Source organism: Plecotus auritus (assembly GCF_963455305.1).
Source record: "Plecotus auritus genome assembly, chromosome: 4".
NCBI classification, from domain to species: Eukaryota; Metazoa; Chordata; class Mammalia; order Chiroptera; family Vespertilionidae; genus Plecotus; species Plecotus auritus.
In genome coordinates this window covers 27042898-27304980 of record NC_137775.1, presented here as the reverse complement: position 1 = coordinate 27304980, position 262083 = coordinate 27042898, and the positions used below count along the sequence as shown (strand labels likewise).

At 41.7% G+C, this 262083-nt stretch overlaps 2 protein-coding genes and 1 long non-coding RNA gene across 5 annotated transcripts; 2 read left to right on the top strand and 1 right to left on the bottom strand.

Moving 5' to 3' along the window:
* Positions 1 to 18856: 18856 nt before the first annotated feature.
* On the bottom strand, positions 18857 to 167944 carry ARFGEF3 (ARFGEF family member 3). Of its 2 annotated transcripts, XM_080665273.1 has the most exons (34): positions 167721 to 167944; positions 161563 to 161614; positions 121235 to 121316; positions 117411 to 117542; positions 104775 to 104843; positions 91307 to 91429; positions 88029 to 88071; positions 85555 to 85633; positions 80455 to 80559; positions 79232 to 79565; positions 69048 to 69160; positions 67352 to 68262; positions 62714 to 62880; positions 61572 to 61737; positions 57705 to 57812; positions 57160 to 57375; positions 56888 to 56998; positions 54435 to 54585; positions 53516 to 53836; positions 51597 to 51730; positions 48266 to 48411; positions 46556 to 46735; positions 44290 to 44434; positions 42625 to 42747; positions 40491 to 40594; positions 38624 to 38768; positions 32805 to 32933; positions 30217 to 30393; positions 28407 to 28521; positions 27575 to 27677; positions 27281 to 27412; positions 25948 to 26069; positions 22019 to 23237; positions 18857 to 20118 (listed from the first exon to the last, which is right to left on the bottom strand). In XM_080665273.1, exons 1-34 carry the CDS (start codon positions 167803 to 167805, stop codon positions 19927 to 19929), a joined length of 6534 nt encoding a protein of 2177 aa, XP_080521399.1. In that variant the 5' UTR covers positions 167806 to 167944; the 3' UTR covers positions 18857 to 19926. The 2 variants fall into 2 exon arrangements, with proteins under 2 accessions (XP_080521399.1, XP_080521400.1); XM_080665274.1 differs by lacking the exon at positions 27281 to 27412 and having other exon boundaries at positions 19162 to 20118.
* LOC308246921 lies at positions 32935 to 40991 on the top strand. Its single transcript, XR_013960442.1, has 3 exons — positions 32935 to 33003; positions 33529 to 33609; positions 40873 to 40991. It is a non-coding gene; the product is annotated as an uncharacterized lncRNA (long non-coding RNA).
* A 30457-nt stretch (positions 167945 to 198401) lies between the features above and the next one.
* Positions 198402 to 214307, top strand: PERP (p53 apoptosis effector related to PMP22). Of its 2 annotated transcripts, XM_080664668.1 has the most exons (4): positions 198402 to 198784; positions 208928 to 209068; positions 211592 to 211819; positions 213914 to 214307. In XM_080664668.1, the coding sequence occupies exons 1-3, from the start codon at positions 198571 to 198573 to the stop codon at positions 211816 to 211818; spliced, it is 582 nt and encodes a 193-aa protein (XP_080520794.1). In that variant the 5' UTR covers positions 198402 to 198570; the 3' UTR covers position 211819; positions 213914 to 214307. The 2 variants fall into 2 exon arrangements, with proteins under 2 accessions (XP_080520794.1, XP_080520793.1); XM_080664667.1 differs by lacking the exon at positions 213914 to 214307 and having other exon boundaries at positions 198419 to 198784; positions 211592 to 213064.
* Positions 214308 to 262083: the final 47776 nt, after the last annotated feature.

Sequence of the window (262083 nt, the reverse complement as noted above, 5' to 3'; positions counted from 1 at the left end):
TTTGAGTAACAACTGAAAACTAATTTTTTAATTTTATAAGAAATTATAAGATTTAAAACAACATACATACCCAAGTTAGTTAATACATCAGTGACCTCACATATTTATCTTTTTGTGTTTGAAAACATTTCCGTTCTACTCTCTTAGCATATCAACTATAGTCACCATGTAATACATTGGACCACCTTCTCATGTACCTGCTTGTCGTTTGTATGCCTTCTTTGGAAAAATGTCTTTTCAGTTCCCTGCCCATGTTCCATCTCTTTGACTCTGTGCTAGTTAGTAATTCTTTCCTCTGTGGAGTCGAATAAGCTGCACAACACATCCATCCTTGAGTTTTACATTTCAACAATGATATGTTTCCTTTATAGATGTTTTAGGGTTTTTTTCCACCCTCAAAACTGGTGGGTAATTTTTAGAGTTTCTTATTGCTAGAATCCTTTATTTTTGGAATCTATTATTGATTTCTTTAAATATTTCCTATAACTTCCTTTCTATCTGATCATTTAAATATGAATCCTTTAGAGTCAAAGTCTGTTTATTTTTGCTTAATCTCACTCAGGAGAATGAGAGTAGATTTTCTTCCCCTCCCCAGTATGTTTGGTAACTTTTAAAACTGAGAGCTCATGTTTAGTTGAATCTGACCTACGGGAATCCTGAGATCCTAAATTGAAGATGTTTTCCCTGGAGATGATTTGTAGCCAGTACTACGGGGGCCACCAGCAACCTGGGGTCACTGTAGTCACACTTGGGAATGCAGGGTTAAATGTGGGAGTTGCATATTCAGTTTGCCCACCTTGTTGGAAACCCCAGATCAGTCTTCTAATTCCATGGTGATAGGAGGTAACTCTACCTCACTGCTTTCTGCTCTGGTTTCAGCCTTGCCTCACCCTGCTTGTCAAATTCTTAAGCACTGTGCTGTGCATTGCTATCTAACAGAGCATTTTAAAATCTTATTTGATCATCAAGTTTTAAATATTTTTGATGACTAACTTTAAGATCTAGTTTTCTAACAAACATTCTTTGAGCCATGCTATTCCAGTTCAACCTCTTCATTTCATAGGCGAGAAAACTGAAGCTGTGTGACTGGTGCAGTGTTTCATGATGAACCCACGTTGAGCCAGGGAAAAATCTTTTACGTCATAAAGCCAGTGTGCTTTCTAAGCCTGGAAAGTTCCGTAAGTGGAACACCCATTTCTTCCCTGGCGGAAATGTTCCTGTATGTGATGTGTCTCCCACTAGACACATTTCTAAGAAGTATTTTGGGGCACATATTTGTTAAAATATATAAGCAAATCTTAGATTTGAGTGTGGGGGGGGGGGTAGTAGGGAGAAGTGAGATTGATGTTATCAATAATAAAAGGTATAGATATTGTTCTTGGTTAGGGGTATATACTGTATAGTTTCCCAATAGTTAGGCTAGGTGACTTAGAAAGACATTTGTATACTCTAGGGAATTTCTGCTGAAATACAGAGGGGCAAGGCATTAATACTAAATTCATGGCCCAATTTATACAGATGAAAGCCTTTGAATTGAAATGTGCATTATTTAACAGTCCTATTCTTTGACATACAGTTGAGATACCAGTGATTTAACTAGGGGACATTGGATGTGAAATGCCAACTTTAATCTGCATTCCCATTTTAAGCCTTAAAAAACAGTATTTATAACTCAAAATTTTGCTGAATCTTGTATTTCAGTTTCTTGGCCTTCATATATTTTGCTTATACTTGATACATATCTAAGATCTGCAAATAGATATTTGTTGTCATTGTTATAATAAGCAGTTTAGCATTGTATTGAAATTTGAAACTCTTTATCCCTCACTCACTAAATTATGGAATACTAGAGGCCCGGTGCAGGAATTTGTGCACGAGTGGGGTCCCTAGGCTTGGCGGGCGATCAGGGCCAATCGGGGCTGTTTCACCCATTCCCGATCGGGGCCGGGCTGATCGGGGCCTGCTGGTGGGGGGGAGGGACGGAGGGAGGAACCGCAGGAGGTTGGCTGGCCGGGGGGAGGGACCATGGGAGGTTGGCTGTGGGAGCACACTGACCACCAGGGGGCAGATCCTGCATTGAGCGTCTGCCCCCTGGTGGTCAGTGCATGTCTAGTGACTGGTCGACCGGTCGTTCTGGTCATTCGGCCGTAATGGACGCTTAGGCTTTTATATATATAGATGGTGTTTGGAAGATTCTTAGGTTGGGGAGTCTAAGTTCAGGGTCTCAAATTTTGAAATAACCACCAAGTAAGTAGTATAGATCCATTACTACTTGATGATATTTTTGTCATTTATTGATCAAGCATTTCTACTCAGTATCTATTATGTTCTAGGCATTTTGATGTGTGCATATAAAACAGTTTCTGCTCAGAAAGCTTGTTATTGTGTGTCATACAGACCAGCAAATGAACAGTTAAAGAACATGAAGGTTTTGGTTAGCTGTATGCTCCAAGAACAACTGAACCCATCTATGACCCATGAGAGGTAAACAGCTTTCTGAATGACTAGGCAATCAGCTGTTTTCTCCTTTCAGTCACCATTCTCTTTAAATCCTTTGCCAATCCCTCTTCTTTTCTCTTAGGCTCAGGTTTTCTCTCCGAAGCAACTATTAAGAAGACTTAAAAACAGAGAGATATTCTATATTTATGGATCAGAAGAGTTAAGATGTAAATTATCCCCAAGTTGATTTACAATCAATCCCAACCTAAATTACAGCAGATTTTTTTGAGGAAATTGCTAAGATTTTCTGAAATTTTAAGACTTAAAATAGTCAAAGCAATTTTTTTTTGAGGGGGGGGAAGGGTTGGTTGATATATGTGATTTCAAGGCTTATTCTAAACGTACAGTAACCATGTTGTTGTGGTACAGTATAAATATAGAGATCATTTCAAGAGAATTGAATACAGAATAAATCCACAATCCATGGTCTACTTACTTTTTTAAAGAAATATACCAAGCTGAATCCATAAGGAAATGATCTTTTCAATAAATGGTTCTGGAACATTTTGTAATCCATGTGCAATGAAATAAAACTTAAAACTTACTTCAATACTATATAGAAAAAATGAACTAGAAGTGGATCAATGACTTAAACTAAAAACAATAGCAAAAAAAAAAAAAACTACTAGAAAAAAACACAGGAAAATTTTTTTTGAATTTAGATTAGGCAAAGATTTGTTAAATAAGATAGAAAATTCATGAACCATAAAAAATTTAAAAATTATAAATCTGATTTAATAAAATTAAAAACTTTTTTTTCTAAGTTCACTGTTTAGAAAATGAAAAGACAAAGCACCAACTATGATTTGCAAAACCTATGATAAACGACTATAGCCATAATATAAAAACTACTACAACACATTAATAAGACAAATACTCAATTTAAAAATGAGTAAAATGTATTTTAGCAAAAAAGTAAAAATGGCCCTGACCGGTTTGGCTCAGTGGATAGAGCGTTGGCCTGTGGACTGATGGGTCCCAGGTTTGATTTCGGTCAAGGGCATGTACCTTGGTTGTGGGCACATCCCGAGTAGGGGGTGTGCAGGAGGCAGCTGATTGATGTTTATCTCTCATCGATGTTTCTAGCTCTCTATCCCTCTCCCTTCCTCTCTATAAAAAATCAATAAAATACATTTTTTTAAAAAAAAGGTAAAAATAGAAAATAAGCAAATGAAAAAATTCTCAACATTTAGCCATTAGGAAATTGCAAGTTAAAATGAATGTCACTACATGTCTCCTCAGAATGGATGAGATTTAAAAGATTCTAATCTCTTTGACAATATAGATGTTGGCAAGGATATGGAACAATTAAGAACTCTCATACTACTGGTGGGCACAGAAAATAGTATTGGCACGTTGGAAAAAAGTTTCGCAGCTGTTTTTAAAAGAGTAAAACCTTCATTTACCTTAAGATAGCAATGCCACTACGAGGTATTTACCCAAGTGATAAAATATATGTTCACACACAGACATGTGATTGTTCATGGCAGTTTTATTCATGGAAGTCCCTATGTTCACACAAAGTCATAAATGACGATTCATAGCAGTTTTATTAAAGTTCCTAATTGGAAACAAATTGTACATCAACTGATGAATGGCAAACACATTGTAGAGGGTCTAAAGAATCAAACACTGTAATTTAAAGAAATCAATTACTGACACACACAACATGGCTAAATCTCCAAATCATTATGCTTAGTATGAGAAGCCTGATACGAAAGATTATATACTGTATGATGCTATTTATATAAAATTTTAGAAAAATAAAACTCTAGCAACAGAAAAGGAAACAGTGGTTGCCAAGGGCTGGGTTAGAGGGGGATGGATGACTGAGTGCTAAGCAGCTTGAGGAAATGGTTGGGTAATGAGAGTCCTATGTCTTGACTGAGGTGTTGGCTACACAGCTTTAAATTGGTCACACTTACCAAATTTTACAATTAGAATTGGTATATTTTACTCTACGTAATTTAGGTCTCCGTAAGACTGCATTTTGAAAAAATGCTGTGAGAATACACGGTACATGAGCTGTCCCTGGAACAGTGCTGGTAGGTTGGAAGGCTCAAAGGCTGGAAGGAATTGTTGAAATTTGAAAAGTAGAAGTTGACTGGGAGCTCCATGAGGACAGGACAGTGTCTTTCCTGTGCACCACTCTCCAGGCTGTATCCTGGCGCTCAGCACATGCTAATGTGCAGTAGACCCTTGTTGATGGCATACAGAATGATAGTCTTCCCAAGTATCATGGAATAAAGATTAGGACCAAAGAAAGAGCAGCGTGAGCTTCCAGAGCCTGGCAGGATGAGGCCAGGAAAGGAGAATGGACCAATTGTGTATAGCCCTCCCTGTAGTGTTATAATTATTAACTTTATTCTAATGATAGCAATATTAGAGCTATGTTCTGTCAGAAAGAGCAGGTAACTATATAATGTTATTTTAAAAGAGAAAAAAGAGAAACAAAATGCTCTGGTGTCTGTGAATGGAGAACTGAGAGAGGACAGTCTAGTGGGAGAGCATCTGAGGGGTTATGGGGATGTGCTAGCTTAAAGGAAAGCGCAAATGCAGTGGAAATGAACATAATGAAGGCCTTGAAGATATGTTATTCCTTTTCATGGACTTTTTATTTCTGCCCAATCTTTTCCTTTTAAAAACCATTTTCCTGATTATCAGAGTAATCAGTGCAGAAGAATTACAAAATTAGACATATAAGAAAATGAACATGATTCCATCAACTTTGAAATTTTAGTGTATATATAGGGTCCGATAAAAGTAGGTTTATAATTGTGGGTATGAAAAACATGAGTTATTCTTGTATTATTATTAATTATTGTGTTATTTTCCATACAAACAACTGTAAAACTACTTTTGCTTCACCATATATACTTCTGTGTATTTACGTGTGTGTGTATAATTTAATCAAATATGGATTGGATTTACAAATTCTTAAAATTGGAAAATGGCAGTTTTGGAAATTTTAAGTGGTTTCTGCTTTCTTGGCTAGACCTGTCCTTTGTGCTAGGAGACAGCCTTCATTCTAGTGAAAGTCCTGAACTATAAGGAATTAATCCAAGTGCAGAAATTTTAGAGTAAATGTTGTGTACTTTGTAGTAAAAAATTAATAATTGATGGTAATATGATTTGTCCCTTTATACTGCAAGGTATTTTCTATATACAATTAGAGAAATTCATTTTTTGTGTGTGCCTGAATGTGACTGGGCAAAAGCATTTGTCCAAGTAATTGCTTTCAGGTAGATGGTAGACAGTGGTTGCTTACCAGTCAGTATGTCCTGAATTGAACCAGACTTTGGGGAATGTTCTCTGGATTCTTGTAATTGCCAGGAACTAGACCATGAGGATGAGACTAAAACCTAGTTGTTGTCCATCTGTCTAATCATCCTGGGACAGAAAATGAGGTCAATAATAAGTAAGGGGAGAGAAAGATGGCTATAGTATGGAGAACAAAGTGGGTCAATGGTTTCAGAGGACAGGGTTGATAAGAGTCATAATAATGGTCTACAAAGAGATGGTGGGGAACCTGGAGGCATGCTATACTCTGGCCTGACTCCTAGAAAGTGTCAGGGATGTGGAATCATCAAGGAAAAACCAGTTTTCTTATAAGGGGGTGAAAAGAGGTGTCCAGAAAAGATTGGTTAGGAAGGGGAGTTTATTGATAATAGAGTGGCTATTGATCACCACTGTAACTGAATCAAAAGCAATAAAGGGTGGGGCAAAATAGGTTTACAGTTGTGAGTATGTGAAACAGTTTATTCCTATATTATTATTTATTAATTATTATATTATTTTTCATATGAAAAACTGTAACCCTATTTTTGCCCCACACCACATATGTATAATTCTAGAGGATGTCTTAGTGCCATTTGGACTGATATAACAAAATGTCATAGCTTAGGTCAGTGATTTTAAATCTTTTCATCTTATGGCACAGGTAAACTAATTATTAAAGTTCTGTGGCACACCAAAAAATATATTTTTTGCTAGTCTGACAAAATAATAGGTATAATTTTGATTTATTCAGACTGGATGGCTATTGTTATATTGGCTGTTGTCATTTTTTTTTTTTACAAATATATTTTTATTGATTTCAGAGAGGAAGAGAGAGAGAGAAATATCAATGATGAGAGAATCATTGATCAGCTGCTTCCTGCACACCCCACACTGGGGATTGAGCTCACAACCTGGGCATGTGCCCTGACCAGGAATTGAATCGTGACCTCCTGGTTCATAGGTCGACACTCACCCACTGAGCCACATCAGCCGGGTTGTCATTTTTTAATTTGACAATCTAAGAAAAAAGAGGCCAGTGCCCTGAAAAAATAGTCAGTTACTAAGTGTTGGAAGAGTTGAACTTTGAATCGATCTGAGCTTGAATGCTGACTGTTTCCTAGCCGGCAGCCTTAGGAAAGTTACTAGTATCTCAGCACAATTCCTTGCATATGATGACATGAACTGAGACAACCTTTCTGCATTGTTGTGATGAGTGAAGAAGGCAGGTTAAGAAATGTGGTAAATAGCCTGGTGCCTGTGTTTGTTCTTCCCTTAGTCCATAGAGCTCTTTTCTATGTGAGCCTGAATTTAGCTCTCAGTTTCCTGGAAGCTAAGACAGAAACAAAAACAAATAAGTACCCACTTTTAAAAATGTCAATATCCAATACAAGATCAAATAATTGTTCCCAAACACCTTGGCTTTGAATTCTGGAAAAATTGGCCTCATAGTTCCTTATATAAGAAGACAAATGGATAATGTAATGGGCACCTACTATTAATATAGACTTATGGAAGACAAATTTGATAATTTCTCATATCGACCCTCTTTAAAAGCTGAGGGCATCACATTAAATCTTAATTCAGTGAAGGCGTTTTAAAAGTAAGCTGAGATAATTTACTCTGAATACATTGCCTCTCAACAGCACCACCTAATACAGGAATAAAATTAGAAATTCTAAAAATTGTGGATATTTAAAATCACCTTTAATTTTGTCTTATATATTAATTGTCTCAGTTTATCATTAAAAAAAATACATTTTATTGATTTTTTACAGCGAAGAAGGGAGAGGGATAGAGAGTTAGAAACATTGATGAGAGAGAAACATCAATCAGCTGCCTCCTGCACACTCCCTACTGGGGATGTGCCTGCAACCAAGGTACATGCCCTTGACCGGAATCGAACCTGGGACCCATGAGTTCATAGGTCGACACTCACCCACTGAGGCACATCAGCCGGGTTGTTGTCATTTTTTAATTTAACAATCTAAGGAAAAAGAGGCCAGTGCCCTGAAAAAATAGACTGACGCTCTATCCACTGAGCCAAACCGGTTAGGGCTCAGTTTATCATTTTTAAAGATGGATCCACAGGCTCTCTGTGTCACAATCCTTTTGAAAACTTGTCAAAATGCAGATTCCTGAGTCCATCATTCTTACTGGGTTATAATTTTCGAGGCAAGGCCTGGACACCTGCAAGTCCAACAATAAAATGGTTCTTGTGTACATTACAGTCTGAGCCTGGCTAGGTAGCAGGGCTAGTTCAGGTGCATAAGTGAGCTGTGCGTAGGAGGAGGGGCTATAGGTGAGGAGAGGTATGTTTTTGATAGAGGTTTGAGTTGCTCAGTAAGTCGTTGTCCTGTTGTGTTCTTTATGAAGATTATATATAGAAATTATTTACAGTTGTAGGCTGCATTTGGCTATAATCGCAAGGAGTGGGAGGTGTCTTTGGCTGGTTAGCTGAAATGAAGTGGGGCTATTGCAGCCGTGGCAGAAGGGAGGAGGAGGTGCCTATGTTCACTCAGAAGCAAGTAGAGGGGAGGCCGTGGAACCAGGCGGGGACACATTTGGTTTATATGCAGCAACTGGTGCCCAGCCCAGTGAGGGGCACCAAACTCCACTCAGTCAAAACAGCTCACACATGCCAAGGGAGGGAGTTTGGGACCCTAATGGAAGGTGACCTGATGAAGCAGCCCAGCTCCCAAAGTGGGCAGACACCTTTTTCATATTAAGGGCCACTGACATTGAACTTGGAAGGTCTTGTAATTGCCAACTCTTGGCACTTCCTTGGAAATAACTTTGCATTTGTAGGGGCAGCTGTCTCCCCTGGCCACCATCATTCTAATTTCCATATAAAACCAGACATACTGTGCTTTTTAGATTATTAACTACAAAAGCAGGTCTACATCTCAGCCCACAACTTCATGTACCAAATTTCAATTTTCCTCATTTTTTCTAACTCAACTGAAAAGTGTTCTGAGCCTCCATGCTGCTAGGTGCTGGCTCACCTGCTCCTTCCACACCACGAGGTGTGGAGATCTTTCTGCCACCCTGAGACGGGCCTGCCTCCTCCAGGCTTACAGTCATGGCAGTTCAGAGGTCCTCCCTGGCCTGCAGCCTTTCTGCTATTGAACTTTCTCTCCTTCCAGCCCTGGGATTTCTAGTCAAAGAAGAGGAATTATTTCCCTTCATGTTTCTACCCTAGAGAGCTTGTCTACACCCTCCCTATGGGAGGTACCCTTCCCTCAAAACCCACATAAAATAAAAAGAAACAACACACAATAGTGTGTGTGTGTGTGTGTGTGTGTGTGTGTGTGTGTGTGCGTGTGTGTGTGTAATCTTAGGCTTTTGGAATATAAGAACTAGAGAATCTGACAGGCAATTTTTGGGTCATTCTGTCCCATTATATCCCTTCCTTGACATAGTGCCCCCGCGAGCCAACTATCTACTTGAGTAAGGAGAAAGAAATGGGAAAAATACTTGGAGAAAAAAAGAACATAGATTAATATCTCATATACTTTTCAGCCATAGAAGTCTACTTAATGCTTTTGAGGAAACACTTGTACTGAAGAAAGATGGCCTCGTAGCATTCACCTCCCACCTCTGGGCCAGGGAGCTGGTCCTGGTCATTCCTATTTGTGCCATTCCTGAACATTGGCCAATCACATTTTCATGGAAGAGACAATGCTGGTTTCTCTGATAATTATTGAATCCTGTGCATCTTTCCATGGCAGCCTCGGCAACAACTCTGAGATTGTGCTAACCCCTTTCCGTTGGATGCCTTGGAAGAGCAGGAGCAGGGAAGGGGGTCCTGCACTGATGTGCTCAGAGGAGTGTGTGGGGGCAGGGCGGGCTGCTGCCTGGCCAAGCGCCGCAGGGGCTGGCAGAGCCACCTGGGAAGTAGGAGACACTGTCTTCATTCCTATCCCACGCTCTAATCCCCAAAGGCTTTACAGACTTTTTTCACCCAACGGAATAAATGCTCATTAAATCATATTTATCAATTTACCAATGTAAAATTTAACTCTGTAAATCTGTATTAAGGTACATAGTGTCTGTCTCTCCAGTTGGGAGGGCTTAGAACAGATGTCAGATATGCTCAGTTAGAAATATGCTCAGTTTCCCATGAAGCCCATTTCTAAATGGTTTTGATCTGAGAGGTCTGTAATAATATATATTCCTCCCATTTAAGAAATAAATCTATTCTAAGCTTCAGAAGAATGTTATTTTTGTAATCCACTGCTATATTAGAAAATCCATCAAGTATTTATAGTACTGATTCAAAGGCCATCCTAGGAGTAGACTAAAACAAACCTTGGAGTATTGAACGTTTAGCCAAGAGTATCTTTTCCTTTGCAATTAGTGAGTTAATTTCAATATTCATATTTTTTTTCCAAGTTGAGTTATAATGGAGCCTTCTGCATCACATTTAACATTTATTTTCTTGAAGGTTATTCTCTTCTAGAGATACTGGCAAAGAATGTTGTTTGACTTCCTTACACCATTTGTACCATTTACAATAGCTCAATATAGTAATTACCTGGGAGGCATTGTGGGTTCAGTTCCAAACACTGCAGTAAAGCGAATACTATCGCAATAAAGCGAGCTGTAATCTTTTTGCTGGTGGAGGGTCTTGCCTTCAATTAGTAAAAACGCAGTATCTAAAGCTTAGTAAAGTGAAGCACAATAAAATGAGGTATTGATACTGGCAAGACAAGGAAACTATATCAAAGTCAACTGGAGTTCAGCACTTCAGTTCTCAGCTCTAAACTGTTGTGAATTTGATCCCTTCATGTTGAAATAACACTTTTTTTTTATGAGTTGGAAAGTGCTTATAAACTTCTCTGGGATTTAATTATGTTGTTGCCATCTCTGAGTTCCGATGAGATCATTAAGCTGGGTAGTTTGTTTCTCTGACAACAAAACATTTTGTGCAACCAGATTAAGTTAACAGGGCAGGCTCAGGGCACCAATGGCTGGATGTTGTAACTAGGAATCTATAAATAAAAACAAACGAGGAAGAGATAAAAGGCATGCTTAGAGTGCCCTTTCAAAGGCTTGAGATAATGGGAATGTTGGTCAATATGTGAAAGCCACAATATTGCATTATGCTTCCATTTTATTTTCACTTGCTTATTGAACCTAACTTTAAGCCAGATGGGAAAGTAAATTTTCTAATGAGTGATATGAAATATTTATCAAAGCTGAAATATAATGCAAGTTTTGATCATAAGCCAAACAATTAAAGTGTGTTGTCTCTTCTTTAAAGAAATACATATAGCTTTAAGCACATATTATATTCATTGCTGGATATTAATATTGGAAGAATTGGCTATTGCCATAGAATTTATTTCCAAAATGTTTGCTTAAACTGATGTGCATCTGAGCTGCTGACCTCCTAATATAAGATCTGCACTCCCTTGGCCGGCGCTGCTCGATGGGTTGGAGCATTTCACATACGCCCAAGGGTTGTGGGCTCCATTCCCCATCAGGGCACAAACCTAGGTTGCGTGTTCCATCCTGGTCAGGGTGCCTACATTAGGCAACCAATTGATGTTTCTCTCTCTCTTTCCCCCTCTCTTCCTCCTTCTCTTCTTCCTCTCTCTAAAAATCAATTTGAAAAATGATTGGCACCAAATGTTAAGCTTTCTGTGCTATAGTGCATTCATGGATATGAATGTCAAGGATATGTATGCATTAGATCTCCACTATAAATCATCTTGCAAAATAGTGGGGCTATTTATGAAATGGGTTATCCATCGTAGCTAGCATTTATTAGGCACTAGCATGTACAAAGCACTGTTAACACTGGGGCTCTCATGTTATTTTGAAACAAACCTTTGAGAGTTTATATTCATTTTGCAGAGCAGGAACCTTGAGCTCTGTTCTCAAGGGTTGTCTGGGTTCCCCACTCCCAGGCAGGAGCAAAGCTTGGGATGTGCACTCTGCTTTTCTGGCAAAGGCCCCTGGCCTCTCTAGTCTGCACAGCTGTCTCCATCCATGAATGTGGTTGGTCACTTATGTTTAGAAAGTTTGTGATGTCCTTATGAAAAGCATATTAGTGTCTATTTTAGTTTCATTTTGTCCGTAAGATGTAAATGACTAAGTCTTAGTAATAGAACGGTGAGATTACCAATGTGTGATGGAATCCTATCATCATGATTTAAGGTCATATACACAGCGTCCATCTCTATGGTGTTTTGTCTTTTATCCCTCTATTGGCCAAGCAGTAGTTTTCCACAATTTGGGCATGGCGATTCCTAGGCTTATACTCTTAATAGGCTTTTGAAACAGTTAATTTTAAACCAATAAGGTCATAAAGTTAAAAGCGGCTGTATTATATTCTGAATGTTCCCTTTTAATAATCATGTCCCTATTAATTAGTTAGTCATTTATGAGCAAAAGATAACACTTGGTTTTTTAAATGAAGAAATTACATTAGTATTTATAATATGAATTTAATATCCATTCGTATGAAGACCAAAACAATATTGTAAAATAAGCCCTCTTTTTTTCAGAAAAGGAAACAATCACACACACACACACACACACACACACACACACACACACACACATACATTTCTTCCAATGTATTTTCTAGGCATGTACCAAATTTTCATTCAGAGCTATGTAATGCCATGGAAAGGAACCTAGTTCTTTAGACAGAATTCTGTAAACATAGTATATTTACATAAATTATTTTGATATATTTATTTGCTAAAAAAATTGTTCCACATATCAGAATTTTTAAATGCATTTGAATCTTTATTCTACAACACAAGCAACATAAATACAATATCTTTTAAAATATTTCTCTTTAGAATTTTCATTTTCACCTCAGATAAAATGTACACAAAATACACTTGCAAGCTTGCTTATAGAGACCTATTAAACAATAGATTATATCAAATCAAATAGTTGTTATATCAACATATAAAGGAGGGTGGCTTTCAGTTTTTGCTTTTTTTTAATAAATGTGACCCAACTGACAAGAAGGCAAAACAAAAAAACGGTACTTCCTTGACAAGTCCTTTGAAGTAAACGAAATGCCTCAAGGCTCCTGGTGAAGAGTTGCAATGATGCATTTTGCATTTTGTAGATGAAATGGTACACCGACTCAAATCATATGGCTATACCAAGCTTCATTTATTTATAATTTTCAATGAAAACAACTCGACTCTTTGGCATCATACAAGAAAGGATAAAAGGATCCTCACCACCCACTGGCTTTGTTTAGACTGGGGAAATGGTAGTAGGGGAATTGTTTATAATGTAATTTACTTTTATTCCTTTAGAAAAGCATAAAAATAATCTTGAATAATAGTCGTTTGGCATGACTAGGGCAATATTTATTTTTAGTTCCCTACCCCCACCCACCCACCAAAAAACAAATCAAGAAACATAAACAAAATCAGCCTTTCCCTCTAGGCACCTCCTCCTGCCCCTATCACGCCTTACCCGTATATTCTATCACCTGGTTTCAATTGAGGTGAAACCAGAATATCAAAAGCATTCCTCTTTGTACCATTTTGCCTATTTAGTGGGAAACTTATTTTTATTAGAGAGAACCACTTCCAACAAAAGTCAGAAGAAGGAACAGAGGGAGGAATACAGACTAGCTTGCACATATTGTGAGGTAGCCATGGATGACCATGGGCGGTGGTAGTGTCAGGGTCTGGAGCTTCCCTAACTTGAAGAGAAAACCTATTTTATGTGGTAGTTCAGAAGATCTCTCCCTCCCCTTTTTGGCACCAGTTGGTAAAATAAATTGAAAACAAATTATTCCTAGAGATTAATTTTAAAATTTAATCTGAAAATAAATTATTAAAAGAATTAAATGCATGCATCATTTGCAGAAAAGGTTATAGAAAACAAAAGTAAAATAAAAAAACACACCTTTATTTCCATCCACAGAGGCAAGGATTTGAATCCTTGATACCATTAACACTTTGAAATACTTTCGGATCTCATTAATTCTAGTAAATATAGTCATTACTTTCTATTCACACAAAAGGATAAAGTAATTTAAATGAAATCAGGGTATTTGAGAAGTATTTAGAGAAACTTTATTAAATCAATAAGAATTATGTGTAATTAAAATAGCTCACACACAGATGATGATTTTAAGGTACTTATTTGTTTTCTCTTGAATTATTCCCTCTGTGTTCCTTATCTAAAAAGAATTTCCAAGGCTAATTAACTGAATAAAGACTTAAGAACTAAACTAAGGCCCAGCTATTTTGAGTTAACATGACATCACTGTATTCCCAATGCATATTGATGCATTTTTACATTTCTTCCATCATTTGGAAGATGAGATAATGAATACGGCCTCTATTGTGCAGATATGAGTGCAAACCCAACATATTTACTGAGAAGTCTTTAAAACAGGCACATATACTGCTCAAAGGGGAGGTGGTTATGTTTGCAAATTTCCATGAAGCCATTTGGTAGACTGTTTGCAGGTCTACAGGAAATTAAAATATTAATTTACACCAGACATGTGAAAAATGAAGGCACATCAAGTAGTGTAATGTCATCTTGAAGTGCTGACATTTTGGTGACTAATGAGAGAGATAAAACTACTGGCAAGCAAGCAACTACTCAAAAACATCTGGGAGCCAGGAGCCAAGGTTATAATGGAGTAGACATGGAAACATTTCATTAAAACGGTATGGACAGAATAAAAACACAAACACCACATACTTTTAAACTTAAAATCACCTCAGTACAAGTCAAAGGGCCAACAGGATACAAATGATCATCCACAGAATCAATGTTTCTAAATACAAAGACGAGAAGCTTATACTGATCTCACCGTTCCATAGAACTTATACATTCATTGTTCTCTAACTTGTAAAAAAACACATACAAAGCAATTGTTGGTATAATAAACCATGGAAACTGGGAAGATTGAGCAGGAACGCTGTGGAGCAGGGGTGGGGAACCTTTTTTCTGCCAACGGCCATTTGGATCATCATTCTTGGGCGATACAAAATTATCAACTTAAAAATTAGCCTACTATATTTGGTCAAACACTTCATTCACCCATAATGCCTTGGCAGGACCAGACCAAATGATTTCTGGGCCCTCCTACGGCCCAAGGGAGAGACATTCTCCACCCCTGCTGTAGAGAATCCAATCCCAAGTTGTTTGCCAAGGTTCAGTTCAGTTTTTCTCTAGTGCTTGATAAGTCAAGCTGATCTTAAAGGTAAGAGTTGGAGATTTTTCTCAAGATAGTGGTTCTCAAAGTGTGGTCCCCAGGCCAGCAGCATTGGCCTCCTCTAGGAACTTGTTAGAAATGCAGATTTCCAGCCCTACTCGAGCAGAATCTCTTGGCCTGGCAATCTGTGTTTTCACCAGCCCTCCAGGTGAGTCTGATGTGTGCCAGTGTCTGAGAACCACTATTCTAAAGACAGACGACGCTAGACAACCATGACTTAAACCTTCAGGAGAGGAATGACAGTACAAATAATTCCCGGTGGTTGAACAGGCTGGAAGGACCATAACTGGATGGGATTCACCAGCAGCCAACTGCAGCTTAGTCACGAAGATGTTCAACCAGTCTTTCCTCCCTGGAACCCTCTTGCATTAGTACACAAAGAGGAATGTTTTGTATGGTGCCAGTGGTGTGATAGTGGCTTTTCTTCAGTTACTAGGGATGCCACTGTTTATAAAGAAATCGAGCATTGCTCTCAACAGAGTTTCTCTTAAACCATCCCAGGAGATGATTTTTTCTTTTTTGGTCTGTCTTCCCTGAATAATTGTGTTTTGGAAATCTATATGGTGTTCTAGTCCAAAACTTTAATTATTAGTTACTTCCACATCAAACATGAACATTACAGTACAAGCACAGGAAGAAGATCTCACAGTTTTCTAGATTGGTCCACTAATGAATGAGGGAACACAGCTTGTTTTCTTGTTTTGTTTCTGAGGAAGCATAATTATAAATGAGTTCTTTACCAATTTCATAAATCTTGCCCAAGAGCAGCTCATATTTCCAATAAAAAGTGCTTAAAATAGTCTCTTGTATTTTAAGGCCACACTAAAGCTCACTGGAATCACCTACGTGGAAGCCAAGCACATCTAAGTTCTGAATTTGTCTTTTGCCGACAAAATAAGTAGGAATATGTAGCTTTATGGCACATGGTTACAATGGATATTGACCTGATGCCCTCAGTACCTGGATTGTTAAACAATTTTGTCTAACCAGTACTTACTCGTTAGAGTGTGCATTTGAAAGTGGTTATTTATTTTGTATATTCCCAAACTTAGATGCAGACCTACAGATTTAGTACAATATACTTCCAGGGAAGCAAGCAGAGAGGCACTGTTGGCTGTGGTCATAAAAAAGGCTCACAATTTGTGCATGTCGTTCCAGACGCAGACTGCCATGGTTTTCCTGCATAACAGCTGGCCATGAACAAGATTATTCCATCATTTCCACCTAATTGGCAAATTTTCTAAATTACCACTGAATGTCTGCTTTAAGATGGAAGTTTAGATTTTATTTCTGAACATTCAAAATGTTGTGCATGATCTTTCTGTATAGACCAGTAAACATGATCCTTTTCTTTTTTAACCCTATTTAAAAATCCCCATAAAATTATGGATCTGGGACATCAATCAAGTATTTTTAACTCATTTTAACTGTAATTCCTTGAGACAATAAAGTGTTTACTTGGTGCATTTAGAGAATGTTGTAGTATAGAGAGCTCTTTTGCAATCAACTTTGCCATTTACTGGTTATCTTGGGCAAATTTCTTAACCTCTCTGGGTCTCTTCCTCATCTAAAAAAGCGAGGAAAATACCTGTTTCACAAGGTTACTGTGAAAATAAAATATGGTAATGTAGGTAAATGTACCTTGGCAGTAGCACTCAACAAATCTCACCTCCTCCTGCTGTGTGTAACTTTCTTGCTGTTGTTACCAACTCCAAACAAAGGTCTGTTCAGTTTGAAGGGACAGACATGCGTGGGCTTCCCTTCTGAGAAGCAGTATTATGATGTATTTGGGGGGAAGTCAAAGTTATCTATTATGTAATTGCAGTTAAAGCCTATATCACTCTCAACTGATGTATAAGCCTTCTCCTTAAAACAAGAACAAAAAACCCAGTGATTTAAAGGTACTTTTGAATTCTACCACTCTGTCATGTCTGATTGAAAATACTTTAATTCGAATGTTGTGTATGCTGGCATCAGTCATGGCCAGTCATGATATAGCATACAAGGTAAAAGGTGCCTCGTTTTGTGTTGATGGAGAAGGCTAGAGAATAATCTTAAGGAGAGAGAGAACAAGATGATATAGAGAGGCAGCTAAGCATCTTTCAAAGCTGATCAGGAGAGGCAAGAAGAAATCTGATGAAGACTGTGATATACCTGGCTGAGCTGTTCAGTCAGGAATTCTTTTACACTTTGAGTTTTTCAGGTGTTCATGATGTGCACTTTACCAAAATATTAGAAAAAGAGAGCAACTCTCATCCTTAGGGTAACACATTTAGTAATAAATATCGGCAACTAAAAGTAACATGCAAAATCTTATTCTGCTTAGATCTGTAAGTATGTGGTAATAACTGTTTTAACTACAAAGGCTGACCTTGGTCTATCAGAAACCGAGACACCAGGAAGAGTGTGAGGGACTCACTGGGCACTCTGGGAAGGGACTCATGTCTACCTCTACCAAGGATTCCTAATTATCTCATTTTCTTCCCCATCTGTGGGAGGATTCAACCGACTTTGTTGTGACTTGAAGTCTTGTTCATTAGCGATTATTTGCATCAACTAATGTCATTTTTGAAAACTGCAAATACCTCTGGGAAGTATTGCTGTGACAGTTAATTTTCTGGGTGAATTCTGATGTAGCTGCAGAACAGACTATGTAGGGAATGAAGGTGGGCTACAGAAAGGGTGATGGGAAGGGACCAAAGCCTCTAACAAAAATTATAGGTAAAGAGCTGTGTGTGTTCCCTCATCTCTTTACTCTTGGTACCCACAATCAGGTTAGTACTAGAGCAGTGTCTGGATAGAGTATGAGGTAAACTCATTTTCATAAACTAGCCTTGGATCCCATAATAGAGAATCTGTGGGAGAATGAATTCTGATTGCTAAATAATTAGTGAACATACTCTGGGCCATGGCATTGATAAACTGAGACTGGCTTCCTTTGAATTTTCATACTTTACAAAATGTTCATATGTAACAACCTTTCATAATTATCTGATTTGATACTCTACCAAAGCACCCTTCTTCCCCGCCCTCACCTCCAGTAAATTTTGTAGTACTCACTGGCTCACAAAAGAGAACTGAACTTAAGATAAGCTACAAAAAGAAACAGAACAACCCTGGTGTACTGTATTTGTTTAAAAGTATCTACCAGATTTTCAATTCTACTTACAAAATATAAAAATTCAAAAGCACTAACACAGCTCAATTGCTATCCCAACAATTCATTGTTTGTTACAAATAGTTGACCTGTTTCTAAACTCAAATTATTAACTAATGAGTAAAAACTGAATGCGAAGAGTGTGTTTTGGGTTTTGTGGAACTGAAAAAATGCATTCTGGATTCCATGGTGATTTTTAGGTGGCACACTGAACGGTAAAAGTTCCTGCTTTTAGATTGCCTAAGTAAATCAGCTCTGTCTTTCTGGTAGCCTTGTGGATAAGTTTACATGTACCAGTACTGAGTTAAATTGTCAATTTCAAATCCTTATTTTAATATTGAAGAGTTGATGCTCTATTTTTAAAAATGGTACATTCAATTATGAATGCATTTTTAGGAGCTGGGAAAATTATAATGTATGTCATAACAACTAACTCTGCTAGAATATATATGAATGAGTGACTGAGGAGTTTCAACTATTATTATAATTTAAGAAATATTAAATATATAATACATAATAAGATAAAGGTTTCAGATTAATTTGCTAGTAATATTTAAGAAAAATATTCATTTAAAATATTGGGCTGAATAAGAGGACCTCAGACATGGGGTAAATGGACTTGCCAGAGAGGAGAAATATTTTAAATAGAAAAAAACTAAATTTCCTAAACTTCATCCTGTGTTCCCTTCTCCTTTAGTTTTCTTCTGAGACTAGAGCTTGTATAACAGTAGAAGATTAAAATGATTTCGTCATAATCTCCTTTCCCACCCCACCAGCTGTCTCCCTACCCCACACTGCCTGCCCCTTCCCTGAGAAGTCTGCTCACTGAATAGAGAACTCACTTCCTTTTCTCCAAAGGTGTAGATAGCAAATGAGTTGCATTTTAATGTTTTGTTTTCTTAAAAACCAAATGTTATACCTTATGTTGAGATAACTGTGGAGCATAGAAATGCCCGTGCAACAAGGGACTAAGGCACCATTTTTTCTTTCCCTTTTCTTTTCTGCCTTGGGAGCAAAAGCAAAGACTAATGGGACCGCCAGGTGACTGGTCAGTCAGCAAATGTCACTGGGTGTCAAAGGCTGCCATGACACCAACTTAAAAATCTGCCAGGAAATAATTTTCTTCCATTAGAAATAGGGAAATAAAGGCACAACAGTACCTTATACAAAGAAGTTGGTGAGTACCAACCAGAAAATCTTGACAACTTAGGACAATTTTGAAATGTTCTGGAATATTTTACAGAGAAAGTCATCCTTTTCTTGATTATGACACCTAAGAATATATCTTTCTAGCTGTTTTCTTCTCCACCAAATGCACAATCATGACACAAATCTTTCTCCAATGACTAATGTTTGGTACTAGATATATGCATGTTTATATATCAGCTTGACTTACCAGCAGATATTTTCTTAGTAATTGCATTTTTAAAAAAAGAATCAAATGGATCAATGTAGTTTTCAAAGGAGTGGTCTTTGAAAAGGGACCCATTTGGCAATAACATTGCAGGCAAAAGCATTGGAAAATCAACTTCACGATTTAGGAATGTGTCAAAGGAATGGAGAAACTTCTGAAATAATGTGCAAAATCAGAGTATCATTTGTCATCTAGATACAACCTTAGTATCTAGAATGGCCCCAATGCAATTAGTTAGGGAGCAGCTGATTGTTCTCTGAGACACTAGTGTCAGTGGAGCTGGTGGTGGGGAAAATGCTGTCAGTTAGATTGGCAGGCATACTCTAACCCTCGCTGCTGAATTTCTTCAATGTGAGTCTTCTACACAATGATGTCATAGACACGGCCCACTCTGCCGAGCCACTCCCTCACAGCCTGGCGAACTCTGATGTCCGTCACGTGACAGGTCAGCTGGCTGATGCATGGGAACACTGCTGGCTGGAGGGCTGTGAAGGTCGGGTCTGGAAGGATCTGAATCTGATTGAGAACTGTTAGCACCATGTTGGTCCACGCCTAAGAGAAAGGATTTAAGAGAATCATCAGCTTTCTCCTTGGTTTCATTTGAACTCTCAGGTGTGGCTAAGCCCTGCCAATTTGCAAATGAGTTTTCTCAGGCTTTTAGGCTGTAAGAAATTAGTCTTTACTAATAAATTGTCATTTTAACTTCACATATACAGAGACTTACCTAACACTAGAGGCCTGGTGCACAAAATTTGTGCATGGGGGGTCCCCCTCAGCCAGACCTGCACCCTCTCCAATCCAGGACTCCTCAGGGGATGTCCGACTGCCAATCTGGGACCACTGGCTCCTAACTGCCCCCCTCCCCCCGCCTGCTGGCCTGGTCGCCCCATGCAGCCTGCTGTTCAGTCATTTGGTAGTCCCTCACTAACCTCCCTGCTGGCCTTGTCTCCCCACACAGCCTGCTGTTGGGTCATTACTGTGATGGCTTCCTGGGCAATTTGCATATTCTTCTATTAGTATAGACTATGAATACCTTATTTTTAGATTTCATAAACTATAAACATCTTATTTAATCCTCAGTTTTAAAAACTCTTGCTTTTTCATAATGGGATTTCTATAGGACATATAACACTTTTAATCAGCAGTCACTATAATGCCTAGAAAACTTGAACTAGATCTATTTAATATAGGATAACTTTTAAAATCATAAGCAAATTTCCAAGACATGAAAAACAATATGATATGTTATTTGTCAAGAAGGTCATCTGTTAAAGAATAATCAGACATCACAGTTTGACTGGACTTTTGCAAATCTAGTCTATGATTTTTGTGCATTCTGAATTATGAAGTTGATACTTTAGTGGAAAATAACACATCTTACAAGTGATTCATACTATTTCTAAATTTATGTTCATTCAAAGAATATATCTCTGTATAGGTTCCTAGGACCCAAGATTGTCTAATTTATTATGCCCTTAGCAAGAGTCCACAATTTCAGGAAAACATCAGATTGTTTTTAAAGGGCTCTCTATGACTCCAGATCCCCTCTATTTGTTTTCTCCCCCATCTCATCTATTCTTAAATTGAATAAAACAGTACCAACACTGTTTCCTTCTCAAGCTCATTTTTTTATGTACGATGGAATTACAAATATGAAATATATGAATGAACAGGCACTCAGAGCCCTCTGAAGAATGAGAATTTTTATGTGCTCTGGATGGGTTAGGAAAACTTGAGATGAAAACAATTCATCGGCATAACCACCTTTATATTATTCTTCCTAACTATGGAATTTCTTCAGTGCATCTTCAAATGATAATCTCAGGACTCCATACCAGCTAAAGTACACCCATTAAAAACATATTTATTGTTGAAAGTATTACATATGTCTCCTTTTCCCCTCCATTAACCCCTTCTCGCCCATTACTGGCCTTCACCACATTGCTGTCTGTGTCCATGGGTTATGCATAGATGCATACAAGTTCTTTGGTTGATCTCTTCCCACCTGCCTTTCCTCTGAGATTGACAGTCTGTTGCATACTTCTATGTCTCTGGATCTATTTTGTTCATTATATTCCACATATGAGTGAGATCATGTGATATTTCTTTCTCTGACTGGCTTATTTCACTTCGCCTGAAGTACACCCATTTTATAAGTTTTGGCTTCCATCTTACTTCTCAATAATATCTGTTATAACCCATAAAAATAATTCCTGAAATTTTCTAATAATAAAATGTCAGTTTCACAATGACATCACAGATACAGACATATCCTAGTCTTAGCCTCAGCCAATCCTCTGCCTTTGGAGGGAAACTGGGTCTCTTATTGGTGTCCCTCAAATCTTGGACAGTGTATGAGCGCCCTGTGAGGGGGCGTGTGCATCGTTAGAAACCCAGCCTCCCCTGCATTGCTGGGGCGTCCACCCGCACTGTCTGCCCTGCAGGGACCCACCTGGATCTGTGCCTCAGCGTCCCTCACAGACACACTCAGGGAGCTCCCGGTGGAGCCGGAGCGGGGCCTCTTCTCCCGCAGCAGCTCAGGGCCTGCGCTGAAGGAATGCCGCATCTGCCCTTGGTCCATCAGGTGCTGGGGACGCTGTAGCAGCGGGGAGTCCGGGCCCCTGGGGCCCAGGGCCTCTCCCTTCTTCTCCACTTTGACCTCTTTGGGGAAGGAGGGCAGGTTATGCTGCTGTTTCCTCTTTTTGTACTCCGTCATCAGCTTGGAGATGGTTCTGTCGGCCGCCATGCTGTATATTTTGTTGCCCGCGCTCTCCCACCACTCTTTCTTCCTGCTGGGGTCCTTCTTCTCCACCTTGGGGCTCGGGGGCAGCATCAGTGTCTCCCCACTGCCCACCCTCAGGCTCGGGGACTCACCCACGTGGTCCCGCGTCTGGCTGCGGTCGTCCTCAGAAGGCGTGTCTTTCCCAGAGAACCCGCCAGTGGACGGGGTGGAGGACTCGGACTGGAAGGAGGGCAAGATGAAGAACGGGTCGCTCTTGAGGATGGGTGCCTCCTCCAGGCTGTTTTCCAGGTCCAGGTGCATCTGGATGTAGTGATTGCACAGCTCCATGCACAGCTTGTGAAGCCGCTTGACCAGCCACACCCAGTCCGCGTTGCTGATGGGCTGCACACTCAGCGAGGGCATGCGGGCCCGCCACTGCCTCTTCTCCTTGCCCCTGGGGGGGCTCACCTGGGCAGTCTCCTCAAAAATGTCTTCGTCCTCTGATGAGCACTGCTGGGAGGAGTCTGTGCTCCTCTCATCGTCCTCGAAAAGGACTTTCTTCACCTGCTCGGCAGTGATGGTTTCTTGGTTGGTGAGAACAGCGCAGACGAGCGCGTGGAAGTAGATGTTAAAGCTCATGGCAGACTGGCGGTAGAGGTTGGCGGCCCCTCCAATGCCAGACACTTTCTTCAGCAGGCACTTCAGGCCCGGGCTGGTGTCAAACTCCCTGGCTGTCCGGTAGGAGTCCAGCAGCAGGTCGAAGATGACGGCCAGGTTCTGCATGGAGATGTACCGGAGGAAGCCGGCCAGCTTGGTGTCTGGCACTTGGATAGTCTTCTCCTCTCCAGGAGAGGGGCCTTTGACAAACTCTTCCAACAAGATGTCATACAAGTTCTGGAGTAACACCTGATGAGACAGTAAGCTCACCACAATTTCCCTGAAAGAAACACTTCAAATGGAAAGAAAGGGACTAATTAGTAACCTCCTGCCTTGAATGATATTTTAAAGGCATTACATATTTCAGAATGACATATGCAAAATCACTAACTAAATTACTTGTATTTTTAACACCTTCTTTAAAAAAAGGGCATTACACAATAACCATTTTAATAATAATAAATGGAATTCCTGACACTTTTTAAAATCTAGGAGCTATAGAAATAAGTTATGACACTAATTAACAATTATCTACAAGCCTTAGAAAAATAATAGAAGAGTTTTATAACAACTGGTTTATATAGGCATAATTAGGATACATTTTATATCTGAGTAATATGTCAAATAAAAATAGTTTCTGTTGCTTTATTAATTTTAACTGGAATTTTTTCTTAAACCCAATATTTTTAGTAATCTCATTGAAGTTTAGCTTTCTAAGGACAAAAACAGTTTAACTATTAATGCTTTAGATGCATATATGTAAAAAGTTCAGTGCTTCCAGCATGTGACATAGAGAGCCCAATATTTTCATTCTATTTCTGTGAAAAATGCCATTGGGATTTTAATAGGGATTGTATTGAATCTGTAGATTGCTTTAGGTAATACGAACATGGAATATCTATTTCTTTGTATCTCCAATTTTTTTTAAACAATATCTTCTGTTTTCAGAATATAAGTCTTTCACCTCCTTTGTTTATTCCTAGGTATTTTATTCTTTTTGGTATGTTTGTAAATGGGCTTGTTTACTTCATTTCTCTTTCTGATAGTTTTTTTTCTGATAGTCTTTAGGGTTTTCTGTGTATAAAATCATTTCATTAGCAAATAGTGACAGTTTTATTTCTTCCTTTCCAATTTGGATGTTTTTTATTTCTTTTACTTGCTTGGTTGTGGTGGCTAGGACTTCCAGTACTATGTTGAATAGAGTGGCAAGAGTGGGCATCCTTGTCTTGTTCCTGATCTTTTAATCTTGCACTTTTGAGTATGATGTTAGCTGTGGGTTTGTAATATATGGACTTCATTATGTTGAGGTACTATCCTTCTGAACCCATTTTATCGAAAGTTTTTAATAAATGGATGTTGTATCTTGTAAAATGCTTTTTCTAAATCTACTGAACAGATCATGACTTTTATCCTTTATCCTGTTCATGTGGTATGTCACACTGATTTGCGGATGTTGAACCGTATTTGCGCATCCCTGAAATGAATCCTGCTGGATGGTGGTGTATGATCCCTTTAACATACTGTTATATTTGATTTACTAGTGGTACACTTGAAAAATGAGTGACTGGGGGAAACCAGGCAGAGAACTGGAGAGGAGCATGTGGGATATTGGTAAAGCTCTATTTCTGAAGGTGGGTGACAGGGTCATAGTTATATTTTGTATGTACCACACACTTGACTAAAAAAATGTACCTAGAAGTTTCACTGAATTGGTTGCATTAATCAAACTGCTGTATTAAGCATCTAACTTTTGGAAAAATCACACTCTCTCCCTAAAATGGGGCTAGTTTTGATTCTGGCTCCACCACTTGGGAGAAGTGGCTCAGCCTCTCTGAATGGTAGTGGGGTTCTAGCTACTGTCCTTCACATATTGTGCTCAAATATTTATCAGCATCACCTGTAGTTTGTTGGAAGTTTAAATTGGAAAACTTCAGTAGTTGCTTTCATCTGCAAGAACAGTTGTCTTTAAGCAGGATGGTAGTACAGGCACTCCTCATTTTATTGCACTTCACAGACGTTATGATTTTTAACAAATTGGAGGCAAGATCCTCCACCAGTGAAATAATTATGCCTTGTGTTGTTTTTGTGCTACTTGCTTTATTGTGGAACCAAACCTGTGATATCTCTGAGCAGTGCCTGTATTTAAAAAGATCAAGGTTTGCCCTAACCGGTTTGGCTCAGTGGATAGAGCGTCGGCCTGCGGACTCAAGGGTCCCAGGTTCGATTCCGGTCAAGAGCATGTACCTTGGTTGTGGGCACATCCCCAGTAGGGGGTGTGCAGGAGGCAGCTGATCGATGTTTCTCTCTCATCGATGTTTCTAACTCTCTATCCCTCTCCCTTCCTCTCTGTAAAAAATCAATAAAATATATTAAAAAAAAAAAAAGACCAAGGTTCGCAGGGCACATGTGTTTTGTCTTCTGACAGCAGTGTTGCTCATAAGAACTTTATGTATGTCTCATTGTATTTCTCACTGATACCTCAAAATTAGTTATTTTTAAAAAGTTATATGTATGATGCTATAGACACACAGAGATGTGTCCCCAAATTCAAATGTTGAATCCTAACCCGCAGTACCTCAGAATGTGACTATCTTTGGAGAAAGGTCTTTAAATAAATAATTAGGTTAAGAGATGAAGTCATTAGTGGGGACCCTAATCCACTAGGACTGGCATCCTTATAAGAATGGGAGATTAGGACACAGGCAGGTACAGAGAGAAGACATGTGAAGACACAGGGAGGAAACATCCATCTAGAAACCTAGAAAAAAACCAAGCCTGGAGACACCAATTTCTGTTGTTTAAGCTACCCCGTTGTGGCAGCCCTAGCGAATCTGAAACGTGGGAAAGTTAAAAGGCTACCCATTTTGTACGAAAGCATTGTTAAATGACTCTGCAAATATTTCAGTATTCCTAGAGAAAGCTTGGATTACAATGAGCAATGACTAGGTCTAAAGGAACTTTCCTATTTATAAGACCCTAAGCATTCAAGCTTCGCTGCTTACCTTTTCTTGGTGTGGCCGTTTGGCTTTTCATCAGGAGGCAGCTCAATAATGAGCTGACAGGACTGGGCATGATCGAAGGTGTTTGGAGTCTTTGGTGAGCACTGGGTGTCCAACATAAACACCTGTATGGGTACACAAAGGCACAGTTCAGAGATCCACCTGACTCAAGAGATTAGCTGGCAAGTTGCTATTCTCTCTACTCATTTGCTCACCTATGAAATGAGGTTGATAATGGTTTCCTACCAGGTATATTTGTCAAGAGAATTAAATAAATGAACACATGTGTATTACACAGGAAAAACATTAGATAAGAATAGCAAATGTTCAATAAATGTTAGCTGCTGACACTAATAACACTACTACTGCTAGCAGGTGATAATTCAACACTCTCCAAAGAGCCAGCACTGATGTTTAATATTAATTAAAAGTAAATAAAGGGGGGTGATGTATGTAAAAGATCTTCTGTGATTGTGACATCTGTTTGGTATCTTATTCTATCCAATACAAAAAAAAAAGTTAGGACTTCTCTGGCTGTCTAGTAGAGTAGTATGGCCACATCATTAGTCCCGACAGGAGAAGTGACTAAGAGAAGGGTAACCACGGCCTACATTTTGACCCACGTGATTTCATTTTACATGATTTAACCTACTTCCCTTTGAAAATGAGTATTTTTAATGAACTTTTCCTTTCCAAAGTTTGTAAGCATTATCAGATTACTGGGTTATGCGACGAGTGAATATAGGAGAAAGGTTTGGGACTGAAGAAGAAAGAAATATAAAGACGTGAAAGATTCACTAAATGGTCTTGGCTGTTCTCCATGAACGATCTCTTTCAGAACAGGATTCCATGGATGTTTTCTCTTCTTACTGTATGCACCTGGGAAAAGTCTTTAGCTAGCTAGGCGTAATGGCTTTATATTTAGAGAAGCCACCCCTTTGGCTTCTCTAGTATTATAACTTTGGACATGTGCCAGAAGAAAAAGTCCATGGTGAAACCTGCAAGGGTAAGTACAGTTTCACTTTACTGATCAGTTACATTCAACTCTATTAAGAAACTTGTAAATGTTAAGCTCTGTCCTCTGTATAGGAGACGAGAAATATATCAAATAAGTGTGCCATCCTTGGCTACTCACAGTCTAGCAGTGACAAAAATACAACAAGAGATGGTAGGGAGGACCATAAACGCTATCAATTGGATTCAAACCATTTCTGGTGAAGAACCGTACTGGCAAGAGGTCAAGGTCCCTAATGGAGTGAAAGGTGGCTTGGGACTCCCAGCAATATGTCAAGCTTCTAGAGCCACTGGGATCACAAGGCCCAGCCCTTATCCTTACCTGCTGAGCCATGGCTCGGATGCGCCAGTACTCGGCTTCGGCACTGGGGGAGGAAGAGGGGGCTGCCACCCTCACCTGGCAGCCTTCCCCACTGAAGCCCTCGGTGCTGCTGTGGAAGCAGCCCAGCAGATCCTAGGGAGAAACACAGCAGCCATTCACCGGGTGCCTCGGGGTTGATGGCACTGTTACTGTGTTGGAGACCGCCTGCGATGAGGAAGGCAGGATCCAGGTGGCCAACTCGACAGGGAACTACGTAGGACTGGACCCTGCTCTGGTTCTCTCCCAGCATCTTACCTTCACGGGCTTGAGTGTGGCAGAGAATGCATCCTGCAGGGCACAGCAGGCCAGCCTCCACATTTCTTCCGTGAACACAGGGCCTGCTGTCACGAGAACGTACCTGCCAAAAGAAACCAGACGTCTTAAAACCATACATTTCACTGCTTTACAGCTTAGACCCTGACACACACTTATTCCACAGTGCTCTTACAAGTTTTGCTGTCTCATCACTCTTGCCTTCAGTCAATCTGGTGTTTCATGGTCATACTACTACTTCCAAAACCATTTCAATGTAAAAATATCAATGGATCCCTATTCCAAAAAGGCCAATGTTTAAACTTAGGCTTGCATGCAAGACTGTATACATTCTGTACTAATTTTTCCGTCCTAGCCCTGTTGTCCATACTACTCCTTTACAAATAACAAACAAAACGAAATAAAAAACCCTTTTGTCACTGGTAATTCTTATCTCCATGTATTTGTTCATGCTATTCGCCTGCCTGCAAAGTCCTGATCTGAGCAAGTATCATTACGAAAAGCCCCGTTGACCACCTGACTCCTGTCCTTTCTCAGCGTTTATAGTTACTCCTCACTGTGCTGATTCTTCATGGGACTCTCTGGTATGCCCTTTAGAATAGGCTCTCTGCTCCTTGAGGGCAGGGCACCTGTGTAATGCCTGCACAGTAAATATTTGCCAACTGAACACAGAAATGAAGAAATATTAGCATATAGTTATTTTTATAAAAAACAATCTAAAAAGTAGATTGTTACCACAAAGGATAATTTAATTCCCTTGGATTTCATAATGGAAACTCAGGTTTCATAGATAGCCAAGGAACCCTTTTCTCACCTAATACAGGAGCAGCCCACTCTGGAGATGGTTTCCGTGGGCTTGGCCACACAGGCTACCAGTAACTCAAAGAGGTCCTTCAGCATGGTGTTGATCATGCTCTCATACCTAATGTCTGTGGGAAGAAGCACAGCAAGTTTCACTCAACACCATTGCAAAAGAAGGGGCTGCAAAGGAGGAAAGTCTGAGTGATATGAAAATATATAATTGTGATAAAAATATATAACATCCATTTTTGATTTATCAAGATGAAATATGTGGTTCACTTTGATGTGCTCAAGAATATTTTTCATAGTTAAATATATCATTTATTTACTTAAGTAGAATATAATATATAGCCTGAATACTAGCTAATAAAACATTTAAATTCTTAAAAAAGGCAGGGGGCGGGAATAAAACACACTTTCCTTACTGCTGATAGTAGAATTAAATTGGATTATAGAATTAAATTGGATTAAAAGCTATTGGAAAATAACAACAAAATCTCTCATCCTACCACTCCCTGAACCCATTGAGTCTGGTCTCCATACTATCCCCAGGCTAAAGAAAATAAGACTTTCAAAAATCACATTCTGTTTGCCCAATTCAAGGAACACATCAGTATTCTTTTCTTCAAAGTCCTTGTGAGGCCATAGAAGCAGTTCTCAGTAGAATCCTCAAGGGCCCCATGCTGAACAAAGCAGCTGGTCAGGAGCAGCTACCCCTAGGAATACACTTGTCAGCCTACGTGTGCAAACACCCACTTCTTTTCTTTCTCAATTAAGTTCCCCCAACCCCCCAAAGGGTAAATCTTTCTGCTAAGCTTAGTAGAGACACCTACTTCTTACCTTTGCTTTTTGACTCTTACTTGGGGTCAAGTTCTCATTAATTTCTCTAACCCCTCCTAAGAAGGGAGCCTCTCACACCTCTTCCTTTATACTTCTGCATGACTTTCCCTTTTCTTTGCAACCTCTAGAGCTAGCAGCGACATTCCTCCTCTCACATTTCCAGACCTTCCCTTAGCAAGAGTCATGAGCAAGAATCTGTATTTCCCTAATGCTGCCCACTGGTACCACCGCAGTCAGATCTCCCCTGCGTCTGGCTCCCTCTCTACCTGCGGACTTCAACATACCCCACACTTTCAAGTCATTTTTCAAAACCCCACAGATATTAAGAACCTTATCGTCACCCCTTAACCTGTTAAGCAACATCTTGCCCATAATTTCAGCCTTTTCTAAAACCCTGCCTCCTTCACTTCGCCACCCCAGATGAAGCAGGACAGTAGAATGCACCCCTCCCTCACCCCCAGGATGCAGGGATATTTCTCCCTTTTAAATGTACTGTATACTTGAACTTGCCTCCACAGATATCCTAGACCTTACTAGGTATCTTACTTTTGGTCGCACATATATTTTAAGTATTCTGTTAGATAATTTTAAAAAATTAATTAATTTATTGTCTAAAGTTTTACATATGTCTCCTTTTTCCCCGCTTGGCTGCGTCCCCCTGCCCAGCCATTCCCGCCCCAGTGTCTGTGTCCACTGGTTATGCTAATATGCATGCATACAAGTTCTTTGGTTGCTCTCTAACCCCCCCTCCCCTACTATTTGTCTCCCTGTTAGATAATTTTGTACAGGACACATAGGTAACAATTTTCTTTTTGGCCATTTACTATTAGAAGGCTGGCCTTGACCTTGTAATTCTATGTTAATAATTCCCAGGACAAAAACCATGCACTGGTATTGCATTAGGAATTTAGTAAGCTCTTTTAGACAGTGTTGCTGCCCACTAATGAAACATGCCATGCAAACTGCTCGGGCGCCACAGATACCTGAGTGTATAAAGCTCTGAATGTGCTCCACCACCAGCTCACAGGACAGACCGATGGCATGCTTGAAGTTAGCTGAGGCCACATCCCAGTAAGAATGGTCTTTATGGCTCCGACGGAGCCAAAGGGACATCACAGGAAGGAGAAGATGAACAACTGCATAGATACCAAACCCTGGTCCTGACAAAGAAAAGTCAGCATCATGATTTCAGCAACTCTCCTATAAAAAGGAAGCTTTTTGCCATCTCTTGGCATTGATGACCTCTTTTGAGGGAGCGCCCCATTCTCTGAGAAAGTGCAGGGAAAATCACTTTCCACCGATTAGGGAATACAGATATCCGACGGCATTTTTCTTTTTTGTTTCTGCATGATTTTAGTTATGCAAGTAATACATGAATTCAAATAATCACTCGATCAACTACTTAGTCCCCAGATGTAAACATACAGATACATATAAGAAAATACATTTAAAATGTAAGTATATATATTTATATGAAACAGAGAAATATAAAGTTGTATTTGTTATTTATTACTTTTATATAAATGGGATAATGTAAACCTTGGTCTACATGTTGAATTTGAATTTTTGCTCTTAACAGTATGTGCTAAAGATCATTCTGTGTCAACAAATTTATGTAATCCTCATTTTTATTGCCACATACTATTATTTCATTGTATGTTTATGCAACAGTTTACTTATTCATTCCCTTAAAATGGACATTGAAAGCGTTTCTCTATTTTGCTTTATAGTCAATTCCATAATGAAAATCTGTAAGAAAGATGAATTTTAAAAATTCTGCTTACAAAAATGAGGCATCCTTTCTATAATCAACACAGAAAACACATGAGAATACAAAGAAGAAAAAAGTACATTTTGAATGTATGTGTGTTTGGGGTGTGTATATTTATAAATGTATAAAATTTCATAAAGTTGAGATTATATTCCATATTCTATATGTGTATATACACTGAGTGGCCAGATTATTATGATCTCTGAATGCATAATAATCTGACCACTCAGTGTACTTCTCTTGAGTACCTCATTTATTTGATATCAAAGATACTATAAATCGTGCACCTGATCAGTTTTCCCCTTTGCACTGGCTGATAGAAAGCTCAGGGCAAATAGGTGGTTGATCTCCAGCAAAAGTCTAGAATACTTTTGGTACCCATTTGAGATACAAATACACTGAGTGGCCAGATTATTATGCATTCAGAGATCATAATAAATAATCTGGCCACTCAGTGTATATTCTAACGTAATGCCTTATAAACAGTTATTTATGTCATTAAATATTATTCACAAATATTCATTTTAATGTCAATAGTATATTTATATGGTTTTACCATACTTATTTTTTGTATTTAAGATGTTTTAGCACATACCATCATATATATGTTTTTGTCTTTATTACCGTTAATTCCTTTGATGATAGATTTCTAGGAGTAGAATTACTGAGTTAAATTCACACACTTAGTAGCACTAAATGTGAAAGCAGAAAATGATAATGACCAATAAAAGAGATTTAGAAGCAGTGGCATATAATTCATTCTGTAAAATACCTGCTTTGCCCTAGCCAGTTTGGCTCAGTGGATAGAGCATTGGCCTGCAGACTGAAGGGTCCCAGGTTCGATTCCAGCCAAGGGCACATGCCTGGGTTGCAGGCTCGATCCCCAGTAGGGGGCGTGCAGGAGGCAGCCGATTAATGATTCTCTCTCATCATTGATGTTTCTATCTTTCTATCCCTCTCCCTTCCTCTCTAAAATCAATAAAAAAATATTTTTAAAAAAATGTTAACTAAAAAAAATACCTGCTTATTTTGGCATTTAACATTTTAACATGTGAGAGTAACTATTATGATTTTCTGGGGAAAAATTCCAATATAAAGTTTGCAATAGATTTTAAAACAGTATCAATTATCAAGTCTTTATCTGTTTATATTGAAAAAACCCCTCTTCTTACTATAAACTAGTGGTTTCATTTGTGGTTATGATTCTGTTAATGAAAACTAAAATCTATAAAAATTTCTTTAATCTTAGGAAAATTTGGGTAAGTGTGTATACTAACCTTAATTCAGAACAAGAAATACATTTCTAAGGGACATTCTTTTCTTCTATCAGGGTACTAGGTGATCACTGTCATTTTACAAATCTAATTTCCTCTGACCTTTATACAATCAAGATGCTGCTGTCTTAATACTGCATATATGTTTGAACGGTTTGGTTATGTCAGCGGGAGACACTGTGAACCCTATCGACTGCTCTGGGGCCAATAACATGTGAGATACAAGTCTGGGTTTATGGAACAGAGTAAAGCCAGCTCGCTCACGGAGACATTGATACCACAGCCTGATTATTGTGGGGCTCCAACACATTCAACTAACTGGCCACCACATATTATTTGTAAATGGACTGGTGGGAAGACTTGTAAATAATCATAGGACATATCCTAAACATCACAGCCATTCCATAAGTATTTCTTGAGCATGTATTATGCTCTCTAGGGTTATAGCAGTAAAATAGGTAGGCCCTTCCTGATAAACATTATATGTATGACACGTGCCCCAAATGACAGACATAGAAATATTTACCAGGTGTTTTGGTCACATCTCTCAACAGCTCGAAGAGTAAATCCAAGGTGGGCGGCTGGTGCTGCCGTGGGCAGTTGGACACAGCTGCTGTTAGCTGCTCCAGCAGGATGATCCAGACTTCTATCAGACCTGGAACGCAAAACCAGACCGCTGTGACATTTGGTTGAACAGGATACAGAATCATTGCAAGGTCAAATAGGTAAAGGAGGTCTCTACTAGTAAACTGCCATGTGCTCTATGGGTGGGAGGCATCCCCCAGTAAGGCAGCCCTCAGGGTCTATAGACGGACAGATTATAATTTACATATTCTGACAAAGTCAAAGAAAAAAGAACACTCCTCAAATTTCTTCCTTATTCCCCTTCAGGAAGAAAGTGATGTGGTTTGTAAGTTCTATATGAAATGATTGTCATGTTTCTTGGGAGCTGATGATAGCAAAAGAATATAATGTCCTTTTAATTCTATCACCTTAGTCAATCATTAAGATATACATAAAAATGCCATTCTAACCATGCTTGTGTGTACAATTCAGTGGTACCAATTAAATGCACAGTGTTGTACAACCATCACTACTATCTATTTTCAAAATTTTTCATCACCTCAAACAGAAACTCTCTATAGTCATTAAGCAATAACTCTCCATTCTCCCCTCACTCTAACACCTCCGGTAACCTCTGATCTACCTTCTGTCTCTCTCTGCCTCCTCTGGATATTTTGTGTAAGTAGAATCATAAAATATTTGCTGTTTTTGTGTCTGGCTTATTTCACTTAGCATAACACTTTCAAGGCACATCCATGTTATAGCAGGTATCAGAATTTCGTTACTTTTTATGGATAAATAATATTCCATTGTATGTATACACCACATTTTGTCCATCATGTTGGATACGTGTTGTTTCTACCTTTTGGTTATTGTGAATAAGACTGCAATGAACACTGGAGAATATGTTTGAATCCCTCCTTTTAATTCTTTTAGTACATACCTAAGAGTGGCTTTCTATGGTAATTTTATTTAGTGTTTTGGAGAACTACCAAATTGTTTTCCACAAAAACTGTACCATTTTATATTCCCATGAGAGTTCCAATTTCTCCACATCCTTGCTTACACTTATTTACACAATTTTCTATTGCTTTTTTTTAACCGATGGCCATCCTAGGAAGTGTAACTAATATTTCATCATGCTTTTGATTTACATTTTTCTAATGACTAGTATTATTGGGCCTCTTTTCATGCACTTACTGGTACTTATAGGCCATCTGTATATCTTTTATTTATTTATTTTTGAGAAATAGCTATTCCTGTTCCTTGCCCATTTTTACAGTGGGTTATCTTTTTGTTGTTGAGTTTTAGGAATTATTTATAGATTCTAGATATTAAAACCACTCCAGATATATGATTTACAAATATGTGCTCCCATTCTTTAGGTTGTCTTTTCACTTTCTTGATAATGTCCTTTGATGCACAAAAGTTTTCAATTTTGAAGTCTAAGTTACCTGTTTTTTCCCTCTTGTTGCTTGTGCTAGTCTATCTGTGCTCTTCTTAGTGCCCCATTTTTTCCAAAGGCCATTCATCTTTGTTTTCCTTCTTTTGTAATCTATAAATTGTTTTAAATTTACTTGTCCACACGTCAGTTTGCAATTCTGGCATCCTCTCACTCCTGTGTACATACAAATCACTGTGCATATTACTCATAGCTGGGAGAATGATGCTCCCAGTGCAGGAGGTTCATCTGCCCTCAGTACACAACTCTCCTCTTTCTTCTCAGAGTTTCACTTTTAAAATAACATACTAACTTTCAGTGCTGCCTATTACTAGGTGAGAGAAAAAACATGAAATTCTTTTTACTAGGTCCAAATAATTTTATTTCTGTCATTTATGCAAGCACTGTATGAGCCAACATTTTGCACATCACTGTCTGGAAATATGTGGACCTATAGCTCAGAAAGCTGTGCAGAAAAGGACTAGAGTAGAATATAAAAAACAGCCCACTCTACATTTTCATTTCAATACTTCAAATTTTCCTACAAAATAAAACTGCATCAGAAGATGGCACTTCAAGAATGTTTCCATTACCCTAGCTGGTTTGGCTCAGTGGATAGAGCACTGGCCTGTGGACTGAAGGGTCCCAGGTTTGATTCTAATGAAGGGCATATACCCGGGTTGTGGGCTCGATCCCCAGTAGGGGGCATGCAGGAGGCTGCCAGTCAATGGATTCTCTCTCATCATTGATGTTTCTCTCTCTCTTTCTCTCTCCCTTCCTCTCTTTGAAATCAATAAAAATATATTTTAAAAAGAGTTTCCATTAAAAAAAACCTATTTCCCCAGTTTTAAATATCCCTATTAATAGGAGGCAAAACCAAAATCATGGACAATAAATATAATAAAACTAGGTAATAAGAAATTCTTATGAACCTCAAAATACAGACTGGGGCAAAAATAGGTTTACAGTTGTGAGTACGTGAAACATGGAATTTATTCTTGTATTATTATTTATTTATTACTAGAGGCCTGGTGCATGAAATTTGTGCATCGGTAGGGTCCCTAGGCCTGGCCAGCGATCAGGGCCAATCTGTGGGGTGACCGGCGGGGCCCCCACTGGCACCCACCTTGGCTGGCCTAGGGCCTGCAGGCTGGAGGCAGCTCCTGTGTTGAGTGTCTTCCCCCTGGTGGTCAGTGCGCATCATAGCGACTGGTCATTCTGCCATTTGGTTGATTTGCATATTAGGCTTTTATTATATAGGACTGCATTATTTTCCATATGAACAACTGTAAACCTACTCTTGCCCCACCCTGTAAGAACAGGTGTGGACAAGCTAATTTAGAGGAAATTCAGAGGACAGAAAAACATGTTACACAGCATTATGGGAAACTCTACAGGACAAAGTACCTCACTTCAGCAAATAAATTGAAAAGGGGTTAAATAAAGTTGGAGAAGAAATCTATAGATTGAAAAGGATTTAAGAGACATGTCAGCCAAACATAGAGTATGGATCTTATGTGAATCCTAAAAATTAACTGACATCTATAAGACAAATGGAAAATGTTACACAATAGATATTAGATGTTAGTAAAGAGTAATTGTTAATTTTTAGGTGTGATAATAACTTTATGGTTGTTATCTTTAAAGAAAACATACTAATGTCTTAGGTTTGTTTTAAAATAATATGGAAAGGAGGAAATGGGTAGGGATGACAGAGACGGAGAGTGAGCATGTGTGTGTGTTTACATTATATGAGGCTGGCTATAAGTTTATATTTGAAGCTGTGTGATAGGTATATGAAGGTTCACTATATCATTCTGTCTAGTTTAAATATGTCTATGAAATTTCCATAGGGGGAAAATAATTATTTGCCTTTGAAAAGTAGAGAAATATCTCAGAATATATAAATGGTGAGAATTGCTAATACTAACTTAAAGCTTTTTTATTCCTTTCTCTGATTTAGCTATGTTTCCTATCCTATCTAATAAAAGAGTAATATGCAAATTAACCATCACTCCACTACACCCACAAGCCACACCCACCAGCCAATCAGGAGCGAATATGCAAATAAACCCAACCAAGATGGCTACAGCCACAGAGAGCAGGAGGGAGGCTTGGGTTTCCCCAGCAATGGAGGAAGCCAAACTTTCCGCCTGCCCTTGCGGGCCTAGGCCTCCACTCAAGGCTACAAAGTTTCACTGATAGAAGATACATAAATCCCAACAGAAATGGCTGCCGCCACGGAGCAAGCAGAAGGCTTGGCTCCACTCCAGGCTACAAAGTTTCAATTGTAGAGATAAAGAAACCCCAGATACCAGGGCCTCTGCTTGGGTCGCCAGGGGGCGTGGCCGGCCTGCAAACCACCACAGGCCTGCCACCCCACGCCCTAAGGGAACCCCCACCCTGATCTGGGACACCCTTCAGGGCAAACCAGCTGCCCCCCACCCGTGCACCAGACCTCTTTCCTATCTAATAAAAGAGTAATATGCAGATTAACCATCACTCCAACACACAAGATGGCTGCCCCCATGTGGTCAAAGATACTGCCCCCATGTGGACACAAGATGGCCGCCACAAGATGGCCAGCAGGGGAGGGTAGTTGGGAGGGACCAGGCCTGCAAGGGAGGGCAGTTGTGGGCGATCAAGCCTGCAGGGGAGGGCAGTTGTGGGTGATCAAGCCTGCAGGGGAGGGCAGTTAGGGGCGACCAGGCCTGCAGGGAAAGGCAGTTGGGAGGGACCCAGGCCTGCATGGGAGAGCAGTTGGGAGGGACCCAGGCCTGCAAGGGAGAGCAGTTGGGGGGGTACCCAGGCCTGCAGGGGAGGGCAGTTAGGGGAAAACAGGCTGGCAGGGGAGTGGTTAGGGGGTGATCAGGCTGGCAGGCAGAAGTGGTTAGGGGCAATAAGGAAGGCAGGCGAGCAGTTGGGAGCCAGCAGTCCTAGATTGTGAGAAGGATGTCCGACTGCCCATTTAGGCCCGATCCCACCAGGATCGGGCCTAAATGGGCAGTCGGACATCCCTTGAGGGCTCCCAGATTGGAGAGGGTGCTGGCTGGGCTGAGGGACACCCCCCCCCCCATACACGAGTTTCGTGCACCAGGCCTCTAGTATAATTATAACTTTAAAACCCTCAATAAATTTATACTGTGGGAAACTTTATGTGGGTGCTTGGCTAAACTTTATCCCTAAGAAGATGGACTGCCTAGAAAAAAAATAGATCAATGATTTGCATACATGGAAAGGGAATGCCCACTGTTACATACAGGTGTCCCCCTCAAAATGTATAAATACTTTAATGCTGATAGCTCAATTTTGAAAAAGAAATGTATTTTCATAAAAACTGCCTTTATAATTAATTATTCAAAGTGGGTGTATACATTTTTGGGACATCCTGAATACAAACTGTATTAAAGACTATATTATAGATAAGCAACATTAGCTTTTGCCTACAATTCTCTGATTTTGGAGGTTTACAATGCTAATCTAACCATTAAAATGAAACCTCTATTAAGCAACAGGTAGCCAATTTCCAGTATTTTCATTTTTCCTTTACATTAGTTATTCCTATAGTTCTTTCTCATAAATAGCCTGAACTAGTGAGGTTTTATAATCTCTATGGAAAACTGTAAATCTTCTAGCCACCCCCATAACTGAATTTGTAATAGAAAAATAAACAAGAGGAAAATGTAAAACAAACACAAAAGCAAATTTAAGAAGCCTCCCCTAAAAAGTCTTTTGTGTGGGTTTGAAACAACCCATTCACAGATAACAGACCCCTTTAAGGATATCATTTCCATTTCTACATCTAGAAACAGGAAAGGGTCATCAAGTTGGAGCATGAGTTAGCCGTTCTGAAAATAAATTACATGGGAACTAATTTGGAACACATTCTTTAAAATTATTCTCTTAATGAGTCTCTAGCTTCGCCAGTCACAAATAGATTCTCTCTTCAGTAATGGCTTAATTTCCCCAGTCTCTGACCAAATAGTCCTGAAGGAAGTAATTACATAATGATTGTGTTTCCTAGAAGGAATTAAAGACAATTACTTGCCAATTTAAGTACCAATGCACCAATGCAACCACATTCCAATGTGCTAAATTCAAGAGAGTCAAAGTTAGAAATTATATTTAGCAGAATCTGCACTGGTTTTAGATGGAGGCATCAACTGTGAAATGTGTTTGGAGAACCCATAGAAACTTTTAGGTAGACTTGTTAGAATCATAAACAGTAACAACATAAATGGATGATCATTCAAGATCTATAAGCTAGTTAATTCGTGGCTTAAGCTTCTGAGAATACGTACACAGCCAATAACCTGATTTAGTCTAATCGATGAACTTACCAGTGTCATCATCAAAATCAGACAGGACCGACTCAATGCCATCCTCACTGCTCGCCGACTGCTCCTGAAGTCTTCGAGGCAAGCTAGCAAGTCGCCCACTAAGGAATATTGGCTTCATCGGCATTTTGTAGATTTTGGCCAATAACTAAATAAAAAATACCAAATTTCAGTTATATATTGGAAAAAGCTATACTCTGGGCTTTAAAGAACAATAAAATTATGTACTAGTTATAGAAAGGGGAGAGAAAACCAGAAAAGCTGCCACTGTATGAAAGGTTTAAAGCTGAGTGGTTGTGATTGGCTTCATAAGCTAGCTCGCAGGAGGCATTTATCCCAAGAAGCAAATGAAATAGCATTCAATGGCAACAAAAAGGTAGAGGGGAAAAACACAATGAATACTTTTCCAGCATCTCAATTGCCTATGCGTTTTATAGATTCGTATGAACCTACTAAGGGAACCATGTCACATGTCAAGAATTTTTGCCTATGGGAGAAGGTGTTCTATGGGCATCACTGAGAAGAGAGTCTGCAGGCAAATCAGATACCAGACTCCAATTTCCCTCTCACATGACCCCACATCAAAGACACAGAGGGCAATGCGGAAACAGGAAACTCTGGGCAAGGTCAGCAACAGAAGACACTGCCCTGGGCTCTTTATTCCCCTCTCTCCACGAGAGCCTGGTCCCCTAGGGCAGTGGTCGGTCAACAGAGAGCCTGGTCCCCTAGGGCAGTGGTCGGTCAACAGTTTGCCGCTCTGTTGACTAATGAGTTTGCCGACCACTGCCCTAGGGATCTCTGCTCCGGAAACAAACTGCCAAGGATCCTTATATCTTCACAAATTACAATCCGGCCTGCTGTGACCATCATGTTCTAGAAACCAGGGAAACAGTTGTGAGAAAGATAGACAAAATTCCTTTCCTATGGGTCTTACAGACAAGAATCTTTGCAGAAATAATAAATAAAATGTCTGGCGTAAATGTTAGAACATTGGACAGGTGGTACTAGAGAGAGTGACCAAGGTGTGTGGGGCACATTGGCAGGGAGTTGGTAGATACCGAAGGCCTGGTTTCTCTGACAAGCGATGTTTCCGATGAGATTTGGAAGATAAGGGGCGTCATACAGAGATCTGAGGAGGAAACATTTGGGTGTAATCAGCGGGGTGTATGTGAGGGGCAGAAGGGGAGAGTGGTTGGAGCACAGCGAGTGAGAGGAGAGGTTCTGAGGTGGAAATAGAGCTGGAGTCATGTCACATGGGGCCTTGGGGACACAAGCTGAGAAGACTGGAGAAAATCTATCTGAGAGAGTTGTCACCGAAGCCCAGAGGAGGAAGGGCTTCAAGGACAGCGTGACATCTTGTTCCACAGGCATTGGACATGGGTAAGGACAGAGCGTTATTGAACTGAGCAAAGTTAAGATCACTGCCCATATTGACAGGTGGTTTTATTGGATTTGCCTACTAGCTCTTGACTCAACACATCCCTCTTACTTTTTCTGTGTCTCTCCTCACTGGCTGCACCCCCACTTTCTCAGTTTTGGTGTGTAAGGAAGATCTCCCGGGACCTCATGATTCCATCCTCTACATCCTGACAAATACAGAGATGGTGGTAGTTCATCTGAGAGTAAATGAGAAGCGCCAGAGAGCTCGGGGTCCAACTGTGTTCTAGCACACGGTTATTACTTTTTCTCTCTCCTTCGTGGAACGGGTGGGACAAACATTAATGCTCCAAACCTAAGTTCCAATCGCCTCAGAGACAGTAGATAGGGCTTCTCCTGGGCCTCAGCCAAAGACACCCACACGTGTCTTTTGTCACAAGCATCTCCTGAGGCAGGTTCCTGGGCCTGGGACTTGGCGTGAGCAACCCCGTACCTGAGAGCAGCGCCTGAGGTAATCCAGGGCAGGGAGGCACAGATCGGGGGCGGTGGCTCCTGGTCCCGGGACACAGTCTCCAATCTCCTTACAGTCCACCTCCCCTGGGGGACAGAGACAAAGTTATCCTTGTTTATGCCCTTACAACAGAAGACCTATTTACTCGCACAGCATTAACTCATCCAATATCTACTAAAACAGACCAAAAAAAAAAAAAAAATTAACGTGTACCTGAGAAAAATCCTTTCACTCATTCTATCCCCTGCATGTATGTGTACATGTTAAACACAGTTGGGATCATAACACATATGTGGTTGAGATTATTTTGTTTCGTAACTCCCCTTTTTACTAAACAATGGGCATTTTCTCTCGATCCTGCCAGAGCACTGGCAGTGGCCGAGCCGTGTTCTCTTGTCCCTGGGCCCTGCCGCTGATGGTGCGACTTCTGAAGCTCTGATGAGGAGGATCCTGGAGGCCAGCTGGGCTGCATGAAGCACCAGGCCTCTCTCCACTGGAAAAGGACCTCATGTTGCTGCCGGTGCTCAGCACTAAATAGCGATGATAAATGAAGCTCTGGGAAGATTTTGAACATCTGGGGTTTGGGGATAGAGGCTATGTAATTGAGTTGAAATAAAATTCTTTTTTTTTTTTTTTTTTTTTTTTACAGATCTGTAGAGGGTTTCTAGATTTTCTATAGGCAAACAACAGTTGAGAATGACTTTTCTTCTCATGTAATGAACCTATTTCTCGACTTTTAATAAAATCATTGCACAGTACTGTAATTGTTTCTAATTGTCTATAATTGTAGCAACTAGCACCCTCCCCTGTGAGTAAACAGACATAATGACTAGGCATTAGTTAAAATTCAGATGCAGACAAAGAGGCATGTTCTCCTTAGAAAAGACAAACATTTCTTACGTTTTGGATATTGGCAAACGTTTTTTTGTATGGGGCCAGACAGGAAATACTCCAGGCTTTGCAGGTCAGACTGTCTTGGCTGCAGCTTCTCAACCCTGCCCCTGCTGCACAAAAACAGCCACAGACGAATGACCCTGGCCGTGCTCCAATGAAACTATTTATAAAAACGATTGGCGATTGGATTTGGCCTGTGGCCAGAGTTTGCAAACTCCTGGTTTAGATGAACACACCTTCCAGTATAAAAACACAGACTAGGTCAAATTCATGTTGAAATAACCAAGTGGGAATTAAAAATAAATTCACTTCCTAGTTGTTGATCACAGTGAGTATTTCAAAGTCGAAGGCTGTACTGATGGTGTTCCCTGGAGCCGGGGGCAGTACCCAGCCAGCATGCTGGGGGCTCAGACGGTCCTAGTACCCACCCCCCCAGCTCAATACTAGTAATTCCACCTTGTAATTCACAGAAAGAACTAGGACCTACCCGTTTTAAATATTCTCCATGTGCACACTGCTAATCCTGCATCTCTATTTTCAGGTCTCAACTCCCTAAGCTAAACTCTCAAATTTCTCACATGTAGAGAAGCATCTGCACTCGGATGTTTCACTGAAAGTCAACATGTCCAAATGTCCAGAGAGAGGCTTCATTACTTAGTCCTGTCCTCCACACCTGACCTGCTCTCCTTCTGGATATCCAGTTCTGGGTAACATCAGTCCTTGTAAGAAACTTGGAGCATGCCCAGTTCCACCTCTCAGCTGCCTGTTCATTTCATCTTAAATGGCTTTTTTTTCTTTATGAGCCTCTATGAAAGTATTCGTCTCATAAACTGTAATTATTGATTTATGTGTCTGTTTCCCAGGGCGTCTCCTAGGCAGGAAGCATGTTTTATTCATCTTGATATCCCACAGTACGAACAGGCTGCCGTGCCCAGGGAGCAGGCACTCCGCTCTGTACTGAACAACAGAATACCAAAGCTAGAGCTTCGTAAATAAACAGTGGTCTGTGAAGTAATAGGAAACATACTTCATTACAAGATTATGCCATGAACACAATGAAAAATGTCAGCCGTGGACAAAGTCACACACACCATCTGCTCCTGTCCCAGGCTGCTGGCTTGCTCCAGGCAGTCAGAGGGCCTGTCTCCGGGGCTTTCCATACAAAGCCATGCAGGAAAGGGTCCCCAGCTGTCACAAGGCATGAAAGGAGGACTCCACTTACCCAGTCCTTTGACAAACTTCATAAGGCACATGATGTAACTAGTGGCTGCATTAGCAAAGACCTGGATGTTGTCGGTATTGAGAAAAGCTTCAAATACATCAAACACTGGAGCTTGGCCTTTTCCTGAGGGAGGAATATTATAGAATTTTAAGGAAGTTAAGTCTCTACCCTTCAGGTAGCCCATACTCCCTGCACCTTCCCCAGGGCCTTAGAAAAATCTGAAGAAAAGCCAGTGCCTTTTGAATGGACAGTTGGCCTGGCTCCAATGCTGTGCTTCTTAGCTTTGCCTGCAGGGGGAGATGCAGGAAAGCTACAAAGAGAGCCCAGGGGGGATAGGGGGCAAAGCTGGCTTTATGCAGGGCTGAGGCAATGTGCAGGTCTATAGGGCAGTGAAACGTGGGCCCCTGCACGTGCAATTATAGAGAAGGGGAGGTTTAGATAAATCCCCGATGGAGTATACTACTTTATCCATACATGTGCAGAACAGAATTAACATAGGAGGCCCGAGACTGCTGTCCTTTAAGGCCTGCTTGCCAGCTTGGCCCTTGGCTGGAGTCTGGGAACTTGACTCTCAGAATATTCCCGGACAACACTTAACAAATAAAGGCAGTTCACTGTGCCTAGAAGACAGTGCAAACAATGTGGTTTTTTCTGAACACCTGCTACCTTTTGGGGAGTCAGGAATTCTGGTGTATGCTAGGCGGAAGGGACCACACTCAGCTGGGACCACACTCAGCTGGGTTTCTAATGCACTTTCCTGGGCTGAAGCATTAGATCATATTGCTGCATCTTTCACTGTTGGGGTAAAAGTGTGCTCCCTGGGACCCCTCATGGGAGGGTGAGAGCCTGACAGGGGTTTCCCCAGATCCAGTCTGTCTTTCCCCCTTATAATCTGGCTTATCCTTCCTACGCTGCCATCCTGCTTCTTAGCTGTGAACAATGGAATATATCTGGGCCATGTAATAAATCTTAGCATGATTATTTGCTGAGTCCTTCTGGTGGGTCTCTGAATGTGGGGGTGGTCTTGGGGACCCTGACTCAATACCCCTGGTTGCTGGGCATGCCCTCGGGATGCCCATCCATTTCCATCCAGACCCAGCCTCCTGGATTTGGATTTGCCTGTGTTATGATAGTTTTCTGCTTCTTTCTAGCAAGTGGATAACATTTGTCATTTTGGCTTTAGGCATTAGCTCCATACAGATCTGTTTTAGTGAAAACAACAGGAGTCTCTTAGTCTTTCGTTCAGTCTATAAGAGCAGGACCTGACAATGCTCGGGGCTCTCACCTGCTGGCAGAACTCAGAACTCGCGTCCCTGCAACACCAACTTATTTCCTGCTGATACAGCACGGCTGAATGCCGGGCTTCCCTACTGTTCACTTTGCTTTGATGGCATGAAACTGGGCTTAGAGAACTAATGCTCTGTAGCAAAAGTCAGCCCCACATCCTTCCCACTATCTCCACTCCTGCTCAAGTCCTCTCCAGAGCAAGTGGGCAAGAAAAAGAAATGAAGGGCACCCAAATTGGAAAGGAAGAGGTAAAATTCTCTGTCTGCAGATGTCATGGTCTTCTATACAGAAAGTCTTAAGAGACTCGAACAAACGTTGTTAGAACTAATGAAGGAATGCAGTAAAGTCTCAGGATATAATACCCACACACTATCTTACCCATGGAGTAATCGCCAACTAGGTACTCCTTCACCTCGGACTTGTTCCCGCTGTGCACCGTCTCCAGGGCACTGAACAAGGGCCTCCAGCCCGACTGGATTTGGGTGGAACACACTTCAACCAGCTCACCAATGGATGTGACGACCTGGCAGAGGCAAAGGAGGTGGCACATAAAACCCTTCTCTTAAAAGGAGGAGGAGAATTTCTGGGAAGGGTGATGTATTTCTGCTCCCTATTTCTGGGTTAATTTTAGTGAAAGAGAAAGAACAGAACCCAGGCAAACTCAAGCAAAAAATCACCTAAATAAGCAGTCATATTACCTTAATGGGCATTTTACTAATGATTCATGTTGCTGAGCAACTTTTCACGAGCTTATTATTAGCCATTTATAAATATTTTACTGGTTTTTTTTTTTTAGATTGGGTCTTTGTCTTCTCATCCTTGTCTTTTTTTTAAAAATTTCTTTTAGAATTCTTTATGTATTCTAGATTCAGATCCTTCCTGAGGTCTATAATGTGCAAATACTTTTTCATAGCCTCGGCTTGTCTTTATTTTTCAATGATGCTAGAAGAGCAAAAGTTTTAAGTTTTAATGAAGCCCAATTCATCAAAAATTTTTTGTATGTGTATCTGTGTTAATCGGCAAAGGGTGGTAAGGATGCTTGGAAACTGCACAAAACATGGACAGTTCCATGAATTTGCATGTCATCCTTGAGCAGGGGCTGTGCTAATCTGCTCTGTATTGTTGTAGTTTTCATGTGTGCTGCTGGAGTGAGCATCATCACATTTTCTTTTTATGGATGATGCTGGTATCATTTCTAAGAAATATTTGCCTAATCCAAGGTCTAAAAGATCATCTCTTATACTTCCTCCTAGAAATATTTATAGTTTTTGCTCTTACAGTTAAGCCTATGATCCATATTGAAATTTTTTTTTTGGTATATGTTGAGGTAAAAGTGTAGGTTATTTTTATTGCATATGTTCAAACACTATTTGTTGAAAATAACATCCTCTCTCTCTATCGAATTCCAGTGGCATCTTTGTAAAAAATTAATTGAACATAAATGTGAGAATTTATTTCTGTGCTCTATTAAGTTCCATCGTTCTATAAGTCTATCCTTATACCAATAACGCACTGTGTTGACTACTGACGTTTCGAAATCGGGTAGTGTAAATTCTTCAAATTTGTTCTTCTTTTTGAAATCTGTTTTCCTCTAGTCCCGATCCCTTGAATATGCATATAAATTTGAGAATCATCTTGCCAATATCTTTAAAAAGCCTGCTTGGATTTTGATGGGAATTGCTCTGTACAGTGCCTGTGCAAAGTTTCTCTGACCACCAGGTGGTGCAATTTCATGCACTGACCCCCACAGAGTGGCTGGCTTGTGATTTTATTTTTTTATCTTTACTAAGTGCCAGTGTTAGAAACAGGCAGATCTTATCTTCAGGGAGGATGCTACTTGGGTTCATTTCTAACGCAACCTTGATCTGAATGAACACCAGTTTTAAAGATTTGCATTAAACTTTTTTTTTTTTTTCTGTTCTTCTGGCCTCAAGAATGTGATAGCAGAACTTAGTTTCACCTAGTGACAAATTCTGTCGAGGCAAACCCAGTCTTAGAGCTCTGCTCACTTCTGTGGCTTCCAGTTGTTACTTAGTTGTGGGCATCTTAGTATTCTTCACTTTCTTGCCAGTGTCAATGTATTTAAAAATAATGTTAAGTCTTTCATCTTTTTTGTTTGTTTTTAATCCTCACTGGAGGATATTTTCCATTGATTTTTTAGAGAGAGTGGAAGAGAGAGGGAAAGACAGAAAGAAATATTGCTGTGAGAGATACACATCGATTGGTTGCCTCCTGCAACCAGGACCCCGGCCGGGGAGGAGCCTGCAACTGAGGTATGTGCCTTTGACCGGAATTGAACCTGGACCCTTTGGTCTGTAGGCCGACACTCTATCCACTGAGCCAAATAGGCTAGGGCTTAAGTCTTTATTTAACATATTTAGATTTCAAAGAGACAATCCATGTAGACTAGGTACAAGAGCATAGACCAGTATAGCCCGATTGCATAGGTTCGAGTCCCAGTTCCACCAAGCACTAACCATGTATCCCCAGCTAAATGGATTCACCTTCCTTTCTTTGTCACAGATTCCACGTAGGATTAGTGAAAAGGTGAACATGCTAAGTTCATAGGACAATGCCTGCCAGTGCACTCAGTAAGAGCTAGCCGCAAAGATGATGGCAATGCTGATTACTGGGACACACTGACCTGGTCTTGGACATCCTCGTCACACAGCTCCAGCTGCATAATCCGCTCAAAGGGTCGGAAGAGGGCTTCATTGAAGTGGAAATGAGGTGGCTCGTTCCAGTCCGTGAGAACCTCTGTCAGTATGTCATGGATGAAGGAGACAGCCTTCTGAGACACATGTCTTTCCTTGTGGCAGGCAGCCTGCAAATTCACGAGAGAAGAGAACACCATCAGAACTCCAGGCAAGTAAGAATCTGGTTTCCAAAGGTTTTCCTAACTCACCTCATTGCAGGGAGGTGGAGGCAGCAATTCTCCAGTAAAAAACATTTCAAGGGGCACGGATAGATGAGCAGCACACTGAATTGTATTTTTAATAATTTAACAAACTGTTTAGACACAACTCCAATGTCACTGAAATGTTTCTAGGAAACTGAGAGTATCTAGTAATTTCTTCTTTTTTTAGGTAACAGGACAGTTTTCTCGGTGATGTAGAACATGCTGACTTTAAAGGCACCAGAGCTGCCCAGGGGCTCATTGTTAGCTCTGCCCCAAACACACAAAGATCAGAGGAATCACCTGTCCCTGAGTGAGGGGGCCAACTGCACCAATAATGCTCTAACTGGTCCAAGGCTCCTTCTACCCAGGCCCTGTAGTAGTCTCCTCCCCCTCTCCCCCTGGGCTTGGATGTGTGTCTTGCTTTGAACAATATCAAATCTCTTATGAGTGGAGAGCTGAAGAGTCGTTGTGATTTGGGATTTGCCCCCTTGCTTTCCTTTGGAATTCTAAAAATGCCATGATGAGGCTAGTCCTCTGGAGGAGAGAGCCCATTGTCCAGGCGTCCCAGTCAAGGCCATCATGGACCAGCTGGCCACAGGTGACATGTGAGGCCAGCTGAGATCTGCCCAGCCTGGCTGAGACCGGAGAAACGCCAGTTGAGCCCAGCTCACACATCTGACGCAGGGGATCCTGAGTTAACTAAATGGCTATTGTTTTAAATCACTCGGTTTTGGGGATGCTTTATTAAAGTGTAATAGATAACTGAGATACTGCTTCGCCATAACTAAGCAATTATTTTCTACTCCCTTTCCTTAGCAGAATGTTCTCAGGTTAGTGAATTAAGCTCCCAAAATATCTCTACCAGATAAGACACCTCTACCAGATAGGCACTAAAGAGCTACTAAGAATAGTTATTGTAAAACAGGGCAACAATTTTCCCACCAACTAAGCAGTAGCCAGTCATCATGTACTGAGATGGTGAGTTGCCATAAAATTTATCACATGAACTGCTTTCCTTTGGAGAGTGAAGGGGGTCCCAGTATTAATTTTGTTGGAAAACTAGGTATGGTTCTCCTACCTGGAAGGTACTGCCCAGAATATAGTTAGCTATTAGAAGAGAGAGACTGACAGGAACAAAAGGCATTGTTACAGTCATGTATAAAAATAAAGCTTCAGACTCAGGTCGGCACCAGGTCGTAAAGAATGAAAACTGGCTGTGTGAGACATCTCGCCAAATTGTACAGAGGGTCAGGATGAGTCCAGGGCAGTGCTGCCCTTTGGGGCGATTCTTCAGATGCCATGAGGTATAATCACAGAACTTTGATGCTGTGACCAGATGATGGGAACCTTCTTATTGCGCTGTGGCCACAGTGCTCTGTGCCCCACACCGATTGGCGAGCCCTGTGCTGGCTCTGCTGAAGGAGTCCCTGAGCTGCCCACTTCCCTGGCACTCACCTCCACCAGGTGCGGGGCCACCAGGCTCCAGCAGCGCATCACGTGGAGCAGCGGCCTGGACTTGCTGCGCACGATCCTCAGCATGGCGTCCCCGAGGCGGAACAGGTGGAGGGCGCTTTTTCGGTCTTGGGTGGATTTCACTTCTCCTATGAGAAGAGAAGACCATCGAAGCCATAAAGCCCAAACTCAGGAAGAGTTTGACTTTCAAGCACAGGGAGAGTATGAAAATGAAAGAACTGCACTCGGGCCAGCAGGAGTATTCGGCGAGTGCTAACCAAGAGAGGAAAGGAGAGATGGAGGTGGTTCACTCCACCAGGCCGGGCGCACCTCTCCTGTTCACCACCACCTTCCCAGCAGCTGCCATGACAGTGTGAGCAGTGCTTGTCGATGAGGGAGAAGGATGTAGTGGGTAAGTAGGAGGCTTGGGGAGTCAGGCTGCCTGGGCTCAAATCTTCTCTTCACCATTTAGTAGTTGGGTTACATTGGACCAGTGATTTATGTCTCCGGTCCACAGTTTCTCATTGTAAAAGTGGTGATAATAGAACTTGTTTCTTCAAGTTATTTTAAGGTTTAAAAGTAACAATGCTCATACAGTGCTTAATACAGACACATACTACCTGACCCACACGCTTGGCTATTCTCATGACTGTTGTGATCATCATTCTTCATGGTCATCGTTCCCTTGGCCGACCCTTCGTGGCAACTCCGAAGCCCTTGCCAAGCAAGTCAGGCCCCTTTGCCACCCAACAACGTGCTGTGTAGCCTGTGTTTCACTTCAGTACCGTCCTTGCCCACTCTGATCGCTTGCTACTTCTTAGCCACAGTTACCTTAGTCGTCCCCACTCCCTTCTTGCTCATATCCTGTTGTTTCCCCTTTACTGCCTACAGAATGCCCATTATCAGGCTCTTCCAACCAAAATGCTTTTAATTAGTCTTGCCATCCTATCTAATAAAAGAGTAATATGCAAATTAACCACCACTCCGCTACACCACAGCCACGCCCACAAGCCACACCCACCAGCCAATCAGGAGCGAATATGCAAATAAACCCAACCAAGATGCCTACGGCCACAGAGAGCAGGAGGGAGGCTTGGGTTTTCCCTGGCAATGGAGGAAGCCAAGCTTTCCGCCTGCCCTTGCCAGCCTAGGCCTCCACTCAAGGCTACAAAGTTTCAATGATAGAAGATACATAAACCCAAACAGAAATGGCGGCAGCCACGGAGCTGGAAAGAGCAGGAGGCTAGGGTTGCCCCGGTGATGGAGGAAGCCAAGCTTTCCGCACACCCTGGCCGGCCCAGGCCTCCGCTTAAGGCTACGAAGTTTCAATTATAGAAGATACATAAATCCTAACAGAAATGGCTGCTGCCACTGAGCAAGCAGAAGGCTTGGCTCTGCTCCAGGCTACAAAGTTTCAATTGTAGAAGATAAATAAACCCCAGATACCAGGGCCTCCGCTTGGGTCGCCGGGGGGTGTGGCCGGCCTGCAAACCACCACAGGCCACTCACCCAGGCTGCCCCACACCCCAAGGGAACCCCTACCCTGATCCGGGACACCCTTCAGGGCAAACCAGCTGGCCCCCACCCGTGCACCAGGCCTCTATCCTATCTAATAAAAGAGTAATATGCAGATTGACCATCACTCCAACACACAAGCTGGCTGCCCCCATGTGGTCAAAGATCATGCCCCCATGTGGACACAAGATGGCCACCACAAGATGGCCAGCAAGGGAGGGCAGTTGGGAGGGACAAGGCCTGCAGGGGAGGGCAGTTAGGGGTGACCAGGCTTGCAGGGGAGGGAAGTTAGGGGAAAACAGGCTGGCAGGGGAGCAGTTAGGCATCAATCAGGCTGGCAGGGGAGTGGTTAAGGGGTGATCAGGCTGGCAGGCAGAAGCGGTTAGGAGCAATCAGGAAGGCAGGCAGGCGAGCAGTTGGAAGCCAGCAGTCCTGGATTGTGGGAGGGATGTCCAACTGCCCATTTAGGCCCGATCCCACCGGATTGGAGAGGGTGCAGGCTGGGCTGAGGGACACACACCCCCATGCACGAATTTCGTGCACCGGGCCTCTAGTATCAAATAAACTTCAAAATGACAGTAATAATAACCACTGACACTTATGGAATGCTTACTCTGCCTCAGACTTTGTGTTGGTTCACTGCCTCTTTAACCATTTTAATTTTGAAAGCAAACCTTAAGAAGTAAATGTAATTACTGACACTTTACAGATTAGTAAACTGATGCCAGAAAGATGAGCTGACTTCTAAGACGATGCATCTGGTAAATAAAGAAGGCAGCATTTGGACTCACATCTGACTGATTTAAAGGCCAGTGCTTCCTCTGCCTGGGTCGGCTGCCTCTTCCTGACCCTGCTCATTGCTTTTTGTAGGCTCAGAGTCTGCTGGTTTCTCCAATGCAAAAGACTCAGAAGGTTTCCCTGGACTCAGAGATGCTCTGGAGGTCTGAGGTTCTGGAAGGTTGGCTTTGTACGGCTAAGGTTTTAAAGTCTACAAAAAAACTAGTGGGGAAAGGATGACGGTTCTCAAATTAGAATCTGAGTAAGGATCAAAAGGCCAAGTATATTACACTCAGAACTTCAGATTCCTAAAGATGGAAGGGGCCTGAGGTTGTGCAGGCCAACCTGTCACAGGGCTCTGTGCCTCTGCCTGGACTCATCAGGACAAGGTGCTCACTGTTTCAGCACAACTACCTGGCAGTTGGTGGACAGCTGCACTTAGGAGTAGCCTGCCACCCATTTGAGAGCAGGGGCCAATTCAGTACCATTCTATTCCCTCTTCCACAGGTTGGCCTTCATCTGATCTCTCCTGCATAGAGACAGTGACAGCGACCCATTATTAAAAGGGTGTGCCCTGAGAGTAGTTTTCCTAGGAGTGGCATGAGGCTTCTGCTGATCCTTCCAGTTTTCTCTCCCTCCGTCCAGTTTAGAATCAGTAGTGGCTTCTGCAAGTTGCCTGGATTGAGGCGAGTGGTGTGGTTTGTGAGATGGAGAAGGGTTCCCACTCTCATGAGAGCTATCTGCACTCTGAGTAGCCATATAATTTCTCTATCATCACAAGCCCAAAACTTAGCAGAACAACCCAGCCCAGGTCCAGTGGCAATACCTGTAACAGTGGCAGCAGCAACATTGGCATTCACAAAGAATAATCCCACCCCTCACTCACACACACATATCATGCCTTAATACTAGGCGACAAGTTAGCCAGGTGGCCATGTGCTAAGGGAGTGTGGAGTCAAGTCTGCAGGCAGGGTGCTGGTATCAGAGGTCTGGGCTGTTCCCTGCTTATCTCGTGGCACAGTTTCTTCGGGGAAAGAATTACCTGGCATTGCTAGCGAGTAATCAACTGTGTCGGTCACAGAATGGAAAAGCTGGGACTGCGATGCTTTCTTCAGCTGGTAAAGAAAACCTCCCAAAGCCATGAGGTTCAACTTATCGATAGCATCTTCAAAGAGCCTGGATGAAACAAAAAGACTTGTTACTTAGAAACAATCCAGCAAAGCCTTTATGGCAGAATGATTATGGTAATTTTGTTGGATGTGGTTAATAAAATGTATGCTACTTTATTAATGACTGTGTGCAAGTATGCTCTAACTCTGAGAGTTTAATTTGAAGGGCACAGAACATATTTAAAAAAGAATCTTGGTACCCGAAGGCATAGTTCAGACATGGGCAAGAAGTTGAAAGATGGCAAAGTATCACTCCCAGAAAATGAACAACTGGGGATGGAATCCTTAGAATTAGCTTCAAGCTCATAAGCTATAGTAAAGAAAAAGCAGCAAATGAATTAAGGCTTTTGATGGGCTACATTGATGAGTATAACACTGGGCATGGCTCCGAGGACACAAGAGGAGGAGATCCCTTCCTGTAAGCTCCCTGAGCGCAGGGACTGTCCTCATCCCCTCCAACTCAGACACCGGGGCCCAGGACACGGTGGGAGCTCCAGTATCTACTGGGGTAACGAACATTCCCTAACATAACGGACCTTGAAGGTTCTCTTGTTTTCCACTCGGCAGGGCACAGACATTCCAGTTAGGGAGGAGGGGTGAATGCAGGCAGCACGGCTGAGAGGAGGATCACTGGTGATCGGAATGTTAGGACCAAATTCGGTCTGTGTGGCCACATAAGGAATGAGGCGAGCTGGCCTTCCACTGCACTGGGTCCCCCAGTGCCTGCCCTCCAATCCTGCGGTGACACAGAGGGCAAGCAGCCCCATGGGGTGCCATGTGCTGGGTAAGGGACAGTGTCTCTAAGAGAAACCAAATAATAAGCCCCCTTTGAAGGAGTAATGAGAGACACAAATCAGTGAATTCATTATTCACAAATCATTGTAGCAAACATTTTTCTTGCTGTTTTGTGATTCCAGTTTTAATACCATTTAGGTTTTATATCTCATGAACCACTTCTTTCCTTGTAAGAAACAACAGCGGTGAATGTTATATCCCACCTGACACCTGTATCCAGATCCCAAAATACTTGCACAGCCACATTGTTGGATAAACAGGAAAAAGGGGGACTATTGTACTGAGTTAGTACATGTACTGGGTTAGTAGATGAAGTGGGAAACTGAGTCTCAGTGCAACTATTTAGACAGGCATGACCTTGCAGTTGGTTGGTGTCAGGAAAGACCGGGGTGTTCAGAGCCCCCAGCCAGTGGGTGCGCTTCTCCTCCTCCACCCCCTTGCTATCCGTCCTCACCCGATAAACCCCACTGCACCTGTGCTGGTAGTCTGGTCACAGCCACCAAGTCTGGAGAGTGAAGTGAAGCGGTAGAACATGTGACTGGTGACCAAAAGCACTTTCAACATCCAAGTGTCACTTAATAATATATCACACTCTGGGTGTGGGATTTTAAAATATTAATTATCATAAAAATAGTGGATTTTTACTATTTGCCAAGCTCTGTCCTCAGTGCTTCAAGTGTCCTGATTAACTGAACCTCACAGCTACCCTGTGAGAGAGCTACTTCGTGACCCGATTCCAAGATGAAAAGGTGGAGTTGCCTGGAGTCAGGGAGTCCGGGCAGCCTGCCTCCAGAGCCTCCAAGTAGTCATTAGACAACGGGTCATTCTAAGTGTGGGGCATGGCAGGAGACAGAAGCTATGTTTGAAAAAACATTAAGAGGTTTAAATGACTGGTGAACAAATCAGGTTGTCCCGGGAGTGATTCTGAGACCAGAAGAGATGGGTGTGATGTTACCAACAGCCTTTCTGGGTGTGGTGAGGAGGGGTGCGCACACACCTGTCGGCCTGCGTGGACAGCGTGAGCACAGCCTTGGCGGCGCTGCTCCCGGTCATGAGGCTGCCCCCGCGGAAGTCGGAGGCCCGGCCGCGGCTGCCTTCCCTGATGAGATCTTGGATGGAGAGGGGCTGGATGACCGGGGCGGTGCTCAGGGAGCTCTCCTGCTCCAGGCTCTGCTCCGGGGGCGAGCCTTCACACTCCAGGTCCCCAAGGAGTCCAGGGCCTCCGGGGGCCTTCTGGGGCTGGCTGATGGTCATGGGGGGCTGAGGGGTGCCATCACGGAAGTGGGTGTGCTCCAGCGTGCCCACATACTCACACACCCTAGAGAGAGTCACACACAAGCAGCTGGTAACAGTCGCAGCTCAACCGGACCAGCTCTGCAAATCCCACACTGAGACACAAAGGAAATTCTGCCAGTGTTATAGCGCTCCCCGGTTTCCTCCTTCCTCCGGGGAGAGCCACTCCCTGCCTCGCTCCCCTCTTGTATTTTGTGTCTCCATGTAAGCTATCCAACATCCTTCTTTAAATGGAGAAGACATTAACAAACATGCAGCAATGTTATATTGCTGACAAATGACCATCTTTGAGATCCACATAGTATTCATTAACTGACATGGCTTTTATCATCCACTATTTAAGAAATTGGTTTTTCTTCCTTTATAAAACATATTTGCCTCCCCTAGACAATGCCAATAATCTATTCACAATCTTCTGAATCCTATCACTTTGTTCTCTATGACATACATTCAATTGGGCCCCTAGTCCCTCTTCTTTTTTTAATCTCTCACTTGGGGTTTATCCAAACTCTGAACTATTCCCTCTGTTTAAGTGCTGCAGACCCCGGAGTTTACCCTTTCCATCACCCCCAGGATCCCATGGCAGGGTGGGTGCCATGCGGGGTGGGGATCCCGCCATGCACCTGAACACGTGTGGCCAGCAGTCCGGGTTGTGACTTCCCATCTCCAGGCCTACACTGAGGATGGCGTCCATGCACAAGACGTGGGCTGTGTGCAGCCATACCCCCTGCAGCTTCCCGATCTGCTCCAGTTTCTGCTCCACTTTTAGTTTCACTGTGTCAGAAAGACATTCATTAAAATAGCATTCTGAGTGAGGGAGACAGAAAGGGAGAGAGAATGGATGGAGAGGAAGAAATGTGCTATCATGCAAGGGCAAAGGGAAATAGTAGACAAGATTGGCTGCAAGTTCCTCAATGGCAGGTCCTTGTGGTTCATCATGCAAACTCCCTAGCCCTCGGGCCCCACAGACACTGGAGACTCCAGCTCTGGGACATCAGAAGTTGGATGGAATCTGAGCTGGTAGGTACAGTTCCTCCAGGCCCACCCCTGGGCTCTGGATCAGGCACAGCAGTGGGGACAGGCTTCATGTGCTGACCCCAGCTAAAGCCATCTGAGCCCAGACCCTTCCCTGCCCATGTGTACTCAAAGTAATAATACAGGGGAATTCTTGATGTTCTGCAAGTTCTGAGATTTAATGTTATGCCTTCATGATGATCACCTAACAACCTATGTGATATGCTCTGAATATCACAATGACGGCTTTATAACTGAAAATTACCATATCATTTCATTCCTTGAGTTTACATTTATATTTGTGACCTTCAAGTAATAATTTTTTATTGTAGGATATTAATGAGAAAGAATGCAGAAGGTGACTTAGAAGTCAATTATGCAAAATGCCAAGACAAGGTCAAATGATGATGTTCTCCATGAATAAGGGTGTCAAATTGTTGGAAGACAGCCCTGGTGGGACCATGAGTGATGAGGCAGAACCCAGAAATACAGCACGCTCACGTCAGAGGAAGTTGAACAGTATTCCTGCTGCAAGGAGCAAATTGACTTTTAGCAAAGCATCATTCGTCACATGGATCTGATATTGATTTTTTTATTTGTATATAATTTTAATATTAGTTTTCATTTTATAGCTGTAAAACTTTAAATGTAAGGATTTTTATATAATTTATGGTTGTACATATTAAGTACAATTGTGATACCCTTTTCCAGTTAATACTGGGATCTGTGAGCACTGCTTTGCTTTCATATGGGTCTATATATAACGTTCAAGTTTGAGGAACAGTGCCCAGCCTGTTTTTCTCAGCTTTTAAAAATGTGCCCAATGTTCCTGTTACTAGCTTACTTTATATACCTGATACATAGCATTTGCATACATTGGACCAAGCTTCCCATTTTTCCTTCTGTTGGCTGTTTGCCATTTATCTTCCTCATTAGGAAGGCCATCCTCTTTCCTTACCCTATTTAATAAAAGCCTAATATGCTAAGTGTCTGGTCATCCGGTCTTCCGTTCAACCAATCAAAGAGCAATATGCTAATGATATTCTAAGGCCGCTCAACCACTTGCTATGATGTGCACTGACCACCAGGGGGCAGAAGCTCTGACCGTAGGTTAGCTTGCTGCTGGGGTCTGGCTGATCAGGACTGAGTGAGAAGGGCCGGACATATCCTGGAGCCCTCCCACGGTCCCTCCCCGGCCCCAATTGTGCATTGGTGTGGCCCCTCGGCCTGGCCTGCACCCTCTCACAATCCAGGACCCCTCGGGGCATGTCAGAGAGCTGGTTTCAGCCAATCCCACAGGCTAGGCCGAGGGACCCCACTGGTGCATGAATTCGTGCATTGGGCCTCTAGTACTTAGGTAATCAACCACTTCATTAACTAACTGATTAAATAAAAATCAACTCTCCTCTGAGTTCACAAAGCTCAAGTTTTTCTCAAAAGAGCCGTCTTCCTGTGCCTCCTCTCAGGGAGTTCCTCCATCTGTTTGATTTCCCCCTTCAGAAACTGGCCACTCGGTCTTCTCCGCTGTAACCTACAATGTCCTCAAATGTACACTCTGTGAGGTGCCAAAGCCAGTGGCCAGATGAGGTTTTACTAGCTCAGCTGTTGGACCTCTGGTGTCCTACACAACACCTGTGAGCAGCCAAGTGAACTTTCCTGATTGCCAGAGGCCATTATGTTTCTGGTATTCAGAGGGATCTCTGTAAGCCAGGGGTGGGGAACCTACTTTATGCCAAGGGCCATTTGGATATTTATAACATCATTCATGGGCCATACAAAATTATCAGCTTAAAAATTAGCCTGGTATATTTGATCAAACATTTAATTAACTCACCCCTTTGGCCAGACCAAAGGATTTTGTGGGCCTTATACCCACCTCTGCTGTAAGAAGTTTGTTAGATCATCCCTGTAAAACAGACCCAAGCCTACGACCCAGTGGGATCTCATGATTAGTGGTAAACCTATGCCATGTATCACACACGGAATGGCCTGCTCTTGCACGTGCATGTGTGTGCACACCACACATAAGACACCAGGTGGACTCTGGCCTGTCAGCTGTTACCTTGTGCTATGGCATCACTGGGTTCTTGGACTTCCTTGTCCTCTTTCTCTTCCTGGACACAGGAGGCAGCTGCCATTTGGGCAAGGGCCGAGGCACAGTTAGCTGCAACTCCTTTAGAGGAAACAAACAAGTTATCCCTTAATTGAGTCTATTCCCTAGCCATCCACCTGGCAGAACTCTCCTAAAAGACTTCTTTCCCACTAGGCCATTCCCAATGTGTTCCGCAGGTACACCCCTCAGGCCTGGGTCACAAATTCTCCTCCCGCCAATACCTAGAGCACAGCTCAGCCGCGCCGCTTTCCGCAGCCCATCCAGGCTCATGCAGATGGCATCGCGTTCTTTCTGGTTCTGCTCTTTGATGCCTTCAGCTCCTAGAATGAAGGCCAGCCCTTTGGAGCTCCCCGCCATGCGGCCAGTCAGGGGGGTTGATAAAGTATCAATCAAGTTCTTCCAGCAGCCAACCAGAATATAGCGAGCAAATGCCACACCTAGAATGTGAAGGGGAATGGGTCACTTTTTGGAGACAAAAACAACCTGGCAATGAATGACAGCACGGGATTCTTTGACCATCAAGATAGCAATGCTGAGCTGTGTGCGATTCTACTACAGGAAATAGAGTTTAATGGATTGCACTTTGTGCTTATAAATAATGAATGCTCCATCGTCAGCTGCATGATGCTAAGTAACTTCCACCAGGCACTTGTTCTGCAAAGACAAAACCTTAATTCATTTATGTCAGCACTGGAAACTGCCAATAATGATTTAATTGCTAGTGCCACATGTGATGTATGTATATTCATAAACTCAAGGCCCTTACCTGCTACTGTGGAGTCATCGATCCTCCTGCTCTGGGTGAAAGGAGACTCTGTGGAAGCGGAGGCCATCAGCTGGCCCCCAATTGCGCTGCTCTCTAAGCCATCAATATCTGCCAAGAAAAAACAGCAACGTTTTCCTTGAATAGCACAGTCTAGTCAAAAACAAGTGGCCACCACAATATTTATTTTTTCCCCAATAAATATCCCTTGGATCTGTTATGTAACAAGTATGCAGCAACCTTTTATCAAAATATTAAAAATTTTGTTTCATTCAGTATAGTTTTCTTTCATTGCCAGAGCATTCTTCTTTAGGATGCTGTATATTTTTTTAATTGAAAAAAAAAAAGATAGACTGCTATTTCTGTTGTTAAAAATTTATTTTTTTAGAATAGTATGATCTTTGAATACTTACATTCAAAACATTGGTATTATCCCCAAGTTTTATATATAAATGATACCTCAACATGGATTTGTCTTTCAGAGCTTCCTCATAAATATGAAGAATAAAATAAAACTCTTTGGTGAGATGATTGTATAACCTGATTTCATAGTACTATAATAATATCTTAACAATAATAATATTTTACAATTTTCAAAGTGTGAGGATGCAACACTTTTTTCATTAGATTTTCCCAACAACTTCAGGTACATGGGCAGAGTAGGTATTGCTTTTCCTATGTCAAAGAGGAGGAAATAAATACTCAAAGTAGATAAATTGCCCAAGCCAGGAGGCTGGTCAAGGAAGGATTTAGGTTCAGTAGTCACATCTTCTGACTCCCATCTAGGCCTCTTTCCATGACACCACACTCCAGCTCAATATGGGATCCTAATGCACCTTGTTTAAATTTTTGTTAAACTCTCATCTACAAAATTAGCTCAACGAACCAATCCCTAACATGCTGGCAAGAAGAAACTGGCTTGGGGTTGAGAATGCTGGGCTTCAGCCTTGGCTCTGAATTAAGTTAGCCTAGTAGCCTGGAGTCAGGTACTCCGTTCTCAGGGCCCCAAGTTCCTCAGTAAACAGGAAGTAACCATGGAGTGGAAGCATATGTACTTGAATGCAACTAACACAGCTGAACGCAATGGGAAAAGAGAGTAGCATAGGTTTATTCCTGGACTTCACCCTCAACCCAACAGGATGGTGTTTGAAAATCATTTAGTTACATTTTTGAGTCTTACAGTGACTCCAAGAAGCCTACAGACTTCTGGCAACAAATCTCTTTGAAAGTTGCTAAGAGGGTAAATCTTAAAAGTTCTCATCACAAGAAAAAAAATTGTAACTACATGAGGTGTCTGATGTAAACTAAATTTATTATGGTGATCACTGTACAATATAGACATATATCAAATCATTATGTGTACATCTTGGACTAATCCAGTATCATATGTCAATCATATCTTAATAACATCCAGGGAGGAAGGCAGGGGAAAATCTACATTACAACCAAAGTAGGAACAGACCAGTTTCACTGAAATTAATATGACGTGTGGTCAGTCTAATGACATTCACCAGAAATGGCCATTTATCAAAGTTATCATGTTTCCTGCGTGCTAGGTAAAGAACTGACGAATTCAAGTAATGTCAAGTTGATCTGATCACCAAGATTCCACGATTATATAGGACACTTAGACATGACACCAGGAATGGCCACAGTTAGGACAGTGTTGATGATCAGATGGCTGCAATAGTAACCAAACTCTAGGTTAATTGCTGAATTCACTTGTCATTTTATAACTGGAATTTGTCATTTCATAACTGGAATTTGCTACAAAGAATTACAGAGCCTAATTTGGTCTAATTCTTATGGAAAGTGCTTTTCTATCATTAATCTAAGTTAGATAACTTTCCTATGGACATAGCAATTAAGCTTACTGTTATAAAAGAGATGGCTGATTAACAGTGATGACTGATGAATATGGTGACTATGAATAGCTTGTTATTTGTTCATTTCTACATCTGCTGAATGACTTCTTTTATTAAGGTTCAGGTAAGAGATTAATTTTGGCACAAACTATGGTCTTTTAAAATTAAACCTGGCAGGCTTAGGATCCCCACCCAAATTCCAAGGCACTTCTAAGCTCTGGGCAGTACCTTTAATCCCCGCTGAAGGGAGTTTATGAAGCAGATGGAAACCAAGGACTACTTATGGGTAGAATGAATAAAAGTCTCACATATTGAAGAATTTGTATTTTTCAAATGGATGTAAATGTTATCATGATTAATAAAACATAAATTGCTCCAGTGATCCTGATCCTCATGGCTTAGGACCTAGCCTTGCTTCCCCCAAATTCCCTCCTAGTTCTGGAATCAAAGTTCCAAATACCAGACAATGACCAGGACTCTGCTTGCTGCAGAGAGACCTTCCTCTATGCTTTGATTACCTAATTCCTAAATAGCCCCCAAATTTTTCATTGCTGGATTTCACCTGTCAACTCCGCCACCTTTGTGAGAGCCTCCAATACCAATGTAACACACCCTTTAGACAACAGATCCTGCCTCCTCGCTGGACCATGCTGCCCAGCCCAGTTCTGCTCCTTCCTGTCAGTGTGCCCTGCCCGGTGCAGAGCCACGGGAAGCTGTGTGAGGACATGTGGCACTACAGAGAGGACAGGAAGGTGTCTATGTGGGGCCATACTCTACATAACCTATCAGCTGGAGCCAGGACGGCATCGCTCAGCTCAGAAACCAGTCTGGCAACTCAGGTCAAATATAGGACAAGCCTGGGGAGCTAATTTATCAAGGCTACTAATGACTAGACCAGCCTTGGGCAAACTACGGCCCGCGGGCCGGATCCGGCTATTCTATCCGGTTCTCTTGCTCTCCCCTCCGCTCCTTTACTTTGAATTTATATTAGTTCACACAAACACTCCATCCATGCTTTTGTTCTGGCCCTCCGGTCCAGTTTAAGAACCCATTGTGGCCTTCGAGTCAAAAAGTTTGCCCACCCCTGGACTAGACCAAACTTTTGAGCCCTCCCTGACCTTTACCTGACATCATGGTTAAGCCATGCAATGACATGAATGGCTGCTTTTGCCAAAAACTTTCTTTATGACCATACCCCACGATGCTCTCATGTGAAATTTCTGATAGTTAAGTAGGGTTTTAAAAACTCTGGACACTGAAGACAAAGATGCTGGGCAACTACTTGACATTAAATTTTTTTTAAAATCCTCACCCGAGGATATGTCTTATTGACTTTAGAGAGAGAGGAAGGGAGAAAGAGAGAGAAACGTCTATGTGAGAGAAACATCAATCGGTTGCCTCCCATATGTGCCCTGCTCCAACTGGGGATCAAGCCCACAACCTTTTGGTGCACGAAGGGACAATGCTTCAACCAACTGAGCCATTCTGGCCAGGCTACTTGGCATTATTTTTAATTCTGGTACCAATGGGAAAAGAGAGGAGGACCTCTGATATAGACAAGAAATGGGAATGAAACCAAGTTTAAAATCAATCATTTTACATTACTGGCAAATTTCCAGGAGCAATGAAGGATCTAGCATAATACAGATAATAGTATCTACTAGTACATGAGAATTTCCAGGAATAATTCTGGGCTTTGTGCCCAGAAAGTACTTCATATCCCAGAAGAGGCCTATAGTTTTCCACCAACAGGCATAGGTGCTAAGTAAGTTCGTATCTAGTGTGGCACAGTGAGCTCCGCGGAGTCCCACATGGAAAAAGGACAGTACACTCTTGCGAGGTAAATTCATGACCCTTCTCTCAAATTGTCACCATCGGCCCGGGCAGTCTTGTGGGTGCCATGTTAAGGTCTGATTGAATCAAACACCATTACTGCTCTGAAAGGGGATTTGAAGAGTGAGCCCTCCCACCCGAGTGGCACGGAGCTGTGTAAGGGGCCACTGACCAGTCAGCATGGTGATGAGGGGGAGGCTGTTGTCCTCGGGGCTGCCCCAGTAGCCAGCTTCTCCCAGCATGTTTCTGTCGAGCACCTGATGGTAGAGTTCCTCGATCCAGGCCTGGGAGAAGATCATCAGCACCCCGCTGGTCTGGACCTGCTTCATGAACTCTTTCTACAGAGAAGATCACAGGAGAAAATGACCAAATCGGACCCCCTGCAAGCAAACAGGCTCTTCCACTGTCTCTTCACTCCCCACGTCCCCTGAACCAACGCTTTTGGAAAAACAAAACCTTGTTGATTAAAGGTAGGAGATGGAGAAGTCCCAAACTTCATGAAGTTACTTTCATTTGTATCTTTTTAAGAAACCCTGTTGAAGGATTAGGAACACCACATTTTATATTTTTCACTCTTTGATGTGTGGGAGGATTAGAAACTGCACAGAACAGGGCTTCTTCTTGCTGCCCAACAGCAGCAGCTGAGCTGGAATGAGCTCCCTGAAAAATCATGGGTGTTTCAAGAGATACTTACACGCATGAAGCCACCACTGATCCTTGGGAACCTACACTTTATGAAGCAGACAAACGATCGCTGATACCGTTCACACAGCTCCATGGATTAGGCTTAGGAACTGACATTAGGGTACACCACAAAGTGGCTTTGCTGGGGCAGGAGATCCGACCACAGGATAAGCACCATCCTTCTCCCCCATACCTTATAGGAGGTGCTTTGTTGTTGGCAATGAGTAAGCTTAGCTCCGGATCACCCGAGGAGGTCTAGGCACATTTTAGAAGACAATGAAAAGTTTTTGTAAAAGACACCTTCATTTTCAGCAAAAGGGACCATTCCCTGCACATCTTCTGCTGCTACTTAATCTGCTGATCATGTGTTTTGGAAGATGTCTTATGTGTGTGTTGAATAGTGCCACCAGATGAAATTAATGGGCCACGGGCAGACAGCTGTTTCCAGGCACTTGGGGTCCTGCACTCTCTGGAGCAAGGGGGTGAGTCTGCGCTCACTGCACTGTACAAACCTTCACATCTTTTTCTGCCCTCCACAGCGCCATCCCTCACAGGGCACTGACGCTCGGCATTCCAGCACAGAGGCCACCGCTTGTCCTCGCAGGGTCAGGGTGGACAGCGCACACTCACCATCATGCCAGGCGCCAGGGCTGGCCGCTTCCGGTAGTAGTCGCCATGGGAGAGCTTCAGGTTGAGGAGCAGAGCGCAGTGCGCTGCCGTGTACAGGCTGTCCGCGTTCATCAGCATCTGCAGGCTGAGGCTGCTGTTCCCGTCAAATCCGGGGGAGTGCATCATGCCTAAGGGAGAGGACCAAGAGACCTGAGGGGCTGCAAGCAGTGCACTTGCCAGCCTTGCTTACAGCCAGCCAGGGAGCAATCCTCGTGACAGGCACATGTGTCGCGTAGGACATATCTGTAAAACGACGACACCCAGCAAGGCATATTTCTGGGAACAGTGACATGCTCCAGCCTGATGGGGCAGAGCATACAGTCTGGAGTCCACCTACCTGGGCAAATCTTTATGTGCTACTCACCAGCTACTTTGGTAAAATCACCAAGACCCTCTAAATCGCAACTTTTTACCCAGAAATGGTCAGAGTATTTGACTACGTGTAGTTCCTGCTCAAAGCCTTCCATGGCTTCCCAACACAATCAAATAAAACCCAACTTCCCTCTCCTTCTCCTTCTCCTCACTACAGCCACCTGACCTGTGTTCCTTGACCTCACCGAGCCTGGGCCAGCCTCAGGGCCTTTGCATTTGTTTCCCCCACCTCCCAGAATGGTCTCCTCACATCTCTAGATGACTTGCTCCCTCAATTTTTTCAGGTTTCAGAGACCCTCCCTTTCAACTCCATCTATAATAACACTCCTCCACCTACTTCTCCCTGCGATATTCTTCCTCCTCACCCAGAATTTTTTTCAATGCCTCAATGGCATTTATTCTACCCAGCATTATATTAATATATAATTTGTTTATTGTCTGCCACCACTACTGTTATCTACTGTTATGTAAGATCTGTGAGAGGGTGGGACTTTGTTACTTTTGTTCACTAGAGAATGAATCTCCAGTGCCTAGAACAGCACCTGGCATATAGTGGAGCCTCAAAAATATTCACTGAATGAATAAGAATGAATGAACAAGTTTGCTATGAGAACTAGATGCACTAATGCATGGAGGATGCTTAGTGCAGTAACTCATAATTATATACTTTTCTAAAAGCAATAGTAGTCCTCAAATTTGGGGTGACAAACTATAGGAACTACAACTTTCAGTTTATTCTGGCTATTGTTTTTTCCAGTGTTCTATGAAGTTCATTCTCTCACTCCGTCATTAAGGTGTTCTTTACGAAAAGGGCTGAAAGGATGAAATAACTTTTAGTACTTCTATAAGGGTATCTGTGGGATAAATTCCTAAGAACAAAGACATATATTGATAGATATGGCCAACATACCTCCCAAATAGTTTTATACCAATCTTTTCTCCTACCCACTATGCATAAGAATATTCTTCTACCCATTCAACATACTGGGAACCATTAATTTTTTAAACCTTTGTAATCACATTGTATGATTTTCTTGAGAACAAATTTCTTTAAGTCTATGATTCTAATTTTCTGATGATAAAAGTAATAAGAAAAATTTTTTTAGTTCTTTGGAAAAAGATACAAAGAAGAAAATGAAAATCACCTGTAAAATACCATTCTGAGATAAGAATTAACATTTTGATATTCATTTTGAATCCTTTAAAAATTATATTATGAGCATTATCCATATCATTAAATATTATTTGAAAACATAATTTTTAATGGCTACATAATATAAATGGATGTACTCATTTAATTTTTCCCTTATTTGGGGGCATTAGATTATTCCTAACATTTTTGCTGTGAAATACTATCATATACATTTTGGCATACCAGTCTCTACTGGAGTTTGTTTCCTTAGTGTAGATTTCCAGGGGTCAATGACATGCCGGCTTCCCATGTGTACCCATCTGTCAGGACTTGGAAAACCCATCTCACAGTGGCTGAGCTACAGTTTTTCAGCCTGTGATTGGTTTTTCACCAGGACAAAACAACTGCAGAGGTTTTTGTGTTCTCAAACTGCATCTCTGATTTACCCAGCCATTCAGCCACCCCTCCATCCTCCCACGCCCCCTGGTGTGATGCATGTGATGAGTAAGAGCATGGTCTCTGGAACCAGACTGTTGATGGCCTGGCATCCCCACTTCGCAGCTATGTACCTTGGATAACTTACCACTTAACCTCCCTCTGCCTCAGTTTTCTCATCTGTAAAATGAGGATACTACAACCCACCCTCTGGAGCTATTATAAGCATTAAATTAATTAATACATGTAATGTAAAACTCTTAACACGATGCATCCAGGAAGTGCTATGTTAGTGTGAGTTATTATTATTATTATTATTATTATTATTATTGTAGATACACATAAATGCTGGAAAATGACTCCAAGAAAGGACACCAATATATTTTAGAGCTAATCTCTGGATGTGTATTTTTTTGGTTTTTAGTTTGTCTTTATATTATCACTAGAGGCCCGGTGCATGACATTCAGGCACTGGGGTGGGGGGCTCATCCTGCACCCCCTCGCAGTCCAGGACCCCTTGGAGGATATCTGTCTGCGGTGGTGGGGGAGGGGGGTCAGGCCTAAGCCGGCAGTCAGATATCCCTCTCGAAGTCCAGGACCCTTCTCTCCTTACCGCCCGCCTGCAGCAGAGGCGGGAGAGGTTCCCACCACCACCACCACTGTGCTCTCCAACCACGAGCCCGGCTTCTGGCTGAGAGGAGCTCCCCCTGTGGGAGCACACTGACTACCAGGGGGCAGCTCCTGCGTTGAGCGTCTGCCCCCTGGTGGTCAGTACATGTCATAGCGATGGGTTGTTTCCCTGTTTGATCGATTTGCATATTAGGGTTTTATTACATAGGATATTCCACAAATGCCAGTGTGTTGGATGAAAATTTTGTTAAGACTAGTTATTCCCTAACCCTGCATCCAAAAATATGCTCTTCCTTCCTTTATTAAATCTGTCAAACATACAGACCCTTGAGGCTCATACCATCTGGCCATATGCCCACCCTCCCTTAAAACTCTCATTTGTGACATGACAGACACATCCTTAGTCACTGATGACTTTGATTTCCTCTTCACCCTGAAACTTCTTGCCAATATCCTGCACAACTTTAGCCTCTAGATGGACAACTCACCCAACCACAGGTGCTTTTACACCCTTGACAACTATTATCATCCATCATTCTGTCCCATAATTGATTCTCACAGTAATACTCTCTGAATCAAGTCACCCCACCCAATGTTCTATGACTCTGACGGCACTAGCTCAGATGGCCCACTCTCTGACTGGATCTTACCACATGCACTACTGCCTGTGGGATAATACAACCTACCCTCTGGAGCTATTATAAGCATTACATTATTTAATACATGTAAAACTCTTAACACAGTGTACTCTTCAGAATACACAAGGTAAGTATCCCATCATCTGACATTACCGCTAGGGAATCTGATGCATAGAGAGCGTAAGGACTCGCCCATGCTCACAGAGCTGGTAACTGGTACAGATGGAATCTGATGTCAAATAATGACTTCAGAGCCGGGGACTCAGGGAGACTTTGCCTTCTCCCCTTCTCCTCTTTACACTTTCATAACTTTCTCTTGGGTGAACAAAGGAAATCTGTCATCTCCCTTGTCTCAAATGGGTACAGATGTTTCTTGTTTACAAATCTTCCATCTTGGAGGTGACACTTGCAAGGGGAGGGAGAGCACTGCCTCAGTTCAGAGGTGGACCAGGCTTTGGCTGACCCACAATGCCAGTCAACGTGACCCATTAAGCCACAGTGGGCACTGAGGAGAATTAGCCTATTGGCAGCAGGACCACAGAGTGGAGAGTCTGTAATTTGGAAATAGACCAACTCCTAACTGGTGAAAACACTGTGGAGGTCACTACAGTTAAAAGACAAATGACTAACATAGTTACAGACAATTACGAAAAACTATATTTGCAAACAACCAAAAGATTTTGATGTCTCTTTTCACTGTATTTATTTCTATGTATAAAAATTAATGTCACAACATATTGAGTGTGATGGGACATTTGATAGGCCTCTAAAATTGGAGCAGTTTGCGACATGTATGGGACTACATTCTGGCCACAAAACTATTCACTCAAGCCCAGTTCTGCATGTACTGTAAGTATTGATTTGAAAGGCACAAAAACAGAAATGTAAAGATTTGCTCTAGCTTCACCTCAGTATTCTATGGTCAAGGGATCCTTGAATTTTAGGGGGAGGTGCCATTGACCACCCTGGGGTCAGACAATCATTTATTTCTGCCATAAAATTTTTGCACCCATTAATTGTTTTCTTTCTGTACTACCCTGAGATAATAGAAAATATATACATTGGTCTTTGCCCACACTTCCTAAAACCCTTGCATTTTCTAAGTCAGAAGAATACCAGGAGCATCCCTTATTCTAATACTTGTCGTTGATCCCCTCCTTGCCACAGGGCTCCTAAAACCCTTGTAAATTTCTAAGTGATAAGAGAACCAAGAGCATCTTTTGTTTAATGAGGTGACTGTGGGTGGGTTCCTGAATCGGGGATGGCCACCATAAAGACCAAGGCCTGATTAGACGCTTGGGATTTTCAGTTCCACCGACTCCCCCATACTCCAGAAAGGGGACAGGGGCTAGAATGTTCCTGGTGACTATATAGCGAACATTGCTTACCAACCTGAGCAGAAGGTAGAGGCAAAGTTCTGGAGGGCCGAGTCCACCTCCTCCACGCTGGGCAAGGCCAGGAGGCGAGGAAGGAGGCCCTCAAGAGACTGCACAAACAGCCTGGCGCTGTGCTGGTCGGCCTCCTGGTTCTTCAACAGTTTGAGAGACAGAGCAGCAGTCCGTAGGGACCTGTGGCCCAGGCAATCCCGCGGAGTCTGCTCCTCATCGGCCAGTGAGCAGTTGTCCGACCCAATGTCCGACACGTCAGACCTCCCCGAGTCCTTTTCCGCTGCCATTGAGTACTGGTCGCAGGAATCAAATTCCGTCCTAGAGAGATCCTGGTCATCCACGCTAAAATTGCTCTCACTGTATCTAGATCCGTAGGACCTCATCCTGCAGTCCACTGACAGGAAGTTCGTAATGTCAGGGTAAGCGACCGTGTGGCTTCTCTGAACAACATCGGGTTGGTCTACTGCTTCTGGTTCTGACACTTTGCTCAGCGTCTCCTTGCTCTCCTGGATGGCTGGGGACTTGAGGCTATTCTTGTGGTTTTCGGAGTGGTCCTCAGGTGTGGTCTGACCCAACTCTCCCTCCAAAGTGGTCTGGCCCGTGTCTGTGGTCACACTGATGCTGATGTCGGGGCTCCTCTCATTCCCCGACTCCCACGGCGTATGTTCCGAGGACAGGACTCGCCGCTGCCAGCGGAAGTCGGCCTCGTTGATCTCCATGGAGTCCCTGCTTGACTCGGCCCCGTCCTTCAGCTCCTCCAGGCGCTGGAGCAGCAGCTGGACCTGACCTTCACTCAAGCCCTTGCCCTGGCTGAGCTCGTCTAGGGCCCCGAGTAAGGTGCAGACGCAGGACACGGCGGCATAGCAAGCTTCGATGCCACCCTTGATGCACGCTTCGGTCATGCCATCCATGATGCTAAAAGTGTTTAAAGGAGAAAGCGGGATCAATACATGATGCATGGAAAAATACTCCAAAATGAACAAGGATTGTTCGACCGGTGAACAGTATAGTATTCAAAGCATGTGCTCTAATTTACCTGAAATTAAATGGTCTGGGCAAAAAGCAACTGACACAAACACGCTCAAGATGGCAGAGGAAAACCTCCAGGTAAAGCAGCCCACCTTGAATCTCGCTCTCAGGGTGGCCGGTTTACTTGGGAACAAGCAAAATTCCAGATGGGAATTTGTCAGTTTCACAGTGACAGACAATGAATATCTCACCACTGTATTAGGTTCAGTTTTCAAACAGAAAATGGTTATAATGGCTATGATTATGATAGTGTGCACATCTTCTATAAAATAAACATATTCCTGAGTAGATACATGTAAATATAGCTATTACAAATCAGATACTTTTTCATTTTGTAGAGGGAAAAGGAAATCATCTCTAGCTCAAAGGAATCCTCAAGGAGAAATCCTATAGTCACTGTAATTAATTGAAAAAGATTTTCCCTAAAATAACCCCAATAAATAATGTTTGTACATTGGGTTTTTTAAGTAAATATCAAATTATGGAAAGTTATACAGTTATAATAAATTGGGATAAGAGTTCTCATATGGTCTGTGGGTATGTTATTAAATAGTCACACTTCATATAGTGTAGAATCATAAAATTTCAGGGATTTCAAAACAAGGTCACGAGTAGTCAGAGAAGCAGTCTTTGCCAAGCAATAGAGACCTATAAAGGAGAATGTGTCATACAGTTTGAGAAGATCCAGATGAGACTTTCTTTTTGAAATTGATCTTTTTCTGGATTCGGGTTCAGTGGAGCTGGGTCCTGCCAAATCACAGAGACGCTGTGGGCTCCCAAGTAGCTAGAATAAAGAAAGGGGGGAGGGAGGGAATAATAGAAAAGTGAATAACATAAAAAACGTTTTTAAAACTGTGAGATCAAATGAACATGTACTTTCTCTACTGAGTGATACAGCCTAAGGAGAAGCACCACTATTTGGAAGTCAAATCTTAGAAGAAGTGATCTGGGTGTTCTTAATGTAGAGTGCACATGGATTCCCAGCTCCTCAGTTCAGGACTGGCTTAGACCCAAAAAATGCTTAAGGATTGTTTCAAATTTTTTTACAGCACAGAATTAGAAAGCACTTGCATCAATGTTCTTTAGAGAGATTGGCCTGTAATTTAACTGTCCTATTCTCTCTTGGTCTTATTTTGCTGTCATGTTGGCAAGCTTTAAAAACTGGGTTGAGAAGTACTCCATCTCCCTAATCTCTGAAAAAGTCCATGTATTAGAATTATTTGTTCCTTGAATGTTTCCAAAGCTGTATGCAGCCAGTAATTTTTTTCTAAATGGAATGATTTTAACTACTGATTCAACTACTTTAAAGATAATAGGACTATTTAGGCCCTCAATTTCTTCATGAGCCAACATTTAAAAAAAATATATAGCCTACATAGTAAAAGCCTAATATGCTACGTGTCCGGTCATCCAGTCGGCCGTTCAACCAATCAAGGAGTAATATGCTAATGATATGCTAAGGCCACTCAACCACTTGCTATGACATGCACTGACCACCAGGGGTCAGACAGTCAACTGACTGAGAGTCACTATGACATGCACTGACCACCAGGTGTCTGATGCTCAATGCAGGAGCTGCCCCCTGGTGGTCAGTGCACTCCCACAGGGGGAGTGCTGCTCAGCCAGAAGCTGTGAGCCATGGTGAATGCAGCGGCAGTGGCAGGAGCCTCTCCTGCCTCCGCAGCAGCCTCTCCTGCCTCCGCAGTAGCACTAAGGATGTCCCACTGCTGGCTGTGGGGAGCGGGCCTAAACTGTCAGTCAGACATCCCCTGAGGGCTCCTGGACTGTGAGAGGGTGCACGGCAGGCTGAGTGTCCCCCCTGCCCGAGTGCACAAATTTTGTACACCAGGCCTCTAGTATATATATTATTGATTTCAGAGAGGGAGAGAGATAGAAACATCAATGATGAGAGAGAATCATTGATTGGCTGCCTCCTGTGCACTCCCTACTGGGGATCGGGCCCACAACCCAGGCATGTGCCTTTGACTGGAATCGAACCCAGGACCCTTAAGACCATAGGTGGACTCTCTATCCACTGAGCCAAACCAGCTAGGGCATGAGCCAACTTTTCAAAGATTGAGTTGTCTCTTAGAAATTTATCCATTTTATCTAAGTTATCAAATGTAGTGTCCTAAGGTGTCTTAATACCTTCTTTAATGTTTACAACATCTATAGTAATGAGCATTTTTTTCATTCTTATTTTTGTTTGTTTTTAATGATTCTGGATTTTTTTTTTTACTGCTTTTTCCAGGAGTTCTTAAAATTTCTTTCTTTCTTTTTTTTTTTTTTTAAAGGTCTGAGACGCCAGGGTTCTTTTTTTCTTTCTTTTTTTTTTTTTTATATATATTTTATTGATTTTTTACAGAGAGGAAGAGAGAGGGATAGAGAGTTAGAAACACTGATCAGCTGCCTCCTGCACACCCCCCACTGGGGATGTGCCCGCAACCAAGGTACATGCCCTTGACCGGAATCGAACCTGGGACCCTTCAGTCCGCAGGCCGACGCTCTATCCACTGAGCCAAACCGGTTTCGGCAGTTCTTAAAATTTCTTAGTCTTTTCAGAGTCCTAGGATTTTTCACTCTATTGATCTACTATATTATGTTTCCTATTTATCACATTACTTTCTGCTTTTATTTTTATTTTCCTTCCTTTTGGCTTTCTTTTAATTTAATCTGCTTTTCTCCTAACTACCTAAATTGGAAAATTAGAACACTAAGTTTAGGCTGTTTTTTAATATAAGCCATTGAAGCTATAAATATCCTTCTGTGCACTGCTTTGGCTGCATCCTGCAAGTTTTTGTGTATAGAATTTTCGTAATTGTTCAATATTAATTTTATTTCCATATGGTAGAAATCTATGGAATATTTTAATTTGAGGCTAAGTTAATTCAAGAAAAGGCTGGTTAATTAAGTGTATTGGAACAGACATCTTATCCCATGTCTATTATTTTCTAAGTGAGTTATATTTGCATTCCTGGTATATTAAGTAGAAAAAGTTATATCCTAACGTGCACTCTTCTTCCCCTGTCTCCCTATTTTTTTTTTACCCTAGAAATGGGGAGCTTCTACTTTCTTGGAAGCACAGAAATGAACTTCCATTTTTTTCTCCACATTCTATTTCTTTGAGATTGAAATCTCCCCCAACACACTCTCTCCCTCCCTCTCTCCCTCTCTCCCTCTCTCTCTCTCTCTCTCTCTCTCTCTCTCTCTCTCTCTCTCTCTCTCTTTCTCTCTCAACTAGGCCTTCATTCAAGTGAAATGGTTAGGTATATGGGCCTCTAGCTGTTCCATTTCTTGCTAGAAGGGTAAGTCATTTCAGGAGCAATGGAGTGGGAAATATCCCTTTCTCTTGGGATCCATTACATTCTCTAATCTAGATTTATCAGTAATAAATTAGATTACATATATTAATTCCCACATTAATCTTGTATTTATTACTCAGTTGTTTCCAAATCTGAAGGAAAAGGAGACTGAATAATTAGGTCTCTGAAGAAACCTCAGTATGTTTAATGTCAGCTTCTTCAGGTGGGAATGAGGAATATGAAATCAGTGGTTGGGTGTCACAGGTCTGATAAAGATTAGGAAACTCCTAAAGCTGAACCATGGGAGAGAGAGAAGGAAGCAAGGTGTACTTTTTGGGGGGGAAAGTGGACACAGAAAAGAAAATATAGTTTGAGAATTATGGGAAAATGGTGACCTGCAGGAAGGTAGGGAGGGAGAGAGTGTGAGAGAGTGAGGGAACCATAGAGGAGAGTGTAGATGTGTGTGGTGTGTGTGTGTATGAGCTAGGGACAGTTAGATTCTGCAGGTCCTCCAAGGGGCTGCCAAACGGGGCAGTCTTAGACGGCAGAGCCCCGCGCACAAATCAGACACTTCTGGGCGGCCAGTGTGGGCACAGAGACCACGCCATCTTGAGAAACAGAGCTGCTTGAGACTAGGATCCTGGCCACAGCACCACCCAGTCGTATCTCAGACGCAAACAAGGACCCTGCAGCCACTCATGGAAGCTGAATAGCATGCTATTAAATAATGACTGGGTTACCAATGACATCAAAAAAGAAATTAAAAGCATCCTAGAAACTAATGACAATAAAAACACAACAATCCAAAATCTATGGGACACAATGAAAGCAGTCCTGAGAGGGAAGTTCATAGCTCTACAGGCCTACCTCAAAAAGCAAGAAAAAATGGTAGTAAATCATCTAACTCTACAACTCAAAGAATTAGAAAGAGAGCAACAAGAAAAGCCCAGAGGGAGCAGAAGGAAGGAGATAATAAAGATCTGAGGAGAAATAAATTACATAGAGACCAAAAAAAAAAACAACAATATAAAAGATCAATGAAACCAAGAGCTGGTTCTTTGAAAGGATAAACAAGATTGATGAACCTCTAGCCAGGCTCACCAAGAAGCAAAGAGAGAGGACTCAAATAAACAAAATTAGATATGAGAGAGGCGAAATAACAACAGACCCCAAAGAAATACAAAGGATCGTCAAAAAATACTATGAACAACTCTATTCCAACAAACTAGACAACTGGAGGAAATGGACATATTCCTAGAAAAATACAACCTTCCAAAACTCAATCAAGAAGAATCTAAACATCTCAATAGGCCAATAACTATGGATGAAATTGAAGCAGTCATCAAAAAGCTCTGAGCAAACAAAAGCCCAGGGCCAGATGGCTTCACAGGGGAGGTTTACCAAACATTCAAGGAAGAACTAAAACCTATCCTCCTCAGACTATTCCAAAAAATTCAAGAGGAAGGAACACTTCCAAGCTCATTCTATGAAGCCAGCATCACCCTAATACCAAAACCAGATAAAGACAACACAATGAAAGAGAATTATAGGCCAATATCCCTCATGAACATAGATGCCAAAATCCTCAACAAAATTCTAGCAAATCGGATCCAGCACTACATCAGAAAGATCATACATCATGACCAAGTAGGATTTATCCTGGGGATGCAAGGATAGTACAATATCTGCAAATCAATAAACGTGATACATCACATAAACAAATTGAGAGATAAAAATCACATAATTATTTCAATTGATGAAGAAAAAGCATTTGACAAAATACAACACCCCTTCTTGATAAAAACTCTCAGCAAGGTGGGAATAGAAGGATCATACCTCAACATAATAAAAGCCATATATGAAAAACTCACAGCCAACATCATACTCAATGGACAAAAACTAAAACCATTTCCCCTAAGAACAGGAACAAGACAGGGATGCCCACTCTTACCACTCCTGTTCAACATAGTACTGGAAGTACTAGCCATTGCAATCGACAAGAAGAAGAAATAAAAGGCATCCAAATTGGAAAAGAAGAAGTAAAACTGTCCTTATTCGCAGATGACATGATATTGTACATAGAAAACCCTAAAGACTCCATCAAAAAATTATTAGACTTAATAAATGAATTTGGCAATGTAGCAGGATACAAAATTAATGCCAAGAAATCTATGGCATTTCTTTACACCAATAGTGAATTTATAGAGAGACTAAAAAAGCAATCCCATTTACCATCGCATCAAAAAAATTAAGATACCTAGGAATAAACTTAACTAAGGAGGTAAAAGACCTATACGCGGAAAACTACAGGACACTGAAAAAAGAGATAGAGGAAGACATAAAAAGATAGAAGAACATACTGTGTTCATGGATTGGGAGAATCAACATCATCAAAATGTCCTTACTACCCAAAGCAATCTACAGATTCAATGCAATCCCTATTAAAATACCAACGACATATTTCACAGACCTACAACAAACTTTCCAAAAATTCATCTGAAATAAAAAAAGACCCAAAATAGCTGCAGCAATCCTGAGAAAGAAGAACAAAGTAGGTGGGATCTCAATACCAGATTTCAAGCTGTATTACAAAGCCACTTTTCTCAAAATAGCCTGGTACTGGCACAAGAACAGACATATAGATCAATGGAATAGAATAGAGAACCCAGAAATCGACTCAAACCACTATGCCCAATTAATATTTGACAAAGGAGGCATGAACATACAATGGAGTCAAGACAGTCTCTTCAACAAATGGTGTTGGGAAAATTGGACAGATATATGCAAAAAAATGAAACTAGACTACCAACTTACACCATACACAAAAATAAACTCAAAATGGATAAAGGACTTAAACATAAGATGGGAAAGCCATAAAAATACTAGAGGAATCCACAGGCAGCGAAATCTCAGACATATGCCAAAGGAACTTCTTCACTGATACTTCTCCTAGAGCAATGTAAACTAAAGAGAAAATAAACAAATGGGACTACATCAAAATAAAAAGCTTTTGCACAGCAAAAGAAACCATCAACAAAACAACAAGAAAGCCCACTGCATGGGAGAACATATTTTCCAATGTCATCACCGATAAGGGTTTAATCTCCAACATTTACAGGGAACTCGTACAACTTAACAAAAGGAAGATAAACAATCCAATCAAAAAATGGGCAAAGAACCTAAATAGACACTTTTTGAAGGAGAACAGAAGGAAGGCCAAGAGACATATGAAAACATGCTCAAAGTCACTAATTATCCGAGAGATGCAAATCAGAACAACAATGCAGTATCATCTTACACCTGTCAGAATGGCTATCATCAACAAATCAACAAACGACAAGTGTTGGAGAGGATGCGGAGAAAAAGGAACTCTTTTGCACTGATGGTGGGAATGCAGACTGGTGCAGCCACTGTGGAGAACAGTATGGAGTTTCCTCAAAAAACTAAAAATGGAACTCCCATTTGACCCAGTGATCCCACTTCTAGGAATATATCCCAAGAAACTAGAAACACCAATCAGAAAGGATATATGCACCCCTATGGTCATAGCAGCACAATTTACCATAGCTAAGATTTGGAAACAGCCTAAGTGCCCATCAGCAGATGAGTGGATTAAAAAACTGTGGTACATCTACATAATGGAATACTACGCTGCTGTAAAAAAGAAGGAGTTCTTACCATTTGCAACAGCATGGATGGAACTGGAGAGCATTATGCTAAGTGAAATAAGCTAGTCAGAGAAAGATAAATACCACATGATCTCACTCATTTGTGGAATATAATGAACAACATAAACTGATGAACAGGGACAGATCCAGAGACAGAGAAGCATCGATCAGACTGCCAAACATCAGAGGGCAGATAGGGGAGGGTGGGGGAAAGGAGGAGAGATCAACCAAAGGACTTGTATGCATGAATATAAGCCTAACCAATGGACACAAACACCAGGGGGGTGAGGGCATGAGTTGGGGGGGTGGTTTGGGGGGTTAATGGAGGGATGAGGGCACATATGTAATACCTTAATGAATTAAGAAATTAAAAAGAAGATTACACCAATGCTTGTAAAGGAAATAATTTCATTTTAAAGGATTAAGAGAGGGCCTTGGGAAAACTGGATAAAGCCCTTCAAAACTTATAAGAATATGACTCTACTGCAAAAACCAGATGCAAAGTAAAGAATGAGCTTAGCATACAGTTGTAATTGTAACCTAAAATGTGTTAAATATAAGATTAATTCCAAAGGACTTGTATACATGTATATAAGCCTAACCAATGGACACAGACACTAGGGGGGTGAGGGCATGAGTGGGGGGGGGGCAATGGAGGGGATAAAGACACATATGTAATACCTTAATCAATAAAGAAAAAAATTAATTAAATAAAAAAGAAAAATATACTTTGAAAAACAAACTGTCCTGCAAGTCTTTGATGAATATGTACAGGGGGCATATGGCAGAGCGATAAATTACGAAGAGAACAGGAAATAACACCCCAGGGTTCAAACTCCAAAAGGCTAAGCAAACATCCTGGGTGCCCAGTGGTTTTGTGTGCATAAACCCAGCACATTTTGGTTTCTAGGTTACCAACCTTCCCCAATTGTTGGCGCTGTTATAGTAAGTGGAAGCACTGCTTTACAGAGCAACCTGGCCCACGTCAGCCTGCTGTGCTCATGGGGCAGCATTGCCTGGACACGCTACGCTGCCCATATGCTGGGCTCTAATTCCATGCTTGCCCTGCAAAATAATCTTGGGAAACTAGAACATCTATGAAAAAGGGGGAAATAACGAATTTCCTTTGTAGTAGTCAAGACGTTATTTTAAATGCATTTAGACACCTACATACCCTGTAGGCAAAGTATTTTTAGCATTCAGGTATCAAGTGGCTCTACCATGAGTAGTAACAACTCCAGGGCCTGTCAACTCGGAGGTTGCTGCTGCTCACAAAATACCCTCTTTGCATATGGTCTGTTTTCAGGCCCATCTGTCATAGTCAAAATATATTAAACGCTTATTCTGATTCAATCGCTGCAGTGTCAGGTACTAGGGGAAACATACAAAAGCAACACATACAAAAATATATTTAGGAGACAAGAAGTTTGTTCCACACTGAACTGTGAAACAATCAGTGTATTGCCACATATAATCAATTGTAAATGGTGCGATGGGGTTGTAAGCAGAGCAAAATCAGTGGTTTGAGGAAGCAAAGCCATAGAGGAGGAAGATTTTGACAGCAAAGAGGCAGCTGTATTTAGAACACCCGGGTTCATGTTTTAACTCTATAACACACAAGGACTTGGGGAAAATAGCAACTTCTCATGGAGCCTCAGTTCTCCATCTGGAAACTGGGCATATCACCTTCCTAAGGGAGACTGTAAGTAACCCAATGTGAGGTGCCAGCAGTGTCTAGCCTATTGTAATCAACCACTGAAGTGGAAGTGGCCAATAGGACCGGGGTAGTCTGAATAGAGGCAGGAAGGTGGGAATTGAACAGAACGGGGTTGGTCAGATGGAATAAGGGTGATCCTGGAAAAAGATGGGACATGAGAATGAAAACAGAACAGTCTAGAAATTTGGCAGAGAATTCAGACTTGAGAGACGATAAGGAGTTATTTGAGAGTGGGAAAATTGTCAACAGTGGTGATTTATGAACCTAAGTTCAGAAAGACAAAATGAAGACAAGCAGGAGACAAAGAGGCCAGCGGGTACACCACTCTGGGCAGGAGGTAATGAGGACCAGTATTTCCATCCTTCATACTTTGTTTTTCTCTTTTTTAGATTAGCAATAAGTGCACCAGATATGTTTAGCATTTTATGCTTACAACGTACTTATACAAACTTGATCACATTTTGAACTCACACCCTTTGGAATATTACTACTATGTACAGATGAAAAATTGTAAGTTCAGAGTTAAATGATTTAGCTACTATAATGTGGCTGGTGAGTGGCAGAGGGGATTTGAACCCTGACTTTTAAACGTAGTATTATGAGAGGGTCACTGAGCCAGCTCCAGCAAAGGAGCTCCTAGAATAATTTGCATTGCAATATCAAAGTTAAGTCCAGTAGTAAGTGTGGTATAGGAAATGATCATAGGTTGAGGCTCAGCTAGACCAGCGTTTGCACCGTTTCTCTCTCTTGGTGACCTTGGGCAAATCATTTGACCATTTTAAGACTTAGTTTCTTCGTAGGAGAGAAAAGCCTTTTTCTTGACATCATGTTTCTATGGGAGGAACATCCAGTGGAATAAAATTCCGGGCCTCTCTTCTCTCTTTCTCTCACTTCTTCCCAGTGGTGAATTCAGGAGGAGCTGAGCATGCGTGGCTTTTCTTGAAGACCTGCCTATTCAGAAAATGTCCACTTCTACTGCCCACATTACCAGGTTAATGGGCAGGGCTGGGTCTGCAGGTGAGGGCCACTGCTGTTTGGGTGGTGACGAAGTAGTCTAGCCTCCCAAACTGTATCGTATTCACCAACTTAGTATTGGTTGGTTATTAAAGCTGACCCTTTGATCTCCATTGCCTGAAGCAATGACCTTCAACACTTCAAAGTTATCATGAATATTAAAAGCTAATGTATGTGAAGTGCCTGACATATAGCAGGTAAGAAAAAGATGTGGTTATCATTGTGTGCTCATCGATTTTCTTAACCAGCTTTCTGGCTCACTTTTTCATTTCTAGAAACACAGGGTCAGAACTTGCCATCATTCATTACAGTCAACTTTCATTAAAACAACACCAAGAAGCATTTCAAATTAAGCTTTTTAGAAATGGTGAGTAACAAATATTGCTTAGAATAAATGAGTCATCAACAAGGGAATTTTGCTACTCTGCTGTTTTGGTATTAGGTACCAAAAGGAGGTGCAATTTGACCTTCGCAAGCAAGTTTGCAAATACAAAAATGTTGATTGCTTTTCTTTTTGGTTAGTTGAGAGAGAGCAGAGGAATTCTTGTTTAAAGTACCTTTAAAATAACCCCAATTCCTCCTCAAAACCATGAAGAAGCACGCTGGGATGGCTAGTATAAGCTGGACAACCTTTATGTTCTCACCGGGATCATGATGTTTGGGAGGTACAAGGCCTAAGAAGGGATGAGGCAAAGGGTTTCCTATTACTAATCAGAGGTAAGTAATGCTTTCTTTTGGATAATGTACAACCTGAGTATAAAATTTTGAAATCCAATTTTGGCAAAGATGAGTAAATACACATATCTGTGCAAACAGTGCCTAAGGGAGCAGAACAGAATCTCAGCCCAGGGCCCAATCAAATGCATGCAGCTCAGATTATCAAATGGCTTTGTATCAGTGAGCACTTATCACCCCTCCTGACTCCTGCTCCACATGCGTGCACACACATACACACATACACACACACACACACACACACACACACACACACACACACACACCTCAACCCTAAAGAGACTATCTGTTACTGGATAGAGTGTGGTAGCAATGAAGTCCTAGCAGGTGACTGGCAAAGATTTTCCAAGTGCTTCTTGCTTAAATATACTGTGCTCAGTCCCTGGCATGCGCAGTGGCATTCTTTAGTGCATCCCTACCTCTTTCATTACTTTGATGGCTTCCACCCGGTGCTGGGGTGGGGGGTAGAGCAGCATGCGGTGATAGAGGGACTGGAGCACGGGCTTCATGGAGTCCACCGACCCCACCAGCCGGACCAGCTCAGCTGCAATGTAATAGATGGTCCGAGCCACAGGCCCGCTCAGGGCAGGTGCGGTGGAGGAACAGCCCGAGCCCCGGCCATGGTCGGAAACGCCTGGAGATGCAGAGTCCGACTCCATGCCAGCACTCGCGCTGCTGCTGTGAGCAGAGGTGATGGTTTTGTCATGAATTGGATTCCCCAGGATCACGATGAGAGCAGGGCAAAGGTTTTTCCTGGGAAGAGATGGGGAGAAAAGTGAGTTTCACTACAAGCCAAAGGATTAAATGTGAATACTATCCTGAGTGCAAACACCAGATGCCACACAAATGACTATAGAGTTGGATTCTTTATTGCTCCTTTTTTTTTTTTTTTTTTTTTTTTTTTTTTTTTTTTACTATGTCCTGCCTCAGTTTTCCATGCCCGCCATCATTTCTGAGTATAAGAATAAAATACTTTTTCTCAAAAGTCAAGCTAGAGTTAACTAAATAAAATATCAAGAGAAGCACCAAGAAACCATCTTACATAGAGAAAATAGACTAAAACTGTGAAATGGCTCAATTATAAAGTTTCCTTTTCCTATAATTAACAACATTATTTTGAGAAGTTTATTTAAAATTCTGACACATATCATTCATATTCCTCCCTGTGGATAAGCCCAGGAACCCAGAGCAACTAGCTGGCTGCCTGCAGGACCTGTCATTTGTGTGAATCTCTGACTATGACTAAGTGACTAGTATTTGGGTTGAGATGGAAAATGTACCAGGGTAGGGCTAAGAATAATGTTTGGTATTTCTTGCTCCTCCCCCGCCACCCCGCATAACTTTCCAGAGCCTTTATATGCTTTTAGAACAAATGAATAACCTAGAAAATAATTTCCTCATTTCTGAGTCTCACGATCCTATGATATAAACAATCTGTAAGAGGGCCTTGGAGGCCTATTCTGCTGCAGGAATCATCAGTTTCGCTCCGATGCATGTAAGCAAATCAACTTCCCTACTTTCCCTGAGAGAACATTTACACAGATGAAAGGCCTGGCGGGTCATGGAGGCTGTGGGAAGGGACCCACGGGCACAGGTGGAAAGAGCAAGCCCTCAGGCTGGCATGGGGATGGGGGGCACTCACCAGGTCAGGTCTGTGAAGCCCCTGTGCAGGTGCATGGAGGAGGAACAGCTGCTGAGCATGGACAGGATGCACTCCAGGTACAGCAGCTGCAGCTGCTGACTGTCGCTGCAGAACAAAAGGAACACAGAGGTACACAAAACCAAGGCAAGGTTCGAGGTGATGTGTGGGAAACACTTGGGAAAATGGTAGGCATTACAGAAATGTCAGTTGGGGGAAGGGGTTAGTGTTATGGGTTGAATGTGTCCTCCTCTCAATTCATATGGTGAAGTCCTAACCCCCAATGCCTCAGAATGTGACCTTTTTGGAGATAGGTTCTTTGTAAAGGCAAGCGAGTTAAAGTGAGGTCATTAGACTGGGTCCAAATCCAATGGGACTGGTGTCCTTACAAAAAGAAGAAATTTGGAGACAGGGATACACAGAGGCAGGATAATGTGAAGAGACATGGGAAGAAGGCGGCCATCTATACGCCAAGAAGAGAGGCTTGGAATAGATCCCTCTGCCCTGAGTGGGAACCAACTCTGTGATGATGCTCCAACCAATGGAGCCGGAAGCCAGGCCTGGGATGCACATTCTCATACCCAGATTAAGTTTGCTGCCTAACCCACCAGAATTAGGTAAGGAAGAATTTAATGTTCAAGGACACATTTGCTAAAAGTGCAAAAGACATTTTTAAGACAATTCATTCAGAAATCCTGAGTGGAATTAATGTTCAGTAAAAGGAAAAGCTTGTTTTAAAAAATAATTTTGGTTGTCTCTCTTTTCTCCTAATTTAAAGTGAAAACTATGCCCAAAGGAAGCTTTATGCCCTTAACAGTTCAAATAACTTCCAGGAGAAGGGGGCAAAAGGAAAAGGCAAGACCAGTGACAGGCAGACTTGAAACTTAAGGAGACAGGAAGGAAGGGAAGTTAATACCAGACCTCCCTCCCCGCCAAAGCCCGGGTCACATCCACACAATGGCCAGACTGAGCAGCTGTCAGACAAAGGATTGGAAGAAGGGGCTGGGACCCTCACTTAAGTGCTACGTTAAATACCTCGGTGATATGGCTCGGTAAAACTGACATTATGCTTTAAAACCAGTTGGAAAGCTATAGCCTGAGGGAGAAATCCTGCCATGGCCTATGAACTAAAAAAGATTTTTACATTTTTGAAGGGTTGTAAAACCAAACCAAACCAAAAATGAATAGGACACAGAGAAAGCGTGTGGCCCTTTACAGAAAACGTTTGCTGACTCACAGATCTCCCTTGTCAAGAGAGAACTGTACAACGATAAAGGTAATGCGATGATTTTGAAAAGGGAATTCCACTCCTGTTTGGATGTACTCTACAAAATGCTCTGAGGGTGGAAGGAGACAGGGGTCAAGGCTGAGTCTCCTAAAAAATAATTATCCTTTGCCAAGAGGAGAGTGGTGGCTAGGGAAGAGGAAGAAAGACAAGACATGCTTAGCCACTCTTGGGCCAGGGATGGACCTCCCGTGTCTGTACACTTACACCTATGAGCTTCCCTACACTTTTGAACAGAACATAGTTCCTGACTATAAACAGCACATTCTTCATTTTTGTGAGTCTAGAGAGATAAGTACACAAAGCACTGTGCTGGAATAATTTAACACAATAATAATTTAACACAAGGTTCTATGAGAGCAGATAGGAGTGGCATCTGACCCTCCTTAGAAAGACCCAGAAAGAATTTCCAAAGGAAACATATCTCAGTAGAGCCCTAAAGTTCAAGTAGGAGCCTCTAGTGTGTTTTGGTATTGGGGAGAGGGTGTGTGCAGTGTGGGGTGGATGGGGTGGTTTGTGGTTGGAGCACAGCATGTGAGGTTGTCACCAGCAGGACCTGGGCTGGAGAGGTGGGCAGGGGACAGACCAGGAAGGCTCTTGTAGGCCATGCTAAGATGTCTGGACTTTATTCTGCAAGTAGAAGAGTGACATGACCAGATTCATATTTCAGAATGATCATTCTGGATGCTGTACGAATGAACAGATTGGAGAAGGCAACACAGAAAGGCCACCACAGCAATTATAAGCCACATTTTGAAAAACAATTTCTGAAAAGAACTGCCTTTGCTATAGTCCCAGGCTAATCTTTTTGACCAATCACCTGATTCCATGTTAAGAAAAATAATTATTAAATGCCCCAGTGTCTCTTTATCCCTTAGCTGTTAGACTAGCATCACAAAACTAAAATAGTTATAGACAATAAGGATGCTCAATTTCTGGAATAACTAGAAATAAACCTATAGAGAAACTATGAGCAGTCCAGGTTCCTATGAGTGTCTGTGAAGTGGCTGTGGCAACCCCCAGGCATCAGACTGGATGACAAGGAGAATGCATTACCAAGGTAACTGGCCTGGGAGTCTCCTTGGAGACAAAATGTGGCAGCTTTTCTGTGGGTTGCAGCACCTGGAAAAACAGGTGCTAATGACCTTACACGAATCATGTCATTAGAGGGGCTGTTTGAAATGTAAGCACTGTCCATGCATGCCCCTCACTACACACACACAGGCATGTGCACAGCATGTGTATGTGTGCTTCACACTTGTCTGACTCTAGACGGAAAAATGTGTAGGATGTACAAGGCAGCAAGGAACCTAGAAACCAGCCAACTCTTTCAAAAGACACGAGAGAAAAATCTGCCTGCTCAGGAGGGTGTGAGTCACTGTGCCTGGTCTTTTGTTTGAGCATTTCATGGCTGGCAGGCTGAGTGTCTGCTGGCCTCATTTTCTGCTCCTCTCTGAATTTCTTGCAGGTGCAGGACCCATAGAGGACAAGTCTCCTGAGTGGACCAGGAACCCATGAGGGCTAAGCAGCTGCCTGTTCTGTCAGGACTTCTGCCAGGCAATCAGGCGGCACGTTCCAGACTGCCAGAGTTTTATCTTGAACCATTCTGACTTTGATTCCCTTAAAAACAGTTCAGATTTAGTTAGACAAAGGAGAGAGGGACTTAAGCAACTGTGTGAGCAGTAGAATGGAATTAGAACACACGAGATGAACACTGAGCCGGGCCTCATGGATTCCAAGACTGCTTTGGTGCAGATTCTTCCCTGACATTCTGTGTGGGGCGGAGAGGGTGGTAGGAGACGAACGGGGAGAGAATGAATACATATATTCCTAAGCCCAATTATCCTTCCAAAAGTTCTTGGATCTAAACATCATATAACTCAACTTGCCTAATATGGAATTCTATTAATACCGTATCTCCAAGGCATTCGAGTTATTCTGAGTACCTGAATGCATTCTCTGGATCTTCCTGAGAGAATGAACATGTCATGGATACATATCTCTACAGAGTTAAAGTCCTAGGAGGTATTTTGGAGATGGTTGTTGAGGGGAAGTACTGACCATAGCGTGATTTCAGAGAAAGAAAATATTTAGAAGATAAGAGAGGTGTCAAATTTAGCTAACAGAAACACACGGAGTTATGAAAATAAAATCAAAAGAAATTGTAAGAGGTGTGAAAACTTAACAAGGAGAATTAACAGAACCGCCAGAGTGACAGTAGCCAACAGCATGATAGAACCTGACCAGGTGGACTTAAAGGTCTTCTATTGAAGCTGTACTAAGCATGCTGCACTCTCAGATTCTTTAGCAACAGAACCCCCATCTTAGGGTAATAGAATCATTATGGGAAAGATCAGATTCAAACAAGGTAAACAGTAGCCAGAGGCAAAGGTGCATTGAAAAACCAAGCAAGGAAACTATTAAGCTGAATATAACAATATGCCTAAAGTATCTTTGATCCAATGTCCAATCAGAAACCCTAGAAAAACATATACATGTCACTTGAGTTACTTTCCCCATTTAAAGCCAATTCTCTAGTCATATGGTTCAGAAACATTTTTTTGAGTAACTGACAGAAATCTATGACTTTTAGTTTCTAATCTGTATGCATTTGCAATGAATGTTTGTGCCATATATTTTCCTAGTAATCTACAGTCAAATTTATGATGTTAAGAAGCTCAATGTTCCAAATGCATCATAAGTTAGAATTAGCACTGGAAATGCTGGAAGTATAAAGATGATTTTAGAGCTAATATTTGTCAAGTTGTTATTATATGCTAAGCACTGTGCTGTTGAAAAATTCCACTTACACCAGAACTTCTTAGAAGATATCAGCACTGAATGTTTATAATAATTACAACACGCATGAACTTGGACGGTCCCAGGTAAACTAGGTCATATGGTTACTCTACACATAGCGAGTCCCTGTAGCTGATGTTAGAGCCATTCAGGTTTTAAAGAACCATGAACTTAAAGCCTTTCCTGGACCTAGGTGAAGACTCTTTCCTGACCAATCAACAAAGACACACTTTAAATTTATCATTTGTAGACACGCAGACTCATTCTGACTTATCCTGATGGCTAGTTTTGGGTTATTAATGGCATAATTACCATGAGTTCCCAACTTTTGTAGCATTTAAAAACCTTTAGAGTTTTCCCTTAGTAAACTACTCAGAAAAAAACAAAGTAGCTTATTGGTTTTTCCTTGCCTGCAAGGTAGTGAACATAGCCTTTGTACTTTTCAAAGTTTTAGTGGTCTTTGTTTTATTTCCCTAATAATGCTAAGACAGGGGCAGAGGGTACAGAAAAAAGCATCCTTGACAGCTGATTAAATTAAATTTGCATAAAAATGACAAGTATATAAAAGTCAGAGTAACATGTTCTTTTTAAAGATATGCCTGTGAGCTCAGAGGCTCGGGAAATGTTCGATGAGACAGAAAAAGACCACACAGTCTAACTCTGCCTGTAACAGAGGAGAAAGGTGCAACAGTTTGATGAGACTCACGGTCACACTGGGATATGTCCAGGTGAGGACTAGCCTTCACAGCGACTAGCTCTCAGCCAACATTCTTTCCATTCAGATCCAGCTTGAGGAACTGACTCTCCCTTGCATTTTCTCATCAGAAAGTTATACCCATCAGTAATAGTACTGGGTAATGCAGGCTTGCCCAAGGGCACAGAAACTATTTCTCAGAAATTAATACCAACGGGAGGAGCCATCGTCCCTATGCTCTGCCATTTTGCATATTGTTAAAGACAAAAGTCACTTTGGTAATAGACTGTTAGTGAATAAGAGCACCGAATCCGAAGGCACTTACTTGATGGAGGCTTGTAGCTTCTCACACAGAACGGTGAGCACAGAGACGAGGTCGTCACAGAGGGCCTCTACGGTCGACCCTGCAAACAGAGGAGGTTATAGGTATGAGACATCGCAGCGGCACTCCAAGGTCCCTCAAGGTCCTTCCCATCCTCCTTTTTATGTTTTCAGGATTAAAACGATGATTTTCAGATGCTGACTTCCGTAGGCCACCAAAATATAATACATTTTAATATAATAACTCCTTTCTAAAGTAAAACACTCAAAAGGTAGTCCAAAAAGAAAACAATAGGTTGTTTCTTATGAAATTCATTCACACTTAATGAAAAGATATTTAGTTAAGAATCACCACAACTGACAATGATTTTCTCAATATTTAGGCCAGTAGACTATAAACTGTATGTGTCCCTTATTTTGGCCTCTTGTTTTTCTGGGTTTTGTGAGCAGAATTGTATCCCAACGAGATAAAATATGGCAGCATTTAAGAAAGGTGGGCTTTTCAAACTAGGAAGCCAGAGAAAGAGGGCAAAATAATTTGGTCACCATCTTCACCACTTTATTTGTCCAGCATCCTCAGAGCACCGGTCTTAATAGAGCAACAGCAAATTTCAAAATAATAAAAACATGTTCAAATCATGAAACCAGCAACAAAACTCCCACAGGAGTACTGGAGTGCACTGGAAAAAGGCTGAAATTTGGAATCGGCTTAAGTACTGGTCCACAGCTTGCTGACTGCATAAGCTTGCGTAAGCGTCAGTTTTTCTTTTGGTAAGATGAGATAATACCCATTACACCAAATAATTGGGCCAAGGAAAGTAACAAGTGGGAGCATTTGTGTGTTTTTTTTTTAAAATAAAAGCCTGTAAAGATCTATATGAATGTGGCTAAGTATTTGACGGGTGTATAAATAAATGAATGAATGACCATGAAGTCAAGGAAGACAGAGGGAAAAATGGCCAGAGTGTAAGAGAGAAATAAGTAAAGTTGGAAGAGGGCAGGGGAAAGAGAAATGCTGATCCTTAGAATCTGTGATCTTAAATTCGGGGGGGGGGGGGCAGGGAAGACAGACAGACAGAGGAAGGTAAATTATAAAACATAGTTTAAAATAAATAAAACTGCCCAGCTGGTGTGGCTCAGTAGTTGAGCACTGACCTATGAACGAGGAGGTCATGGTTTGATTCCTGGTCAGGGCACATGCCCAGGTTTTGGGCTCCATCCCCAGTAGGGGGCATGCAGGAGGCAGCTGATCAATGATTCTCTCTCATCATTGATGTTTCTATTTCTCTCTCTCCCTCTTTCTTCCTCTCTCTGAAATCAATAAAAACTTAAAAAAAATAAAACCCATAAGTAGTCCTTAAACTCAATTTTAGATAAATTTCAAATGAGTCCATCAATTTTGTACTAATATATTTTGAAATATGTATCTTTGACCAAGAGGACTTGGAACTCCTTTCCGGTTTATAAAATCACTCTACAATAAAGTGAAGATTTTGTGGGAACTGCAATTGCCAAAAGAGAAGGAAAGAGGGGTAGAAAATGTTGGAGCCTATCACTGGGAGCATTAAAAGGTGAAGAGATTCTGTAGCACTTCCAGTTCACAGCCTGAGAACATAGCGAGATGTGGCTAAAACAACCACTCCAGCAATGATTTAGAAAATGACTTTGGATATTTTTCTCTTGTTTCTTTTATTTACTCTCCTTCTCCTCATTGTGGCTGTGTGTAGCTCTCTCCCCCTTTCATTCCCTCTTTTCTATCGTCTCTCTACTCCACCCCTTCTCGCTGTTAACTGTCAAAAATATCAAAAAAGGCAGTATTTCCAATATTTTTAAACCACTGAATAAAATCTGATATAAAATGTACATTACCCTTTTTTTATGATAAGATGATTTGAATTTTCCATCTCTTTCCGAAAACAATACTACCAAACATTAAAAAAAAAAAAATCAAACTGCTTATTAATTACATGTGGACCTCTGTTTTTTCTTTCTCCTGTGGGGTCAGAATCAAAGTTCCTTACCTTGGTTCCTGTCCTCTCCAAGATTCCTTATGAGATGACTCGTTTTTCATATCAAAAAACTGGTACTTCACAAACATAATTTGGGTGCAATAGCACTTTGTACCAATCAGGGTTCTACCACCCTCCATCCCATTCTCATTTTAACAATTAATACACCTGGTTCATAAAGAACGAAGTAACTAAAAAACCAGCCTCCAACAGGAAGGTCTATGAAGAGTTCATTTCCCTCTCACTGTTGGAACAGGACCAGGTGTGGCTGGCATAAGAGTGTAGGAGGAAGGAAGACAACAGCTGGTTTAATCATACCACGTAAGGCAAAGCTAAACAGAAGCTCCAGGGAGAGTGGTGGACTCCCCTGACAGCTCTACTCATCCCTACACCCCCAACACAAAGCACACGGGAGGCATTCTAATACCCACTTTTTAAACTGAGAACTAGCAAAAATCAAATTCAATACCTTGATTCCCGAATTCCTGTGGGATATCTGGGTTTTCAATTATCTAGTAAGGGAGACACACACAGGACAATTAGTAGATCCAGGCAAGAAAAATCCGGACTTAAACAATGGAAAATTCTTAGAAACAAGATGTCATTTTGAGTGCTCTGCACTCAGCAAACTCACCTAAGCTCACCCTCCAGGTCTTGATAGCATTTCATTATTCATGGTATTTAGGAAAATGTATGTCTGGAACTGAGCTTATCAATTGCAAAAATAATTCATTCAAGAGTCCATAAACTTCCTGGGAGTTTAAGCCCTGTAATACACTATTTCATTCCAGGGTGCTGAGCTATGACTGGGGGACAATACCCACCTAAACAGCTGAGTTACCTTTGCAGGGATAATTATATTTCCTAAGGTCACAGACTACACTCTGATTGGCACCTGAAGAATACAGAGTCTTAAGTCATAGAAGGATCTGTTTCTGGACTTCAAAATCCAGGTCCAAAGATGACTGCTGGTCTGAGTACCAGTTTCCTCCTTGATGGGTGGCATATTAATTTCCAGCTGTCAGACCAGACCAACCAGTCTAGGCCATCGCTTGGTAGATCCGAACTATCAAGGTAGAGACATAACCTTGACGGAAGGGAGAATAGGAAGGGGAAGGTATTTACAAACAGTTACACTGACTTCCATTGCAGGGAGAATTCCATGACTGCTGAGCAGAGAATAGGAAATAGGCTCTACAGTCTCCCCAACTCTTAGCACAGGGAGATAGTAAGAGGGCATTTTCATACTAATCACCTACAAGACATATAAATCATCCTATGGCACTGTTTGTTTTTAAACTTGTTATAGGAACATATTTCTAGTATTCTCTGTTCCCTAATTTGCAAGCTCAGCTGCTTCTACACATTCTTTGTGAAATGCTAACCTGTACTGGGAGGTGGGGTGGGATGCAGGCAGACATTAGGTTGAAGGCACAGTTCATGTTAGTGCTTTTGGCATTCTAGATTGATTTTCTTTCCATAGCATTTAAGTCTTCCTAATTCTGAGATGGCCTGCAATGTCTCTCCAGTGATGGCTCACACTGCACACCGCATAGCTTCCCCAGGTAATGCTCAGTGTCCCGAGGGAGAACACACAGCCTCCTTGGACCATTCCCTTTAATGGCTTTTTAAAATAACCGTTCTTAGGTGGTGAGACTTAGTTTCTCTAGTAGACATCACAAATGCTCTGAATATTAGCATACTGAGCACTGAGTCTTTCTGGGACATGAAAACATCTCCAGGGACCGCATGAGTAACAGAAAGGCAGTAATAGGAAACATTAATTTTCTACCTAGTTTGGGATCTTGCCTCCGGTTGGAGTGAGTCCAGATGGTCAGTGATGAGCAGGACCAGAAGGCTGATTAGCCATGCAGGACAGAGGCAAATAACCCTTGGGTTTTATCCAGCTCTTACCGAATATACCTGTCATCATTCTTACAAAAGAGCAACATGAGCTGTAAGGCTGAGTCATCTGACACCTAATGATCTCCTACTTAAAATTTTAAAAATAAGATTAAATGACTAGTATAATTGAAATCACTTTGAAACTACGAAGTTGTATTGAAATATTCCATCTCAAAACATTAAGATATCATTACTATTCTAATATTTCATCATGTGGCCATTTAGAAAAGATGGAATATGACTGACTGTATATGAACATGATAATTCTCAACATCTTGGGTTTATTTCCATTAAAAATACTTTTTTCTCTTAATGTTTTCTATTTATAGATTTGAACTTACTTTAAACTAATATTGTCACACCACCACATTCAAATGCTAGCATACATGAAATTATTTTAACTAAGAGTAAGCTAATATAATTAAAATACTTAAAATTTGCCCTAGCTGATTTGGCTCAGTGTCGGCCTGTGGACTGAAGCGTCCTGTGTTGGATTTCGGTCAAGGGCACATGCCCGGGTTGCTAGCTCAATCCCCAGTAGGGGGCATGTAAGAGGCAGCCAATCAATGATTCTCTCATCACTGATGTTTCTCTCTCTCTTCCCCTTCTTCCCTCTCTGAAATCAGTAAAAACATATTTAAAAAAATTTAAAATTAAAACCATTACTTTTTAAATAGAAACTTGGACTTTGGACAGAGAAAACACAAAAGAAAAATATCAATATTAGTTTTTATCTGATTAGTGTTTGTTTTTCCCAACACTGGCTGCCAGAGCTCATATTAATAACCTGAGCTGGGACTCAGGAGAGCAGGGGTTAGTTCTGGCTCTCTCACTGGTAAGCTCATTAATTTTAGATTTCAATTTCACCTCTTTGGGCTTCATGTCCTTATCTGTCTTTATGAGGAATGAAAAAATTTGACCAGATAATCTCAAAAGTTCCACTCAAGTCCATGATTTTCTAAAAATTACATAGTAATTGAAGTTAAAAGTTAGCAATATTTGAAGTTAAACATAAAATCTTAAATTCTAAAATTAATTTCTGAGATATTTCAGACTGTGACTGACACTTCCCATCCTAAAAAACAATAAAGTGTTTACTTCAGAATACTTTTTGCAGATTTTAAAAGAACTTTAATCTGAGTTCTTACAGAGGCAGATTTAAAAGATAAAACAAAACACCAATTTTGAAGAGGAATCATCTCCTCATTAACATTCCCAGAAGATAATTTATGCAAGAAGCCAATTACATTTATGTTTTCCCTGGAACACTCATGTTACACAATCTGTTCAAGTTCAGAGCAAAAAGCTCCAGGGTGTTTTGATGACAGAAAGACGACAAGTCCAGCCTCACTCTGCGGTGCCCGCAGGTGAGGGAGACCACCAGCCGCAATTCTTTAGTTAGTAAGAAACCCTCAGATACAAACCTCAAGGCGTGGCATTAACTGCTATTAATTTTGAATTTACTTCTGGTATTTGTTAATAAGTTATAGTACTTTTATATAACATATTTTTAATCTGGTAAGTTTTTAAAAAAAGATTACAAAAGAAAAGTGAATTTCAAAATAATGACTAAAATAACGACAGAAACTGTAAGGACAACACTCCCAAAGCTTTGGAGTGAAACAGGCAAATATATATTTAAGGATCTTAATTTATATAAATAAATGTTCTTCAAAACCAAGCCAGCCCTTCCATTGTTTCAGTAGGGAGCAGCCCTGGCAGAGTTTGGGGGTGGGGAGCTTGTGGAGTGGGGGATATGTGGGGTTGGGGACACATACATGCGGTTACACACAGAGACACTGGCAAAGACTGTGATGAACGTGTGGATATCGCAAGGCTCACCGTATTCTCCTGCCTTTGTCGTAACTGTAAAGTCAAGTCACTCAGCATCTGACTGAGAGTGGCCCGCACAGCAGTGTTTATACTACGCTGGTGACAGCTACATGTGTATGTCTCAATGCACACCTGGTAAAGAGATAAGACAGCAACATACACACTCCATAGATATCAGTCTATTATCAACATGCTTTGGAATTAACCGGAGAGGATATGAAATTGCTCTTAAACAGAAAGTCAGCCTGATTTAGAACTAGCTATCATTGAGTCCTACATATATTTTAAATCCCTGAGCATTTATGTTTTAAGCATGTAGGAAAAGTATTATTTCCCTACAGATCGTCCCTCTTAGGAGCTCATTCTTCTGAGCACCAGAGAAGAATGCAATGTAGTGGTGTTAAGATATGCCCAATAGCCCTAACCAGTTTGGCTCAGTGGATAAAGCATTGGCCTGGGGACTGAAGGGTCCCAAGTTCGATTACAGTCAAGGGCATGTACCTTGGTTGCGGGCACAGCCCTAGTGGGAGGTGTGCAGGAGGCAGCTGATCGATGTTTCTCATCGATGTTTCTACCTCTCTATCCCTCTCTCTTCCTCTCTGTAAAAAAAAAAAAAAATCAATAAACTATTTTTAAAGATATGCCCAATAATTCTGTCTGGGATAAACTCAGGTGGCTGGAAATTAAGCAGGAAAAGCTCCCTTCAGGGCAAAATAGAGCAGAGTTACTAACTCCCGAGTTACCAGGTGTGGGGAGAGGATAACTGAAGCCCTTTCTTCTGCTCTATAAACAAGCCTGACCTTGGGTTAACTCTCTCTCCGCGTTCTCCTGGAAACCTGATAAAGGTGGACATCAGCTGTGTTACTAGGCAGCATGGCTTATGGTAAAATGTCCCCCTGATTACTAAGCTGTATCTGAATCGGGAAACCTGGGAACGAACTTTAAAAATCTAGTAAGGAGTCACCGGTTTGAGCATCCCTGAGTGACCCTTGTCATAGCTCATGTCCTCTGAGGGAACTCTGCAAGCTCCGACTATGCAGGTATAGAGATGTTGGTTCCTATATACAGTCGACCCTGAACAACATGGTCTTGTACTGCCTGGTTCATTTACACATGAATTTTTAAAAACTTACGGTATTGATAAATATAGTACAGAACTGCAAATGTATTTTCTCTTCCTTACGATTTTTATTAAGAACATTTTATTTTCTCTAGCTTACTTTATTGTAAGAATACAGTATATAACATTAACATAGGTCAATCAATTGTTCAGGTCATCGAGAAGGCTTCCAGTCAATAGCAGGCTATTGGTAGTTAAGAGATAGGGGCACCACGCACTATTGCATGAGTGGGTGGTGCCCCTATCTCCTGTGTTGTTCAGGGTCAACTTTAGTTGAAACATGGGGCTCCTAAGCCAAGGTGACTGCACTCACAAGGTGCTCTTATCTTCTTGCTCCTAATCCGAGAGGCTGCCCTCATTATTGGCGTTAGGATGCCTAGGAAAGACAAATGCCTGCCATTGACCTGTGTCTGCTCCCTGTCCTATATCCTGCCAAGGGAATATAATGCCAGTTGTGGCCTATTTGTATCTTGTGAGTCTGTATGTCCAGTGGAACCTGAGGAGGCTCCCTGATGGCTGCAGCATGGAGAAATCCCAATTTTTTGAGGCGAAAAATCTCTCACTGGAAGATGCTGCTGCTCAATGTCATGACTTTTTAGATTTTATTGCCTCTAATTTCTCAGAAAGGTATAGGAATGGGCATAAAAATAAATGCATACTTTAAATTGGTCCACCTTTTTTCTCCCTAATGTATGCAATCCTTTCCATTTTACCAAGCATATTTAGTCCTACGAAAAGAAAAAGGGATATAGTATGCCTAAATTATTTTTCTAGGAATAACTCCGAGATTATCTACAGTGAAAATACTAGGTTCTCACCTAAATGGCAAATTTAATTTGATGATTGATAACTGAGATGGGAGAGAGACTAAATGTTAACCTCTGTAGCTGCTAATGCTTAAGCTAGAATTTTCTGTCAGGCCTCTCTGTAATTGCCTTTTTGGTAAAATTAACTGAGTAAAAGTAAATATTTTCTAACAGTTAAATTTATCTCCTGTTAAATGCTTAATATTCCAAATGAGCATTTAAAACTCAAAAGTATATTTGGAAGTTGGCTTGGATTTATTCATATCATGTGAAAAAAGTAAGAGCAAGTTTCAAAATATTTGTTTTTCAAACTACCATTTTTAGGGCATGTTAACTTCAAACTCATTTTCTCAGATGATCATGGATTGTAATGTACTCGAAGGTACTATTTATACATACTTAGAAAAAAAGGTGTTTTAGTCCTGAAAGGCCTTTATTTCTGCATGTGATAAAACAGTTTAAAAGCCTTGAAAATACATCTAAATGAGTGCACTGGTTCACTTTGATGAAACCAAATTCTCTATAGTGTAATTAGGCACTCTGGTACTATTTATACCTCAGAATTCAAGTTTTCTTTAAATCTTATATTTTCCCAAGAAATCTTTATAACTGTTGATCTTTCAGATTGCTAAGCTTAAATTTCAGGAGAAATTTAAAGTCTCAGAAGCATTAAAGATGAAAGAGTAGCTATTTTGAAAGCTGAACTACGTACTTTAAATCAATATAAACACAATTCTACTGAATACTAAGAGCCATACCCACTATAAAACCTTCCTTAAAAAATTGTATCAGTCACTTTAAACTCATGAAAGAAAGCACACACGAGGACCTGGATTTTAAGTAACACAAGCAGCACTGTATGCAGAAAACTTCCCAGATACCAAACGTATTTCTTCAACTTTTAATGTCACCACCGTTTTCAGTGTTTAGAGGTATAACAGTGAAAATGACTTACTGCAGGAGGCATTTTATTAAGGGAAAAGGTAAGCATGTTTACTCTGCTTTTTTAGATAAAGAATTAATTAAAGAAGCTCATTCTGCCCACATTGGGATTATAAATACTCATGTGACCAAAGGGTATCTTTTTAAATGTAAAAATGAGCATGTGTATGATAACTTGCTATCTTTAGATGCCCAGGAAGAAATGCTTTCAGCTATCCTGACATCTTCTAAAGAAAAGTTTCTTACATATGATATAATAATAATAATAATAAATTGGTAAAGTGGTAAGATTCATAGAACTAGGGTTTTCATGATAAACCTGACCACTATATTAAAAGCCAATGAGTTTTCACATTGTGAATGGTGGTGTTTTTTTTTCTACTATGGGGCAGTGCTAAAATGAGCACATTGAATCAGAGATGCTAAGAGAATACCAAGTCCAAATGCAGGCTGAGTTTCTGGAAAAGGGCTCATCAATTTCCTCTTTTTGTATCTCCAATGTTACTTTCACGTCCCATGCCCGTTGCTTTCGTAGTGTAGAATTGACGCTTAAAAAGCCTCAGTTCTGGACCTCTGCTAGAGGCTCAAGGGACCAAGTCCAATACCTTGTGAAAAGCCACAGGCCCCTGATCACCAGGGAACGCACGAAGACACAGGGCAGTGAGGAGTTTCATAATGGACATTTTGATCATTTCATGCAATTGTGGACATCCAGGTTTACGGCATGCTAAACACAACTGAGAGCAAAAACAAATTGTTAGTGAAGCAAATTAAACCCCGACAGCAGAAGGAGAAAAAAAACAAAAAACACAAAGCCAAGTCTGCAAGCCATATATAACAATACGAGTTTTATGTCATTGAGTAAGTAGATTGATAAATAACAGTACTAGGTTAAACCCAGGGTGGACTCACTATGATTAAATATGAAGCAGCAGAGTGGAATGTAGCAGATATTCAACACTGGCCAAAGTGATAAGTTTTTAAAAAGCTTCCACAATAGAAATTTGCTTAACTTTGCAAAATGCATATGAGCTTCACTATGTTGAATTGTGCATTTACCTTCTCTTTCCTATCTGAAGGATTAGTGGTGCAGCTTTGTCAAAACAGTGCATGGTACTGAGTAATAAGTCCCATAAAGAGAAGAGCTAGCAGGTTTCCATTTGGAATATTTTTATAGAGATAAAAATAATTTATGGTGATAAAAATAAAAGGATCAGAGATTAAACGGCAAGAAAGCAGAACTGTCTTTTATGCAGGGAAGACTATGAATGCTTATTGATCATGTTAGAAACTAAGAAAATTTTGATTAACACTACAAGTCTAAACTCTGTTGAATCACATGGACAAGTCAGTGACCAGGCTGTTTCCAGCTAAATGGCAATAACAAGTAGGTGTGAAACAGGAGCACCTCAATAAATGGGTCCTGCTGATGCAAACGCACAGGCGCACACACATACACACACAGGGTTTACTGAAAGTCTAATCACCATGCTTGAGTAGGAATTTTGCTGGTTTTCCTTTTGGATCTCAGTTAAAAGGAAACTCTTAACATGCCCAGGCATACATGGACAACTCTGACTGTCACTTCCCTCTTCCTCTTCCTCAGTCTTCTTGGCTTAGCTGCCATGTTAAAATGGATTCAGATACCTCAGCCCATCCATCCCTGCACCTTCTCAGGCAGAGCCTTCTGCTTGGTCTACAAGGATCTACTGAACTCTAGCCTCTGCCCTCTGGGCCAGCCCAAAGGAAGTAGAGAGGAACTGCATTGCTCCGTGTCTTCTAATTCTAAATAAGTTCTTCAAGAGCCATACAAGTCAGAGAATTAAAGGCGAGTGTGGAAATTCCTTGCACAAAAAACGAGTTTGCTCAAAGCTCATCTGGCAGTAAGTTGCCAAAGAACAGAAACCTCAGAGGAGTCAAAACAGAGTCAGTACAGAGACTGACTTACCCGCAAAGAAGGAAGTGTTTCCAGAAGGAAAAGTGGAGAAAACAGTCCCTTAAAATGGGATTTCTTTACTCCAATGGCCTCAGCTGGTTTGAGGCAATGGTTTGGGCTCCTTTGGCCATTTCTCTTGCCAGGAGGTAGGGTTACTCCTCCCCCCCGCCCCTCCTTACAAGAACCTAGCAAATAAGATGCTTCAAAGAGAAATGGATCAGGTCATCTGTGTCATATCTGGAGACTATCTGCCCTTAATTGTAGATTACTTTATTTGAAGTATATCTCAGAAATAGACTTAGAAAAGGTACCACTGAACATTTCAAGGGTTGTAAGTCAGCTCAATTAAAAAAATACTTTAATGACAACCAGAATCATTGCATTGAAATTTCTGGAGGCAGATCTTGGGCTTCAATGTTTTTGAAGGTCCCTGGGGTAACAAGTGGAACTAAACTACACTCCAAATCCTGTGATGGTAACAATGCTCAGAAAAGATAAACTGTGTATCAATATGTAAAAATACTCAAGAAAGTGGCATATGACTAATGGTCACTTGAATCCATGGTCACACAAAGAAGGTGAAATTCATCAATACTTCTGCTTCACATGTAAAAAGACCATAGAGCCATTATCAAATTAAATGCCGTGGTAAAGGTCTCAGGTGGGTAAGACTCCTAAGAATTTCAGTCGGTTGCTAATATTATTATGGCAAGATCCTACTTCTAAGACGGTGGTTACCAGGAAGCAATACTGCATAGTGGTCACCAGCACATATTTGCATATAAAGAGTCTGGATTTGAATGTCTTGCTAAAGAACCTTAGACAAGCAAATGAACTTCACTTTCCCTGGGGTTCTTTATCTAGCTTGGTTGTGGTAAAGATTAAAAGAGAATGTATGGGAAATGCTACTACTGACATGCCCTAAGGACTCAACTATTACTAATCAGTGTTTCGGAATTGAAGGATGGATAGATAGATGGAAGTGAAAGAAGGTCCCTGAAAGTAAGAATCTTAAAAAATAAAACAATAATCTTTGAGACGAACTTTGCTTGAACCTGACAGCATGCCACAGAATCAGAGACTAGAAGTTTCCCATGAGTCAATAAGATCAAACCAGAAAATACACATTTACAAACTGACTTTCTCACTGAGAAAATGCCATAAAGGAGCCTTCAGCAGGCGTGTTCTTCCCAATGAAACATCATCATTAACCATCTTCAAATTAACTTGATAGACCTTCTGGTTTTGGCACCACCTCTTTCTTGAACCCCCAGGACCTGGGCAATGTTATTTCCACAGCTTTTCCTATTAAGCTAGCTAACCTGGCAAACTCAATGTTATCTGCTAATTTGACCATAGCAAGAGAAATCTTGGGCCCAGCTTTCAATCAATAAAGAGAAGAATTATGTGTCCATATAGAGTTTTAGAAATGATAATTCATAAAGCTGAATAGAAAACACATGTTGGATATTTCATAACTGTCCATTTCTAAATTTGGTGATATTTCTAATTCCTCCTGTATCATGGAAGACCCTGTACTGAAAAAACTTTCATTACCACAGTTTAATTAAGCAAGTTAAGTTAGACACACAAATGAAGGTGCCACCTTCCTATTTACATTTTAAATGCTTAACGATCCTTGTAAAGTTTCAAACAGTGCCTTGGGGAAATAGCCTCATTTTTCATACTTAAGTACACATCCCATTTCCTGATCCACAGGTTTCAGCATAAGCACTATCTTTGAGTAATGGTCACCAGAGTATGAAAGAAAAGAATGTCTGGACTCTTTCCCAACATTTCCATAGCTATTTTAATGGTTTATTTGAAAGCGTTTTTATAAATTATCTCCCTAGCTATATCAAACATGACAAGAGGAGAAAATATCACTTTTTCCCCTTTAAGTTAAAGACTTAATCTTTTTTTAAAAATATATTTTAATTGATTTCATAGAGGAAGGGAGAGAGAGAAATTATCATTAATGAGAGAGAATCATTGATTGGCTGCCTCCTGCATGCCTTATAGGGTGGCAGGGATCAAGCCTGCAACCCGGGCCTGTGCCCTGATAGGAAATAGAACCGTGACCTCCTGGTTCATAGGTTGATGCTCAACCACTGAGTCATGCCAGCTGGGCAAGACTTATCTTTATGGAAAGTTCAGATACAACCAAGAAAGCTTCCTGGAGCTAAGTGGTAGATTTAGGCTGAAATGTCCTGCTTTGAAAATAGAGATGCAGATTTTCAAAGGCTAAGTTAGCAGGTGAAAAGCACTTGGGCACTTACAAAAATCATTGGATATCAGTAAGTCTACAGAGCACTATTATTTTTGTGTGTGTGACAGTATAAGTCTCTTTTGTAATTCCCCCATTTTGGTGATGAAAAAGCATTTCTTAAATGATTGCTATAGTGAAAACCAAGACTGTAAGCTATTTTGTAAATTAAAAAACACACACACCCATAAAATGAAGGCCTTTTATAAGAAAGATGTTTATTCCTATCTCATGTATCTGAAGTAAACAATGATTTCAGATGATTCTACTATTATCCTTCCTCAAATTACCTATACATTATTCATTTGATAATCTAATATTTATAACTACTGATCCATATACTTACATTTATAAGTTGTTGCTATGTTTTCCTATAAATAGATCTACTCTATGCTCTTTTTTATGCCAGGTTACCTAAATATGGATTGAGTGGGGGCATTTCCCCTCCTTTTTAAAGGCTGACCCTGTGTCTTATTGGTGAAAACACATATTCAGATGGAAGAGTGGGATAACTCTGTAGCAGATTCAACTGTTAAAGCATTTAGGAAATATGTTTGAGCCCTAGTTGGGTAGCTCAGTTGGTAAGAGCGTCATCCTGATATGCCAAGGTTGGAGGTTCAATCTCTGGTCAGGGCACGTACAAGAAGCAACCAATGAAAGCATAAATAAGTAGAACAACAACTTGATGTCTCTCTCTACACTCAATGAATAAAATAAAATAAATATGTTTAATATATATCACACGCTGACAAATGGGAAGGAGAAAATGTGGAGATGATGTGGCAGAAGATGAAAGGCAAGGGGGATTAGAAGAATCAAAAGCTTATATCATTGGGGGATCACCATTGAGAGGATGCTGCTGCTGGGTGGGACTCCATCCTTTGTGGGGTGGTCCCATTAGCCAAGTAGAGGCAAGGCAGTTGTCACCTGGGTTTTAGGTCTATAAACCCAGCAGAACATGACCTGTAGATCTCACTTTAATATGCATATGATTCATAGGGGGATCTTATACGAAGGCAGATTCTTATTCCTTGGTCTGGGTTGGGGCCTGAGGGGCTGCCCATGCATTTGGTGGGTGGAACACACTTGAGGCCTTAGAGCACAACAGCGCATTTCCACGTGGTTTTATGACAAAGCTTGGCTGGAGGGAATAGTAACTATCAGAGCAGTGATTCTCAACTTGATTTCTGTGGGAGGGGGAGGAAGCTTTTACAAGTTTGCATGCCTAAGACCAAAACACTCAGAATTCTGGGGCAACCCTAGGCATCTTATTTGTGCTGAGTAAAGAGGAGAAGTCAAAGTTTAATCAAGTAACTATTGAAAATAGTCAACCTTCTATGGGAACCTATAGGAACCTTTGGTAAGCCCATCTCTTGTTCTGATCTTTATTCACTGTCAACTGTGAACTGATGTAAACTACTCTCTTAAAAAGATACACATTAAAGATAAAAGGCAAGATTAGTTTAATTTCAACATTGTGTCTGCAGGGTATTCATGCCTGAGCATGGTTTGGGATGAGGGGAGAGGTGGCCCCTTCGTGGGTTTCCACCATTTACACAGGGGCAGCATATGGGCTCCTGTGAGTGGGCCTGTCACAGGTGAGCTGATGACAGCACGTGCTGCACGGTGTATAGGCTGGAAGCTCAGTCATGTCCGCTGGTTTTGCATCCTGGTTCTACCACTTCCTAACTGTGTGACTTTGGGAAAGATAGTGAACCTCTCTCCGTGTCACTTCCCTTATTCTGCTTTGCAGTATTGTTACATGGATTATATGATTTAAAGTAGGTAAAGTTCTTAGAACAGTGCCTGGCAGAGAGTAAATGATAAGTATCTTGGAGTGTCTATACTTGTCTCTTACTGCAAGTGATGTTATATGTTTTCAAGCCTTCTTTGAATTACTGACTCTGAGAGAGAATGGCCACAGAGAACCCAGAACTATAGCTACGCCTAGAACTATGTTGAGTCGCAGCCATGAATAAAGGTCCACTATTCTTCTTAGCAGGAGGAGTACTCTCCAGGGTGTTTCTCTTGGTGGCTTTTTGATCGGTACTGGATAGTGACCCCTGGCCCTGTTATGATTGTTGTCTCATGGGTCACTCAGCCTCCCTCAGCAGACTGATATGGAAATGTCCTGACCATGGGCTGGCCAGACAAGAGAGCTGGATTCCTTCTCTTCTGAAGCTGGTATCCATGCCAGGTCCAGAGGGGCCAAGCTGCACACTGCCACTTATCAAAGGTGCTTTGAAGTGGTGACTCTTGGGCCATTACGAAGCAGTCTCCCTACCCCTGCCTTGCTGGAGAGTCTTCCAGAATATCCAGTCATCGAAACAGAGTGGTGGATTTGAGAGGCCTGAGAGAAGTGGCAGCCTACATCCTAGGTCCCACCACAGACAGGGGGGTGGAGGAATCTTCTGTGGGCCTGCAAGGGGAAGGTCACCGCTATCAAACACAGGATGAAGAGTTTATTTTTAAGAACTTTACCAAGTTCTTCTTCCTTCCAAGGAATAGAGTTCCAGGTCTTTATTAGGAACAACAAGTCAAAGCTCGCATTGAGTAGCAGGTTTCTCCGTGATGGTCTGCCCCTGCTTCATTACCTGCACACTAACTGGGAACTCTTGTCCAGCTAGGAAATCTCTGTGGGCTGCAGGCAGGACAAGAGGGGACTTGAGTAAGCTTGTTACAGTTCTCTCAGGAAGCTGGTCCTTCGCTGACCCATCCTTTCAGGGTATCGGCCATATTATTTAGGGGTAACCTCAACACCACCGTCAATGTGAAGTTCCATAATGACATTGACCAAGCATTTACTATGTGGCCGGACCTGCACGGAAAGCTATTTATGTGGATTCAACTTCTCTTGTCCAATCGGCACAACCACACTGAGAGGGTCTGTTAGCGTTGCTTTTACAGAGAAGCAGCCCAAAGCCAGGGCAGTATCCAACACGCTGGGGGCAGTAGAGCTGGGTAGATATCTAAACACGGGACTCCGGAGCCCTGTTTCTACCTCCCAGCTCGAGGCCTTTACCTTTTCCTCTCTCGGGCTGAGATTTTCTTCAAAAACAAAAGTTTTGTTTTTTCCCTTTACAGGTTTTGGTGGGGAGCACTGTGCCCTGCTGCCTCACTCATTCTGGACAGGCCTGCTGAGTCTTTACTCTGCTTCCAGACGCCCTCAGTGAACATGCTTGACTTGGGTGGTCCAGGGCAGTGCATGTCCACTCTTCAGGAACTGCACCCAACTCTTTCAGATTCCTATTCAAAAACTGGTTCCTGCGAGGAGGATAAAGGCAACCTCCTCCTCCTCTCAGCTTGGGCTTCCTGGTGGCTATCCCCCACCATAGGGTGCTGCAACAACCCATGCCCCCACAGCTCCCAGGGGCCGGCTGCACAGCGACTGCTGCATTTCCCTTCCCACCCTGCACAGAGCAACAGACTAACAGGCCTGCCTCCCACATGCCAGCCCTGCTTTTCGCTCTGATAAAAAAAAAACCACAAAAAAAAACACAAAAAACTACAGTTGTCATTTTAAAAGTAAAAAAAAGAGATAAGCCAAAGAACTTATATGTATAGCCCATGGACACAGTCAATAGGGTAGTAAAGACCTGGGGTGGGTGGGTAAGGGCTGGGAGGAGAGGAGTAAATGGGGGGTAAATGAGAGACATCTGTAATACTATCAACAATAAAAAATAAAGTGATAGTTGTAAGGATTAGATTTTGTAGTGGTTTTTGGTTAAATCAAATATTCTACATAATCCTATCTAATAGAGGGAATATGCAAACTGACCATCAGGCCGTCACAAAGATGGCAGCACCCATAGCCACAAGATGGTAGCGCCCAGTCCCCTCAGCCCCGCTGGAGTCCCCCAGTCCTTTCAGCCTAGGCGGGGTAGGGGGGGATGCGGGTTGGGGGGAGGGGGGCGGCAGGCAAGCTGTGTGGCCAGACCTGCCATCAGGTGGGCCCGGCCACTCTGTGCACCTGCCGCCAGTTCCCCAGTCCTTTCACAGAAAAGAGGTTGCCGCAAAATTGGTTAAGCTTCTTAGGACAAAAAGTATTCAAAATCTTTAAAAAGGGAATTCCAATATTTATAAAAGTTTGGACTAGACAATTCAAGGTTATTTCCACTATAAACTTCTATGATTTTGTGATATTAACATTCTGAATTCACATAGCACCAGCTATATTGTATGTAAGCAGATATTATTTAAAGGAATGGCCATTATTATTAAAACAACTCATAAAACCACACTGTTAGTATGTCAAGGACATTCTGTATGATTTTCCTAATGGCTGGAGTTAATGCCCCTAAACCAGTAGTCAGACATCCCCCGAGGGGTCCCAGATTGGAGAGGGTGCAGGCCGGGTATTTCATGCACTGGGCCTCTAATCTTACCTAATAATAGACAAACATGTAAATTGACCATACCTCCGCTACACCACCAGCCAATCAGGAGTGAGATGGCGGTTAATTTGCATACTCAGCCGCCAAGTGACAGGGGCAGGATGCTTGCGTTGTCACCATGGCAATGATGCAGGCATTCTGCCCCACCGCCGGTCTCTCAGGGCCTCTGGCAGTGTGGGAAGGAGGGGCCAGAGCGGAAAGAGGTGGCTCCGGTGCCTGAGCAGAAAGGGGCTGGGCTGGAGTGGAAAGGCGGTGCCGACAGCCAGGGAAAGGAAAGCCCATTCTAGCCTGAATCTTCATGCATCGGGCTTCTAGTATAAAATATAAACCTTTTATAAAGAGGCTATCATTAGATGTTAACATGCATATTCACTAGGAGATTTCTTTAGGTTCTATTATAATTCAAAAACAATAAACAGATATCCAAAATAAATAAAATAAAAGTAATGGGGAATCTAAAATAGTCAAATTCTTAAAAACAGAGTAGAGTCGTGCTTTCCACGGGCCGGAAGGAGAGATAAATAGAGGACCTACTATTCAATGGGTATAAAGTTTCAGTTATATAAGATGAATAAGTTGTGGAGATCTGCTCTAGATCATTGTGCTTATAGTTAACATTACCATACTGTACACTTAAGATTATGTTAAGAGGGCAGATCTCATCCTAAGTGTTCTTACCAAAATAGAAAAAAATGAACCTGCCAATAATGAGTACTCACAGGTAGCTCTCAAAATTCAGTTTAAAAAAATATTGACAGCTATTCTCTTTCTTTACATGTATGGAGTAAAACGTATAAATGTGTGAAAGAAAGGTGTTCTTTCCAACCATATAAATACACATTTGAGAACTGACTTACATTGTAGTGAGAGGTCAGCTAATTATCTACTTCTTTTTATTTTGATAGATTCATAAAAATGTCCTGTGTGCTCAAAAATAATTTTCTCTTAATTTTCACCCCTTAATGGCACACAATACTGTAAAAGCCCATAAATCAGCCAATATAAATACTACCCATGACTATGTTACCTAGGTGAGGTGACAGATATGTTAATTAGTTGATTGTCGTGATTGTTTCACAATATATACATATATCAAAACACCGAGTTGTACAGCTTAAATATATACATTTGTTAATTATACTTCAATAATGATGAGAAAAATGATGAAAAAAGAAAATATGCCCGAAGTATTTAGCATCTACCTGGTATACCCAATAAATGGTAATCATTATTGTAAAAACAAAAGCCCATGAGCTCTAAAAGGCTTTCTTTTTCTCCGTAATTTAAAAATTCAGAATATCAATGCCTCATTAAGGTCTGAATGTGTACGCTTGTCAAAACATACAAATCCTGAAGATATTCTTTTCAAGAAATGGAAAGAAAATTATTCTAAGCATATTAAAGTACAGCTCTGGAATGATGAGGTCTCCAAAAACCAAAGGTTTATGCCAGACAGTCAAAAAGCCAAGTTTCCTATAGAACACACTCATGCGAGTGCTGGAAGGTACTAATTGCTCCAGGCTGCAGTACAGATCAATACAGACAGAAAAGAGAAGGCTTTCCAGTGACAGCTACAAAATATACTCATTGGGGATTAGGAGACAGGAATGGAATTTAATCAATAAACATCTCTCTAAATCAAATACCTGGTTTCTTAAAAAAACATTTGAAGAAAAATCAAATGCTTTTCAAATGAGCTTAGGAAAAACAGACTAAAAATGCATTCCGAGTGAGGCAAGGTGGGGAGAACCAGTACTGTTATTTCTATGGTTAAAGACTAAAGTTAAGCAAACCAAAGCATGCAAAGCACCATGACTTAGGACGATGGACCGCCAAGCCTACTTCTCACAGATCCAATCCTTAGTGGAAATTCCCCAGGGTCATGACTAGAGAAGGCCTTGCCCCACTGCTGGGCTCCCTCTACCCCAGTATGGATGCCAGCTGGGGTGAAGCAGCAGTGAGCAAGCAGCACAAGCGCAAGCAGCACCTGAGGGCTGGGGCAGTAGCACTCACCTCCGCGATCTTCAGCACTGCACTCCCATTCAGGTCAAACGTCGGGGTGTAGGTTATGCAGAGTAAAACCTTTACCAACCAGGAGGTGAGGGAGAAAGGAAGAGAGAGGGGGTTAACAATCTAGAAAGTGATTTTTATTCCATATGGCTTTTGTGCAGTCCTGTTGATGACTCCTTTGTTCTTTGCTTTATTGAATGTGTTGCTATTGCACTCACTGCTCTCTAATTGGTGGCCATGCATTGTCCCATAAAATAGAGATAAATACTTCAAAAAGTAAAGGATGCTGCCCTCACCCCCAGGGAAGAACCACTGCAAGCCATAAAAGGCATTCTTCAACAACTCCAGGAGGTCTACCAGTATCTGATAAGGAAACTAAATGGTCAGGCTTGGTGCTAGGCACTGTATGTGAATGATCTAGATTGCTTTTATAGTAATTGTCATTACGATTGTCTTTATTTTACTGATAAGGAAACTGATGCTCAGAACAATTAAATAAGATACCCAAGATTACTCAGGTAACAAGTTGTGGAGCTGAGATTTGAAACCAAGTAATCTGACTCCATGCCCTGAACCCCTTGGCAACACTGTCTCTACTTCTTCCTAGATCCAAGCATCACTCAAATTTTCTGCTTCTGTTCCCCTCCCAGTACCACAGGGGATTAGAAATTCTTGCATGGTCACTTTCCTCTTCCCTCCTGTAATTTCCCTCAGAATTCTGCCTGGGATTTATTTATTAGTCCCACGTTCCCCTTATTCTCCAAGATATATAGACAGCGAGTCGATGACATTTGCAAGATCTTAATAGCGATCATTAAAAATCTCACTCTCTACTTGTAGAGCTATTAGAGAACAGATCCATAAAAGCCTGTGGCATTTTAAGAATTGCTTCTAATTTTGGAGATAAGACGCCAGACTCTCCCCTGTCCATTTGGCTCCTGACACTGCAACTTTGCTAGCTGGTAGCCTCAGACATAAAAGTGCTGGTGTCTGCTCCTTGCTCCCAAACACAACAGCCAGGCCCTGCCTGCACCTTGTCAATAGCAGCCTCCTGAGGATGTTGCCCAATTCACGGAAGAGCACTGAAGCCTAGCACCGAATACCACATATACACTGCAGCAGCATACCCAAAGCACAACTGTCAGATAGGACAAGGACTTCCCTAATCTCCCATTCCCTAATCACTAGCCATGCCACTCCTCGATGCAGTCACTCCTTCGGAGAAACCAAATACGCGTGCAATTTAAAAAGGAACAGGGGATTTTTGCCAATTTTATTCACAAGGTTAGGTAAGTTCACTGTGGGTCTGCTCCTCAGTCTTTTAATCCTTAAGATGCCAGATACCCAAGCGTCGACTCCTAATAAAAATCATCGCAATACTATGCCGGCTGGAAGAGAGGGATAATGGAGCAACTGCTTTCTGGCCTCATGGAAAAAGGCTTTCTTTCATTTAAGGACTATCTTCGCGGGGTTGGTGTTTGGTGTGCAAGAAAGCTGTGGGCAGCGGTCACCAGGATCTATCTGGCCTGGGGAGAGGACACATCTAATACCTCTGTATTGGGTGTCCCTTTGTCTGAAACCCTCCTGTCCTTGACTCCTCCTAGGCTTGTTCCTCATGTCACTCGTTTAGTTGGTTCTTTCAGGTCTCAATTCAACCTCTATGACACCTCTGTTCATTTACTTCGGAGCATGTACCAGTCTCATATATGAATGATGTATTTACTTATTTATGGTCTTCCCATTAGACTATTACATCCATTGAGCACCTGAAAGGCCCTCAGGCTTTCTCATATGATGCTTTCTTACTTTAGCTTCCTGCCACCCTCATGTTTATGGCAGGTGGGTAGGAAGGTATGAGAAAATGGATGGCTGGTGGAGGCGGTGGTCTGTGAAGGTGGGGAGGCGAGTACTGGGCCACCTGGGCCTTGGTTTTTCAGGTATTCATGATGAAGACTGACAACTGGCCGTTCTTTATAATGTGAACATAATGATGGTTACTATAGTTTCTTATAGGACTGACGATGGACTTTCTGCCTTCCGTCCTGTGCACATTCATACTAAGTACACAAAAGCAAGTTTGAAAAGAAATGTTCAAAAACCCAACCCAGCTCTCTGTGAGCAAGGGCTGCGTTTTGGCGGCAGTGGCTGGAGGAAGTGGGAGTGGTGCCTCTGAGAGTCTTCGTGAAGGGTGCTGAGGTGGTGGGTTTGGTAATCAAGAGTCTCACGGGAGCAGGGGAGGCTCGACGCCCTCTGCCCCAGGGAAGCCAGGGAATGTACAGGGAAGCCTTGCAGCCGGAGTCTGCAGCAGACAGGTTCCCTGTACCCACCCATTGCTGGTTTTATTCAAAACATCTTTGAAGAAAGGCTTTCCCCATCTGATGCCTGGCCACCAATACCAGAAGGCTCACTGAGCCATACGCAAAAACTAAGCACAACAGACAAGAACGAAAGGAGAGTGAAGCACAGTAAGGAAGCCAGCTCCTTAAACTCGCACACAGTTTGTTGTGTTGGTAGCACAGCAGGTTTTAATTATAGCTCTGACAGTGCCCTGGTCCCCCGTGGCTCACAAGATATATAAAGGACACCAGTGTCTAGCAAGGATGATGAGGCAGACAGAAATGACTCACCCAAAAAGTGCTAAGTGGAGAAACAGTTGATGTGCCCAATGCCTAGCAAGCATTAATTCACCAAATTAAAACACAGAGTGAAAGGAAACTCAGAGCCACAGCAAATTAATTTGAAGTGTCTGACTTCCACTGCATAATGAGAGGGCAAAATTTTTAAATTCACATTCTGAGCATGTTGGCCTCGAGGAAAACAGGAACATCTAAATATCAAGGGCAACTCCATTAAAAATACAGCCCTCATGGGGTCATGAAAGCATACTGACTACATTATCACTGAACAGCAGGAACTTGAGTGATAGATAGGCAGCGTCTTGCATTCTAGCTGGATGGCACTGCCTCTATAAATGCTCTAAGAGGATAGGAAAAAAAGGCTTAAACCCTGGCTGGTGTGAGTCAGTGGTTACAACATCGGCCTGTGCATCAAAGGGTCATGGGTTCAATTCCCGTCAAGGGCACATACCTGGGTTGCAGGTTCAATCCCTGGACCTGGTCTGAGAGCGTGTGTGCAGGAGGCAACCAATCAATGTGTCTCTCTCACATTGATCTCTTCCCCCCTCCTCCCCTCCTCCCTCTCTCTTTTTTTCTCTCTCTCCCCCCATCCCTCCCACTCTCCCTTCCTCTCCCTCTAAAAATCAATGATAAAATATCCTTGGGTGAGGATTTAAATAAAGAAAGGCTCAGTCTTCCATGAAAAGGGGAAAATCATTACAAAGGCTATAAAATTCCCAATCAACTCTGCAATTTAAAATGTGTACAGAAACCCAGGATTTAAAAAAAAAAAATAGCCTGGAAAGGAGAAAGTAAAGCTGACCTATTTTAAGAACTGGCACAAGTGAAAAGGATCTGGCAATTCAGAGATGCCAAAGAGAAGCCATAAAATGCTTCATTTATGTGAAAAGATATTCATGTATAGGAAAGAAACATACTATATAGAGGGCTCCGTACTATCCAAGGTTTCAGGCATCCACCAGGGCCTTGACATGTATCTACCACATATACGTGGTGGTGGGGACTACTGTATATATTAACTCTGAAGGTTAGAAGACATCATAACTGGAGGAGAGAGACTTTGCAGATGAGATGACATATGAGCAAAGCACTGATGCAGGAGAGAAAAGGGAGAGCGATATGTACCAAGCAGAGGAAATGCCTTGAGTAAGGGCATGGAAGTATGAAGGTAAAGGCTAGAGATGATGCTAGGAAGTAGGTTGGAACCTTATTGTACTTCAATTTAAATGCCCTATGTTAAAAGTCCTGCGTGTATTATTTTAGGGTTGGTCAGGCCAACAAATCACATCGAAAACTAATTGTACTAAAGCAAATGAGAAACTGAAGTGATAAAGCAGACAATAAGATGTCAGTGAAGTTAAAGAGAGATTACAGTCATTCCAATGGCTATGGACTGACTGGGGTGCATTTGGCAAAGGGATGCAGGGAATTCCCAACATAGAAGGCAAACATCTCTGTATTTAAAACCTGGGTATCATCCTACCACTGTTCTCCCCACATACTCCCTCATGTCTGACCAGTCTGCTAAAATCTCTCCTGCTTCCTCCATTCCCAGACCTTTATATTAGATATTAATAAAGTAACATATTTTGAAGAACAGTGATATCCCTTGTTAAAAATGCTTAATACAGGCAATACTGCTACATATGTGACAGTCACAGAACTGGCAGAAAATGTAAAAGGCTTTTTTCTACAGAATTTATTTGGAGCCGTTTAGATATAACTTAAATCTGTGTGTCCTCTTCACCCCCATTAGATTCATAAGCTTCTCAGTGTAAGGTCTGACTTCCTGATGCCCACCTGTTTACAGCACCTGGCCTGGCCCTGGGAGCCATGGTGAGTCCCTCAATCCCTCCTATGCACTGTCTACAGGAGAATCAACCTCAGAGAGCGTCAGTGGTCAGTGAGATTGCGCACCTATGTACTTAATCATTATTGGAAAATGTGTAGACAATGTGATAAGACAGCTCCACTGTATAGAAGAAAACTGTCCTGGGAATGTGAATGTTACATCCAGGTGGTATAAATGGCTAAAGGCAATTTTTGCAACCACGCACTGAAGTGTCAGGTGACCTGGTGAGGGCAACCGGAATTTCGTAAGCCTCCTTTCAGATGGCCAACCATCAGGCAGGACCTCACTCTGGAGAGTGAGAAAACCACCTCTGCTCACCAGAGCACATCTCCCATGAGACTTAAGGAACATTCTCCCTGCCTGACATCTGTTCTGCTCTGAACCTGTCTTTGGCACTGAACATAGTAAATGGTAACTTGCCTAAGATTTAGGTTTTCAAGACCTCGTTTCTGCTAAAGGACCATTTTCCAGAGATGGCAACTGCTTGTCTACTTTATATCTACCTGTGTGCTGCATTCCTTGGGCTCCCCTTCATTTACGCAACAAATATTTTTTGAGGTGTTACTGAAGCATCCATCTCATATAAAAACTGCTGTTTGAAATTTTAACCCTGCTATTTGGCTTCTGTAAATGCTTGCTTGCTTAAATAATAAGGGAAATGAGACTACTCCCACTTCAGAGAGGCCATTAAACCCTCCCTGGATGAAATTATCAGTGCTGGTACCAGGCCAGGCCTTTGGTTGAGGTCTCAAGGCCCCAGCACGTAGGGGCTCTTTAAGAACTTGCAAAGGGGGCCGGAAACACCCCATATTTGGGGGACGAAGAAGGTAAAAACATATAAATAGGGAAAGTTCCTCCATGTTGGGGCCCAGAATTTGAGAGACATTTTCCTCTGGACCCGCACGTAATAAATGTAACTCCATCTCTCTAAGTGTTGCTTGGTTCTTCGGTTTTCTGTAACATTACCAGGGGTCAGATCTAGCACGAGGTGTTGGGCATACAGTGAACAAAAAAAGACACTCTGATCCCTGATCTTGCAGGGCTAACATCTGGTTTTGAAGGCAGTCATAAGATAAGGAATTATAATAAGTTACTATGAGCATTATGATTGAAAAAATACACTGTATTCTGGGAAGGCTTATCAGGGTCCAACACACAGCACACCGGTTTATAATGCTGTCTTAATCTTTTCATGAAAATCTAAGTTTAATATGTTGTAATATATAATTAACAAATGAAACTCGGGGAAATAGTCAAGAAGCAAGCTGATTTGGGGGAGACAACCTACCCAAAGGCACATCGAGGACATGGGGGCACACTGAATGAGCAAGGAATTCTTTTCCTCTTTCCTAAACCATTAAAATAATTTGTATTTGTATATGAGTGCTTCTTGAGGTGATTGTAGTTTCATTTTTCCAAACACCAAATAATATTTGTAAGTCAAACCAAACAAAATAATGTACCAGAGCTCAAAAGGGTATCTAAGAATCAGAGTCCAGCCCACAGAAGGCCCGTCTTTCCTGGAGCAAGGAGAGAGCAGACTCTCTTGAAATCCTCAGTGCCAGGTGCACTTCAGACCTCATATATATTGGCTGGAAACTTCCTCAAATGGAAAGTAATCCCATACTTTCTTCTCTTTAGAAACATTCTGGTTCTTTTTTTACTTGGTCAAATTCAGCAGAAACTGAGGCAGAAAATGCTATGACATGCCCTGAATACTGAGACACCACCTGCCTTTCTCTAGGAGGTATACATCATTATCATTTACAGTTTACAGCTTAGAACATTAAGGCACAGATAAATTAAAAAACTTTCCTATGTTCACCAAGCATTCTAGCTCCAGAAGCTCTGTTTTTACCACTCCTCTACCAAATATTTTGAAAAGCAGAACAAGTATCAAGAAATTCTAAAACAACAGAGTGCAATGATTGTTAGGACAGTTACATTATGCCATTCTGCTACTCTTGCAGACACACTTGGCCACTTAAAGGTTTCTCAGTTAATTCCTATCTAAACGTGTTTCTTTCTCATTACATTTCATTTTTTTTTTTCAGAAGCCATATTACTCACACTGACCTTTCAGTTAACTCAAACACAAGTCTAGAAAGTTTTCTTCTCCACCTGTCCAATACCACACACCCAAAGACCAGGTCAACTCCTAGGGTTGCCACAAAGCCTCTCCAGAAATATTTAAATGGTTGAAAAAGCAATTCTGCTACCAACTGTGTAAGTCTCGCCAAGTCACTGAACCATTCCAACTTCAATTTTCCTATAAAAAGAAGGATCTGATGATGTTTGAGGTTACTTCAATTCTAAAGTCCAGATGCATGTTGTTCTTTCTCAGTTTCGAACTCACACAGATATTTATCTATTATCACAACTTGAGTTTTTGTTTCCGGTTATCCTGGTGGCCACTGAAAACTACCCCATGTGTTTTCTTCTCCTCTCCATTAGTCAATAACTGGAGTAACAAGCAACTAGGAAGCCATAAGCCAGATACTCTGCCAGGCAACAACGGGATACAAACATTACTGACAGTACGTAATTAGTTTTCGCTTCGTACCTAGTGAAATTTTGTAGTCATGCCTGAATCAAGAGTTTAGGACTAACTAGTTGGAGAGATTATATTATGACGTTCCCCCTGAATAGGCCACAGTAGTCCACTAGGTCTCAGCTAACCTCGCACCTCTCCGAATGCATTATAATTCTTTTCTGCTGAGAAAAGTACAGTAAAAAAAAGGGGCAGGAGATGGCAGAGGAGATGTGTCAGCTGCCTCTTGCTGGGGGAAAATAAACCAGACTGCTGCGATTCTCATGTGATAAGTGATTGTGGCAGACTGCCAGTTCTCCCTCAGCACTATCCTCTTCTTTTTGAAGAATAGAACTCTGGGCACATGCTGCCCAAAATAAAGACTACACTTCCCAGACTTCCTTAGTTTTGCCATATGACCAAGTCTGGCCAATGGGGATGTGAGCAGAAATGTCCTGCCTATCCTTCCTTCTGCCAGTTGGCTGGAATGTGGACGTGATGACTGAGGATGGGGGGCCATCATGGACAATGCGGTGGGGAAACAAAATCCAAGAAACAAACATCTCTGATAATGTGGTTCAGCCAATACTAACCTAAATTTATGCAAAAGGAAAATAAACTTCTGCCTTGTTTCAGAGGAAATAAATCCTAACTAATACAGTAATTCTTCCTTCACTTTCTCCAATCCCAATCTTCTTGCTTGATTCTTTCTAATACTTTAGATCTATTTGCTTTAAATATTACCTCTTAAGAATAGACTTCTCTGTTCTTCTCATCTGCCCACCCTCAGACCTTACTATAAATACACTTTTAGTTTTCCTAGATTTTTCATTCATTGTATTTATCACAGTTTATGTGTATTTATTATTTCATTGATTTCTTTATCACTGGCCTTCAGACAAAGGCTCTGTTTATGTTTCATTCTAGTTTCATTTTCATTGACATGGGATTATCTGTGCCTAGCATGGAGGAAGCAATAGATATTTGTAGACAACAGGATTGAAAATATTGGCGGATCTCCCACGCTCTACTAGAAACTCTAACACATCCACAGTAAATATAGAAGGCCTCTGCATCTCTGCTTGCTTAACAAAAACCATGGGGGAAAGTTTTAAAACACTTAGAGTTATTCTCAAATATATTCAAGTGGTATGGCACTTAGAAATGGTGGTGCATAAAAAAAAAAAAAGAATAGATAATGTGAAAATACCTTTATCTCAAAAAGCAATGCATAAACTACTTAAAGAAAATCACATTTCTAAGTTTTCAATATTTTCTTCTTACTTTTTCATATATTTTTATTATCTTTCTAATGCAGTCACACTAAGGGGTAGAGAAGTTTGGGGGGAAAACAGTACAAATTTTATCTATGTGTATACAAAGTAGAAAAAAGTATCTTCAGTTTTGGGAGCAGGAAGAGGGAGGGCTGTTGGGGAACCATTTTCTTAGCAAAACCACCTATTTTAGATACTTCTGCATTAACCAAAGAAATAATATGTTTGTAATCATGACAGATCAACCTCTAACATTGTGCAACCTCTAATTGCACATTCGAAATTAAACATTTTTCATCAAACACTGAATTGTTCCTTAATCCTAGAGATTGCTGCAAATCTTTAACGTGTCTCAATAGACTTAGCTGTAGACTAAGAAGAGATTTCTCCTTGTTATGAGAAGGCAAGACAATTTAGTCATTTTTCACCCTCAAATTTCACCAATGATCATTCCTCCCCTAAGACACTCTAGAAGACCAAATGCCCAGAGTTAAGAGGCCAAAATATGAGACTCTGCCATTAAAATATTACTGAGAAGGGATGTAGAAATGGTCCTTCCATTTGGCCTGTTTCTTACTCCCAGACCAAGGCATGGACTGCAAAGCTGGTACATAATTTAAAAGCACTCTCTCCTCTCCACTGTAAGACCAGAGTTCGACATGGACACCCTAAAGCTTAGGTCTACCAGTTCTACAGATAGTAAGCTTTTTTCCATGAGTCGTTCACCTTTATATTTTCTGTAGACATCTGGTTGGCTTTGGTACAAAATATGAAAACATGTCAATAGTAAATGCCATTGTCTTTCTCTTCCCCTAACTTATAATCTCAATATCTCCCTTCCTCTCCTTCCCACTCCTCTCCTCTTCTCTCTCTCTCTCTCTCTCTCTCTCTCTCTCTCTCTCTCTCTCTCTCCTAGTAATTTTCCCACCAAACGCTGATGGTTCTGCTTCTACACACACACACAAACACACACACACACACACACACACACACACACACACACACACACACACCAGAACCATCAGCTAGTTGGGTGGGAAAATTACTTTGATTCTTTCTTCATATTTGAATCTGGCTAATTGAACTAGTAAATAAATACAATGTTATAATGTCATGGGAGGGTACAGAAAACACACAGGACTTCAAGTCACTCTAGCTTTGCTCCTTGTTAGCCTATGACGTAACTTTTCTATTCAATCAACTTTAAAATGTCTTTCCGATAGAGTAAGAAGGCAATGTAACCCACTCTTTAAGAACATAGGCTTGACCTCAGGCTCAATTACAGCTCAAGTACTGGCTCCATCATTTAATTAGGTGTGTGATCTGAGTATGAATGTCAAGTACTTAGCAGAGATTCTGATGCATAATAAATGCTAAATAATCAGCTCCTGTCATTTCTCCTTTGAAAACTGTAAAGCCTTCCACCAATATTCATTTCTATTACCCAAAGATGCACATAAAATAAGATGTCCAATAACAGAACATTCATCAAATGCTTTCTCAGTATTCCATATCATATCTTGCCTTATCTACAAAGCTGGCCTGCCCTTCCCAGATAGCATGCTCTCATCTCTGACACGCTTACAGAGGCAGAAGGCCAGCCATAATTCCCTGTAGTCTTTGAAGACTCAGCCAGCTGTATCAGTTAATAACCTCACTAAAGGTTATCCATAAGAAGGGGGGAAACGTCCCAACAGATCTACTCTCTGACCCAGCAATTCCACTTTTGAGTATTTATCCAAAGATAATGAAAACACTAATTTGAAAAGATCTCTGCACTCCTATGTTCATTGTAGCATTAGTTACAATAGCCAAGATATGGAAGCAACCTAGGTGTCCACTGGTAGACGAATGGATCAAGACGTGGTATATATACACACAATAGAATATTACACAGCCAGAAAAAAGAACGAACTCTTGCCATTTGCAACAACATGGATGGACCCAGAGTGTATTATGCTAAGTGAAATAAATCAGACAGATAAAGACAAATACTGTATGATTTTACTTATATATGGAATCAAAATAAACAAAAAATAAAACAAAACAAAAACAGACTCATAGAAACACAGACCTAACTGATGGCTGCCATAGGGAAGGGAGTGGAGAAATGGGTGAAAAAAGGTGGAAGGGAATATAGTCAATAATATGGTGATTAGTTTGCAGGGTGACAGATGAGTACTAGAATTAGTGGGGAGATAACCTTGTAAGGTATAAAAATGTCTAATCACTATGTTGTATACCTGAAACTAAGGTAAATAACGTAGTATTGTGTACCAGCTATGGTTAAATAAAAAATACATTTTTCCCAATTCTAACGTTGAACTAGTTAAAAATAATAGCATGCAACAAAAGCCCTTATCTTTTTTAAGCATTTTGGAAATCTACTTGTAAAGAATGGCAGCCCAGATGGTTGTTCTTCTTTTCTGACAACGACTGATTTCTTTACAGACATTAATTACAAGTACCATAGTCTATTGTGGTGTCATTAAAAAGTCCATTAAGATGGCTTTCCAGGATTTCCAGTAGAGCTAACATGTGTCAACTCCTGTACTCAGCAAAGCTAGCAGAAGGTACTGCTGGGCTGTTATTTTTCAAAGCAAGTATAGGTTTTCAAAACAGGTGTTACTGTGGACATGGCCATGAAACATCCTGCTTCTCCTCAGATCCTACAGAAACAGGTACTTTCTCATTTTACTTTTTAATACATATGTCTGTACTCTACAAAAAGCTATATGCCTGGGAGCATTTCCAGATAATATGAAATCTGTGATGTGTGTCCATCAGTATGACACCAGAGCTCAGCCTCCAGTACTTTGTGACTTAATAGTAGATGAAGGACTCAGCAGACTAGACTTGGAAGTAGTAAAAGCAATTATCACGGCAGCAGGCCTTGCTTCTCCCCCAATAGTGGCCAAGGGGGTAGTAGAGAAGTAAAACAAATCTAGAGGTGGTTATTCCTCGGTTCCTATGATTGCACAACTGGCAAACATATGTCAAAGGACAGGAAAAACCTGTACTAGTATATTCCAGAAGCAAAGAGAGTTAAAGACAAATAAGCCCCTCAAGGCCATCCAGCTCCGAGATTCCCAGTGTTTACTATGTACAGGACTAAGACCCACCACTAAGATTCTGACTCCACAGCAGTAGGTAGCAGTAGCTGTAGGTAAAAGTAGGAAGAGTGGTGGTAATATTTAACATTTTGAAAGCACTTGCTTTATGCCAGATACTGTGCTGAGTTCTTCACAAATATTACTCTACTTAATCCTCACAACAATCCTATTGGGTAGGCGCTACTATTACCCCCATTTTACAGATGAGAAGATCAAGCCAGAGTGGTTAAGGAATCTGTCCAAGGAAATGAATCTACTACGAAATGAATGAGGGTTCAAACCCAGATAGTCTGGCTTTGGAGTATGAGCTCTCCAGTAATCACTAAACTACCCACCAACAGAGTTAGGGTGAGTCCCAGGGCATTAAGAAAATGCCATGACTGAAACCAAGCTTTTCTTTTCTGAGTAGAGAAACTGAAGCCCAGAGAAGTGAATCTCTTATCCAAGACAAAAATCCCTCCATGCACTTCCAGAAAGAAATCAACCGTTCCATGACACCAGCTATTCTTAAACACTCCTCCAGGGAGAAAACAGGCAGAGTCATTACTGAAAGCCAGTCTGCTGGTTCCAGCTGTTACTCTGACCAAGGCGCTCTTCTGGGAAAGATTTCCATTCTTTCCTGCCCAACTCACTCTTCACTCTCAGGATCTGACATCCTGCAGAGTCAGTGTAAGGGGCTCCCGATCATGGTGATTTTCAAATAGAGATGGTAGCTGGAATGTGGGAGATTAAGGTCACATAATTTGAGCAGGGGAAAAAAAGATGTGATTCTGATATGGTTCCAAATTATGGTCTTCTTCCCCTAAACCGACTATTTTAAGGCCTTAGTGAATGTTGAAACAGCATTAGAACTCTGCTTGTTTTAACATAGCCAGGCAGGCAGGATACCCAGAATGATCGGATCTGTCCCAATCTAGAACTGCTCACATACATGCTCTCAAAAAAATGATAAATACATTTTCTAACATTTGACATGCATGAGTGGGCCAAAAATCTTACAGATGCACTGAAATCATACCTTTTCACTTACTCGTCCTTTCTGTTCAATAATCAAGGTTACTCTGGGGGACCATAAGCAAGGATAATAACCATATATTCCAAGCAAAGGGTGAGCTAGCATGACCAATATGCAGAGGCATTTCCCAGAAAACAATAAGAGCTGGGGGGTTGGGGGGGGGGGCTCGGAGTTTGTTCCTCTGCCAATGACGCAGACTGGTAGCCACGTCAAACTAACCTTCATCACTTCCACCTGCAGGTCTTCGTGGAGGGACGGCGTCACTTTCACGGCATTCAGGATCTGATTGAGCAACTGCTTCTCATCGGAGTCTGTTTCCATGGATACAAACCTCTCCTCTGACAGAAGCTTCTGTAAAGAGGCACAAGGCAGTGATCACAGAGAGGCTTTCCCCTGCTGCTTACTCTGTTGTAGCTTAGTACGTACGGAGGACAATTTTTCTTAAGAGGCATGAAGCTGGAGGCCATTAGGAAGAACTCCTGCTCCAGATGACATTGAAAAGAAAACAACACATCAAACTTTTGGTAAAGTTTTTTGGCAAAGTCTTCTTCCTGAGATTAGATAAATCATTATATAATAGAGGCCCGGTGCATGAAAATTCATGCACTGAAGGGGAGGTCCCTCAGCCTGGCCTGCCCCCCTCTCACAGTCTGGGAGCCCTCAGGTGCGGGAGGCAACCCAGTGATCAAGGGAAGGTGATGCCCCATCACACCTCTGCTGCTGCCACTGCCAGCAGCGCAAGTCTTGGCCAGCCCTGGTTAACTGATCCTCAGGTGGCCCTGGGTGGCTGGGCAGCTGCCATCCGAGGCTTGCCTGTGCCTCAGGCCAGCCATGGGCGGCTGGGGGCTGAGGAGACTAGGGGACTCCGGAGACAGGCACGACATCTTGTGGCTGTGGGCACCGCCATCTTTGAGGGCGTGGCAGTCAATTAGCATATTCCCTCCTTATTGGCTGTGGGCACTGCTGTCTTTGGGTGTGGGGCAGTCAATTAGCATATTCCCTCCTTATTGGCTGTGGGTTCCGCCATCTTTGCAATGGCATGAGGGTCAATTAGCATATTCCCTCTTTATTAGATAGACTTTTACCAAGTGAAATTCTAACATGGTGGGCACAAAGGTTATTTGGGTGATGAGGGTGGAGCATGCATGGGCCAAGGGAAATCAACCCTCACAACAGTCGTGCACACACACACTCTTTCTGAATGGAGCTTGGTCACAGGAAAGGAGTCCTGTAGACAACAAGTTCCTTTTCTCAGATGTTTACTTGTTCACTTACTACTGTGAACTCTCATTTACCCAGAAATTTCTCATGAATCTACAAAACTTGGTGTATTTTCATTAGAAAATGAATCCTGCAAAAACCTACACAAAAAGACATTCACTTTCACCTGGTTTCCCAGGAGTCATTACACCCCACAGGACAGCCCTTTTTTCTTTCAGGACAACTCTTGCTTTTCATGAAATTCTTTCTTAGATTGTACCCAAACCCAAGTTTCTACAGCTTCTGCTCTGCTCACTTATCCTTCCCCAGATTCACATGGATTAGGCTTCTGAAGTATCTGAAATCATCTGTGACGTCCATCTAAGTCTTTTCTCCTCCATACTAACCCTCCTCAGGCACCTTCAATGGCATTGTTTCACAGGTGCCCTCTAGCTTAACATGTGGCCTCCAGCGAGAATGCAGGACCTCATGAGTGGTCTGACATGAAAGAGTAGGGCACCCTAAGGTAAACTGTGGACTGTGGGTCAATATGGTGTATCAATGTAGGCTCCTCTTTAGTTAAAAAAAAAAAAAAAGAATCATGAACCATTCTGGTGAGTGATGTTGACAATGGGGAGGCTATGCATGTGTAGGACAGAGGTACATGGGAATTCCCTGAACCTTCCTCTCAATTTTATTGTAAATCAAAAACTGCTCTAAAATAATAAAGCCTTTTAAAAATAAAAAAATAAAAAGATGGCAGAGGAAAATAAGGGAAAGAAATGGGGTCTTTGGTGGCACCACAGAGCTGGTAGACCAAACCTAAAACGGCCCATCTCTAGAATTCTAGTTATGTAAAATAATTAAATGTGTTCATTGCCTAAACAAACAAACAAACAACTGGTAATTCATAGCTTTAATCACATTCTCAGATCAAATTAGATGTAAGTCATGGCATATTCTGTGCTGACTCACACTTGTAAATGAGAACCCCTAATTCTCATTCACAAGGACTGAAAGTGAGCTGTTCTCCCCCCATTCTGTCCCGGGGCAGTGGGTCTGTGAGACCCAGTGAAGGACTTTCTATTAATCCCTATTCTATCTGTCCTTGGCCACTTCAGTGTAGAGTCGCTACTGTGAAGAGCTTTTGGCTTCTGATTGTCCAGAGCAATGACTCCCTTTTTTAGCTGAATGCCATGCAGATCAGAACAAGGATGGTGAACCTTCTTCTCAGAACTCTGACATTTTTGCCTGTATTCTCTCAAAAGAGATTTTTCACTATTATCTAGTGCACACAGGGCAGCCCAGAGTTAAAGTTAATATACAACCCTCTTATTAACTACAGTGATAAAGACTGGGAAGCCCATAAATATTGCCTGAAGTTAATTGGAGGTAACAAGGAATGGTAAGAGAAAGCTCATTGCCCACCAGGTCACTGATGTTATCATAATTATATAAACCCTTGAAATCACAGTCCCCTAACTTAGAGTGTTGGAGGGTTAAGAAAATAGTAACTAAATGGAAAACCTCTACAATACTTGACCAAAAGGAACATCAGTGGCAGGTTAAAACAACCTTCCATTCATTTTTATGGTTGGCCCAATTACCTGGGAGAAGAGCAAAGTTTTTAATAACATTATGGATGATGTTTAAAAATGGCTAATACTATTGTATAATAAAACATACTTTATCTAATCCAAAGGGGGGGGGAAAAAGTAAGAAAAGATATTAGGGGCCTCTTTGAACTTAGAGAGCTAACAATGAAATTGTACATACGGATGTGAAAAGACGTCCTACAAATGCTGCTGATCCATGGCCCTGCTGAACAAACCCCCGCAGGCTTGAACTTCACAGTGCTTGTCACTTAGAAACCAAACCACTTAAAAAGTCAGTGCATTTATATAGCCCTCTCTCTTGCGCTCTTGCAATGGCTCTATTACATAATGTGTAAAACACAAATGAACAAATGCTCGGAGAAGGAAATGTTCTCAAACAATCTAACTTCTCCTGTTAGACCAAATTTATTTTTTCTTCTCAATCTTACTCTGAAAAACAAAGCACATTATCCCATTTGCCAACCTAACTGTAGAGTAGGGAACAAAACAAAACGTGTCAGGTTTACCATCAATGTTCATCCACAGAACCACAGACACTGAGTGTGTACAAGATTTGATACAGAACCTGGGGTGTCTCTCGTGGGATCCCTTATTCTCCTAAAAGTTGGACATCACATAAATATTTCACTTTTGGGCCTACCCGGTTTTACTCAGTGGACAGAGTGTCAGACTGCAGACTGAATGGCTGTAGGTTCGATTCCGGTCAAGGGCATGTACCTCAGTTGCAGGCTCGATCCCCAGCCCCAGTTGGGGTGTGTGTGGGAGGCAACCAATTAATGTGTTCCTCTCACACTGATGTTTCTCTCTTTCTGCCTCTCCTCTTCCCTTCTACTCTCTCTAAAAAAAATAATAATAATTAAAAAATCAATGAAAAACGTATCCTCCGGAAAGGATTAACAAAAAATAAATTTTAAAAAATTCACTTTTGTGTGGCTTAACTGAGTCCTCGTGAATCAGTGTGTGAAGACAAAGGCTCAATAAGATAATGTGGTATACAAAGAAATGTTGACGAATAGTTTTTAAAATCTTGTTATCCTCAAAAAAATAAAAAAATATAAATATAAATAAAATAAAATCTTGTTATCCTCTCTGGTTATTACCTAGTTCAATAAAATTCTGTCTGAGTCTTTAAACAGCTAGTATTTAAAATATTAACTATTTGCTCTTTCCATGCCAACGCAGCCTGTCAATTTCTGTCGTCCCCAATGCACTCAGTGCTAGCCATACCTGTATTCCTGCCAAGGCATGTTGGGCCAGCTTCACATTCTTGGATTCCAAAGCCAACTGGAGAGGCAGGAGGCATTTCTCCCTGGCAAACATAAATAAGGACATGTGAGCCCAGCAAAGTTGGCAGTCAAGTATTAGGAGCCTTATGGACAAGCCCATCCCTCAAATGCTGCCACACACACATACAGAAACTATAACCAATCATGAAAATGCACATGGGCTTAAAAAAAAAAAGCGGACAAAAAGCTGTGCAGAAATTATAGCATAGCAGCAGCCTGCCTTCCTAGTATGGCTCCAGGAAGAGCAAACACAAGGACTCTCAAACAACTGTTTTGGTGCATCAATATTACCTGATGAGGCCCTCACTAGTCCATGAACATGCCTTGCTCTTTCCCAAATTAATAGAACTGCTTGTACCAGTATACCTGGGACGAACAACTCTAGAAAGCACCATTGATACAGATTTCCATGACTTGCTCGTTCCTCTCCCTCACCCAGGAAGTGACTGCACCACCACCATTACTTGCTTCATCAATATAAATTAAAATTCTATTAACTTGTCAATTTCTCTCCAAATAAAAGTGTTCAATAATCATTTGTAATTTTTAAAATTTTCTCTTTAGTCTCCAGTAAGGGGTATACATGAATTTTCTGATGGGTTCTTAATAAACACATTTCTAAGACAGAAATACAAATTAATCATCAGTAGCCTTGACCAATGAGAAGTACCTGGTGTCATGGAAGAAAGAAATAAAATACATGAAGAGCTATTTGGATATTTTAAATCTTCAAAAAAGATAACTGGCCCTGGCTGGGTGCCTCAGTTGGTTGGAGCATTGTCCTGAATACCAAAAAGTCTGTGGATTAGATTCCCAGTCAGGGCACATTCCTAGGTTGCTGGTTCGATCCCCAGTCAGGGCATGTAAGGAACGCAACAAATCAATGCTTCTCTCTCACATAGATGTTTCTCTCTCTCCTTTCCCTCTCTCTAAAAGCAATAAAAACATATCCTCAGGTGAGGATTAAAAAGAATAAGTAACTGGACACTAAAACATGTCAGCAATAAACCAAAAGGACTACAAAGAGAAACATATCTGCTGGAAGCATTCATTCTAAATAATTAAACAACAGACCAAGAATTTTAATCAACCCGTTATTTCCCCATAGAGTTACACTGGCACAACAAATGAAACATAACTTAATTCTACCAGGTTCTTCTATTCCTACTTAAACCAGAGCAGCCCCATTATTATGTTTTCTATTTGCACCATAGACTGAAAGGGTCATTGACTTTACAGAGTGTGACAGCCACAGGGTAAGACCACAGGATTTCGTCTTTGGAGAAAGAAGGGTCACTGTTGTTGAACACAATGAAACAGAAGTTAATTATAGCTCTGATTCCTTCCTGTCCACTCTGCAGCTCTGCTGCTTTTCCACAGAATCCTCCGTCAGCATCTCCATGACACATGAAATGAGCGTCACAGGCAGTCCCTAATGCTGGTCACAAAGACAGAACAAAAACAGGTCCATCATGAAGAGCACTCACCCTCCTAATCCTTCTCCCCTCTCCCCTCACTACCTGGATGTTACAATACCCATTTTTATGTGACAACTGATTAGATACATGCTTTGACAGACGGATCAATTACCCAACTGTGTTATTTCCAGTTGGGTGGCTAAAATTTTGTCTCTGTTATTGTTATCGTCAGCTTGTAACACTGCTATGTAGTCCATTAAAGCAGAATAGCTGATTTTTCCAATTTTGTTTCTTTTATTTCATCATAACCAGTTTATAAGCTTGGAAAAATTAATTGGAAGGGTGAAGTCGAGTGAGAAGAAGAAATAATTGGCAGATGGAATACTAACAGAAGAACTACAGAACGTTGTCTGTAAACCCTTGAAACAGTAAAATTTCCATCAGGATTAATTCACTGTGAAATAACTTTCATCTCAAATTTAGAGTCAGACCTGTCCATGAGGGCACAGTGCCAGTGAGCAAGCATGCAGTCCAAAGCTCTCCTAGTCTCACAGGGAGCAGGAAAAGTCTATGCTGGGTGGCTATGCGCTGAAAATGCACCAATATCACCTATTACTCACCAAGGGCACCAAACTAGAGTAGAAGCCACATCCAGCAGCAACAAGGACACTCCTGGGAATGCTGACCCTGCTGACCCTTGGGAAGCAGCATGATGTCTGCATATAAACAGGTGCTTACCCGTGTTGCTCTGCCATCTGCAGGATTAGTCCCTGAAATCCTCATCCACTCTCTCTCCTACTTATTTCCACATCCACATGATTCACACTGCAGACCTGAGCCAGGTTGTGGACAATCGCCAGGACCGCCAGGTTGCACCATGATTCTAGGGGGCATCACCGAATTGCTCCCCATGCCAGTCACAGTCACTGGGCAGGACTGGAAGATGTAACTGGTTCAGCTAGGTTTTGGCTGAGTTAAAAGGTATCAATGTTGAATGGAAAGAACAGGGGCTGTGGAATCACACAGACCCGGATTCAAACCCTAACCATGTATATAAATTGTGTAATCCCAGTCACAATGTTGAACTCTGTTGGTCTTAGCTTTTCAATCCATAAAAAGGGCACCTTAAGACCAATCCTGCAGAGTTATGGTAAGGAGGACAGATAATATACATCCAAGGTTGGCAAACTTTTCCCAGAAAGAGGCAGATAATAAATATTTTAGGCTTTGCAGTCCATATGGTCTCTATCCTAACTACTCTTCTCTGCCACAGTACAAAAGCAATCATCGCTGATACATAAATCAATGAACATGGCTATGTTTCAACAAAATTTTATTTATAAGAACAGACAACAGACCAGATTTGGGCTACTGGCTTTGCTCAGCCCTGATACAGACAAAGGTCCAGCAGAGATGATAACTTTCAGTACGGAAGAAGCAGATCTACTCTTGCCATAATATTCAGAAAGACTGTGCAAAGGACATGGGGCTAACTGTCCTGGGAGGACTGTCTTAGCAAAACCCACCATAGCACCAAGATATCCCCTAGAAAATAAGTGCTTTGAGGAAGCAGGCTGAGAGATTTCATATGGGCACTAAACCAAGGCACTTGCTCCATCCACCCAACTAGCCATTCAACCAACACTTGAGCGCCTACAGTGTGCAAAGCATGATGGGTGCTCAGGAAAATCTGGCAAGGAATAACGCAGAACAGATAGTTTCTTTCATTTTATTCATGAGATGAAAGAGAGAAAAAAGAAAATATACATTTATCATTTCTCTACTTAGTCTACCTGTCACTATAATCTTTTTTTTTTAATTTAAATTCTTTATTGTTTAGAGTATTACATAAGTCTCCTTTTCCCCCCATTAACCTCTCCCCAGCCCAGCACATGCCCTCACCCCCCTACTGTCTGTGTCCATTGGTTATGCTCATATGCATGCATACAAGTCCTTTGGTTGATCTCTTACCGCCTTCCCTCTTAGATTGGACAGTCTGTTCGATGCTTCTATGACTCTGGTTCTATTTTGTTCACCCGTTTATGTTGTTCATTATATTCCACAAATGAGTGAGAGCATGTGATGTTTATCTTTCTCCGACTGGCTTATTTTGCTTAGCATAATGCTGTAGGCATACTGAACCTTGCTTTACAGTTCAGAAAATGGGGGTCAGAAAGGTTTCACAGCCTCTCTGGTCATGTCAAGGCCACACAACTAAAATCCGTTGGAAACAATTCAAACCCAAATCCATCTGATACCCAAAACCAAATTCCTTCCAACACTCTTTGGTCTCAAAAGATCAGAGCAAAGCTAGAACATATCTGTTTCTTAAACTTTTTTGGATCATAAACACACAAAAATCTGGCAAAAGACTCTTCCTAGGAAATAATTTCACAGCTTCCCACTCCTCCCCCCACCCCAAAATTCCAACTCCACATGGGTCCTATGTTAATACCCCCTACTCTCAGGGCATAGGCCCCCGCCCAAGTTGGCAGAAACTTCAGGGTCTGCCTCAGAAAAGGCGGCCCTGTTCCCTGAGCTTAGGATGGGCAGTAGCTTCATGTGAGAGCATATGTGTGTGCAGGAGGTGAGAGGGATGCTAACTCTCCTCAGGATCCAAGGCCTCTCATCCCCCCAGACCCAGCAGTCCCAGATCAGCATCACATACCTCAGATCCTGACTCTGACAGGAAAGGAAGGAAGCTCACGGGGCACAATTGATCTTGCTGCATGCTCTGTGACACCATAAAATCCTGCTGCCTAAGTTCTTGAAGGTGATTTTAATAGAAAAAAATAGCAGGGCCTGTTAACTGGGTCTCAGAATGAAATTTATAATGAAGATGCAATGTGGAACACACTCAGTGCCCTTTACACATACTGTATTAGAATAAACCATTTTTTTGATCTTTCTAGATGCTGCCTCATTGGGAACAGGGAATACCAAAAACCAATATTCAATTACATTAAGCGATTGTATCTTATGCACAGGCATGTGCAAATCCACTCTTGCCTAATTAAATAAAGGCAGTGGCCCCAGGTTTCATGTCCTGACATGTCATTATGTCTTAAAGCAGAATAATTAGCAGTGCTGCGTATGCACGAGGGAGACATCATCCTGAGATTCGGTGTCTGGTCACGTCAAGGAGACGGAGCTGATTTCCTTAACTGCATTATCACGCTTCACAGACCAGCTTTATTGGGCTAGAAGATAACAATGGACAAAGGGAAATTAAAATAGATGAACAGGGGACAAGTTAGGATTTATCAAAAATTACCTTTTCAATACGTGCACAAACATGAACCTCAAGTAAAATCAAATGCATTCCTGAATGTTAGGCTGATTCCCCTTTGATGCACCTCATAGGAAGGAGCGCAAAGGTACCTTAGATTTCTAAGGTCTGCTTACACTCTCCAATTCTAGGATTCCATAATCTAAGCCATTTATTCAATAACTGCATTTCTTCACATCATAACCATGACTCTCGTTGAAAACCAGTGGCTTCTATGTGCAAAGTACCATGCTACACACGTCCGTACTTACTCTTTTACTGAACTATAACTTTTGAAAGTAGAGATTTGTTAACAAAGCAAAGAGATTGCCTGTCCAAGGTCACATGTTTGTAAACGACAGAGTGGTGATTTAAACTTAGACCACCTGTCTTCAAAACCCATGATCTTAGGCCTCTACCACAATATCTATTACCAGCAGACAGCTCCCCCTACCCGTTATCCCCAGGCCTATGGCACACTGCTTTAAAAAACAGCAATCCCAAGTGAAGTGCAGCATAGTGAAGAGTCAATAATATTGTAGTAATTATGCCAGATGGGTATATAAATGTCTAACCACTATGTAATACACCTGAAACTACTAAAATATTGTATGTCAACTGTAATTGAAAAATAAATTTTAAAAATAAGTAAATAAAACAGCAATCCAAATGTCCACCAGGTAAAAGGATTGGGGACAGGCATCAAACAAGTCAGGTAAATGATCTTATTTTGAGTGGTCCTTCATGAAACAATGCATTACATTTGACAGCTGGTATGCAGCTGGGAACCTACAGGCAGTTTAGCAGGTGGGGAAAATGTGGCTCTGGAGACAGCTGCTGGGCTCAAGCTACAGCCATCACTTTTCCTAGTAGTCTCAACATTTCCTAATTTGAATACAGAAGGTTTTTGCCCGCTTGTTGTGACACTGCTGATGTTATGCATGCTTCTGAATACTGAAGCTTTAAACAGTTTGTATTAACATTGATGGATTTTCATTGGCTAAGCTTTCCCAGAGCCATTCCATTGAGGTGATTGGAACTGAATTGGTTCCTTAGTTGATTTTCTCTGCAGTACAGTTAAAATATTTCCATTTCATTTCTATTTTCATAAAAATATTTTTATCAGTATCAAGTCTTTTCTATTTCATAACAAAGATTAGAGTCATCTTTCAGGAACTGTTTTAGACCCTAGAGATACAGCTGTGAACATAATATCCCTATTCTCCTTCAGGCCTTCAAGATTTCTTAGCAAGCCTATTGCAATTATTAAGTTGAGTGAATGAAATTGCCATATTTGTAGATTGAAAAGGGTTGCATATCAGCAATTTATATGATTCAATCTATTAAAAAGAATCCTAAATAATATAATGCAGTTATGCTCATATTTCCCTCAAGATATAAACTTTTATTATCTATCATTTTATTATAAAAGGCATGTATATACATAAAAAATCCAAACAGTACAAAGGGACATACAGCAATGAAAATGAATTAGGGCACTATTTAAGAAAGAGCTGGGTTGAATGTTGATGATGGGTATTTGCAAACAATGGCATGAGAGAACTTTTCTTTTTTTATACTTCCTATTTATATCAATTTTTATATAATAACTCTAGAGAATATCAGCATAAACTGAAGAAAATATATTTCATTTTTATTTTTTTTAAATTTCTTTATTGATTAAGCAATTACATATGTGTCCTTATTCCCCCATTACCCCCCACCTCCCATTCATGCCCGCACCCCGCTGTTGTCTGTGTCCATTGATTAGGCTTACATGCATGCATATAAGTCCTTTGGTTGATCTCTCCCCTTTACCCCCACCCTCCCCTACCTTCCCTGAGGTTTGACGTTCTCATGGATGTTTCTCTGTCTATGGATCTATTTTTGTTCATCAGTTTATGTTGTTCATTATATTCCAAAAATGAGTGAGATCATGTGGTATTTATCTTTCTCTCACTGGCTTATTTCACTTAGCATTAATGCTCTCCATCTCCATCCATGTATTCTATTGTGTAGATGTACCATAGTTTTCTAATCCACTCATCTGCTGATGGCCACTTAGGCTGTTTCCAAATCTTAGCTATGGCGAATTGTGCTACTATAAACATAGGGGTGCATATATCCTTTCTGATTGGTGTTTCTAGTTTCTTGGGATATATTCCTAAGTGGGATCACTGGGTCAAATGGGAGTTCCATTTTTAGTTTTTTGAGGAAACTCCATACTGTTCTCCATAGTGACTGCACCAGTCTGCATTCCCACCAGCAGTGCACAAAGGTTCCTTTTTCTCCACATCCTTGCCAGCACTTGTCGTTTGTTTTGTTGATGATAGCCATTCTGACAGGTGTGAGATGGTACCGCATTGTGGTTTTGATTTGCATCTCTCTGATGATTAGTGACTTTGAGCAGGTTTTCATATGTCTCTTGGCCTTCCTTCTGTCTTCTTTTGAAAAGTCTCTATTTAGATCAGTTGCCCATTTTTTGATTGGGTTGTTTTTCTTCTTTTTGTTAAGCTGCATGAGTTCCCTGTAAATGTTGGAGATTAAACCCTTATCATTGATATCATTGGCAAATATGTTCTCCCATGCAGTGGGCTTTCTTGTTGTTTTATTGATGGGTCTCCTTTGCTGTGCAAAAGCTTTTTATTTTGATGTAGTCCCATTTGTTTATTTTCTCTTTAGTTTGCATTGCCCTAGGAGCAGTATCAGTGAAGAAATTGCTTCGGCATATGTCAGAGATTTTTCTGCCTGTGGATTCATCTAGTATTTTTATGGTTTCTCGTCTTATATTTAAGTCCTTGATCCATTTTGAGTTTATTTTTGTGTATGGTGAAAGTTGGTGGTCTAGTTTCATTTTTCTGCATGTATCTGTCCAATTTTCCCAGCACCATTTATTGAAGAGACTGTCTTAACTCCATTTTATATTCATGCCTCCTTTGTCAAATGTTAATTGAGCATAGTGGTTTGGGTCAATATCTGGATTCTCTATTCTATTCCATTGGTCTGTATGTCTGTTCTTGTGCCATTACCAGGATGTTTTGAGAACAGTGGCTTTGTAATACAGCTTGAAATCTGGTATTGAGATCCTACCTACTTTGTTCTTCTTTCTCGGGATTGCTGTGGCTATTCAGGGTCTTTTTTTATTCCAGATGAATTTTTGGAGAGTTCTTTCTAGGTCTGTGAAATATGCCATTGGTATTTTAATGGGGAGTGCATTGAATCTATAGATTGCTTTGGGTAGTATGGACATTTTAATGATGTTGATTCTCCCAATACATGAACATGGTATGTTCTTCCAGCTGTTCATGTCTTCCTCTATCTCTTTTTTCAGTGTCCTATAGTTTTCCGCGTATAGGTCTTTTACCTCCTTAGTTTATTCCTAGGTATCTTAATTTTTTTGGTGCGATGGTAAATGGTATTGCTTTTTTAGTCTCTCTTTCTGTAAGTTCACTACTGGTGTATAGAAATGCCATAGATTTCTTGGCGTTAATTTTGTATCCTGCTACATTCCTGAATTCATTTATTAAGTCTGTTAGTTTTTTGATGGAGTCTTTCAGGTTTTTTATGTACAATATCATGTCATCTGCAAATAAGGACAGCTTTACTTCTTCTTTTCCAATTTGGATGCCTTTTATTTCTTCTTCTTGTCTAATTGCAATGGCTAATACTTCCAGTACTATGTCGAACAGGAGTGGTGAGAGTGGGCATCCCTGTCTTGTTCCTGTTCTTAGGGGAAATGGTTTTAGTTTTTGCCCATTGAGTATGATGTTAGCTGTGGGTTTATCATATATAGCTTTTATTATGTTGAGGTATGATCCTCCTATCCCCACCTTGTTGAGAGTTTTTATCAAGAAAAGGTGTTGAATTTTGTCAAATGCTTTTTCTGCATCAATTGATATGACTATGTGATTTTTATCTCTCAATTTGTTTATGTGATGTATCACGTTTATTGATTTGCGGATATTGTACCATCCTTGCATTCCTGGGATAAATCCTACTTGGTCATGGTGTATGATCTTTCTGATGTAGTGCTGGATCCGATTTGCTGAGGATTTTGGCATCTATGTTCATGAGGGATATTGGCCTATAATTCTCTTTCACTATGTTGTCTTTATCTGGTTTTGGTATTAGGGTGATGCTGGCTTCATAGAATGAGCTTGGAAGTGTTCCTTCCTCTTGAATTTTCTGGAATAGTCTGAGGAGGATAGCTTTTAGTTCTTCCTTGAATGTTTGGTTAAAACTCCCCTGTGAAGCCGTCTGGCCCCGGGCTTTTGTTTGCTGGGAGCTTGTTGATGACTGCTTCAATTTCATCCATAGTTATTGGCCTATTGAGATGTTTAGATTCTTCCTGATTGAGTTTTGGTTGTATTTTTCTAGGAATATGTCCATTTCCTCCAGGTTGTCTAGTTTGTTGGAATAGAGTTGTTCACAGTATTTTTTAACAATCCTTTGTATTTCAGTGAGGTCAAGAAAATATATTTTGAAGCTACAAAGCCATTGGCTCCTCACAAAAATAGTCATCAATTGTGTTTCTTTCTGCTCAGCTCAAAAAGGTGAGTGAATTTGTATGCATACCGACAAAATATTTGATATGAAACTCATTTTCTTCCATTTCTTTCTGGTACTTACATTGACAATCCATGTATTCCTTCTAGCTATTATACCTGTTGTTCTTTTCCATAAAGAAAACCAACCTTCAATTACATTATGAACCTCACTATTCTAATAGATTTGTTTTGTAACAAATGGACAACTACTGGCAAGTAAGTTTACCAACCATCTTGAAAAATTCTAAATACTATCTAGATGTTGTTTTCTATTTGAAAATAAGGTGTGAAAAATAGAAAGTAACAAATACAAAAATATTTTGTTACATTATCACAGGAGAATGCTTTTTCTATTTTAAAGTTTTCACCTAATATTCTTGCAATATTAAAAAATACAAAATACTATTAGTCAAGAAAACATTTTATAAAGAAGAGTAAATTTTTACTCATTTTGAAAACTTTTTTCCAGATTTACCGAGTTATAATTGACATATAGCATTGTATAAGTTCAAAGTGTACAACGTGATGATTTCATATATGCAATACTGCAAAATGAGCACCATAATAAGCTTAGTCAATATCTATCATCTCACAGTTATATTTTCTTGCGATGAGAACTTTTAAGATCAACTCTCTTAGTAACTTTCAAACATACAATATAATATTAAGTGTAGTTACTAGGTTGTATATTCCAGAACTTATTTATCTTTGAAAAAAATTAAAGATGGACCCCGTTCATCACAAGAAGCTAAAAGGGGAAGGGAAAGGCATTTGGGAAAATTAACCAAAGTAATAAAAAATTTTAATCTTCCATCTGTCTTATGTTCTTCCCCAAAACAATGCAGCACATGAAAGCCAGTAGAAAAACCCCCACTTCTCACAGAATAAATTTGCTTCTGTCTGAACAGCAAACTCAGGTATAAAATGTGCAGGTCCATAGAACCCAGAAAATATAAGAGTCTGTATCCTTCTCTCTTTTATTGACTTTTTATTTACAGCAATAAAACATCAAGCATTAAATTGTCAAATTTAGCCCAAGATATAAAAGCTAAGCATCAGGCTAGTCTGAATACATGGAAAGGTTCCCCTTAAAGCCTAATCCTCAGTGCTGAGATAAACTGTACTATTCAAGGCTAACAATCATTCATCAGACACATGCTCATGTCCTCTCTACTTACACATCCATCCATCTTTCCAAATACCACCCTCCTTCATGCTTCTGCTTGACCCTACTAGCATTTTCAGAACCCCTCCTGGTAGGGTTAGAGCCTCCCCACCCCCATAACACAGGATACAGTGGTTGGTTATGCATGTGATTAGGAATATTGATAAATAACCATGGATGAAAATTTATTAACCCTCCTTGTTTCACAATCAACTGATAACAAAATGTCCTTGTGAAATCCTCTACTAAACAAGCAAACTACACTACTAGTATTACTAAACTTAAAAACCAAGACCATACTTTCAAAGAGGAGATCTCCAGGATTTTATGCCAATTTCTGACCAACTTTGGTAGAATCATAACTGTTAATGAGGAAGATGTTAACATTAGTTTCTTTTTCTTATGGTACATTAATTTGATGGGATTTTAATGGCCCTTAAAATGTTTTTTAAAAACTCTTAATGAAAAAAACCTTTATATCATAGTAAGTGAAATTAACAAGTTACAAAATATTAATACCATGTGACCTAATTTTCATTGCATACACTCAGAAGAAAAGAAACCAAATATTAGGATTTATTATCTCCAGGTGATCTGACTTTTACAGCCAACTGTTAGGAGTTAGAGTTCAGACATTAACGAGTTAGTACTGGGCCTTACCCTCTTCAGGTCTCAATCTCCTCATCTACAAGGTAGGGATGTAATGACACCAACCACATAGTTCAAATAACATGGCATTGTCAATATTTATATTTTCTAGGCTTTTTAATTTTCTACAGAAAGAACATACTCACTTCACAATGTAAAAGCATTACTTTGTTCTCAGAGGGTATCATTTGTGTATTCTCTTATTTTCTTAAGAATTTTTAAAACTTGTATTTTATATCATAGGCCAAATTATAATTTTCAGATCTCTATCTTACACCTCTCACAAAAATTAACCTGAAATGGATTAAAGACTTAAAGGTAAGACCTGACACTATAAAACTCCTAGAAGAAAGCATGGGGAAAGCTCCTTGACAATGGCCTTGGTGATGATTTTTTATTTTTATTTTATTTTTTTTTTTTTTGAGTTTTTTTTTTTTTTTTTTTTTCAAATTTTTATTAAGGTATTATATGTGTACATATCTTACCATTGCCCCCCACCCCACTCCCATACATGCCCTCACCCCCCAATGTTTTGCATCCGTTGGTTACTCTTATATACATGCATATAAGTCCTTCAGTTGATCTCTTATTTCCCCCACCTCTCCCTAACCTTACCACTGTAATTTGACAGTCTGTTTGATGCTTTACTGCCTCTGTAACTATCTTTTTGTTCATCAGTTTATAATGTTTTTCATTATCCCCAAATGAGTGGGATCATGTGGTATTTTTCTTTCATTGACTGGCTTATTTCACTTAGCATAATGTTCTCTAATTCCATCCAAGTGCCTACAAATGGTAGTAATTCCTTCTTTTTTACGGCAGCGTAGTATTCCATTGTGTAGATGTACCATAGCTTTCTGATCCAGTCATCTGCTGATGGGCACCTAGGCTGTTTCCAAATCTTAGCTATTGTAAATTGTGCTGCTATGAACATAGGGGTGCATATATCCTTTCTGATTGGTGTTTCTGGTTTCTTAGGATATATTCCTAGGAGTGGGATTACTGGGTCAAATGGGAGTTCCATTTTCAGTTTTTTGAGGAAACTCCATACTGTTCTCCACAGTGGCTGCACCAGTCTGCATTCCCACCAGCAGTGCACGAGGGTTCCTTTTTCTCCGCATCCTCGCCAACACTTGTCGTTTGTTGATTTGTTGATGATAGCCATTCTGACAGGTGTGAGATGGTATCGCATTGTTGTTTTGATTTGCATCTCTCGGATAATTAGTGACTTTGAGCATGTTTTCATGTGTCTCTTGGCCTTCCTTCTGTCTTCTTTCGAAAAGCTTCTATTTAGGTCCGTTGCCCATTTTTTTATTGGATCATTTATCTTCCTTTTATTAAGTTGTATAAGCTGCCTGTAGATGTTGGAAATTAAACCTTTATCAGTGATACCATTTGCAAATATGTTCTCCCATACAGTGGGGTTTCTTGTTGTTTTGTTGATGGTTTCTTTTGCTGTGCAAAAGCTTTTTATTTTGATGTAGTCCCATTTGTTTATTTTCTGTTTGGCTTCCATTGCCCTAGGGGCAGTATCACTGAAAAAGTTCTTTTGGCAAATGTCTGAGATTTTGCTGCCTGTGGATTCCTCTAGTATTTTTATGGTTTCCCGTCTTATATTTAAGTCCTGTACCCATTTTGAGTTTATTTTTGTGTATGGTGTAAGTTGGTGATCTAGTTTCATTTTTTTGCATGTATCTGTCCAATTTTCCCAACACCATTTATTAAAGAGACTGTCTTGACTCCATTGTATGCTCATGCCTCCTTTGTCAAATATTAAGTGCGCATATTGGTTTGGGTCGATATCTGGATTCTCTATTCTGTTCCATTGATCTATATGTCTGTTCTTGTGCCAGTACCAGGCTGTTTTGATGACAGTGGCTTTGTAATACAGCTTGAAATCTGGTATTGAGATCCCTCCTACTTTATTCTTCTTTCTCAGGATTGCTGTGGCTATTCGGGGTCTTTTTTTATTCCAGATGAATTTTTGGAGAGTTCTTTCTAGGTCTGTGAAATACGCCGTTGGTATTTTAATGGGGAGTGCATTGAATCTATAGATTGCTTTGGGTAGTATGGACATTTTAATGATGTTGATTCTACCAATCCATGAACATGGTATGTTCTTCCATCTGTTTACATCTTCCTCTATCTCTTTTTTCAGTGTCCTGTAGTTTTCCGCATATAGGTCTTTTACCTCCTTGGTTAGGTTTATTCCTAAGTATCTTAATTTTTTTGGTGCGATGGAAAATGGGATTGCTTTTTTAGTCTCTCTTTCTGTAAGTTCATTGTTGGTGTATAGAAATGCCATAGATTTCTTGGTGTTAATTTTGTATCCTGCTACATTGCCGAATTCATTTATTAAGTCTGTTAGTTTTTTGATGGAGTCTTTCGGGTTTTTTATGTACAATATCATGTCATCTGCAAATAAGGACAGCTTTACTTCTTCTTTTCCAATTTGGATGCCTTTTATTTCTTCTTCTTGTCTAATTGCAGTGGCTAATACTTCCAGTACTATGTCAAACAGGAGTGGTGAGAGTGGGCATCCCTGTCTTGTTCCTGTTCTTAGGGGAAATGGTTTTAGTTTTTGCCCATTGAGTATGATGTTAGCTGTGGGTTTATCATATATAGCTTTTATGATGTTGAGGTATGATCCTTCTATTCCCACCTTGTTGAGAGTTTTTATCAAGAAAGGGTGTTGGATTTTGTCAAATGCTTTTTCTGCATCAATTGATATGACTATGTGATTTTTATCTCTCAATTTGTTTATGTGATGTATCACATTTATTGATTTGCGGATATTGAACCATCCTTGCATTCCTGGGATAAACCCTACTTGGTCATGGTGTATGATCTTTCTGATGTACTGCTGGATCCTATTTGCTAGAATTTTGTTGAAGATTTTGGCATCTACATTCATGAGGGATATTGGCCTGTAATTCTCTTTCATTGTGTTGTCTTTATCTGGTTTTGGTATTAGGGTGATGCTGGCTTCATAGAAGGAGCTTGGAAGTGTTCCTTCCTCTTGAATTTTTTGGAATAGTCTGAGGAGGATAGGTTTTAGTTCTTCCTTGAATGTTTGGTAGAACTCTCCTGTGAAGCCATCTGGCCCCGGGCTTTTGTTTGCCGGAAGCTCTTTGATGACTGCTTCAATTTCTTCCATAGTTACTGGCATGTTGAGCTGTTTAGATTCTTCCTGATTGAGTTTTGGAAGGTTATATTTTTCTAGGAATATGTCCATTTCCTCCAGGTTGTCCAGTTTGTTGGAATAGAGTTGTTCGTAGTATTTTTTGACAATCCTTTGTATTTCGGCGGGATCTGTTGTTATTTCACCTCTTTCATTTCTGATCTTGTTTATTTGGGTCCTCTCCCTTTGCTTCTTGGTGAGCCTGGCTAGAGGTTCATCAATCTTGTTTATCCTTTCAAAGAACCAGCTCTTGGTTTTGTTGATCTTTTGTATTGTTTCTTTGGTCTCTATGTCGTTTATCTGTGCTCTGATCTTTATTATTTCCTTCCTTCTGCTTACACTGGGATTTTCTTGTTGCTCTTTTTCTAACTCTTTGAGTTGTTGGGTTAGGTAATTTATTACCCCTGTTTCTTGTTTTTTGCAGTAGGCTTGTAGAGCTATGAACTTCCCTCTCAAGACTGCTTTCGCTGTGTCCCATAGATTTTGGATTGTAGTGTTTTCATTGTCATTTGTTGTCATGATGTTTTTTATTTCTTCTTTGATCTCTCTGGTAACCCAGTCATGGTTTAATAGCATGCTGTTTAGTCTCCATGTGTTTGATTTCTTTGGGTTGTTTTTATTGTAGTTGATTTCCAGTTTTATGCCACTGTGGTCTGAGAAGATGCTTGATATGATTTCTATCTTCTTGAATTTGAAGAGACTTTGCCTATGTCCCAACATATGGTCTATCTTTGAAAATGACCCATGTGCGCTTGAGAAGAATGTATATTCTGTGGCTTTGGGGTGAAATGTTCTGAAGATGTCAATTAATTCCATCTGGTCTAGTGAGTCATTTAGGATTGATGTTTCTTTGCTGATGTTTTGTTTAGAGGATTTGTCCAATGGTGATAGTGGGGTATTAAAGTCTCCTACTATGATTGTATTGCTGTCAATGTCTCCCTTGATATCCTCCAGGAGTTTTTTTTATGTATTTGGGTGCTCCTGTATTGGGTGCATATATGTTTACCAGAGTTATTTCTTCTTGTTGGATTGCTCCCTTTAGTATTATGAAATGGCCTTCCTTATCTCTTGTTATGTCCTTCAGTTTGAGATCTAATTTGTCAGAAATAAGTATTGCTACCCCAGCTTTTTTTTCAGTTCCATTTGCCTGGAAAACCTTTTTCCATCCCTTCACCCTCAGTCTGTGTGCGTCTTTTTTTCTGAGGTGGGTTTCTTGTAGACAGCAGATATATGGGTCGTGTTTTCTTATCCAATCTGTTACCCTATGTCTTTTGATTGGGGCATTTAATCCATTTACATTTAAAGTTATTATTGATAGGTACTTATTTGTCGCCATTCCTATTCTTTACCCCTGTGTTACTTCTTCGCTTCCTGTTTCTTTCTTTCTTTCTTTCTTTCTTTTTTTTTTTTTTTTTTTTTTTTACAGTAGACCCTTTAGCATTTCTTGCATTGCTGGTTTGGTGGTAATAAATTCCCTTAGTCCTTTTTTGTCTGTGAAGCTCCTGATTTCACCTTCAATTTTGATTGACAGCCTTGCTGGGTACAGTATTCTTGGATTCAGCCCCTTCCTTTGCATGACTTTGTATATTTCATTCCATTCCCTTCTGGCCTGATGAGTTTCTGTTGAGAAATCAGTTGCTAGTCTGATGGGGGTTCCTTTGTATGTAACTTTCTGTCTCTCTCTTGCTGCTTTTAAGATTCTTACTTTGTCGTTGGTGTTTGCCAATTTAATTATAATGTGCCTTGGCGTCGGTCTTTTGGGGTTCATTTTGCTTGGGACTCTGTGAGCTTCTTGGATTTGTGTGGGTTTTTTCTTCCCTATATCTGGGAAATTTTCTGTCATTATTTCTTCAAAGAGGTTTTCTATTCCTTGCTCAGCTTCCTTTCCTTCTGGAACCCCTATTATGCGGATGTTGTTTTGTTTCGTGTTGTCCCAAAGTTCCCTTAGACTCTCCTCCTGCCTTTTAATTTTTTTTTCTAGAAGTTGCTTTTCTTGGGTATTTTTTTCCATCTTGTCTTCTAGCTCACTGATGCGGTCCTCTGCTTCTTCTAGTCTACTCTTGATGCTTTCTATTGAGTTCTTTACAGCAGCGATGTCATTTTTCATTTCTTCTTGGTTCTTCTTCATTTCCTCTTGGTTCTTGCTCATATTGTCGAATTTGTCTTCCATTCTTTTCAGCCACCTTATGACCATTTCTCTGAATTCTTTTTCTGGAAGGTTGCTTGCCTCCATTTCGTTTACTTCCTTTTCTGGTGATGCCTGCTTTTCTTTCATATGCGGGCTGCTTCTTTGTCTCCCCATGGTCTCTCTTCTCTGGGTGTCTGGTTATGTAGTTCTCTCTCTCCTGGGTTGATTTAAAGGCACAAAATACAGCACTACCAGGTACAACTCACAAGGCACTGAACAGGAATGTATTCACGATATTAATAACCTCCAATAAAGGTGACCACCAGAGAAAGGCAAATTAGGTGATAGGAGAGAAAGAAGAAGAGGAAAAAAGAAAGAAAGAAAGAAAAAAAGAAAAAAGGAGTGTGAAAATGAAATTGGGAAAAGGGAAAGTAAAGAGAGAAAAAAAAAAGTAAGAGACAAGAAATTGACTAAGAGAGAAAGGGGAACAGACTATATATATTGGGGATAAAACTCCAATAGAACAATCACTAATCCCAGCAAATGCCAGCAACAAGTGCCTGGGGATTAGTACAAACTACAATACCAACTAATATGGAGTGAGGCAAGGTTAAGCTGAAGCACAAAACAAACAAAAGAATAAACAAAAGAAGAATAAGCAAAACAATCTCACAAAAAAAGCATAAAAATTGGATATAATCTACATTCAAGCAAACAACAACAAAAGGACAGAGATAAGGACAAGTTTATGGATAACTCAGACAGCGAAGGGAGAGGTGTATGTGGACTTGGAGCAGGGTATTGGAGATTAGATATGTAAGTAGGGTGAAATTTTAACAAGGGGTAAACAGAAAGAATAGGGAAAATCTAAAGCAGTAAAAGGGTAAGACAAACAGGACACTGAAAAGGGGGAGGTTAGGAAGAGAGTGATGGCCTAAAGGTAGAGTTGAGATAGAGTAAAACGATGCTAAAGGAAAGATAAAAAATAGAATGTAGAACCCTAATCCCAAAATAAAATGAAGAGAAAATAAAATGACACTTTAAAAAAATAAAAAAAAAAAAGATAAAATAGCAGTAGTAATAATACGGATTGAAAATAAAAATGTAATCATTAAAAAGGCAAAATCAAGTGATGAAAAAAGAAAAAAAAGTTTCTTGATTAAAAGATGCAAAAAATGAAAATTAAAAAAAAATAAAAAAATAAAAAAAATAAAAGGTAAAAATAAAATGTGGAGTAGTGAAGGTCATTCACTTCCTCTGTTTTTCTGTTTGGCACACCTGTTTCTCAGTCCAGACAGTATTGCAGTTCCCTGCGATCCACTGCTCTTCGGTGTTGTAAGCCAGTCCTGATTTTAAGCAGGCGGTGTGTCTTAATTTCTCGTATTCCTTTATTTTTGATTACACAAGAGTCAATTTGTGATTCAGCCCCTGGGTGGCAGTGTTTCTGGATTGACTTCCGGGTCTATCTATGGCCTCTCTAGGCAGTGTTAGAGCCTTCTTTCCCTGTGGCACTGGGGCCTGTGGGAGTGGTCTGCCTCAGAGCTGACTCTCTGATGGTCACTCCCCGCTCCGATCCCCAGGTTCCAGAAAAACAACCTTCCCCTGCAGTCTCCCAGGGTGTCCCCAACTGGGTGATCCTATGTATTGGGCTTAGTAATCAGAAGCAGGGATTTGAAGAGGAAAAAGCCTAAGTGTGCGAACTCCGGGACTGCGAGTAAGCCCAGGCACCCAGGGAGCGCACGGGCTGCGCGTAAGTCTGGACTGCCTGAAATTCTTAGGGTGTCCCTGCACTTCAGATCAAAATGGGTTGCTTTTTAGAGTGCCCTTCTCTTAGCAGCTCTGAGGACCCCTTTCCACAGTCACAGATCACGCCAGCCCCTACAGCCACGGATTTTTCTAGGCACAGACTTCCCTGGTCCTCCAGCTCCCGCAAAACGCGCGTTCCTCTCTCCCGCCGGGACCAGAGACCTCACCTTATCCCAGGCGAAATCTGACCTTTCCGTGGTGGAGTGTAGAGCTTCTCTGAACCCGTGTGGTTGCGCCAGTTGGGGAGCGTTGTTCTGGGGCTCGCAGCTGTTCCTGGGGTGCCGCAGTTGTGGATTCTCAGGCTTCAGATAAGCTCCACTTTCCGGATCAAGATGGCGCAGACTCCGCGTCCAAGCCCGCAGCTCCGGGAGGGGACCCAGCCGCAGTTCGTGCTGCCAGGTCAGGGGAACCCCGTTCAGCAGTCCCCCACCTCCTTCTGGAATTCAGCTGTCTCCCAACCAGCCAACAAACACTCCTTGCGCGACCCTCAGCTGTTCTTTCTTTCTGCTCCGGGACAAGGCTCGGAACACGTCTGTCTATTCCGCCGCCATTATTCTCCTTCTTGGTGATGATTTTTTAAATATGACAACAAAGCACAGGCAACAAAAGCAAAAATAAACAGGCTGGGACTGTATCAAACTAAAAAGGCTGGGCACAGCAGAATAATCAACAAAATGAAAAAGCAACCTACAGAATGGAAGAAATTATTTTCAAACCTTATATCTGATAGAGGTTAATGTCCAAAATATAGGGTGCCCCGCCAAAAAATGTATACAAACACTTGGAATAATTATAAAGGCAGTGTTTATTAAAAATATATTTCATTTTCAACACTGAGCTACCAGCTGTTAAAGTGTGTATACATTTTTGGGGGATACACTCTATATAAGGAACTCATAAAACTCAATAGCAAAAAAAACACAAATAATCTAATAAAAAATGGTCAAAGGCCCTGAATAGATATTTTTCCAAAGAAGATATCCAAATGGCCAATGGGTACATTAAAAAAAGTGTTCAACATCACTAATCATCGTGAAAATGCAAATAAAAACTACAACGAGATATCACCTCACACTTGTTTGGGTGGCTATTATCAAAACACAAGAGAGAAGTTTGGGCAAGGATGTAGAGAAGAGGGAACTCTTGTGCACTGTTGATGGGAATGTAAATTGGCATAGTCATTATGAAAAACAGTATAGAGGTTCCTCAAATAATTAAATATAGCAATCCCACTTCTGGGTATATACACAAAAGAAACAAAATCAGTATCTCAAAAAAATATCTACATTCCCATGTTTATCACAATAAGCGTTATTCACAATAGCCAAGTTATGGAAACAAACTAAGTGCCCATTAGAAGATGAATGGACAAAGAAAATGTGATCTCTCTCTCTCTCTCTCTCTCTCTCTCTCTCTCTCTCTCTCTCTCTCTCATTGATAGGTAGATTTGCAATGCAATATTATTCAGCCATCATTTGCAACATCAAAAAACCCAGAAAACATTTTGATAAATGAAATGAGCCAGAGGCAGAAAGACAAATACTGCATAATTTCACTCATATGTGGAATCTAAAAAAGTCAAACTCATAGAAAGAGAGAGTAGAATGCTTGCCAGAGGCTGGTAACTCTTAGTACAACCTTTCGTTATAAGATGAATAAGTCATGGGAATGCATTGTATAGCATGGTGACTACAGTTAATAATACTGTTTGTATACTTAAAATTTGCTAAGGGAATAGATCTTAAGTGTTCTCACCACACATGAAAAAAATCTAACCGTGTGAGGTGATGGATGTGTTAACTTACTGGTGGAAATCATTTTACAATGTATACATATATCAAATCATCACACTGTACACCTTAAATATGTATAATTTTCTTTGTCAATTACACCTCATTAAGGCTGAGGGAGAGAAGACCCCTGTTTATAGTCAAGTTTCAGTATCTGTCCTCTGTCAAGAGCTCAGCAATTCTTTCTCCAGGGGCATCGAAAATCACTTTCAGGCATCCATGTATAAAGATCACTCCCCTTAAGCAATTCATTTTGGCAGTATGCATCAGATAGACAACAATGATGTAAAATTTTATTTCCCCATAAACAGCAACTTTTCCCAGCAGAAATACATTTATGGTATTTCAATGACTGAGTATCCCAATAGATTCTGCACTCCAAGCACATTTTAAAAACACGCCTTGGGTGAAAGCCAAAAAGGTTGCTTCGTTCCTTATGTGCTGTCTGCTTTCAACATATTACAGAATCTGAATCTCTCTCTGCCAGCCTGAAGAGTCAGATGAATAAGATCTACATTCATCTGCTACTCAGTCGCCGCAGGTCTGGCACTATCTGGTGTGAAGAGAAGGCTGCTTCCCAGGAGAAGTGGAGTTTGAAAGGTTGGGTTGGTGACTGAACACTAGTTACCCTTCGGCCTGTTTTAAACTGCCTCAGAACCCAGTCACCCTGAAGGCAGTGTACTTGTCACAATACATCAGCAACAGGCTGCTTTATTCCATCCAAGATAATATCAAATCCATTACATAAAACCACATGACACTCCTAAAGGAAACATGGGCTGGAAAACAATATGGCCAATGTTTTTTATGCACCAAAGAGAAAAAACAGTTGAGGACTATCCTCTTAGTCACTTGGTGGGATGATTAAAGACTAAAAGATGGTAAAATTCGGACAGTAAAAGCTGCCTGACAACCATCCAGTCCAGGGCATGAAAACGGGACAGCAAAGGACTGGGAGATCTGACCAGAAGGGCAGATCCACTGTCTTATGGGTGTTATCATAAATCGGCCTGATGTTATTATCCTCTGAATTCATAACCATCGGAGACTACAAAGAGCAAATGCACCCAGCCAGCATAGCTCTGTGGTTGATCATCGACTTATGAACCAGGAAGTCACAGTTCAATTCCAGGTCAAGGCACATGCCCAGGTTGCAGGCTTGATCCCCAGTGTGGGACCAGCAGGAGGCAGCAAACAATCAATGATTCTCTCTCATCATTCTCTCTCTCTTTCCCTTCATATGGCTAATATGCTAAGTGTCCAACCATCCAAAGTGCACTGACCACCAGGGGGCAGATGCTCAACACAGGAGTTGCCATAATGCACACTGACCATTTACAGAGAAATGGTACCACAGACCTGGTGCCCACAAAGCTACACTCAGCTTCCCCCAAGTGGGACACAGGCCCCACCACCACCCCGGAGCAACACCCCACCAAATTGCAGCCAATGCTGCCGAGACCCCACGGTGCAAAATGCGGCCCACTGCCCATCCCAGCCCGAAACAATTGCTGTAGGCACCGGGTAATGATGTCACGTAGCAACACCTGGCCTCCTCTCCCTAGCAACTAGCCTCCTTGCATTTTCTTCAGCCCAGGAACAGGACTTGCTTTATAGCCAGGTGGACACATTTTACACTTAAACCAAATGTCTATGAAGTGTTTTCCCATGCCTCATCTCATTTGATCCTCACAGAAGTCCTGGAGTAGGTAGATAGGAGACTCGGTGGGATCCTATTTTCATTAGCCAGAAAACAGAGATTTAGAAAGCTTAGAAACTTGACCCGACTGAAAAGAAGTAAGAAATGGTGGACCTGAAAATGACTTCAGGTTTTCTCACTGCACAGAATATAGTCAAACACTGCTGCAGTTAAATATTTTACCCTTTGTTCTCCCTACCTGATCTACAATAATGATCTGTTTCATGTTAATATTTACTGCTGTGTTGCTGACAATTACCTGAAAGAGAAGTTGGGGTGGTTCCCTGGGCTGGAAAAAGGTTAGCTAAATCAGAAAGCAGGTCTAATTAAGCAAGTTTATAAAGCTCTCGCTGGTGCCAATCGCATGCGTGTGTTTCAATCTGTCATTGTCAATTGTGAATTTGGTTGACACTTCTATTATAGAGAAAGGGCGAACAGCAATCCTTCCTATATAATAAATAGGTAATATGCAAATTGACTGTCACTCCAACACACAAGATGGCTACCCCCATGTGGACACAAGATGGCCAGCAGGGGAGGACAGTTGTGGGCGATCAGGCCAGTAGGGGAGGGCAGTTGGGAGGGACCAGGCCTGAAAGGGAGGGCAGTTGGGGGCAGCGAGGCCTGCAGGGGAGGGCAGTTGGGGGGACCCAGGCCTGCAGGGGAGGGCAGTGGGGGGAACCAGGCCAGCAGGGGAGGGCAGTTAGGGGTGGCCAGGCCAGCAGGGGAGGGCAGTTGGGGGTGACCAGGCCTGCAGGGGAGGACAGTTAGGGGTGACCAGGCCGGCAGGGGAGGGCATTTAGGGGCAATCGGGATGGCAAGGGAGCAGTTAGGCATCGATCAGGCTGGCAGCGGAGTGGTTAAGGGCAATCAGGAAGGCAGGCAGGCGAGCAGTTGGGAGCAAGCAGTCCTGGATTATGAGAGGGCAGTCAGACATCCCTCGAGGGGTCCCAGATTGGAGAGGGTGCAGGCTTGGCTGAGGGACACACCCCCCTATGCACGAATTTCGTGCACCAGGCCTCTAGTATTAAAATATTTCTTCTAATTAATTTCCTCTCAATGTACATGAATTCGTGCACTGGGCCACTAGTATGTGTGTAAAAGAGCAAATGCAACACAACCATTTTGCAACAGGCTTGGTTGTAAATGGCCTGAATCCAGAGACTTCATGAGTTTGCAAAAGTACATGTGTGGGTGACCACAAAAATCAGTGGAAGACAAGCTAAGATCCTGGAGGCTGATGAAAATGTTCATTTGAAAGAAAGGGAAATTTGTCAATAAAGGTATCAAGTATTCAAGCATTTGAAGCACTTTAATTGTAATTCTGCTATAATTATCTTTATTGGTAAAACCCCACTACATAGATACTTCTAGGGATAAAGAAAACTGTCTCTCCTTCTACAGGGTTAAAAAAAAAAAAAAAGGAAAACCCACTCATTTTCTATCCTAACATCCATGGGAGAGATTCTTATACTGCAGAAAATGGAGCATTGACTGTCACCTAACACTCTTTCGGCTACACAGATGCCTTGTTTGTTACCAGGGTGACGCGACACCCTGGTCACATCCAGGTGTTTTTCCCAAAGTGTGAGAAAGCACCAGGCACTCTCAGTTCCAGCCTGGGAAGGCAGGGACACACTGTGCGGGATCAAGATGACCAGGAACACTGAGGCTGAACGACGGAGACTTGGTCAAAGCAATATGGGAAATGAATGTACTCAAGTTTATGGGACTTACTCATCCTCACTATTCACAACCACATTAGGTTGCTGTCCTGTCTCTCTGGAGACACAGAGGGACCCCACATCCCTATGCAGGCTGGGCTCTACCCAGTCATCCCTGGAAATCCAGAGCCACCCTTGCTGGGTGCCAAGGCGGCTGGGCCTGCCCAACTGAAAGCTCAGGGCACCTGAGCATGGAGGCCCCCACTCTGGATAAGTGTGACAGCAATAAGGGAAGATCATGGTGTCACACAAGGCACTGGGTCTATGAAGAGAACTCTGGCCCAACTTAGAGGGTCTGTGGTTTCGTTTTGGCCAACAAATAAAGGGTACAACCCTGGGCATGTAAGTTACTTAGCTCTCTCTGGAGTGTAGTTTCTACTCACAAGATACTAGGAAGCTTCTATTTTTCCTAGATACTTCAAAGGATGGGCAGGATAGACTGAGTAGGCATATTAAAGAGCTTCGAAAGCAAGCCGTTTATAGAAAGATGAGGGAGGCGCCGTGAGAAGAACAGGAGAGTCTGAGAGAATGAGCCCGCTTCTCTTGTCCTGGCTCAAACGCTTATGGTCTCCAGAGGTCTCAGCTGTCTTCCCTGCAGGATGGGGGTCTCTGTAGCACCTCTTCAAATTCTAACAGCCTCTACTTTGAAATGGGTGGCTAGCAGTCTTAGCAGCCTTCTTAGTAGCAGCTAGAGTCCAGCTTTGTTTTAGCGGATAGTGTGGGCAGCCTCAAGGGATAGATCAAGATTGGTCTAAGTCTTTCCCCACAATCCTGTTTCCTGCTTTTCCAGCCTCTCTTGTGGCTCTGGAAAAACGCTGGCTTTCCTGATAAAAGGGACCAGGTTTGTTTAGGTGGCACTGCCCTTCTGCCTTTTGTCTTTCTGCCTCCTGTCTTGGATTGGGATGTGATGACTGGAGCTGCAACAGCCATTTTGTGGTATGAAGAGTCAAAAATAATGGAAGGCTAACAGATCCTGGACAGACCAGTGCCTACATCCTGAATGCCTACTAATGAGAACATTAAGCCTCAACTTGTTTAAACCACCGTTAGGCTCTCTGTTACTTTCAGCTGGATGCATTCATAACCTGTTCACCCTGTTAAATCTTATTTCTAGAAAATAACCAACATTCAAGTAATGGCATATGTGCCTTCGGCCCCAATACATTTCCCAAAGGTGAAAGCTGAAATGAAGGAATAGGGACAACAATAATTCCCATTCTAACACATCTAAAAGACAGGTGGGTATACAGCAAATATGCATTAAAGACACAGAATATATTAGTCAAAAACAATTTTCTACTCAGACCTGTGTTTGAAACTCTATCATAGATTAGCTGTGTAACTTTAAGCAAATGAGTTTATCACTCCAGCCTCCATTTTCTTATTATTAAAATATAAATTATGTTAGTACCTTATTGTACTTTTTGTAAAATTTAGTAAGTCTATGCATGAAGTCATTAGTACAATTCCTGGCACAGATCAATGCTCTGTAATTGGTAGCCCTCACTACTAAGGAGCAGGCGTATTACACCAGGGGCCCTGGGCATAAGGACGATGGAGTTTAGAGTTGCAGGTGGGGTTAAACACACAAGTCAATCAGTTATTTATGGCAGCAGGACAAGGCCACAACATGCACCTGTGTGCCCAGGGTGTGGGAGAGAATGCCAAAGCCACATTTCCAGGAGCCCACACCTTGTAAATGCCACAGATGTCTCAGATCTCTTTTCTTATTATTTCCCTGAGAGTTACCAAATACTTAATGCAGAATTCCCTTCTCCTTATCCTGCAGAAGAAATAAAGACAATGAAAGGGCCAAACGACAGCCAGACAAGAGGCATAGGATCCCACCAATAAATCTTCAGGTTTGTTTGGCTGCCACATTCACCTGGGCTACCCTCTCTCCCCGGGATCCTGAGGACTCACATGGATTCCTTTCGGGAGAATCCATCAGTGAGGCTGCTTTCAGCTGCAAGTGACAGGAAATCCAACTCCTCTAAGTGGCTCAAACAAGGAGGCAGGCTGGCTCCAGGGTTAGGCCAAGAACCCAGGTCCTTTCCATCTTTCTGTTGACCCAACCTGCATGGTGTCAGCTTTACTCCCTGGCTGGCTCCCCTCACAGCTACGAAATAGTTGTCCCCCCTCTAACCATTATTTGAATGTGTTAAGTTTCAAAGGAAGAACTTCACCTGCACAAACTGAGAAAGCATCCCTCTCACATTCCATTCAGAAACATATGCCTGATGCAGGATAAGCCCAGGCCAGCCATGCCCGCAATGGGGCAGCCTCCCCTGAAGCCCCAGGCTGATAATAATAAAGGCAGATGCTGACACCCAATTGGTCCTGTTAGGGTTACAGGGATGGTTGGATGTTGAGCAGGAAACCAAAGGTTTCTGTTCCAGAGGAAAACGATCAAAGGTCCAAAACATTTACAAATACCAACAATTACCTCCTAAACTCAAAGAAAACCCCTGCAATCTTGTTAACGACAAAACAAAAGCGTTACAAAAGAGGCCAACTAGAGAAAAGTGTTGAGTCGGTTCCCTCATTTCAGATGCCAGCATTTATTTTAAAGAACCTTTAGAACTGCCACCGTGAAGTGTTCCAGACCCTGCTGCTCAGGCTCATTTGTTTGATTCCCAAGGACCAATCAGGCCTCTTTGTATTCTTAGGAATCACAAATAACACTGCTTAAATCCAGATTCTTATATGTTCATTAGTTCTCAGAACCTCTTTCTCCTATGTAAACTCACACTCTGAAACTGAAGGGGTAAAAAAACAACAACCCTTAATCACAATGCAAAGTATCAGAACACTATGAGCTATTTGATCAGTGACATCTCACTTACGATTTGTTGCACATTCTGCAAAGTACCATCCCCATTATGTGGTATCTTAGTAATCTTCATAGGACCCCAGTAAGAAGTACATTATTTGCAGGACTATTATAGGACTATTTCCATAGCGAGGGGGTGGTTGAAGCATAACATGACCCAGTTCCTGCAACAGGGAGAACGGAGAGCCACCTCCATCTAAGCATAGGAGCATGACTACTGTGTGGACCTCAGAGTTTGGGAGCCCAAGGCAAGGCCCGGAGAAGGCAGGGCTGAGGGCAGCTCCCATTATCAGGTTAGAGAGGAAGACCTGCTGACTCTTAAGAAAGAGTTGAGATCCTGGCATTTAAATGGCGAAGAAATGGTTCTCAAAGTACAACCTAAGTACCTGAGACCATGAAGTCAAAACTATTTTCATTCTCAATCTCTCTGGAGTAGACTGTGGAGTTTATTAAAAAAGAATACCCACAATTATCTCAAAGGCAATTAAAGTCCCCTTCCCATTTTAAACCACTGAATCTAGAGGCTGGATGTTCTCTACCTACTTCAACCAAAGCAGCAGACTGTAAGGGACTGATGGGGAAGCAGAGCTGAGAACCCAGCTGTTTTCTATTAAGCCACATCATAGAGATTTGAAAAAAAAAAAAAAAAGAAAGAAAAGTAAAATTCTTCTAAGTTTTTTGTTTTGAAAGTAGCTACTTTTCATTAAAACGTCATTTATATGAACATGCAATAAGCTTACTGGTTTTAATAATTAATAACTATTTGTAATTTTCTATTTTCACATCAAATATGGTAACTATAATTAAAAAAAAATTTAAAGCTCTCTGAAGTCTTTAGTAATTTTTAAAAGTGTAAAAGGCCTTGAGAGCCAAATGTCTGAGAACTGCTGCATTAAAGTGACCAATAAATAGGTAAAGAAAATGCGTGATTCAAGGTGTTGTACACCCAATTCCAAAGTGGGGTATGGGCTCCCCACTACCAACCAGCAATTCCCCAACACCAGCTCAGTGCCCTACAATTCAACTCAAACACTATCTCCCTGGAGATAGCATCAGATTGCACAGGTTAAGGGCTCGGTTCCGGAAGACTGTCCCTGACCATCATTTCAGACTAGACTCCCAAGCACAGGTTATCTATCACTTGCTTCAGCCTACTGGCTACATACCGAGTGTAGGTTCCAATGACCCTCCCCACCTCCTTAGGTTAATTTGCTATAGCGGCTCACAGCACTCAGAAAAAATGCTTTACTTACTAGATGCCTGGTTTACTACAAAAGGATGTAACTCGGGAACAGCCAGGTGGATGAGAAGCACAGGGTAAGACCTGTGGGAAGGTGGCATGAAACTTCCATGCCTCCTCCAGGCAGCCACTCTCCCAGCACTGCACAAGTTTACCGACCCAGGAACTCCTCAAACCCTGTCCTTCCGGGTAATGGAGGCTGCATTACACAGGTAGACTGATTAAATCATCGGCTACAACGCCAACACCTCTCCCTCCCCAGGTCAGGGGTCCCAGCCCTCTAATCACAGGGTTGGCTCCACGGACTCAGCCCCTATCCAATCAGCTTTCCAGGTGTCACATCATTAATATAATACAAGACACCTTCTCAGCTCTCATCACTTAGAAAATTCCTAGAGTTTCAGGGGCTCTGCGTCAGCAATGGGAACAAAGACGAAATATATATATTTCTTACTATAAATCACAACATCACATTACATATATATTAGCTGTACCTGGCCACACATTGCTGTGGCTCAGTCTGGTTAAATGGAAAAGAAAGAAAAGAGAAAGCACACGTTCCTAATATGTTTAATTTCACAATGCTTGTGGGTATACAATATTTTTTGTTGTTCCATTGTCTGTGCAGATATAGAGATTGTCTGGTTTGCCGACTCTAGAACACGCAACATATAATTGTCCATGTGAGAAGCAATCCGTGTCTAGATCTAAACCGCACAATTCTAAAGATTGGCCCTGAGCTTTGTTGATGGTGATTGCAAACGCCAATCGAATTGGCAACTGCAATCTCTTAAATTGAAATGGCATATCCGTTGGAATCATAGGAATGCGAGGAATGAGGACATCTTCACCTTTGAAAGGTCCTGTCAAGATTGTTGCTTCTACGACGTTGCTCATTAATTTTTTTACTGCAAGCCGTGTGCCGTTGCAAAGCTTTGGCTGGTTGATATTTCGCAACATGATAATTGGCACGCCGATTTTCAATTGCAGTACGTGTGGTGGCATCCCTGGCAGATCGAGTGAATTCAAAAATTCTGTTGGATAATTAACCGCTTCATCTGCTTCCACAACAGTGTCGACGGACTTGTATGTGACTGCCTCGCTTTGAATGTTAGACTGAATAATATTGTTAAGTTCATAGACGTCTTTGCTCTTGGCCACAAGAATAGCTCGTTCACTCAGCCAATCGTGATTCTTAAAATTGGTTTGAATATTGGGAAATACTTTTTCAACCAATTCTTCTTTTGACGTCACTAAATTGCAGAAGTTATGAGGCAATGAAATTCGTCCTGAGGTCAGATCAACCAGCACCTTTCCGTTCCCAATTTCCAGCAATTGATGTGACAATATCTCAGCTGATTGATCATTTTGCAGCTGGACATGCATATTTGTAGTTAATTTTAACGTCTTTTCGTGTCACCACAAAGTAGAGTATTTCAGGCAAGCATTTATTTCGTCCGCTGGTGTCGATCGAGGAATTACAGGTAATTTGTTTCTTCGCTACTGACTGGATTTATCATCTTAACGTTTAAGTGATATCCATTGGCACCATCCCAAAAAATGATTGGATATTGCAGGGCATCGTAGCACCGATGAGTTTCTGCAACTTTTGTCAATTCATCGTTTCTCCGATGAAGAACAGTATCTCTAGGTTGGAATTGATCTCCGACTATAACAATTGCCACTTCGTCTATAGTTGGACCATTGAATCTTCGTACATGTTCTCCAGCAGGCGTTTTGTCAGCATAAATAACAATCTTGTGTGTATCAGATGGCATCATGTCAATTGCTGTTTTGAACAAACGCACTAAATGGTTTTTTTCGTGAAGAAGCTCTTGCAGTTGGGAAATGATGGACCTTTTTATGCCGGTAGAAATTCCACAGCATGCATTCAATTCATCATTGCCATCACCGGTGAAATACATTTGTAGGAATTTATGTTGACCATCTGGGAACGGAAGCAGGGAGCCAGCTTTATGATAAATTTGTCCTTTCCCTTTGAAAGTTGGCATGAATTGAGCTGTTACGATTTCTGCGCTGAACGACGTCATTTGGAAGCATGAGTTGTATTTCCTGATGTTATATAGGAAATGCTTTGATTCGGCGGTATATCCGGCAAGCAAAGTTTTTAATGGCTCTGGCGGTTCTCCAAGTTGAGGCAGTTTAATTTTTCCGGCGGCGCAACACATTCCTTTCGTTTCTCCATTAAATTTCAGAGCCTTGCAATAAGGACACACTTCAGTCATAGTGCCGATGAGAACATGCCAGCTCAAACTATAATCATCAGCTGGGTTGTACCGGAATGCAAGGCGATTGTAATCGCATGATTGCTGAGCATGGAGTCGTGTTTGACACTGATCTGCAGTTTCTCATTGACGTCTTTCAGCCACTCTCAGCCTGTCGCATTCATTCTGTTGAGAATGAAGCAGATCTGAAGCTGCAGAACACGATCCCCGTGCTTGCAACCGTGCATCCTCAAGTCTGGCTGCACATTGCTCTGCTGCTTCCTCGGCACATATTTGAGCCATTCTTTGTCTGTTTCGCTCGTTCGCTGATGCCCATTCTTCCTCAGTTTGATTTGCAATTACTTGTCGCACTGCTTCTGCTCCGCGAGTACAACGATCTAGGTTTGACCTTCTGCAAGGCATTATTTGGATACTCATGAAATAAATGCTATGGTAAATGACACAGCTCAATTTCAACGCAATGTCACACGAAATAATTAAATCTAAATGAAAATAAATCGAAATCTATGAAAATTCAATTTAACAATGCAATCAGAAACATTGAAATGGAATTGTAAAATATTTAGTATAGTGTGTGTTGCTTTTATGTCCAACAGATGGCACTGTTTTTCAAAAAAAACATGTTTTTACCTGTCACAGGTGTGACAACATCTATAATAGTAGGTATAAGGTACATAAAAACACGTGTGTATTCGAATGCAACCTTGTGTCAAAATGTCAAAGCAATCGGTGAAGAACTTTCGGAGATTTAAGATTTTGAACAAACGAACATTTACATTTTTATTTATATAGATGAGTTCTTGCTATTTATGACAATATGGATGAGGCTTGAGGGTATTATGCTAAGTGAAAGAAGTCAGACAGAGAAAAACAAATGCAGTATAATCTAACTTAAATTTGGAATTTTTTTAAAACAAGCAAATAGAAACAGAAAGGGAGAAACCAAGATGGCGGCATAGGTAAACACTTGAACTGCTGCCTCACACAACAATTTCAAAACAACAACTAAAAGACAAAACGGACATCATCCAGAACCACAGGAAGGCTGGCTGAGTGGAAATTCTACAACTAGAAGGAAAGAGAAAAGCACACTGAGACTCACAGGAGCTGTGGAAGGCAGAGGTACGGAGGCGCGCACACAGAGAGTGCTGGCAACTGAGTACGCAGCTGGCTTTCTCAATCAGGAGGGAGACAAAAGCTCCCAACTGCTCTGAACTCCAGTTCCGGGTGAGACTCTGGGGACCCAGACTCATAGGGGGAGAAACTGGACTGTCTGGCAGCAGGCGAAACTCAAGGGCGGCTTTCTCTCAGAGGTTCTTGCATCGATTACTGCAGGACACTGAGACCCCGGGGCCTCTTAGGGCAGGGCTGATGGGAAGCCATTGCTGTTTGCTCTGCCCTGAGACTCCGCCCCATCCAAGCTGAGCACAGAGGCTTTTGCATATGAATGGCCTGGTCCTTTGAATTCTAAACTTACCTAACAAACTGCAGCTGAGTCTGTGAGACCCAGAACATCCAAAAGAAGGCCCAAGGCCCTGCAGCAGCTTGCATTGCTTCACAGCTGGGCCTCATCTTGGCACCCTAAAACCCAAACAAAGAAGAGGAATCTGCAGATCTCTCTGTAGCTCCTGCTGGGTGGCTTCAGGCAGAGGCTAAATTAGCACCTCCTTGGAGATCCAAGAGTCAGTGTACCCAGGGGTCAGAGTGGGACCATCCAGATTACAATTCCTCAGATCCATAAGGGACACACTCAGGGGGCAGACTCAGTGAGCACCAGAGTCCCACTGAAGCAAGTCTTGTCTCATAAGGGTGTCTCCAGCACAGAAATTCTCCCAGCGTAGACACAGCAGATCCTCACAGCCAATTGGCCCGGAGGTCAATTCCTCCCAGTGATACCAACAACAACCAAGGCTTAACTACAACAAGACTGTGCACAGAGCCCACAAAGGGGTGCACCAAGAGTGTCCACCTCAGGTAACTGGGGAGGCTGAGCCACTGGGCCCTATAGGACACCTAGCACACAAAGCCACTCTATCAACTCAGGGAAGCAGCCAAAATGTGAAGACAAAGAAACAGGTCACAAATGAAAGAAATGGAGGAAAGCAAATGACTGGATATAAAGTTCAAAACAATGGTTATAAGGTTTTTCAAGAATTTTCTAGAAAAGGCCGATAAATTTAGTGAGACCCTCGAGGACATGAAAAAGGACCAACTAGAAATTAAACATACACTGACTGAAATAAAAAATGATATACAAAGATCCTACAGCAGACTAGAGGATCACAAGAATCAAGTCAAAGATTTGAAATACAAAGAAGCAAAAAACACCCAACCGGAAAAGCAAAAAGAAAAAAGAATCCAAAAACTTGAAGATAGTGTAAGGAGCCTCTGGGACAACTTCAAGCATACCAACATCAGAATTATGGGGGTGCCAGAAGAAGAGAGAGAGCAGGATACTGAAAACCTATTTGAAAAAATAATGACCAAAAACTTCCCCCACCTGGTGAAAGAAATAGACTTACAAGTCCAGGAAGCACACAGAACCCCAAACAAAAGGAATCCAAAGAGGACCACACCAAGACACATCATAATTAAAATGCCAAGAGCAAAAGACAAAGAGAGAATATTAAAAGCAGCAAGAGAAAGACAGATAGTTACCTACAAGGGAGTACCCATATGATTGTTAGCTGATTTCTCAACAGAAACTATGCAGGCCAGACAGAAGTGGCAAGAAATACTCAAAGTGATGAAAAGCAAGAACTTACAACCAAGATTACTCTACCCAGCAAAGCTATCATTTAGAATTGAAGGTCAGGTAAAGAGCTTCACAGAAAAAGCTAAAGGAGTTCATCACCACCAAACTAGTATTATATGAAATGCTGAAAGGTATTCTTTAAGAAGAGGAAGAAGAAGAAAAAGGTAAAGATAAAAATTATGAACAACAAATACATATCTATCAACAAGTGAATCTAAAAATCAAGTGAATAAAAAATCTGATGAACAGAATAAACTGGTGAATATTACAGAAATCAGGGGCATAGAAAGGGAGTGGACTGACAATTCTAGGGGGGAAAGGGGTGTGGGAGGTACGGGAAGAGACTGGACAAAAAGTGTACACCTATGGATGAGGATTGGGGGTGGGGGGTAAGGGCAGAGGGAGGGGTGGGAACCGGGTGGAGGGGATCTATGGGGGAAAAAAAGAGGAACAATTGTAATAATCTGAACAATAAAGATTTATTTTTTAAAAAAAGAAACAGAAAGTAGACTGATGGTTGTCATAGATGGTCAAAGGATACAAACTTCTAATTATACCATGAATATGTTCTGGCAATCTAATGTATAGCATAGTGGTTCTAGTTAATAATACTGCACTGTAAAGCTAAAAGGTGCTAAGACAGTAAATCCTAAAAGTTCTCACCATACACAAAACGGTAACTACGGGAGCTGATGAAAGTATTAACTAACCTTATTGTGGTAATCATTTCACAATATATCCTTAAATCACCACACTGTATACCTTAAACTTACAAAATGTTTTGTCAATCATACTCAATAAAGCTGAAGCAGGAGGTGAAACAGAGGCTCCTCTAGACAGAAGGTGGCACGCAGGCACGCAGAGCCCTTCAGGGGAGACCCAATTTGCCCCTGTGGCCCGCAATGGGGTCTCTTCTAGATCTATCTCCTCTGCATCTTCTGGTCCATCACTGATCACATTGGGGAAACAGAGGCACCTCGCTAGTGTTCATCTACATTTATAGAAGCTGACAAGCAAAATGAGTAGCTCAGAGCCCAACGTTCATACACGGGAGAAACAGAACTTAGTGTATTTCAATTATCTGTTTACTTCCGCAGCAAATGGTAGCTCTTGAAGGGGAGTTTGTGTCTTGTTCCCCACTGTGTTCCCAGTACAAAGAATGCTGCTTGCTTGGCTCCAACTCCAAACCCAGGACCCCGGTCCCCACTTGCCACTGCCTCCTCCATGAGAGCCCAGGTCCCCCTCCAGACATCTCCAATGGAGATGTTGACATTCAAGACTGAGTATTCGAGAGGCTGACATTCAAGGCAATCATCACGAACAAATATTTATAAAGGCGTCCACTGTACTGCATGCTTGGGCGCACACACCTTAAACTAACAACCATTTTCTTTCATAATCAAATATCCTATTGACTCTAAATTACATCTATATTTTTACTATCTCTGAAATGCATGAGTGCCTACCTCCCCCTTTTCAGCAATGTCATGTTACTAGTTCTGTTTCCCACATCCAGGCTTAGTTCAGAGTTGGAGTTAAGATCCTGTGGGATCACAGAGCAGCCCTCCCACAGCTCAATCTTGTGGGGGTGCATCTGTGTCCAGCCCCCTCCCTCGGCCCTTTCAGCCACAACCCATGCACAGCTGAACATTGTCTTGGTTTCTTCTCTACCAAGTCCCTGAAATTAGCATACAAAACCCCTTTTGTCTTTAAAGGATTTTCCTCCCAGCTGGTAAATACAGAAAATGGTGTTTACAAAATAAAGCAAGCATATGGGGAATTACAGTTGGGGGGTGTGGGGGTGGGGGTGGGGAGGGGATAAAAATCTTTGAAATACAACAGTCTCATTAAATTAAAAATTAGGCCAGGTTTGCTCCTACTCAGAATATGATCTATTCTAGATGCATTCCTTCAGGTTAGGCCTAAAAATGAAGCCTGCACAAAATCTTCTCTTGGTAATTCTGCCGGTTCGCTCATCTTAACCCTCCCTAACCTTAGCTGTTTCTTGGTCTTTTCCCTCAGTCATAAGCTTGGAGAGGAAAGAGTTAGTTATTTAATTACGTAATTGCTCAGGCTTCCCCACTGGGTATTCACATCAATTCTAGTCTGGTGTCTCTTTTATCTTAAGGTCTCCTTCTGCCTTACAGACAGGAAAAGTCCATTTAGGTCATGTCTTGGCAAAGTCCTGTATGCACAGTAATCATGATAGCTCTACTAATTCATGGCTCTCCCCTAAATCTGAATACAGGACACTCCTTTCAAAAGCTCTGGCTCCTTGGAAATTACATTTACAGTTATTCCAACACAGGTGATCTTATCCACATTCCTACATTAGTAAGTTGCATTACTAAAAAAAATTCTTGAAAAATCTGCTATATTAATGGTGCTTTATCAAATACTTTACTGCATGAAATTTAGCTTTATATTATCTTGGCTTTTCACATAAATTACAGGTAAGAAAAAATAAACTTCTGTGTTAAATTTGTATTGGGAAAGGTAATACTCTGTTACGGGTTAAGAAGGGAAATTTCAGAGTCCACAGTTCTGACTCTATCCTGGGTTGGCTCGAGGGGTCTCTCCAAGCCTCAGTGTTTCCCAGCCTCACAGAAGTGCTGTCAGGATTGAGACCAGCATGTATAACATCTAAGGGAGTCCTTGGCACGCAGTAAAGGTTTAAAAAAATGGAAGCTCATTATCCCAAACTTACTTGGGAAAATGTGAATCATCAGGCTACTGCACATGCTAAGACTCATCATATTAACAGAGGAGTGGACTTTAGAATAGGTAAAGAGGTAAAGGGAGATCTCTTATGTCAAATTGATTGGCCTTAACTTGAAAAAGATATTACAGCAGGTGTTGTGTGGTTACATAAAGCTACTAATTAATACACAGTTCAACTACATATAAGTATGCAGTAAAATAAAAATATAAAATACTGAATAAACAAAGATGTCCAAAGCAATTAAATATAATGCTAGTCTTTGCACCATGCCTTCCCCAGGAGAAAAGTCCTAGAGGGTGAAAAAGAGATATATCAACACTACACTGAGCCATTTACAGCATGAATCAATGTGCTCATGTCTCTATCCATCTCCTGGAATCCATTTTTATAACCCATCAATACAAACAAAATCTCAGAGGCATAGTTTGAAATGAAAGCAGAAAACCCATCCTATATTGCCTTCAAGGCACAGTTTAATTATGAAAAGCATGCACAAAATAACCAGCACATCAGAACTCCTACCTTCATTCCATTCAAGAAGAAGGAAAAGGCCTAAGAAAGGAAACTCATGATTGAATTGGATACTTTTTCAAAATGGAGTTATGTTTACTTCTAACTAACACTTCCATTTACAGCCATCCAAGTGCTATAAAATAAAGACACCAACTATTTGTCATAAAGGAAGGATAAGTGGCTGGTTTTTGAACATTAATATCTTGCTCACATCACAAACAACCCTCAAGCCCAATATCCCCTACATCCTAGCTTGGGTGGGTTATGCACATCTTTAATTGACTGCATCATTTAAAAGTGCTTTTAGGTCAGGGGCTGCTAACAAGGAGAAGCTTTATAATTGAGAACTAACTATAGGTCTTCCTTATCAAAGGGAATAGAACATGAAAACCATTAGGGCTGGCTTACAGTCTGGTAGATAGCACACAGAAGCAGCTGCTTGTAAGTTAGGAAACAGTATAGCATTGTCACTTATACTATGTTAAAGGGTGAGAGAAATACTCTTTGTGGTCCATAGCAGTAGGGAGAAGAAAAAGAGAAAATAGACCTTTAAGACACCTTGATTCTAACATGGATCTTAACATCCCCACTGCTAAAGGCTACTCCACATTCTCCTTGGACACAACTGATCAAAACAGCCTCAGTAATTATTTATCAGAATGTTAATTTAACATGAGAAGTAATCAATCAATGGCAAAAGAAAACAATAAGAAAAACTGCACAGCCCAAGTATTTGTGATCTGAATTATTTTCTACTAGAGGCCCGGTGCACGAAAATTCGTGCACGGGGGGTGGGGGGGTCCCTCAGCCAAGCTTGCCCCCTCTCACAGTCTGGGAGCCCTCAGGGAATGTCCTAAGCTGCAGTCTGGCCTCCCTCCCTCTGCGGGAGGCGACCGGACTGATCAGGGGAAGGCGCTGCCCCCATTACCCCACTGCTGCTGCCCTCAGCCCTTGCAGCCACTGCGGCTTTGTCTGGAAGGACATCCGGAAGAACATCCGGAAGACATCTGGTCTATCTGGTCTAATTAGCATATTACCCTTTTATTAGTATAGATAGCCCTTTCCAAAACCTGTAACAACAAAATCTGTAAATAATCACTTCTAGATGATTAATCAACAGAAATAGAAACAATCTGAATATACAATCAGAAGAACACAAGAAATAGTCTATGAATCTGGTTTCTTTCTCATATACTAAATATAACTGGAGAAAATTTTTTAAATAACTGATATATCCAAATACTTTCTCATGAGCAGACAAATATTTACAGTGACTAGATTTTTTGAGCAGGTGCTCAAACAATAAGAAGATGGCGTGTTAAACATAATAACTGCCCAATAAATTTAATTTAAAAAAAAACAACAACATAATGACTGGACAGAGTTAGCACTCTCTGGGCTTAAAAGTGCCAGGAAGATGAATCAAAGGACTGATTCACAACAGAAGGAAAAAAGCCCATTACAGTATATTTACTTGTATCACTTTCCTGATAATAAAGTAAAATAATAAAGTTATTGATTCAATAACTTAATGAGGATTTAAAAGGCTCCCAACTATTGCAAATCAGTCAAAATGAAACCTCCTTAAATGGATAAAATTCTACAATAAACTTACACCTGCAACCTTTTAACAGTGTTTTCCAGCTTTATATATTTCATTCTCCACCCTCACAACACAAAGTCTCTGAGTGCAGGCTCACATCTGCTGTCTCGTTCATATGGTTCCATTCTCTTATACAAATGCTTGACAGACACATTGCACACCTGGAATACAATAATACACATGCCTTTGTATACAAGGATGGCATCACCAGCTCCTTATCATAGAATAAAAACTCTGAATTAAATTTCTACTAATGGTGAAGATATGGAAGGACACCTGTATATATTCACCCACAGTTTCTCATCTGTATCCTTCCAACCAATTTTCTGCCTCCCTCCTATGGGTTGTATAAGATAGCTAGCAGGCTTTGGAGTATATTGTAAGACTATGGATTAAAATAAAGCTAAACGCCTAAATAGGGGACAAAACGTACGTCCGTAGGCCCATTAACACTGTTTTTTATCCAACTCATCTGGTCACACACATACACTAAGAGTTGGAAAATGCCAGTTGTCTCCTGATGAACAGTCCCACCCAATGGACCAGAAGACTCTGTAGGTTCGACAGCTCTTTGGACTGGGAAACAAGCTACAGAGCAGTGTCATGAAACATTTTTGCTCTTGTAGCTTTTAAGAAAAGGTTAACATTTTGGTTTTCACACATTTTAAATTACCATTTAAAATTTTAATTATAATTTTAATTAATTGCAAAGGCTATAATTCTGGCATATTAAAATTATTAAAAATTTTAATTAAACTATAGCACTTATTTAATATAATGAAATCTAAATACCACACCCATTGAAAACCACCTTTACCCATCAAAAAATACATGAACAAACTCTCCTTTAACAACAAAAAGGCTGCATTGTTCTCTTTTCTCCTTGAACTTGTATTTCCATTCCTCTTACCCACAGAATGTTCTCTCAAGATTATGTTTTAATGCTTAAGAGACTTTCATTTATCTTCCCATCATATTTCTCTATAACAAAAAATATGTATAGAGTGATTTTTAAAAAATTTCCATAAAGCCAAAAGTGTTCAATTTTCTTCTGGTTTCAGCTATCATTCCTAATGCTCATAGCTGATCCAAAAATATTAATAATTACTTACTAGAAATGTTAATGTAGTTAACAAAGAAAGTATAATTTTATTAGAAATGCTTTTGTTTCTATTGATATATAGATATAGATATATAGATATATCTCCCTCTCTCTTTCTCTCTAAAATCAATAAATAAAAATTTGAGAAAAAGAAATGGATATTGCTAGTGTATTGTTCTCCTTTATTAATTTATACATCTATGGATAAATATTCCTTATTGCTATAATAAGGTTGGGTTTATCATTAATTCCATACCTTTTTCCCCCCACTTTTATAGACATAAGCAGTAAAAAACCTTGTTTACATAAATAAAAACTGAATGGAGACTTAACAAAAATATTTTTACCTATTATCTTGCGACCAGATTAAGTCCTTCTTCAATTTTGCTGAAGGCCAAGAAATAAAAAGTACCCTGCAAAAAGATGTGTGCCCTGGTCATTATACCCATCCCCTTTACCAACACAGACACTAATAGTTTCATAGTCCTTTGTTAGTGGGAAGAGTTTGTCCCCCAGGACAACACACCTCAGATTCAGGGTGGGATGGGTAACAGCTGTGTCTCTCCTTCGTCAAGTAGGGGAAGGGTGACTGTAAGAGGTGAGATGGAAAAGAAGAAGTGGCAAAATCAATTGGGAAGCAAATCAGTTTTAAGAAAGGGTGCCTCTAGAAGTTGGGGACCAGAAGTCATCTCCCTAAACTACCCAGGCTTTGTGTCTTGGAGAGTCATTCTCCCGTGAGCACAAACACCCAGCAGGCACTCGCCTCCTCCAAGCACAAATGCTGCCAGATGCCTGCCCATTTAGCATTATGCACACTCAGTTTGATTAACACATAAATTCCCTTATAATAGATCAGCCAGTGGCAGATCAACATGAGACATAATAAATTTTTTAAAAAGACAGAAACATAAATCTTGTTCAATCTCCTTGAAAAGAGAGAAAATACCTAATAAATCATCGTGTCCTGAAAATACAGAAATTATACTCAACAATTCAATATTTTTAATAATTTCAAAGAAAATCTGGAAACAATCCAAATGTCCAATATGAAGAAAGCAACTACAATTATGTTACAACAGCCATATAATGGAAGAATATGTAATATTTTAATTTAAAGAACATATACTGACATTAGAAAATGTTCTTCACATGATGCTAACTAAAAAAAAAAAACACAAGCAGGAAACAAATCAGTAAATAAATTTTCACATGAATTTGTAAAGATATGTGTGTGAGGGGGAAAAAGCCTATTAAGAAATGTATTAAACTGTTTTCAGTGGTTCTCCTCGGCCTGTGTAAATATGACTACTTTGTTATTTGTTCTTTCCAAATTTTCCACAAAGGGCATGTATTTCTGGTAATGAGAAGAGATTACAAAAATGAGGGCAGTGAGGAAGGTAGGGAAAGCGGTTCACTGTTTCAGGGCTGCTGCCTATGGCTGCAGTTTGTGAGATGGTGTCCAGCCAAGGAGCCAGTGACAGCTTGAATCCATCCCACACGGTGTAGGACTACATGCCCGCCCCCCCCCCCCCCCCCCCCCCCGCCACCACAAGGAGGGGCGCCATTTCCTAATCCACAGTAGAAGATACTGTCCATTGTCTACATCCTCACTTAGGTTACAGTCATTTCTGCTCTCGACCATTATCCTTTCATCCCCGACTTCCATAGCTTGTACCTTTGGCTTGAGATTTACCTTACTCCACAGACAGGTGGAAATCAGTGCAATCAATTCCTATCATGCCAACCTCATGAAATATCCAGTCCGTGCATGCAAAAAAGCCAGCAGTCAGCAAGTATCATCCTACAAACCAACGAGGTTATCTGGGCTTTCAGGAAAACACGGTGGGCAATTGTTATGTTATACAATTCCCGTCTCCTTACCTCAGCAAGTGTGGAGGGATCTTGACAACGGTATCCACACCACTCAGGGTTTCTGCAAAAGAAAATTTACAGTTAAAAATAAATATGTACAAAGTTAGAATCTGCATTGTACATAATTTCACTGTTTGTATCTTTTTCCCCCAGAAATTTCTACAATTATAAAGTAGTCAATTCTCAATTCTCTGATTGCAAATTGTCCATATTAAAAAATACTCCTCCCCTAATAGCCCCGGAGATGTATTTCCCTATAGAGACATAGAATGAATAATTCAACTCCTAACCTGAATCAGAATGCCAATTTAATCTAGTTACAACTGACTAAAATACTATATTCTTTTTTTTTAAAATATATTTTTATTGATTTTTTACAGAGAGGAAGGGAGAGGGATAGAAAGTTAGAAACATCGATGAGAGAGAGACATCGATCAGCTGCCTCCTGCACACCTCCTACTGGGGATGTGCCCGCAACCCAGGTACATGCCCTTGACCGGAATCGAACCTGGGACCCTTCAGTCCGCAGGCCGACGCTCTATCCACTGAGCCAAACAGGTTAGGGCTAAAATACTATATTCTTACAATAGAAACAGAGAAAGAGAAGTGGTTTCCTTGAAACTATGGTTTTAATACCCTTCAATAATAACTTATACATAAGAGGCTTTCAAGTTCACAAAGCATTTTATGTAACATCTCATTATTCCTGCACACATTTATGACACGGTGGATTAAACCTTTTTAAATCACACTATAATTAGAAATACTGATTGGGAGGCTCACCCCAAATCTCATGAATTCAACTTAAATGTTCAATAGTTTATTTACCATTGTTGTGGATTGCTAGCACTATTGCTGCCTCCAGTTGTAGAAATAATGAAAAGGTCACTATTCTCTCTCAAGGAAAAAAACACAAAAACTGTTCTGTTCCAATAGCTCCAATTTGTCTTCAGTTCTTTAGCTCAAACTGTGTTGATGCTCTCTTCACTGCTTAGAGCTAGCAAGCCCTGTCAATTTGAGCCATTTTCGTTGGGAAAGGAGAAACACCTCTCCCAACCTTGCTAATAGAGCAGAGGGAACAATGGACACCAAATGTCTCCCTGAAACTCAGAAGGAAGAACAGGTGAAAGCATGATGATAGGATCTGGGCCTATGGTGGCCAATGGGACAAAACATTGGTGTAAGCAAGGCAATCCATAAAACAGAAAGATGGAAACAGCAGGTCAGTGGTGCTGTGGCCAAGAGAGGAAGTGAAAGGAATGTCAGTCCTTAAGATGAGATAGGACAACCAGGAAACGAAGTCTTGAGCTTCAGGGGCAGGGAGCAGCTCAAAGGCTACACAGGTCAGCACTGCCCAGCAGGGCCAGTGTCCAGGACAACTTGATGCTGCTCCCCACACGGAGGCTCTGACACCCAACAAACAAATTGTCATGATTTTCCCCATCAGAGAGAGGGGTTTACATTCAATTCAGAATGTGCAATGGTGCCCTACTCTACAAATGCTAGAAGAGCTATAAGAAGGGGAAAGAGAAAGGGAAGTCACAGAGCAGCCATAAGGAGCCCATCCCTCAAGTAGAGATGTTGGGTAGGTAGCTGCACTGGGGTTTGGAGATCAGAGCTGTGCTGTGAGCTGGTGATATAAACAAGGGCATCACATTGTCAGAAACTGAACTGACGCTGTGGGTATGGATGGATGTGTTCAACCCAGCAGGATTGGGAGTAAGAGACGAGGGCTCAGGGCTGATTCTTGCAAAACTCAAACTCTTGGGCTGGGAAGAAGAGCTGGCAAAGGAGACAGAGCAGCTCAAGAAGTATGATAAGATTGGTAGGGCATGGTCATGGAGGCCAAGGTAAAGTGGGTGCCCAGGGTGCTCAGTATGGTGGGTGAGAGGATGGTCTGCTAGACTGAGGTCTGTGTATGTTATTCTTCACTGAGAGTTGGTGGAATGCTGGAGGAGAAAGTTGGATTGTAGTGAGTTGAAGAGTGAGTAGAGGATGTGGACACACTCACTATAGACACTCTTACAGAAGTTTGGCTGTGAAAGTAAAAGAAACTGTGGCTAGAAGGAAAAGTAGGTGGGAAGATAGAGGGAAGGATGGTGGCTGGATAGACTATCCTTCCACTACTTGGTGTTCCAGTCTCTAACTTCCTTTCTCCTTTCCTCCATTTCCTAAATCCATTCTATATGAGTCCCCGATATAAGTAAAAACATTTCTAAAATAAGGGCATGGTCCCTTCCAGTATAATGTTGTCCCATTCTACTTCACCCTGCCATTCCCAGCTCACAAGTTTCCAGGATTGCCAGTTCTTGAAAGAGAATGCTAGTCTCTCAGGCTGTCCACAAGCTGAACCCTCTGGTCAGACCACTGATAAAAAAAAAAAATCTACCAAACTAGATAGCTCAAAATAGACGAGAGATACATATATGTTTTTTGCCATTTATTATACCACTATTAAAAATACCAATTTTCATAGGTGTATTAATGACATAAAGTGCTAAAGTTAAAATATAAATGGTAATCCAGCATATGTGACACTAGAGGCCTGATGTACGAATTGTGCACAGGTGGGTTCTGGCTGGCCCGCCCCAATGGGGGGCCCATCAGGCTGGGCCAGCCGGAGGGGAGGGGCCGCGGGCAGTTGGCCAGCAGGCCCTGATCAGGGTGTTAGGGGCCAATCGAGGCTGGGCCAGCCAGGAGGGGCGCCAATCGGGGCCCAGATCAGGCCGGTTGGCTGCCACAGTGCATGTCATAGCCACTGGTCATTCCGGTCGTTCTGGTTGTTCTGCCATTCCAGTTGCTGGGCTTTTATATCTATAGATAGATATATCACACTTTGCAGAAGGGAAATACTCCAAAATGTGGTGTTATCTCTGGGTTGTGAGATTACAGGTGATTTTAATTTTTTTCTTTATACTGTTTGAATATTTTTCAGTATTCAAAAATGAACATCTATAGGTCTTATAAATAGGGAAAATATTAATATTACTTAAACTCACACAAGTCATTACCATGTTGATTTATTTATTGAACATCTGCCTCTCATACTGTAGGAGCAGAAGCCACAAAAAAGCACAAGCACCTGTCCCTTTGCTCAAGAAGCTCACGTCTACACTGTTGCTATTTGTTGTTTTGGTTGACCAGCATCCATTCCCCACCTTCTGAAGCAGCACCCTAATCTGGTTTTGAGGAAACCATCCTTCCCAGACTCTGGGATTTCACTGGGCCTTGTAGCCTAGGCCTAAGCCAGTTAGCCCATTCCATTCCTTAGCTAAAGGACTGCTTCAAGGATACATACAGGAAATGGCATCAAGAGAAAACAAGTGAAACCAAGGACTGAACAGGAATGACTGGAGATATTCCCCTCTCTTGAGATGATCCATGACAGGCTAAGTGAGAGATGACTCCTCTCCCTTATAATGGTCCAAGTGGGAGATGGCCCCTTTCTCTTGAGATGGGCTAAGTGTGGATAACCCCTCTCGCCCATGATGGTCTAAGTGTGCTGATACCCCTTTTTCATGAGATGGTCTAAATAGGATCATTCATAGCTGAAGATGTGGAGACACATGCAGAGCATGTGAGCTACCTCAAAAAGAGCAGAACAAGGTCTTTGAAACACTATCTAATTCCTGAACCAAACTCAACCCCCAGCCTTCCAAGGGACATTTAATTAAAAATGAATACATTCTGTTTGAATTAGTTTCTTTGGTTTCTTGATCCCAACATATTTCTCAATATCCTGCCCCTAGAGGGTGGCTGTGCATACAGTTAACTATAATCCAAAGTAGCAGGTGCTTGAGGAAAGTCATGTGGACAGAGCTCTGAAGCCAGAGAACCAAACGATTCACCTGAGGAGTTCAGGGAATAAATTCTTCCTGTGGGAGCTGGGTCTTAGGAGACTGGAAAGGGAATTCCTGGCAGGACCAACATGAGCAAAGGCAGAGACGTGCAGGGCACAGTGTGTTCAAGAAAGGAGTGCAGCTTCTGTTGAAGAAAGAAGGCTGGGGCTAGATTCGGAAGAGAGTTCTAAGGAATTTATACCTTAATCATAAAGAAATTATGGGGTTGAGGAGTGAGAAGTGTTTTTAGTAAAAAAAAAAAAAAAAAAAAAAAATGGAAAAGTTGACCATGGACTGGAGTAGGAAAGAGAATAGGGAAACCATATCTCTATGCCTTTTTTTAAGGCTGCATTCTCCCTCCAACATGGCCTTCTAACAAACTTGTACAGGGAGGAAGTTTTTATTCATCTATTCATCCTTATATCTCACTGCTTAATAAATAAATATTTGCTAAATAAAGGAAGAAAAGAAGGAACCCACAGCTTACCCATTCATCAAGTCAAATCTACTTCAAAAGTCCCACCAGGTCACACCAATCCCCCCTCTCCCAGCACCCTTGCCCTCACAGTAAGCCCCTCTTCTTTGATCTGTTTCCTGGTTTACTCATGCCAACCTACACAATGCATGCCCTGCACTACTATTTAACTGTGTCATGCACTCACGTCTCATCTTGCTAACTAGAGGAAGGAAACCCATCTATTCTCACAGTCCGGCTGGACTCTAGGCTCTCAGCTTGGACAAGGTACCTGCTTCAGCTCTGGTCTTCCTGGGTAGCTTCGAGGACCTAATCTCGGCAACGTAACAAGAAGCTGAACATCAAACATTAAAAATACTAGAATACTCTTCTCCTCCCTTTTATCTAAATCTGCGTAAGCTACAGCAAAGTAATAATGAATACAAGGAATGGCATGTTTAGAGTGCAGTTGGGCCCTGCTTTATTATGTTACCCAGCCATCTGTGACCTTTCAATAGAGGCCTTTGGGAATCTAGGTCTGAATCCCTCTGCTGAATGACAATGGCAATGCAAAACAGTACTGTGGCTTTAAGAGCCTTGCTGCTCACTTATTTATCTGGTCAATTTTTCTTTAACAGTAAACAAATGGTCAAGTTCTGCTTCAAACTACAAGATCAACTTCCTAGACAATATCCTAGAAAATATTGTGAAAATATGCAGCTGTAAAAAAAAGTGTTTCTTTGAATGTCTGTACACACACACCCAAACATATGTGAATTAACAGAGTTGCCTGAAATGCCATAAGAATTTTACATTTAGTGGGAAACATGCTAATGACACTTCTCCCTTTTTAGGCTGTACCACAGGATAATGTCTTGACAAGCACTGATTGTTTTTTGGTTGAGAGAGAAAGGATTTCCACTTCATATTTTAATGGAGTGGGAAAGGAGGAAGCACCTGCAGACTTGGGCAAAGCCGGGGCCCCACAGAGCTGCCCTGCTTTCTCTTTGGCCTTTCCTTTTTTAAAAGCATCCCCGTCACCCACAGTGTGTTCCTGATCGCTTTGTATTCCTATCCAGGCTATCTGGATTGCCCAAATCCTTGCCTGACTACAATGTCTTTCCGATTTCTAGGAGGTTGAGTTCTGCAACCTGAGTCAGATGGGAAACACAAATTTGCTTGATTGCAATGTCTTTCCGCTTTCTCCGAGGTTGGGTTCTGAGAAGTAGATGGAACTTATTTCAATGCCTGCACCGCTCACAAATCTGAATCCCACCTGTCTGAAGGGCGGACCACAATAGAATTGCAGGGTAACACAATCCCACCTGGATGTTATGTTTTATGTGCAATAAAAATGAAAGACGATACTTAACAAGCTGGCCTCTGCCAGGAAATCAAATTAAACAGCCATTCCTTCCTGATTACATTCGACAATGTTTTGAGATCCGGGTTGATGGTCCAACTTCCCTCTTCCCACAGGCGCTACGGAATCAGGCCCCTGGATTCGCACCAGCCTTTGTGGTCCTGTATCCCTCAGAGATGGATGACCACGGTCCACTGTGCTGGGGATCTGGAGGAGGGACCCTCCCGGCGTGGAGGACAGCGGTTCCCCGTTAATGTTTAGGAGAAGATAAACAGACCAGAAGGGAGACGAACGGATGTCAACACCCGAACCAAGATCCTCACATCGTACCTCAATTCACCGAGGCAACTCTCCCAATTGCGTGAAATGCATGCAAAACAGATGCTCAGCGAAAGCCCCCCACGTACATATATTTCAGCCCCAGCCCCAGCCCCAGCGGCCCTCCGGCGGCGGGTGAGCAGGGGCGCCCGACCGGCGGGCAGGTGCCCCGCATCCCGCTCCGTGCGCTTACCCAGGGCCCAGGTGCAGCTCTCTTTGATGGCTTTGTACTTGCTCCCGGACGCTTCTTTCTGCAGCTTCTTCAGGATCTCTTCCATCTTGACCTTCTCAGGGGCCCGGCCGCCGACCGCGAAAGGAGCGCGAGGCCGGTCGGGGACGCCGCCGCAGCTGCTGCCTGGCCCTGCGCGCCTAGGCGGCCACCGCGCTCGCCAGCCTCCGGCCCCGCGCGGCAGCTGATGAATCACGGCCGCTCCACGCCGCGGGCCACGTCAGTCTCGTCGCCCCGCCCCGCCCCGCCCGCCTGCCAGGGTCAGGTGCACTCTGAGCCGGGCCACGGCGACAGTGGGGTCGGGCCCCAGGCGGGAATGTCGCTCCCTTGGCCCCGCCACCAAGGGGGACCCCTGGGGCAGGGAGGCTTCTAGGAAAGGTGGAGGCGGATGTCCTGAGCTGGCTCGCCGCCGGGCGTTGACAGCTCGGCCCCCAGGAGCTTCGGATCCGTGGCGCGGAGGCGACGGGGAGGGGCTTCTCCGCGGTCCTTCCCGCGCCACCCCCTGCTCGGGGTTGGGGCTGCCCAGCCCGGGTCGCGGGGTCCCCTGCGAGGTGTGGCGCCTCCCGCTGCATCCCCTGGCCGTGCTTTCACCATTTAATGATCAGCTCTCTGGGTCCACTCTCGGTACCACTCTGGGTGCCCGGCCCAGGCGCTACCTGTGATTAGGGTTACTCTGTCCAGCGCGTATGCAACATTCTCTCTCTCTCTCTCTCTCTCTCTCTCTCTCTCTCTCTCTCTCTCTCGTGCGTGTGTGTACACACACGAGGAAACCTAGCCCAAGACACTGACTTCCCAAACCAACAAGAGTTGGACTCACTACATATTATTAAATCCAAAACCCTTTCATGAAATATTTCTTCCCTCCCTTTCCCTTCCTTTCTTGTGCTGAATTGTTTTCCTCTGGATGGGGGAGGGGGAAGGAAGGGGGCGCACTGGGGCCCAAGCAGCAGCAAAGGGCTATCGGACTTGGATGAGGGTGCAGGAGAGCGCACAGGGACAGCTTCCCCAGTGAAGAACCTTTGGGCAGAACTTGGGAGGCGACCTGGGTGGCCACAGGGCGGGGGGGCGGGGGGGGGGCGTGTGAGCCAGGGACTCAAATATTGAGAGAGTGCCCCCTGTTTCAGTAATCAAGTCATTCACCGATGGAGGCCCTGGGATGGTTGTTGGAGGAAATGGAGAGGAAAGCAGAAATCTCATTTAGAAACCTCATCCCCCCCCCCACCCCCCATCCCCCGTCCCTGTTGTGAAAGCTGTGATTGGGAGGTAAGAGGATTTGAAGCGTAATGTGTTTTCTTTGGAAATGTAACTGTAGTGATAAGTGAGAAGGATAAACTGCAGAGAGGTAGACTGGCCGCTGGGAGAACAGAAGATTCTGCAGTAACCTAGAAATCAGTTAAGCCAATGGTGGGTGGAAAGGAATAGAGGAAAAAATAACAAGAGATGGTAGGGAGCAGAAGCAGCAGGATTTACTGACTGGTGTGGTAGCATATGGGATGACTTCTGATTTTCTTGTTTGGGAAAACGGGAGGATGGTGGCCTGTCCTCCAAGATAAAGAAGAGAGGGAGAAAAGGGTTTGGAATCTGGGATTTTATGAGTTCAGTTTGCGCATGTTCAGGTTGAAATGATAATGAGATGGCAATGGGGTGCTTTCCTTATCAGCAGGAACTCAGATCAGGGCTCTGTGATAGAAATGAGGGTTTGAAAGCATCACGTATTGAGAATTGTTGATGCCTAGGGTTTAGCAAAGGTTGCTGGGAGGCAGTGGATGGAATGGGAGAAGCAGGATGGCAGGGAGGAAGCTGGGGATCACTTACCCACAAATGGTGGGCAGAGGCACAAGTGCCTGAAGAGGAGGCTGAGAAGGAGCAATCAGAACCTCCCTCCCCCACCCCCCATGGGAAGGCAGCCAGGAAAGGAAGTGTCACAGAAGAGGTCCAACAGATGGGGTGGGGGGAGGGCGGGGTGTTCATACTTCTTAAGCCAGTGGTCAGCAAACCACGGCTCACGAGCCACATGTGGCTCTTTGGCCCCTTGAGAATGGCTCTTCACAAAATACCACGTGCGGGCGCGCACGTACAGTGCGATTGAAGGAGTACCCTAATTAAGTTAATAACAATGTACCTACCTACATAGTTTTAAGTTTAAAAAATTTGGCTCTCAAAAGGAATTTCAATCGTTGTACTGTTGATATTTGGCTCTGTTGACTAATGAGTTTGCCGACCAATGCCTTAAGCCCTCTTGGTAACTCGGTACTAACAAGCAAAATTGCAAAGTCCCAGTCCCCAAGGACCCTGCAACTCACCATCCACATCCCATGAACCCAGCCTTTGAGAAAGGTTTCCAGGGCTGAAAAAAAAAATGTTATTATTATTAACACTAGAGGCCTGGTGCACAAAATTCGTGCACAGGGGGAGGGTGTGTCCCTCAGCCCAGCCTGCACCCTCTCCAATCTGGGACACCTTGAGGGATGTCCGACTGCCTGTTTAGGCTCAATCCCACCAGGATCAGGCCTAAATGGGCAGTCGGACATCCCTCTCACAATCCAGGACTGCTGGCTCCCAGCCGCTTGCCTGCCTCTGCCTGATTGTCCCTGACCGCTTCTGCCTGCCAGCCTGATCACCCCCTAACCACTCCCCTGCCAGTCTGATTGACACCTAACTGCTCCCCGGCCAGCCCGATAGTCCCTAACTACCGTCCCCTGCAGCCCTGGTCACTGCTAACTGCCCTCCCCTGCAGGCCTGCCCCCCCCCCCAACAGCCCTCCCCTGCTGGCCTGGTCTCCCCCAACTGCCTCTGCTGGCCCAGTCACCCCTAACTGCAGGCCTGCCCCCCCCGCAACTGCCCTCCCCTGCAGTCCTGGTCCCCCCCAACTGCCCTCCTCTGCCGGCCCAGTCACCCCTAACTGCCCTCCCTGCTTACCACCAACTGTGCTCCCCTGCAGGCTTGAGTCCCCCCCCAACTGCCCTCCCTTGCTGGCCTGGTCTCCCCCAAATGCCCTCATCTGCCAGCCTAGTCACCCCCAACTGCCCTTCTCTGCTGGCCTGATCACCCCTAACTGCCCACAATTGCCCTCCCCTGCAGGCCATCTTGTGGTGGCCATCTTGTGTCCACATGGGGGTGGCCATTTTGTGTCTTGGAGTGACGGTCAATTTGCATATTACTCTTTTATTAGATAGGATTATAGTCAATAATATAATTATGTTAGACTACATTCTTAACTATTTGGGGAAAATATAGGCCACAACTTTATATGATATAGAAAATAAATTACAAATGTGTTAAAAAGTTAAATTTAATAACTGTACCATAAAAGATTTTAAAGAAAATCTAAATGAATATACTTATCTTACTGCATCAAGATTATTTCTAACAACCAGCTAAGAAGAAACTGAAAAAAAAAAGAAAGGTAAATAGATTTGATTATTTCAATACTGTATGTAGAACCTGTATGTCAGAAGTTCTGTCCAAAATTAAAAAACAGATGACACTCTGATGGGTAGACAGAAGGAGGAAAGAGAGTAAATCACATTTTAATTTTATGTATATTACTATTTTTTACTTTTTTTTAAATTTAATAAATCTTTATTGTTCAGATTATTACAATTGTTCCTCTTTTCCCTCCATAGCTCCTCTCCACCCAGTTCCCACCCCTCCCTCTGCCCTTACCCCCCACCCCCAATCCTCATCCATAGGTGTACACTTTTTGTCCAGTCTCTTCCCGTACCTCCCACACCCCTTTCCCCCCAAGAATTGTCAGTCCACTCCCTTTCTATGCCCCTGATTCTATTATATTCACCAGTTTATTCTGTTCAGAATTTTTATTCACTTGATTTTTAGATTCACTTGTTGATAGACATGTATTTGTTGTTCATAATTTTTATCTTTACCTTTTTCTTCTTCTTCCTCTTCTTAAAGAATACCTTTCAGCATTTCATATAATACTGGTTTGGTGGTGATGAACTCTTTTAACTTTTTCTTATCTGTGAAGCTCTTTATCTGACCTTCAATTCTGAATGATAGCTTTGCTGGGTAGAGTAATCTTGGTTGTAGGTTCTTGCTATTCATCACTTTGAATATTTCTTGCCACTCCCGTCTGGCCTGCATAGTTTCTGTTGAGAAATCAGCTGACAATCATATGGGTGCTCCCTTGTAGGTAACTAACTGTTTTTCTCTTGCTGCTTTTAATATTCTCTCTTTGTCTTTTGCTCTTGGCATTTTAATTATGATGTGTCTTGGTGTGGTCCTCTTTGGATTCCTTTTGTTTGCGGTTCTGTGTGCTTCCTGGACTTGTAAGTCTATTTCTTTCACCAGGTGGGGGAAGTTTTTGGTCATTATTTTTTCAAATAGGTTTTCAGTATCTTGCTCTCTCTCTTCTTCTGGCACCCCCATAATTCTGATGTTGTTATGCTTGAGGTTGTCCCAGAGGCTCCTTACACTGTCTTCAAATTTTTGGATTCTTTTTTCTTTTTGCTTTTCCGGCTGAGTGCTTTTTGCTTCTTTGTATTTCAACTCTTTGACTTGATTCTTGTGGTCCTCTAGTCTGCTGTTAGGTCTGTGTATAATGTTTTTTATTTCAGTCAGTGTATGTTTAATTTCTAGTTGGTCCTTTTTCATATCCTTGAGGGTCTCACTAAATTTATCTGCCTTTTCTAGGAAATTCTTGAAAAACCTTATAACCGTGGTTTTGAACTCTATATCTAGTCATAAATTTTCCTCCATTTCTTTCATTTGTGATCTGTTTCTTTGTCTTCACATTTTGGTTGCTTCCCTGAGTTGGTAGAGTAGCTTTGTGTGCTAGGTGTCCTCTAGGGCACAGTGTCTCAGCCTCCCCAGTTACCTGAAGTGGACACTCTTTGTGCACCCCTTTGTGGACTGTGTGCTCAGCCTTGTTGTAGTTAAGCCTTGATTGTTGTTGGTATCACTGGGAGGAATTGACCTCCAGGCCAATTGGCTGTGAGGATCAGCTGTGTCTATGCTGGGAGAACTTCTGTGCTGGAGACACTCTTATGAGACAAGACTAGCAAAATTGCAAAAGCCTCTGTGCTCAGCTTGGATGGGGTGGAGTTTCAGGGCGGAGCAGACAGCCTTGACTTCCCGTCAGCCCTGCCCTATGAGGCTCCTGGATCTCAGTGTCCCTCGGTAATTGCTGCAAGCACCTCTGAGAGAAAGCCGCCCTCGAGTTCCGTCCGCTGCCAGACAGTCCAGTTTCTCCCCGAATGAGTCGGGGTTCCCAGAAACTTGCCTGGAACTGGAGTTCAGCGCAGTCGGGAGCTTCAGTCTCCCTCCCACTTTAGAAATCCAGCCGCGCACTTAGCCTCCCGTGCATTCAGCAGTCAGTCCTCTCTGTGCACATGCGCCTCCGGACCTCTGCCTCCCGCAGCTCCCAAGTCTCAGAGATCTTTCTCTTTTTCTGCCAGTCCAGTTTTCCCCCGAATGAGTCTGGTTTCCCAGCGTCTCACCCAGGACTGGAGTTCAGTGTAGTTGGGAGCTTCCTTCTCCCTCCCGCTTTAGAAAGCCAGCCGCGCTCTCAGCCGCCCGTCCTCTCCACATGCGAGTCTCCGTACCTCAGCCTTTTGCAGCTCCTCTGAGTCTCCATGTGCTTTCCTCTATTCTTCTAGTTGTAGAATTTCCATTCAGGCAGCTTTCCTGTGGTTCTGGATGGTGTCCGTTTTGTCTTTTAGTTGTAGTTTTGATATTGTTGTGCGAGGCAGCAGTTTAGGTGTTTACCTATGCTGCCATCTTGGTTTCTCTCTATTTTTTACTTTTTAAGAATATTTGTTAACTTTATAATTAAAAACAAATTTGCTTAAGATACAAACTAGAAAAAAATAACTATTTTAGAGATATAAACTTTGAATAACTTTATAAAAAAAGTTTTTACAAAGTATTAAAAAACAGGTACACATCCTAAAAAAAGAAGCAATGAATATGAAGTCAGCTCACAGAGGGAAAAAAAGAGCACAAACTTGTAAATAAAATAAGATTTTTTATCAATGAAATTGGCTAAGAGATTTTAAATGGCATTGCTGGTTACTAAGGAGCTGGTCAATTAGATCCTCTCATGTCACGAGTGCTGGTGGAAGTGTGACTGGGTACCACATTCCTGGAGGGATTCTGAATGTGTATGCAGCATAGATATGGCTCTGAGCCAGCAATCTCATATCTAGGAATTCATCCTAAGCAAGTGATTATGGAAGTGGGTAAAGATTTTCTACAAGGATTTTAATGGCATTCAATTATTTCTAAAAATTGAAAACTATTTAAGTAAATGTCCAACAATAGGGAAATGGAAAAATAACCTATGATGTATGTATCCATAAAGCAGCATGCTACATAGCCTTGAAGAATAAGTCTATGAAACTAATACAAAATAATACTGAATGTAAACTTGGAGGGAGCGGTTATAGGGTTAAGCCTCGGACTGACCTGCTGACAAAGCTGCAAACAAGTCCCTGCTTAGAGGGCACAGCCCTCTTAGCATAATTAAGCTTGATCTTGTGACTGCTCCCTAGATCTTTCCTGGGTAGCTAATGGGCTGTGGGAGGTGCAGCAAGTGCTGCCAAAACAAGTGAAACTTACAAGAACATTGTAAATTACCTTGTTTACCTCTGACTATAAAATAAAGCATCAGCTTGCAGTCTGGATCTGTTCTGTGGTCTCAGTCACACACAGAAGATCCACCTCCTAGACCCAGCTTATTCTCTTTGTCTTTTCTTCATCCTTCGCCGGCCCTCCCTCAGGCTCGCCGAACGCTTGGCTATGCTGGCGCGGCACATGAACTGATTAAAAATAAAATTGACAAAAAGAAATATGGCAGAGGAATTTTGAATAACATGAAAAGTGGTTTCTATATAGCTAAATAAGATTGTAAAATGCTGTCTTAATGATTTCAATTTTATTATTTAAATATTTGATGTGGATGTACACATAACTTTAAATATACATGCATATATATAACTGGAAAACAAACATAAAGTGTTAATAGTGTTTCTCTCTGGTGGGGTTATCAGTGAGTTTATTTTTTCCCTTAAACATGTTTATTTTTATAATTGCATAGTGTTGTTTTTTTTAGGTGGCATAAAAATGAAATAAAATAATCAGGCAACAAGGTCAATGGCAACAGAATGGACAAAGATAAACACAGAAAAGAATCTAATGGATGTGAGACTTGAGTTAGAAAGCCTGCCCCAGAATAATAATGAGGTCAGAGAGCCGGGTTGCAGAGGATTGAGCGCAGGTAGAAACACATTTATAAACAACCCACTCCAGATGCTGGCTATGGAGAAAAGGGAGGGAAACATTAAAACACTTTTTTTTTTAAAGGTCAACTCACAGAACATACCCTTTTTATCACCACCCAGTATACACATAGATAATGTATAAATAGATTAAAAACAAAAGTTTTATTTATAAAATAACATGTACTATTAAATATGATAGAGTTACTATTAAATATGATTTTATTCATGATTGCAGGCACATTTGTCTAAATTTATTCCAGGCTGGAGACAGGAGGACAATGCTACATGCACAGCCCAGGTGCTTGGTGCTGATGTCTCTTTCTTCCCACTGTGTTTTAGTTACGTTGGTTAAAAAACTGGTTCACACAAATAAATTGCTGTGGATGCTATTAATAACAATATACTTTACTTAGCAACTGAAATTGCAAATTTTAGCAAATTCTTTTTAAATCTTAATCTAAAATGGTGATACGTTTATTATCACTCTTCAATGTATTTTAATAACAAAACATTAGTAATTGGTTTTCTTCTTTGGGCATCAACTTTAATTCATATGTGGATTTAGGATTTTGAAAAACAAATGGATCTTTTGTATAAATGATTTTCCTTGGTATTCAAAATATCTTTTTTGGAAATGTTAGAAGTTTAAAACAGAATTGCAACAACATTAATATATTTACTTTTATTCAATTCAAAGTGTCTTCATTAAGAATGTTCTCTTCTGCCCAGGGGGCGTGGCTCAGCAGTTGAGTGTCAACCTATGAACCTGGAGATCATGGTTTGATTCCTGGTCAGGGCAGGCAGCTGATCAATGATTCTCTCTCATCACTGATGTTTCTGTCTCTCTCTCTCTCTCTCCCTTCCTCTCTTCCTGTCTTGCAAAATGTTGAGGACATATAGTACCATGGAGATTACTTAAAATGTATTTTGTAACTATCGAGTATAGTCAACATCTTGAAATATATTGTTACTTTTCCCCTAAAAATCCAAATTCAGTTAATTAAAACTGAAAAAAACATATGCCAATTTTCTTGCTGAAATATTATCTCAAAAATGTTAGCTAAATGAGATTTCTTTTAAACAGAAAAAAATGTGACTCCCATTCTTTAGTTCATAAAGCTTAATATTTACTCATAACAATCAATAACTTCAGTATGATATAGTATTCATGTATTAGATAATGAAAAGGCTAAGCTACTTTAACAAAGATCCAAGGATATCCTAATATATAAAAACTCTGGGTGGTAATGACCAATAACGACTGAGGCTCGACCAACCGGAAGTCAGTTCTGCAGTCAGCCCTGGGTTGCTGTGGCAACCCAGTGTTGATTGCTTCTGCTGCGACTGCCGAGGGGGTTGTGATTCAGGGCCAGAGAGAGGCCTGAAGAGAGAAGCAGGGACTGATCCATTGCCTCTGAGGCAGCTTTTGATCAGCACTTGCCTCTCTCTTTCTCTCCCAATCTGGCCAGCAGCCCAGCCTCCATTTCTCTTCAGGCCTCCAAGGGGGCTGCTGATCAGCCCCGCCTTTCTGATCAGGCCCAATGATAGGCCCAGAGACGCTGACTGGCATAGGAACTGACCAATCAGAACCAAATGTGGGTGCTGTGAAGAACCAATGGCTGCCTAGGAGGTGGAGCTTCTGATGCTGACTGGCATAGACACTGACCAATCAGAACCAAGTCTGGGTGCTGTGGGGAGCCAATGGCTGCCTAGGAGGTGGAGCTTTTGATGCTGACTGGCATAGAAACTGACCAATCAGAACCAAATCTGGGTGCTGTGGGGAGCCAATAGCCGCCTAGGAGGAAGAGCTTTTGACGCTGACTGGAATAGAAACCAACCAATAAGAACAAATTGGCCAGCAGAGGAGGGCAGTTGGGGGCGAGATCAGGCTGGCAGGGGAGGGCAGTTAGGGGTGATCAGGCAGAGGCAGTTAGGGGCGATTGGGCAGGCATGCAGGTGAGCAGTTAGGAGCCAGCAGTCCCAGATTGTGAGAGGGATGTCCGACTGCCGGGGATCGGGCCTAAACCAGCAGTCGGACATCCCCCAAGGGGTCCCCAATTGGAGAAAGTGCAGGCTGGGCTGAGGGAATCCACCCTCTGTGCACGAATTTCATGCACTGGGCCTTTAGTAGTACTATAAAGAACACACTTATTTCTCACTTAAATTAAGTCCTGAGTCAGTGATATATGTTGGTACAGCAGGTCCAAGAGATCACACCCCTTAGGGATCTGTTCCCATTTGTGTAATCAAAGGTGGGTCCTAGGCAGGCTATGTTGTATTTCCTAAGAAGAGGAAGAGAGTAGATAAGCCCAGGCCTCAGATGTACAAGTCACACAAATCCCTTCTCCTGTTGTTGAAGACAGTTCCAGAGACACACCTGTGTAGTAGAGTCCATCTGGGTGGGGACCACCTATCTCAGCCTCAGCTCCAATTTCTGAACAAAGCATATCAAAAAGTCAACGTTTCTCTTAATGAAATTAAACAACTATCACTACTTTTGTTTTCAAGTTCAAGAAATTCTGTAGAATTCTTAGGACACCAAATCTTTACAATGTATGAAAAGTGATTCCAAAGAGTAATGTAGGTGGTAGTTTCTAGTAATGTTTTAAATTACTCTATATTTCCTGGTCTTACTTCTAAATCACTTACAATTCCATTATAATTTACCAGTTTATGTTTTTCAAATAATGTATTTTTTCAATTCTATCAGTTACTGAAACCTGTGATGTGTTAGGTTAAATTTAAGCAACACAATAAATGCCTTATAAAAGTTATCTTGTCACATACCTTTGGCATAAATTAAAGGGTTAGTAATTTATGAGTAAACTAGAGGCCTGGTGCACGAAATTCGTGCATGGGGGGCGGGAGGGGCCCCTCAGTCCAGCCTGCACCCTTTCCAATCTGGGACCCCTCAGGGAATGTCTATGACTGCTGGTTTGTGCCCGCACTTTTAACAGATGACAGCTCCATTGTTGTTTCTTTCTTTTCATGCTTAAACCCATTGGAATTAGTAGGTATTCAAAGTGTGTATACATTTTGGGGGGACACCCTGTATATCTCTAGTCAGTGGTGAAAGGAACCAACAGTGGATTTGGAACCCCCGGACAGGGAACCTCACTCACTCCCCGCATGTCTCCCCACTCCACTTTCCACCTTCGCAGGCAGCGGGAGAATCAATGTTTTCTCTCATTAACTCGGAAAAGCATGTCCTATCACCCACTGCCTAGCAGGAGTGCGCTAGGCTCCAAGCGAGTGAGGCTCAGTCAGGGCAGCCTTCGCTCATGGGTGCCACCACCCAAAGTGCACATTCCTCCTCTGCAGTCGCCCCGACTATCCCACCGTTTTACTGAGAGGACAGAACTCCTCACCTCCTCTGGGTTCCTGATTTTGAACGCTGACCGAAGGCACCTCAGTGAGGGCTGCCTGCGTCCACCAGGTGTGTCTGTCCGCACCTGCTCCTGCCTCAGCACCTGCATTATCCCCCAGAGGTGATCTCGTCGCTGAACTGGCCTCCACAGGAACAGGGCATCACCACTCCGCCCTCTCACTGTCATCTCACGGGCACCCACCCTCAGCACCCAGAACACCTAGACACTCTCCAAAGGATGTGAGCATGCTGGAGGGGACATGTGCACATCCTGTGGGGGATGTAGGCATGCTGGGGTTGATGGAAGTGCGGTGGAGGGGCGGGAGGGGGGAGGGAATTGCACGCACCATGGTCTGGGACTATTGCAGGTGCTTGTGGGTGACAGCGCGCTGGGGGACGTTCGCACACCAGGGGGGCAGGAGAGGATGCGTGCACCAGAGGCCTGTGGCTGTGCAGATCCACAAACCCCGGTGGTGCGGCCAGGAGGATGTCAATGTGGCCTGCCACCGTGGCTGTCCCTGCGATTGCACACCTTCTGGGCCAGGAGGTGGGACTTGCGCAGCCACTCCTCGGTGCTGATGGCGTGCAGGTGCTACTTCAGCTCGGCCCGCAGGCTCCGCTTGGCACGCTCACGGCTGCCACTGCTGCCATGTTGGGAGTACAGGCCGCCCTCCCCCAGCCTGCCTCCCCTGCCCAAAGGCTCTCCGCACGCGCTGCCCACAGGCCTGGAGTGGCCTGGGCAGGGCGGGACGCCTGCATACGCTGCCCACCGGCCGCTCCGACAAAGCCAGGAGTCCCGCCCCGCCCACCGGCCACTCCACACCTGCACGTGCTGCCCACCGGCCCAGAGCACATTGCCCACCGGAGGCCAGCACGTCCCGCCCCGCCCACCGGCCACTCTGTGCCTCCGCGCACTGCCCACCAGCCCAGAGTGGCCAGGGTGGGGCGGGACGCCTGCCTTCATTGCCTTGGTGACAAAGCCAGGTGTCGCACCCCGCTCCAGCTGCTGCACGCCTCTGTGCCCGCGCGCTGCCCACAGGCCCTCTGTGGGAGGGCTGGGGCGGAACACCTGCATCATCGCCATGGCGACAACGCAAGTGTCCCAGCCCAACCACCACCATCTTTGTCGCGAAGTGACCCCCAATTTGTATATTCCCTCCTTATTGGCTGTGGGTGCTGCCATCTTTGTCATGGGGTTATGGTCAATTTGCATATTCCCTCTTTATTAGATAGGATACTATAAATATTAGTGCTCTCATTAAGTAGATGTGTATGTTCATTTCTGCCTAATTCTCTTTTGTATCTTCTGCAGAATTAAAATTTGTTAAGAGAATGTGTTATTACTTAAAAGCATAGTTTCACATTTCTCAGCTGATCTATCATCAAGAATCATATTCACTATACCCATGTCTGCAGACAATAATTTTTTTCAGCAACTATGTGAGTAATTTTGTCTTTTGATATACATATGCAACTAAATATGATAGTAATACTTTCTCATTAACCTAATGAAATAGTGTTGATAAATTTATGGGGGCCGGGTTTCTTTCTTTGAAAATATTTGAGCACCTTACCAACAAGCTTGACTTGCTGTATATACAAGGTGCTTTTTAGTGGGTAAGATTTTAAGCTTTCACTTGCAAGACAATTATTGCAAATACATGTCAGTGACTTTGAGCATTTGAAAAGCTATAATTAATCTTTATTTAAAAGGTTTGCATTTTATTGTTTTGGAAATGGCTCAAATTTATAAATGTATTGGTTAGAAGAAACATTTTTTTCTCAATGTTGTAATTATTATGGCTCTAGCAGCCAGAACATGCCTCTGTTTTTCATATCAGCATTATTTCTTCTAATAATTTAATGAGTTATTTTAATGGTAATTTGTGGAAGTTTTATTAAAGTGTACAATTATTGCAAAGTCAAAAATGCCTAACAGTTATGCCTAATCCAGAAGCACATTGAAAGTTATTAACTTATACTCAAAACTTGATGGGAAATCTTACTGCCTTTGCCAACAGTGGATAAAATTCTTCTAAACTTCACTTCATGATTAACTGTTCGTCATGTTGGCATAAATTAAACTGTAAAACATTAGCTCTCCTGATATAATTATGATCAAATCCAGAAAATCAAATGAGAAACCGGTGAAGAGAAAAGTGAATGGCTGGCTGGCTCCCAGCCAATGTATAGTCATTACATCATCTCCACCAGCTGCCACTCAACTCAGTTGTCCGCAGTATTTGCTGCAATGGAGACAGCTCGAACTTACAATATATGCATTGCATTCTGATATCCTAAGTTCCACACTACTTTATTTCCAAAAAGAGTTTTCAGAACACTCTAAAGGGTAGAAAGTGAAATTTGACAAACACTAGACTAGTGGCAGATTTGAGATTAAAAAGCCTCTTGGTAGGATGTATGTTTATATGAAAGAAATGAGACATAAAGGCAGAGGTTGAAGAGGTAGGAGGCAGCCAGACTAGTGAGTGAAACAGGTATCCTAAGGACATGGGAAAGATGGTATTTAGGTAAATAGCCCAGTTAGGGGATGAAGGCCATTCTACAAACAAAGGGGGGAAGATAGAAGGCTGAGTTTTGATAGTGTTCAGTTTGTTGATGTGGAAGAGGAATTTGTGGGAATTATATCTGCTGGCTTCTGTTTTCCTTGTGAAACAGGAAGACGTTTATTGAGTGTAAGAGGAGAAGAGACTAGAGGACTAAAACTTTGGAAATGGGAAAGAGAGGCGACTAAGGATACACAGAAGACATCCTTGAAGTGTTGAGGGTCCAAGCAGTTCCCTGTTTATGAATATTAAGGAAGTAGTAACAATTCAGCAAAATCTCCAAATCTAATTTTTGGGAAAGATATACCCTGACCTATTGATAATAACTGTGTGGTTTGTCCAGGACATTTCCTGTTGAACTAGAATACCATTTGGAAAATAACATTTATATTCCCCTCCATTACTGTAGAAACATATTCTATAGGCATAGAGCCTAGAAAGTTGTGATTTTAATAAGCACTCAGGTGATGATAATTATTACCAAAGTATATGGTTTCTATAATGTCTAGTATATAGTATTTGACTTTCAGGGCAACGATTTTTCCAAAAGTAAGGGACCTATTCTCTTTAAAACAGGAACAGTGCAAATATCATGAGATTGTGGCTTTAATTAGAGCTTAAATCAGGCGTCCTCAAACTACGGCCCGCGGGCCACATGCGGCCCACCGAGGACATTTATCCAGCCCGCCGGGTGCCGCTGCCTGTCCTGCTTAGCAGCCGACTCGTCCCGGGCCCTCAGTGCGCATAGGAATTCGTTCATAGTTGTTTTTTTTAAACTATAGTCCGGCCCTCCAACGGTCTGAGGTACAGTGAACTGGCCCCCTGTTTAAAAAGTTTGAGGACCCCTGGCTTAAATTCATTGTCCACAGTTAGATTTATCCTACTACAGCAGGATTTATTTTATTATGAATATATATATCTTCACATCTTGTTTTCTTTTTTCCTAACAATTCCTTTCATTTCAAACCACAATGTGAATACAGCTGAAACTATTTATCTCCGGGTGGTCACCCCTACCATAAGCATCATCCCTTAAATAATTTACTTTCTGTTGTGCCATAATGCTGCAGATGCTATGAAATTTTCAATGTAGTTATATCCCAGCATCATGTTAGCTTCAGGAAACCTTTAGTCCAGGAAACAAATTGTTCTGTCATGAATAACCAGTTCACTTCATAATTTGTGCCTGAATCATGAATAATCATGAATAATAATGTCTTCTTAGCAGCACTTTTTAATGAAAGAAACAGATACAGAGATTTTAAATCATTTTTATGTTATATGTTTGTGAGTTCTACTCCTGACATTTATAATTAGTGGGCAGAGCAGATGGCAAAAGCTAAGTATCAGGTTATGTAATCATAAAACAACCACCCCCCCACGAAAACCCAGAAATGTTCTATATTGGAGACTTATCACATTTACTGAAGGATTTTTTACTCCACTGGAATACATTGCAAGAAATTATGACATTAGATAAAAAGGTATTTCCATATCAGGAAGTTCAAGAGATTAAGATGCTACTGAAATTTAAGTTAAAGGAATTCATAAATTTTTTAGAATACATTATAGTAGAATTATTACTATAATTTGAGAAAGTCAGGCTTTGCAATAAAGTGAAATTCATTACAAAGCCAAAATATTTTTCAAACCTCTGACATATTCAGATAGAATTATCATGCCAAGACAAATAATTATGAGGTTTAAATATTGCTTGAAGGAATGCTTGGCATTTTATGCTAATAAGGACTTAACTTCAGAGGATTTCTTTCTCTGTGAAACTGTTAAGTTTTATAATTTCCTTCTAAGCTCGCAAGGTGTATACTTGTGACAAAATTTCTGTAAGAAGTGAGGTAAGAGGAACTTACTGAAAATACTTACTCAAATGTTCCTTTTACTCATTCATTTATCACTTCAGCAAATATGCATTGAGTCTCTGTGCCCAACAATGGGCTAATTTCTGGGTGCGCAGCGGGAAGACACAGACAATGTTTTTCTGCCTTGGGTCCATCTTCTGCTGGGGGAGATAGTCAACAGCAATGAGTCAGTAAACAAGGACATTGCAGACTGCACAGGAGAGGGTTAGCTCAGCAGGCCCAGGTGGTTCAAACCCTGCATATTCCAAAGAAAGGCCTGTCTTCAGGAGAACTGGTAAAACCCTGGACACAAGACTGCATGCACTTTCTGGTTGGCCACAGTTCCAGCATGTTGTCACACACGTTGCTGGGAGAACTAAGGGCACCTCTGTGTGAGTCCATAGGGAGGGGCACCGGAAGCATGCACCTGGTGTCTCCTGGGCTTCACCCATGTACCTTTTCCCTTGGTTGATTTTAATCGGTGTCCGTTCACTATAGCTAACCACAACCATAACTGTAACTACTACTTAAGCTCTGTGGTTCCTTCTAGTACATCACTGAGTCTGAGTGTGGTTTTAGGGACCCTCAACCAAAGACCATGATAGATAAAATAAACAGGGTGATGTGTTAGAGTAACTGTGTGGGGGTTGCCTTGTTAAGATGGGGAAAAAATCGATGCCTGAATGATAAGCTTGTGCTGAGCACGTGAAGAGATTAGGGACATGTGTTCCTGGCAGAGGGTACAGTAACTGCAAAACCTCTGGCACAATAACGTGCTTGGTGCATTAGAGGGACAGTAAGGAGGCCAGGAGGGAGCCTGGTGAGGAAGGCAATGTGGCACCAGATGGGGTTGGCAAGATTAGCAAGGACCAGATCATGAGAAGCTTTGGGGCCTCAGAAAGAAGCTTGGATTTTATTATAAACAAACTAGAGGACCAGTGCATGAAATTCATGTGTGTGTGTGGGGGTGTCCCCTCAGCCCAGCCTGCACCCTCTCCAATCTGGGACCCCTCGGTGGATATCCAACTGCCAGCTAGGCCCTAGGATCGGGCCTAAACCAGCAGTCGGACATCCCTCTCACAATCTGGGACTGCTCGCTCCTAATTGCTCACCTGCCTGCCTGCTTGATTTCCCCTAACTGCCCCCCTGCCAGCCTGGTTGCCCCCAACTGCAACCCCCCTGCTGGCCTGGTCGCCCCATGCAGCCTGCTGTTCAGTTGTTTCATCGTCCCTCACTAACCCCCCTGCCAGCCTGGTCACCCCATGCAGCCTGCTGTTCAGTTGTTTGGTCATCCCCCACTAACCCCCCTGCCAGCCTGGTCGCCCCATGCAGCCTGCTGTTCAGTTGTTTCATCGTCCATCACTAACCCCCCTGCCAGCCTGGTCGCCCCATGCAGCCTACTGTTCAGTTGTTTGGTCGTCCCTCACTAACGCCCCTGCTGGCCTGGTTGCCCCATGCAGCCTGCTGTTCAGTCATTTCGTCATCCCCCACTAACCCCTCTGCCGGCCTGGTCGCCTCATGCAGCCTGCTGTTTGGTCGTCCATCCGGTTGTTTCGTTCGTGACGGCTGCTGGCTTTTCATATATTAGGATAAGTCTTGTAACTGGGTAAGGTTACATCCAGTTCTGTTTCTGATTTTACTATATTCATAAACTTGAGGCATGTGAAGTCAATTTTATGAAGGGGCTCATAGTCAGGTTGCAAAGACACATAAATCTTACAAGAAACAACCAGCAAATAACACTGGATACAAATTCAAAGAAGGGAGAGGTTACTTCTGCACACTTTCTGCTCTGAGTACCAGTCACCCTAAGTTCAGCACTGTGCAGAGTCTTAATTTTAATTTGTTAAGAAATACAGATGCCCAATATATATGTCCCATATCATTCAAAATGAGCTAGAAATCAAGTCAAGGTGATATCATATCTTTTCATTTATCAGACTGGCAAAAAAGACATTTGTAAACTGCAGTCTTGACCAGCATTTGTTAGAACCCCTACACACTTTTAGTGCAAATGAAAATGAGTGCTACCTTTTTGGAGGGACATTTCTTAATATCCATCCATTTGTGTATCATATTTGATCCATTATTTTTATTGCTGGAGATATATCTCAAGTAAATACTTGCAGAAATATACATGAGGATGTTTGTTGTGGCGTTGCCTATAACAGCGAAAAGCTGGTAACAACCTAAATATCCACTTGTAGGAGAATGGTTGACCTAATTATGGTTACCCTATATCTTGGAATTCTTATCTGTAATGACAAGAGCATGAGGTAGAACTGTGTTTACAAGAATTAAAAAAAAAAAAGTCATGAAAGCAAAGCTTTATGTCCCAGATCACACCATTTGTGTGTTGCATACTTACATGTGCTTAAATAATCTTTGGAGAAAACATATGACTTGTGAGTATTTCTCTTAAGTGAATTAAGACATTCATTGTAGAAAATATACATAAATTAAAAAGTGTAAAAATCATCTGTGATTTACTACCCTTATATAACCATTGCTTACATATATTCTATATCATTCTAGTCCTTTCTCAGACACATAAAGATATTGCTTTAAATTTTAAACAAAATTCAGAAAACTTCCCCAGACTGAATTAAAAGGTACAATTAAGTGATGATGGCAGAACAGACTTCCTGAAACAAGGGAAGGGGAAGGTAGGAAAGGCTGACCCCCATAGGCTGGAGCCGAGAAGAGGATGGGAAGAGGCATGTGGGACACAAGCAGGCATGCGGGCCATCAGCCTCTCGGATAGTGTTTCCTTTGAGTGCAGTGGGGCTCCGCAGGGCGTGTTCCACCATGTGCACAGGAGGCAAAGGTGTTCAGATGTCAATTCTACTGGAGACACCTGTCAGTCTGCTTCAAAGCTTTGCATTCTCTGGCTTTCAAGGGTCCCACACTAGCCAGCCTTTGACTGTGCCCTCCCCAGAGGTCCTGGAATCCATCTTCCCAAGGTCCAAATGCATTGCTGGTGTGCGTCCTTCCAGGCCTATGTGGTCACCAAGGGGCCTCAGTCTGCAGAGGATTTGACCAGGATGTGCCCACTGGGGTACATGTGGTCCAGGCAGTACAGGAAGGAGCCAGAGGTGGGAAAAGAATCAGGATGGGTTGGAAGTCAACTTTCCCTGTTTTCTCAATTCCTACCTGCCCTTCCAGATTGTTAGAAAGGTCTACTTGTCAAGACAGGAGGACAGAACATATTTCATTTCAGAGTTTGTTGCCTTGGTTTATAACTTTTAAATATTTAGACATATGGTATTTGTCTTCCATGCCTATTCTCACCCCAAGGTCTCTAAATATTCAGGGATAGACCTATTGGATATCATGTTTATTTTTCCATCAATAAAAATTTTATTGTATATTGGTTGTATATAAACATATCAGGATAAAAAGGGAAACTTATGAAATTGCCTAGAAAAGCCCCAGGAATCATCTCCAACATGTTTGCCCTGATTTTCTTGATATCTCAGGGGAAGTGCTTCTCAGGCTCAGATTATCAAAGTAATTGGTTTCACTTTACACTCCATTTGTATAGCTCTCATCAGCCAGTCCAACTCCTGCATCTTACAGATTGAAGAAAAGAATTCCAGAGAGACCTGGAGTCTTTTCCAAAGTCATAGATTTAGTTGCAAAATCAAGCCCGAAACACCAGCTATTCCGTAGTCTGATTCTCTTACCATAATGTTTCAGAGATAAATGAAGGAAGCTGAGATCTGGGCTACTGCTCCAAGACTTTGGAACAGAACTAAATTTGATGCATAGTCTGCATTTAAGGGGGACAGTGTCATCTAGACCCTTAGGAGGAGAACTTTAAATCCACTCTACCATTACTGACCAGGCACATTGAGAGATCCTCTCTTTCCCCCCAACCCCACCCCCACTTTCTCCTCTTGGCTTATCACTGTTCTCTAGTCTCTCTTCCCTTTGTTTACAGTTCTCACCTATCCAGAGAGATGCCCTGGAATGTCAGTGTTAAGCAGGTTCCTCAGAAGACATCTGGCCTGAACCCATTCTAATCCTCATGCACCATGGAGTAGCTGATGTTCAGGTCCCAGAACATCCTAAATACTCTGGCTGAGAAAGCCAACAGCCAGCGTGCTAGAAACCCAACTGGGCTATATCCCAGATAACACAAGGGGCCCAATATTTTGGTCCTGGTGTTTGCAAGACACAATATGGTCTAAGCACTGGAATTTCCTTTACCCCGAGTTATTTATATGATGCTCTGATTAGTAAAGGACTAATCATACCATCAAGGCAACTAATAGCATAGGTCCTGTGCTGTGTCATAGGTTTTTAGACATTCTAAAAAAAACAGAAATTGTGATAAGCACATTTCAGCCTTTTTAAAAAGGATGATTTCAAGAGGCAGTGGTGCTTAATTTTAAAGCTCACCTGGGCAAGTTTTAACAACCTTAGGTCTCTAGAAGAAAGGTTAAGTGTCTCTACTTCTTCCTTCCAAAGGCCACGGGGCTGCTTATTAAAATTCCCTGCCTTGTCCTAAAAACCTTCAAACATCACATATCTAAGTTTTGTCTTATAATCACCCACATGTGACTCTGTATTACCTTTACCATGTATTATCTCTTTAGAGGAATTGTTTCTGTCCCCAAACTGTGGACCACTCCCTGTCCCTACACACAGTTCATGCAGTTCTGTCTGTGGTCAATTCTAAGCTTCATCAGGAGAGGATCCCTGTCTCCTTTGCTCATTTTAATCCAAATAATCAGATATCAATATGTAAATATCTACTGAATGAATACACTGTTTCTCGCTCTGGGATAAGCTTTTTAGTACATAAAATAAATTTATCTAGAACCTGTCCTTTCTTTCCGATGTGCTCTGGCCCCGCCTTCTTTGTGGACTGTTCCCTGAATTCTAAAGTGGCCCCCAATAACCCTCACCCTTGGGTATCCTCCCCTATGTGTGGGGTGGAACCTGTAAATATGAGGAGCTGTCACCCCTGTGATCACATTACATTATTGGTACAGTGGAGACCATCTGGGTGGGTGCAACCTAAGTACACAACCCCACTGAAGCAGAGAGTTTTCTCCATCTGGAAGCAGAAGAGGAAGTCGGAGAGATGCAGAGGGTGAGAAGATTCGGTGCATGGTTGCTGGCTTTGGAGATGGAGGAGGCTAAGGCATAGCGAGAGCCCGACTGACAGCCACCAGGAAAGTGGGAAGCTCAGGTGCACAGTCACATAAAGCTGTATTGTGCCAACAACAAACGAGCTTGGAAGGGGGTTCTTCCCCTGAGCTCCACATAAGAGCCTAGTCCACCAAGGCTGTGGGTTCGATATCTGGTCAGGGCACATGTCGGGGCCAACCAATGAATGCATAAAGAAGGGGAACAACAAATCAATGTCTCTCTCTCCCTCTCTCTTTCTCTCTCTCTCTCCCCCCCGTCTCTCCCTTCCTTTCTCAAATCAAGAAATAAAATTTTTTAAGAAGACCCTCATCCACCTGACCCTCCGATTTCATCTTGGGAGATACTGAGGAGAGAAGAGTCTGAATATCATCTGAGCCTGCCTGGAACTCAGAACTACAAGTCTTTGAGCTAACAACTAGGAGTTGTTTTAAGTCTCTAAGTCTGTGGTAATGTGTTACACAGCAATAGAAAACCAGTACATCTGCCTACTGCATAATTCTGCTCCCAGCCGCCCTTGAAATGTCTACTCAATTAATTTCCACTGAGAACTGAGTCATAAACACTTTTTAATGCTACTTGTTTTCATGTATATTCCAGTCTGAGCTGCCCTCCATATTAACTTGTAAACTCAAAGAAACATAAATAAATAAATAAATAAATACTCAAAGGAACCGTGTGTGTGTGTGTGTGTGTGTGTGTGCATGTGTGTGTGTGTGTGTGTGTGTGTGTGTAGGGTGTGTGTGTGTCTATATTCCTTTCTAGTTGCCACAAATCCAACTGATAAAGTGCTTGATTAAGTCATAGTTATTTTATTTTTTTTCATTCAATTCAGTGTTATTTTATTTTTTAAATTTTATTTTATCATTTAAAGCAGTGGTTCTCAACCTTTCTAATGCTGCAGTCCTTTAATACAGTTCCTCATGTTGTGGTGACCCCCAACCATAAAATTATTTTCGTTGCTACTTCATAACTGTAATTTTGCTACTGTTATGAATTGTAATTATCTGTGTTTTCCGATGGTCTTAGGCAACCCTGCTAGCGGTTCTCAACCTGTGGGTCATGACCCACAGGTTTAGAACCGCTGCTGTAGAGCCTAAGACCATCGGAAAACACAGATACTTACATTACAATTCATAACAGTAGCAAAATTACAGTTATGAAGTAGCAACGAAAATAATTTTATGGTTGGGGGTCACCACAACATGAGGAACTGCATTAAAGGGCCGCAGCATTAGAAAGGTTGAGAACCACTGGCTTAAAGTATTATAAATAGTAGTACATATGTATCCTTTTTTCCCCATTGACCTTCCCCCGGCTATTTTAAAAGAAACATTGCTTTAAATTTTTCAAAAAAAATAAATAAGTAATCCTCTTGTTATAAATAATTATAATCAATTATAAAATATTTTGTGACTAGAAGAGTGATTCATAAATATAGAAAAAATAAAACCATAAAAATATCCCCTTCCAAAATAAATAAGATTAATTTGTTTACCATTTGAGAGTTCTATTTTCGTTAGGCCCACTAGTATTCTCTATATGCCAAGATAATATGAGGTAAATGAATATTTCTACAAATTTAATAAATTATATATTCATAAATTTATTAAATTTCTCAAAGCACAGCATTGTTATTTCACATGTTGTGTATGTGTGAATACGTACACGTGTGTATATACAGGACACTAGGGTGAGAGAATGACTGAGAGCTCTGCTTCAGTCAGATAAGAGAAATTTTCATTTGAGTCCAATGAATGGAAACAGTGACCGCGATACAATGATGGACAAGAAACACCACCTTCTGCTAAGTTCATCTCTAGGAAGAATGAATCTGAGAAGTTGTCAAAAAGATTTGGAGATATTCCCGTCTTCTATTTAATAGTCTATGTGAGTCCTAAGAGCCAACACACTTCTTTCAATGCTCTCTGATTGAACATTATTAAACTAATAAGCCTCTGGACCGGTGCTCCATGCCCTCTCTCCCTGCTCGACAACGACAGCTGACTCAAGCGCAGATTTCCTGAGTTCATGATGACTGTTTTTCCCTCAATACAGGTGCTAAATATTGCACAACATTCATAAATGTAAGAATATTTTTCTCTTTCTCATCTCTATCCAGATGGTAATCCAATCTATTATTTGGCAGATGCATTTTCTGAAATCAAGAGACATGGAGCCCGGCTGATGTAGCTCAGTGGTTGAGCATCCACCCATGAACCAGAAGGTCACGGTTTGATTTCTGGTCAAGGGCACATGCCAGGGTTGCAGGCTCGATTCCCAGTAGGGGGCGTGCAAAAGGCAGTCCATTGATGATTCTCTCTCATCACTGATGTTTCTCTCTCTCTCTCCCTCTCCCATCCTCTCTGAAATCAATAAATTATAAAAAAGAGAGAGAGAGAGAGACATGGAGACTGGCCGAGGAAGTCAATGCTGGAGGAACAGATAATTCTCTATTCTCTGGAGGTGTTTAAGGTCAGTTTGGAAGAAAACATGGAGACCTGTGGAGAGGCAGGAGACAAGACGAAATGGTCTTAGAGAGGTCATTACGGGCTTGGCTAGGTTGGGTGGCCTCACATAGCATTTCAGATGTAAGCAGGAAAGAACGTACGAAAGCTCCAAATAAAGCTCCAAATGGTCCATATCAGAAAATGACTGAAATGTTGAAATTTACATTCAAAAGTCTCTTAAACTGTCTCTTTAATTCATTAACAAAGCAATTTCTGTATTTTTAAGATAACCTTGTTCAACCAGGACCTGCGTTTCCGCATCCCCTTCCCTATTTTGTGTGTTTATTTTTAAACAGTGTATTGGAAGGGCATATAGTTACACATTCAGGTCTCAGCTGAATATTTATTGGAAAATTTCCAGGCTGAAATCCCCCTAGAATATACAACCTGAATTTCAGTGATCATCCCAGGAGCACAATCATCACCTTTATGGTGGAGAGAGAGCGAGAGGGCGAGCCCCCTCTGGAACTGGTTTGCAGAGATAAGCAGTCCTAAAATATATACTGACAACCGGGTTTGGCTCTGCACACTTGAAATGGACTCCAATAAATTTAAGAATGCGCACATTAAAATTGAGTTTCAGCTCATTGTACAGACCCTGCAGCTGTCATCTCCGGGTCTGAGGCCCAGCTTTGCCACTTACAAGCTGTGTTATCTATGAAAAGTCATTTAGCTTTTCTGTGCCTCAGTTTCCTCATCAGTAACAGAGAAGCAATAGTTGTACACTGCTCATGATACTGTGAGGATAAGAGAAATTAGTGTGCGTTAAAATAGGGACTGGCACTTAGTAAGTGCTATATAAGGGTTAAGCTGCTATTATTATTACCTGCATGGTGGTCAGGTGCTAAGGCCTAGACCAAGAGGGTTGGTCTGGGCTCTAGTCCTAGCTCTAACACCAACTTATGCAGTGGTTCTCAACCTTTCTAATGCCGCGACCCTTTAATACAGTTCTTCATGTTGTGGTGACCCCCAACCATAAAATTATTTTCGTTGCTACTTCATAACTGTAATTTTGCTACTGTTATGAATCGTAATGTAAATATCTGTGTTTTCCGATGGTCTTAGGCAACCCTGTTAGCGGTTCTCAACCTGTGGGTCGTGACCCACAGGTTGAGAACCGCTGCTGTAGAGCCTAAGACCATCGGAAAACACAGATATTTACATTACAATTCATTAACAGTAGCAAAATTACAGTTATGAAGTAGCAACGAAAATAATTTTATGGTTGGGGGTCACCACAACATGAGGAACTGTATTAAAGGGTCGCGGCATTAGAAAGGTTGAGAACCACTGTTACAGAGTGACTTTAACAAGTAACTTAAACTATCTGTGTCAGAGAAAAATGTCTAAAAAGGCTATCAAAATATTAGCAGCAGTTTTCTCTGGTAAAAAAAGAAAAGTGATCATCTATGGGTGACTCTTATTCTTCTTTATACTTTCTGTCTTCTTCAAATTTTAAAAAATGAGTATATAATACATTTATAATGACAATCGAATAAAATGGTATTATTTATTTGTATATTTAAATAAATAACCTTTATTTCTGGATATCTAAAACTTACTTTTAAAACTTGAAGATTGCCCTAGCTAGTTTGGTTCAGTGGATAGAGCTTCAGCCTGCAGACTGAAGAGTCCTGGGTTTGATTTCAGTCAAGGACACATGCCCAGGTTGTGGGCTTGGCACCCAGTGGGGGGTGGGGGAGCAGGAGGCATCCAATAAATGATTTTCTCTCATCATTGATATTTCTATCTCTCTCTCCCTCTCCTTCCTCTCTGAAATCAATATATATACACACACATATATATAAACACATATATATGTGTATATATACACTGAGTGGCCATATTATTATGATCTCTGAACGTATAATAATCTGGCCACTCAGTCTATATCCTATATAATAAAAGGCTAATATGCAAATTGTCCCCTTGACCAGGAGTTCGACTAGCAGGCAGGACGGCCAATTGCCCATGTTCCCTCCCCTTGACGAGGCTGGCTGGACCCCACCCATGCACGAATTCATTCACCGGACCTCTAATATATATATACACACACACACACACACACACTAAGTGGCCAGGTTATTATGTGTTCAGAGATCATAATAATCTGGCCACTCAGTGTATAAACTTGAAGATTAATTATTGATATTGAGGTTTTCATAATTAATTTTATACAAATAAAATGATTGATATTGGAGTTTTTTGGATGAGAAAAATTATATGCCAAGCACTGTAGAAGCATTTTAAAAAAGTAACTATTTTTTTAGAATAATTTCAAATTTACAGAAAAGTTGTGGTGTAGAGTTCCTCTACTGTACCCAGTGTCCCATATTACTAACAACTTACATTAATATGGTACATATTCCACATTTAATCAACCAGTATGAACTCAGTGCTATCAACTAAAGTATCAAGGCATTTTTAAAGTTATACTATGTGGCTATGGGTTTTTCTATGAATATTTGGTCAACTTTAATCTTGCAAATGCTATGCTGAAAAACAACCTTCTGCTGCCATCTACTGTTCTAAATAAATTTATATTTTTTCAATTTTGATTCTTAGAATTTTCCTACAGTTCATTTTTTAACCACCTCTACAAACCGGTAAATTCACTGAAGTTCAGAGAGGACACATTTAACAGGAGAAGCACTACTGGCATAGCCATTCATTCATTCATTCATATTTTTAGCAAACAATTACTTAACACTGCATTGGAAAAGGTCCTGGGGATACAAAGATGAATAAGACATGGTAACTTTCTTCAAGGATCTTCATAGTCTAACAGAGACATAAAAAAGGTTATTATATAACAAAGTGACTGGTACATACGCTTCAAGGGTTCTGGGAGCATAGAAAAAAAGAGCACATCGTTACCTTGGATTGCAGGGACCATAGGGAACATGCCAAGATTCAGGGACGTTTCCTTGGGAGACATGAGTATGAAGCTGATCTTAAAAGATCAGTAGGAAGTAACTTGGTAAACATGACAGGGACTGGAAATAAAGGTATTCCAGAAATAACTTCAAGAATAAAGGCAAAATGGAGAGGGCGGGGGAGGCTGGGAAGTGTAAGGTAAGCAGAGGTGACAGATGACACTGGAGAGGCTACCAGGGGCCAGACCATGGAGGGATATGTGTGTCACTTTTAAGAATTTCATTCCTGATGATAGTAGTGATGAAGAATCAGTGAGGTGCACAGAGGGGAGTGTCAGAGTCAGATGTACACTTAGCTGGATCATTTCAGTAGTCTCAGGGAAGATGGACTTGGGAGCGGGGGGGTGTTCACAACTGTAGACAAGGAGGGCAGTTGAGAAGCAGCTGGGCAGTTAAGGCAAATGACCCAGGGCAGGAGTAGCAGGGATGGAGCAGAAAGTCTGCATTGTAGGGACATTTGAGAAATAGGGTAGATGGCAAATCTTTCAACCACTGCATGTAAACTGGATAATAAGAGAAAGAGTCAAAGATAATCTTAAGTTCAATTTTGGTGAATAAGATTCTGAAGATGCTATAGAGCCTTCAGAAAGAAGATAAAAAAATGATTTAGGAGAAGAGAGGGCAATTTCAACTCTGTACTGGCTGAGATTACAGTGTTTGAGGGAGAATGCAGGTGGTGCCATCTTACAGAAAGTTGAATATAAAAGTTTGAAGCATAGAGGAAAAGTGTGGGCTAAAGACATGTACCTGCAGGTCATGAGTATGTAAGCAGGACCTAAATCATGAAAGTGGATGGTGTAACACAAAGAAAATGTATAGAATGAACAGAAGAGTGATAAAAGGATAGAAACCCAGAGAATATAATAATGGTGAGCCGGCGGGTGAGGGGAGAAGGAAGACTAGCACATTCAGGAGAAAGGGAAGGGATGGATGGAGAGAAAGAAAGAAAGAAAAAGAAAGAAAGAAAGAAAGAAAGAAAGAAAGAAAGAAAGAAAGAAAGAAAGAAAGAAAGAAAGAAAGAAGGAGGGAGGGAGGGAGGGAGGGAGGAAGAAAGGAAGGAAAGAAAGAAAGGAAGGAGGGATGGAGGGAGGAGAAAGAGAGAAAAAGAAAGAGAAAGGAAAAGAAAGGAAGGGAGAAAGAAACCAGAGACAATCCCTGACAGATGGTAGTTGGCCTGGCAACCAATAGCTAGGCCATGATGATCCAATGTTGAGCATAAGTAATATCACAGAATATGAACACCACACAAGATCACTCTTTAATTGCAATAGAACTAGACAAAAACAAGACCACTCTCTCCAAAATCACCTAACACAGTGGTCGGCAAACTGTGGCTCGCGAGCCACATGCGGTTCGCAAGCCGCGGTTTGCCGCTCCGTTGACTAATGAGTTTGCCGACCACTGGGATAGGGGCTTAATCACAAGGAACAACAATAGCCTGTAATTATCGGAATCCAGAGTCTAGGTCAGTGGTCGGCAAACTCATTCGTCAACAGAGCAGCAAACCGCGGCTCGCGAACCGCATGTGGCTCGTGAGCTGCAGTTTGCCGACCCCTGACCTAACATAAGCCTAAATCTTATTACTAGGTCTCCCTAATGCCCTCTCACTGAGACATCCCCAGAGTGCCTCATGGATTTCAGTTCCCTTGCTGCAGGTGTGTTCCTGGTGGTCTCTGGGCACTGGGCTTTAGGATCTTTATAGAAGCCAAGAAGGTAGAAAGTTTAATGTAGGGAGACATCAAAGTTCCTGGTACAACAAAGAGGCCAATGATATCCATTGAATTTGGCAAATAGGAGCTTACTGGTGACCTTTGAAAAACAGAACAGTTTTGTCAGATAAGGGGGTAGATGCAGTGTAGTGCTCATCCTAGCTTGAGACAGATGATGACACATATTTCTTCCTATTTCTGTATTCAGTGATATCAAGTTGGTAGCTGGAAATCAGCCATTGGGGAGTATTTACACTATGGAAATTGGCAATGGCTATAAATTAAGGATGTTTTTCCCCTTCAGAAAGTTGGTTGTTAAGCTTTTTACCATCACTCATGAGTAAAAGAGAGATTACAGGCAGCTGAGGAAGGAATAAGGGGTGAGAAAGTAGAGATAATTAAACGTTTGCATGAGCAAGGGAGATTGGACAATGATTAGAGGGGAAGTAATCACAGGGTCAGTGAGGGCTAGAACTCAGAACGTCCGAGTTCTGTTCAGTGCTTGTTCTACTGCACTCCTGTCACTGGCTTCCTACTAAGAGCACAGCAGCTTGTATGGGGGTCATTTCATTACAGCTTGGGAGAGAATTGGTAGTGGGTTGGCTGTTTTTGAGGTAAAGGAGAGAAAGAAGGAAAGTTTTGGAGAACTATAACCCAAACTCTTATGAGCGGTTAGTGTAAATACTACCGTCTCTGGTGTCAGACAGCCTAAGGTGGAATGTGGCTTTGCTATTCAGGGACTGTGCAGTCTGGAGCAAGCTGCTCCATTTCTGTGTGGCCAGTCTTCTTGTCTATAAGAAGATCATAGCAGTGCATACCTCACGAGGTGGGTGTGAAACACTTACTGGCACATAGTAAACTCCCAGAAAATGTTATTGTTACTTTCTCTGGATGGGAGAGTAATACAACTATGAATTTTTATTCTAAAATTATATATTTAAGCATTCTTGTCTGTACTATTCATTGGGTTTAGAACCACAAACCCTTAAAATTTATTGAAGTAAAAACTTTTTGCAGATACAGTTTACATTGTCAAGTGCTGAGCAACCCCTAGGTTATCCAGCAGGGGGAGCTATTTAACTGTCTTTCTACCATAATCCATCATTTCAGGAATATGGCTAGGATGAATGCTTGCATTGTCTAAAATAACATAATGATTTACAGTTGGTATTCATATATAGAATTTGCTCCTCAAAAACATGAAAAGGCCCCTTTCTGACCTTATTAAAGTGAGACACCTATGTGAAAATTGTCACCATCATCAACCCTTATGTTTGGCTTACTATGTATAGGCATTATCCTGAGCAGGTTACATATATGTATTAGTTCTTTTAATACTCATTACAATACTATGGGGTGAGTACTATCCATTTTACAGATGAGAAAACTGAGGCACAAAGAAATTAAGTGGACCAGTGTCACACAGCTTGTATGAGAAATAATCAGAACTCGAGCTAGCTGGTTCTACAGTATGTGAGTCCTGTGTTATGTACATTATCGTTGGAGCCTAAGCATGATTGGTTTAGTCTCTTCCAGAAGTTCTAAATACTTTTCTTGCTTTCACCTCAGCATTAATGAGCTCTTTTCCTCAAATTCACTGAAATAACAAAGTTATATCTAGTTCAAAATTATTCAGAGATATTAAGATACCAACGAAACTTTCTTTTTCTTTGAAACCACTTTTCTCATAGTCAGTATTCTATTTGTTTTGTAAGAATATGATTTGTCTTGCCTGGCCAGTGTGGTTCAGTGGTCAAGGTTTGCTTCCCAGCCAGCGTACATGCCCGGGTTGCAGGCTTGATCCCCAGTAGAGGGGGGCATGCAGGAGGCAGCCGATGGATGATTCTCTCTCATCATTGATGTTGCTGTCTCTCTCCTTCTCCCTTTCTTTCTCTAAAATCAATACCAACATATTTTTTAAAAGAGAATATGATTTATCTCATAACTATATTATAGACAGCTAATAAAATATTTCCATTATTTTTGAAAACCCTAAGAGCATATTTTCCTTACCCAATCTCCATTGTAAACAGTTAATTCTCTCCAAAATACCCCTTGTGCTGTTCTTTGAAAGTGAAAATATTTGCCTCTAATGAAAATATGTGAACTTGGTTTGTATAAATGAAGGCTGGGGAAATTATTTCATGTGGTTTCAGATACTTGCTCAGTGCTTTTTTTCATTTGTCCTAAAAAATTACCAGAGAACTGAGTTAGATAAGAGTATTGTGTCTGTTGAGAACACCAAACTGAAATACAGAGGACTCAATTTTAAACATCGCCATGTATTTCCCACGTCTTTCCTATTAAATTAATAGAAAAAGTAAGGGATTCAGAAGAAATCGTTGGCGGTACAAGGTAAGATGTGACCCTCATTGGATGTTTTTCATGATTTTCCCAACACCCAGAACTTGCTTCTCCTTTAGTGCCACGCACGCCCAGCTGCCACCCACCCTCCCTGCCACACCTGAGGAGTCATGTGGTGAGGGAAGCAGAGCTAGGACACTGAGGTGGCATTTTAGGTTCTGAGTGCATATTGGCATATGGTTTTTATTTGGAGAAACTTCAATAGTAAATGAAAAGGGTAGATAGAGTGGGGTTTGAATAGGCAGAGATTTGTGATAGGGAGGGGACTGAGGCAAACAGGACGAGAAGGTATCTGAGAAGCCAGATGAAGCGCTTCTGAGATTGAAGTGAACCCACTAGTATGTTACAAATCAGTGCGTTCACGCATCAAATGTCCATTGAGCTCCCTTAAGAGCCAGACACAGTGCTAGACACCAGGGACACACAGACAAATAAAGGGTGGCCTCGCTGCCACAGAGCTGGCACCCCGGTGGGAAAGGCGGGCCTGTAAACAGACAAGAGGCCAAGGTACAAAGGTGGAGCCCAGGAGGAAGTGCCCTGGGCCTGCTCCAGGGTTCGCTAACACGCATTCACACGGAGTGCCGCGTGGACCCACAGGTACAATTCCCACACCCACCTCAAGCTGCCTGCAACTTAAAATGGTATTGTGGAAAATCAGACCATTATCCGACGTCAGGGGTTAAACAGTTAGCTAGTGTTGTGCAGATTAAAACGGGCACACGTCGAAGCAATGAGAATAAAAAAAACAACAAACATTTACAGTGAGAGATTCCTGTAAGAGGAAAATAAGGTCGCGGGGAAGCCCAAAGGCGCGCCTGGTTGCAGCAGGGACCAGGGCCTTGGCCCCTCGGCCAAGCACCTCCAGGTGCGCCCGGGCGGGGAAAGCGCACCCGCACGGGTGTAACCTGAGCCCGCCCCGCCTCTCCCGGTGCGTCCCCGCCCGCGCGACAGGTCCGGGCGGCGCGCTCTGAGTCACCGGAATCTAGGTGGGGCCGGCGCCGCGCCCCCGCCGCCTCTTCCCTTTTGTCCGTCGGCCTGCGCTCGCGGGCCACTCTCCGCCGGTTCCCGAGCCCCGCGCGCTCCTCTCCTTCGCGCCCCGCCGTCGAGATGCTGCGCTGCGGCCTGGCCTGCGAGCGCTGCAGGTGGATCCTGCCCCTGCTCCTGCTCAGCGCCATCGCCTTTGACATCATCGCGCTGGCCGGCCGCGGCTGGCTGCAGTCGAGCGACCACATCCAGACGTCCTCGCTGTGGTGGCGATGCTTCCACGAGGGCGGCGGCAGCGGGTCCGAGGCGGACGGCTGCCAGAGCCTCATGGAATACGGTGAGTGCCGCCTGCCGCCGCCTCCGGGAAGTCCTCCGGGTCACGGCCGGGTGTGCGCCGGCGCAGTGGGAGCGCCCGGCCTTCGGAAGCCGCCCTTTGGGAAGGGACTGAACCAGGGTTAGGAGTAATGGGTGATGGAAAAAAGTAAATGTGTTCGGAGTTTAGCTTCATGCCTCCGATCTGAACAAAACAGCAGCAGCAGCGGCTTTGAGTGGCCAAAACCAGGCTCAGCACTGGGAGAAAATGACCCAAGTTCAAACAATGCTTTTTTGTAGGGTTTGTCGGTTCCGTGCAAAAGATGATTTCAATCATTTGAAAAGGCTCGATGAGTAAATATAATAAACAAAGTATCTATTTTTTGATACCTACTGAAATTTCTTCCCATTCCGCCTTCTCCTATGGTTCTTATGATTAAAATATACGCATTTTAAATACTGGCCTTCCCTAATGTTGTCGTAAAGACTCTCTTGGTGAAAATTTCAGCTGTTACGATTTCAGTCGATACTGTACTAGTATTTAACGCTTCAGACTAATTCTTGTTAGTTTTTGTCTTGGAGGGGGGGCGTATTTTTTTGGTTTAAGCACGGCCTTGATGTTTAGAAAACTTTTTTTGAATGTGATTTTAAATCGAAAAAGCAAACACATCTTCCACATCATTGAAATGAAGCAGAGTTAACACACACACAACAAAGAGGCCAATGATATACACACACACACACACACACACACACACACACACACACACACACACACATATATATAGAGTGTCCTCCCAAAAATGTATACACTTTGAATAATTATAAAGGTAGTGTTTATTAAAATACATTTCATTTTAAAATCGAGCTATTGGGTGTTAAAGTGTGTATACATTTAGGGGACACTGTATATTGAAGATGGAGTATTTTATTTTTCCTGCATGGTGGAAGCCTTAACTTGTTGATAGAACAGACCCCAGAGGAGCCTGGTTTTGTCTGATGCTATGCCTGCTAACTGGTGTATGTGAAGAACGGCCGGGTTTAAGTAGGAACATAATCCGAAGCTTAAAGCCAAATATTACTCACTAGGACCTTACCAACCAGGTTTAATAGTTTTAAACCGAGAAAGAGAAAGAAGGTCACCTACCTTTTTTCATTTCCTTCTGGGACCAGAGACTTGACCTGCCCCCTCCTCCTCCCCAGCCCTCAAATGGCCCAGGCCTTCCAACCAAACTGTTTGTTTCTGGGGCCCCTATCAGGGGCTTGGTGTTGATTCTTATGGACTGTGAATTGTTTGCAAGTTCCCACCTTGACCTTTTCTCTTCTCCAAAAGGAGGCATGGTCCTCATTGGCAGGTCATAAAAGGTAAAGACTGAAGGGAATTCCTGCTTTCCTTAAAGTGCGCTTTTCTTTTCTTAAAACACAAACAGCAGGCCTGCCAGGGTTTGTATTATTGAAAGTCTGTTAGGTTTTTAAAGAGAATTCATTTCTTTGAGATAATATATCTGTATCTTAAAATGCATTCGAATTCAGTAGCTTGTAGGGGACTTTAATAGGTCTGCTTAAATAGGTGTGTTTTTTAAACAGACTGTGATAATCACTCCAAAGACTAATACAGACCCCAAGAATACTCAGCAATACTTTGCCTATGAAATAGAAGTCAGTGCCCTGTGCGGATTGGGGTGCTGGCAGAACCCCATCAGCACTATTGCTGGGATGTGACCTGACCTGCAAGGCTTTGCCTGTGGTCACAGCCCTCCTGAGAAACACACACAATGCAGTTTTTCTTTTCTTTAAATTGAATTGCACACTTTATTTTTTATTGAACATATTGGGGTGACATTAGTTAATAAAATTATATAGGTTTCAGGTGTACAATTCTGATACGTCATCTGCATATTGTGTGTTCACCCCAAGTCAGGTCTCCTTCCTTTTTTCTTAACGTGCAGGATGAGCTCACTTTCCCAGGGTGTGGCGCTTTCAACCTCAGCGTGATAGACTGCTTTGTCTTTGGAAGGGAGTAGCAGGTTTTGTGTCTTAGTTTATTTATTTTTTAATTAGACGTCTAAAGCATTAACTCTTGATTGTAGAGAAAACATTGATCCAGTGTCCATAGACCAAATTAAAGGTGAAACTGGTTTTTGGAAAGTTCAGTTTTCCAAGTGAGTCTTAAATCTATTACTATAGATTAGGTGACTATGGGAAGGAGAAAATAGATATGAATTCACCAGGAGAGGTCCGTTTTGGGCTGTTGTAGTCAAAGATGAGTGGGAGGGAGTGTTTATTACACTTCTGCTCCACTTCCTGGCAGGGACTGTTCATTAGTTTTGTCTCGCAGGTGCAGCTATTGTGCCTACATTGTAGGGCTATGATTTAGGCATCTCTGAACCCTGGAGATTTTCAGATAGCCTTAATAAGGTCTTGCTGAAAACAGTATGTTTATACTACTTTATCTAAAATGTAGTAAGCAGTTTACACACACTCCCACATATGAATAAACACAGTAAGGACTAAGGTTGATGGCTAATTAATATGGTATCTCAATATAAAGAATTGAGTAGGTACATCCATTTAAAAAAAAACTTCTTGATCTGTACTAGAAAATAAACATTGTGATTTACCACTGCAACTAATAAGTTTACCTTTTTATTACAAAGAGCTTGACCATCTCTTACTGATATTCAGTTTATTTTTAAATTTTTATATATTGATTTGAGAGAAAGAGAAACATTGATTTGTTGCTCCACTTATATATGCATTCATTGGCTGATTCTTATATGTGCCCTTGACCGAGAATCAAACCCACAACCTTGGTGTATCGGAACAATGCTCTAACCCAGTGGTCAGCAAACTGTGGCTCGCGAGCCACATGCGGCTCTTTGGCCCCTTGAGTGTGGCTCTTCCACAAAATACCACAGCCTGGGCGAGTCTATTTTGAAGAAGTGGCATTAGAAGAAGTTTAAGTTTAAAAAATTTGGCTCTCAAAAGAAATTTCAATCGTTGTACTGTTGATATTTGGCTCTGTTGACTAAATGAGTTTGCCGACCACTGCTCTAACCAACTGAACTAACCCGGCCAGGACCATAATAGTAATACATTAATTTTGGTATTAAAGACAGGTTATTCTTGGCAAGTATTGGCATTAATACTAAATAATGAAGACTTTTTAAATAGAGCGGTATGTAGTTCCTTAATATTATGTAAAAAGCAGAATATTATACTCTTCTCCATTATTAACAGTTTCTTAAGAATTTCAGATTACCATATTACCTCATTTTTCCTATAAATGAACCAAATTACATGCTGAGTATGTTCTTTTCATGATAGTAGCAACTAGATCAATACCCAGCTTTACAGGTACTTGTTTGAATTTTTAAAAACTCACAGTTTATATTTCTCAAAGCCGGAAAAGAATATCTAGATTTAAACATTGAAATGATCATTCTTATTTCATGTATAAATAAAATGCAAAATTATATTTTAATGCATGTTCACACATGCTGTTTTTGCACTACTGGTACCTTCTTTTTCCGTTTTAAGAAAAAAAGACCTCAGGAGAATATTTTAAGCATCAGTGGTGTAGATTTCAAATCTCAAGCAAGCTCCAGCTTGTCAGGGTGGATAAGAATAGAGAGGAATGTGTGCACCAAGAATGAAAGTGGGGAGTCAGTGTTGAAGAGCATTTGCCTTGGTCTGGACAGAAGTGCGGAGGCTCATTTTTACAAAGATGCCCTTTGATACCACAGAACGCACTGAATGTTTTTATTTTGTTGTGTGTTTGTTTTAAACATGACATCGTTCTTGGATAAGTCAAAGAATCAGAGTATTATGTGAAACATTTTTAGATCATTTAGCCCTATGGTTCTTAAATGTACAGGAAATGAGAAAAACAAATATGAAGTTAATAGGTTTACATTAGGCTAAATTCAACTTAAGGGACTGCATCTTGAGATGATGCTCTTGTGGCTTTTGGTAGGGGCAAGGTGAAATATTAAAACGTTCTTATTTTATGAAAGTGGGCGTTAGTAGATAGATTACTCTTTGTGGGCATGTGTTTATATCCTTACATGGCAAAATAAAATATTTGGCCACTCTCAAATGACTTTCATAGTTTAAAAAATATGTATATTGATTTTTACAATCGTGAAGTCTAGGAACCAGTGATCTAGCCCAGTGCACTCCACATTTGCTGCATGTAGCATTAACCGCCCGAGAGCCTCCCTCCCTCGTTAGTGACTTGACTTGTCTTCTCCCTGTAAACAGAACAGACTCCTAGAGGAGTAGAATTAGAAGGGAATAAGAGTACACCTATTCCAGCTTTCTCCAAGCACTCTCATCAACACCACCCATGACCCATCTGAGCTTCTTCCCTTTGTTCAGCAACTTAATTCAGTTCTCTTGTTGATGCTATTTGTTTAAAAGCACTTCTCTTCTACCCTCTTCTACCCACAGAGCTGAAATGTGCTTCCCTGTAAATTCTACTCTGTGGCCTTCTTCTATCTGACAGACTTTCTTGTATGTAAGGGTAGATCCTAAATTCGCTGCTGTTTATCTTGTGTGAATTCCGGGTACAATTCCTTGTTTTTTCATCTTCCTGTGTAGGAAGCTTTCACCATTCTGCCTTTAAAAGACCCTGAAAGGGTAAAGTATCCCAGTTCTGTGAAAACACCATGGTAAGTAGTTATCTGGCTCTGCTGCAGGAGATATGCAGAGCATGTTAGGAATCTCACACCAACTGTGGAACTCTTCTGGGTGACCCTGTCATTCCTCCTTTAAAGCCATTCCTTCTGCCTTCCAAAACCTGCAAAATTGCTTCTTCCTATGCTGATTTTTTTGGAGGCCTGTTCGGTGTTGTCCTGTAATATTTGCTACTCACAGTGTCGAAGAACAGCAGTATCAGCGTTATCTGGAGGTTATTGGACACGCAGTGACTCAGGCCCCACCTACTGAATTGGAATCTGTATTTGAACAAGAATCCCCAGGTGATTCCTAAGCACTGTTAAGTTTCAGAAGCACTGGCCTGTATTCCTGCAGATGGCTTCCTCATTGAACATGCAACAGTTTTTTTGAATATGCCATCCACCCATGCTTATATTTATTTATAGATAGGATCTTTTATTTTTTTCAATTACGATTTTATCCAGTTTTCAGTTGTGCCTGTATATCATCTAAAGAATCCTATAGAAACAACATGAAGAGATCTGACAACATTCGGATTCAGTAGGTGGGGCCTTTGATATTATTAACAAATGAATCCTTTGTTCTGGAAAGGGAACCTACTCTCGTTGGGTAACAGGTTGGTGTCTGCAGGGCACTGAATAAGGGGCTAGACTACAGACTGTTTTGGTTAATGTGTAGTGTCCCCATGTAAAACTACTGAAGAATGCAGAAAACCATTAAAAGAAATACTAACTTTAAGGGAAAAATTAGTGAGTTTCTAAAATATTACCAACAATATTAAAAATATCAGCAATGTTCATTTTGTCTTAAAATAAAAGTTTATTTTTTTATTTTCACAAACTTCAGTTTGATTTATGATTTCTAGCTTGACATTCAAGGTATTTGTTTTTACTTTGTTTGCTGTTTTCTTATCAGTTGACCTTACTGGTCTTTTCCTAGTCCCATTTGCCTTGTAACACTGTGTTTTTGCATGTAATCTCTGGGAAAAGATATAGCATTCATTTTCATGCAAAAAACGAAAAAACATTTCCTAGGAAAAGCTCAGAGTTTCTTTAGTGACCATAGAATCATTTCCATGTTGTTGATTTAATGTTGAATCTTTGCAAGCCAGAGAAAAATTTGATAAGTCATTCTTCATCTAAATCAGCGGTTCTCAACCTGTGGGTCGTGACCCCTTTGGGGGTCGAACGACCCTTTCACAGGGGTCACCTAAGACATCCTGCATATCAGATATTTACATTATGATTCATAACAGTAGCAAAATTACAGTTATGAAGTAGCAATGAAAATAATTTTATGGTTGGGCGTCACCACAACATGAGGAACTGTATTAAAGGGTCGCGGCATTAGGAAGGTTGAGAACCACTGATCTAAATGGATCTTTAATGAATCCTATTTAAAAGAGGATTTATAATGCTGCTTGTTTCTTTGATAATATGAACTTCTCCAAGTGGTATCTAGAAGATAAACTTATGACATAATAGATTATGTATATAAAACACCAAATGTATTTTCCCTTAAGGGTACAAAACAAATAATAAAAAGCTTTCCTACTGGAAACTGTTTACCTGGAGTATTGTATGCTTTTGTGTCCTTAATTCAGAGAATAATAAATGACAGTGGGAGTCCTGTCTGACTCCCTACACACACACCCACACACACACACACAATTAGGAAAGGCAATAAAATTTAAAGTGCATAAAGTAATAATGTCTTCAGAATAGATCAAGATGGACAGTCTGCCTTTGAAGAACTGAGGGCCAGCTGTTGAATCATAGACAAAGTAGCTTTAGGACAAGTTTTAAAAGTCAACATTTTCCATTAGGGTTGGTAAATATGGTATAGTATAGACCATTATACAATATAAAAATGTAAATACTTCCCAAAAGTGTTGGGTAACTGTGTAGATATGAGGCTCATTCTGGGTAATTAAGTGAGACCAAAGGTACTTACGGTACAAGTTTTTGAAATATACACTGAGTGGCCAGATTATTATGATCTCTGAATGCATAATAATCTGGCCACTCAGTGTGTATGTATGTATGTGTGTGTGTGTGTGTGTGTGTGTGTGTATATATATATATATATATATATATATATTAGAGGCCTGGTTCATGAATTCGTGCATGGGTGGGGTCCGGCCAGCCTGGCCAGGGGGAGGGGACATGGGCAGTTGGCCGGCCTGCCTGCTGGTGGAACTCCTGGTCAAGGGGACAATTTGCATATTAGCCTTTTATTATATAGGATATACACTGAGTGGCCAGATTATTATGCGTTCAGAGATCATAATAATCTGGCCACTCAGTGTATGTCATGGGGAATTGCCATGTCCTAAGTCTTCATGACAATTGATTTCCTTTTAGGACAGATTATTGGCCTGGGAGGACCTTGCTCACATCTGGTAGGATCCATCTCATCATTTTACAGCAAAATAGTCATTGACATGAGAAGGCAGTTTGCCTTGTCATTCATCGGTCAGAATAGAATCTTTAAAACCATGCCAAGATTTCGGTCTTAAATGATAGTTAAGTGAGTCATTGTGGGTGTTTCCATCGGCAGGAGCAGGTTTTACAGGCCTACTTCCAAGGCAGCCTTTGTCAAAACAGAACGTCCTTAATTTTCCATTTTGATGATTCAGCATTATAAATAAGCAAGACATTAACTGAGTTGTTTTATCATAACATAGGAAACGTTTTTAAAATGCTCTGTGTTTATACTTATGTTCACAGATTACATTCAGATTCCTGGGCACTACGCCTCAAGCTCTGATTCAGTATTTCTGGAGGGAGGCACAGGAACCTGTATTTCTGATAAGCTCCCCTGATGATTTTGACTCGGTGGTATGTGGGCTAGACTTTGAGATGACCCGATTGATTATTGCTCTTCTCAGAGCAGGGTTCCTCTTCTATTGAAAGTTACCTTGCTTGAAGAACAAAGCAAAAGTGAGAAAAGAGACTTTCTCAATTCCATTTTTTTACTTTATTCATTTCTATTTTAAAAGAAAACATTTCTATTTTACTTTGCCCCTAAAATATCTCATTGATCTTACAGGAAGAGGAAGGAGACTGGGAGGGAATAAAAAGTGTAAAGATAAAGCTAGGCCCACTCATGTACTCTCTCAGGCCCATCTAGACCACTGTGCTAAGGGGTAGTTTGTATAAACACATGGTATTTGAGCATATAAAAATGTGTCTTCTTCATTATCTGGGTCCCAGTCATTGATGAATCCAGAGGAAGATCTGGAGGGCACGTGGGGCCTGCTCAAGGGAATAGGGGAACTTAGCTCGGGTTTCTTTATAACAGATGGAGATATGAAAATGCAGTGGGGGACTGAGGAACAAACAGCCTTTATGTGACAGTGCGGAACCTTGTGAATGTAGAATAAAATGAAAACTTGAGTTCCTGGAGAAACATCATAGGAATACAGGAGGAACTTTTTGAGCTACATGACTTTTCACACATGCGCTCTCATCCTTACAATAATCTTGAAAGAAGGTATTTTTAGCCTTGGGCAGCAGATGCGCAGAGTGATAGTGGCTTATAGGTGGCAGAGGCAGTGTATAAATGAGACCCAGTTCTGCCTCCAAAGCCCTTGCTCTTTCTGCTATCCCACCCGAATCTTTAACTTTGACCAGTCAAATGACCCAGAATTAAGTGAGGATGAATTTGTCAGCTGAGCTGTACTGCAGCTGTAGTAAAACCAGGGCAAAGGTGCACACGACTCTCCTTTTCAAATGCCACAAAGAGTAATCGGTGAAGAATGCATGTTCGTCCATTAATGAATGAATGGATAACCAACCTGTGGGATATCCATGCAATAGAATATATTTTGGCTATAAAAAGGAATGAAGTACTGATGCGTGCTACAACATAGATGCACCTTGAATACATTATGCTAAATGAGAGAAGGCAGTCAAAACAGCTGCATAGTGTATGATCCCATTTATCTGAAATGTCCACAATAGGCAAATTTATAGAGACAGAAAGTAGATTAGTGGTTGCCAGAAGCTGCAGGAAGGGGGAATGGAAGGACATGGAATTTTTTTTTTTTGGGGGGGGAGGTGATAAAAATGTTGGAATTATAAGTGGTGATGGTTGCACAACCCTGTGAATATAAAAACCACTGAATTGTATACTTGAAAAGGGTGAATTTTATGGTGTGTAAATTATAGCTTTAAAAAACATTATGTTTTCAATTCAGGCAGGCTCTGAATCAAACTCTGCCTACATCACTTACTGGCTGTGTGGCTATAGCAGGCTATTTGAACTCACGAAGCCTTAGTATATAGCTTCATTTCTAAAGAAATTGCATCAGTATGAACCCTAAAAAGTTATTGTGAGGATTCAGTGAGCTAAATATGTCCAGTTCCTAACCCAGTGCCTGGCACAGAGCAATTACTTCTAAAAAGTTAGTTATTACCATTAGAGAGAACATTGTGCGTGAAGAAATCTTAAAAAGCAGAGCAGGTTGAACAGTAAGGATACTGGCTGGAATCACGAGCCCGGGTTCACGGCTCTCCACTGCCACAGGCGGAGGGTGGCATGACACTGGGCTGGAGGAGCCCCTGCAGATTTTCAGACTCAGAGCTCATTTTAGGGCCAACATCGATGGCTAAGAACTCTCGTGCAATAGGAGTTAAATTCTGAATACTCCAGCATTACAATTTAGGCAAAAATCTAGAAAGACTTTGCTTAACCGTGCTATTTTTTAAAAAAATCACAGCTAGCCCTGGCCGGTTTGTTTCAGTGGATAGAGCGTCGGCCTGCGGACTGAAGGGTCCCGGGTTCGATTCTGGTCAAGGGCATGTACCTTGGTTGCGGGCACATCCCCAGTAGGAGGTGTGCAGGAGGCAGCTGACGGATGTTTCTCTCTCATCGATGTTTCTAACTCTCTATCCCTCTCCTTTCTTCTCTGTAAAAAATCAATGAAATATATTTTAAAAAAAAATCACAGCTACTTTACAATTAAATTGTTTTAGTTCACATCTCTGCCTACTCCTAAGTTTATATTTTCAAAGATTGTTTTTGCACGGAACCAAGCATTGAGATGAAACAAAGATCCTTTTAGAGGTGTTGGAAACATTTCCTAAAGAGATGGTACTTTGGATTGTTCAGTACCCAAAATGCTGCTTATTATGGTCGTGTTGTGTTAGAACTTGAGTGAACCGTTTAAATCTACTAGTTTATATGGCCAGTTTATTAAACAAGAGATAACTTAATGAAATTTAACTTTCATCTCAGAGATAGAAACACTTGTCCTGAAACCCAGGGGACGAGGCATTCTTGCGTATCAGTATATTAGTGTCCTACATATGGATTGCCTAATCGCCCCCTGAGGCATGGAGATGCTTGAGTCTGGTCAAAAGAAAAACTGCTTCCATCCAAATGTAATTAGTAGCAAGAGAAAACACTGGCTACCCATACTTTGATAAGTGGCTGTTGAATTTGGCACATCTGTCTGTTGATCACTGTTTCCTTTCGCCCGCAGCATGGGGAAGGGCAGCCGCTGCCACGCTCTTCTGCGGTTTCATCATCCTGGTCATCTGCTTCATCCTCTCCTTCTTTGCCCTCTGCGGACCCCAAATGCTCGTCTTCCTGAGAGTGATCGGCGGCCTCTTGGCCCTGGCGGGTAAGTCTGTGTGTCAGCAATTCTTCATTCCACCTTCCCTGGACATCAGTGCAGGAGTGCCCGGTCGGCAAAGAAGATCCCTGACAATTGCAGTTCCTGACCTGTTCTCAGAAAATGTGTCACCAAGGGCAGAAGTCACGGAGGAGAGATGTGTTTTAAGAGCTAGAGCCGTTGGCAACCAATTGATGTGTCTCTTTAACATCGATGTTTCTCTCTCTCTCTCTCTCTCTCTGTCTCTCCCCCTCCTTTCCACTCTCTCTAAAAACCAGTGGAAAAGTATCCTTGGGTGAGGATTAACAACAAAAAACAGAAGAGCTAGAGCCCTCTCCTCCTGTGTCTCACCTGGTACTCTTTGCTCCCCTTCCAAATGAGGAAGGTTGTCATTCTGTATACCAGGGGTGGGAACCTTTTTCTGCTGAGGGCCATTTGGATATGTATAACATCATTCATGGGCCATACAAAATTATCATCTTAAAAATTAGCCTGTTGTATTTGGTCAAACATTAAATTAACTCACCCCTAATGCCTTGGCAGGGCCAGACCAAATGATTTTGCAGGCCTTCTATGGCCCGTGGGCCAGACATTCCCACCCCTACTGTATATCTTCTCTTGTAGGTGAGGCCATGTCCAGTGGCACCCCTAACCTGAGGGATCGGGGCTGAGTCAGCCCTGCAAGGGCAGTGTCTCCGCAGGGCCCCGTGCTGGCTTTCTGGGAGCCCCATGCTGGGTGGGGGCGGGGGGGGGCGGTAATGTCCTTGAGCCATTTTACTTATTGAAGGAGTTTTGTGATCTTATGATGCGGAGGGTCGTGAAAGGGTTTTCTGTAGTGGGTTGGGGGACCTGGAAGAGGTCAGCCCTATAATTGCCTCATCACCAGTGCTGGGGAACCAGACATTTAGTTATGCAGGTGGTTGGGGCTCAGTAAATATTTATTCATGAAATATAACAACTAGGACTCTGGGAGCAAGAATAATTTGAAATTTTAGGAAGGCACCTGGCCCTAGGGAAGTCTGTCAAAGGGGCAGGACCCCAGCCACAGAATGGATTTAGATGCAAAACTGGATTTCCTGAGGAGGGGAAAGGAGGAGGAGCTGATGATGGCAAAGCGAGGCCACAGATCGTTTCTCAAGATAACTTAGGCTCCTGAGAGCAAAGCAGAAATCCAGCGACAGACCTGGAGTACAAACACAAAGTGAGCAGAAGGCCTTAGACACAGGTCAGAAGCCTTGTGGCTAAAGGGGTCCATGAGATCAAGCATGAGCCCAGAGGGAGACCACTTTGCTGGGTTCCCACAGAGCCTACGGCCCTGGCTGAGAGGCAGGGAGTGGCCTCAGGGAACTGGCCCATGCAGGCTCTGCCCTCGCCTGCATATTTAAGAATTCCTCTTGATTAAAGATAAAGTTTACTCCAGTGTTCCTCATGCTTGAAAGTTTGCTTTTGGAATCATATTTTAAAATCAGAAATTACTTGGAATCACAAAAGATAAAGAGGAACCTTGTCAAATCCCACCTCTGCTTCTATTTGGCTTTTTGCAGTTCAAATTGTTTTTTAAATATTTTTAAATACTCAAGCAGAACTAAAATCTGCTCATACCCTTTGACATGGCAATGTACATATGAAATATTAAGTCAATAAAATGCAGAACATAGCACAGAATCATATACTCATTATAGCTTTATAGAAGTATGCATGTTCACTGAAAAAAACTATAAAAGAAGGTTATGTTCTTTTTACTTTTGCGTTGCTTAAAATGTTAATATGATTAGTAATGATTGTATTAATGTGACTCTTATGCCGAAAAGATTAGAAATTGACACGTTTCTTTTTTATTTCCTCTCTTACACTTCCCCAAAGCCCGTCTTTCATTTCTGCTCTCTGAGCCTGAAATGCTCTTCACCCTCCATCTCTCCATTTCTGTTATTCTTTAGATTCTCACTTCCTTTTCTGGTGATTCTCTGCATCGATCATTTGCATCATTGGTTCATCATTTCATTTAAGCATTCATTTACTGAAGGACTATTCCAACGGTGTCTTTTGAATGGAGTGATAGATGTGTGTGTGTGCATGCACGTGTGTGTGTGCATGCACATGTGTGTATGTGTATATATATGTTATTTTTGCTAACACTGAAAATATTAACTATGTCTTTGGCACAGGAAATACAAAGGTGATAAAAATACGCTTCCTTACCATCCTGCTTTCTATTAAAAGCCACAGTTGGGCTTTTTACCTCAGTATATAATACTTGCACCTGAACTGTAGAGTGATTCTCTAGTTGTCTCCTGTCCGTATTTCTTATATTCAGTATTCTGCTCAATGCCAGCTCTCTTAGGTACACAATATTTAAAAATCTTTTTTGGCTCACGATGAACTAGATACCCCAGCCCCTTTCATTAGCATCATTTAGGTGGATTTAATACTTATTTAAAGGCAAAAACACTGGGAGAGAGAGTTAACCTATTGTTGCAATTCATTCGTGCATGCATGCATTCACACTTTGGGATTTTTTTCCCTTTCCTTTAGCTGTGTTCCAGATCATCTCCCTGGTGATTTACCCCGTGAGGTACACCCAGACCTTCACCCTTCATCTCAACCCCGCTGTCAATTACATCTATAACTGGGCCTACGGCTTTGGGTGGGCGGCCACGATTATCCTGATCGGCTGTTCCTTCTTCTTCTGCTGCCTCCCCAACTACGAAGACGACCTCCTGGGCAATGCCAAGCCCCGATACTTCTACTCCTCTGCCTAATGTGGGGATGGATTCTTGCTGCCAGGATGGATTCCAGAAGAAGAAACTGTTTTCCCAGAATACTTTGAACCTATTTGGCAGGGAGGGGAGCAGGGCACTGTTCATATCATTAGACTAGTCAAAGCGCTAAAATAATGTGTGAGAATCTATTTCTTAAATGGTGTTATAGTTTCATATTCATCTTTTATATATATTTTATAGAGTGAAACAAAACTTAACTTCTTTTAATGAATTACCTATAATATGCCAATATTTTCTTAATATCTGTCCATACAATTTATACTGCATTTGTAAAAGAATATGAATATGAAACTTACCATTTTATAAGGTAAAAATAAGAAGGCTTAAAAGATTTAAGTAATCTGATCAAGTGTCTGTTTGTCCTGGATTACACTAGGTCTATTAAGGGAAAAGAAGAGGGAAATATTGGTAAAAAATTGTCAGGGACCAGATATTCTAAAAGAAATGTAAAAGATAAATACTTTTCCAGCCTTCCGCTAGTTAAGGAAGGCAAAAGAGTTTCCTAAATGCATATCATTTGTGAGAATTTCTAATTCACATCCTGAGTAATAGACTTTTTGCTAAGCTTCACATTAACTCGATATGTCATTTAGGACAGTACCCTTTCATGGCCAAAACCTGTTGCAGTAGTAAGGTCTTCTATGCAAGGAAATGCTAAGATGAAATTTTCTCTTTAAAAGTGGTTTGTAGGGGTGGGGTGTGGGAAAACGTTATGTTAATCTGTACTGTTTTGTGTCTATATGTTAAAGACCAGAGTAGATTGCGTTGAAAGATGGGCTGGGTCTAAGTCATCGTGACTGACAGGCATGATTAGGTTGTGTAGCAAAGCATTAGGAAGGCCATTCTTATCACAAAAGGAACATTAAAACAACCTTGGGAGAAGAAATGACTTGAATTTCTCATCTCAGTTGAGCAGGCTCTACCCATATAGACACAGCTTCTGATAGATTGTAACTGTAAGTAAAAACTTAAATATAGTAAAAAACCTGGTCTTCTTTGGTAAACTGATATCTGGTATAAAGCATGCAACAGGAGAATTCAGGGACATGAGATCTCTGAATGGGAAATATAAGATATATCACATGGGTTATTATTTTTTTTTACCATTTGTACTTACATAACGAAAACCAATTCACTTGATATATCGAATTATTATTTTGTAAATTGCAGGATAAGCAATTACAGTTTTTATTATGAATTTTTCCCAATAAACCAGATATTCTAATCTTGTTTCTAGTTTGCAGTTTTTTAAAACATTTTTCTTCAAATCTGGGGAAGGGAATTTTTAAAAAATACTTTGAGTTGAGGTAGTAAGAATCTATAATAATAAAAGCACAATATGCTAATTAGACCAGACGTCCTTCTGGACGACATTCCGGACCTTCTGGATGAAGCCGGGGCTGCAAGGGAAGCCTGGGTCCCAGGTGCCAGAGGGAAACCAGTGCCGGCAGCTGAGGGAAGGAAGGCCTACTCTTGCACGAATTTCGTGCATCAGGGCTCTGGTATTGAAAAAATGAAAAGTTGCTTCTTCCTTGAGATGGAATCCCCTTCATTCAGGTGGTGGGACAGCAAGCAGTCTCTTTTCCTTTTTGATCCTGTTCATTTTCCCACTTGGTGGTTTATTTTACACCATGGATTGTACGTTAATTCTGCTATGGGTGCATAATGTAAAGAAAGGTTGCAGAATGCCATGAGAGAAGGGAAGTATTTCTTCTTAGTGCTGTTAGCCATTTGGTCCGTGACAGCTAATTTTCCTTCTATGCTTCTCAAAATATCAGGTGAATGTTTCTCATCATAAATTTAGAAGAATGTGGTCTGGGTTATTTACACACAAAAAATATTTTTTTAATTCTGTGACTGCTGGAGGATTTGAAGTGGTAACAAACAGTGTTAAAAAAGTCATCTTCTAAAATAATAGCACAGCTAATTCAAGAAGATAATGGATACCTAAAGATTAAGGAACTGGGCCTCCCATTGTACATGAAAATGACTCTCAGATACAAGGTTCTCTAAGATATGTGCTCTTGTTTTTGATTTTCACCCCACACAACTTTCTTTTTTCCCTCTTCAATAGGGAATAACACGCTGTATTCAAATAATGCACATTTAGGAAAAATACAGCTTCCTGGGACTAATGAGCTGATGTGATGCAAGCATTTTGGCCTGAAACATTTGGGACAATGACACGCTGTCATTACATTGGCTAAAGTGTTCTCCTTTCAGCCTCATTCAAGTGCAGAGATCCTCCGTTCCTTGGTTTCCATTCACCAGGACAGATACCCTTGTGTCCTAAACAGCAAGAGAATTCCAGCGGATTCTGGAGAGTAATGAAGAACTTGACTGGGAAGCCATCTGAAGATGAACAGTACATTCTATGAGATTTCCCATGGTAAAGTGGATGTGGTTTTTGGCTCTGTAATTATATTAAGAGTCCCCACCCTTTAGAAAATAAACAGTTCTAGGTTCCCAAGCAATTATCTCATGCTCATACTACAAGTAGTCAGATATGCTAAGTGTCATTTACAGTTGAACGTAACAAAGAAGTAGTATGTCAAGGTCTTTCAGTTGTCACACATGGTATCCATGGAGTGTAATTATTTTTAGCTTCAAAACCATATACTGCTGGACTAACAATAAAGTTTGATAGGCCTTCCTTTTGTAAGGAAATGAAAACAATGGAGGAATATAGTCATAATAACTTAATTAGGTTGATTTTTGCTACAAGCTCCTGCTGAAAGTCAGTTCCATTAATATAACATACACGAACGCTGAATTGACTTATTTTGACTTGTTTCTAGGAAGACCTGAAAAGAGCATATTTGGGTCTCAACCAACATTGTTTAATGGAGTAAAGATGAAGGTGGAGGGCTGGTAGTGTGAATGACTAGGCCTGGGTGGGGACTGGTTCTAGAGAGAGAGTGGGAATAAGAAAAGCAGCAGAAGAAAATGGGAAAGAAAAAAGCGGGGGGTGGCGGGGTGGTAAGGTTAAAAACCATAGGATCTATGTATCTCACTGCACAGCATTTGAAAACAGTTCCCATAGTTTTGAGATTTTATGATTAGACCATCTTCTTTTGGAGCACTTTTCTGTGATTGGACCCTATGAGTAATTACATCATAAGCATCAGAGGTATAAGTCACTTTTTGAATCCTCCCAGGTGTGTGGTTAAAATCGGAGTGTCTGGCCTTGGTTTGACGACCTCCTGGAGAGTGAGCACCCAGCAGCATTCTCCCCGAAGCACTCACTGTGAGTCTTCTATGCGCTGCTTTTCTGACTATAGGTTCCTGGTCCTTACTGAAGTACAATTTTTTCAGACATTAGAATCATCTATATACTATACAGCATGTTGTGTTTATTATTGTTTATAGGATATTTTGAAATATGTATTACAGTAAAAAACGAGGCAAACATGATATTCACATAGATGGAGCAGAGTACATAGATATACATACATCATATTTTATCCTTTTGGCTCTTGTTATACAACAGAATATTCCTGATCAGAATTAGAACTTCATGGAAGAAGGGCTCCTGTTCACTTTTATGCATCATGTGTCTCAGGGGTGGGCAAACTTTTTGACTCGAGGGCCACAATGGGTTCTTAAACTGGACCGGAGGGCCGGAACAAAAGCATGGATGGAGAGTTTGTGTGAACTAATATAAATTCAAAGTAAAGGAGCGGAGGGGAGAGCAAGAGAACCGGATAGAACAGCTGGATCCGGCCCGCGGGCCGTAGTTTGCCCACGGCTGGTCATGTTCATCCAGGTACTTAAGCAGAGAAATGGGAATGCACAGCCCCCATATTTTATCTTAAATCTTAGATATATAAATGTTTAATCTGAAGTATGGCCATGCTTGTTTTAACATAAAAGTGTTTAAAATCACAGGTTAATTACTTAACCCTCCACCTCTACCCCCACAAATCTTCAAATAAAATAGAGCAGACAAGCTGCCTCCTTAGCGCAGTAGGCAGTGCATCAGTCTCACGAAATAGAGCAGGTATGAGGGAAGATTACCCAAACCTGCAACCAAGGTATGTGACCTGACTAGGAATCAAACCCCCAGCCTTTTGCTGTATAGGACGACACTCCAACCAACTGGGCCACCCCGCCAGGGCCAGGACATTTCATAAAATTATGCAACAGGAATGTAGTGGGAAGTCCTGCCAGTGCCTCCGCTGGCCAAGAGCAGAGCTTAGGGAAGTTGGGATGAAGAGGTTCAATGCCAGCTACTTCCTTTGAACTCTTTCCCTTGTTCTTTCTGCAATGGGTATTTCTGCAATGGACTGTTAAACACGGGTCTTTGGGGTCTATAGATTGCTTTGTCTTATCTCTGTAGAGTGGTTTCAGGTTTTAAAATTCCTGAAGACAGACTGGGCTTAGGACCCACCAGTGGGTGGTCAGAGCCCTTTGATTTTTGAGGTAATTCTTGCCTGAGATGGGCTTGTCTTCTCATACACATCATCCTTTGTTCCAGGGTTTTGCAATTCTGGTATCTGGGTGTGGCAGAGGGAGACTAACACACCAGGTGTGGGAAATTAAAAAAGGTGCAGAGCCTGTCACATTCATGGTGTTCCACTTGTACTAGTCTGTGCTTTATGGTTAATCTCAACAACTTACTCTCCTCAGCTGCAGAAATAAAGGAAAACTCAGAAGTGTGTGTGTGTGTTTAAAGAGTTCTCTGGTGAAGAATTGGAACCTGTTGATTTAAATGGCATAAGATTGTCTTTGTGATAGTGAATCATCAAATAATTATAATAGATGGTTGTGTAATGGTTTGCCCAGCCAGTTTTTCCAGTATGAAGATTCACAGTAATTAACCTGTTATTATGAACTGTTTTTGAATAAGTTGCTTTTAAGAGAGAACACTAGATTTGAAATAGAAATTGAATTTGATTACTAAAAGTAAATTGCCGTATGGGACTTTGAATTCCTAGGAATTTCCATATTAGAATCCTGTCTCTCTGTTCTATGCTTTCTATTCTGGTTACTCAGTGGATAGTCTTCATTTGAAATGCTTCAGTGAAAATTCATGTTTCCAAATGCTACCCCACCCAATTCCTAATCAAGCAACACCTCAATGCCTAACTCTTTCTTCAAGGAAAAGAAAAAGAAAACTAGTTTCAGTCCAGATATTGAAGAGATGAACTGAAGTATGCACAGGAAGCTGGCATTTGCTATGGCTAATTTTATGCTGATGGAATTTACCATTGGAATCATCTCTTCTGAAGGTGTCGAGGTGACAGAAGTTGACTTCCACATTGTAAAATGAATTCCTCATCAATCCCAAACAAATACAAATTCCTGTGTCTCTGAACAGTACATTAGCCATGCAGGATGCCTCCTGGCTCTCATTCTGGAGAGATCTTCCCAGTGGAGCTGTTCTACCTTAGGAAAGAATTAAAGGAGTCTTCTGCTAGGAGCACCCTGGGCTGGGCGCCCTTGCGCAGGCGCAGCTGCACAGCCCCACCGGGCAGCCTGGCTGTGGGGCCAGGACATGCACACACTGCGTGGAACAGCCTGGCACCCTAGAGGAGCCCTGGGACTGTTGAAGAAAGTCAAGCCTTCCATCCCCACTGCACACACCCCTATCCTGGCCTCCCCAGATTTTCTTCTTTATGCTCAGAATATCAGGAATGTAGGACCTGGGTGAACACACTCCCAATTCCCCAACTTATGTCTTTAAAGAGTAAATTCAATATTCAGAAACACTACCAAATCATGTTTGCCTTTTTCTGTTCTCAACACGCTGCAAACACCCAGCACCTCAAGGGGAATTATATCTTTTTTTTTTTAATGCCACCTTGAAGTTCTTCAGCATAGAATGCCAGGTCTGCACTTCCTGGCCAAGCAGATTAACAGTAAGCTTCCAGCTCCAACTGGCTAATGCATAGCCGCACTATCCCCGTGGGGTTAGCAAATCACGGGATGAGTTGTCTTCGTCATGCTGTCCTCGGACCATGTTAAAGCTGTGTTGTTAAAGGAAAGCCGTTCCCAACAGAGGGCGGCTTCCAGCCCTTCACCAGTCTAATCAGGTCAGCTGACATCTAAAACACGCCTCGTTGTTCCCTTTCTCTTACATGACAGTGTGTGTTTTCCGAAGAAGAGGTAGGAAAAGTTTTCAGAATTTATAGCTGTGTAATCCTAAGGCTGCTCTTGGAAATAAGTGAGGAATGGGAGGATGCTAGACACAGCCTTCCTGTTTCTGTGGTCTGTCTTTTAGGCAGGTTGTGGGTGAGAAAGCACTGTTTGGGTCCCATGTTTGTTTTGGTAACAGCAGCCCAGTCCTTCCTTCAACCTGGGGGTGACTGAGTCAACAGGGCATGAGTTAGGACTGGCAGACAAAGTGTAGACAGCTACATGCTAAAACACAGAACTTTCCCCTGGAACACCCTTTACACTGAACAAAGTTTGGAACAACAGACAAAATGAGAATCTTCTGCAAAGCTTCAGAAGGCCTAGATTCTGTTCTGTGCCAAACACAGGTTTCTCATTCGCAGGAATTAACTGATAGGAATGCTTTTTTCTTTTGAGCTCTACAAATACCTTTAAGACTTTTGAAAATAAGAAAGAAAAACAGTCATTGTATAGAATTATGACATCATGTTCCTAGTACAAGACAAGAGGTCAGAGTTTCTTCAGAGGGATGCATATGAAACGTTCCAAAAGTATTCACGTTCCAGATATTAGTAGATGCTATTAAAAAGATCCTATAGTCAAGTAATTAAAATAATATGTGCCACTTATTATTCCCTTACTATGCTTCCAAATAAAAAGTGTGTCTCTACAACAGACAAAACTGAACTTTTGCTACAGTTTTCAGCCATTCTCACTTTCAAAATATCGTGGAAGCCTTTCCAGGACAGCGTTGTAAGGGCAAACACATTAGTAAGTTTGATTTTTTAAACGTAATGCCTACTAATTCGTTTTCTGACGCATTGAAAATATTTCCCTAAGTCTTTGTGTCCTTTTAAAAAACAAGTCAAAATGATTCAGAAGCTGAGTTAAAGTCATGGAAACCAAGAAGCTTATCATGGAAGGAGCAGGTGCTGTCCATTCTCCCTTCCCTCTTTGTGTCCGGGGTCCTGAAGCAACCATGGAAAAATGGCTTAGTCGTTTCTGCTATTTACCTTTATCCTTCAAAGTAACGTGTCTTTTATTTCCTTGAGTTTTTAATTTTATATTTGCCTCTTACCACTCACCCTTACACACACAGATACACACACATACACTCACACAAGCTCAGGCATGCATGCACACGTTCAGATACTTCTCTTTTTCCCAATTTCCCAGTGGTGTCATGTCACTATTTTTGGTTATATCAATATTCAAATTTTATATTATTATGTCCATGTAAGTATAGTTCTCAGCTGACTCTCATAATAATGACTCAGTTATTTTCTCTTACTTTTTGACTAATTTTTCACTTGTTTAGAATTTTGGTTGGAAATACTAGTAACTGCTCTCAGAATTGGAAGGTATAAGTTATCTCAGGATTTTGAAGGCTTTCCTTCTAGATTCCATATTGCCCTTGAGAAACCGGATGCCATTCTGATTTCCAATCCTTTGCTTGTAACTCATTTCTTCATCTCTGAAAGATTTTAGTATTTTTCTTTTTATTTTTATGTTTTTAAATTTATGATGTGTCATCATGCTGGTTTTTATCCACTCATAGCACTTCACTTCTTTTTTATCTCCTTCTGTAACTCCTGTCAGTCATATGTTGGACCTCATTAGTTCTTCTAATTTTCTGACCTTTTCTCTCCATTTTTCTATTTCTTTTTCTTTTGTTTTACTTTCCCTTCTACTGTCCATCTCTTTATGTTTTCTTTGCAGTGATTTTCTCAATATTAATCTTTCAGTCATTTTGTTGAATCTAAACATTGTTCTTCTATCATATATTCAATTCTAAGAGCTTTTTCTTATTTTCTAATTATTCCTCTTTTTTTTGAAAATTATAAACCTATTTTATTTTGTAGAAGCAAAATCTTCTCTCACTTCCCATAAAATGTTAACAAGTTTTTGACGTTTATTTCTGGTTCCATGCATGTACCTTTTTGGTTGTTTATGTATATGTTTCAAATTATCTTTCACAATTTTGAGGCTTTTGTTGGCTGTTTGATGATCATTCATTTACATTTCAGAGTGAGACACCAAATAAAAAATTCCAGTTTGGAAGCTCCACATATGTTGGTTGGGCTCATCTATTGGGCCTCACCACAGGTTAAGAAGGTGAATCTGGTTGTTGCTTTGGAAGGCTCTGAATTGGTAATATAAGTATTTTCTCTTGGGCTACTCAGTTTTCCCGAAGCAGAATTTTCCTATTTCTTGCCTAAAAGTCAGGAGCTGGGTGGCTATCATTCTCAGAATCAGTGGGAAAATGACCAGCACTTGCACCATTGAGCATGGAGAGTTTTCAGCACGTGCTTTACTTTGCCCCCAGCCGGGATGTGTCCTCAGTACTCTCTGGGAGCATTCCTAGTCTTCTGCTGAGGTTGAGGAGAAGTAGTGCCTTAACTGTGCAGTAGAGAAGGGGGACTGGGCTTCTCTATGCTTCTTGTAAAGACTTTGAGTCCATCCTCCTGTGTTAAATCCCTCGCTGTGTCCTTGCCTTCAAAGATATGGTTTGTCTTTGATTCCTGAACTTCTCCAAAGCAGGAATCAGCTTGCTTCTTGTTGGCTTACCTCTCCCCACCCTGCAGCCATTTTAAAGATTAAAAAGGCCTTAAAAAATTCCAACATGTTCTGACATGGGAAGATCTCAATAAATTCTCAAATTTAAAAAGGCAAGTTTGATTTCTCTGATTTTATTTTTTCACATTTACATATAGTTACATATATATGTTATATAACATTGTGTGTGCATATGAGAGGGAGTGGGGGGAGGGGGGAGGGAGAGAGAGAAAGAGAGAGAAAGGAAGGGTTGAAAGAACAGAACTAAAAATGTATAAACAGTAGCTACCTCTGGATAATTAGATAAACAATGTTTTTTAATGATCTATGTTTTACAAGTTTTCTATATTTGTTCATTTTGCCATTTTGTCATTCTTTCCCTCAGCACACTTTTATTGCATGACAGGTATTGCTCTAGGTCAGGGGTGGGCAAACTTTTTGACTCGAGGGCCACAATGGGTTCTTAAACTGGACCGGAGGGCCGGAACAAAAGCATGGATGGAGTGTTTGTGTGAACTAATATAAATTCAAAGTAAAGGAGTGGAGGGGAGATCAAGAGAACCGGATAGAACAGCTGGATCCGGCCCGCGGGCCATAGTTTGCCCACGGCTGCTAGGTACTAAAGATCCAGAGGTGAATGAGACGGGTAAAGTTCCTACCCTCATGAAACTAACATTTGACAGGTAGAGACAGCCAGCAAACAAATAAAAAAGATGAGTTCAGACAGAAACAAGTGATGTTTTTAAAAATCTGGGAAACAGGAAAGAGGATGGCAGGGCTGTGCTGGTTCCTTTCAGTTGACCAGGGAAGGTTCTCTTAGAAGCAGACATTTGGGCTGAGAAAAGAATGCTGAGGAGAAGAGAGCCAAGAGAAAGGGGTTACTGGCAGAGGGAGTAGTAAGATGGGAATGAACCAGGCATGCGTGAGGGACAGAAAGAATTCCAGTGTAGCAGGGATATAATAAATAGGGAGGAAGTGGTAGGCTATGATTCAGCAAGATAACCAAAAGCCAGATCATATACAGTTCATATTTTATTCTACTTGCAGTGGGAAGCACTGGAGGGGTCAGGAAACGATATATAATTTATACTTTTAGAACATCATCCATCAGCTAACTGGAAAGTGGACTGGGATCAGAGGAGTGTGCTTGGGGCAAATTGAAATCAGAGGGACCTGCTAACAAAATGCTTCAGTAGTCCAGGACAAGGAAGGCGGAGGTATGGACAAAGACAGTAGTGGTGAAGGTGAAGAGAGTGATTGGAATCCAGATATATTTCAGAGGTAAAGTTGATAGTACTTGCTTGGATAGTTATGGATGGTGGGGATGGTAAGTGATGAGGAAAACTGGGTAATAAAAGATGACTCCGCCATTTTGGGCCTGAGAAACTAGATGTTTGGTGAGATGGGAAGTCTAAGACAGAAGCAGATTTGGGGGTGAAAAACTAAACATTTCTTTTGGACATATTCCATTTGAAGAACCACTAGACATCCAAGTAAAGAACTTGAATAAGCAGGTGAATATATCTACCTGAAGTTCAGAAGAGAAATCAGGAATTATCAACATAAAAGTTTTGCTTAAAGCTATGGGACTGGATTAAATTCCATAGAAAAGAAGAGAGAGAGGAAGGGCAAGGACAAGACTTTGGAGTCTGTCAACATCTAGAGGTATAAAGAAAATTGAGAAGGAGCAACCAATGAGGAAGGAAGAAAATTAAGTGAGCACAGTATCAGGGCAGCCAATTTAAAATTTTTGATATAATATGTGAAAAATAGATCTAAGTGACTGTGTATTTAAAGGCTATGTAGCAAATGCTAATGAAGAATTTATAGATAATTGTTTAAAATCAAGGAAACAGCAGAGTAAAAAGAAACAGTTACTAATCTTGGAATCTGAATTTGGGTGGCATGCTTTGACATTCCGTGTTCTCTGGCGAAGCATTTCATCTCTATGGACCTGTATTTTACTCCTCTGTAAAACCAGAGATAATAAACACTGAGGCTATGTGAATAAGCCAGTGATTGGTATAAAAATGGAGAGTTGCTACTATCCTCTGGGCTGCCTTTGGGCAGGCAAAGAACAGTAGCAGAACGAAGAGTAGGACACGGGTATCACCTCTACTGCATAAGGCCTTGTCCATCCATATTGGAGATGTTGTTGATGATTCTCTTTCTGTCTGTAACACATCCTAGACCAGAATATTATGACACCAAACTTCCCAATTTCCAATTATGCATGACTCCATTCTCCGGAGGAGCATAGAAGGACCCAACATGAAGTGGCCCAGGTTTCAGCTGAATCCATTAAGATACTCTGAGCAACATGCTCCCTACTCATTCATGAGTCAAATGGCAGTCACTGTTTGGTCCTATTTATATCCTTTGCTTTAAAATGGTAATGCCTTCCACAGAAATCAGAACCTTTAATCTTTTGATTAAATGTATGTAATGTCTTAGCTTAGTAAGGATGGGCAAAATATTCTTAGCGTCCAAGAAATACCTTCCCTGAAAGACTATAAGGCATTGTAGTGCGCAGCTGGTATGCTGAGGGACACTGATGTGCCTCAATTCTGTCACTAGCTTGCAACCAGATATTGATAAATGCATAAATTATTGTTGGTTTGCTATAATTAATGACATTAAAATGCATTTATATCAGAGAAAGATCTTGTGTTTACTAAAACATGTATAAGCTTTAATTATAAGTTTTGAAGTGAATATCATTGGGGCAGTGAGCACTTTCAATAAGGGTGCAAAGGCCACTCAATGGGGAAAGAATAGTCTCTTCAACAAAAGGTATTGAGAAAACTGGATATCACATGCAAAAGAATGATATTGGACCCTTACCTTATACCACAAGCAAAATATTAACTCAAAATGGAGTAAAAAGCTAAATGCAAGACCTGAAATTATAAAGCTCTTAGAAGAAAACATAGGGGAAAAGCTTCATGGCATTGGATTTGGCATTGGTTTCTGGATATGACACCAAATACACAGTCAACAAAAGCAAAATTGATAAATAAGACTATATAAAAGAAAACTTCTGTGCTTCAAAGAACACAACAAAGGGAAAAGGCAACCAACACAATGGTAGAAAATATTTGCAAGTCATATATCTGATACGGGGTTAATATCCAGAATATATAATGAAGTCCTACAAATCAATAACAAAAAACAAATAAACCAATGAAAAATAGACATTTCTCCTAAGATGATATACAAATGACCAACAAGCATATGAAAAGATGCTCAATATCACTAATCATTAGGGAAATATAAACCAAAACCACAGTGAAATATCACCTCACACACATTAGGATGGCTACTATAAAAACACACACAAAAAATAACAAGTGTTAATAAGGATGTGGATAAATTGGAATCCTTGTGCACTGTTGATGGGAATGAAAATGATGCAGCCACTATGGAAAACAGTATGTCAGCTATTCAAAAAATCGAAAATAGGATTACCATATGATCTAGCAATTCCACTACTGGGTATATACCCCAAAGAATTGAAAGTAGGATCTCAAAAAGATATTTGCACCATCATGTTCATAGCAGCATTGCTCATGATATCCAAAAGGAAAAAGCAATCTTAGTGTCCATCAACAGATAAGTGGATAAACAAAATGTCACACATGCACACACAATACATGCATACATAAAGGAATATTATTTTGCCTTAAAGAAGAGGGAAATACTGTCACATGCTACAATATGGACAAACCTTAAGGATTTTATGCTAAGTGAAATAAGCCAGTCAAAGACAAATACTGTAAAATCCTACTTATATGAGGTATCTAATGTAGTCAAACTCATAAAAACAGAAAATAGAATGGTGGTTGCCATGGGGGAAGGGGAAATGAGGAGTTATTTAATGGTACAGAGTTTTAGTTTTGCAAATAAAAAAAGTTCTGAAGATCTGTTGCACAACAATGTGAATACACTCAATACTATGAAACTGTATGCTTAAAAATGGTTATGTTGGTGATTTTATGTTATATATTTTACTAAATTTTTTTAAAAGATGTAAAGAGCCTGCTATAACCCCCCAAAGTTTGAAAACCAATGATGGGGAACACTAAGAGGTCCAATTTTCACTTCTTGTACCACCACTTGCAGCCGTGTTGTTTGGGGAAAGAAATGTAACTTACCCAGGCCTCAGTTATTTGTAGTCTAGGATGGGGATCTCTGTAGAATAATTAACTTTACTTAATAAGGGGAAAAAGGTCAAACCTCTAAATTGGTTGGTTTCCTTAAAAGAAGCATTTCCTGATGGGGAGGCCCAGTTGGACTTGCCCACTTTTGTTCTGTATCCTGAGAGTTACACTCCCCACCAAGCTTCAGTTACCACAGCCCCTGCCTCTGAAGAAGTCCCTCCTCTCTGACTCATCAGTTAAGTGTGGACATCAGACCCTTCCCTGCAGCCCCTGAAGCTTGGCTGAATCAGGCTGGAACAGTCAAATAAAGCTGTACTGACACTAGGGGATAACATGTGGGAAATAGACACATGGGTGGGTCTATAGGCCTAGATAACCTGGTTTATAAAATAAACTTAACTGGTTTGAAAACATGCCCTTTCTTGTGGAATGAGGAGGAAAGATGGATCCTGGATTGTACCCTTCCTTTCCAGTTCCCAGTCTGAGTGCATATGGCAGATACTATATTATTATCCAACCTTTTAGGAATGCAATCCTTAATATTTAGATCCAACTAAGAGATGTCTTTGATAGGGTTACTCTCATAGTGGGGGTTGGAGGGATGATACATTATTGTTCAAGAAACCTCTTTTTCAGAATTAAACTAATCAGGACCTAATCTCTCAGCAGATACCACTAATCGAATTAATGCAACACATACTATTACTGAAATTCAATAATCATATTAACTAATAAAATACATTTATATCTCCCCATAGAGCAAGGGAAATCATACTTTGATCAAACGTATTTTGAAGGTATCTCCTGACTTTGGTGTGAGACCAGAATGTTTACAGTCAGCACCACTGAGGAGACAGTAGCACAGAGCAAGAGAAAGTCTACATTTGATATTGCTGGTTTGTGATGTATTCTAGCTTTCCATTCCCCACATACTTTCTAGCTTCTGGGAAATCAATGAATAGGAGGAGCAGTATATTAGTATACCTCTGAGAGCAGGTAATGTACTTCCATCTTCCTTCCTTATTTGTGGTACATTTCAATTTTACCTGTTAGGGATAACCAGGAGGGTACCCTGAGTGTTAAAAGGGATAAGTCAGTGTGTGCACTGGGTGGTACTCCTCTGCTTGATTTTTAAAGAAAACACAGGAATTGGTCAAAAGTCAATTTTTCAATCTTAAACTCTCATTAATAGATGCTAAATAATAGTTGTTCATCTTCATGGAGTCTTATTGGCAACAATATGGATGGGTATTATGCTAAGTGAAATAAGTCAGACAAGACTTATTATGATTTTCCTTATATGTGAAATTTAAAAAATAAAATAAATGAACAAGCAAGATAGATAAAAACTCATAGATATAGAAAACAAACTGATGATTGCCATTTGCGGGGGTTGGGAAGATGGGTGAAAAAGATGAAGGAATGAAGAAGTACATTTTGGCAGTTACAAAATAATCATGGGGATGTAAAGTACAGCATAGAGAACACAGTCAATAATATTGTAATAACTATGTATGGTGCCAGGTGGGTACTAAACTTATTGTGGTGATTACTTTGTAAGTCATAGAAATGTCTAACCACTCTACTATACACCTACAACTAATAGAATATTGAATGTCAAATGTAATTGAAAAATTAAAATTAAAAAAACTCATCCAACTGCACATCTAAGGTTGAATTTTACTGTATTCTCTTTGAATTCGTGTATATTTTTACATTTCCATAATAAAAGACTTTAAAAAGGAAAAAAAATTAGTTGTTCATCTTTTATAAAAATTAAAACTTGAAAAAAATTACATTTTGATAATAGATCTGGAACTAATAGGAGCGAGTGCAGTACAGAGTGCTTTCTGGAACATGCTGTTTTTACATCAGAGATCTGTCTATGCTGATCTTCAGAATTACCTGTAACTCTTAGCTCCTAACCACATTGCTTTTAGATTCAGCTTCCCATCTGGGGCCCCCCTTCCCTACTTGAAGACTGACACCAAATGAGCTTCTTATAGCAAAAATAGTTTGGGCTATCCTATTTATGAGAAGCTTCTGAAAGCCACGGCAAAGATAATTAGTCATTATATTATGCTCAGAAAGGGCACCCAGCATGCTTTTGGCAAAATGCCTTCATCAGATGACACCAGGGACATTGCACAGTGGAAGAGGCTTTCAGTGTGGAAGGACAATTAGTGTACGGTATTTGCGCAGATGTTTTGTTGTACAGTTGAGTGAAGACACTAATAGATCCTGCAGGAAGCAGTTCTTATTAATGTGGGATTTATGTATGATGGAAAATGCTTAATGGAGTTGTGATCAATGTATGCCTGCCAATCTGTCTTGTTTTTATTTAGTTGCTACTATTCTGTGAGGTCTATAGCAGTGCCTATTGAGCCCATGGACTTGTGCAGCAAGACAGTCCTCCCAACCACAGTGGAAACAAAGTACAGCTCTGAACACCAACCCAGCGCACAGCTGGTGGCTCTCATGATGCCTCTTGACCGTGAGGCAGCAATGAAAGAAATGGTACAAGACTGGCCCCAAATCAGTCACAGCAATTGAATAGAGCCACATTTTACTAGGGGGTTAGGGTCTAAACCAGCCTTGGGCAAACTACGGCCCGCGGGCAGGATCCGGCTGTTCTATCCAGTTCTCTTGCTCTCCCCTCCACTCCTTTACTTTGAATTTATATTACCGTGTTTCCCCGAAAATAAGACAGTGTCTTATATTAATTTTTGCCCCCAAAGACACGCTAGGTCTTATTTTCAGGGGATGTCTTATTTTTCCATGAAGAATACGGTACACATTTATTGTTAAATGAAAATAAAGGAAATTTATTACCTGTATACGGTACGGTAGTACAGTAGTTGTCAACACAAACCAGATAAACTAAATCCTACAGTATCAAGAATTTACTCATTTTTTCAATGACAATCATGTCATCATCTTCTGGAACATCATCATAACAATCCAATTCCTGAATTTCCTGGTGAATTTCTTGTGACTCCATTTCTTTCAGAATCAGTGGACCAAATCTCTCATGTTTAGCAACAGCACTGTCTTTAAATGAGTACTTCTTGTCAAGGTAGCCTGCTTGCAGTGCATTTGCAATGCAACTGTCAGTGATTTTCTCCCATGAATTCTTCACCCAAGTCACAATTTCTTGCAGTTTAGGTTTCACAAAGTTTCCACGCTGATTTCTCTCCATTCTATTTTCAATGTAGTCATTAATTTCCATGCGCAAATTGTCTTTGAATGGCTTGTTTATTGCAATATCAAGAGTCTGGAGATAGGCCGTCATTCCTGCGGGAATCATTATCTGATCTATTTTTCTTTTCGTGAAGAAATGTCTTCATGTCTTTAGCGCGGTGAGTGCTGGCTGCATCCCAGACTAGCAGACCTCTTTGACTCCCTCGCATAACAAGCGGCAGCATTAAATTGACCCACTTCCTTATAACTGCTTGTGTGGCCCAGGCTTTTTCAGTTTCAAGAATAAAAACGCCCAAAACACGTTCAATCTTTTCCTTCTTGCCCTTAGAAATGATTAAAGGTGGGATTTTAGTGCCGTCCAGACGAATTGCCAAAATACAGGAAACACGTGCACTTTCGTAAGCAGTGGAGGGAATGTACGCTAAGGAGGTACCCCGCTGTTCAATTGTTGTTTGAGATGATTGGCCCATAAACACTGCAGTTTCATCCATAGCAATCATGTTGGAAACATTGTATTTAGAGAAGTCAGCATCATCCATAAAGGACTTGAATGCAAGTGCTCACTTAATAACTTGAGTACCTTCCAACCTAAACAATGTTGTAGATCTTCTTAAAGACAGTTCACTTCGCTGAAGGAAATTATCCAGCCAGTGTTGTGATGCTTTGAAGTCTTTGGGGGCTATGTCAAACTGTGGTGCCATTGCAAGGGCAAATTCTTGAATCTGAGCCCTATTCACAACCAAAGCCTTTGCTCTCCTGTCAACAACCCATTCACAGATCAGGTCTTCCAGCTCGGAAAATAATGGTTGCCGGCCTGATCCACACTTGCGCTTTTTAGCATTTCCCTTGTCCACTTGTTCAATGAGGTTACCATACTCTGCTCGCCATTTTCGGACCAATCGGATACTCAACATCTTCTCTTTGCAGAAAGCAGTAAGATTTTGGCCCCAAGAGTCTTCCACGATTCCTTTCTTGTACTCCATGGAGTAGCTTTTTCTTTTTGCGCTCATTTCTAGGGGTAAAAAAAAAGGAATTGGGATATCAAGGTGGGGGGAGGGGGATCACTCAAAATGACACAGGGGGGATCAGAGGGGGGAATCAAAATGGCACAGGAGAATCAGAGGGGGGATTACCATTTTAGCAACCCCTTTTGATCCTCCTGTGTCATTTTGATTGTCCCCTCTGATCCTCCTGTGTCATTTTGATTGCCCCCTCTGATCCTCCTGTGTCATTTTAAGTGATCCCCCTCCCCCCACCCCTGTGCCACTGAACACCTTCACCAGACATCCTCCCTACCCCTTTATCAGACATTTACCCCTGGGGGCCTGCCTGGGGACTGTCACTGGGCTTGCTGGGGCCTGGATCTGGGCTGGAGCAGGGTCTGCCACTGACTGAGAACCTTCAGTCATCATGAAGGCGGCTGCGAGCATCAGGTAGTGTCACCAGAGACAGACCAGCACTCACCACCTTCGCCGCCTCCTGTCCGCTCCAATCCTCCTGTTCTTCTACAGGCATCTGCGAAAGTCTCCTCCTCTCTCCCGCCCAGCGCTCACCGCTCACTCCGACCTCCGCTCCGCCTCCACATAGCAGTGACGTCAGGACTCCGCATAACGTCACTGGTTGCTAGACGCCAGTCGGGGTGGCCCTGGCAACCAGTTTACGGTAAATTAATTTTCATTCTGAGACAGAGCCTGGGGGCCTTATTTTCGGGGGATGCCTTATATTTCACTCAGAAGGAAACCTGTAAGTAGGTCTTATTTTCGGAGGAAGTTTTATTTTCGGGGAAACACGGTAGTTCACACAAACACTCCATCCATGCTTTTGTTCTGGCCTTCCAGTCCAGTTTAAGAACCCATTGTGGCCCTCGAGTCAAAAAGTTTGCCTACCCCTGGAAACTCAGCATACAAGGAAGAACACTGGATAATCAAATTGCTCTTGAACATTTCTTACATTATCCTAACACCAAAACCCCACAGCAAACTTTTGATCTCTCCTTGTATTTAATTGTAGCCTTCATTTCCCTATGGTGGTACAGGCCATGGTCAAATTTAAATGGAGAGAACTACAGAAAAGGATAGGAAAAGATAACTACTAATGTTTTCCCTGAAATTTTAATTCTGTTTTTCCTAGTTCAGACAGTTTAATTCATATTGGTTATATATTCCATTCACAAATTATTCTTCCTTTTGTCTCAGTTTTCTTGTTCTCTGCTTTTGGAGTAGCATATCACTTGACTACATAATTCTTGGAGTCAAGCTTCTTGAGTTCAAATCCAGATTCTACTAATTATCAACTACTAGTGGCCAGGTGCACAAATTGCGTGCACATTAAAGGAAATTAATTAGAGGAAATATTTTAATATTGCTATTTTGTTTCCATCTCTCCATCCCAGTCTCTCCCAGTCTCTGTTTTTCTCAGCAGTCCTCCAGGCCTTCCTGCATCCCTCTCTCCCTCTTCCTCTTTCCCTGATGGGAGGGGACAGGGCCAGTGGGGGCAGCTCCACCCTCTGCCCGCCCTAGGGTCTCATTCTGAGAGAGGCTCTGAGAGCGAGCTGGGAGGGAGGGAAAGAAAGGGAGAAAAGGCTGTGAGCTGGTGGGCGCTGTGTGTGTCTGTGGGTGTGCAGTTGTGAGTGAGTGTGAGTGCCAGGCACTGTCTCTCCTGGTGCCCCCGCAGAGAGGCCTGGGCCATGAGCGCCGTGGTGACCCAGGACTCACTGCCGCCATGGTGCAGAGAGGAAAAGGGACTTGGGACACCTTTGAGAGGCAGTTTGAAGACACTGGGAGTCTCCAGAAGGGAGGGCACCCTTCTCCATCCCTGCCTGTGGCTTTGGCTCCCCTGCTCACTTCTGAGCACCACACGTGAGTTGGGGAGGGGTTGGTGAAACATTTCAGTTCCTGGCCCCCACAGGCCTCCCTTCCATCCAGGCCTCTTCAGGCCCAGTCTGTTTTGTTTCCATCTCTCCATCCCAGTCTCTCCCAGTCTCTGTCTCTCTTTGTTTTTCTCAGCAGTCCTCCAGGCCTCCCTGCCTCCCTCTCTCCCTCTTCCTCTTTCCCGGCTGGGAGGAGGTGGGGCCAGTGGGGGCAGCTCCACTCTCTGCCCACTCTGGGGCCTCATTCTGAGAGAGGCTCCGAGAGCGAGCTGGAAGGAAGGGAAAGAAAGGGAGAAAACACTGTGAGCTGGTGGAGGCTGTGTGTGTCTGTGTGTGTGCGGTTGTGAGTGAGTGTGAGTGCCGGCCCCACCTCCCCCACCCCCATCCCTGCTGTCACAAGTCCCCACCCACCAGAGCCTGCTGTGCACGCAGCCTGGGTGCTAGGTCGAGGTTTTGGTCATTGTGGATGTTATAGACCCTGGCTCTTTATATATATATAGATACCCTGGGGCAAACTACTTAATATGCCCAAGCCTCAGTTTCCTTGTTTGTCAAAAGAAACAGTAAATGTGCCTACATCATCAGGTTCTGGGAATTCAATGAGTCAATACATGGGAGCCCTAACCACAGTGCCTGCTAAGAGCAAGTGCCCCAAGACCTAAGTTATTAATACTTGGTGGTGACAGTGGGGGGTTGGGTGGCAAGGCAGTGTTCAAACTTAGAGACTCCTAAGTGATTCATTAATATAGGTATTTTCTTTAGGCTGTAGAGTACAAATATTTCTCATATGACTCTAGTTATTGTTACTTGAATATTACCCCAATCCAGACCACATAGCCATGACACCAGCCTCCAACTCAAGGAAACCCAAAATGAGCGATTGTTTACTCTTTCCATAGACACAGTTGATTGTGAAGAAGACATGTGGCTAGAGTCACAGGGCCTCTTGCAGGGCATTTCAAGACCTCTTTGTCATCCTTCCCTCCTGGATGATATACAGGCCGACATATTTTCATTAGCGGGAGTAAGTAGCACTTACTGTAATTATTTTCAGGAAGTAGCACTTACTGTAATTGTTTCCAAGGAAATAATGTGTTCTAGTGCATAACACATGTAAGTGTTGTTTGAGCTTCTTACGTGACAGTGACGTGGTCTAGAAAGTACATAAATACTCATTTGTGTAACTGCACACAAATCAGCTGATGATAAATCAAGTGAACTGACTCCTTAAACAAAGGCCACCTCATCTGTTAGAACAATAGAGTAAGTGATTAACAACCCCAGCAACAAACAGGTGGCTCATTAAATTACAAGACCAGGGTTTTGTCTCGCAGAGTCCCTGCTCTTATAAGATTTCTGTGGAAATTTTGTTACTTGGGACCAATCTACATGTCCTCCAAATTAGCAAGTAATATCAACTTCAGAAGGCCTCTCTTTGATGTTGGGAAATCAGTTGGCTAGGTAAATGGAGCCAGACTGAGGAGGGCCTCAAATGCCAGGGAAAGAGATGGTATCCATCAAAGCAGGGCCATGTGTAAATGTTTATGTCGGGTTCATAATCCCGCAGCTCTCATAGCTTTTCTACCTCATCTGGAGTCCTCTCCGTTGCTTTTATAGTACATAGCTCCCACACCCAGCCTCCAGTCTAGGAGAATTGTGAGAACTAAATAAACCTGCACACTCAGAAGCTGAAATGACTCCTCCCCACCCTACCTCACCCTTCCCCACCCAGGTTTTGACAGCGTTCCCACTCTTCACTTTGGGCCCTCCACATGGGCCACACCCTTGAGCTGACTCAGGAAGGATGGCCTCAGAAATATCTGGAGGCCTAGGAGTATAGTGGCCCCCCTGCCCAGGGCTCTGTGCCCTCTGCCCAAACAAGTGAGGCACTGAAACATAACTCACTGGCGTGCTAACTCTCTTGAGATGATTTCTCAGAGGCAAAATGAGAATCATGCAGATGGTAGTTTTCAGACTCTTGGGGATGTAAGAAGATACAAAGACATCTTGCATAAGCCCCGCAAGGTAGAGCTGCTCTCAGAATAGCTGCAGTAATTTACCAAGTCACAACGTATTTGCTGAGTGCCTCCTGTGTGCCAGGCAGGCACTGTGTTAAAGCTTGAATGAAGATGAATAAGATGTGATCTTTGCTCAACAGAGGAGGCACAGGCTACTCACTACACACCTCTGACATCTAGGTGGAAGTGCCTTGACCCCTGCTTCATGACTGGGAAGCCCTACTTCTCCCCAAGATATTTTCTCTTAGAGATATCCTATCTAATAAAAGAGTAATATGCAAATTAACTCACTCCAACACAAAGATGGAAGTGCCCATAGCCACAAGATGATGGCGCCCAGTCCTCTCAGCCCCACTGGAGTCCTCCAGTCCCTGGTGCAGCTTCTGAGAGCAGGGCCTGCTTGGCTGTCGCCTACAGCGACCCGGGAGAGGCCAAGCAGGCCTGGCAGACAGCAGAGAACCACAGGGAGCAGGCCTAAGCCGTCAGTAGGACATCCCCTGAGGGCTCCTGGGTTGGAGAGGGTGCAGGTCGGGCTGAGGGACCTCCCCTGCCCCTGTGCATGAATTTCGTGCACTGGGCCCCTAGTATAGATATAAAAAGATATGTTTATATATGCAAATATCCCAAAGGGCTCACAATTCCACTATTCCTCTGTCTCTGGGTCCATATCTAACCATGTTGCTTACAATTCCTTTCAAATACACCTAGATGCCAAACCCAAACTCATTGCTGCTTTTCTACAATAATCTACTTATTATCAGGCTGGTAGGCTTTTCCAGAGGAAAGAAAAATAGATTGTGTGGCCTTTTGTATTTTGATGGTTCCACACTCTCCTGGCCCATGTTTCTCCTTCCTTTATTCTCCCCACTTGCCCTGAGGATCAAACAAATGCCTCTCTTAGTCTGATATCATCTTGACCTTTTCTTTTTTTAAAAAAAATATATTTTATTGATTTTTTTACAGAGAGGAAGGGAAAGGGATAGAGAGTTAGAAACAGTGATGAGAGAGAAACATCGATCAGCTGCCTCCTGCACACCTCCTACTGGGGATGTGCCCACAACCAAGGTACATGCCCTTGATCGGAATTGAACCTGGGACCCTTCAGTCCACAGGCCAATGCTCTATCCACTGAGCCAAACCGGGTAGGGCCATCTTGACCTTTTCACTGAAGCCTTAGGACTAGGCTATATTTATTTCAGGAACACACTCAATCTAAGGGATCTTAAGAAAATTTTTCCCAACAGAAATGGTTCTTGCCCAAAGAGAAATCTCATGCCTGCTAGTAGGGAAGAGAATATTCTCCACCCTGACATATATATCTTCACTTGAGGATATGTTTTTTTATTGATTGGAGGGAGAGAGAAAAAGAAAGAGAGAGGAGAGAGAAACATTGATCAGTTTCCTCCTATAAATGCCCCGACAGGGGATCAAACCTAGGTATGTGCCCTGACTGGGAATCAAACCTGCTACCTTTTGGTGTATAGGACAACACTCCAACCAGCTAAGCCACCCAGTATACTAGTATATATTTTAAAGTTATTATAGTGACAGGTGTCTTCATAGAGATCTATCCAGTGTACTCTGGGTTCACCAAGGATAATAGTCAACTTGTCCTGGGGAATGTAGGAAAACCTTCACAATTGCAAGGCAGTAACACAACTCTACATAGGATGGAGGATAGAAGTGCAGTTTTCTGATCTCAACATGGATCAAGCTTTTGTTCTAAGCAGTGGCATAGGTGATATTTCAGCTCTCAGGAGGTGGTTGCTCCAGACAGACCAGAAAGAGAATCTGGAGATGGGGCACACCCATCCCAGTGGGTAGGGCAGAGCCTGGAGCAGATACAGCTGCAAGCAGTGGGAAGCGCAGGCAGGTGGAACATGGCATGTGAAAGGATGGGAACTCATGCCAGGTAGCAGTTCAGGCAGGTGATGGCATCAGGAAGGTCTAGCCAGGCAGGTTAGAGAGCAGAGTGTGGGGATGCAGTCGCTGAGCTAAGACAACCTGTAGAGATGTGGTTAGGCAGATGATCTGACAGAAGCTAACCAGATATGACTGAAACAGGGGATTCAGGAAGAAAGATCTCATACCGGGAGGGAGAGAAGGGACTGACAGAAGATAAGGAGGTTATTGGCTTGGAGCAACTGGGATGCGGCTGGAGTTATTTGGAGCACAGAGTCAGGAGAAACCTGACATTCAGGTCAACATCTAAGTAAGCTGAGTTGCTTGAAGCAGGGCCCCTCATCTCTCTGATGAGGTTCAGAGCACAACTGAGTTGGTGCTGAGGGGGAGGAGACTCTGGCTGATGGTAAAATTTGAAGGTGCACGAAGCTGGGTGGGGAGCCGGGCAAATCACTGCTGTCTCCTAACCCACTCATCTGTCACCTCCCAGCATCAAAGACTCCTCTAGTTCCTCCAGAACATAGGGGTATTTCAACTCCTTCCTTTTCTGGACTTGCATCTTTGTCATAATTTCAGGGCTTGATTCTAGGCCAAGGGGAACTTTCCTATTTTCTGTTGTCAGGGATATTTGTCACTGGTGCTGTGTGAGACACAGCAGTGCTCAATCCATGTATATGGTCTTCCCTGGGGAAAATGGCGCCACCTTTACCTAAGACTGCTTGGGTTTTAATCCTGGCTCTACTGCTTACTAGTCATGTGACCTTGGACAAATTACTTAACTGTCCTTTGCCTCATTGTCCTCATCTGTAAAATGGGGATAATAATAGTGCCTACTGCATAAAGTGATTGTGAGGAGTAATTCAAGTAATTTAGATATTACAAGCATTTGGAACAGTTCTTAGCACTTAATAAACAAGAAATGTCAGCTGTTAATTCTTCAATGGGGAGGAGGCCTGGGGAGAATTCTGGGTTGATCTGAGGCTGTTAATTACTTCATAAATCTATTTTGAATGCTTTTAATGTGCTAAATATTATTCCAGAAACTTGGGGTGTATCAGTTGACAAAACAGACATTTACCCCTGCCCCATAGTGTCAGCTTTTTCTGTTGACTCTGAAACAAACAAACAAACAAAAGGTCTTTTCAGAATTGTTCTCTAGGGCAGTGGTCGGCAAACTGTGGCTCGCGAGCTGCACCGTGGTTTGCCGCTCTGTTGATTAATGAGTTTGCCAACCACTGGTAGGGGCTTAATCACAAGGAACAACAACAGCCTGTAATTATTGGAATCCAGAGTCTAGGTCAGTGGTCGGCAAACTCATTAGTCAACAGAGCGGCAAACCGCAGCTCGCGAACCGCATGTGGCTCATGAGCCGCGGTTTGCCGACCGCTGCTCTAGGGGAGCAGCAAGAATTCCTTTCCATTTATTTTTTCTGTATAAATAAGGATTGAAGTAGCAGATACTAGGCACAATGCAAAGGCCTCCACCAGGACAGAGCCAACCACATTAAGACTACCTCCCTCCTTTGGGGAGCACTGACCCCCTGACAAACTTCTGGGGGAAGCGCTCTGCTTCCTTGAGAGCCAGTGTTTACTTTGTGATCTTCTCTTCCTCCCTTCACTCAGTGTGCGGGTGGGGGCATTCTCTGGAGCAGGGTGTCTCAACCTCGGCGTCATTGACACTTTGTGCCCGATGAGTCCTGGTTGAGGGGGCTGCCCTGTGTGCTGTAGGACATTTAGCAGCATCCCTGGCCTCTACCCACGGGGCTCCAGGAGCATCCTCCAAGTTGTGACAACCGAGCAACTCCAGATATTGCCAAACGTCTCCTGGGGGTAAAAGTGTCCCCGGTTGAGATTCACCACAGACCGATTTCACAGTGGACAAGCCTGCCTCACGCAGCCTCAGGGACCACCTGTTTCAGTCTCCATCGCTAGTGAAACTTCTCTGGTGCCCCAATCTGAGCACCTCTCCTGGCCCAGGATATCCTGTGCTGTCTGCTCGTGGCTTCTATGCGCTTACCCCCCGAAAGGGGCAATGCCAGGAGCTCTCTAACTCTCCTTCACTCATGACACAAGGGTGGGTTTATAAATGGGAAGACAGAAAGAGGGAGCGACAGCCTTGTGTTTTTTATGGTTCTGGACCATACTTACGGAGGGCAAGCCACAGCAAGAGTAGAATCCAGATCTTCCCTACATGGATACTGAGCTCACCACACCTGGGCAGAGTCAGGTATAATCAGAGGCACTTTTTTCCTTTATATTGTTTCTTCTCCATGTTACAATTCTGCCTAGGCTGGATTCGACTTGCCTGGGTGTGTGTTCTGAGGTGGTTTGATCTGCCTCAGGGGCCCTCATCTAGCCAGTTCTGAAGTTCCTAAAAACAGTTGCTGAGAGAGGACAACTCCAGGAGCTCTAGCTTAAGGCAGGGCTCGTCAGACTGCTGGCTCTGAGGTACATTGGAGGGTCCAGGGAGCCCTGCATTCACCAACACGAATCCAAGGTTATCCACTGACCCTTCCATAGAAGTGTCTCATTCCATTTGCATTTCTGAATGATGTCTATTCTTCTAAGGTGACCACTACATACATGACTGAGTTTTTTGAGAGTCAGAATTGAATCTGATATTTGTTAGGATATTAGTTTTGAGTGCCCACCTTTTTTTTTTTCTTAAGTCAAATCTTGTTTCTTTGTAAATTGCCCTTTGAATGCAAAGCTTGAGGGACTCACTTCTTGCAAGTTTGTAAAATAATTTCCCAGCTCGACTCTATTTTGCTCTAGCGCTGTCTTTGACATCTCTGCTCTTGAGCCAGTTCCCAGTGCTTTCAGTTCTTTAATGAGCTCAACCTCTTTAAAGGGCTCCATCACAAACTATTATTATAGGGTGTTTTAAATATATGGTTCCAATATTAAACAAGTGAAACCAAGAAGCCACATTGAAAAGATACAGCGAGGAAGAGCAATAGTGGAGGGTTTTGAAATGATGGGTGTCTGAAAGCCAGCACCTGCTGGGAAGCCACTGTGTGACTTGCTACATGGTGGTGGCATTCTTGCCTGACTTGGTCACAGCCATAGATGCGTTAAGGAACGATTTCATGCCAAAACTTGTTTCCTCTTGAAAACGTCATTCATTATCTCTCATTGTAGATCGCTCTGAGTTGTCCAGCTCAGTTAGTAGAAATGTGAAGAAACCCTGAGTTTGTGGCTTGCTCACGGTTACTCAAATCTGAGTCTCACAATACGTGAGTCTTTCTATCCTGGAAACTGTCCTTCTTCAAGTTGCCTGAATGCAGCCTCCAGTCCTGTCCCAGCTCGGCAAAGTTCGTGCTTTAAACTTGACAGAGTTAAAAAAAATTTTTTTTTCATTCACATAGAATGTGCTGGTTCTGATTTGAAGTTATCTGGGATTTTCACTGCCCAAGACCTGAGCCTAGGGAATGGAAGGTTTTAGACAATTTTTCAGAGACTTTTTTTCTTCCTTTCTCCTAATAGCACTTAGCTCTGCTTTTTCAACAGCGTCTTCCTTCTGGGAACTTTCTGTTCCTACTGGTAAATGGTGGTATGGACCTGCCCAAACTTGCTCCACTGTATCTGCCCACATCACTCAGGAATTCAAAATTAGTGCACCATAAGCAAGACTTACATTCTAATGTTTCACTAATTCAGGCCAAATACAGAGTTGGGTTCTAGGAGACACTCTATAGCTTGATTTTTCCTTCTTTGACATGAAGTTCACAGGAAGGACTATTTTTAAAACCCATGTTTTCAGACTTTTGGGTTGTACACTGGTGAGCGAATGGATTGCAGAACAGCCAGGTACAAAAAGGAGCTAATTAAGTCAGAAGGAAATGAATAGTTCAGCTAAGAAAAATAGTTCAGCTAAGAAAAATAGTCTCATGACATTATGGAAAGAATAGAAAAATGGTTTCAGAATTATCCTCTAACTGGAGTGGGGAACCTTTTTTCTGTCAAGGGCCATTTGGATATTTATAACATCATTCGAGGGCCATACATAATTATCAACTTAAAAATCAGCCTGCTGTATTTGGTCAAGCATTTAATTAACTCACCCCTAATGCCTTGGCAGGGTCAGACCAAAGGATTTCAAAGGCCTTATATGGCCTGCAGGCTGGACAGTCCCCACCCTTGCTTTAGAATAAGCATGCTACTGGCTAATGATTGCAGAAATTTAAAAAGTGTAAGTTTTTGAAAAAAGAGATAGAGGAAGACGTAAAAAGATGCAAGAATATACCATGTTCATGGATTGGGAGAATCAACATCATTAAAATGTCCATACTACCCAAAGCAATCTATAGATTCAATTCACTCCGCATTAAAATACCAACAGCATATATCACAAACCTAGAAAGAACTCTCCAAAAATTCACCTGGAATAAAAAAAAACCCTAAATAGCCACAGCAATCCTGAGAAAGAAGAACAAAGTAGGTGGGATCTCAATACCAGATTTCAAGCTGTATTACAAAGCCACTGTTCTCAAAACTGCCTGGTACTGGCACAAGAACAGACATATAGACCAATAGAATAGAATAGAGAACCCAGATATCGACCCAAACCACTATGCTCAATTAATATTTGACAAAGGAGGCATGAAATTACAATGGAGTCAAGACAGTCTCTTCAATAAATGGTGTTGGGAAAATTGGACAGATACATGCAAAAAAATGAAACTAGACAATCAACTTACATCATACACAAAAATAAACTCAAAATGGATAAAGGACTTAAACATAAGATGAGAAACCATAAAAATACTAGAGGAATCCACAGGAAGAGAAATCTCAGATATATGCTGAAGCAATTTCTTCACCGATACTGCTCCTAGGGCAATGGGAACTAAAGAGAAAATAAACAAATGGGACTACATCAAAATAAAAAGCTTTTGCACAGCAAAAGAAACCATCAACAATACAACAAGAAAGCCCACTGTATGGGAGAACATATTTGCAAATGTTATCACTGATAAAGGTTTAATTTCCAACATCTACAGGCAGCTTATACAACTTAATAAAAGGAAGATAAATGATCCAATAAAAAAATGGGCAACGGACCTAAATAGAATCTTTTCGAAGGAGGACAGAAGGAAGGCCAAGAGACATATGAAAACATGCTCAAAGTCACTAATTATCCGAGAGATGCAAATCAAAACGACAATGCAGTACCATCTCACACCTGTCATAATGGCAATCATCAACAAATCAACAAACGACAAGTGCTGGCAAGGATGCGGAGAAAAAGGAACCCTTGTGCACTGCTGGTCGGAATGCAGACTGGTGCAGCCACTGTGGAGAACGGTATGGCATTTCCTCAAAAAACTAAAAATGGAACTGTCATTTGACCCAGTAATCCCACTTCTAGGAATATATCCCAAGAAACTAGAAACACCAATCAGAAAGGATATATGACCCCTATGTTCATAGCAGCACAATTCACCATAGCTAAGATTTGGAAACAGCCTAAATGCCCATCAGCAGATGAGTGGATTAGAAAACTATGGTACATCTACACAATGGAATACTATACTGCTATAAAAAAGAAGGAACTTTTGCCATTTGTAGCAGCATGGATGGACCTGGAGAGCATTATGTTAAGTGAAATAAGTTGGGCAATGAAAGAAAAATACCACATGATCTCACTCATTTATGGAAAATAAAGAACATTATAACCTGATGAACAAAAAGACAGATACAGAGGCAGTAAAGCACTGAACAGACTGTCAAATTACAGCAGGAAGGCTGGGGAGTGTTGGGGAGGGGGGAAAGAGATCAACCAAAGGACTTGTATGCATGCATATAAGCACAACCAATGGACACAAGACACTGACGGGGGTGGGGGCGAGGGCATGCGACAGGGGGCAGGGGAGGCTGGGGGAAGGTCAATGGGGGAAAAAAGGAGATATATGTACTACTATATGTAATACTTAAACAATAAAAAAAAAAGACAAAAAAGTGTAAGTTTTTATAAATAATTCTGCATGAGGGCAAAAGAGGTCGGTCACTCAGCTGACAAATTCCAAATGGCAGTAACCACATCTTTTGCAGCTCAGCTTTGCCCTCCTTCCCCAGTCTCCCCTCCCCCCCCCCCCCCCCCCCTTGCCAGGCACAGCCTCTCCCCATCACACACTACCTCACATAGTCCCATCCAGGCTGGCCTTAGCCCTCCAAAGGCCCAGCCAAAAACCCTAACTTTTCTTCATTTCTTTTTTGTTTTCTTTTGTGCTTTGAAATTAATTTTCCCATGAAGCTAGCTACTGGAGATCCTCTATGGAAAGAGAATATATAAAATCTTAAATGCAACAGGGAATGTTGGTGGCTGAGCTAGGGTCCTTCTTCCTTCTCCACACCCTCTCCTTTTCCCATACCTATTTTTCGCCAGATACACATGAGAGATTTCATTTGGTAACTCAAGGTGGAGGGAAGAGATTTTCTTGGGATAGGGTTTGGTTGGAGAGCATGGGGATGAGGTCTGTGCTTCCTCTAATTCTGAGTTGAAACTAAAATGATAGTACATTTCTTATGTGAGACTTCAGATTCTAGCAAGGGCACTGGCTGTGATCAGAGACTTTGGGAGAGCTGGGCACAGCGGAGAGCAGCTTGGGGGCCAGGTAGACCGCGTGGCGCTGAGTGAGGGCTGCAGTGTGCAGCAGGGGTTTTTGAACTGCGCTGAATTGGACTTGATGACTTTTAGGGGCTCTTCCAATTCTAACAATGTTCCTTAACATTGAGTTTTCTTAGTAAGTTCATAGTTTTTGTTATTAAAAACACATTATCATAAGGTAATATTTCTTTTTTAAAGCATGAATTTTTTTTCTCTTGGAGTTAATTTGGTTAAAGGGCCTCTTCCATTCCAATTATGTTCTTCCCATCTTTAGATGTTAAAATGTCCTTTCATTGAAGAAACAATGGTGAGACTAAATGGCAGGGTCTTTGTTTATTTGTTTGGAATGCTTATACTTGATAAAATAAACCCTGCCATTCCTTAAAGTTTTGTTTTGTTTTTGAAATGTTACTAGCCTGGGAATCATTATTATAGAGGTAGTTTCCCACTAGATTTTGGGGGAGCAAGTCTTAAAGTTTACCATTCTATTGGACCCTTGGCTGTGAGCTGGTCACTGCCAACCTTTGCAAGGCCTTCTAATGCCTTTAGTGCTGTGCTAAAAATAATAATTAAGTTATGTTCACCCTCTTTTCCCCCTAGAGCATCATTTTCACTTAACTGCATTTTTTCACTGTTTTCATTCTGGGAAACAAAGAGGAATGGGGGTAGGAGGATTTCTCTAGGATTCATGTAGGGAGTTAAGCTGATAAGAAATGCAAAGTTCAGAACTGCACTCATATGGTCCACATGAAATAAATCATGAGGAGTAGAATTACCTGGCATTCATTCCAGATGAAACAAGGAGTGGCCCCTAAGGAGCGGTGCCATGTGATAGGTGGGGCCGCTGGATGGGATTGGTTCACTGGCTCCAGGGCTGGGAAGCACCGCTTGCTGTGCTACAGGCCTTACCTGTCCAGTAGCTCAGGGAGCCTGGGAGCTCACGGAGGATCCTTGTCTAACCATCAGAACCAAGTGTACTAAGAGAAAATCTGAATTAAGATCAAGCAAAGCCAGAGTTGGAAGAAAAAGAATACTGAATGGCTGCCCACAATGTAGAAGACTCAGGGAAGATTTACATTGGCTATCTGGGGGAGAGTCTATTAGATACGCCCCTTAGCTGGAAAGGACTTAAATGCTAAGCTCTCTTGCTTGATCCAGCCTTGCCTAGGGGGCTTTGGTAGGTGTGGAGCAGTGGTCGGCAAACTGCGGCTCGCGAGCTGCGGTTTGCCGCTCTGTTGACTAATGAGTTTGCAGACCACTGACCTAGACTCTCGATTCCAATAATTGCAGGCTGTTGTTGTTCCTTGTGATTAAGCCCCTATCCCAGTGGTCGGCAAATTCATTAGTTAACAGAGCGGCAAACCGCGGCTTGCGAGCCGCATATGACTCGCGAGCCGCAGTTTGCCGACCACTGGTGTGGAGTATTGAAGTCTGTTAAGTACCATTGTGCTCTGATGTAATTACCATAATTATTTGGGGTTCAAAGAGATGAGCCACTGAGGATGCACTGGGTGGTGGGGAAGTCATCTTGGATTTCTCCTCAGGTGAGTGACATTGTCAGTATCAATTGTTAGAGTAGATGGGGTTTAGGGGATGGAGATAGTCTTAAAGAGGACTGTGAAGAATTTATTCACTCAGGTCACTTTTACCATTGATTACATGTTGGTCCTATGGGACATTAATTCTCCTAAATTTCTGGGTCATGATTGCATGAGTCCCCTGCGAAGTTCTCTTGGTGCTTGTTGACTCAGCCTCATCAGGAAAGCCAGGGCAGAAAGCAAAAAGTATGTGGCACTGACATGAGACAAGTACTGTTGGGTAGTGGTTGCTTGACATTGTTCAGGGCACATGCATAGATGTGGAAAACTTGGTAAAGCTCTCAGAGACAGATGAGGCCAAAGGATCCAAAGTAGCACCTAAGAAGTGTTTGATGCCGCCCATGAGTTGCACTACTCAGATTCAGTTGTGCACAATATTTTCTCACTTATTCTTCAAGAAAGGAAGTATAAGGTCAATGTGTCATAGTGTCTATTTCAAGGTGGTAGCTAGTTATGTCTCTGAGAAGACTGAAAGCAGGAGGATCAGTGAAAGGAATCATAGTTTCTAAAGATGCAACAGGTTCTATGGCCATAATTGATTTTCATCATCTTCTTGCATCACCATCCATTCTAGAATTCCCTTTTACTCAACCTCAATTAAACTGGCCTGAACGATTTGCCTGATTGTTGACCCAGATCTTTATCCTCAAGGGATATGAGTGTTTAGGTTGTCTTGCTTCCATTGCCTTATAATAGCTGCAATTGCCCACTTATCATTCTCTGAGGCATGGAATAACCAAGAGATGCTCCTATATACCTCCTAGGTTCTAAACGTATTCTATCCTGACTTATGTGTAGAATTTCATGTTAATCACAGTCAATTATTTCCATGGTAGCATGATTCCTTTATATGGTTGCTATCTGGGGTTATAGCTCCAAGTTCAATGGAATCTTTATTGTGTCCTCTGCCTAAAGATTTCTCCCAAAGAAACTAGCCTAGCAGAGCCAAAGGCTACAAGGAAGGGGAAGATAGATTCTACAAGTGAGATACCAGGAGACATGGTAAGAAGGCCCAATTCTACTTATACCACTGGGTTTCAGGACCCATGCATTTTAACCATTGGGGGTGTAGCACTCTATATCAATCTTTGTTTGAGTGTGTCTACCACATCCCAGAAGGGAGTATCCAAAAACCTTTGGGGTTTTAACCCTGAACTGGCTCCTTGCCTGAATCTTTAATAGATTACCATTCTGTTAAGCCAAATGCTTTAGAATGATGGTGCACATGGTAGGAACAGTGGATAATATATTCATGTAGCTATATTCTCATGCCTCTTTTACTGTTAGAAAGATTCCTTGATTTAAGGCAATGTTGTACAGGGTATCAAGTTAATAATTCAGCTCTTTGCTATGCTCTTGGTTTGTGATGCTGAAAGCAGAGAAAGTAAATGCATATCTGGTGTTGGTATCAATTCTGGTAAGAATTTTCAAGTATGGGATTTAATCTTACCCTATTTTTTAAAAAACATATTTTTATTGAATTCAGAAAGGAAGGGAGAGGGGAGAGAGAGATAGAAACATTAATGATGAGAGAGAATCATTGATTGGCTGCCTCCTGCAAGTTCCCTACTGGGGATAGAGCCCGCAACCCAGGCATGTGCTTTGACCGGGATGGAACCCGGGACCCTTTGGTCTGCAGGCCGATGCTCTATCCACTGAGCCAAAACCAGCGAGGGCTTATCCTATTTTTAAGCTAATAAATTAACTTGTTACTATTTTATGGATACTGTCAGCAGTCATAAGACTCTTAGATCAGAGACAAAAACTTTTCACTCTCAACACAGCAAGCAGCATTGATGTAAGTCAATTCCCTTTGTCTTCAAAGGAGGTGTAATTGAAGGCCCAGATAGATACAGTAGATTTGCATCACAATTGAGGAATATTCAGCTTGGGGAACCTGTTGTCTTAGAGCAACCTTCTCTTAGTACTGGAGGGAGACATGACTTATTCCTCAAGGCTGATTGCTGCAAATACTACCCAGAGAAATGGCCTGGGTAAGTGCTATGAGGGCATTGCAATCTTGGCATATACAAAAGAATATGCAGGGATGCTCAAGGATCATGGCAGATTTTCTCTTCAAAAAAGGATGAATCCTTGCTTCCTCCAAGGCCAAAGGGGCCCATGATATCAGCTTGCCATCAAGTGGCTTGGTGGGCTCCGTGAGGAAAGGTCCCATCTTGAGAGTTCAGCATCCATTACTGCTGCTGGAAGGCTAGGCATTCATTGGCAGCAGAAGCTAGGTCAAACTTTGTGGACACAATGAAAGACTCCCTTTCCCTGTCTCTTTATAGTTAGTGAGGATTTGCAACTGAATTTTGGCCAAAAAAATGTAGATGAACAAACCTAAGGTACCACTCCCTTCCAGACCTGGCCTCCAAACCTCACACACACTTTTCTCCCCACATCAACCCCCACGCATGCACACACAGACACATATGCAAGCATGGTTCTGTATGATATTAGTGAACATACAAACACTATATTAGAGAAGTACAAGTTAAAACAACAGGGATATGTCATTTTGGGTTAAAAATAAAAAAAATACTAAACATTGGCAAAATAAAATGCTGAGAAATTGTGTGGGGAAAAAGGTTCTCTCACACACTGCTAGTGGTAATATAGCAGAAACATGATTGGAGACAATTTATCAGTATTCATTACAATCAAAATAAAATATGCTTTCTTCAACATTTACTCTTTCTTGAATATACCCACTTGAAGTCAGAATAACACATAGAAAAGGAAGTTTATACACAGCAGCATTTTCAGTATCAGAGAGTTGGGAACTGACCACACGGCAAACAATAGAAAAAAATGAGTAAATAAAATATTATTATATTACGATACTGCGTAGCAATTTAAAAGAAGAGGTACATCTCTGGATGGCAGAACGCTAAGTAAAAAATAAGAAAGTTTCTAAATAATAGGTAAAATGTTTGAGATACCTGTATATGTAGATATCTAAATCTATATCTCTATATACATATATGCACATTTTTTACAACTGTGTATTGATATTTTTAAATGATTCATAAATTCATTTTTTACAATAGTTCATATGCATGTATTACTTGAGGACTTAAAATTATAATGAGAAGTACCAGGCAATTTCTTTCCATTTGTTTGAGAAAAGAGAGGAATGAGTACTCGTGCCATTTCTTGGTAACTCTAATAAGTCCTGGTTCTACTGTTGTTGGGTCACTCTGAGAGGAAGGCTTTGATGTCCATAGATCTGGCAATGTCACACTGGTTCTTTTGTTCTCCAGCCTCACATGACACCTTCCCCATGATCTTAAACAGAGTGGCAGGAAGCCAGCATGGTCTGACTGCATACTTCTCAGCAAAGACTAACTTTTGTGGTAAAGATAAACAAGGTGTTGGGTCCATCAGCATACATTCTAGCTTATCTTGTAGAATCTCTGGTTGTCTATTGATACAAGTCTTAAAACATCAGTAATCCCAATGGAATTGACTCCTGCTACTGAATAATGCCAAGTCTCAGCCATCCCCTTTAGCCATCTCTTTTGGAACAGCTTTACCTGTTTATATTACACTTCAGTCTGAGTGGTTATATGAGAATAGAGATGTATGACTGGGATGACTTGGATAAGGCTTTAATTTTCTTAAATTCAACTACAGACTCACTCTCAGAAATTATAATACCAGGTAGTCTGCCTTATAAATGCTAGCTTGAAGCTATGGTTTTCAAGTGGAGTTTTGATCATATAGGAGTATGTTGAACCATTTTAGCAACTATATAACCTAATCAATTTTTAAAATATGTGTTTATTGATTTTAGAGAGAGACTAAAGGAGAGGGAGAAAAACATCAATGACAGAGAAACATTGATCAGCTGCCTCCTGCACACCCCCTACTCAGGATCGAGCCCGCAGCCTGGGCATGTGCCCTGACCAGGAATTGAACTGAAAACCTCTTGGTGCATGGGATGAAGTGCAACCAACTGACCCACACCAGCCAGGGCTAGCCCAATAAATTTTTTTCACAGGATTAATCTTATAAAAACCATATTAATCATGGAATAAAGATACTTTATCACTTTCTGCAACCTCATTCTCTGGCCTCCCCTTAAATATTAGTGTTGTCAATAATTTTGTTCTTAGTCTTCTTCTCAATGGGAAAGCCACAGATCCAAATATTACTAGTAATACTTATTGTTCCTAAATTTCTGTTTAATTTATGATTTCCTTCTATAGCTTCATATTGGATCCAGACCTGGATGTCCTTAATAAACATTTTATTATGGAGAATAACACTGTCATTTTCTTGATGACCCAGGCAGAAGCCTAAAACATAATTTTTCCCTCCTGCCCTTTCCTTATATCCTCTGTCATCCACACTCCTTGTTCAATCATATCCATTCTATCCTTCTACTTACCTCTCATATTTATCTTTTATCTATCACATGAGAGCTAATACTGAATAATCAGTAAGGGCAGGTGTTGCATCATATATCTTTTTATCCCTAGTGTATAGGATCCTGGCACAATTTCAATATGTTATGTGGAATATGTGAAATAATTAATAAGTGAATAAACAATTCAATAAATAAGTAAATGAATCCATCACAATTCTTGTTCAGCCCTTCTGATTTCAAGAAATGAGGCTTTCATAACATCTATACTAATAAAAGGGTAATATGCTAATTAGACCAGATAGACCAGATAGTCCAGACGTCTTCCAGACGTCCTTTTGTACAAAGCCACGGTGGCAGGGGCTGAGGCAGAGGCAGTTAGGGGCTATCGGGCCAGCAGGGGAGAGTGGTTAGGGGCAATCAGACCAGCAAAAGAAACAGTTAGGGGCATCAGGCAGGCAGGCAGAGGCAGTTAGGGGCGATCAGGCAGGCAGGCAGGCAGAGTGGTTAGGGGCGGTCAGGCAGGCAGGCAGGTGAGTGGTTAGGAGCCAGCGGTCCCGGATTGCGAGAGGGATATCTGACAGTAGTCGGACATCCCCTAAGGGGTCCCGGATTGGAGAGGGTGCAGGCTGGGCTGAGGGACCCCCCCTCCTGTGCACAAATTTCATGCACTGGGCCTCTAGTAAGTCAAATAAAGTACAAAGCAAGGTGGGGGGGCATTAGGGTTTATTCTTATAGGACAATGAGCTAAAATGAAAAATAACAAAAGAGTAGATCAGCCAGTATCTGTTAAGGCAACAACTAGCTGGAGTTCCTGAGACTTCACTCTAATTAACCTCCATTGTGCAGGTCTGCTATTTTCCAGGGTTTGTTCTGTTCACCTGCCACTTTTCCCCTCTACTCTGCACACCTTTCTCCTACATCACTGAATCTGCCTAGTCATAGTTTCTGCTTTCTCATGACTGGTTGGCCATGACTTATTATGACCACGGCCTTTTCTCCTGGCTTCATCCAGGCATCCCTTCAACTTTAGTGCTTGCTAACTGCATGTTCTCTCTGTACCTCCCAATTCAAGTTCCTGAGGGAAGAACCTGAAGGGTCTGGCTCAGGTTTAAGCCCACTGATTAACTTCTCTTGACTAGGTGCCCAATCTAGTCACTGCAGTCCAACTACTACCATTCATGGGTAATAAAGAGTCCCATGATACAAACCATGGCTGTCCAGGGCTGCACTTGGCAGAAGCTGTGGTCAGAGCAGAAACAGTGACAAACGTGATCACATTGATCCTGAGGATATAATAAAAGTACAAATCCTTACCACCAAGGCGAAGTTGAGATGGAGGCCTACCCAAGGTAGTGGGAAAGCTGGAGCTGCAAAATGGAAGTTCAGTTAGGAGTGGAGATTGTACATAACAGCATGGGATTCCAGAAGATCACGAAATCTTGATGGGGGGCCGAAACCGGTTTGGCTCAGTGGATAGAGCGTCGGCCTGCGGACTGGGGGGGTCCCAGGTTCGATTCCGGTCAAGGGCATGTGACTTGGTTGCGGGCACATCCCCAGTGGGGGGTGTGCAGGAGGCAGCTGGTCGATGTTTCTCTCTCATCGATGTTTCTAGCTCTCTATTCATCTTCCTTCCTCTCTGTAAAAAAAAATCAATAAAATATATTAAAAAAAAAAAAAAAAGAAATCTTGATGGGGGGCCATAGTAGTTATTGAGCAGGTCCAGGGAATTTCCTGGAACACTGCTTTCCAACTTTGAGTTGCCCAGCACAAAGACTCAGAAACCAAATAGACACTTAATACCAACTAACCGATTTTTCTGCTTTTGGTATGGCCCCCTCTAGATGCCGGTTTTACATTTTAGGTAACAATTTACCCCTAATTATAGAAATGCTTACACAGAAATTTTGGAAAATAAAAATTACAAAATAAAAAAATAAAAATCAGTGGCATTTTTACTACCTACCAAGAACTGCTATTATTATTTCATAATTTCTTTTTCTAGACTTTCCTTCCATGTTTTTTTCTGAAAAAAGGACGTTTTATACTGTGCATTTTTCTTTAGTTATTATGTCACTAGTATAATAATACATTCCCTAAAAATATGGTTGCAAAATAGTTCCATCATAGGGTGATATCATAATTTATTTTACCATGTCCTATTGGTGACATTTGGATTGTTTCTGATTTTTCCCTATCATAAAATTAAAAGGAGTTGAATAAAAAATTTCCAGGAGTAACATCTTACATTAAAGGGCCATATTATCCTTTTAAAATATAAATTTGATCATGTACCTTCTCAGCCTAAAATTCTCCTAAATGTACCCTCGTCTTTAGGATAAAGTTCTAATTCCTTTAGTTATCACAGAGGATGCTTGAGGAGCTGGTGTGTGCCTGCTTCTGCAGCTGCACCTCCTCTAAGCCCTCAGATGTGAGATATTCCCCAGTTCCTGTCAGCCTCTGTTGCCTGTGGTTTCCCAAATGTGCCCTGCTCTGTGGTGCCTGTAGGGATCAGCCCATACTGTTCCTCCGTTTAGAACCCTTTCCTCCCGAATTACTGGCTTGTCTCATCTTAAAGCTCAGTCATTACTTATTCTAGTGTGGGTATGTAGTAGTGGTACCAGTTTGCCAGGTTAGCTTACATGCGGCGCTCATCAGAGAAAACTTGACTTATGAGCCTGTCTACACATAGCAAAAGCCTCTGGTATTAGTTTAGCGACTAAAAGAGGCTAGAGCGACTGTATCTGTGATTCTTTTGGCATTTAACTCATGGTTACAAAATGGCTGTGGCAGCCTTGGGGTCCAGATAGAAATAAGACAGGCTGTGGTCTTTTGTTTTTTAAGAGAAAACCTTTTTGGAGTCCAGTAGATTTGGGCTTATATCTCTCTCACTGGGTGGAAGCGTCTCATTGCCACGCCTGGCTTCAAGGGAGGCGGGGAGAGAAGGCTTAGTGTCCCAGCCACTATACCTAGTGCAGCAGGGGTGGGCTGACTGTGGAGCCAGCCCATGAACAGGTCAGCCCCCACCCTCTCTGTGCTCCTCTCCCCCTCTCCAGCCCTGCTACTGATACCAACCCTCTCCAGACTACATGCCTTTTTTTTTTTTTCTTTTAAATTTCAGAGAGCCAAAACCGGTTTGGCTCAGTGGATAGAGCGTCGGCCTGCGGACTGAAGGGTCCCGGGTTCGATTCCGGTCAAGGGCATGTACCTTGGTTGCGGGCACATCCCCAGTAGGGGGCGTGCAGGAGGCAGCTGATCGATGTTTCTCTCTCATCGATGTTTCTAGCTCTCTATCCCTCTCCCTTCCTCTCTGTGAAAAATCAATAAAATATATTAAAAAAAAAATTTCAGAGAGGAAGGAAGAGGGAGAGAGATATATATATACACCAATGATGAGAGAGAATCACTAATTGGCTGCCTCCTGCACGCCACCCCCCTAGGGATCAAGCCCGCAACCCGGGCATGTGCCCTTGACCGGAATCGAACCCAGGACCCTTCAGTCGGCAGGCTGAAGCACTATACACTGAGCCAGTTTACATGCCTCTTGAAGTTAGAAAATGGTTGTCAACCTACCTGTGGGCCCAGCACATGCCTTGAACTCATTATTTAACACCTGATTTTGACTAAACAGATTTTGTAAACAGACTTTTAGACACCATTTACAACGCACCTCCAACGAGCACCTAAGGTGGGCGAGCAGGAGAAGCACATTATCTAACCTGGAGACAGTATTTTACTTTAATCCTCACCCGACCATATGTTTCCATTGATTTTTAGGGAGAGTGGAAGAGAGAAACAGTGATGAGAGAGAAACACACCAATTGGTTGCCTCCAGCGGGAGTCAGGGCGGGGCTGGGGAGAATCTTGCCACCGAGGTACGTGCCCTTGACCAGAATTGAAACGAGATCCTTAGGGTCCGCAGACTGACGCTCTATCTACTGAGCCAAACCGGCTAGGCCTGGCGACAGTATTTTAAAAGTAATGCACTGACCTGTCACTGGTAAGCGGGTGATGAAAAGGTGCTAGCAGAAGCAGCTAGACAGAAAGCCACATGGACAGGTGCGGGGCTCTCAAACATGGCTGCACATTACAATCACCTGGGCTTCGTTCCCCACGCCCCCCTGCTCAGGCCTCACCCCTCCCCACTTAAAATCCCCAGTGAGGCCCAGTCACTTCGGTGGCGTGAAGCTGGGTGGTCCCCGCCGGGCTTCTCTTCCCAACTCTGTGCTCAGTGACATGATGTTGGTGGTTTAAAATCGGCCACCCTGTAGCATTTCCCCCATAGCAAGGGGCAAATAGTACAAATCACAGATTAGCCCTTCCCCAAGGACTGGCTTACAAGCATACCACTGTGGTGGTTTAAACAACCCCTCAGATGTTTCCAATGGGCAGCCAGGTTTAAGAACTACTGTACTGGTCACAATAAGCTCGTCTTGTGGCCTATAGTTTCCTAGCAAAGAGCATCTTGAGTTCCTCCTTTTGCCTATTCCAGCCTGTGGGTTAGCACCCCTGCATGGTGACCCTGGGCTGCAGTGAAGTACAGAAGACAGAGGAGAACTCTAGTTCCATTTTTAGCTGTTACCGAGTTTCTTTGCATACCACTTGATTTCTTTTTAAACCCAGCCAAATCTCTTTCAGTATGCCTTTAGGGCTGGATTGGCAGAGGCATGCTAATTCATTGAAGGAGGGGAGGGGGGCTCTGAATGCTGTTGTGCAATTAGGAACCTTAATTACGTCCTCCTGAGATTATAATTTCTTGTTTACAGATCTAATTGTCTGTGGTGTAATTTGCTAGGTCTGACTCCTTTGGCTGGATCTGATTTGAGCAAAGTGGGCCCCACCCCATCCTAGGGTAGTTTCACTATAGCTACTACACATCACACTATTTATATTTCCCCGGCAACTTATAGGTAGAACACTAGACATAGAGAGGTTTTGTAGCTTTCCTAATGTCACACAGTAAGTAAATGGGTTCAAACCCAGGTAGTCCATCTCCAGAACCTGAGTTTCCAAGCATATTACCGTACTATCACAGTGGAAGAACAACTCAGAATGACTCTTCTGCATCATAAAGACACACTACAAAATGCCCATTCATTCCTCTCTCATAGGTCACAGTGGCCATCTTCCGTGGGTGGAGTAGACTGCAGTGTTCCCTTAAATCAGTGGTGGGCAAACTCATTAGTCAACAGAGTGGCAAACCTCGGCTCGCAAGCCGACCACTGCCTTAAATGAAACCAACACTACGTGATGTACAGATCTGGGTGGAGAAACTTGGATTCAGCAAACTTACAATGGCCATGGTAACCTGGAAATTCCAGGGACAGAGAGGACCCATGAAACCAGGAAGTGCTCTCTTCAAAAAGTGATGCGGGGACCATAACGAACACTCAATGGTGGTTATTGCCAAAGGAGGCAGAAGGATGCTGGAGGGCTGTTCTTCACGGCATGCAATCGAGATGGGGGTCTTAGCAGGATCTATTCCCGGGACAGGGCTGGGGCAGTCCAACTGTCCCACTTCAGGTGCAGACCTGGGCGCTCTGGGAGAGCTGGGCTGCCACTGGAGATGATTTCAAATGCTCTACATAGATTTCTGTCTAAGCTTTGTTGCTCAAACACCACACTGAACAGCAAGAGGAAATTCCTCTTCAAATGTTTTTCTATCTGAAAACATATTGTGATTAGGAAGAATGAAAAATAATAAACTTACGAATTAAAATACAGGGTGTCCCCCCAAAATGTATACACATTTAAACAGCTGATAGCTCAATTTTGAAAATGAGATGTATTCTAAGAAACACTGCCTTTATAATTATTCAAAGTGTGTGTATACATTTTTTGGGGGGGACACCCTATATACTGTGTAGAGGGGAATTTTAAGTAGAGACTTCTAAAGAATGTTTTTGTGACAATAATGGAATAGATCCAGACACTGGCTAAATTATGGATGTGAGGGAAGTTTCTAATATGCAGTCTTAACGCTTTAATGAATGGTTCCTAGTGCCTTGTGAATGTTATCACCTCCCTCTCATCAGTGTGTAGGCAAACGGCCAAGAACTGACCAAATAACAGCCTGTTGCGAGATGGGCCCCCGGGGAAACATGTCCTTTCTATTCTGTCTGCGTGCCATCAAATACCATTAATTTCTGATTGTGGTTTTTATTGTTTCTGGGCTGTTGTTCTTTTTTTTTTTTCCCTCCAGCCTTTCTGTTCTCTGTAACAAAATAAAACACATTTGAGCTATTATCTCTGGATGTATTTTAGCAATGCTTTTGTACTGTTACAGTCTCCATTAATTTCTCTGAGAGAATATCTTATATTAGTTAAATTTTATAAGTTAACTTTCTCATTAGTCAGCTGTGTAGGGGAAGAAAAACATCTTTCTCCTCTACCCATGTTAGGTTCTCTGTTGGGACGCCATAAACCAGACAAAGAAAAGACAGATGTAACAAGTTTATTATCATATGCAGCATGAGAGTGTTGGGGAGTGGGAATTTTTGAGCATGCTTCCTCCTAGTGAGAAGGCTAACGCCTATTTTGTAAAACTACTGTTTGGAATTCTCTGCTGTTTTTTTAGACAAACTCTTATTCTAAAAAATAACTTTGCTTTCTAGCCTGCTTGAATAATGAGGAAGATAAACTTAGCTGTCTGACCTTGTAGGCCAGAGACTAGAGATGCCCATACTCTCAATGCCATGCCAGGTGCATTGTTTTAATTGGACAGAACTGTGTTGTTTTCAAGGCCAGCAGCGAGATAACCACTAAGCACACATAGGGCTGGCTCTTTAATTAAGGAAAACTGCTTTGTTTTAAATTGTTTTAGACTGTTTGCTCTGCAAAAAAACAGGATGTAGTGAGTGGGTTTAAATACGGTCGGACACAAAGGGTCGGGGCTGCTCTCTGATCTCCCTGAGTGGAGAGGGGACAGTCGCCGGCCGGCAATAAAGGCTCCCTAAATTTTAATTTGGTCTGGACTCCAGTGGTCTTTACTCGCGTTCGCTCTACAACAAGAGCACTCAGATGAGTAACTCAAAGGGGTGTTAGAACTGGGGCTTCTAGAGCTTCTCAACAAAAGAACATTAAATTTGCAGAGACAAGAAAGACAAAGAAAAAGGACTTGGAGTTTCTAGAGCAGCAAATTGCCGGAAGGTAAATGTATGGGAGAATTCATGGCGGATAAGCACTAGTTAATCAAGTTTGTTATGGCGGTTCCCAGGGTGCTGTCTCTGAGCTGATAAGGATCTAGAGTTGTCTCTGGTGATTAATGTCTGTCCTTCTTCTAGGGAGGAGATGGGAGACACCTTTATAAGTTTACATCCTACTTTTAGGCGCATGGGGGAGGGCAGAGAACTTCTCTTGTATCGGCTTTTTCTTATTTGCCTTTAGCTCAAAATAAACAATATGCTAGTGTGGCATACTCCCAATTACTATATATAGAGGCAAAAGTTGAACAGTGAAGAAGGCTGATAGGAAAGAAATGATTTATTTGAAATACGGTGTTAGAGAAGAGCTCTATGGATACCCTGGAATGCCAGAACAAGTGGGAACTGGCCTACTTAGGGCTCATCATGAGAAGGCAGGGCTCTTTGGAAAAGATAATAATGCTGGGAAAATACAAGACTGCAGGACAAGAGGAAGAGCAATTATGAGATGGATTGATTCCATAAAAGAAGCTATAGGCCTGAGTCTACAGGAGCTGAGCAGGGCTGCTGAGGACAGGACATGGGGGCCCTCACTCATTCACAGGGTCACCAGGAGTAGACCCTAGTGTGTGGTAATATCAACATGACATAAATGCTACCCTTCAACTGGATAAACCTTTCATTTCTTCTTGTTCTAATCTTCTGGCCAGAGTAGGTTGCTAAAATGAAATCTTGGGAAGAAAATATTACCAATAAAATGAAGGTTACCATTTTTTTGCTTTTCTTGGGTTTTACTTGACAGTGTCCTTCCCTCGCAGTGATGTGCCTGCATCCTTTCATCCCTCCATCCACTAGGTCTAGGCAGAAACTAGAGGTTTTGTTTCTGTGGTCATTTTTCTCCTTCCTCACCTCCCAATCCTCACCATCCATGTGAGACATTGAATATGCTTGGGCAGAGTTTCTTTTATATGGGTGTTTCCCCACTCTCTGTTGGCAGCAGTGTCAAAATCTGCTGACACTACCTTTCTGAAGATGTTCAAGTTCACAATTTGTTGTGGAAGTAGCTCTGTCATTCAAAGGCACTCATGAGAAAAAGTCAAGACGAAATTGTGAATCTGGGAAGTTTCAATTTTAACTTTCTTAGACTGTTTTCTTCTCTTTAATAATTTACCTCTCAAACACCTCTATTTTCCTAAAGCATTTGCATGTCAAAAACAAAATGACATCACAAAATCATCCGCACTCTGGTTTAAACTTACGTCATCAGGTGACTGAGAACATGATTGTGTATTGGAAGAAAAATGACCAAATGAGAAGAGGAAATCTATAGATGTGATGTGAGTAAAAGCAATATTAATTATGGCAATGGTGTGGCCTCATTGCCATGCAGTGCGTTATTGATGATACATTGTGAAATGATAGCTCATTTTGCTGCAAGTTTTATTTGATGACAGCAGTGTCCTGAAAAATGCCTATTCAGCCTTCAGAGTTTATTGCCCAACAAGCAAATCCACAATTTGAAAAAGTCCAAGTAGGGACATATTTCAGTGTTACATTAGGTAGGATGAGGTTTTCTCCAGTGGGATGATGGGGGTAGGGTAGGGTAGGGAGTGTGGGTAGTAGTGTGCAGGGGAGGCCTGGGCCAAATTCTGTAGAAGGTCACAGATTTCTTGCCCCAAACCCTCGTTACTCAAAGTGTGGTCTGAGGACCAGTAGCATCAGCACAACCTGGGAGCTTGTTGGAAATGCAGAAGCTTAGGCCCCACCCCAGACCAATGAAACCAGTGATTCCCCAGTGATTCAGTTCGCAATAATATTTGAGAAGCAGCCTGATAAGTCACTCCTTCCTTTGTCAAGGGCAGATGACAGAGGAATGAGAGTAGGAGGAAAAACAGGCTGCTGCTCCACTAGTATTTAGACGCGGGAAGTGAGCCTGTGGCTTGTTCAAAATGGAGATCCCCAGTCCCACGCCCAGAGCTTCCCCTTCCGAGGTCTCAGGTGGGCCAGTCATGGGCTTCTTGGACAAGTGCCTCCCAATGTCTGAGACCCACTGTCTGTGCTCACTGAGAAAGGGGCGGGTGGGAAAGGCTGGGATTGATATCAGAAACAACACCAGAGACTATGGCAGAAAGAAAGCTACGGTGGTGCCAGTGCTCGCTAGAAACCTCTGTATTTGCACTTGCATCCTAATGATCAATGTAAAAATTCTCTCAGGTGAAGAATACATATTTTCACTAATCAGGCTCTCGGTGACCCTAAATCTTAAAGGAAAACCACATATTCTGGATGAAGTGCCCACAGTACACAGATGACCTCACTTGTTACTCCTACTTAAGAAGCTGAGCTTTCATTAACCAAGTCCCTCCACCAATAGGTGTCCGTCTTTCCCCAGCATTTTCAACACCATTTATCCTCATGTTTGTAATATCCTTGCTTGGGGAGGAGCAGGATGATTTGTGGGAGAGGTGCCTCTTGAAAAACTCCGCGAAACTGTCTTCATTTCAAGCAGGACTTATTTTTCTTATAATCAAGACTATAAAACAATAATAAAAGACTGTATAATTAATATTAAAATATCAAATTAAACAGGAAGAAAGGCTGGTTAGAGAATATATTCTATACATCCTTTTATATGAGTTTATCTGAATTTGACTGCATTGTTTAGGGATTTCCTGAAATAACCAAAATAAGAATAGTGTTTCAATATTTAAAGGCAGGATGGCGCAATAGCCTATTCAGTTCTCTCATTTATGATGTATTTCTCTCCAGGAGTCACCAAAGCCTTCCCATAGCCCCACACAATGCAATTTCACGTCTAAAGCACTCCATCATTGCATCCCGCCCCCCCAAATCTCATGGAAACCTTCCTCATTTGGGTTTTGAACCTGTGTGACCAAGAAGCATCGTTGGTCAGCAGTGCTTCTTAAGGTTCCATCCCAGAGGATAAGTATTTAATATTTGAAGGCAGCTGCATCCATATTTGCTGAATACAGCTTAAATCTCAGTTTGCTGTGGAAAGAAAAGCTCAGCTAACTTGAGCCCAGAGTCTGATTCATAGTTTATTAAATGATTAACCCCACGCCCTTCCCCACCCTAGCTGGCCAGTAGCAAATCATCTTTTAGGGATTTAATGAGTTAAGAGAACATGTTCAACATAAAGGAATATATCATGAATAGTTGTAAATGCGCTTGGTCAGATATAACATGTTTAAATACAGTTTCACATACAGTGTAATTTATGTTTGCATAATTTGTTAAACTGTGAAATTTTTATAATACACTCTGATATACAGCAGCAAAAATTATTCTTTGAAATATAGTCCTGAATTTTTCAAAAAGTCTCATTAATTATATGACCTGTTGAGAAGATATGAACCACTTGAAAGAAAAAAGTGTGAAACTTTTGGGTAAATGTGATCTATATAGAGAGAGACATTAGGTAATGTAAGAAAAAAATTGGAAATATAAATAAATAGGTTAGTATATGTAACAATGCATAAGGAAACACACCTGGCAACTTGTTTAAAGGCTTACAACTTCCTGCAGATTGGTGCAGCCACTGTGGGAAGTAGTAATGATTTAACTCAAAAAATTAAAAATGGAACTGCCTTATGACTCAGCAATTCTAATTCTGGGAATATATTCAAATAAACCTGAAATACTAACTCAAAACAATATATACATCCCTATGTTCATTGCAGTTTTATTCACAATAGCCAAGATTTAAAAGTAGCTTAATTGTCCAGTAGATGAGTGGATAAAAAAAGCTGTGGTACATTTACACAATGGAATACTAATTGGCCATAAAAAAAGAAGGAAATCTTACCTTTTGTGACAGCATGGATGGACCTGGAGAGTATTATGCTAAGTGAAATAAGCCAGTCAGAGAAAGAGAAGTATCACATGACCTCACTCATATGTGGAATCTAATGAACAAAATAAATTACACATTTCAAACTCATTAACAGATTCTTAGATACAGAGAACAGATTGACAGCTGTCAGAGGGGAGGAGATAGGAGGCTGGGTGGAAAAGGTGAAGGGATTAAGCAAAAACAAACAAAAAAAGCAGCCTCATAGACAGACAATAGTATGGTGATTACCAGAGGGCAAGGGGGTGGGGAGGAAGTAAGAGAGGGTAAAGGGAGAGGGTTAAGGGATAAATGGTGATGGAAGGAGACACAATACAATATACAGATGATGTATTATAGAATTATTAGAGGCCCAGTGCAGGAAATTTGTGCACGTGTGTGTGTGTGTGTGTGTGTGTGTGTGTGTGTGTGTGTCCCTCGGCCCAGCCTGCACCCTCTCCAATCTGGGACCCTTGAGAGATGTTCGACTGCCCTTTCACAATCCAGGACTGCTGGCTCCCAAGCACTCGCCTGCCTGCCTTCCTGATTGCCCCTAATCGCTTCTGCCTGCCAGTCTGATCACTCCCTAACCACTCCCCTGCCAGCCTGATTGACACCTAACTGCTCCCCTGCCGGCCTGATTGCCCCTAACTGCCCTCTCCTGCTGTCCTGGTCCCCCCCAACTGCTCTCCCCTGGAGGCCTGGGTCCCCAGCAACCGTCTCCCCTGTAGGCCTGTTTCCCCCCACCTGCAGGCCTGATCACCCCTAACTGCCCTCCCCTGCCAGCCATCTTGTGGAAACCATCTTGTGTCCACATGGGGGCGGCCATCTTTGCCCACATGGGGGCAGCCATCTTGTGTGTTGGAGTGATGGTCAATTTGCATATTACCTCTTTATTAGATAGGATACCCCTGAAATCTACATAATTTTATTAACTGATGTCACCCCAATAAAATTGATAAAAATACATAAATAAAAATTGATCATATAAAAATATATTTTTTAAAAAGACCACTTCCTAATCGAAACTGACATTGAAGACTTTCTTTTTTTAATATACTTTGTTATTGATTTCAGAGAGGAAGAGAGAGGGTGAGGAGGGTGAGAGAGAGAGAAACATCAGTGATGAGAGAGAATCATTGATTGGCTGCCTCCTGCACACCCCCTACTAGGGATGCAGCCTGTTACCTGGGCATGTGCCCTTGACTGGAATCGAACCTGGGACCCTTCAGTCCGCAGGCCAACACTCTATCCACTGAGCCAAACCAGCTAGGGCTGAAGACTTTCTTATCACTCATCCATCTACTCAGTAGAGGGGATCTGCTCTACACTGCACACTGTTGCGGTATAACGTGCGGAATGTACATACTTTGGATTTCTGCTGTCAATTGGAAAGTGAACTCCTAGAAACACGGGGGAGACATTTTTGCTATAAAAATAGCATTTTGAAATGAAATACAATGATCACCACCATGTCAAGGGAATTTTAAATTACACAATCCGATTTACACATTTCAAACCTCTGCCCTGTATTTCACTCTGCTGTAGTTTCAATAATCACAAAAGCTTCTGGTTTTTCAGTTTTAAATTGTGATGCATTGTTTTTCTGCATTGTTTTAAAACTTATCAAGGACTTCTGGGCATTTACTGTATTTAGCTAGGAGCTGGGGAAATACACAAAGAAATGGAACCTGCCCCCAAGGAGCTCATATTTTAACTTGGACTATAAGAAATACGCATGTGAAAGCTGATACTTACAGAAAGTTAGGGCCAGATTATTGAATATATTAAAATGCAATTTTTAAAGATGGTGAAAATAAAACAGAGATGAACAAGCTACAATCTACATCTGTATGTATGTCACTGCACTACATGCACCGTCTATGTCAGGAAAACCAATTTTGTTTCCTCTTGCTTTACGGTAGAAATCTGCGGTACTCTGGCGCCACCTGGAGGCAGTCTAGCACCAGGCTGAGAAGGACAAAAAGTTTCAACTAATTGGAGCAACTGTTTTTACTTTTGTTCCTTCACAAATCACTTTCTCAAAAAACAATAGAGAGTTGTGATCTAGATTTATTAAACAACTGGAGGCCTGGTGCACGAAATTCGTGCATGGGGGGTGGGTGTCCCTCAGCCCAGCCTGCACCCTCTCCAATCTGGGATCCCTTGAGGCCTAAATGGGCAGTTGGACATCCCTCTCACAATCCAGGACTGCTGGCTCCCAACTGCTTGCCTGCTTGCCTTCCTGATTGTCCCTAACCGCTTCTGCCTGCCAGCCTGATCACCCCCTAACCACTCCCCTGCCAGCCTGATTGATGCCTAACTGCTCCCCTGCCAGCCTGTTTGCCCCTAACTGCCTTCCCCTGCAGGCCTGGTCACCCTTAACTGCCCTCCCCTTCAGGCCTGGGTCCCCCCCAACTGCCCTTCCCTGCAGACCCAGTCACCCCCAATTTCCCTCCTCTGCTGGCCGGGTCACCCCTAACTGCCCTCCCCAGCAGGCTTGATCACTCCCAACTGCCCTCCCTTGCAGGCCTGGTTCCTCCCAACTGCCCTCCCCTGCTGGCCATCTTGTGGTGGCCATCTTGTGTCCACATGGGGGCAGCCATCTTTGACCACATGGGAGCAGCCATCTTGTGTGTTGGAGTGATGGTCAATCTGCATATTACTCTTTTATTAGATAGGATAGAGGCCTGGTGCACGGGTGGGGGCCAGATGGTTTGCCCTGAAGGGTGTCCCGGATCAGGGTGGGGGTTCCCTTGGGGTGTGGGGCAGCCTGGGCAAGGGGCCTGTGGTGGTTTCCAGGCTGGCCATGCCCCCCAGGCGACCCAAGCAGAGGCCCTGGGATCTGGGATTTATTTATCTTCTACAATTGAAACTTTGTAGCCTTAAGTGGAGGCCAAAGCAGGCCAGGGCTGCAGAAGCTTGGCTTCCTCCATCGCACGGGCAACCCTAGCCTTCTGCTCTCTCCAGCTCCCTGGCTGCCACCATTTCTGTTGGGCTTTATCATCTATAATTGAAACTTTGTAGCATTGAGTGGAGGCCTGGGCCGGCAAGGGCAGGCGAAAAGCTTGGCTTCCTCCATTGCCAGGGAAACCCAAGCCTCCCTCCTGCTTTCTGTGGCTGCAGCCATCTTGGTTGGGTTTATTTGCATATTCCCTCCTGATTGGCTGATGGGCGTGGCTGGTGGGTGTGACTTGTGGGTGTAGCAGAGGTACGGTCAATTTGCATATTGCTCTTTTATTAGATAGGATATTTTTTTCCTAAAGTAAATATTTTCCAAAGAGAGTAGAGTTAGTAGATGAGAACTTTAAGGGAGGTCATGGATTCTTCTAAATGCACTTGGGCAGCTATGCTTAAACAGTTTCACATATAGCATAATTGATATACTTGCATAATTTGTAAAACTGAAATTTTTATGATGTACTCTAAAATATAGTGTTACCTATATCTTGATAAAAATAAAATACAGCAAAACTTACTGTTAAATAAGTGGATGAATAAATGAATTGCCATGTTTTAGTGTTCCATGAAGGGAATATATTCATTAAATATGCCTTTCTAGTACTTTCTTGGAAACTCTCCCATTCACAAGGACTTTGCACACTTTTGTTTGAATGCAGTTTCTGACCTTAGTTAATGTTCACTGATAGATGGAGAGGAAACAGGAATGTGTGAGTCCTTTGTAAATGACCATGAACCTTTATATCTGGTTGAGAGCTATTCTTGGCCTCAGAAGAAAATTCCTTTAGTGACATGATACATAATACACATATTAATTTAAACAAAATGGTTTTGGGAAGGAATAAATTCTGGCCTCAAATTCATCAGCTAATTTGAAATTTCTGGATCC

What these genes read in the sequence shown, in the direction of transcription:
- ARFGEF3 (XM_080665273.1), bottom strand. Translation starts at nt 167,805, where the DNA reads ATGGAAGAGATCCTGAAGAAGCTGCAGAAAGAAGCGTCCGGGAGCAAG. An exon ending in TGCCTCTACCTTCTGCTCAG is followed by an intron (nt 62,881 to 67,351) that starts GTTGGTAAGCAA and finishes CCTCTCCCTTAG; the next exon opens with GCATGATGCACTCCCCCGGA. An exon ending in CTGTCCACGCAGGCCGACAG is followed by an intron (nt 51,731 to 53,515) that starts GTGTGTGCGCAC and finishes TGTTTCATCCAG; the next exon opens with GCTCTTTGAAGATGCTATCG.
- PERP (XM_080664668.1), top strand. Translation starts at nt 198,571, where the DNA reads ATGCTGCGCTGCGGCCTGGCCTGCGAGCGCTGCAGGTGGATCCTGCCC. An exon ending in CCAGAGCCTCATGGAATACG is followed by an intron (nt 198,785 to 208,927) that starts GTGAGTGCCGCC and finishes TTTCGCCCGCAG; the next exon opens with CATGGGGAAGGGCAGCCGCT. An exon ending in CGGCCTCTTGGCCCTGGCGG is followed by an intron (nt 209,069 to 211,591) that starts GTAAGTCTGTGT and finishes CCTTTCCTTTAG; the next exon opens with CTGTGTTCCAGATCATCTCC.